This window comes from Cavia porcellus, unplaced genomic scaffold (genome assembly GCF_034190915.1).
Source record: "Cavia porcellus strain 051 isolate PalLab524CR breed Dunkin Hartley unplaced genomic scaffold, mCavPor4.1 scaffold_4, whole genome shotgun sequence".
NCBI classification, from domain to species: domain Eukaryota; kingdom Metazoa; phylum Chordata; class Mammalia; order Rodentia; family Caviidae; genus Cavia; species Cavia porcellus.
The window spans coordinates 120409720-120653512 of record NW_026947487.1 but is presented as its reverse complement, the minus strand read 5'-3'; the positions used below and the strand labels follow the sequence as shown (position 1 = coordinate 120653512).

The following is a 243793-nucleotide window of genomic DNA, read 5'->3' as shown; positions in this document are numbered from 1 at the left end:
CTCTTATCTGAAGTTACTGGTTCTGGGAGGGAAGAACAAAACTTGGCTGCAACGAGGAACCTGAGGAACCTTAAATTCCACTTATAGTACAACTAACACTTCCACAGCGAATTGTGCCGGGCCCTGTTTCACACCAGGTTCACCTCATCTCGGTGACCCTGCAAAATAGGTGAAGCTCATTCGACAACTAAAGCGCCCAGAATCAAAGGTGGGGTGGAGGCGGCTTGACCGAAGAATGGCCTCTTAATCCCACAAAAGCCGCAGGAGGAAAGATCATCTTTAAGATCACAACCACTCTGAAATTTGCCATCCATGATTTCTTAATTTGAACTTTGTAAATATCTTGCTTATCGAGTTTCTCAGAGTCCAGGAAAATACAGAATTTAAAAACGTCTCAAAAATATTGATTTTGGCCACCTACCTTTTCTGGGTTAGTTCTCCTGGACAAGTACACCGATGCATTTAACTAGAACCCGACTCACTGGAGGCTGGATTGCTTTTTAGGGTAAACTAAATCCCTGCTACACGAAATAAAATGCAACTTTCCCATGTTTTGCAAACTCGTGAAGTACAAGACGCTGCACTTCTCCAGCGGCCTCCTTCTCGCCTTGCCGCTTTACGTTTCACAAGCAACGAGCATCCCTCGCGGGCACAAGGCTTTCGGAGGCCAAGGGCTTCTCAATACCGGGTAGGCGAGACGCCTCTTGGTGATGCCTGCTCTGGCCTACAAGGACATTCGGCGGCGGGGAGGGCCCCAAGGCCACCGGACTCGGGAGTGACAGGTCAGGTACAGGTGCTCATCTCCTAGGAGCCGCCCACGAGCTTTTCACTGGAGCCAGGCGTGTGACTGCCGCGGCTTCCCGAGGCCCCAGCGGATCTGAGCGCCTAGCCTTCCAGCTCCTTCTCCACCAGCTGCGCTTCCAGACCGTGCCTCCCGCTTCCGGCACGAGATATGGCCAATCGTCGCGGCCAACAACACAAGACCCACCCACCGCGCGACTCAGCAACCAATCTGGTTGTCCACTACCCCTTCCCAACCGCGCGTCCTTCTCCTCCCGCCTCGGGCCTATCGCGGAAGCAGTCAGCGCCGTATGCCTTTCATCTTAACAGCGCACTTCCGCCCCGCCGCCGTGACGTACACAGCCTGCCGCCCGGCGGGGAGGGCCAATGACGGGGACGGACACGGCGGGCCAATGGGCGGGAGCGTCTCATGCGGCCCGCGCCCGCCGCAGCCGCCGCTGGGTCCTGGAGCCAGAGGCCGCCCGCGACGGAGCGCGATGGACCGAGGGCCCCAGCCGGGGAGGCGCCGCCGAGCCCGCGGCCCGACGCCCCCGCAGTAGCGCCCGCGCGAGCGCCGCGGCCCCGCGCCAGCCTGGGCGCGCCGTGGGCGGGCTCGCTCCCCGCCGGCCGCTCTCGCCGCAGCCCGAGCCGGGCCTGCCGCCGCCTTCCCGCCGGGCCGCGCGGCCCGGGAAACGCGGCCGCGGGCTGCATGGGAAGCGCCCGCTCGCCGCCGAGCCGCCGCCGAGCTGGTGAGAGGGCGAGGTTGCGGGCAGGGGGGCGGGCGGGGCGGGCGGTGACGGCGGCGGCGGTTCGCGGCCTGCAGGCCTCTCGCGGGCGGACTGTGCGCCGTGCCGGGCGGGCCTGGGCCGTGCGGGCGAGGGGGGTTGGGGCTGGGGCCGGGACCGGAGATGGAGAGGCGGCGGGGAATGCCTGGGGCCCCGGGCCGGCGCCGACGCGAGGGCCCGCGGTGCGAGGCAGTGGGCAGCGGGGGGCTTGGAGTCGCACCTAGGGCCGGGGGGCTCCGGGCGGGGCGGGCGCCGACCTCTGACCTGCGGGAGGGGCGCCGCCGCCCTGCCGGCCGTCGTTGTTGTTCCCGGCGTCCCTATTATTATCGTGTTTTGAAATGGGAGCAGGCGGCCCCGGGCTTCGAGCCCAGCCGGAGGGGGCGGGCGCGGGCCGGGCAGTGGGGCGCGGGGGCCGGGCGCGCGGGGGCAGGAATGCGGGGCGCAGGGGGGCCGGGGGCGGGCCTGGGCCGAGTGGGAGGAAGGCGGCGGTGGCGCGGCGGCGGCTGCTGCTGCTGCTGCTGCTGCTGCTGCTGCTGGTGCTGCAACAGCAGCCCTTGGCCTCCAGGAACAATGTGAGACGTTGCTTGAAATGTTAATTTCCGCTCCTCGTTTCATCATCCCCTGGCGGGGCGGCAGCAGTGTGTTTCTGCAGGGTTGGCCCTGCCACATGCATTCAGTCCCCCTCAAGGAAGATCGTGCAGTCAGTCGGTCCTGTGTAGGTGGTGTTTTGGAAGGAGATGGTCTTTCTTGAGGCCTGCTCTTCTTGGTGACCTGGTGCCCGGTTGGGGCTTTTTGCTCATGTTGTGTTTTTGAAAGCTAATTTTGGATACCACCTTCCAGGGGTTTGGAAGAAGCTTGGAAGATTAAGTGGTTTGAGGAGAGTCCTGTGCTTTGAAAAGCTGTTTTTTTCCAACATGTAGCATGCTGTGTTTCGTGGTTTCTGCAGGTTGTGAGTTTTTACATCCACTTTGAAAAACAGGGTGGTTTTACAGATCGTCTTGGTAAAGAAACCAGATTTCGGTCTTGTTTGTTGAGAGTTTTTTTGCGGTTATTTGAGCAGTATTCTTAACACTCCTTTTTAGCTGAATAAAAGTAAACAATTGTTGATTGCAAAACTTAGAATCTTTTGGTTCTCTTTGCGGGGATGAGGAGACTTACTCGTCAAAACATGTAATATGATATTACTTGTGGAAAAAGTGCCGTGGAAACAGTTACTATTTTTGGTTGTGCAGACCCAGTCAATGGCATAACTTGGACAGTCCCGCATCCAGGACCCTAAGCCGGTCACTGGATGCTTCGGGAACCTTGTTTGTCTTCCTGAGGATTGGCTGTCCAAAAGAACTGGAGTTCTGTTTGTGCTATTGAGAAAGATTGTACAATACAAGTACACTGATACTGCCTTGCAGATGTATTTAAAACCAAAGGAAAAATACCTCGCTTAACGTTGATGTGACTCTTGAGTTGATCCTCATATAGCGGTTTTCTCCCCCACCCTCCATTCAGCTGTTGTTCTTTCTGTAGTTTCACGCTGGAAAGCAGGGTCTCTTCTGATAGGCTGGCCATTCCGAATGGAATGGGATGGGAGGGAACAAAGGCCAAGTTGCTATGACATTTTTCCTCTTTGTGCGTGCCTCTTGAGTTCCTTGAAAACCTCCCTGAAAGATACTGCTAAATTTGAAAGATACTGCTAAGTTTGACGAGAAACTTTCAGAAGCTTTCTTTTTTCTTTTATTTTTATTATCATTTTTACTATGGCAAGATATGCATAACAGAATTACCAGAAGTTCTGTAGAGATGTCACCCCGCCTTGAATTCCTGGTTTGCAGCACTCTAGACTGGCCCTGTTAATCACACCGCACCAGCCAGCCTTTCATCTCACCAGACCAGATGGGCTGCTGTGACTGGTGGCGGTCATGTTAGCTATAATTAAAGTATTGATACTGTGACAAGAACTCTGCAAATATAGTTAAAGGAACAGTGCTGTTTGTATACGAGGATATTTTTCAGGAAGCCGTGTACTTTGGATACTCACATGGATTTGAAATACTACAGTAATGTTTTCATTAATTACCAAAAGTTATTTAGTTTGTTGGCAATGAGCCCATCATCAATTAAATAACATAATTAGAGAGCATCAGTAAATGCTGGTTCAGAGAATAATCTACATTTGTTGCCAAAATAAGTGTTTTGATCTGTTCATTACCCTGTTTAAAAGTCCCTTCACCTCACAAATGGTAAGTTTAATGGATGAGCTTCTCTTAATAGCAAGATGTTTGCTAGTTAATAGGTGAAAATGATGATGCATTGCTCGTCTGATCGCATGCTGTGTCAGTTTATTACTGCTGTTTAGTTAGTGCTCTGTGGGGATTGAGTGTGGCTCCTTTGATAAACTTTATACAAAAATCGAGGGAGTTCAAATAAGTAGAAGTTATTGTCTTGAGATGTTTTCAGTATGTGTTCTCTTTAATTTGTATTTCAAATGGAATTTCTCTGCAATTCAACCTTCTCAGTTTTGTCTTCAAGCTCTCTGAAAGAGTGTGTCAGTTCTCTGTTCCAGGAACTCAGGCAGTTGGATAATTGGCATAGGAAACCTTTTTAGGCTTAGGAAACAATCCACTTTAATGACTACTTCATTAATTCCTATAGATGTTTCTACTTTTAAGGGACTTTTTGTTTGTTCGATGAGTCTTAGTCATGTATCTCTTAGGAGTCAGACTGGGCTATGTACTTAAATGTTTTGTTCTGCTTTTCAACTCTCATTTTTCCCTACCATATTTAAAATTTTCTTCGTGGTTTATCTTTGGACCAAGTAGTGTTTTATGTGTGTGGTAGAAGTACAAATATCAACTTTATTATACCATCTCAAGTGAGTATCTAGGCCTAACCTCCATTTCCTGGAGGCCCCCCCACCATGGTCACTCTCCCTTTTCACACAGCTGTGACACAGGGTACCTTGGCTTTTTGTTTCTTGGATTGGGCAGAGCCTTGCTATATACTTACCCTTGTCTGGTCCTGCTAAGTCTCCATTGTAGCCTTCCATGCAGCTCCTCCCATCTCACCTCCAAGAGAACAGAATTCTGTCCACCTTTGGGCCTTACTTAGTTAAGTACTTCTCCCTCTCCCTCTGTTCCTTCTCATCTCTCTCTCTCTCTCTCTCTGTGTGTGTGTGTGTGTGTGTGTGTCTCCTTTTCACCTTTCCCCTCACTTTGATTTTTTTGAGACAGGGTCTTGTAGTTCAGGCTGGCCTTGAACTCACAATTTAGCCCTGTGGTCTTGAACTCATAGCAGTCCTCCTGACTCAGTGTCTGGAGCTTTGAGTTACAGGCGTGTGCCACCACACCAGACTCTCTTAACTGCTTTCAAGGGAAGTGCTCCTGCAGCCACAAAGAATGGCGAACTAAAGTTTATGAGTGTATAATGATTGATTTAATGTGTTGTCCCGGTCTTGTCCCCCAAAACAAAGTACCCAAAAGAAGCTTACTTAGAAATATTTGAGTAATTTTGAAAGGGGAAACTTAGGCTCATGTATTTACATTTATTTGACTGGCTAGGGATTCTTCCATTGCATTTCAGCTCTTTTTCCCATTTGTTTTCATTACAATTTTGTCTTCATAGTTACAGGTGGGGCATAGATTACATTGGGGGGGGTACTGGGGGGGTACCTTGGGGGGGGTATCTTGCGCTTGCCAGGCAGGTGCTCAGGTCACTGAGCTAAATCCCTGGCCATAGATTAGATTTTTAGATTGGGGCAGAACATAAAATAATGGAAGGTTATCCTGTGGAAAGGAAAGGCACTCTGTGAAAGCAGTGTTTATAGTGCTCCTGCTTTCAGACCAGAGAAGTCTTGAAGCAGTTTCTACTCTCACTTCCACACCATCCTTGGGGGCCAGGGCTGAGAGCTCAGTGAAGGTCAAGGTTGGGCTATGGCAGCGTAGTGCTGCTGTGCACAGCTTTCGTCTGTGCTGAGCACCTGCCGGAAGGTAACTTAAGTAGTGGCCTAGTGTGTTAGTGAAGTCTTTTGAAAGTTTTAGTTTTTTTTTTTTTTTTTTTAAAGAGACTTTATTTGAAAGGTATTTTCCTATATGGCTTTCTTAAGCAATGTCTCAACACTAAAATTATTTTTTCTTTTTCTGTGTGATGCTAGATTGAACTCATAAGCAGGGTGTGGTGTTGCACTCCTGTAATCCCAGCACTTGGAAGGCTTAGACAGGAGATTGTTGCAAGTTCAAGACCAGTGTGGGATACAAAGTGAGCCCAACGCCAGAGAGAGACCCTGTCTCAAAAAGACAAAAACAAAAGCAAAACCTCATGGCCTTTGCAATGAAATTTAGGGCCTTCCTCTTTAATTTTGAGAAGTTGTTCATGTTAGGCTCAAATTTGTGATACTTCTGCCTCAGCTTCCCCAAGTGGTAGGATTATAGGCATGTGCTGCCACTCCTGGGTAAGATTTTTCAAGAGTTGAAAAATCCTGTGGTCTGCCAAGGGCTTTCTAACGCCTACACCCCTTCCCTTACGGCCAAGGCAAGTACTGCCTGGGAAAAATGCTGTCTTAGGAGCAGCGTTCTCATTGGCTGACTAAAGCTAGGACCTAAGAGTTCAGGTCTGCCCTGGCATCTGTGTGGTAAATTTTTTATTATCTTGAGAATACTTTTTCCAGTCATACAGCAAACAGTTTGCACCTGTTTATTGCTTGAAACTACCGACCTTGTCTCAACACAAAAAAACTACTTTTTGTCTTTTTGAGACCCGGTTTCACTATGTGGTTCAGACTGGCCTTAAACAATCCTCTTGTCTTATGGGCATGTACCACCATGCCCAGCTTACCAAAACAAAATATTTTGGATCACTTAGATAAAAAATTTTTTTTCTGTCAAGATTAAGTGAAATTCATAATTTTTTTTTTTTATTACCTGCTGCCAGCCATGGTGGTGCAAGCCTGTAATCCCAGCACTCAAGGGGCTGACACAGGATTGAGGCCAGCCTGAGCTACTTAGTGAGTTCAAGGCCAGCCTGAACTATCTAATGAGACCTTGTCAACCAAACCAAATCAAATCAAACCAGCAACAAAAACACATAAAAACAAATGGCTGGGCTGGAGATGTAGCTCAGCAACACAGTGCCACGTGGCAAGTGCATAGTTATGAGTTTGATTCCTGGTGTCCTCCTTCCAAAAAGAAGTGAAATTGAAATTTGACTTACAAGTGCGTACCTGTAATCTCAGCACTCAGGAGGTTGAGCCAGGAGGATCACTTTGAGTTGAAGGCCATTCCTGGCAACACAATGAGGCCAGAGTCTCAAAACAAAACAGTACAAATTCAACCCAACCCAGATGCTTAATAATTTTGTCAGAGATTATTTTTCATCTAAAATGTAGAAAGTAGACCTGTTTTCTTAGTGTATTAGTGGCAAGTATCCTACCTGTCCTCCCAAGGGTAGTTTTCGGAATGTTCTGCAAACGTTCAGGTAGAATGGAGTATTGACTCTCCAGGTGTTGGGAAGGCACAGGGTGCTTGGTTTTTGGGTATAGATTCAGGGCCTTGTTGACGCTGGGTAAGCACTGTGCAGTGAGCTCCATCACAGCCTTGTGAGGTTTTGGGCAGCTGTGATTGTTTTATTTCCACTGGATTTGGATGGAGCAGAATAAACAAAGACAACTTTAGTTCTGGAGGATAATGGTCATTATGGTTGTTTAAACTTAGCCTAAAACAGTGAGAAGCAGTGGGGTAACCCTTGGTATTAAGAAACTGAGTCTCGGTTCTTTTTCTTTTTGTCATTGGGATTGAACACAGGGCCTTGCATGTGTTAGGCAAGTGCTCTACACTGAGCCACATTCCAGGCCTTTATTTACTGCTGCTTTTCGGTGCTAGGGATCAAACCCAGGGCCTGGTGCATGTAAGCACAAGCTATCACATTGAGCCACATCCCCAGACTCTTTTGCTGTGTTTCTAAATGTGGTTTTACATCCTGTAAAGCAGGAAGTAAAAATAAAAGGCCAAAATCCCCAACAGTAATACCTGAAAGACGTAACCTTTAAAAAAAAGTAGTATGTTTAGTTAATTAAAGGATGTGTATAATGTGAGTAAACATTCCTTGAGTGATAAAAAAGAAGAAAATGCAGCTCTTTTTCTGTACTGGGCATTAAACCAAGGGTGACACACATGTTAGCAACCACTGAGTTAGTCCTCTAGCACTTGTTTTTGGGGTTGTGGCACTGAGGATTGAATCCAGGGCCTTTGCATTGCACTGCGTCGCAGACCCCTCCCCCTTTATTGTTTTGGGGCAGGGACTTAATAAATCACAAAAATTGGCCAGGCTGGGCTTAAACTTGCCATCCTTTGGCCTCGGCCCCCTGGAGTGGTGGGGTTAAGGCATACTCTACTATACCCAGCTCCCCAGCCCTTTCTGTTTTGAGACATGGTCTCATTAAGTTGCTCTCACTGGCCTTGGACTTGTGACTGTCATGTTTCAGTCTTCCAGTAGCAAAAAATTCAGATTTTAGGAATCTTAAAAATGTGTTGATAATTTGTATCTGTTACATTAGTATTGTGCAACCCCAAGGTTGATTCTGATTTTAAGGAGGATTTAGATTTTGAATTTTTCTTTGTTAGAGTTGTATGCTTTTTACTAACTTATTTAAATTATATACATAAGGCCATGGATATAACTCCGCAACATAATGTCTGCCTGGAAAGTGTGAGGTCCTAAGTTCCATTCCGGTAAACTCCACCTCCCGCCCAATTTTTCTTTTTCTTTTTTTTCTTTTTTTGTGATTTTGAGAATGGTCCATCTGAAATTAGCAGTTCTTTAGAGCCTATTAAATATACTAACATTCATTGAATGTTTTTTCCCCTGCTGTGTGAGAAGTGTCTTTGAATTGTACTGTTCATCTTTTCATAGGAAATTTAGAAAAATGTGTTTTCCTTGGTTAACTTTATTTATGTATTTTATTTATTTATTGAGACAAGGTCTTGCTCTATAGTTTAGGCCAACCTGGAACTTAAGGTGATCCTCCTGCCTCAGCCCCTGACTGCTGGGATTAATGTGTACCACTGTGTACCACACAAAAGTGTATACCACTGCTTCTGATAACTTTTGAGTTACTAAGTGTGTTGGCTCAAGGAGGGTGGCAGGCAGGTGGATCATGTGTGGGAAGAGACAGCAGGCTAAAGGGTGGGAGAAAGCAGTCCCTCCACTCTGGAGCAGTGCTGGCTGGTGTCTTCTCAGGGCGTGTTTGTTAGTTTTCTGCTGCTCTGACGGATTCCCACATGCACAGTTCAGGAGCAGCAAGGGTTTATGATCTCACAGCTCTGTAGGTTAGAAGCCGATGCCATCTCCTGGGGCTAAGGCAAGGTGTTGGCAGGGCTGTTACTTTGTGAAAGCTGTTTTGGTGCTGGCCCACATTGCTTGGCTGGCTGCCTTTCTCCATCTTCAACAGCTGTGGTTGTCCCAGACTCATGTCTTGCTTCCTTTCTGATTTTAAGGGCTGTGACTCCATTGGGCTCACCTGGGTAACTTGGGCTGCTCCTGTCTATAATTAGTAGCCTTAGTCCCCTTTTCATGTAACCCTGATTGCTTGCTGGCTCTGGTTAGGATGTGGGTCGTTGGCCATTCTGCTGTCCCCGCACTGGGACCCTGCATGACAGCAGGTCCTTCTCACCTGACTCTTGTACTTTCTGGTCCACTTGACTGGTCAGGTGTGGCGTTGTTGTGGTTACTGAGTGAGCTAGATATACAGGTCCTGGACAGGGTTTGGCTTTCAGTCAGCTTACTTTGGGATCATTTCAATAGTACAGAAAAATTGTGAAAGTGTTTCTCATTCTGGTTCCTCTAACGTTAACTGTCATAATGGTAACTTTGGTGTATTATTGCTAACCAACCCCCACGCTTTATTCAGGTCTTACCCAGTTTGCCATTGACAGGACCCAGGGACCCTTCCTCACTGAACCATGCCCCAGCCCTTTCTTCATTGTGAGCCAAGCTCTCCTACATTACTATCTCTTCCTCTCCTCCCATTAAACAGTTCTCATTTTCCTTGGTTACTCAGGACCCTGAGCATTTGAAGAACACCAGTGCAGTCTCTGTTTTATGTCCTTGTGACCAGGAGTGTGCTGGGCATGGCTGTGATTCTCGTGTCACTCACTGCCCCCTGGCTCACCTGATTGCACCTCCAAGTGTGGGCTGTGGGCGTGGGAGCAGTTTGGTGTCTTCTCACCCTGAGTGAGTTCCGTTTTATGGTGAGGCTTCCCAGCCTGGACCTGAGGCACTCTCCCTAGGGCACTGTCTGCGTCCACAGATGTTTGTTAGCTGTTTGGTGTGTGTGAGGGAGTTCCAGCCCTGCTTGGAGACAGGGCAGATCTGTGTTCTCTGGACTGCAGTGTGCCCTTACTGTGCAGGTCTGTGGAAAGAGGGAAGCATCGGAGGCACAAGAGCCAGTTGGGCGGGACTGGATCCGTGGGTGTGGGAAGTGCTGTGTAAGCTCTGTGATGGGATGGGGTGCTGGCAAAGGCCGGGCATCTGTAGGTCTGCGTGGCCACGGAACCCGTGTGTGCGGCCTGAGTGGGCGAAACTGGAGCCTGGCTGGAGTTGACTGAAGAGCCTGGGGTGTCAGTGCAGGGTGGGGGTGGGGACAGTTCCACATGTGGTGGATTTAGGGTGGCAGGCTGGCCAGGTGGCCGTGCAAGTGAGCAGGAGAATGTGCAGGGCTGTTGGGAAAGTGCTTGGCCCCTGCCGGGCAGGAAAGTCACACGAGACTGCTGTCTCCTCTTCTGTGTATTTCATCCCTACCATCTGCTTTTCCCTGAGCATTAGTGCTAAAGGTTTCTCAGTAGAGGAGCCATTATTGCAGAATGCCATTTCCTAGAAAAATATGAAATGGCCAGTTAGACAGATGAGGAAGATTGAAATGTGTTGTAGGTGTAACAGTTGAATTCATGTGAACATCTCAGAAAAGACCCCACCCAAAGAGTACGGTGCACCTGACAGAACCCAGAAGGAAGCACTCTGGGAGGCTGAGACAGGAAGACTGCTAGTTTGCACTTGATAACTTAGACCCTGTATCAAAGGATACAGAGACCCTGTATAAAGGAGCTGGGAATGTACTCAGTGGGGAGCCCTGCATTGGCTCCCAGGACCACAAAACAGAGTCAGGGAGGGGACCATCTCAGGGAGGTATGTCCTTCATTATGAGAGTAGTTTTGTGGGTAGAAGGGGTCCTGCTCAGAGGGCCTAGAATCGTGATATGGCCTGTGTGACAGACAAGATGTGACTGTTTAATGGTTTTTTTTGTTTTTTTTTGGTACTGGGAATTGACCTAATGACATCACACTTGCCAGGCAAGTACTTGTGCTGCTAGGCTAAATCCCTGGCCCTTAATGGCATTTGTTAATGGAGTCAACAAGACTGATAAGGCTGGGCATGGTAGCGTACCCCTATATTCTTAGCACTTGAGAGGCTGCAGCCTGGGCTACACAGTGAGTTTAAGGCCAGCCAGCCTGACCTGCATAGGAAGATCCTGTCTCCCCCCAGCCCCCCCAGGCAAACTGATTCTGACTGGTTGGCGGGGTGAACAGATTAGGAGACCAGTGTTACAAAAGGATAGGCAGAGGAGGCAGAGCAGAGGGACAGCCGGGCAGGACCCAGCTGCTGTGTATTCAGTACTGTGTGTGCCCATATGCGCTGCTCTGTGCCCTGGGGACAGCCGCTTGGAGAAGTGGACCTCTCTGACTCCTGGGACTTGCTGTCTGGTAGGAGAGGAAGCAGGTGCAGGAGGGTCTCAAGTGGAAGCCTAGTGCCTCGGAGATCGTGGTCAGAAGGCTTCTATGCTCTGTGCAGCTTAGTCCAGCACAGTCTGGATTTGCCCTCAAGGAGTTTTTATGAAGCTAGTATGGAGTATAGTTCAGATAGTGCTTTTGTGTCCAAAAAGGGAGGGAGTTAGAGATTTAGAGGCTTGCAGAAGCCAGGATCAGTATAGACAGGAGGACAGAGATATTCAGTCCTCAGATACATGTTTAGGTTGATGTTGAATTTGCCCTTGTTTTGAATTTCCTGTATACTTCTGTGCACATATCAGATATCAGTATAACTGGGTGCAGTGGTGTGTGCCTGTCCCAGCTACTGGGAAGGTGAGTGAGGAAGAGATCCCCAGTTCCAGGCCAGCCTGGGCAATCTATGAGGATTCTGCCTCAAACATAAAAATTAGGGATGTAGCTTACTGTCAGGGTCTGATTTCAACTCCAGTATTGGGGGGAAGATACTTAGTGAATGTTTGGTTGTAACAGGTTAGCAGTCTTACAATTTATGGTTTGGAAACAGACCCATAGTCCGAGAATACAGAAAATAATTTTTTTGTGTGTGTCTTAACTATGTAAGCCAGTTCAGGCTGGCTTCAAACTCAGGGCAGTTGTCCTGCCTCACCCTCCTGAGTGATTTATAGGCAGATGTGATTGTGCCAGGCCAAATACTTAATACGACAAACCCCCACAAGCCTGTTAACTAGTGTAAGAGTCTGTGAGTTGCTTCCAGTGGTAGGATACAGCACTCGTTCCTGAGTGAGGTCCGGGATCTGCTTGGTGGCCATGAAACTGCTGCTGCAGAGGCACTGGCCCCCTCCTGAGGAGCCTCAATGGGGCCTGTCCTGCTGGGCCCTGCTTGGGCCTGCCTCTCACTGGGCTTCACTGCTGTCTCCTTGTGAGGGTGCATTCCCTGACCCTGGCGGATGCCTGAATAGACATGGTGCTGTTTTCATTGATAACAGCATTCACCTTTGCATTAGAGGGATGTACCTGCTGGCCCCTTCTTGCATATTTCAGTTGCAGTCTCACTGTTCTTGACCTTGTGCTGGACCAAGGATGACATCCTCCTGGGGGTGTGGAAAGGGCTCACAACACGGGTTGTGGGTTTCTCGAATTTTCTGTGTGATATTTCAGCGTAAGGCTGGTGTGGTGAAAGGACACTGCCATGAGTGGTCTAGGCAGCCTGCGCTGCAGTGGGGTCCTGGGGCCAGGTGCAGGTGGTGGGTGTTGGCCTGCTGTGCTGCTTCTCAGTCTGTAGTTTACAGTGTTCCTCCCGTGCCCCTCCCTTTGGTGTCAGCCTCTGTCTCTGGTGTACACATTTTACTTCAGGGTTTATCTTTTCTTTTTTTGAGGTTGGTCTCGAACTCACTTTGTAGCCCAGGCTGGCCTTGAACTCCCATGGATCCTCTTGCTTCAGTCTCCTGATTGCTGAGATAACAGGCCTACACCACCATACCGGATTCAGAGTTTATCTTGACAGAATCTGCTTTACAGTGGCCCTGCCACAGTGCTCACCACTTCTGTCCCCTTTGTTCGTTAAGCTGAACTGGATTTAGAAGCCACAGGGTAGTACTTTCACAAAGGTCATGATGACCTTGTTCAGGAGGGCATCCCTACAGTGGAAGTGGGGATGAAGGTCCCAGCGGCTGGCTGTCCTTTGGGCCTCTCTGTGCTTGATCCAAGGTTGGCTTGTTTCTCTGCTGTGCAGGGGTGCCCTTTTATTTTCTTTCTTTCTTTCTTTCTTTCTTTCTTTCTTTTTTTTTGTCTTTTTCATTTTTATCGGTACCAGGGATCAAACTCACGACCGCCTGCTTGCAAGGCAGGTGCTTACGCCGCTGAGCTAAATCCCCAGCCCCGCCTTTTTATTTTCTGGTACCTGGAATCAAACTCAGGACCTTACACTTGCCAGGTAAGTACTTGTGCTGCTGAGCTACATCCCCAGACTGTAGGGATGGCTTTCAGTTAGGCTGAATGAAAGCAGTTTAAGATCAGTGGGCTAGCCAGGGCTGTTTGGTTTGGAAAGGTTCACAGCTGAGGTTGAAGCAGTCCTTCCTGCGCTGTGAAAGTGAAGGGAAGCTGACTGTTGAGACCTAGGACTTGGTGGAGCATCACACAGATGCAGAGGGTGCTCGATGCCTGGAACTGTGCTCCACGACTTTTCACCTTGCTTTGAAAATGGCAAGACCAGAAGTAGAGTGTGGGCTTGAGGGGGAGGGAGGGAGGGACTGGTAGCAAATTGAATGATGGGTAATGCGCTTTACCCTGTGTGTAGCCTGGCATGTGGGTGTAGTGCCAGTCCACACCTTAACAGAGCAGATGTGTCCAGAGGTGCTCTGCTGAGTGGTAGGCAAGCTTGAGCCACAGGGTACGCTGGCGACTGTGCTGCAAATGGTGGGCATTGGTGGCTCACTTCCCTAATCTGTGGTGGTGCTCATGCCAGTGCAGCTGTCATCTAATGAGATGCAGATTGCACACATGGGAATAGGTTCTGTGGTGCTCTTCTGAATTAAACAGTTTCACAATTTGACTTGGAAGTCTAGCGTGTAATTCAGAGTAGATTGTCTTGAATAGTTGCTACTGATGGTAACTTTTGTGAGTAGACTTTTTGTTTCTGGTACTGGGTATTAAACCCAGTACTTTGTGTGTTACCCATGCATTCTGTCACTGAGCTACACTCCAGCCCTGTGAGTGAGTTCTCCTGGGATTGCTCACACATTATCCGTGGTCTCTCCCCTGCTGGCCTGTTCTGTGCTCATATGCACCAGTGTGTCATTGGAAGGTACGGGTAGGCAGAGCACTGTGGTGAGATATAGTTGGCTTAGGCTTCATTTTTTTTGTTGTTGTTTATTTTTGTTTTTTGAGACAATATCTTACTTTGTAGCCCAGACTGGCCTTGCACTCTTGGCAGTCTTACCTGCCTCAGCTTCCTGAGTGCTAGGATTACAGGTATGCTCCGTGCTTGATCTATAGGTTTCATTCTGATAGGAACCTGTTTCTCAGCTATTAGGATCTGATTAAGGAGTGGAAGCAGTCTAGAGTATAAAACTCAAGTTCATTCCAGTCCTTGGTGAGTTGGAATTAATGTTGAATTAATTGTTGCTAGGTACCAGGGATTGGAACATAGGGCCTTTGCGTTGAACTACATCTCAGCCCTAAGTTTTTTTTTTTTTTTTTTTTTTTGTTCTGGGAATGGAACTCACAACCTTGTGCTTGCCAGGCAGGTGCTTATGCCACTGAGCTAAATTCCCAGCCCCAGCCCTAAGTATTGTGCTAAGTCACCGCATTAGATTGCTCAGTCCTGCCTCAGCCTTTTTCCCAGAGTGCTGCAATTACAGATAGGTACCACTACCACCACTCACTTTTTTTGATGGTGGCTGCTTTCCCTTGCTATATTGGCCAGGCTAACCTCTAACTTGTGATCCTGTTGTTCACCCTCCTGAGTACCTGGTATTACAGGCATGTACTGCTCTGTTGGACCACTGTTGTATTCATAGTATGAGGTTTCTCCTGGAGCCTTCTTTGATAAGCGTGTTCATCACCAAGGCAGCCCTGAGGGTCCTGCTTGTCCATACCAATGGCTAAGTGCTATATCTACCTCTGCAGCCAGAGGCTTAAGTTCACCTCTGTTTCCTCAGTTCTTGTAACTGGAAGGTCAGTCTCTCTGCACCCTCCTTTACTTGAAAAGATAGTGTAAAAGGTAAAAGTGTCCATGGAGTCTACTAACTGAATTTATTCGGAAGCAAACATCAAGTGCTGATTAATCTAGGGAAGTAGTTTTTTCAGACTGCTTTCAATAACCTTCAGTTTTATTAAAAGTCATTCCTAAGTAGTGAGATATTTTTATGTCAAGCCACATTGGTTCTGTGTGGGAGGCAAACCTTTCTGTAATTAATGCTCTTCTGGTGGATCTGCTTTCTTGAGGCCAGGTGTCTGCCACTTAAGACTCAAGGATGTGATTCTCAAGGGACTGGGCTGATGGGCCTGTATCCTGGATGCAGGAGACCTGATCACTTTGTTACCAAGGTGTGTGGTCACTTAGTGGCCAACAGATGATGGCCCCAAGTGCCCAAGGTGGGAGTCTCCACTTGGACTCATCACTCATCTTTGAAAGTCTTTGGAGTAAGCAAGTTTCATTCTGTTGAAATGAGATTCTTTGATGCTAGAGTTAGGAGAAGGAAGGTTTCTCATCATGTGTTAGGAATTGTCTGTGTAGTCCTGGGAGCTGTCAATAGAAGTGGTGGCAATTGGTGCAAATCCTGCTTGCTGCAGACTCTGCAGGTGAATTGTTGGAACCTCAGGAAGAGGTAGAAAAGCAGTGGTGGAGCAGGAAGAGCTTCCTCTGGCTGTGGCTGTCTGGGATGCATTGTCTGCTGTCCACTTCTTACTAACACGTCCTAGTTGCTTGTTGGGTGCAGTGGGTCTGTGAGACCTAGAGACCTGCATGCTTGCTGGGACTGGGCTGCCTCCAGTGGACTGGGGGAGAGTAGCCCTGAGTGGTGTGGAGGGCATTTTACAGGAACGCAGGCTTGAGGGAGTTTGGGAGATCAGCTCCAGCATGTGGGCTTTCCTTGTCTTGCAGTGTTTGTTCTTGTCATTGTTGCAGTCAGCCCGTGTCAGGGGGACAGTTCCTTTGTGCTTTCCTGTCTCCCAGTCCCTAGCTCAGCAGTGGGACCTCAGGCCATGGGCAGTGCTTTTCTAGCCATAGGGTCAGCCGGGGGCCTGTATGTAATTCTGGTCCCAGAGTCCAGCCCAGGTGAGTCAGCTCTGGGCTGGGCCCTGGCCTTTGTATCATAATAGAGCTGTTGGTTAGGAACTGTCCTTGGAGAGAGGAAGCACAAAATCAGTTTTTTAAGCCCTCCACACACGGAGCCATGTTTTTCACTTTTTTTTTTTTATATAATCCAGTTTTTTTCCCAAGCCATAGCAATTGAAATGGAGAGGATATGTACCAAGAAACAAACATTAGGCCTAATTATTTTGTTTTGTGTGTGGTTTTTTTTTTGTTGTTGTTGTTGTTACTGGGGTAATTATTTTGTTTTTGTGATACCGGGGATTGAACACAGGTTCTTTGCACTGAATTGTATCCCTAGTCCTTTTATATTTGAATTTTGTCAATATTAGTCCTTTGGTTTTTTATTTTTTTAGAGATGGTCTTGCTATGGTAGCTCAGGCTGGCCTTGAATGTGTGGTGATCCTTCAGCCTGTGCCTCCTGAGTACTAGCATTACAGATATGGGCCACCATGCTGGGCATTTAAAATTCATTGGTCATTTAATACATCCAAAACTATTTCACTGTTATTTTTTTCCCCACTAAGCATGGTCATGTTCATTGTAGTGCTTTGAAGAATTGTGAAAACTGGGAAGCGTTCACAGATGCGCTTTGTGTGGCCTCAGTGTTTCTTCAAGGCCCTCGGGTCCCAGCGTGTGGAGGAGGGAAGGTGGCAGCCCTCATGGTCATTCCAGCCACCCCCTGACCACGAGGGTCTGTGCCTGCTCTTGCCTGCACGCTTTCACAGTGAGTCTGGAGTTAGGAAGGCTCAGGAGGACTAGGCCAGCTACGGAGCAATCACCGTGGGTACCAGGAAGCTGAGCCGTTGCACCTGGAAAGCATTGTGTGGCCTGACTTTTTTTCTGCCTGTTCATTTTTAGATAGAGCCTCGGTGGGTACTTTTTGGTGTAGATTTGGGAGTTGCAACCTTGATCTGTATATCCATAATTTTTAAAAATCTTATTTTTTCCTTTCCTTTGCTGTCTTGTCCTGTCCTTTCTTCATAGTGGGAGATTGATTTTTAATTAATCCAACCGTGTGTTTTACTTCTGTCTTGGACCTGCTCTGGTACTTCATAGAAGTAGGTCTGTCTTGTGCACCTGCTGCTTTCCTTTGCCTTGAGAGACCCATGTTGTGTATGTTCTTGTGTATGCTGCTGTTCATTCCTGCTGCAAGCAGAGTTGCACACAACATAATGAGCACTGGCTTGCAGAATCTGTACAGGAGGGAGCCTTATTTTATTTTTTATTATTTATTTTTAAATTTTATTTATTTATTTTTATCAGTACTGAGGATTGAATTTATGACCGGGTGCTTGCAAGGCAGGCGCTTATGCCCCTGAGCTAAATCCCCAGCCCTTTTTTTTTTTTTGAGTGATAATTGGAAATTGAACCTGAAGCCTTAAACTGAGCTACATCTCTGACTTCTGGCCATTTAAAAAACAAAACAAAACAAAACAAAAACTTGAGACAGGCTTTTGTCTCAAAGTTTCCCAGGCTGATCCGATCTGAAACTTGGGGTCCTCTTGCTGTCTCAGCCTCCCAAGGAGTTGGGATTATAAGCATGTGCCACTGAACTCAGCTTGGAGGTCATTTTCTTTTTTACTTTTTTGGTAGTATTTGAGATTAAACCCAGGACCTTCTCACTGAGCTACATCTCCAGCCTTTTTCCACTTTTAAAAAATTAGTTATACAGATTAATGGGTTTTATTTTGGCAGATTTGTACATGTGCATAATACACTTTGATCACGCCCCCATCACCCCTTTAGAGCCAAGTTACACTTTCTTCTTTTTCTTTTATTTGGGTTTTTGGAAACAAGGTCTTCTTAGGTAGTCCAGGCTGGTTGTTTGAACTTTCTGGGATCCTCCTGTCTCCTGAGTGTGCCATCATGCCTAGCAGTTTTACATTTTTTGGAGAGGGAAGAGATTTAGTGTGTTAAATACGTTTTATTAGGCTGGGTGTGGTAAATTTCAAGCTGGATTTCAAGTGTAATCCCAGTACTTGGGAGGCTGAGAGAGGAGGATTACCACAAATTCAAGGCAGCCTGAACTCTATGTAGTCAGAATGTCTCAAAAAAGAAAAAACAAACAAACAAACAAACAAACAAAAAAACCCCCAAAAAACCCGTTTTCTTTATATTCAGCCTTGTTACCTGCTTTTATCCTCCTCTCTTCAGTTTTGTTTCCCTTCTGCTTCTCATTTTATTTATTTATTTATTTATTTGGTACTGGAAATTAAACTCATGACCTTGTACTTGCCAGGCAGATGCTGTGCCATTGAGCTGCATCCTGGCCTTTCTTACCATTTTAGATCCCATGTATTGGGTCTGACTGACTTCAGCATATTCTCCCAATCTACTCCTTTTCTTGCAAATGACAGAATTTTTTTGTTCTTTTGTGTCTGAGTAGTATTCCATCATGTACATGTACCTTGTTTTCTTTGTACATCCATCGATGGGCACCTTGGTTGGTTCCACATTTGACTATCAGGAATTGTAATGCAGGTAAGCAGGTGTCCCTAGAGTGTGTTGACTGTAATTGCTTTGGGTATGTATCAGCGTGGTATAGATAGATAAACTCAAATGGTAACTGTATATCTATTTAGATTTGAGGAGCCTCCATACTGATTTCCATAGTGGATGCACTAGTTTATATTCCTACCAGTAGTATAGAAGGGTCCCTCTAAATCATCACTAGCACTTTTTAAAAAATTTTTTATCATAGTGATTCCAGGTGAGGTAGGATAGGGCTGGGATTTAGATTTTGATTTGTATTTTGTGTATTTTTTATTTTAAGACAGGATCTTGCCAAGTTCCTGATATTGTCTAGGCTGGCCTACAACTTGGCAGTTCTACTGCCCAGAGTGTGGGGGTTGCAGGTATATACTACCATTCCTTGCATCCTAAGATTTTTATTTTTATTTTTTTAGGCTAGTCAAATGAAGCAAGTGGTGGGAGTGGAGAAGGAACAAAGAAATCTGTAACTGGTTGTGATCAATTAGTTGTAACCACCACTGCACTCGAACCAGCCTTTATTTTTATTTTTTATTTTTTGGTACCAGGGATTGAACTCATGACCTTGTGCTTGCCAGGCAGGCGTTTATGCTGCTAAGCTAAATCCCAGCCCTATCCTAAGATTTTTAGTAATCAAGTTCCTTACATATTCTCTATAATAAAAGTAGACCTAATAATAAATAACAGTAATAATAAAACTAGAGCCAGATAGGGCCATACATTCCTCAGTACTCTGGGAAATTGAGGCAGGAGGATCACAAGTTTGAGTTCAGCCTGGGCCATTGGTAATGTGGCAAGACCCTGTCTCAAAAATAAGAAAATAGGTTGAGGAGGGTGCTTAGTTTGAAGAACCCTGTATTTAATCATCAGTATTGCCCAAACACAATACAAAAACCCTCAGCATTTGACAGGTAGGAATGAGCTAGAATTTTCAGGTCAAGAAAGAGAAAATAAGAGCTTTTGAGATTACTTGGTGATAACAGATTGTGATATTGTTGTGATGACTAAAACTTTCCAATCTGTTATAGTCACACAATTAAATTTTGCTCTTATGTTTATGCTTGCTTTTCCATTGAGAATGGTGATTTCCTTTGCTTTAGTCTTCAGCTTTCAGTATTGTGCTTGCGTTCCGCTCCAGATGTGGAGGGGCGTGTGTGGCGCATGGTTGTCAGCCGCAGAGTGCACTGTTCTGTGCCTTCTTCCACTGTTCTTGGGAGTTGCCTGTTCATACAGAGCTGCCCCATGTTAGGGAGTGTGTGCCACAGCTCTGTCTGCATGTGTGTTGCTGATGGACATTTACTTGTGTTTAGGGTTTTACTGTGACAGAATAACGTCCAATGCAGACTCACACATGTACATTATCTGTCAGCTGAGTTTCTAAAATTACTGGATTAAGGGCTGTGTGTGTTTAAAATACTGATAGTAAAAACTGCTTCTCATCTCTTCTGTGTGTCTCAAATTTACCTGGGGCTGAAAGCTGTAATTGATCTTTGACCAAGCCACCAACCTTTTTGGAGGTGAGAGGCTTCACAGGTTCAGGAGTTGTTGGGTAGGGATTTGCACTTCACAGAAGTTTTCCCTTGTGGAAACACTTGACAGAATTCCTGATTGAGGAGTTAATGTTATTAGCATTTGTCATGAATATTTGCCATGGTGCAGAGTGGCATCTAGCTGAAGGTCATTTGGGGTCTGCAAGAAGGGAAAAAGCAGCTCCTGGACCAGACACTTCTCTAAGGTTAACGAAGTTTTTGGAAGTCCACATGGGTTTAGGGGAGAGCAGTAGGAGGCCAGGGAGAAGGTGGCAAATTGAGTTGTGTAAGGAGGTTTGATGGCCTGCTCTATCCTGCTCAGTGCTTGGCGTTAGACAGTTATGGTGGCAGTGGGGTGAACATGATGTGGGGCCTGTTTCTGGGGGAGTCAGCTGAAGTTGGGTCAGATGTGAGACCAGGGGAAAGGGCTTTCTGCAGAGGCAAGTCCCTGTGACTTTGAGTCTGAGCGTCTGTAACTGCTGGGCTGGGGAGCCCCACCTGGCTGAGTCAGGAGCACGTTACAACCTCCCTGCCTGTCTCAGCTGGTTGGTGGCTGGGGTGGGGTGTGTGTGTGGGGGTGGAGTTGGACTTGTCTGTCCCATCCAGACAGCTCTTGTGGTGGGGCCAGGTTTTGGTTAGTATTTCTTCATGTAGACATGTGAGTTATACTGGTACAAAGCAGTCACTACAAATATCTTTATTTATTTATTTATTTTTGGTCTTTTTCGTTTTTATCGGTACCAAGGATCGAACTCACGACTGCCTGCTTGCAAGGCAGGTGCTTATGCCACTGAGCTAAATCCCCAGCCCCTACTACAAATATCTTAAGAGCAAGTATCAGATACTGTGGAAATACTGACATTCATCCAGCTATCAGTTCACATCAGCCAGGGAATTAGGAGCATCATGATTGTGGTGGGTTATGGAGACATGTAAGAACTAGTTTTGGGGGTGTTGAAGGCAGTCTCAGGATTTTTTATTTTTGAGACAGGTGTTCCCTCAGTAGTCCAGGTTGCCCTTGAATTAATTCCCTGTGCAGCCGCCTCATGCTGCACCTCCTGCCTCTCAGCTCCTGAGGCTGGGGTTCCAGGCTAGGGCCACCATTCCTCTGGTCTTTTCAGTGATTCCGTTTTTGAGAATGAGGTGGTATGTTTGAATTGTACTTTTGTTGTTGTTGTTAGTTTTTGGTACTGGGAGTTGAATGTAGGGTCTCAGGCATACTAGGCAAGTGTTGCACCACTAAGTACCACCCTTGCTGCTGCTGCTTCATCCTTTTTTTTTTAAAGAATTTTTATTTTAGTGCTAGGGATTTTAGCTCAGTGGCATAAGCACCTGCCTGGCAAGTGCAAGGTCACGAGTTGATCCCCGGTACACACACAAAATTTTTTTTTAGAATTTTTATTTTGAGAAACAATCTTTCTAAATTGTCCTGACTGACTTTAAACTTGTAATTCTGCCTCAGACTCCAAGTAGCTGGAATTACAGGCATGTCCTACGACTCCTGGCTTTACTAGGATTTTATTTTATTGATTGATTGGTTGCAGTGCTGGGGTTTGAATCCAAGGTCTTCACACTGAGCTATCTATATTCCTACTCTTATTAAAATTTTGAATTAGATTTTTAATTTGGCATTTTGATGTGAGAGAACATTGATAAATTCTTTTCATTCTCCTGATTTGCACATTTTCTCCCATTTTATTGTTTTACTCAATTATTTATTTCCTTATTCCTCTTTAAATTTCTGAGAGCAGTTTTTGCTTGATATCAATACTAAAGCAGAGGACAGAGTTTTGATTGATTGTACTTGCTTTGTTTGCTTTTGACTTTTTCTTATGATATATTGTCACTGTTTCCTAACTTGAAATGGGTTCCCCAAATATTTTCCTTTTTTATTTTTTCCTTCTTTTTTGGTTTTTTGAGGCAAGGTCTCACTGTTTGGTTCAGGTGATTTTTCTGCCTCAGCCTCCCAAATGATGGGATTGCAAGTGTGTGCTACCATACCTGGCTTCCAAAATTTAATGTTATCTTATTTTTCTTTTCTTTTTTTCTTTCTTTCTTCTTTTTTTAAATTTTTTTTTCAATTTTTGAGACAGGGTCTCACTATGCAGTTAAAACTGGCCTTGAGCCCACTTTGCATAGCCCATTCTGGTCTCCAATTTGCAACAACCCTTCTGCCTCAGCTGCCCGAATGCTGGGATTACAGAGATGTGCCACTACACCCACTTCAACATATTTTTTTGGTGATAATGTTTAATGTTCATAAAGTAGATTTCCAGACTTTTTGGTGTGAATGTTATAAAATTGATCTCGAGTTCAAGGAAGAATTACTGTTTTGCATGAATTAATAATCAGCATTAATATTACGGATGTTGTCTATCTAGTTTTTTGTCAGAATCCTTTCCCTGACTGCAAATTTCTTTCTTTTTTTTTTTTTTTGAGACAGGAACTCACTATGTAGTTCAAACTGGTCTTAAGTTCACAGTGTAAGCCAGGCTGGTCTCAGTGATCCTTTTGCCTCAGTGCTGGGGCAATCCTGAGTGCTGGGATTACAGATTTGTGACACCAAATCCAGCTTTAAAATATTTCACTTTGGGGCTAGGGATTTAGCTCAGTGGCATAAGCGCCTGCCTTGCAAGCAGGCCTTGCAAGCAGGCAGTTCCATCCCCGGTAGCGATAAAAATGACAAAAAAAAAAAAAAATTTCACTGTAATGGAGAATAATTTTTGATGTAGAACTGGTTGTTTGTATTTCTTTCCTGGTTGCTTTGGAAACGGGGGTGGGCAGGGTGCTAGGGTACTGGTTTTTAGGGTAGAGCTGAGTCAGCAGGGGCCTGCTGGGGGAGGGGCACTGTTTGTCCTTTGTCTCATCCCAATTTGGTCACAAGGGCTTTAGGACCTGGGAAATTAGACAGTGGGACTTGGCTTTTTCCCACTTCAGTGCTGTGGGCTTTTCTTCTCTGGTTGAGTCTTCATGACTTTTCTTTTCCCCTGGGAATTAGTCTGTCTCTAGCCTACCTAGAAGCTGAGCTCTCCAGTCTTCTTTTGCCTCCTCAAGAGAGCAGTCAGGAGGGCCTGTCAAAAAATTACTGCTTAAAAAGTGTCCAAATTTGACCTGCACCATGAGAGTCCCCACCAGCATCCCTGTAATTTAAGTCCTTATCCCTTGGCACCAGCAGGGTAGCTGGTGAGGGTGGGCACAGCCCTGTTGCATGCTGAGGGAGGAGAGGGCCACTCCTAGGCTAGTGGAACCCTTCACCTTCATACTAGTATCAGCATGAATTCCTGTGTGATGCGCTTCAGGGCTTTCAGCAGCCTAGGTCAGGGCTCTGCCACTCTGCTGAAGTCTTTTTTTAGTTTTGAACAGGATTTCTCTAAGTTGCCCAGACTGTCCAAGTCTCCTGAGGAGCAAAGATTACAGACATGTGCCATTATACCTGATTAATATATATTAGAGTTAAATGTAGATTTTTTTTTTTTTTTTTGAATTCTGTACCAGTGAATTTTGGGCCATTTGCATTGTTTTGAGGCTCAGGTTGGTATATTTAACTTGTAAAATAGCTTTCTGTTACACTGATTAAAAAAAGAAACTTGAAGTATAGCAATTAGAAGCTGTGGAGGTAAGTTATAAATAAGTTGGTCTTAGTTTGGATGGCATGGGACAGTAGAACCAGATCGAAAGGACACATCAGTGCCAAGAATTCAATGCCCCATCTGGTCATGGGTCTCGTGGAAGATGGGTACAGAGGAGCGTGCCAGGCTTATTCTTGGGTTGGGATGTGTGCTCTGTGTGTTTCTGGCCACCAGCAGTATGTTTATGATCTCATGGCCATGTGGGTCAGGGGTCTTGCCTGGTCTTGCTGATGTTCTGCTTATTGCCCCAGGATGCAGACTAGAGGCTCACACAGGTGTTGGGCCGCTCCTGTGTGCTCCCAGGCTGCCAGCAGAGTTTCTCTCCTAGGTGGAACTGAAGCCACCTTTTCTTGCTGATGGCCCTCCTGAAGGCCTTTCTACTTCCTGCAAGTAGACACTGGCAACATGGTGGCCTGTTCTCTGGTCTGCAGTGGGAGAGCCTTGTGTTCATTTCTGAGAAGTCTTGTGTATACAATGTTGCCCTGGGAGCGCCATTGCATAGCTCTCTATCTGATGCAGGCTAATAGCTGAAAGCTGTTGCAGTATCCTTGTCCCATCCTGTGAGTCCTGCCCCCCCTACACTAGAGGGAGGCAGTGGCAGGAGGTGAACACTCTGACAGTGGGATGGGTGAGACTGGCCACTGTGTTCCAGCCCTCGTGGTTCTGCTGCTGCGGGGTGTTCTTTATTTATTTTTACTTTATTAAGGTTTCTTTGAGACAAGGTTTCACTGGGTAGTTTATGAACTGGCTGTGTAGCTCAGGCTGGCCTTGAACTCTGGTGATCCTCCTGCCTCAGCCTCCTGAGTGCTGGGATTACACACAGGTGCCCCCATGCCCAGCAACACAGGGTACTGTTTAGAGCTGTCTTCCCTGGATGATGATGATGATGATGATGATGATGATGATTTGTTTTTTTTTTTGGTAGAGGAATGGAAGTCAGGACTTTGTGTTTAACAGGTAGGCACTTATACCACTAAGCTGTATCCTGCCCCTTCTCTGGATTTTGCTATGGCTGGCCTGGTGAGTGCAGTTCCTCCTTCATTTGCATATGCTGCCTTGCCTGTTTGTATGAGTAGAGAAGAACAAGGCTGATGGCTGCTAACTGGGTGGAGAGACCCCCTGGACTAGTTCTGTGGCCTGGGAGACATTGCCCATGCCTCATGCTCTCTGCTGTTCTGCTTACTGTGATGAAGTAGGCCTGAGTTCCTCTCTTCCATTTTCGAGGTAGCAGATTGGTGGTTTCTAGAAGCAGGTACAGGCTTTGTCTGTTTGCTGTTTTCCTTTTGGTCTTCTGCCCCTCTGGCCTGGATTCTGTTGACCTAATGGGTGTTGTCTAAGGACTTTGGACAGAGGCCACTTCTACCCAGTCTCTGCCCTCTGTCCTCGTAACTGGTCTTTGTTACATGTGAATAACAATCAAAGTGATTTTTCCTAAATGAAGATCTGATTTGCTGGTTCTGTTTCTCAGAAGAGACTGTGGTCTTCCAGGTCTTTCCTTTTACCTGGAATTTACCTCTGCTTGGTTTTTCCCTGGCCACTGCCTGTTCCCCTCTGGGCTCTGGCCCCCTTTTTTTTCTCTTTTTCTTGTCTTTTTGAGACAGGGTCTCTCTGTGCCATTCAGGCTGGCCTTGAGCTCACTTTGTAGTCCAGACTGGTCTCGAACTCTCAACAATTCTCTTGCCTCAGCCTTCCAAGTGCTGGGATTACAGGCATGTATGACTACACGCAGTTCTCTGGCCTTTCTCGAGGAGTTGCTTAGCTCTGTTTTTGTCCGAGTCCTTGTTTCCTCAGGCAAGGTTCTCATCTTTGGTTTTGGAGCACCTTGTGCCTCTTGGGCAGTTAGCTGTTCTGTGTTATAACCTTCTTCATGCTCTTTTCTTTTTCTGTTATTTTATGGGAAAAAGTAACAAAATTTCATAACAATAGTTAATACATTGAGTATTGTTATATTTAGTTACTAGAGTACAAGATAATGGGCATAAAAAATTCTCCAAATGACTTAGCACAAACCTTTCTTTTCAGTGAAGTAGGAGAAATAAGTAGTAAAATCATCTTGTATATTTTTAAAAATCCTTTCTCATTTTCGTGGAAACCAGAGCATACATGGAGCCTTGGTTTGGAGCACAAAGATATGAACTCAGTGCCTTGCTTGCCTCCTGCTGTTTTCCTAGCTGTGCTGTATTTTGGGGGGTGTGTGTGTGTCTGTTGGGCAGTATCTGCAGCAGCTTTACCTTTAGAAGAGGATGTGCATAGTCCTACATAGCCAGATCCCAGCTACTTATGAAACTGAGGGAAGTTCAAGGACAGCAGGGCGGTTTAGTGAGACCGTGGCTTGCAATAAAAAATGAAAGGGCTGAGTATGTGCTTCATTAGCAGTGTACTTGCTAGCAGCATGCACAGAGCCTTGAGTTCAGTCTCCACTGCAACAAAGCAGAACACCATATAGTACAACAAATCACAGAAAAGTGAAAAGGCTGCTCTTGGATTGAGAACTCCAGTCCCAAAATACAGCGCAGAGTTATGTTTCTGTCCCCAGTACTGCTGTGTGCCCTGCTCACCTAGGGGCACTTTTAATAGCATCCACTTGAGTGGTGGGCAAGAGGAGATCTTAGACGGGTGCTGCCAGCTCTCCTGTCAGAGCTGACTCTGCAGTGTGAGTAACGCTTTGTGCCTGGTAAGTGGGAAGTACTGCTAATTGTACTGCATTCCCTGTTCAGGTACCCTCTGGCACAGAATGACTGTTGCTAATGACAAGTTGAGAGGAGTGTGGTGGTGCTTGGTAGGCTGCAGTGAGGGCTGAATAGTGGCACCTAGGTGTGTGGAATACGTGGTTAGTGTTTTCTTTTTTCTGTTTTTTGGGGATTGAAGGCACCTACCTAATACACCTACCTGATACCTGAATCAGATCACGCCTGTGTGTTGCATGCCTTTGTGACCTAGAGCTTTTTCTCAGTGCAGTCTCCAAGAAAGTCACTTCCTGTTAGGTTCCTCAAGAACATGTTAAGTTCTTGCTGTGTCGGGAAACACAATTCATCTAATTCAGATTGGAATTCCTTAGTTGTATGGGATCAGTCTGATGTAGGGGTTTAAGTTTGTAGGCTTTGACATTTTGCATTTAGTTTCTCAAGGCTGTGCTTGGAAATTGCTAGAATTTCCACATATTATCATGTGCTTATGCAAGAGAATATAGGAAGCAGGAAGCAGGCAATGGTTCCTGCTTTCAGGAGATTTCCTAGAGGCAGATACTTTCTTTGGTTCATTTACCACCCTCCTCCCCACCCCCATCCTCCTAGGGATTTATTCCCAGTTCTCGGGAGACAAGTGTCCTCAAGGTTGTGATTGCAACTAAGAGTCAAACCCTGTCTACAAATGCTGCCTATTCAAAAAGGGCTGAAAGGCCAGTGCTGTGACCGATGTGGGCAGGCTGGATGCCCCTGCCCCCATCAGGGGAAACAGGTTTACTGAAGGTCAAGGTAAAGGGCACCATAGTCTGAGGAGAAGCCAGGACCTGGCTGAGGCGCCAGTGCTTGTGTCCAGACTAAACATTGAGGGGAATCGGGTAACCTGACAGACCCAATATTCTGTTTCCCATCCTTGTGGTGGTCCCAAGCTATGTCACAGCCGTGTCAGATGTGACCTCTGGGTCTGGCAGCAGGCTTCCCAGGGACATGTGCATGTGACAAGAGTATATGATCAGTTATAGATCTGTCTTGCCTCTTGTTTTTAATTTAAACTGTGCATTTCATACTGGTCTTGAACTCACTTTGTAGCCCAGACTGGCCTTGAATTTGCAGTGATCCTTTTGCCTCAGCCTCCCAAGTGCTGGGATTACATGCATGTGCCACTAGTCCTGGCTTGTCTGTAAGACTTTTATATTAAAAGCTTGCTGGCCTCTGTTCTGTATCATTTGGTGTTGGGAGAAGTCTGGTGCCAATCCAATTCATGATCCTTTATAGATAACCTGTTCAGGATTTTATGGCAGTGTGTAAGATTTTCTGTCTGGGGGAGCCTGGAATTTCATGTTTTTTTTGTTAGTGTTCAAATCTTTACTTTTTTATGTTGCATGGTATTTATTTATTTATTCATTTTTTTATTTTTTGAGACAGGGTCTTGCTGTGTAGTTCAGGCTGGCCTTGAACTCACTATATAATCCAGGGTGGCTTCCAATTTTGGTGATTATCCTGCTTTAGCCTCCCAAGTGCCAGGATTATGGCAAGCACCACCACACCTGGCTATATTTGTCTCCTTTTTTGTTTCTGTTGTATAAATTTGCTGTAAAGGGCCAGAGAATAGATATTTTAGGGTTTGTGGGCCATATACACTTTGTTGGAACAACTCAGCTTTGCCATTAGCAGGAAGCACATGGCTGTGTCTGGCCACCTGCCAAGAAAACTTTATTGAAATGAGAATTTCATGTAGTTTTTCCTTGTTGCAAAATAATTCTCTGTTTTCTTTGCTTTATATTTGAGACAGGGTCTCGCTTTGTAATTTAGGCTGGTCTTAAACTGTATGTAGCCCAGGCCAGCCTTAGACTTTGACAATCCTTCTGTCTCAGCCTCCCAAGTTCAGGGATTATAGGTGTGCACCACCAGGCCTGGCAAAATAATTTTTTTCAACCAGAAACAAATGTGCCCATGTGGGTGTGGTGGTATGTGCCTATAATCCCAGCACTTGAGATACTGAGGCAGGAAGACAAGTTCAAAGTCATCCTGGGTTAGATAGTGAGACCTTGTCTCATAAACAGCAAATGTTTGATCCTTGAGGCTCAGATTGCTGACCTTAATCATATTAGGTAAGTTTGGACTGGCTTGAATTTATTGGTGTTTTGTCCTTGAAGGTTTCTGGGGTAGCTCTGTGGCTTTCCTTTTTTTTTTTTTTTTTTCCTTTTTATTGGTACCAGGGATTGAACTCAATGACTGCCTGCTTGCAAGGCAGGCGCTTACGCCGCTGAGCTAAATCCCCAGCCCCTCTGGCTTTCCTTATTGACTGATTTCCCTTCTTTGCTATCCCTCCCCTCCAGTTCAGCCTGGGTTTTTTGAGACTTGTGTATTTGATCTCTTTCATGGTCTTCTTGTTTGGGGGCTTGACTGATCAGCTGCTGGCTTACGGTTCTACTAAATTTTAGGTGAAATGGATAGATTCTACTACTGTGATGTGATGATAATACTATTACTGTAAGCAGAATTGTGTCTGAACAAGACAGTTGTTCACATTAGTGGTTTTCTGGTTTTGTTTTGTTTTTTTTTTTTTTTTTGGTGCTGGGAATTGAACTCAGGGCCTTGTGCTTGCCAGGTGGGTGCTGTGCCACTGAGCTACATCTGTGGCCCTACTTTAGGTTTTTGATATGCACAGAAGGAATTTATTTTTTCCATTAAGTAGGAAGACCATGGGAACATGTATGGTAGTATAAAGTGTTGCTTCTGAATTAAGTGCAAATGAACACATCCCTAGAAAGGTATACTGAGCTGAAATATTTACTGCTCTGTTGGGGATTGAAACCAGGGCTGGGCACATGGTAGGCAGCGCCCCTGTACCACTAAGCTATACCTGCAACCCAAGATGAAGTTTATACTTTGGTTTGTTTGTTTGATGTTTATTTATTCATTTTTCTATTCCTTTTTTGAGACAAAGTCTCACTATGAAACCCAGGCTGACCTTGAATTTGTGATGATCCTGCTGCCACAGCCTTCCCAGTGCTGGAATTACAGGCATGTGCCACCACACCTGGCTAAGAATATTAGTCTTAAAAATTTTTGTTTTTGCAGTACAGGGGAAATTGACTTTTTTTTTTTTTTTTTTTTAATCGGTACCAGGGATCGAACTCAGACTGCCTGCTTGCAAAGCAGGCGCTTATGCTGCTGAGCTAAATCCCCAGCCCTTGTACAGGGGAAATTGAACCTGGGGCCCCACACTGCAGCTTTTTTTTTTTAATCATCATTTTATTTATTTATTTATATGTACAGGGAATTGAACCCAGTTTCTTGGGTGTGCTAGGCCAAGGGTTCTCATGCTGATCCAAATTCCTCAGCATTTTTTTTTTTTTTTTTTTTTTAATGTTTTGAGGCAGGATCTTTTAAGTCATCTGTTTTTGTCTCTGAGACAGGGTCTCACTTTGCTGCTCAAGCTGACTCAAACTTGTGCTTCCTTGACTCATCTCTTTAGGTGGCTGGGATTCTAGTTATGTGCAGTTGTTGTGCTTGGCTTTTACCCTCATCAATTTAGATGGGAAGAAAAAGTTTAGAAATTTAGGTAACCTGTATGATAAGATACAGTTAATGGTTCCTGAGGGCTTTTAAAAAGTTCACCATTTTAGCCTATTTTTTGAGTGTGTGAGGGGTACTGCAATTGAACCCAGGGCCTGAGCTCTGGTGTAGGTATCCCTACTGCTCTTTCTATTTATTTTGTTTTATAGGTACTGGGAATCGAGCAGGTACTATGCCACAGCTGTTATCCCCCAGTCCTGCCCTATCTATCTATCTGTCTATTTATTTTTGGTACTGGGAATTGAACTCAGGACTTTGTACTTGCCAGGGAAGCCCTGTGCCACTGAGCTATAACCTCGGTTCTGCCCTTTTTCTGATTTTGAGACAAGTGCTAGCTAAAGTGCTAGGATACTCACTTTGGCCTTGAGTTTGTAATCCTCTGCCTCAGCCTGTTGGAGTGCTGGCCTTCCAGGTATGTGTCTGCACACCCAACTGTCAGCCTGCATTTTAAATTTCTGAGGAGGTCATGGGAGGAGCCCGGTGTGGCTGTGAAAGTATTTCTGATACTTTTTGTTACTGATCAAATTGTTTTATTTTTCTTTTTGGTATCAGGAATTGAACTCTGGACCTTATGCTTGCCAGGTAGGCCCTTGTGCCACTGAGCAATATCCCTGACCCTTTTGTTACTGATCAGGAAGATCAGTGACGCCTGGGTGGATAAAGGTCAAGTTTTATTTATTTATTTATTTATTTATTTTTTTGGTTTGTCTTTGAGACAGGGTTTAACCATACAGTTCAGGCTGGCCTTACTTGAGCTCACTTTGTATCCACTGCTGGTTTGGAGTTTGCAGCTGTCCTCCTGTCTTTCCATTCCAGTGCTGGGATTACAGGAGTCGGCCACCATGCTGGGTTCAGGTTTTTAATTTAGGTTTTCAATTAACAAAACCCAGGCCTGATGTGGTGGTACACATGTAATCCCAGCATTCTGGAAAACAAAGCTGGGTGATCACAAATTTGAGCTCAGGTTGGGCAAATGAATAATTCATTGAGCCTTGTCTGAGAAAAATAAAATAGGACTGGAGATGTAGCTTAGTGCAGAGGCCCTGTATTCATGTCCAGTTACCCCATCCGTACCCACATGCTCACACAAACCCAAATATGCTTTTTTTCCCCCCACCCCCCAAATATGCTTTTTAAAAAATTTTTTTTCCTGGGTATCAGAGAATTGAACTCAAAATTGCACACTTGCCTAGAAGGTGCTATGCCTTTGAGCTATATTCCCAGTCTGGCAAAGTATGTTTTAATTAAAAAATTTTTTTTGGCTAAAAAAGGGAGTATGGCAAAAGTGAAACAAAAATTGGTTTTGTGTTTTGGACTATGTAATTCAAGCTGGCCTTGACCTTGCAGTGGTCCTCCTACTTCAGCCTCCTGAGTGCTGGGATTACAGGTTGGCAACATCCTGGCAAGAAATTAGACCTCCTAGGGTAAAGTGACTCTTCCACGTCAGCCTCCTGAGGGGCAGAGACCACCAGTGTTTACTGCTGTGCCCAGCTTGAAAGAGAAAGAAGTTTTAAAAAATAAGCTTTTCTTCCGAGTGTGTCAGCTGAAAAGGCTGGAGGCATTTCATGTAGTTCCTGTGTAACGCTTGGGTTCTCCTGTGACAGTCTCCGGGGAGCGTGGCTTGGGACCCGAGGTGGTATCTCTGTAAACCTATGGCCCTTCACAGTTGGAAGCAGTCTTCTGTTTCCTGTGCCTCTGGAGTTCACCACAGTCAGAGGTCCCCATCTCTGTGTGTGGCCTGGATGGCAGCCAGGGTGGGATCACACGCCAAGGCAAACACCCTACAAATTACAGATTTAAAAGACTTTACCTAGACTTGGAAGAGATAGGTGACAGTCCTGTGGTGCAGTTACAGTTTGGTGACCTTTGAAGGGCCCAGGAGCAATGCTGCTGACTTTCCTGTCTTCAGTGTTTGTTCTTCCTTCTTTGGGGGGTCCAGATCCAGCCTATGCCGGTCCCTCCTATCTGAGGACTTCCTCAGGGTTTCTTGCAGCAGCAACTGACTCCTAGTAACAAATCTTTTCAGTTTTTATTGGCCCCCGAATGCACTTACTAGCACAAGCCTGTGTGTTTGAAAGGTGCTTCGCTGGATTAGGAACCTGGGCTGTGTACTTCCCTGACCCCCATCCCGTGGGCCCATCGGCTCCCGGCTTCCCTCTTCGGAGGAGCAGTGTGTTGTCCTTGAGTTGCTCCTCTGCGTGCACTGTGATGTTTTCCTCTGGATGGCGTGAAGGTATTAGGTGATGTGATGACGACGTACTGGTGCGGGGCCTTTTCTTATTTCTTGTGCTTGGGGTTTGTTGAGCTTTTTGGATCTGTGGCCTTAGAGTTTTCATTGAATTTTGAAAGTTTTTGCTGTTAGTCAAAGAATTTTTCTGGCCTCCCTTCTCATTTGGTGACTCCACTCATATGCCCATGTATTTCTGAAAATAAGACGTAGCCAGAAAATAACCAGCCTTGAAAGGCCCACAATGCCAGGGCCGGTTGCCAAGCCTTACTTGCCATTCCATAGTCACCCCAGTAAGAGAACAGTGAGGTTTACTCTTCTGCTGGACCTAGGCCACCACCAAGGTGATGAGCATGGTTGTTGTCCAGCAAACTGTCATGTAGGGCCTGCACTTTGTTAACCTCTTCTGGACGATTTCTCTTGGCTGTCTCCAAGCTTACCAGTTTCCTCTCACGTGAAGTCTAGTGTGCAGATGTTCTCATTTCATTGTTTTCATCTCATTTTCTGTAGTCTTCATTTTAAAAGTTTGATTTGAGTCCTTTGTATTCAACATGGCCAATCTGCAGCTTTGAGAATTTACAGAATGTTTTCACTTCCTTGTCTATTGTTTCATTTGTGTCAGTTGTGGTTGGTTTTGTTGGTTTTATTTTCCTTATTGAGCAACTGTTGCTCACTTGGAAAAATGTGGCCTATGTTGTTCCTGCCTTTTTGCATGTCTGCTAGTATTTGATTGCATTGTCAGATGTAGTTTTACCTTGTCTATTGTTAAATATTTTTATGTTACTATAAATATTCTTGGACTTCCTTGTCATATGTAGGTAGCCACAGTACTTTGAGACAGTTTAGTTCTTTCAGGTCTTTGTTTTCAGCTCTTGTTAGGTGAAACCAGAGTGGCATTTAATCTAAGACTGAATTTTCCCATGACTGAGTTTCTCACTTTGCTGGTGGGAACAGGGACCTCTCCTTGTTTGAGGACTGGATGGGTCTCGCGCCCCCACCTTGGATGCTTTCCTGAAATGCATGTGCTGATCCAGACACTGCTTAGTGCTTGAGTCGGAGTCCCTGTCAGATCCCTGGTGTCTTCTCTCTCTGCCCATGCAGTTCTCTGCATGGGGCTGCTCCTCTCCCTGCCCTTCTTTCCTCCTTCCCCTCTATATTGGGTGCTCTCTCCACACAGTTTCTCTCTCTGGAAGGTCATTGTGTCCTGGCTAATGGCCAGAGACTAGAGAACCCCCGTCAGTTGTGTTGTCCACATTTTAGCGCTTATGACAGTGAAGAAACTGTCCCTCAATGTTGGTCAAAGTTGAGCTCAGATATTCCAGTTTTTTACGTGAAAGCTCAGATTTTGCAGTTAAGAACAAATAATAATTATTATTTTTTTTCTTTTTGGTGTGCAGAGGTGTGCTATCTCCTCTCTCAGGCATTTAGTTAACCCCAGGGCTTTTGAACAGAGCTACACACCTCAGACCATTTAAAATTTTAAGACTGGGTCTTGTTACACTGCCTCTACTGAGCTCAAACTTGGGATCCTTTTGCCTTAGCTTCCTAGGATTACAGGAATACACCATCATGCCTTACTTAATACTGACATTCTTAAAAGTTTCAGTGGTGGTTTTTAATTTCATTTGTGTGGTAATGAAAAAGGTGTTGTCTAGTTATAGTTTGGAGCCACTGCCTGGATTTCTGCTGAAAGCACCAGCACTTTCACCTCTGCAAATGGGAATTTAACGTAGACAAAAAATGTCTTGGTGTAGCATGAAAATGGTTTGGTTTCACAGATCCAAGAATGAGAGGCAGTTTAGGTTAGATAAGGAGAGCCAGTTAGTTGTTAATTGTCTCAGTCAGTGAAAACCACTGGAGGCTGGTGCTGCTTGGTGGTGTTGGATGGATGTGAGGTATTTTTAGGATGCAGGCTGAGTATTCACTGTAGGGCTGTTTCTTCCATCAGGTTTCACTATCTTAGGTGAAAGTAACTTGGGTTGTATTTAAAGAAATGATGTTGAATTAAACATCTTCATACTTCAACCTTGCAGAAGGTTAACAGGCCATGTCTGAACCTGTCGGAGTGATGTTAGACTCCCAGTGAAACTGCAGAAGATGAGAAAGTGCTGCATAACATGTAAACAATACACAGTTTACTTCCTGCAAAACAAAGCCAGCATCATCTAGATTACCTGAAACAGGTGCTAAAGTAAAACAAGAATGAGACTGAGATGTTTTTTTTAAAGACAGGATCTTGGTGTGTAGTTTAGGTTGTCCTGAAACTCAGTATGTAGCCCAAGTTGTCCTTGAAGTCATGGTGATCCTCTTACCTCAGCCTTCCAGGTGCTGGGATTATAGGTACACACTACCACACGTGGATCCATGAAGTGATGTTTTTGAAAACTGACATAAAATCATATAGAAAACTCACCTCTATAGTGACGTTAGATAGTTCGGGGATTTTGAGGACATTTACATTTACAACCACCACACTCATCTAGCTCAAGACCATTTTTGTTGTCCTGAAGGACATGTTCACACACATGTCCTGCTTCTTCTAGAGTTGCTTGTAACTACTAGTTTTCCCTTCTGCCTCTGGATTTGCCTATAATGGACATATCATATAAGCAAAATCATGTAATATGTAGCCTTTTGCATCTGGCTTTTACTTAGGGTGATGATGTTCGGAGTTCATGTGGTAAATATCAGCATTCACTCCTGTTTGTGGCTGAATTGCATTGCATTGCATGGAATTTGGTTTACCCATTCATCTCTGGGTTTCTCACATATGGGTTTCTCCACTTTTGTATGTGGAGAATGTAGCCGCTGTGGACAGTGTGCACATTTTCCTTTGAATACTTATGGGTTTGTATACCTAGAAGTGCAACTTCTAAGTCATATGACAGTTCTGTGTGGCTGTTTGAGGAATCTCCAGAAGATTGTACCTTTCACATTCCTGCCAGACTGTCCAACAGGCTGGTTGCAGTTTGTGTGTAGCTTGTAAGCTGGAAGCTGCTGCCCTCAAAGGTGGGGGATGGCACTAGTCATCATCACAGTGCTGCTGCCCACCCAGACAGTGCTGACCTCAGGTGTTCCCTGTTGCCTATAAGTTTTTTTATTAGGTTTGAAGATGTTGATTTTAAACGATTTTTTTTTGCCAGTTTGCTTACTGCATTTTCAGAGGGACAGAGTTGTGGAGTTCACTACCTGCTGTCCTGGGACTGAGGCTTCAGGTGGTGGGGGTCTTAAGGTTCGTGCCCTTCTCTAGGAGCTGTTGCTGGAACTCAGGTGGCCACTGCCTCGGCTTACTGAGCACAGTCTTCAGCAGGGACCTGGTTTAAGTAGCTCGTGTTTAGGGTTTGTGAAGGAAAAAGTCCAGCAGATAATTTAAAAGGACTGCTTGTTAGAGAATTAGTGTCTTACCTGGATGAAGCATGACTTTTAAGAACTTGGATTTTCCTTTCTCCTGCCAGGGGTAACATTTGTGCTTTCAAGTACCACTGTAGGTTGGAACCTTGACCTAGGTGTGGCTACTTCAGCCTGCAGCAGTCACAGCCTCTGGCCTTGTGTTCTTTGCTCCCCAGCCTTCTGCCTGAGACTCCCTCTTCTGAGGTCAGTGCTGGGGACCTTCCAGTCAGTGTGGGGCTTGGAGGGCAGCAGCTTCAGCTCTCTTACAGCTGCTGCCCCCACCGTGGACCCAGCCAGGGAGGTGAGGTCTTTGCTGTATGGAGGCTGGATGCCAGCCACTCGGGAGACCAAGGCTTGCAAGTTTGAGTCCAGCCTAGGTAATTTAGCTAGATCCTGTTATAAAATGCAAAAAAGAGATTGGGAATGTAGCTTAATAGGGAAGGCCTGGGTTTAGTCTCCAGTACCACAAAAACAAAACTGATGTTCAAAATCTTGGTAACTGCTAAAGTGTTTTGGTTGTTGTGGAGATAAGTGGATTGAATCACAGAGAGGCTGGGTTACTAGCCACGGTCACACAAATGCAATGCCAGTGCTAGGGCCGCTGGCCAGAGGCTCGTTTTGTTGCCTCTGGTCCTTGTTGCCACGTGCCTGCAGTCTGTGGATGGGTGAACACTGGGGGATCAGCTTTGCCTGTGGCCCAGGCTGTGGCTGCTGCCTAAGGGTGCCCATACTGTGTGTCTGGGCTGTATTCTTCTGCTCTTGTTTTTTTTTTTTTTTTTTTTTTTTTTTTTTTTTTTAATTTATTACCGGAGATCGAACTCATGACTGTGCCCTTGCAAGGCAGGCGCTTATGTCACTATGCTAAATCCTCAGCCCTCCGCTCTTGCTCTTGATAGGATGTACTGTGCTCGTGTGTCTGTTGCTTACTTGCTTGCTTGTTTGATTTCTTTATATTTCCTTTGTCTTGGAATGCATAGGTAGATTAGAGTAGATGTAGAAACAGTTAATCCTTCAAGAAAGAAGAGAACATCTGCCTGAGTGTGGCAGTGACTTCCTGGAGTCCAGGGAGCAGGGTGATGAGAGGGTGCTCGCCCACATTTTACTCAGAAGTTATTTTGGAATTGCAGGCTGTCATCCTGTCCTTTTTAAACTGATAAGAACAGATACTACACTTGATCTTAGCCAAAAGGCCGAGAAGCGATCATCCTGTCCTTTTTAGATGGTGAGTGTTTCTTCAGAGACTCTAATGTAATAAACTTAGGAATGAACTGTAGATAAGTTCATGGCAGGAGCGTCTATAAGAATATTTCCTTTTCTCAATCATTGGTCTGTAATATAGCCTCTGGAATGCTGTGTACTTTCTTCTGGAAATAGAGGCCATGTGTCCTTGAGTCTGAGACTGAATGTGATTGTATATGTATTACAGATTGAGGTCTTTGTTTCTTTACTTAACTATAACTGGCAAAACTCGCTAGTTTGAAGTCTTCCCTTTGTTCCTCAAGGCCCACCAATGTTTACCTGCCTAATATTAGCCCCTCAGTGGGTTGGGACCCTAAAGCCATTTTGGATATCAGGGTGCTGGGTCATTTTGGCTACTTCCTGCTGAGAGGGTTAGTTCTTTGAGAGGACAGAGTTAGGGTCTCTAATCGTGTTGATTTTAAGGCCCGAAGGGATTGGTGAGGCATCTGATACAGATGGTCGGGTTGGAAGGGTTTAGGAGCATCTTAGGATAGCTTACTGCACAAGAAAAGAATCTGTTGGCTCTTCATGTCAGCTGTGTTGTTTTGTTGCTCCCAGAGACTTCTCTGGTGACCTGGTAAGTGACACTGTATGAGGTGGCCACACTGTATGAGATGGTGAGTTCCTGTTGGACTGGAACTTGGAATAGGTCCTCTGTAAAGGGAGAGAATTCTTTGCTGTGCTAATAAGCTACTAATTCCTTTAGACATTTTGGGGAAATAGGTGTCTTCCAAGGGATTCCTACTTTTGTGTTAGAAGTTATTAGATATAATATACACTATTTTTTTTGTCGTTTTCTTTTTTATCGATACCGAGGATCAAACTCACGAGCGCCTGCTTGCAAGGCAAGTGCTTATGCCGCTGAGCTAAATCCCCAGCCCCGTATAACATACACTATTACCTTGATCAGTAATTCACTGTTTCCTGGGCTCAGTGGCACAGTGACTTCCTGACAAGTGTGAGATCCTGAGTTCGATTCTTGATATTAAAAAAAAAAAAAAATTGGCCAGGCATGGTGACACATGCCCATAGCCCTAGCACTCACACATAGGGGGATTCAAGGCCAGTTTGCCTTGTATCATGAAACCCCACCTCAAGGCAGGTGGATGAAGAGAGAAAACAGTGAAGAGAGAGAAACTGGCTTTGAGTCAGCTTCTTGCTGAGTTACCAAGGCTGACTTCCACCTTGGATCTCTCTAGTGTGCTGTTGCGTGTCACCACCACACCTAGAGTAGAGTCAGCTTCTTTCTTTTTAGGCTTCATACTGAACTATATCTCGAGACCGTTGTATTTGTTACTGTTTTTTGTTTTGAAACAGGATCCTGTTAACATTACCCATATGTTAAACTCCAGTCTCAGTCTACCTGAGAGTCAACTTCTTTTTTTTTGTCTTTTTCCTTTTTTATTGGTCTTGCTAGGATGAAAAGACTGTCTCTTTACTAAGGGAGCAAAGATCTATTTTCCCAAAGAACACACAAGGAATGAGCACTTACCCATAAAACACACAGTCCAATGGCAAAGTCAAGAACTTTCTTCAAAATATGAATCCTAGGGCCAGAGATATAGCTCAATGGCATAAGTGCCTACCCGGCAAGTGTATGGTACTGAGTTCAACTCGTAGTACAAACAAATAAATGAAAGAGAGGGAGGGAGGGCGGGAGATATGAATCCTAAGTACAAGCCTAACCCACACTCAGGCCAGGGCTCACAGAGCACAGTGATCAGTTGGCATTTATCCAGCAGGTTTCCATCACACGTGCACGTTCAAGTCAGTGGGGTCTGTGACAGGAGCCATCAGAAGGGCTGGAAGGAGTTGGAAGGTGTGTGTGCTCCTGAGTTTACGCTCTGCCTGGGGTTCGTTCTGCGCAGACAAGTGGTGATAGGTCAGAATCGGGTGGCCTGGAGGACTGCTGCTGCTGAGGCAAGAAGTAGGAGAGCTGGGAATGTCAGCCGTTGGTGCCCTGCAGGGGTGGCATATGCCCGAGTGGCTTTGAGGTAGGTGGGCCTGGGCAGGGGTTGGCTTGCCTGAGCAGGGCCCTCATCTCATCTTAGGATGGTGCCATTGTGCAGAATGGTGCTTGTTTTCCACAGAGCATTGCTCTGTTACAAACCAGAACCTGTATTTTCATTTATATAGGAAAGTTACTCTGCTTAAAGGTGATGCTCCATAAAGTGGTACAGGTAATGAATACTGGATTAGGGCAGACATTCAGGAATATGGCGTGCAGATGAGTGAGTTTTGCAAACACCAAGGATTTGAATTTCTGGGTGGTCAGAGCTACAGTAATAAACTGGGTTGTACTAGTTTTTTTAAAATTATTTATTTGTTTTTAAACTTTTAAGAGAGTAGTGTCACAGGGAATATGTGGAAGTTTTTGTTTGTCTTGGGTGGAGGTGTGTGTTCCTGAAGGTGTGAGCACTTGTGGCCTGAGTGACTGAAGGCATTTTCTACCTTTCCAGCTCTGGGTGCTTTCTTTAATTAGCTACTATTTACTGAATGCCTCTTTGTTCCAGGCTCTTCTCTAGGTTACTGGGGCATAGGAGACATATGAAGTCAATGAGATACTCAAACCCAGTGTGTAGGGAACTTTTTACCTCCTATGATGAACCAGGTACTGTTGTGTTTTTGCATCAATTCCAAGATGTATAATTTTTTTAAACTCTGAAATTGGGATGTTACGGATATGCAGCATTCACTGGTTGTTCAGACTGTCAGCAGTTGAGTTATATATATGATTGGTACTGAAAGCATAAATGAATTGAAGTTAGAATGTCTTGAGAAGGACTCCATTAAGACTAGCTTTGAGGGCTGGGGATTTAGCTCAATGGCATAAGCACCTGCCTTGCAAGCAGGTGGTCATGAGTTCAATCCCCAGTAGCGATTAAAAAACAAACAAACAAACAAAAAGGCTGTTTGAGGTAGATTCTTGTGTGCAGGGAGGTGACCATGTGGACATTGTATCCACTTAGCAGTGAGGTTCTTTCCCCTTCTCTAGTTCCTTGTGAAACCTAGAGAAGCATGATCCTCACTGACCAGCGAGGCTCTGAGGAGTGCTTGCCTCTACATAACAGCGGAGAGGAGCAGAGATGTAGGAGAGCAAGTCACAAGTGACTGGGACTGTGCACTGCGGCATTGGATTGGCAGCTTTTTTTAGTGCTATATAGGGCTTAATTAACAGAGTCTTAAGATCGATGCAATGTGGTATGTGAGAAGGGAAATGTCACCAAAGCATACACAAAGTATAGCTCCGCAGAGACACTATCACCTTGGCTGAAGGGCAGTCTGCATGTTCTGAGGGTAAGGACTCCCGGCTGGGTTCTGTGGGATGTGGTGGGTTGACCAAAGGCCCAGAATGGTTGAGGGTCCTGTGTCTACAGGGGTACAAGGGTAGAAGGGGTGGGTGCTGTGAGAGGCGACCAGCTACTCAGAGAGAGGGCCCTGCGCAGATCAGGGGATTGGTCAAGGGCTTTTTACTCCCTGTGTGAAGCAGAGTTAGAAACAGAGTATTGTTTAAAAAAAAAGCAACAAACTGTTCCTTAAGGAAGTGGCTGTGAATGTGGATCCACTTTAAAAACAAAACAAAACTTCATGCTGTCCTTCCCGTTCACTTTTTCAAGAACATGTGCTAGACTAGTACTTTTAATGAAATCTTGTTTTTGAAAAACTAATTTTCTGATGTTAGTGAAGATGCTATTGGGATGATGGCAGAGATGCAAGTGTGAGATGAGGGTCGTGCATCTGTAGTGGTCGTTGGCTTTTGCTTCTTGTGTATGGCACAGCCAGTGGTATAGAGGAGGTTTGGATCATCCTCAGCGTCTGTTGCAAACCAGGTCCCTGGCATGTTCAGGAGCTAGAGTTGAGGCCGACAGTGATGCTTGTGAAGGGTAGGATGTTGCTTGCAGGAGCAATGTCTTAGCTTCAAGGAGGTGACTTCTCAGTTTGCCTGGAACCCAGAAGGGCTGGGTTTGTTTGATTAGTGGTATGGCTAGAACAGGACTGGTACTTTGTGTATTTGTCAGGTAAAGTTGCTGTCCTCCTTCTCCTCCTCCTCCTCCTCCTCCTCCTCTTCCTCCTCCTCCTCCTCACTGTATTGATTAATGCCATCCAACTAAGGTCTTAGGGAAGGGACAGGTTACGTTGTGCATGCACTGCAGCACCTCGAATGCCCGGACTTGTGTGGCACTTGGATGTGTGCAGGACCAGTGTTCCGAGCTTCCTGCAGGTGTTGCATGATTCCGAGTGGGTCATTTGGTAGTACCTGCTTGTGTGGTACTGTTTTCTATAGGTTTCCTTCTTTAGAAGATAAGCGTCCTAAAATCAAGTCCCCTATGTATGACTCTTCCCACTGTGTAGGGTTATTACAGAAATTCATTGCTTCATAGCCAATTTATATAGCTATTAGAGGTTCCAGAATAGCCTTTCGTGCAGGCCTGTCCTGAAGTGGTTCAGGGTAGTCGCATTTTCCTTCTGGTTGAAGAATGGGGAGCGGAGAAAGTGTGACGATAATTTGTGGGCCTTATGGTTTTGTTGGGTTTCAGAGATAGTCCAGGGAGGGGCTGTGGTCCAGGTCTCAGGGCTGGGCACTGCTGCTGCTGCTGACAGCTAACTAACTCCTTCCCAGTAGCCACTGGTGAATTTTGATGCCCAGGTTGTCAGCAATACTTTCCTGTACAAGAGATTTGGAGTGAGCGGCCACTAGTAGGGTTTGTTTAAAGTTCTCATTTAAGCAGAAATTTGACCAGAACTTAGTCTGGGCACACATGCCTGTTTTAGAACTAACATTTTTTACTTGTTGCTTTTTAAAGTGGTGGGTCTCAATACAGAATGTTTATTCTGCTTCTAAAAATTTAAAAATTGCTGGTTGGGATTTACCCATTTTAGTCTTGTTGCTATTTTATACAGAAGTTCAGGGATTATATAGGTACCTTCTTTGGCAAAACAGCTGACTTCTTAACCAACTTTTGTCCCATTTTTGTGGTGAGTTTGAGTGTTCGAAAGTCATGTTCTGATCATCAGCTTGGACTGTCCTATTCACTCAGACAGGATGCCTTGTCTTTCTCTGTACATTTCTCCTACAGATGTGTGCATGTTGTTTCTGTCTTCTGCATCCAGCCTCTGTCCTTGGAGTGGCTGGCTCCAGAGCTGTTGGGCTCCTCCCCACTCTTGCCTGTGCAGGCCTGCATCTTCATGTCCCTATGCTGCAGCTCTTTGGTGTTTTGTTCATCTGACTCATCCCATTTATGTATTTTGCATGCAGAAAAAGGTGTCCCTTATTCGTCAGAGAAATCTCCTTACTTGCAGAACCTGACTGGAGGAGTGTGAGAGGTCTAGGAGTCTTGTAGTTGAGGGAAGGGTGGCAGGCAGGCAGACAGGTGTGTGTCTGGTGCCCTTCTACACATGGTGTTGATGCTTGTGGTGCAGGGTGGTGCTGCAGAGAAGGTGTTTGTTGTGGGAGAATTGAGAAGTCTGCTTCTTTGTGTTCTTGCTGACTCAAGGGCAGGCAGGCACCTGTCATGTGGGCTGTGAACAGTTTGAGTGTGAAAGACTTCTGGCTAGAGGAGACCTGCACATACACGTTTGTAATGAAGGAGGCAGTGGCAGGACTGTCCTGTGTGCCGTCATCCCACACACAGCTGGTTGGAGCACACTGGTTGGAGCAGTGTGGCAAGGATTCTGTTGCCAGTGTTTTTCTCCAGGGGCTCACACTTTGAGTTATGCTTTGCCAGGACTTGAGGAGAAGCATCTTCAGCTTGCTGTGCCCTTCCTGTGTCTTCTGTCTTGATTTTTATTTGGCTCTGTTCGCACCACATCTCATTGTATGTCCTGAGGAGATTTCAGGCCTCTGCGACCCTTCTTACATTGGCAAAATAAAGGTAGGGGTGTGTGTGTGTGTTGCACTGTGTAGTGCAGGCTACACAATGAGTGTTCTTTTTGTCTCAGCCTCCTGAGTGCTGGGATTACAGGCGTGTGTCACAATGCCCAGTGGCTGCTGTAGTAAAGTTTATTATTATTACTATTTTTTTTTAAAAAGAAAAATCTGTTCCTGGGATCTTAATTGCATCTGATCTTGATTTTGCTTCCAGTGCATGACTTTTTAACTTAGTCTGGCTTTGGTATTGCTTAAATTTGAGTAGATTGTTAGTGAACACACTGTCAGGTAGAGGTTTAGGAAAGTTTTTTTTTTTTTCCTGAAAACAGTTTAGGAAAGCCTTTTTGGTGAGTGGCTGTAACTGGCTGGTTTCTGGTAACTTGAGGTTTCTAGTAGACATATGCTTGATTTTTAAATGGTACACTTCTGAAATAATGCTTTTTGAAGTTTTTTTTTTTTTTAAAGTAACCATTACTGGTCGGTGGACTATATCCTGACATTGGATTTACAAGATGTTTTTAGCTATATATTTTTTTAAGGCAGGGTCTCATAGTTCAGGCCTGAATTTACTAGGTAGTTTAGCCTGGTGTGGAACTCACAATTTCTGCCTCAGCCGCCTCCCAAGTGCCAATGTTACACCCATGTGCCACCGCCATAAAATCTTTGTAAAGTTTGTGTAATAGAATTTGTCTTTATGGATATCTTTTACTTTTTTGTGTGATAATCTTAATTAATTTGTTAATTTATTTTTGTAGTTACAGGGAATTCAACTCAGGACCTTGCACTTGCCAGGCAGACACAAGGTCCCTATCCCTGGCCCCTATCCTTGCTTCTTTAGAGTGAACATTTATTTACATACTTTTGGGTTTCATTTCCAGAGAATTAATGACGTGTGCACAACACAGGAAACTCTTACTTTTAAAGACCTTCCAAGCAGGTCTACTTTTTTTCTTTGACAGGATCTCACTGGTACGCCGGCCTTAACATATTCTGTATACAGCCTACGTGGGCTAAATTGTGGTAATCCTCCTGAGTGCTGGGATTACAGCTGTGCGCTGTCATGCCTGCTTACACTGTCTTTCCTTTTGGTTTCCAGCTCATCCCAGTAGACCTGCCAGGGCACTATCTGGATTTACTTCTGCTTTAACAAGACTGGAGGAAGGTGTGTTCTCTGCTGGGTGAAGCTTCTGCAGGCTTGCCAGGACCTTGCCCTCATGGGTGTGGGAGCCGGACTTGTGCTTGGATGTGTCTGGTGTTCTCCTTCTAACTATGCCAGTGTAATTTAGCGCTTGTCCCATGGGAACATCTCCACTTATCAGAGTGGTTTGTTATTTAGTAACAGTACATGCTAAATTCTTTGAGTAGATGCCTGCCCATGTGAGTCATCCCATAATTTGCTGACTATCAGAGAGTCGAAAGCCGCAGGGAGATGGCCCCAGGAGGCGTCTGTGTATTAGACCTCACTCCAAAAGTGCCACACTTTTCCTGGAAGTGTGCTTCTTCATCAGCATGCTTCCTGGTCGATGCTCATAGGGCTTGTGGAAGGTTGTGGCTCATTCCACAGGCAGTCAAAACCAGAACACCAGCTGGTGTGCAGTGCTCTGGAGATGTGTGATGGGGTGGAGACGACGTGGGGCTGTGGTCAGCCTGGATTCTGTAGAATCTGAAGTATTAGATCACATACGTGTGGTTCACGACTCATTGTTATCTGTATTAAAAATTGTGTCTTTCAGAAAATCTGTTTACTAAGAATAGTGGGATCTACTAGAACCTTTATTGCTGAGTAGGAAATATATAATAGAATTTTTATCATGATTGTATTTAAATCCTTTATATCCTTTATGCATTGAGGCAATATTCTGACATTTACCTTTGACAGAAATGAAAAAAAATGCAATTAGTTTGATAACTCGATAGTGAATCTTTATTTTAAAAGGAGTATGCTAGATTCTCTAAGACAGTATCTTCCAGAGGGAGTCATGAGCCAACTTCTTACTTTAAAAATTTCAAAAAAAAAAAAAAAAAAAATTCCTCCAATCCAAGGGCACAAAGATACCTTTCCATACCTTCAGAAAGTTTGTACTTTGCCGTTTACATTTAATTAAGCCTTTAGTCTGAATTGATAGTCCTGTGAGCTAAGGAGCCCACTCCCTGCATCCGTCCCAGCCACATCTCCTCAGAGGCTGTTGTGTGCTCCCTGGTCCCCACTGGCCTTGGAGCGTGTGCTGTCCCATTAGTCAACTGTCTGTCCTTGAATGCTGTTGTCTGTGTTTGCTAAATGGCCTGATTGTTGCCAGTATGCAGTTGACTTATGTGTCATCATTTATGCTTTGTAGCCAGGAACTTTCCTTTCAACAGATGAGAAAACTAAGAATGCTAGAGGCATCGGAATGGGTTCCTTAACCAACACAGGCAGGACTAGAACCCTAACCATGGTGGTCAGGCTCCACTATCCATCCCTTCAGTGGCTGTGCCTTTACTGCCTCATGTTGACCGGTAATGGTGCTTTACAGGTGTAGTGAATTCAAAGCCAGCCTGGATTACATAATGAGACCCTATCTCAAAAAACAAAAAAAAAATGATGAAAAGATATGTCCCAGTTACTTCTCCCCCTTGCTTTCTTCATTTCTTTCCTTACTTGAGATTGAATCTTGGTATGTTGCCCAAGCTCACTCCAGCTCCTGGACTCGAGATCCTCTCCTCATCTGCTGCGTGTGGGAACTGTGGGTGCACACACTACTATACCTGCTGTCTTGTTTTTTAGTTATGGGGTCTTAGTTTATTTCAGTTCTGAAAATGACAGCATACAAGTTGATGTTATTTGGGAAATGCTTTATTTGACATTTCCTTTCTTGCATGTCACCTTCAGCAGACTGGTGACAAATTGCTGGACTTTTATCAGCTCTATCTTTGATTTAAATGAAATCAATCTCATAATTGATAAGTATAGAAAACTCAGTTTTATTTACTTAGCTTAAGAAAGTACATGATTCTATTTGGGAGCAAAACATGAGTTTTGTTGATTTTTTTTTTTTTTTTTTAAATTTTTATTTTAAAGAGGAATTGGATTAATTGACTGGAGACAGGGTCTCCTTAAGTGATCCAGGCCAGCTTTTAACTATGTAGCCCAGACTAGCCTAAAATTGGTGATGATCCTTTTGCCTCAGCCATCTGAGTGTTGGAATTCCAGGTGTGCGTCACCTCGCTCAGTTAGAATCATACAGTTTCTCAATTAACAGTTACCTAGTTATTTATTTGTTCACTGTTATCTCAGATGATTATAATGATTTTATTAAAACCAAAGTGTAAATGTGTTCCCCCCCCCCTTTTTTTCTTTTGAGACAGGATCTCACTGTGTAACTCAGTCTGGCCTTGAACTTGTGGAGATCCTCCTGCTTCAGCTTCCCAAGTCCAGGAATCACCGGTGAATGCCACCATGCTCAGCTTTTTTTTTTTTTTTTTTGGCATGAGAGTGGTGGTGGTACCACCAGGGATCAAACTTGTGACCTCGCGCTTGCCAGGAAGGTGCTTATACAACTGAGCTAAATTCCCGGCCCTCAGCTTTTTTTGTTTTTTTTTTAAACAGTTCTGCACATGTTGTTAAGGCTCAGTGTCTTTTTTTGTACAGTACACCTTGTGTAGTACTGTGCATATATTCAGTACTATAATATTTGCTTAGTATACTGTACACTACAGTGCTGTAGTTCTGTGTTTTGTTGTATGTAGTACTGCATGTATGCATTATGCAAAATGCAAATAAAAGCAAAATCATCCAGTTGGAGTTTCCTTTGACCATTTCTTTGCTCTAAACACTGTATTGTACTTGCCATATATGATTCCACATTTAACTATCCATTCATTCAAGGACCTGGTTGCTGGAATGGTATTTGGTCATTAAAGGAGAGGCATCTCTATAGGACTTGGATGAACAGAGAAATCATACTGCTGGAGCCTGCAGTTTTGAAAGCACGTGTGTGAATGAGGAGCTGGCGACCGAACATTAGTAAGGAGATGTGGCTTCTGGCAGGGTTACTATCTTGAAGGTGTGTCACACCAAGAAGGAACCTTGGACTTGCCCAATGCTCCACTCCTCCAGCACCCCCACCCTACCATGTGCAGGGCACTTCAAGGCCTTGGGGTGCTCTTGTTCAGTTGTGCACCAAGAACATTTAGAGCATAGCTTTGGTTGACACCTGCTGCCTGGGATCTTAGCTCCACTGGGCTCAGCGTATGTTGCACGTCAGACTTTGGATGACTAGAGTCAGAAGGTCTTGAGTAGAGTCTGGGTCTTCCTGTTTGTCTGTGCCTGCTGCTGCCATCCTCCCCCTGGGGAAGACTTGCTCTTGTCCTACAGAGTAGGTTCCAGGCCCAGGAGACCATGGCATGGAGCGTGTGGGAAAGGGCTGTTGGACAAGTTACCTCGTACTGGTCCACTGTAGCCCTCTGACGCGTATCTGCATGAACGTTTGCTGCTGCAAGGGGAAGCAAGAGACCTGCAGCTTTGCCATTCCTGGCTTCAGTGACTTTTGTAGAATCTTCTGTCTCAAGCTAGATTGCTCCAATTTATTTTGGAAGGAAGGAGAGGGAAAGATTTTTAAATACAGAGAAAAATTGCTTTATGATGATTATTACATAGCTGTAAATTGGAGGTTTGGGCAGGGGAGTGGACTAGGTCAGTAATTACTAGGTTTGCTTGGGGAGTATTCAGAAATGAAAACAAAGCAACAGCTTTACATCCCTCACCAAAGGTACAGTGCACAGCATCTTTAGGTGGTGAGATTATGGAAATAAATCATGGTGAGTAGAATTTTGAAATAGCAGAGGCATATTTTTCCTCGAAGCCCTTGGGCAGGAAACAAGGGCTCGTCTGTTATCTGAGGATACTGCACTGAGCTCATTTCCCCACTGTGACTGCTGAGGGCTGGAAACTTATATTTAGAGGCCAGGGTCATCTTTGTATCTCTCCCCTGTACTATCATTAAAGGCAATAATCAAATGTCTCTCATTTATAATAGATGTAGCAGTTTTCCAGGTATGGCCTGCCTCCCCCATCTCTCTGTTTTTCTGTCTGTTTGGTAGTTAGGCTCATCTTGAACTTACTTTGTATCCAGGATTGCCTCAGACTCAGGGCTGTCCTCCTACCTCTCTCTGCCTCCTGATGCTGGGATACCTCCCTCTTGGGCAGGGTGGTGGTGGTGTTTTCTTAAGCAGATTTTGGACATGAGGCCCCTTTTTCTTTCTGTACAAGGGCTGTGGAACAGAACATGGGCAGGCCAGCTGTTTCTTGCTGTTGTTCACATGCTGCTTCCCCTTTAGGAGTGCTTTTTAACTGGGGAGCAATAGTTCCTTTTTATCATGTACTCATGTAGTTTAAAAGCTTTGTTGTAGACAGCAGAGGAAGAAAGGAGCTTGTAACTTGGGCTATGTGGTCAGTGGGGGTCTATGCTGCCAGGAAATGGTGAGCTTGGGGAGGATGGAAAGAGGACACACGAATGTCATGTGCTAGTTCAAGTGAGATAGAGTCGTAACACTTCTGGGGTCATTGCACCAGCCAGAAGCTGTGGCCACTCCCCTGGGGGGGGGTCTAGTGAGAATCTCAGGGTTGGATGGTCTTCTTTATTTAGTTTTCATTTAAGGTGAATTTTTACCTGTTTCAAAGAATGTAAACTGAATCAAAAGGGTAGAAAGTTATGTTTATTATAGCAGTGCTTATATAAAGTGGCCTTCCATCCATATTTATTACTACTTAAGTTAATTATACACACTTGTGTTCCTTGGGGCCTAGGTTATGCCTTTAATGTGCTTTCTGTTTGTGTGTATCATCTGATCAAGTTACAGTGGCACTTTCTGAGCCATACTCAGAAGTGGTGTCCACTGCCAGGAACTGGTCAGTAGAAGAAAAGCACTGCCATCATAACAATGTCAGTGTGGTAAGGGTGCTTGGGCAAGTTTTCCTAGGCCTAGTGGTGACGTGCAGTGTAATAAAAAAAATGTGGTGAGTGCTGCTGCCAAGTGTCATCCAGTGGGAAGGTGACACTTGGAACTTTAGTAGCAGTTAGAGACAAGTTTCAGTTTGTTTAGTACAGCCAGTTTGTTGTGAGCTACAGTTGAGAGAAAGGTATTGTAAACAACATCACAATGCAGTTTTGTGAAGTTTTGTCGGTTTCATTGGCGTTGGGAGATCGTGCTGCTTCAAATTCCAGCTTTTTGAGAAATGTCATCAGTCATAAAATATGAAACTTGGCCTGTGGGTATGATCCTGAGCCATGGTTCAGTGTTTTCAATGAAATAACCCAGTTCTCTTGGGGTGACAGCAGCCAGGTTCCAACATTGAAGTGTTGTTGATGGTGTTTTGTGACCTTGATGGAATCGTGTGAGCTTAGTTTGTACCCACGATGCTTTGGCGAACTCTTAGTATCATTAGGGCTGATTGGAACATTTGAGAGATAATGCATGTAGAAATGGGCAAATGGGTTCATCCTCCTTCACAGCTACTTTGTATCTCTTAGCACTTATAGCGAGGCAATTTCTGTCACATAAAAACTTCATGGTATGTCCTTCTCCACCTTGTTCACTAGATTGGTATGTGGAGTCTACTATTTCCCCAGCATTCAAAATGGTATAAATATAAGTATGTATGTATTATTCTTTGCTTTTTTTCAGACAGTGTCTCCCGATGTAATCCAGGCAGGCCTTGCTGGCAGTACAGCCAAGGCCAGTGAACTTCTCAGCAGCATGGGGAGCAATGGTGTATATGGTTGAAAGTGGAGATAAATTGTTATGATAATGTAGGTGAAGAAATACTGAAAGAATATTGAATTAGAAATTAGAGAAATAGTAACAGGAAGGAGAGATGGTAGCCTTTAGAGGTGAAATTGACAGGACTTGTAAATTGACTGTGTGTGCCTGCATGTGTGTGCATGCGCATGTGTTTGAATTACTAGGGATTAAACCCAGAGCCTTTGCATTGAACTACACCCTTAGCACTTTTTAAAATTTTTTGAGACAGGATCTCTCTGAGTTACTGACTTACCCAGGCTGGGCTTGAATATGTGACCCTCCTGCACAGTCTCCCAGAGTGCTGGAATAACAATGTGTACTACCTCGCCTGGCCTTTAGCTGGTTTTTGATGGTGAGGGAGAAGCAGCAGCTGATTTCTAGCTTTGAGGATGCCTAAAAGCAAGGTAGGAATTCAGAAAGAGCATGCTGAAGGCTCTTGATGTGTGCTGTATCCTTGAGAAGGGTTCATGGAGACTCTGGTCAGCAGTTTCTCTAGGTGGATATGTGTCGATGTCCGCTCCCGGCCGGCAGGAAGGACACATGACAAAGTCTGGTAGTGGACAACCTTTTCTTTTTATTTTCCTTCTCCGTACAGCCTGCCCTGGGTTCTCCCAGCTGAAGCCTCCTCTGGTCCGCTCCCCGCGGCTCCTTTTGTGCTTCAGTCTGCCCCAAAGCCTCTACCGGTCCGCTCTCCGCGGCTCCTTTTGGGCTTTTACTTCTGGGCTTCTACCTGGCTTCTTCTTCCGCCCAGGGGTGGCACCGGTATATATACGGGTACAGTGTCCAATCATGTTAAAGTAAGCAAGGCAAGCTGATTGGCTAACATCATCAGTTGCCAGGCAGACTATATTGTTGAGCGGGTTGTTTACGCGGTAAGCAGGAAACTAACATATTCGATGGGAGGGGTAACCTACCTCAGGCTTTGCTCTTTACCACAGGCCGCACGTCCGCCGCGCAAGGCGAGCTATCACAGACGCGGCTCCCAACATCTCCCCCTATTTTATTTTTTATGAATGTGCGCATCGTAGCCCTTCCTGGACTGGGTGCAGAGGCTTATGCCCTATGTGTAGGTCCACCGTAGGTCCTTGGCTTAGACCCTGGTTGGCCATGCCATGGTCTGCCAAGGCCCTGAGGCCCTCGTCCTTTTTCTAGGGCCAGGCACAAACTGGACGGAACCTGGATGCACACAAGCTTGCACTCATTTCCTCTCCGTAAAGAAATCCCCTCGGAGAGAAATTTAGACCTGGGCAGCATCTAACAGTCCAGCGGCTTACGTGCAGGATGGGGTAGGGCCTGGCTTAGGTCGAGTCGTGCTGGGGAGGCACGCTCTTACCCGTCATTGACTCACCTACCCTGCTGTGTATTGTCACCTTATGGAGGAGAATGAGGGATGCCCGCCATATCTAGACTCGGTCGTGGGCCAATTGAGCAAGCCATGCATATGCCTGAGGATCTTCTTGTCCATTTCGGGCTACCGCTATTTCTATTCATCTTATTGGTTGGTCTGTGATGGATCTCCAGTAGGGCAGGTCTGATCTTCAGTCGAGGGCTTTGTTGCCCGTGTCAGTCTCTCCGGTATCCACAGTGGTTCTCGTCCCGGTTCCTGTGGGAAAACACAAACCGCGCCTCGGTTCCAGCTGACCACTGGATCCGGGCCCATCCATTGTCCTGTCAGGACATCTTTCCACTTCACCCACCCTTTATGGTTGGGGGAAGGGTTGCAGTGCTCCACAGCTGGGGAGCGATTATCATTATTTAAATTTAAAAAATTGTGTGTGAATAGTACCATGGATAATCGTGCCTTTGGGGCCAGGCCTTGGCCTACTCCCCCTTTTTGTTTTTGTAAAATTTCTTTGAGGCTTCTATGAGCCCTCTCAATGATTCCTTGACCTTGGGGATTGTATGGGATACCATGTTTTAATTGAACCTCCATCATTTTGCAGAACTCATTGAAGGCTTTGCCTATATAGGCTGGTCCATTATCAGTTTTTAATATTTTTGGTTTGCCCCATGCGGCCCAAGCTGCCAGGCAATGATTGATCACATTAGACACTTTTTCACCTGTTTCTGCTGTTGCGAATATGACGTGAGAACAGGTGTCTGTGGAAACATGAACATATTTAAGAGTCCCAAACTCCTGTATATGTGTGATGTTCATCTGCCAAACATCACCAGGGATCAAACCTCGAGGGTTTACTCCCATCGGTATGGCAGGTTTGTATGTGGCACAGGAGTCACATAGTCGCACGATATCTCGTGCATCTGCTCTAGAAACATGGAAATGGTTTGCTAGTGTCCTGGCATTAACATGAAATTTATCATGGAAGGCACGGGCTCGCTCGATTGGTGTTAGTAAGGTAAAAATCCATAACGGGCGAGTGGCAGTGTCAGCAGCCGCATTCCCCTGTGCCATGGGCCCCGGCAGGGATGTATGTGCTCTTATGTGGGTGGTGAAGACCTTATGGTGTCTGTTCTGAAGCAATGTCTGGATAGACAGGAACAGTCCAGCCACTGTGGAAGTGGATCTAATTAAACTGGCAGTCTCAAGCACTTGCATAGCATTGACCACATACCTAGAATCGGAGACAATGTTAATGGCTTCTGAGAACCGTTCAAGAATCATTTTAACGATCTGCAGTTCTACCACCTGAGGCTGATCTGGTTTAAAATGTTGGACAGCTCTATCATGCGCTTCAAGGGCCAATGAAGCGACTGCCTCCGGGTAATGCTCTATGACTTTTGCAGGTGAGACCTTAGGGTGTATCCACAGTAGTGGTCCTTTCTGCCAAATCACCGCTGTAGGCTGTAGACTAGTCTGTAGCAAACAGACATCAAAGGGTCGCCCTGGTTCAATTCTGTGTAAGGTAGCCCCACCTAAGGCTTTTTCCACTCTCTGTAAGGCAGCTCTTGCCTCAGGAGTGAGCCTCCTGTGGGAGGCTATATCTGGGTCTCCCTTCAGAAGGTCGAACAGGGGTTTGAGATCTGAATTTGGTATATGTAAATATGGCCTAATCCAATTAATGTCTCCCAATAGCTTTTGCATGTCATTTAGAGTCCTAACGCCATCCGTCCTAATGGTGATCTTCTGTATAAGTCTGGAGGCGACACTGAGGTCCACACCTGCTGACCCAGGGGTGGCCCTTGTTGAAGGCTGCCACCCTGAGCTGTCCTGTCTCTGGGGCGGGGGCCCGCCTGTGAAGGGGGCCCCCTCTGGCCGTTTTTTGGCTCTCTAGCATCTTGTCCACAAATACGGTTGCCCTGAGCATCAAAGACCGACCTACACTCCTCAGCTTTGTGTGATCCCTTTTTGCATCGCCCACAAACATATGGTTCTTCATTCCTAGGGCGAGGCCTAGCATCTGCATTGTTTGGGCAATGACGTTTAATGTGTCCTGGCTCCCCGCAGGCAAAACACCCTTTAGCCTTACATTCCCCTTCTAACCCGCGAGGTCCCCTCTGCTGTACAGCCGCGGCCAGGAGAGCAGCCACTCCCGAGTTGGAGAGCGGCCCCCCTATCTCTCTGCATATCCTAATCCAGGCGTTGAGGTCCTTGTTCTTATGAGGAGCTATCGCTGCCTTGCACTCCTTTGTACATTGCTCAAAAATCAGCTGTCTTACCAGCGGTTGAGCCACTCCCGGATCAGGAAATATCTTATCGGCAGCATCTTGCATTCGGGCCACAAAGTCAACAAATGGCTCTGTGGTACCCTGAATTATTTTTGAAAGACACAAGGAGGCAGTTCCGGCACCACTTACCTGTTTCCAGGCGCGGAGCCCTATGGCATTGATTTGTTCATAGACAGCGCCGGGGAACTGGGTCTGGTCATCAGCGTGCCGACCTTCTCCCATAAGCATCTCCTTGTTCCACCCCCGGTTTCCCCGATTGGCGTTTCTCTCAGCCTGCTCTGCAGAGAACTCTGCGTACCAGGCTCGCCAATCCAGGTAACTGCCCGAGTGCAGACACGCCTTTGCCAGCTGAATCCAGTCCGCGGGGGTGAGGGGCCCAGAAGACAGATTCTCCAGCATGGCAATGGTGTAAGGCGCAGTCGGCCCAAAGGTTGTAACTGCATTTTTAAGTTCTCTAATCTGCTTTATCTCAAAAGGCTCCCATACATTGCGTCCCTGGCCCATAGCTACTTGTACAGGAAATATCCCGTAGGGGCCACTATCTATCCCAGGTGGATGTACCTCATGAGACAAGCGTCCCCCCTGCCAAAGCCGCCTGTAAAAATACCGACCCGCCGGCGGCGGAGCATAAGACGGCGGCCGTGATTGGGCGGAAAATGGGGGCCCGTGCATCACTTCCTGTTCTGGCGAAAGGGGAGAGAGCTCCCAGGCGGCCGCCTCGTGGCGAGGAATCGCCTCCGGAAACGGCCCCCAAGGTGGGGCGGAAGGCTTCGCCTCCCTCTCGCGCCGGGGAGCGCTCAGGAGCTCTCTACTCCTCCGCAGACCAGGTTGAGCAGAGCGCAATTCGCGGGGCAACGCTGGAAAAGAACCCTGCAACTCCTTATTGAGCGATTTAGGCTCCTGACAGCTGGTCTCTTTGGCCTCCTTGCCATTCAACTTTCCCTCGTCCTCGGAGTCAGACGACTCCGAGGCTAGAGCCCCGTCCTCCTCCTTAGCATCCTTGTTCCCCTTGACGGACCCCTCTCGGGAGCTCCCTGACTGGGCCTGCTCAGATACCCTGCGTACTTTTGTAAGCTCTTGAGAGCTTTCTCCACAACCACCCTCGCTCTTAGTGTTGCTACCTAACATGTTTCCCATCTTTTAATATGTTACTCACCGCGTGAGGCCCAAGGAATCCGCCACTTACGCGTGAGCCTGAGGGGAGTCTAAAAGCCCTGTAGGTGCGCGCCACCCAGAGCCCAGGCTTATCCCCAACTCACCTGTCTCGCAGCTCTGTACTGGAGCGTTGTCCACTTCCACGTCTCGGGGGTGATCAGTCCCCGGGCGGGCCTCCAAATGTCGATGTCCGCTCCCGGCCGGCAGGAAGGACACACGACAAAGTCTGGTAGTGGACAACCTTTTCTTTTTATTTTCCTTCTCCGTACAGCCTGCCCTGGGTTCTCCCAGCTGAAGCCTCCTCTGGTCCGCTCCCCGCGGCTCCTTTTGTGCTTCAGTCTGCCCCAAAGCCTCTACCGGTCCGCTCTCCGCGGCTCCTTTTGGGCTTTTACTTCTGGGCTTCTACCTGGCTTCTTCTTCCGCCCAGGGGTGGCACCGGTATATATACGGGTACAGTGTCCAATCATGTTAAAGTAAGCAAGGCAAGCTGATTGGCTAACATCATCAGTTGCCAGGCAGACTATATTGTTGAGCGGGTTGTTTACGCGGTAAGCAGGAAACTAACATATTCGATGGGAGGGGTAACCTACCTCAGGCTTTGCTCTTTACCACAGGCCGCACGTCCGCCGCGCAAGGCGAGCTATCACAGACGCGGCTCCCAACAGATAAGGACAACATATGGTGAGTTTAGGAGAAAGCTGAAGTGACAGTTGGGATTAAACAGCATATTTATTAAAGCTACATAGGCCTGTGGCTCGCTAAGGAGGGAATGAAGTTGGTGGAAGAAAATCTACAAGTGAGATGAAGCAGAAAAATACAGTTAGCAAGCAGGAGCCTGGAACACAGATGGTTTACAGGATCAGTCCTGCTTTTGCTTGTGGTTCTCAGCATTGTGTCAGTGTTGTACAGGTCTAGAAAAGTATTGCCTTTTAGACTTCAGATGCTCTCTCCTAAAGCCCAGGGTGCAGTGGGTGCGGTGAGGGAGTGGTGTGTGTGGCTTGCATAGATGTGAACTCTGGAGTGTGAGCTGGATCCTAATCTGTAGGTAAATTACTCAGCTGCTTAGAGTTTGGTTTCTTATGAGAAATACAGATGGGATACCCTTGCTGCTTTCTGCTGCTGCTTTTTTGTGTGTGTGTGCTGGGGATCGAACTTACGACCTCGCACTTGCCAGGCAGGCGCTTACACCACTGAGCTAAAATCCCTGGCCCGGATACCCTTGCTTCTGATGGTATTGTTGTGGTTGGGAGACCCTCTAGTGGAGGGTCCAGTACCTGCTGTGCATTGTGTGGTTGGTGGTGGCTGGAGAGGCCTCCACATGTTAGCTCTTTAAAGCCCATGTTGGTGCCAGGACGTTCCAGACTTCGGGTGTGTCACTGAAGAAGATGATAAATGTGGATTATCATTTTGCACTTTAGCACACCCACCGAGGCCAGCTAGATTTATTGCATTCTTCTTTGCTACTTAAGAGTTGTGTAAATACTTCTTAATGAGGAAGCAGGTTTTGCATGGCCAGTCCTGGGGACTGGAAGGTTTTCTATGTACAGGGAAGTTAGGAATGGGATGTGAACTCCATGTGCAGGAGGCTCACTAGCTTCCCTGCCCTCAGCTTGTATACCCACTTCCAAGGCTGCAGGCCTCCCTTCACGATGTGACAGGAAGTAGAAGAGTGCCGGCAGAGCCAGTTAGCAAGATTGCTAGAGAGGGTTTGTGGAAGATTACACCTAAGGACAAGCAAGCTTCCTTTGTTGGTCTCAAGGAAACAGTTTGCTTCATTTGGTGATGTTCTTTGGTTGCAGTGGTCGGGCACCACGGTGCATTAGTGAGACTGGAGAAGTGGTGATTGAAGGTAGGGGACACATCTAACAGGGCTGGGAGAGCCTGCCAATGGGACTCTTGTTTAGATGCATCTACCCAACAGGTGTTTATTAAACATTGTTCTCAGCCGAGGAAAAACCCACCCAGTATTGACTGACTTGAGTGACTAGAAATTCACTTTTGCTGCATATCAGATATAGAATCCTGCCTTCCTCCATTTGCCTTTGTCCTATCTCAGATATTACAAATTTATTGAGTTATTGCTGTGAGCTTGCAGTCTAAATGAAAAGAGCAGTTCACATTTAGGAACAAGAATGTATAGAATATTATGTCAAATATGGAAGAATCAGACTTTTAGATCTAAAATTGTTAGAATACTGTTTTGGGCCAGAGACATGGCTGAGTGCCTGCCCAGCAAGTACAAAGTCCTTTCCCAGTACCAAAAAAGGTCAATTCCCAGTACCCCCCCCAAAAAAAAAAAACCTGCACACACAAAACAAACAAACAAAAACTTTTTTCTTAATAATTAAGAACAACAATTTTAGAAAATTTAATAGTATCATACAAGTACTAACTAGACGTACCAGATTCTATTTTTTTTTTTTTTTGTCTTTTTCCTTTTTATCGGTACCGGGGATCGAGCTCATGACTGCCTGCTTGCAAGGCAGGCGCTTATGCCACTGAGCTAAATCCGCAGCCCCCCAGATTCTATTTTTATACTCTCATGATTTAAGAAACTTGGGCTGGGGATTCAGCTCAGTGGCATAAGTGCCTGCCTAGCAAGCTCGAGGTTGTGAGTTCAATCCCCAGGACACCCCCCCCCCAAAAAAAAAAATTTAAGAAATTTACAGTTCTCTAAATTGTGCAATATAAAATCTTCAAAGGAAAGTGTTTACTATTCTACATGGATTTTAGGGTTTTGTGTCATTTTGTGTTGTGTTTTGAGACAGTCTCACTTTGTGTGTGGGCTGCCCTTGAACTCACTGTGTGGCCCAGGCTGACCTTGAACTCCTTTTGCCTCAGGTATCCCCCCCCCCCCCCAGCCTGTTGAGTGCTGGAATTACAGGCAAGCTCCACTACACCCAGCTTGCCTCAGCCTCTTGAGTACTGGTTACTTGTCAAGTTTTGAAAAAGCTACTGTAGCAGGTTACCGTGGGAAGTGGTGCTGTTACAACCCTGTTAAATTTCCCAGTTCCCTCTATTCAATTTCTTTTGACAGTGTTTTGTTCAACTCTTAACACTTACTTTGTTGGTGTGTGTGTGTGTGTTTGCATCTAATTAAACTTCAGTTTGTACATTTGTGTGAATTTATGACTGCAGGAAACACTTATCTTAGAATGAGAAGAATAAGATAGGCACATTTCAGTATTTTATGTATGTATGCATGCATGTGTGTATGAATGACGGACTGGCCTTAAACTCTTGGTGATGCTATGCTGCTGCCTCAGGCTCACAAGTACTCAGATAACAGGTGTTTGTCACCACACCCCGCCTAAAATACGTATTTTCAGCTACAGAAAAAATCAATGCTTTCTTCAGCTTAATTATGTGTGGTTCAGTTTATTGCTAAATGTTTTATTCTTTTAGATGCTGTTAAGAATTGTTTTCTTAATTTACATTTCACATTGTTCATTGTAGTTATGACACTGACTGGATTTTACACACTGATCTTGTATATGTAACTTGAACTCATTTATGAGCTGTAATAGTTTTTATTTATTTATTGTGATACCGGGGATCGAACTCACAACCTTGCACTTGCCAGGCAGGTGCTTATACCGCTGAGCTAAATCCCCAGCCTGTTTGTTTGTTTTAGATTTGCATTCCTTTCTGTGCTTTAGATGTACATTCCTTTCTGTGAGTTTTTAGCTAGGCACTTCAGTGCAAGCTTTTAGTTTTATCTCATTGATGGTAGTTTTTGGTTTCCTTTGGGTTTTCTCTGCTAGCTTGGGGCATTGCTCTTTTGAACTCTTGCTACATGATGAACTCATTTTGAGGAGGATCCAGGGAGGAAATGTGGAGTTCTTGCAAGGAATTCTGTGAATGAGGCTTGTAGCATGAGAAGAATATTTTCATTGAGCTGTGTCTGATTCTGTGCCTACTTCTTAACAAAAGACAGACTGGTACCCAGTGTCCTGCAGTCTATTTCACTTGGATTGTTCATTTTGTAGAGATAAAACAGATGGGCGTTGAGAATTTGAGAATAAATAAGCGTTGTTTTGGAGGAGCTTCATCCTGGGGAGACAAAATGGCCGCAAAGCTGAATGCTAATTTCTTGGATATTTCCAGTGCCTATTACCCTGATCCTAAAATGGTGAGATTGATTGTGAACTCCAAAGACATAGTACATGTTTTCTTTGGAGTTTTGTGAATATTGTCTTAGTCTGTTTTCTGTTACCATACCAGAATACCTGAGATTCTGTAATTTACAAAGTAAACATAGTCACCATATTTTGGCTCATAGTTTTGGAAGTCCAAGAACACAGTATCAGTACCAGTGTGGCTTCTGGTGAGGGCTCAGGCTGCTCCTGGATGGTGAAGAGGAAGTTCATGTTAGTGCGTGGACTGGGCTTTTGTAAAGTGATGATGACTGCTTATGAGGGCTCCAGTACCTCCAGCAGTCCCCATACTCCCCCAGCAATGACAACAGCTGAGTTCATAGCAGGAAGCCAGTGTGACAGGCGTCTCCTGGAGACTGAACAGCACACTCCTTCCCCTTCAGAGCCAGGAAGCAATCCTCAGAGCAAGGATCAGAGCTCCCCCAAAGCAAACCCCAGACATTTTCAGCGACAAGGTCCCAGGCTCCTCTAATAACAGCCACGTTCATATTAGGGAGCCAGCATGGCAAGCTTCTCCACGAGAACCAACGGCAAAACCACCACCATTTAGGAGAGCCCACAGTGCTGCTCCTCCTCTCCAGGTCTATCCTTTCTGTTCTGGCAACAGTCCTCAGATGGGCCATCCACTGTCAGCACCACCCTAATTCAGTTCAGCTGGCATTTAAGTTGACCACTAGTTTTTAACCCACAAAGAGCATCCTTACTCTCCTGTCTTGTTTTCTACCTATAGCCATTTCTAGTTACTAAGTTGTCTTTATTCATGTAAGCTTGTCTTTCTCATTCTAAAACAAAGGAAACAGTAACAGGTAATAAGTATCTCATTCCTCTCCCCACTAAAAACCAAAGAAACATAAATATAACCATATGCAAGAAAGACAAGGGGGGCAAGCTCAGGCAGAGGACCTCCAGAGCACAGGTAGCTGCCCACCCTGAGGTACCTGAAGTGCGATGGTCTGTAGCCAGCCTTCTTGGGGCCTTCAATCTGTGAACCTCACAAGAAAGTGAGACAGGCTAGAGCTGTGGTCTTCAAGCGGCACCTCATGTGCATTCTAGAGGTTAATTCAAGGTATACCATGAGTGTGCACACCTTTTGTTTTTTGGTCTTTTTGAGACAGGGTCTCACTATGCAGTTTGGGCTGGCCTTGAGCTCACTTTGTAGCCCAGGCTGGTCTTGAACTCACAAGGATCCTTCTCCTGCAGCCTCCTGTGTACTGGCATTACAGGCACACACACCTTGCCCGGTACTGCATGTGTACACTTGACACCCGTCATTTCTAGAGATGGCGATGGCCTGTGGGATCTGCAGCCAGCTGGATTTGAGTACTAGCTCCAACCATTTCGTGTGTGACTGACTGAGTGTCAAACTGCTAAGGCCTTTTTCTGATCTGTCAAGATGGGGATAATCCTGAAACATTGTGGGGTTACTGTGAGGATTAATTAAATGAGTTAATACTAGACAAAACCAGCTGGAATTGGTGGTGTGTGCCTGTAATCCCAGCACTTGTGATGCTGAAGCAAGAAGATCTCAGTGACGTTGAGGCCAGCCTGTGACGATGCATAGTCAGTTCAAGTCCAGCCTGAATCACTTGTTGGAACTCTGTCTTTAAGAAAAAAAGGGTTGGGGGCTGGGGATTTAGCTCAGCAGCATAAGCACCTGCCTTGCAAGCAGGCGGTCATGAGCTCGATCCCTGGTACCGATAAAAATGAAAAAGACAAAAAAAAAAAAAAAAAAAAAAAAAGAAAGAAAAAATCTGGCAAAAATCATAGAATCATCTCTCTTGCCTTCTTTTTTTTGGTAAGAGACAATTCAAGGGAGTTTGTATACATAGTCCATTCACTTTCTCCTCCTGGTTGTATTTTGCAAAACTATACTGTATGATAACTCAGATACTGGTGATGCTGAAATTTGTTAGCTTTGTTCAGATTGTCTCAGGTTTCCTTACACTCAGATCTGTGAGGAAGAGGATTTGCTTCTGTGGCATTTGTCACCACAGTGGGTGGGGAGATCTGCTGCCTTCTAGCACACTTATTTCCCTCTGACCATCTTTTCTTGGGAACCACTAATGTGTTCTGCATTCTAAAATTTTGCTATTGTAGGAGTCATAAGTGTGGAATTGTAGAAATGTAACTGTTTGGGATTGACTTGAGTCCCTGTATCGGCTGCCTGTATCTCTACCTCCATCTTTGCTGGTGCTGAGCAGTGTTCCATGGTGTGGTTACACCATTTAGTTTAAGCCTTACCCCTCGAGGGACACCTGGGGTGACCCACCTGCCTTAAACATACTAGAGAAGGTGATTGGATCCCTTTCGACCTATAGGAATGGCAGTCTTGAGTGGTCCAGCTTGTTGGGTCAGACACTGAGTGCGTGGCTGCTCTGAGTGGTGGTGTTTGTCCTGGGGTACGGGCATCATTTTGTGTTGCTGGGTGGACTCTGATACACATTTCCTAAGCCCTGTATGGACATGTACAATAGGAAATAGTGACGTAGATCTTTCGTACATGAGAAAGAAACCAAGAGATGAAGAGAGGGATGGAGGAGGAGAGGGGAAAGTAAAAAGTAAGATGGGTCTATTACGTGTTCCAGCTGGCCACCACGAATGCCATCATTATACTGTACTTAGAAAACTTTTTAGAAAATGAAAAAATAATGTTTTCCAGGAGAATCATAGTGCCACACTGGCCTTCTAAAGTCCTATAGTTTTCTGTTGCTGCTCTGGTTTGTTGGGAAGAGACAAGGAGAAACTCAGTGCTGAGGCTGTTTAGGTTTGATTGCCACCCGGAACCCAGGGTTTCATGGTTGTGCCAGCTTGCTCGGCCAGTGAATATATAGTGCTCCTCTGTACCAGCCTTCCATAGTCAGTCTTGGGCTTTAATAAGATCCTTGATCAGCCCAATTCATATTAAAATTGTGGTTCTACAAAAGGTTGTCATAGAAAAGTAGCTTTCTGGCTGACAGTGTGTTTGCACACCTGGAACTGAGGCCTGTCTTTGCTAATTTGGGTTCCTGTGCATTTGGGAGACTGGAAAGGTAGTGTGGAGGAGGAAGAGTTAGCACCTTGAGCAATGTCCAGTACTTTAAAATCTGCGGAGAAATGTGTTGATCTGAAAGAAATGTGTATGGGCCAATGGAAGAGATTCTGGTTTCTTTAGTAAGTTAAATCATGTGAACAAAAAGAATTCATCATTTCTTTCTATCTGTCGGTCTCTGTCTCTGTTTCTTTCTTGACAGTTTCACTGTGCAGTTCAGGTTGGCCTTAACTGACTCACTTTGTAGTGCAGGCTGGTCTCAAGCTCATAGCAGTCCTTGTGCCTCAGCCTCAAGAGTGGTGGGATTACAGGTCTGTAACCACACACCTGCTAGAATTGACCATTTTAACAGCCAGGGTGTGGTAGCACACACCTGTAATCCCAGCACTCCAGAAGCGGAGACAAGAGAATTGCCACAAATTTGAGGCCTGTCTAGGCTACATAGAAAGAGACCTTGTCTTTTAAAAATAAAACAAAAGAGACTTGCTGATCTTACATTGATCACCTTTAATTAGTAAAAATGGTCAAGAGTCAGATAGTGGTAAATGTACTTTGATGAACAATAACTTAAAACTTGGGGTTCTAGTAGGAGAGAAAAAGGAAACTCCTTGTGTGAAAACATTATTATTCCTGGCGTTTTACCCTTTCTACCTCAATAATAATTGAGTTTACCTAGGCTCTGCATAAATTTTGTGCAGATGGTTGGTATTGTACTGCTCCACTTTCTGTAAGGGACCGAAGCACCCCAGATTTTGGTATCTGCAGAGATCTGGAACCAGTCTTCCTGTGGATATGGAGGAACAGTTCTGAGTCTGTTCCTTTGAGTCCTGTTTTTTGGTCCATGGTTGTGGTGTTTGAGCAGTGTCATGTGTTCATATATTGTTTGGAGTGCAGAGGAGTAAGAGGCTTGCCTGCAGGCTCCCCCCTGGCCCCTAGATCTGCTCTGTGAGCAGCCAGGCTCAGCTGAGCTCCTCCTGGCATTTGTGCATGCTTGCTGTGCACTCTACCCTCTGTCTGCATTTTCACCCCACTTCTGAGAGTTGCAGCCATGCATCGTCTCCAAGATCATCTTTTTTCTTCAAAGTTTTGTTGGGAAGAAAACAAACTCGTGGTGGGATGCTGGTAACATGAAGTATATTTATATTGGATCTGCATGACGGTCTTGTGTCTTGGGAATGGATCCCTAGACAATGTGGAAGGGATGGCCTCCATGGGGCATGGGATAGGCAGGAACCTCAAGTGTAGCCTGAGTGGATGGGGCAAGTGCTCAGGTGGGAGGTGGTATGGAAGGTGGGGGAGATATGGGAGGCCATGAGGTGTAGAGGGTGCAACACATGGAACCTTGACAAAGTTTTCTGTGATCCCATTTGAGTCATGGATGGAAAGTGGGAGGCCCCATCTCTAGAGGACAGGCAAGCGCAAGTCATCTGACTGCTGAGGCATGTCTTCTCACCGGCCTGTGGGCCTGGTGTTCCAGGGTAGAGAGTTGAGAACAGATACATGCAACTAGCTCAAGTGCATCTTTGCAGCTTTGTGTAGTCCCACTGTGGCTGGCTGTGGAGAGAGCTGCAGCTGAGATCGGCTCTGATGGTCTGGCTTTACTCTTGTTTCAGAACACACGGCCCTGCTGGACTTGACACAGTGCTCAGCCCTGCTGACTTCCGCCATGGAATCGGTGAGTGCTGTGTTACATTCTCTCCCCAGGCGGTGGTATGACCTAGGCTCCTGACCTGAGCAGCAGGACAGTTCAGCACCTCCAGGTTGAGTTCTTGGGCTTTGTGGAGTTTCAGTCAGTGTTTGACTTTGGCCTGGCTTTCACTTAGGATTGCTCGGAGGGGCAGTAGTACAAGCTCCCTGGGGATTCGTAAGTACTAACAGGTTTCACTGTGGCAAGGAATTCAACTGAAAAATGAAATGGATCTTTAGCTTCACCTGGAAAAGAAACTTCTTTTCAGGTTTCCCCACCCCAGATTGTCTGGAGACAGTAGTTACTGTTTTTGGTGCTCTGTGCATGTTGTAGTAACTTTCCTTGAGGAGCAGCTTCGGGAAGGAAGCAGCAGGGCGTCTGGGGGCCCTGGTTTGGCTATCCTGCACTGCCTGGAGGGCCCACTGGGGCAGGGTTGTTGCTACTCAGACTGTTCCTAGAAGCTGGAGGCCAGGGGCGTGGTCTAGGGAAGGAAGGGGATCTTTGATGGCTTGCCCCATTCCAGACCTCCCCCCATGCACCTGGTAAGTTGTGTGAGAGGGAGGGCATCTGTTTCCATAGAGGCTCCAGTGGCTTGAGTCTCACCGAGGATGAAGTCCTCCCTTGGGGTATGCATTGCTTTAGTGTTTCATACCTTGCACATATGATAATCAGTGTTTTAAAGGAAACTCCAAATGTGTATGACTTTTTTTGTAGAGGGGGTCGAACTTAAGACCGCATACATACAAGGCAGGCACTTACGCCACTGAGCTAAATCCCTGGCCGCGTATGACCTATTTTGTATTCAGTTACTGTTGAGCCAGGCCACTTTGAAACTGGCTTGACTGGTCTCTTTCTTAGGACTAGAGTGTTTGCTTGGCCACAGGGGCAAAGGCATCTCTAGTGGCAGGCCTGCCGTTGTCCTTAGGGTGGGGAGCAGTTTGGGGGAAGCAGTTCAGAGGAAGCTGCCAGTGGGAAGTGTTGGTGGTAAGGTGAGGTTTGCTAAGCTTGAGGGTAAGTCTGGCTTGGTTCAGAGGCAACTGTCATGGGTCAAGGTACACTGGAGGAAGAAGAGACTGTGGCAGGGCAGCCAGCCTTCCTTACTTCTGTGGAAAGAGGGCCCTACCGAGTAATAAGGATGAGGAAAAGCAGAATGTTGCTTGTCTTTGTGTGAAAATTAGATTATTAATAAGCGTTTTGGGGAGCATTTTGGTGATAAAACTCAGGACCTTGGGCTTGGCAGATGGGCATTTATGCTGCTGAGCTGTATTCTCGGCCCACTTTTTTTTTTTTTTTTTTGGGTACTAAGAATTGAACTTATGGGGGCTGGGGATTTAGCAAAGTGGCATAAGCGCCTGCCTTGCAAGCAGGCAGTCGTGAGTTTGATCCCCGGTACCAATAAAAAGGAAAAAGACACACACACACACACACACAAAAAGAATAGAACTTTTAAAGCATTTAACGATTCAAAACACATTTTCTAAATTAGAAGCCAGGCGTGGTAGAGCGCACCTAGAGGAATACAGCTCTCGGGAGGCTGAGGCAGAAGGAGTGCCACGAGTTTGACGCAAGCCTGGGATATACAGTGAGTTCACAGTCAGCCTGCACTATACAATGAGACCCTGTCTCAAAAATACAATGAAACAAACTAGAACTAGAAGAAATCAAATCAGCACTCAGTCCTCAGAATCTGAGATTGGCCTCCTTGGTTTGTACCCTAGCTGGAGACTGAACTGGAGCTCATGGGAACTTGGAATGCATTCGGATGCAAGGAGAGTGGTCTTTCAAATACATCATGATGACAGTCTGAGGTGCTTTTTTCCATTTGTTTCTATGAACTGTAAATGTTTAGTATTGATTATGACTTTTTTGTCTATGCTATTCCCACTTAGAAAAGAAAGTCTCTTCCTGCATAGCAGGGAGGCCTCCTGGCCAAAAGTGGGAAAGTGTGTCACAGTGTGTCAGGACCTATGAGCAGCAGAAGCACGCTCCTGAGGGCTGCCCTCCATGCTCTTTCCTTAAAGTGCAGAATGTTAAAAACACACTTCTGCAGGTTCTCCAGTAACCCTTCATTCTTTTAACATGGCTTGTTCTTTTTTTATTGTTTTTATCCTGGTGACTTACAGTAGAGTTTGAGTGGTCTGGTGAGGTGCTAGGCCACAGTTCCTTACTGGGCACACTGCCGTGCACGTGCGCTGTGCCACCTGTGTTGCTGAGGTGCCCTGTGTGGTGGATGCTGGGTTTGTCCTGCCTGAGGCGTTGCCAGGGACAGGACAGCCTGCCCTCAGCTCTTCTTGCCTCTGTTTGCTCCTGGGTGCTGGTTTCTTTTACTGGAAGTGCAACTGTAAATATATCCTTAAAATAATTAGGTCTAGTGGATTTTTATAAAACCTTTATATATCTCTGGCTTAAGCTGTCCACAGGTGCATTTCTCTGTTAACATCTTTCCTCATGAGTCATGAGGAAAGTGACAAGGTCTCCAGGAAAGTGACAAGGTCACGGTGGCCCCTGGTGGTGGCACACAGTGCTGGCTCACCATGAGTATCTCCATAGTCACTGGTGCAGCAAATTCTGCCTACAAACGGAGCGGCCATCCAGGGCTGACCTGTGCTGTGTGGGAATACTAAATCACTTTTGTAACGAAAATGGGGGCGAGTATCTCTAAAACCCTTTTTCCCGTTTTCTGAAACAGAATCTTGCTGTGAAGTCCAGGCTAACCTTGCACTCAGATTCTTCCTGGCTCTGCTTCCCAGATGCTGGGATTGGAGGCCTGTATCACCACACCTGGCATCATGTTGTTGTTTAAAAGTGGTATGTCGTCATAATAAAGGCAGTGTTATTTATATGACAGGAAGTTAGGATGGATTCCCTCTTTCTCTCTTTGTTTTGGCAGTATTGGGGATTGAACTCCAGAGCCTTTGAGCAATATTCACAGCCCTTTTAATTTTTTTCTTTTTTTAATGTTTTGAGACAGGATCCCTCTGAGTTGTCCAAGCTTCTTCAAACTTAAGATCCTCTTGCCTCAGCTTCTGCTTCCCAGAGTGTTAAGATTACAGATGTGCACTAAAATGCCTAACTTCATATTTTACATTGTACATGAACATTTGAAAAACTGAGGGCTAGAGGCAGGGTATAGATTAGTGGTGGATCGTTTGTCTAGTAAGCAGGAGACACTGAGTTTGATTCTCAGCAGAACATTGCCAAAAATAAAAAGTGATCACTTCTGACTTGAAATGTTGAACTTATGGGGCATGTGAGAAAGTGAGAAATGTTGAACTTATGGGGCATGTGAGAAAGTGATGTGTGGAGGATCCTTAAATGTGATCCCTGACTCTCCTAGACTACTGGTCATGGCTATGGCTTCTGGTGTTGCTTCTCCCTTGGATAGTGGAAGACTTAGTATGATGCTGGGTTGGGTTTGCAGACTTATGAGGAATTGGAGGTCCTAATGTTAATTCTCCTCCCTTTCTTTCCTTTTTTTCTTTTTTCTTTTTTTTTTTTTTTTGTACCGGGGATCCAACCTATGACCTTGCCCTTGCCAGGCAGGCACTTAAACCACTGAGCAAAATCTCTGACCCCTCTCTTCCTTTTCTAACATAAAAAATTTTTTTGTTAGAATTTATAAATGAATAACAAAACACAATTTGGCTTATTATTAAAGAAATATGCATAACTAATTATGCCAGTATAAATTATGGGGTAGTTCTTTAGTATAATCACGTCTTGTAATTTTAGGGTTCTGAGGAATTTTCTATGATTAGGCTCCCTGAAACTACAAATAACTTAGAGAATATTACATGTCATTGGGGTTAGAGTTGTTAGCGTGAAAAGTGTTTAGCTCTCTTAAGAGCTTCCCACCCCTTGCTGTTTCTTTGTTTTTTGGTGTAGGATTTGGCGTGGGGTGCACTGGAAGTTCAGCCCAGGGGTGCTGCACCACTGAACTGCATCCCCAAGCCTGTTGTGTTGCTGTTTGTATTTTGATGCAGGATGTGCCGAGTTGCCCTGAACGACCCAACTTCTCTCCTAGGTCACAAAGGTGTCACAGTTTGCTTCCAGGTACCTCTGTCTTTTCCCAGAGTTCTACAGGGCTTTCCCTGTGCTTCTGGGAGGCACCCACGTCCTAAGGGAGCCGGTTCTGGAGATTGGCTACACCCTGTGCTGTGCTACTGCTCTTCAGCTCAAAGAGCAACCCTGGGCTCTTCTCTGTCTGAGTGCGTCCTGCCCGGTCTAGGCAGGAGCTGGCAAGCTCTGGCCTCCAGCTGTACTGTCCTCATTGGTGCTTTGCCCCTTAGATCCAAGCATTGGTATGCCTGGAGCTGTCCTGGCTGTGTCCTGCTGGTGTGTGCTAGACACAAGATGCTATCCTGTGGGTGAGTCCTTACCTTGCCAGGGTCATGGTGGCACGTTTGCCCCAAGTATCTTGGAGAGCAATGGAGTGAAGCCTGTGTCTTCCTTGCATGGGTGAGGGGAATGTTTGTGTTGTGGTTGGAATCGCTGGCATAACATGTGTGTGTTCTGCAGATCGCCACACCTGTGTTCATCTTAGAACAAAATGTGTGGAAGTGCTGCAGATGTGGTTTCATACTAGTGAAGTGGAAGATAAAAGGCATGACCAGAGTTAGGACCGTGATGGTACTCTGAACTCTGTGACATGTCTGCCCTGCCTTGGAGCCTGTGGTGGGTGAAGAGTGAAGACTGGAAGCCCCAACTGTGGGCCTCGGTGGGAGAAGGGTGCTGTAGGTAATCTTGAGAGCATTGCATCCTGGTAGCATCTTTTCTGGTACATGACTGGTGAAGCGGCTGATAAAGGACCTCTGTTAGCACTGCCTGCTTCCCTTTCTTCTCCGTGCCTAAGCATCTGTTAGGAGCCAGGGAATATTCCTTGAGCACAGGTCTGGGGAAGAAGGGTTCCTACTTTGACTCACAGGAGACTGTGGGAGCATTAAGAAGATAGGCTTGTGTGCTTCTCCCTCCCTTTGTGTGCTCAGCCTTACCTTGTGAACTTAGTGACTGGGATGTGGGGGTGGGAGGCGGGGGTGTGGTGACTTATAGAAGCCATTGTATGCTTATTTGTGGAGATCAATTTTAGATACGTGTGCTTGCAGTGGTCTGCAGGTATGATTGTTGCTAAGTTTGTTCACATGCCCACCTAGAGAAAAGAATGTATCACTTAGAAGCTAGCAGTGCAATTGGCATGGTGGTTCCATATTGGTAGTGCTTTGGAGATAAAAGTGACCCTGGCTTCCTGGTGTTTTGGTCCAGAGCTAATGGCTTTGAATACCTGTGAGAGCTGCTTTTCTTCAGATTTTGGTAAAACACAGCATGCTATAGTACAGAGGTGCTGCTGCTCAGTTTATCCAGAGTGCTGCTGGCCCGTGTCCCGGCTGGAGTCAGGTCCAGGAAGGGCAGATCTGAGGCAGCACCCCTGGGAGTGTTGGCAGCGCCTGCAAGGGCAGCTTTCCATTCCTTCATCCAACCTGCTATACTGAGAGTGTAGTACCCTCTTTTCTGAAGGATACTAGAGCAACAGAGTAACCCTTGATGGCTGTTAGTCCTCACATGCAGGGAAACTTGCACGGGGGATGCACAGTGGGGTTTCTGGGCCCTTGGGGCTGAGCATCCAGGGTTTCTGGATTTCAAGTGCTTTCAGCAAAGGCACTATATTATTTTTCTTGTCTTTTGCTTCTGGAAAGCTGGCTTTTTTCCCATTGCTGTGTCTGCTGCGATCACACAGCTACTCTCTGAGGCATTTGCTTGGGATTTAGTGCTTTGTGGAGGAGGAGAAATTCCAAACCAGGGCCTCAGTCACCCTTACTGAGTTAGTGCTGTTCCTGTACTCCTGAACCACTTGGTGTGGCACTTGTGACAGTGTCCCTGGTTCACGTGGCCCGTTGGTAGGCACTGATGTTCAAGGAGACTCCTTTTCTGTAGCATGGTTCCTGGGCTGGGTGGTGCTGGCACTTACTAGTGCCTGGCCAGCAGCCTGTCTAGTGTTTGCTCTGCGATTCTTCATAGTTTGCAGTTTTAGTCAGAAGTGTGGTGTGGCTTGGGTTTGCCACATTTCTTTGCCTTGTATCATCTTTTTGCTCTTCAACTGCCCAAGGAAGCAGCAGGGTTCCTAATAAACACTTACTGAGTCTATCAGTTTTGGGGATAAGCTACTGTTGCTTTCTAATTCTATTAGACATGTGTTCAGTCACTTTGTAGATTTCCTGGAATTTTCTATCAGAACTCAGCCTCTCTCTGTAGCTGCCTTACCTGTATGAAGAACCTTGCTGTCCTCAAGTAGTGGGGTTCTCCAGGAAGTATGGCCAGCAGCTGTGTGTGTAGGGACCTGTGGGTCATGAAGGCCTCTTTGCATTCTAGTGGCCTGCCTTAGACCAGCAGCGGGTACACCCTGTCTGCCTGCCCGCCCACCCACCCATCTCTTGCCCCTCTCTACCCCCTCCTGACAGTAGATTTGAACCTAGGGGCCCTGTACTACTACTGAGCTACATTATGGGTTCCTTTTATTTATTTATTTATTTTTTATTTTGAGGCATGGTCTTGCTAAATTGTTCAGGCTGGAATCTAATTTGCAGTTTTCCTGCCTCAACCTCCCTAGGTGCTGGGATGACTGGTGCATAGCACACCATCCCTGGCTCCACTCTGTTTTAAAATCCCTTTGCAAATGATCTGAGTTGGCATGCACCAGATGTTTTTATCAGTATTCTTAAAGTGGAAGAGGTGTGGGGTCTCATCAAAAGACACCTCTTTGAATCATTTTGCCTAGGAAGTTCAGGTATGTTACATGTTGTGTGGTGTGTGGATTCAACATGGAAATGCTTTTCCAGGTCTTGTAGCCTCAGTGCAGGCTTGTTTTGGTAGTGTCCAGACACCCTGGGTTATGGTATGAGGGATAAGTGCTCCTCACCTTTAATTGTGTACAATGGCCAGATCAGACTGGGCACCAGAAGTATAATGAAAGTGAGACTATTTTTCCATCTTATAAGAGCGTGTCCCAGACCAACAGGGCTAGGCAAGCACAGTGAGCATGCAGGTCCTTACCTTCAGTTTCTCACTGGCTAAGTTCATCTTTTTTTCTTTCTTTGGTAATGGGGATCGAACTCATGATCTTGTGCTTGCCAGGTAGGTGCTTACACCACAGAGGTAAACTTCTGAACCCGCTCACTGGCTAAGTTCTCTGAGGGGTACAATCTTCCAGATGCTGTGTAGATTTCATTAAGATATATCTTTGGCTCCCTCCCTCTACAAACATTTTGTGGATTTGAAGGTGAACGAATAAGCCACAGGTGGGTGTCAGTACTTTTCCAATCAGAATTGGCATAGTGAAGCCACCCTTTCTCTTTGTTTAAGGACCTTTTAGATACATGACCTCAGTCACATCTCCAAGAAGGTAGGAAATTTTGTCTTTGTGTAACTTTCCACTCAGAGTTAAAGACTAATTTTTTTTTTCGTTTTTGTACCAGGAATTGAACTCAGGGCCTTGTACTTGGCAGGCAGGTACTTATGCTACTGAGCTATAGCTCTGGCTTCTTAAAAGACTAATCTTGAAAATGGGCCACTTTTAAGTTTCTGTTTCTTACAGGCAGTACCCAGGTATCATCCTGTGGAGGTGCTTGGGCCTGGCTAAGGACAGGACTCAGTTAAGAGGAAAATTTTGCTACATGTGGAGAGCTGGGGATGGCCGAGTACCTGTTTGTTTCTTTTTTGAGACAGGGTCATGTTGCCCAGGCTAGCCTTGGATTAATGACTCGGCTGCATGCCTGGTGGTCATGTACTTGGCGGATGCACGCTTTCTTTTCTTTTAAGTTGGATGTGTCATCTCTCCAGGGCACCTCATACACATTGGGCCCCCTCCTCCATCCATCCACCTCATTGCTCCGTGTACCACAGCTATCCAGACTTGTTCCAGTCTGCTGGTTGGTGCTTAATACTTTCAGAAATTGCTAAATCTGCTGGTTCCAAGTTACTGTAAAGAACAAACAAATCAGAAACAGCCTGTTGGTTATTTGGAGGTTGTGGGTATTCAGGCTGGGGCAAACACAGGATTAGTGATTAGCTGGGACCAGAACTAGTACCGGAGTGAGCTTTGTCTGTTCACGCTACAGTGTTGGGAGACTCAGCCCAGACATGTAGCAGTCAGTCTCAGGTATCTTCCTGTGGATTGGTGAAGTTAAAGAGTTCTGGTTAAATACAAGTTAATGTCTCCAAGGTAACCTTCATTCTTCTGTACATAGAGCTGGTTAAAATGAAATTTAAGTGTTTTGTTGAAAGGTCAGATCTTTTATGCAGTGAATTGAGATCTTTAAGAACTGTGTTGATTTTCTGTCTTGCAGGAAAATTGAGCCTTTCCTATCAGTAAAACTGTTCATCATGTACCTTAAACAAAAACTGAATGTATTTGTTTGCTGGGCTGCCTCCTGACAGTGCTGCATACCAGGGCCCTAGCCAATGCAGATGTATTCCCCTCAGTCTGCCCTCAAAGACCTAGATGCCTGGGAACTCCTACATCGTCAACCTGGCCTCTCGCAGTGACTGGGGCCTGTGGGAATCTCTGGTGCTCCTTGGTCTTAGTTGCGGCACTGGATCCCCGCTGTGTCTTCACAAAGCCGCATCCCCTGTGTCTCTGTCCATGTTTTCCCTCTGTGTAAGAGTAGCAGCCACGCGGGTTCTGGTCCATCCTGGGACCTCAACCCAACCATGTTTGCAAAGACCAATTTGGGAATTATCACAGGCTGACTTCCACATGTCCTTTTTTAGGGACGCAGTTGAACTTGTAATATTAGTAAAGAAAGTTAAGTAGAAAAGAAAGTAAAAATCTTATATAATGTATCATTTGAAATAAAACATAAAGTAAAAATTTTGAATGTGTTGTGTACTTTTTACAAAATAAATAGTACGTTGTATATAAAGTTTTATATTTTGTTTTAAGATTTATCATTAGTTTTCCATGATCCAACTGTGATCTTTTATGGCTAAGACAAAGTCTTGCTATGTTGCCCAGGCTGGCCTGGATTCAAGTACTTTTCCTGTTTGGTTTCCCAGGTAGCTTGGAATGGCATGTACCACAGCCCAAATGCGAAAGTAATTAATTAATTGATTGTTGCAGGAGATCAAGCCTGGGGAAAGGTGCTCTTACCACTGAGCTGCACCCCAAGTTTAAATAAGGCTTTTCTGTTTTGGTGGTTCTGGGGAGTGAACCCAGGGCCTCATGCTTTGCTAGGGAAGTGTTTCATCCTTGAGCAACATTTAACACTCCCCCTGCCCCATTATTTAGAGATACTGTCCCAATACTGTGTCCAATGATCCTCCTGCCTCAAGATGCCACCTTTCCCAACTCCCAGGTATGATTTTTAGTGGCTGTATAGTCTGTAGAGAATTTTATGACTACTAAGACTTGAGTTACAGTTCTGGATAGGGCTCTTGTCCACATGTAGTTGAGTGTCTTCCATCTTGGTGGGGGTCACTGTTTCTGTTAGTCCTATGGGAAGTGGGTGTATTAACCTGTTTGTACTGGAGGAGGTCAGGCTGTGAAAAGGAGTGTGTGGAGATTGCAGGGGTGTTCAGAGATGGAAAAGTGGTGCTGTGTGGGGACTACATTCCAGATGGTGAGCCGGGGCTGTGGAGTTTCCACCTCAGGGCTGCAGGCTTGCCTTTTGTTATGTAAATCAAAGGCAGGGGGACCTAGGGCTTCCCCTAGGGAGATCTAGTCTCTGACTCAGGATTGTGAGCTTTGCAAGTTGAAGCTGTTTTGTTATACCTTGTGTCTGGTGGTAGGAGAGTCACTTTTCTTAAAGATAGGCGAACTGGGGATGTATCTGTGCGGCAGAGTGCGCATCTAGCATATATCAAGACCTGAGTTTGTCCCTCGTCATAAAGTTAAAAAAAAAAAAGGCTAATTTTTACAGCAGTTTGAGGTCCACGAGCAAACTGACGTGAAGTCCAGGATGTTCATATGTGGCCCAACCCACACATGCGCAGTGTCCCGCACCTCGGCAGTACACAGCAGTGTGGTCCATCTGTCACACAGAGCCCACGTTTCCATCAGGTTTTTCTCTGGGTGTTGTGCATGCACTCAGTGGGTTTACCCTGAAAATCCCTGGTGGTCCACCTGTCCACCCCTACCCTCACCTCAGTGCCTGGGCCAGTGCAGATCATTTTACTCTCGTCCCGAGTTTGTCTTCAGCAGATGGTCACAAAGTCAAGTCACACAGCATGCAGCCTCTTCACAATGGTGTTCTTGAAAGTTCCTCTGTATATTTTTATGAAAAGACACAATTTGTTGCCCTTTAGGGCCTCTGTGTTCTGCTTCAGACACACCATTAGCCTATTGCAGTATCTCTTGGATCAATATTAATTTTCTCTCTGGTCTTCTTTGAAGAACTAAATAGTAAGCATAGCCAACCATGAAACTCGCTCTGTTTTTCTGGTTTTTTTGAGACAGGGTTTCACTTTGTAGTTCAGGCTAGGCTTGAACTCACTGTATAGCCCGTTTCCTCTCCTGCAGTGACTCACCTTTCTCAGCCCCCTGAGTGCTGTAATCATAGCACTCAGATATGCCTTGTCATGCCTGGCTTGGAGCTCTCTTTTGATCCTTGTGTGAACTGTCTTGAAGAAGGAGTTTCCCTGCAGACATTTGCTGTCATTATGCTGCTAGCTGAGGTACTAGTCTCTGGCCAAGGATGCTGTTTGGGAATCACTTGAACCACCTCATTTAGAGCCACTTGTCTTGGTGGCGTGCAGCCCGCTGATTGGTGTATAGGACTGTGCCGCCCAGCATTATTCTTTCTGTCTTCCCTACCTCCCTTCCTTCTTTCTTTCCTCCCTCCTTTCTTTCATTCTGTTATAGGGACCAAACTCCCGATCTCCCGCTTGCTGGGCAGATGCTTGTGCTGCTGAGCTATATCCCTGGCCCTCGTCAGCATTCTTACCTCGTGTCACTAAAATTCTCTATTTGAGACTAGATAGTAACTCTTATCCTGGGTTTAGAAAACCAATGATGTATTGACATTTACTTATTAATACATAGAGTGCTTCATGATGCCGTGTGGGGGGACACCACATGCTGCTTAAAAGCAAGTGATTGCACTTAGGAATTCTGGTTGTAATCGTAGCTCAGTTCTTTGATATTGGGTGTGCAGAGCCTGGACCCAGAAAGAAGACTCACGTCTACTTGGCTGATAGCCCAGAAGCCTTGGAGCAGACCTCTTCTCCTTGGACTGCTGTTCCTCTCCAACTGTGGCTCCTTGCTGCAGTCAGGAGAAGATGGTGCTGGTCTGTTCCGAGGAAGGAAGAAGGAAATTTGAAATGTGTTTTTTTATTGCCTTAAAGACCAGTTTGCAGTGTGCTTCCCTTGAGCCTACAGCCCCATGCCCTCCCTGTTCCTGTTCCTGTTCCTGTGCCAGGGCCAATGGGTACTGCTTCAGGCTGCAGAACCTGCCCCCGTGGGCCTTCTGGTTCATCCTCTCTGGGCTGCTGAGAACAGAACAGCCTGGCAGTCAGAAAGCCACAGGTGCTTTGGGAGAAAAACTCTTCTTTTCTCGTCCAGCCCACAGCATTCATGGTGGAATCCAGGGATATAAAAGGTCTCTGTTGTGAGCAAGGTCTTTGACGTTGGAGCCTGAGCTCCAGGCCACTGGTTCTCAGGACCTCTTTATGTGCTATACATGGAGTAGCCTAGAGACCCTTTGGGGACATAGGTGTATGTATCTTTTGGTGTTGGCCGAATTACACTTGAAAAATTTGGAAAATATTTATATAATGATTCTGTTTACAGATAGGGTAAGAAACTCATTGTGTGTTAGTAAAAATACTTCTTGGTAAAAATACTGTTTTTCAAAACAAAAATTTGTTTGTTAGTAAAAATACTTCTTGGTAAAAATACTGTTTTTCAAAACAAAAATTTAGAGATTAGAGGATCATTGTTTTAACATTTTACAAATGCCGTGAATGTGTAGCTAAATAGATGACAGCTGTATTCCCACATTTGCTTCTGTGGCCTGTTGTATTGAGACAATGTCTTGTTGGAGATAGAAGAGTATGTTAGTAGCTTTTGGGCATAGTTTGGAGATGTTCTTTGATACAGCACCAAAACCTGGCAAGTGTTTGTGCCATGCTTGGGTTTCAGGGCCTCACTGGGTGGTCTTTGACCACATATGTTAATCTTGTGTGAGTCACTGAGGATGGTGTTTGTGGAGATTCAGTCTGTCTGAGAAACTGCAGCTGAGTAAGTTAAGGGAAGCTAAATGCTAACTAATAACTTTGAAAAGTCTTTGTACCTTCAGGAAAACCTGCTTGTGTTCATTACCTCTCCTCAGTAAGTAGGCTTAGGACTCTGTGCAGTTTCTGAGGGCCCTGATTTGGTGGAACCTGGCTTTTGAGTCCATGCTGGGGCCTTCCTGGAAGTGTAACTGTTAGTCTCCTGTTCCACAGGCTGCACGTGAGTTTACTGCATGGGCACCCAGGCTAATCTCTTTTCTCTGATCTGGTGGTTTGTTGGTGTCCCCATAGGCCACGATGGATTTCTTATGTAACTAACAGCCTGTGTGCTGGACTCTGCTCCCAGGATGTGGGGCTGGAAGTGGCCAGTCCATTTCGCTGCTACATCCAGTTCACTTTCACTTGCATAAATAATTCTTCCTGTCAGAAACTTCCTCAAAGTATGTCTAATTTTCAAATGTATGTCTAATTTTCTAGATGGGAATGTCTGGTTATTTCAGAGGGGTTACCTCCTTAGCTTGTTCTAATCATTCCCTGTAGTTCACCTTGGTCATTTCTTCAGTGATTTGTCTTTTTCCAAATTTTGCAGCTCTTAACATGATGTGGATTGTAGTGACTTAAAATATAATATGCATTTTTGCAGTTAGTGTGTTCTCTACACCCAGTGCTAAGTACTATAGTCTTACAAATATTTCTCTCTGAACTGGCTGTGTGGAGGCCTTGACCTTGAAAGTTCTGGCAGTGCTGGATGGAGCCTGTTAACTCTAACTTGAAATGAGGGTTCCAGAACCCTCTTTAGGCTATTTATTATGGAAAGATTGTGTGCAGCCTTATCAGCTTCTTACTCTAATATAGGAACTTCAGGTTTAATGAGATGACATGGAGAAACACCTCAACTGTGCGAGAGGTGGCTGTCTTGGTTATTTTTTTCTGTTAGTGAGACAAAATACCTGATGCCCCAAATCAAGTGAGAAAAGGTTTATTTAACTCACAGTTTGTGTAGATTTCAGTCCATAATCAGCTGGCTCCAAAACAGGGTGGAATGGCATAGAGGCAACACTTCAGAGCAGCAGAAGACAGCAAAATCAACAAGAGCAAGGAGGGAAGGAGATGAGCATGAGCCTCTTCCTCCCTTACATGGTACACAGGCCACCTCCTGCCACCAGGACTAGCCAGGACTAGCTCAGCTCTCACAAAAGCCCTGCCCTTCTCTTGCATAGTATGAAGAAGGTGTTTACAGAGTAAGGACTCTAGCTCCCTGCTGAGTTGTTAAACTTCTAAACTTCTCAAGCTGACATAGTGCATCAGCCATAAAAGTGGCTTTAGGTTAAGAGAAATGTTGATTCTTGAGTGATGTCACAACTTTGGGAGAGACCTGGCCACCTGTTTTTCAATGACAAGTTGCCCCAGAGTTGGATTGCAATCTTAGGATGGGCCTGTCTCCTACAGAGTAACAGGATACAGAGCCCCTGCTACCCTCTGATTCACCTTAGGGGATTATATGGTGCCCAAAAGGGCCTCTGGACGAGTACCAAGTGGATAGATTCTGACCAGGGTCGAGACATTGGCAGTAATGTTCCTGTGCACCCTTTTTGTAACTTAGGGTGGTTCAGGAACACAGTCTGATGTTTGACAAGTGCTGGTTTTCTTTTCTTATTTGTATGTAGCTCTGTACCTCTCAGGGATAGATCAGGCTGTGTTATGAAAACTGTAATTTGGGGGAGCACCCATCTTTTGATCCTCATGCAAATGAAAATGGCAGTTCTGTCTGAAGAATTTCATTGTGTAAGCCTTTAGCCTCTGTTGTGTGTAAGGTGTCCGCATAGCTCTGTGAAGTTTTCAGAAAGAGGGTACTAGCTAGGCTTTGTCACTCCAGTAACACTGAGAAGCTAACAGAGTGCACAGAGAGTGTCTCAGCCCAGATGTGTGCTTACGCCAGAGGCTATGGTGTGTCCCTGACAGGTGGATGGGGCTGCGTCCAGCTCAAGGGAAGTGCAGATGCACAGAGCCTGCCAAGGAAGGCTCCCATGTGATGAGGGATGTGATGGGGAATGAGGGAGGCAGTGTTTCTTGGCGTTGCCTGAGATTACACCTGTTGGTAGCATTTGGGTGAGCTTTGAATAATAGGTAAAATGTGAAGAAATAACCCTGGAGTTTAGAAAGGGAATTTTAGGTGAAGGGAAACGAAAGGCTGCCTGGCTGAAGGTTCAGATATGGGTGAGTCATGGGAGGGGGTTAGACACAAGATCTTTCCCAAGGATATTTTCTTCCCTAGATGAAGGAACAGTTAAAATATGTCTCCACTTATTTATATATTTATGTACTTATTTCTTCTATAGTTAGAGACAGCAGCCCTGGGCTTGTTCTAGAACTGTGGTGGCTGAGAAGCACAGTCTCTGGGTCTGTCGGCCTAGGAGAGGGCAGCTCAGCCTGCAGTCCACATCCAGAATGGCCTGGCTGCTGCATCAGTAGATGACTTGTACAGCTAGAACCTGAGGCATGAGCCCAGCAGGCTTGGTTCTCACCCATAGGCTGCCCAGAGTAAATGATTCTAAACTGTCGTGTGGTACTCTGTGTCACCTGGAAAAATACCTGGATGGCAGTCTTTGCTGAAATTTAAAAACAAAACAAAACAAAAACAAAAACAGAAGACCCTGGTAGTAACCCAGATATGGCCAGTCAGTATCCTTACTGATTTTGTTTCTGTGTCCTGTCGGTTACTGAGGACAGGGCATTGTGGTTCTGTGCATGCGTGTGCAGCTCTGTTGGAAACTCAGCTGCTGGATTAAATTCTTGAATCAGTTAGGCCTGTTGATGGGGAGGCCTGCCTACTACTGAGAGATGACTGTCATCCCAGCAGTCTCTTTCTCAGGATGTCTTGTTTGGTGTAAAATAGCTGCTCTTTCTGACAAATGCAAGCATCCTACGTCCTCTTCCAGTTTTTTACATTTGAACTATGTGAGTCTTTATAGTTTTTTCTCTTTGGGGAGGGCAGTGGCAGTTGTACTTATCAGACAGGCACTGTTCTGGCCACTCCACTGCCAGAGGCACCCTACACACCCAGGCTTATGTCTGTATTTAGAGTTAGTTCTGTAGTTGATAACAACTAAGATACAAAAATAACTTTATTTATATTTATTTATATTGTTTGATTGACTTTGCAGGCCTAAAGTGGGTAGTCTCAGCAATTATTTAGAGAATAACAATATGCAATATAGCAATTTTGGGGGTGTTTTCTTCTGTCTTGTCTTTGAAATCCAATATTGTTCTATTTTGTTCTGTTCTATTTTATTGTCTTTATTGTTTTATTCAGTGTTCTGTTTTGATTGGTTTTGTTCTGTTCTGTTTTGTTTGATTTTATTACGTTTGATGGTATGGGCAGCAATTTTGAAGAAAAGGCATTATAGCCATTGTTGATTTCCTATTGTTCTGTTTTGAAGTTTTGTATCATTTTCACTGTTTTAATTGGCTTTATTCTACCTTATTTTGTTTGGTTTTATGCTCTTTAAAATAACATTAAAAAAGAAAGTTAGTTCCTTATTGGCAGTCTGGAATTGGGTATTGAATGTTAAATATATTTAACTTGGGCCTGGGGGTGTAGCTCAGTGTGGTAGATAGGCCCCCTCCCCCGAGTATGGGCAAGGCCCTGAGTTCCATCTGCAGCACCACAAACATATCAAACCCGCCTGAAGTCTTTCCCTTAGAATGGGTTATGTGCTTCTGTGCAAGGGTGCGTATACATGCGTTATGTTTTGTTTATTGAGGTACCCCACATGGCATAACTTTCCATTAAAGTACAGACTCTCATTTGATGACAGACCCGCTTGGTGCCTGTTCAGACTTAGGACTGAGGCATGCTGTTTGGACTTACCACATGCTGCTGGACTTACGACTTGTGCTGTTTTACAGTTTAGCCTCAATGTCTTTTTTTGTACAGTGCACCTTGTTTATACAGTACTGTAATATTTTCTGATTATACTGCACTGCGTAATACTGTATGTAGTTCTGTGTTCTGTTATAGTACATTACTGCATGGAAGAGTTACGCAAATAAAACCAAAGGCATCAAATTTGAGTTTTTAAATCACTTATTTGTTTTGCATGTTGTACTGTATGTGTTACATACAATTCCTCATTTAGGAACCAGTCAAGCCAGGGATTCATTTTAACAACCCTTGGTCCCTGGGATGAGTCTGGGTCCTTAAATGAGGAGCCAGGTGTGGTGCTGCATGATCGTAATCCCAGCACTCAGAATATCGAGGCAGGAGGATCATTGCAAGTTTGAGGGCTTGGAATACATGATGAGAACTTGTCTCATCAAACTAAAATAATAATAAAAAACCAAAAATATATAATAATAACCAAAACGTCAGATATGAAGAAGCTTTTATTTGCAGAATTGAGAAAGTGTTCCCATTGAAATTATTTTTTGTTTTGATCTTTTTGAGCCAGGGTCTCCTATACAGTCAGGCTGGCCTTGAGCTCACTTTGTATCCCAGGATGGTCTTGAACTCACAGGGATCCTCATTCCTCTGTCTCCTGAGTACTGGGATTACAGGCATGGGCCACCATGCCTGGCTTTGCATTTGCTTTTGGGAGATCTTCTCCTCCTTCCCCCTCTCCCTCCCTCCTCCTCTCACCCTCCTCTTCCTCTCCGTCTCCTCCCCTCCCCTCCCCTCCCCTCCCCTCCCCTCTCCACTCTCTCTTCTCCCTTCTCTTCTTTAGGGTTTCACAGACATTCCTCCCCTGGCTTTGTGCTTGCATTGCTTCCCGGGGGACTTGTCATCACTGTTGTTCTTATTTCTCTGGGTTCTTTTTATCCCAGCAGTGTACTATAGTGTAGATCCATGTTTGTGGTACTTGGGGTGCATTGAGTGTTTGGGATTGCTGAGTTTTTGCTTTCCCTGGCTCTTTACCTTCTTGGGACTCCAGTTATCTGCATGTTAGGTGGTTTGAAGATCCCTTCAGCTCCCTGTTCCCCCTTGTTTTCTGTCACAGTCATGCTCCCCAGGTGCAGCAAGAACTCACAGTCTTTGCTCCAGAAAGTCTATTCAGCTATGAGCTGCAGTCAGCATGCATCCTTCCTCACAGTGCAGTTGGGACTGGTTTCAGTCTTCTCTCTTGTCTTTAAGTCTCCTGTCCGAGTGTTCAGTAGGGAGCAAATTTGGACCCCTGAAAGCCAGCATCTGCAAGTTTTGATGTTTTTGTCAGTTCTGGGTTGGTTTGAGTTGCTGGGTGTTTTTCATTAAGGGTCGTATTTTATTTATATACCTGGGAATTTTAAATATAGTTATTATTTTTGAAAAATTATAGATCTAGAGAAAAATTATAAAATAGTAGATAATCAGTGGTCCCTGTCTCTCCCAGTGTGCCCTAATTACTGACAGTGCATGTTAGTATGGTCTCTTGGTGACAGCTGAGAAACCAGCATGAATGGCTCTCCCTTCACGAAGCTGCAGTCTTCATTCTGAGTGCTTCAGTTCTCACCTGATACCCCTTTTCCGTCCCAGGATGGTGTTAGACCCTCTAGTGCATGTAATCACCAAGTCCTCACTGCCTCCCACCTAGGCAGTTAGCAAGGAACACCTGCTGGGTATTCTAGGATATCCCTCCATTTTCCTGGTTAGGCTGGAGTTTGGTTGGGTAGAGGTGGTGTTGGGGTCCATGCTGTTGGTGGGAGGTGCGGGGTTACCAGCTTTGGTCACGTGGGTGAGGCCTGTGTGCTGGGCTCCTGCATGAAGCCACTGTTCTGTTTTCTCACTCAGTCACTTTCAGCCCAGTGCAAGGGGAGGACCTGTGAGGCAGGTCCTGTAGGTACCTGACCAAGGGATGACCAAGATGAAACACACAGAGACAGAGTAGATTAAAATGTGGGGGCCAGGGGCTCTTTTGATAAAGAGCCCTAGGTTACTGGTGCACCTTGGCTTTGTTTACTCAGACATGGGCACAAATAATCAGTAAAAAAAGGATTCATCTGTCTCTCACCATTTATGGTACTTGTCTGGGTAAACAAGGATTGTGCCTGTTTGTTTGTTGATTGATTTATTCATGTTTGCTGCAGCATGTCAACACACACACACACACACACACACACACAAACACACACGCTGCCTTTCACAGAAGAGGCCAGTTAGACTCTAATCTTCCTATCTGGTCTCCCACAAGGTCTGATATTAAATTATGCTGACGTGGGCTCACAATTGTGTTTTAGAACTTTCATTGTAATCTGGTGCCATAAAATAGATTTGATTTGGTTTTATTGATTTAGCTTAAATTGTTCCAGTTCCTATACCTGATAATAATCAATCCATTGCCAAACGTTGTCAACTTTCCTTTATTGTAGGCTAGGTAGTTTTGTATTCCTATAGTATTTCTTGAGCTTTGTTCTGGGTGGAATCTGGACAATTCCTTGGGTTTGGTTTGCTCCTTTCAGCTCTCGCTTTTAAGATTTGTGGAATATGCTGGAGCCCAGTTTGGTCAAATGGTCGGGGCTCTCACACCATCCTGTGGGTCGGCATCTAACTGGAACAGTGAGCAGGACAGATATGTGGGTGATGTCCTGGAGGGGCCTTCCACGGGCTCCAGGGCCCTCATGTAACGCTGTTCACCTCTGTCTTCTCTAAGGTACATACCACCTACGACAAACACAGACTTCTCTGAATTTGTAATAATTTTGTAACTTTCCTGTAGGCTCTTCATATGTGAGCCACAAACAGTGGCAGAAACTGTTGTCATTCTGCTTTGTGTAGTTTTGTTGCGTTTTTATAGTCAAGGTCTCACTTTGTAACTCAGGATGGCCTCTAATTGATGATCGTCTTGCCTCAGTCTCCCAGAATTACAGATGTGTGCGACTACACCTGGTTTTATGCAGATTTTGAAAGTACACATTTATTTCATAACATTAAAAATAGTTTGGTTAACAGGAGAAGGGAGAGCACCTTTGAGGCCGCACATCTCTAGACTAGAGCGCACATCTCTAGACTAGAGCAGATGGCTGGCTGTATGGGAATAAGGTTAGTGGAAGCCATAGTCTGGTGTCCATGCTGCTTTTTTGGAATTAGGAAATTGTACTGTGGTCTAGTGTATGTTAGCATTAGAATAAGGTCATTCAGGGACTATGAACTCCTTTTGCAGCTTTTTGGTAAACTTAAAATATTTCAAAGTCAAAAGATTGGTTGATTGATTCAGGTCTTACTGTGTAGTTCAGGCCAGTCTTAATCTCACTGTGTAACCCAGGCTGACCCTGACCCTGACCCTAACCCTAACCCTGACCCTGACCCTGACCCTGGTGATCCTTCTGCTTTAGCCTTTCAAGTGCTGGGATTACAGGTGTGTACCACCACACCTGGCTAAAAAATATTTTGAAAGAACCTGACATATATGGGTGTAGTCTTCTAGGAATTTTAAACGTAAAGCCTGAAGTTGGGCTTCATGCATATGTACATGTACCTAGACCTGCCTTCTTGTGTGAGCTGAGCCCTTCTGGGCCACCTTGAAGGCTGCTTTATTGCTCATGTGGTGCTATGCTTCAGAGCTCCCTCTGTGTCTTTATTGCTGAGCAATGCTGAGCAGTGCTGTCTGTCTGACCCTGTCCATGGCTTTTGGTAGGGTGATATCTCTCCTTTGTCTGAGGGCAGACAGCCCTTTTCTGTCCAGGACAGAATGTCTGAGACAGCCCTGGTTTAGCCCTGGTAGCCTTAGTGCTCATGCAGCAGCTGTGTGTGTGCTCTCACTACAGCCTTCTGCTTGCTCCGTCATGAATTCCTTCTTCCCTTTTGCCCCATGTTGATAGTGCAGGGAGCTTATCAGGTGTTGTGCTGTTTCATGCCTCAGCAGTTAAAGTCCATTTGCACATAGCTGTGGTAGGTGTGGAACTGAGTTTTCAGCTCCCCACCCCACCTTGAGACAGGTCTCACTGTGCAGTTCAGCTCACATTGAACTAACTCACTTTGTAGCCCAGGCTAGTCTCGAACTTGCAAGGATCCACCTGCCTCAGCCTCTTGAGTGCTGGAATTAGAGGCATGCATCATTGTACCCGGCTCAGCTCCCATTTCACGAAGATGCTGCTTGAAAGAGCCCATGATGTGGGTATGATCTGATCCGAATAGTTGCAGCTGTTGTTTTCTGTAAAAAAAAGGTAGTTCCTTGTATAGGTGTCTTTCTCTACCTACCACAAGGTAAAGGGACAAGTTAACTAATCAAGGTTTGTGACTTTGCCACTGCTTATGATGCTCAGCAGCAGTGCTGAGACAGGCGTAAACCTACGAACAGTAAGGATCGGGCTGGAGGGGTTTTTGATAAAGAATGGGGGATGGATGGTACCTACAAAGCTTTGAAAAATAGGAAAACACAGCATTGTGGCTGCCTAGAACAGCACTAGACTCTGGGTTAAGAGTCAGTGGTGCCCTCAGAAGAATGCCTACTGTTACGGTTGATACATTGTGTCAATTTGAGAAGTTTAGAAGTTTAAGTAAGAGAGCAGGGAGGCAGGATCCTTACTTTGTAAACATCCTCATCCCTTGCAAGAGGAGAGCAAAGAGATTTTGTGAGTTCTACATCTGTACTGGGGACCCAGGTGGGAATTAGGAGAGTTGGGGGTGAGGTGGACGGTCTGCTCTTCTGCTCTGGCTGCTGCCTTGAGGTGTTCGCCCAGTGCCTTGCCACCCTGCTTGGGAGCCAACTGATTATGGACTCTGACCTCCATAAATGGTGAAATAAAGCTTTTCTTCCTTCATTTTGGATGTTGGGTATTTTGTCCCAGCAACAAGAGAAAAGTAACCAGGAAAGCCACCTTCCTAGCACAGTTCTGCCCTCTGTGCCATTCCCCTTCCCAATGGGCTTTTTCTTATCTTGGAATTGTTTAAGGTTTGTTGTGGAGGACGACTCTAGCAGGAGCTTCCAGAAAGCTCTGCAGGTTTGCGGGAGCCGCCAAGAAGTGGTGCCTTTCACCTATTTTGTGGCCAATGTGGAAGATTAGTTTTTTGTCCTTGTTTCAAACAGTTTGTAGATTCAGGCATTATGGTTGTAAACCACTGGAAGCCTGCTCTTTACCATGAAGAATTGATATTTCTCAGAACCTTCTCTGGAAGCTTGTTTCTGAAAAACTTAATTAAAATCTTAGAATCTGATTTAAAATACTCACTTTAGGGAGGCACACAAGAATCTGGGTTTCTCAAAGAGCACAGTGGTCTATTTAGAAAAGATAGGAGAGACTAAAACGTCCCAATTTATTTGTGGCTTACTGGCTGGCAGAATTGGAAATAGCTTTGGGTGTCTTTAGCCTTGCTTTCTCGTCCTCAGCGCATCTGCTTCCTGGGAGGCCCTTGAAGGGACTAGGCTCGCGTGGACTCAGCAGCGGGGAAGACAGCCTGACCCGTTGGCCATTTGTCCATCCGTGCCTTTCCCTCTGGAAAGTGGCATTTTTATGAATCCTAGTTGACACAAATACACACACACACACACACACACACACACACACACACACACAGCTACAACATCTTTTCTCAGCTGGGCAACAAATGTCTAAACCCTGAGGATGTGTAGGGCTAAAGCAAGACTGGGAGGTGAAGAAAATGGTTCCTGCAGCTAACTTGTCATCTGACCCAGTGTCCTATTGCCGTTTTAAAAAGGCCCATTTTAAGTTTCTTCATGTTGTTTTCATCGCTTTGAATCCCTCTTGATAGGAAAAAAAATCAGGCTTTGATTTTTTTGTGTGTGTATGTGTACCTGGGATTGAACTCAGGGCTTCATGCTTGCCAGGCAGGCGCTTATACCGCTAAGCTAAACCCCTGGCCGACTTTGGTAATTTGTGCTGATCTCCATCAGTCACCCTCTTGGTTAGAGTCAGTAGTGTCAGAATATCTTTTATGACGAGGTTCTTTGTTGCTAACATCTGGCATTACAGAAGTCGAACTGCTAGACTTTGTGTTTGATGGCTCTTCTACTGTTTTGGTGGGTGAAGTCCTTAAAATTTGGAGAAGAGTATATTACTTTCTCTTTATTTGCTTTGTTAAGCATTTTTTGTAAAAGTAATTACTATTCTTTATCATTATCTACATGCTCCATATTGCAAATAATACCAGTTTCTGGATTGTATAGATTTCACTTTTCTACTTTTTCTGAGATTTCTTCTGTTCATGGTGTAAAGAATGTTTTTGCCCAGGAGTGCAACATCTTGTTCTTTTTTAGCTTCATGTTCTGTGTATGGAAGAACTCTGCTTTGATGTCACTACGCATAGGTAGGGGCTGAGGGAGATCAAAGTACATCAACTCGTCCATCTTCCCCTCTGTGGGCCCTGATTGTTTTCCTCTTCAGCTGGCAGACCACAGACTAAGGACTGTAAATTCTGCTATTGAACACTGGCAGTTTCAGACCTCATCTTGTGAAACAGTTAGTAGCACTGGTCTGTAATCCAGATGACTCTTCAACAGGCAGATATAATAATAGAGTATCTGATCTGGGAATCATCATTCCCATTTTGTCTCTGGTCCTTACTTCAAGGGGAAGGCAATTCTTGAGTCTTGGTCTCTTTGTGCTACCATAGTAACTGACCTGAGGTTACCTAGTGTAGAAGCAAGTCGGAGATAAAGGTGCCCATGAGTGTGGACAGAGCCTGATTGAGGCATTCTTTGAGAAGAACGTGGTGTCTTCGCTAGGCAGAAGCAGGAACAGAAAGGGTCTGTGCTAGTTCCCTGTGGGCTGGCCTAGACCCTGACCCAGTAGGGCAGGGCCCTGGTGATTTAGTCACATCTTGATACCATTGTGATACAGCTTGTGTTTCAGCATGTTAATCTTAGGACATTTAGATGGTAGCACTGTTAATGTGAGTTTTAGCAGCTTGGAAAGTTTTCTCTCCAATTGCTGTATAAAGCCTGTTCTTGGTATGTTCTCTCATGTGTTTTCTGTGCCTGACATGAGCTCCCCACTGACCTCCTGATTCTAACAGCCTTTGGGCCATATGTTATGCTTGCTTTTTCTGAAGAATTAAATATAGGTTGCTGTGAATATGCAGCAGTACCATTGGCCACTTACTAAGACAAAAGGAAGGAGAAGTTCATGGCCTGAGTATCTTTTCTCTTTCCTCGTACAACTCCTTGATTGAGCTCACCAGCCCTGGTATTTTATTCATTCATGGACACCCTTGTGAACTGAGATGTGGCTCAGCATGTGTTAATGCCCTGAATTTCGCCCGTGGCATCTCCCCACTGGCCCCTCTCCCCCCAAGGATCCCTCTTAGTGTGGAGCTTTAGAGGCTCTGGAGGCATTTTGTCTCTGTCATTTTTATTTATGTTTATTAGTATGTATTAGCCATACATAATGATCACATTTCATCATAGGGAATTTGTACTAGTACATATTATGTCTTAATTCTTTTTTTTCCCCTTCATTCCCCTCCCTCCCGTGTCTCATGTTAGTAGTATATGCAGGTTGATGTTGTGTTCTGGATTTCAGTTCTGTTTTGATACCTAGGTGACTGTTGGATTTAAATCATAGTCTTCTTGGCTCGGAATGACCTTGGAGCAAGTGGCTACCTGCACAGAGGGAGAAAGTTCCCTCCTAGACAAGTCTGGCTTCTTCCTGAGGTGTGCCTGGACTTGTGATTCCATGTGCTGCCTGCCTTGTTTCTAGGCTCAATGGGTGGCACCAGTGGGGCTGTCTGGGTGTGGTTGGGAACTTGCTCTGCAGGAGCCTCGTGCAGGAGTGCTCATGCCCTTCCCTCTGTGTACTCTCCCCTGAGATGTGAGTCTGAGTTTGGCAAAGTCTTAGTGTTCACTTTCCTAAGGGGCGCAAGAGTGAGGGCTGCTTTAGATTCTTCCTAGTTGCTGTTTCTGGAGAGCTGACCTCAGGAGCTAAGGTAGATTTGCGTGAAAGGCTCCGAGTGGAGGGTGCTGTGGGTGCATGGGAAAGGAGAGTAGAAGGCCATAATAGTCTAGCCTGTTACACACCCATTGTCAGTGTAGTTGGGTTTAGGCTCCTGCCTTTTGCCCTTTCTGGCTTCCTACCTGCTGACCATCCTGAGAGGCTCAGCCCTCCTGTTTTTGGTTCCTAGCGCCGACTTTGCTGTCTGCCTTAGACACACATTAAGCAGCAGGTGTTCTCTGCAGCTTCGATTCACATAGAAACCAGCCTGCCCAAAGGGTGGGCACAGCGTCTCTTGGTCCACTCCACTGTATTAAGGCTCATCTTCTGCTGTTTGAAAGGACTCTATGGGCCATTTCTCTAGTTCAATCCCTCAGGAAGCCAGGTGCAGGGGCTTCTTTGTCCCCAGAGCAGGTAGAAGTCACAGCTAGAGGGAGCATCTGGATTTTCTAGGAATGTTACATCTCACCAGATCTCTTTATCTTGTAACTTTTATCCCCAAATTAGTCGCTTTCCTTTTGTGGTGCTCCTGCGTCTGCCTCAGGTAACTTGACCTCACTCACATCTGCTTTTAAATTGCAAGGAGCATCTATTGTCTTTAGATATGAGCCTATAATTTAGGGGCCAAAGGGGCCAGAGGCTTTGGTGTTTTCTTTGGCATCACCAAAGAGGGATAATGGGGAGCAGTCCAAGGCAGCCCACTGCTCCCTCTTGGCGGGGAGGCGGCCTACCAGCGAGCCCTAATGCTGCAGTGTCTTAACTTTTAGCTAAGTTAATCATGTTAGTGGTATCCCATACTCTCATCTGCATGGTCTCCTCAGGAAAGGTGTCTGCTATCTGGCAGCCTGGACAGATTGTTTAATTCCTGCTTGTCTGCTGGCAAACTGAGAAGTGAGGGGAAAGTAGGTTAGGATTATGGGTCATTGCAGTTTTCTAAATTGGCATGGAACTGTGCACACCCGATTTGGGTATCACGGGTTTCTGTGTTGCAATAAGGGAAAGTGTGCTCGTGTGTAACGCTTTGTAATCTGAGATGGGGAAGTGGGGAATGTTGACTGGAAAAGCAAGTTACGAAACTAGGTGCAGTATGACCTCATTTTTTGGCTAAAAATATGCTGCAGTGTTTCACTGGAGATTTCTGGAGAGTAGGGCATTTGTTTTCATTTTAGTGTATCAGTATTAATTCCTCCATCCTTCCCTCTCTTCTTTGTGGAGGGTTGGAAATCGAATCCAGGACCCTTGTACATGCTGAGTACATGCTCTGCCACCAAGCTGCATTCCAGCTGTTGGCTTCATTTTTTACAATAAAAGTACTGTCCTTTTGTTTTCACATTGAATGATTATCTATGAAAGGAAGGGTCCACCTCTGTTCTTCCCTTTCTGTAAACCTCTCCAGCGCAGAGTCTGGACTTTGGGCCAGGAGAGCTTGACTCCTCCCTCGGTCATTTTCAGCGGAAGTATGCTGGTTTTCCAAATGACTTAGAGTGAGGTGAAAGTTGACTTCCTGCCTCACCCCCTAGAGTCTTGGAGTGCCTGCAACTAGGACGTCCGTTTCTTGATGAGAATCCTGAAGGCTCATTCTGCAGAATGGCTTGCCTCCCAGGTGTGGTGGTGGCTCTTGGCATTTAAGATCCACCAAGATGCAAGTCTTGCATCTGCAGCCAGAGCCATATTGGCTGTGGTTGGGGCCCTCTTGTCCCCACGAGAGCTGTAAAACCTGAGTGCTGCAAGGTTGTCCTCAACAGGGAACCCGGCAAGGCAGAGCATTGGTCTGGCTTCTGGAGCAGTGTTCTTGTGGCCAACTACTTTTTAGAGAGGTAGTGTCCTCCTCTTCTGGAAGAGCCCTAGTTTGGCCAGGAACACATGTCCAACTGGAGACGGATGTCATGGCAGTGTTGCCATCTACCTTGGTGTGCAGTGGCCCACAGTATGGAGGCCCTGGCTTGCCCAGCCCTCTAGGCTGTTGTGGTGCAGCAGGCTTTTGTGGACGGCTCGCCCAGAGCCTTTCCGAGGCTTTCTATGTGCGCGAGGGCATCAGCGGTGGGGTACTGTGTGTGGAATGTTGCCAGCCTCCCAGAGGCACAGGTCAACAGAGCACATGATGATATGTACTCACTGTTCTCTTCCCTTGGGTGTGGGCCTCCTGCCTCTCCACTGCTGCATGGAATCTGCTGAGGAGTAGACCTTCCATGTTTGTTTCTGTTACCTTTGGAAAGCATGACATCCCGCGTGGAAGTCCCTTAGGAAAATCATACAGACTGTGCTAAATGAGAACTCATCATAATTTGGCCTTTTGAGAACATACATTAGAGTCACTGCACCAAAGACCTCTTGTCCTGTGTACAGTACTCTAGGCAGATGAGTGTTGGTGCTTTGGGAGTTTTTGGTGGGCCCTGGTGGGCTCTCTGTTGTCTGTCCCCACATCCTGTTTTGGGTCAGTACCATGTTGTGTGCTCAGTGCCTTGGGTACTAGGACCTGTTAGAACCACCTGAGGAGCAGTTATCCTTGTTGTGTCTGTTTGACTTTCCTTGACACTGGGGTCTAGCCTTGAGGGTAGACATAGCCCTCATCACTTTGTGCCAGAACTGCAATCTTCCTCTGTGAGCACTAGTGCTGGTTCATTGCTAGTCTGTTGCTCCTCTGTGTGTGTCTCCTTGCAGGAAAACAGGCTTTGTGTTCTGTAGGCCTGCAAGTTACATTCCTCTCCTGGGAGTTATCTTCATTAAAGACTTGCTTGGTCGGGGCTGGGGATTTAGCTCAGCGGCATAAGTGCCTGCTTTGCAAGCAGGCAGTCTGAGTTCAATCCCTGGTACCGATAAAAACGAAAAAGAAAGGAAAAAAAAAAAAAAAAAAAAGACTTGCTTGGTGTTAGAGCAAACTGGGCTCCTCACAGGCAGGGTCCTTCTGCTATGTGGTGCAGAACTTGTGTTGTCATGCTCAGGAGGAGTCTGCTTCAGACTCATGGGCTCTTGTACTGAGTAAGGGAGAGGAGTTAGCATTGGCATTGCTATTGTTTGCACCTTGGTGTCAGAAGTCATAGCTTTCTACTGTGAGATTCTTGGTACAGCCAGGAAATTTAACACACACCTATATATACTGGGACATAGATTGCAACTTGAATGGTTTGGAGGTGCAGAAGGCAGTGCTTACAAATACAGGAAGAAGGTAAGTGCTTTTGAGAAGTGAGAATTGGGGAACTGAAATGACAATTTTCTGCAACAGGTTATTTCTCTTAGTTTTTTTCTATATTTTTCAAAATTTTTGGATTAATCACCTATCTTGGGAAATTGAAAACATTCTGCTTGCTAAAAATTACAGAGCACTGAAGATGAAGCAGCCCACCCCCAAGCTGGCATGCTTGCTGCGCTCCATGTACAGCAGCAAGTTGTTCAACCATGAGTGGGAGTAGGCCGTGCAAGCCGTGTGGCCTCACATGCTGCCCCACAAGTTGCATTGGCTCTGTGCATGGCAGGCGAGATGATGCATGCTTAGCTTGTCACCTGGAAGTGGCTCGGTCCAGCCCTCTTGTGAGCTGGTGCTCAGATGCCCTGATCAGCTGTGAGTATGCAGGAGCCTGGCCCTGTCAGCTTTCAAGTCACTTATGGCAATGCTAAGGACACTAAGCTGTTTTGAGAAAGCAGTTTTCATTCTATGTGGAAACTGAGAGGAGGTCTTTGTTAGAAACCTTAGATTTTAAAGACAGCAAAAATGTGTAAATGTGCCTTGTCTTCTTGGATGTGTACCCTGCTGGCCCAGGGTTCTTCAGTATCTTGTTGTTTGTGTCCTGACGTGGCTGGGGCAGGTGTGGCCAACCTTATGTTCTGTAGCCAGTTGCAAAGCCGTCTGGGGGCAGCCCTGCTGCACATGCTTAGGGTGAGGTCTTAGGAGCCTACATATGTGAGCGCTTGAGGTTTTTGGTCCCATTACCTACTCTGGCAGACAGCAGGCACCACAGACCTTGGTGTTCTTAGTGTGGCATGGGCCTTAGCAGTGATCTGTTCCAAAAGCATCTTCAGCCCTTGAAAGACATCTATACAACCCCAAACTTGCACAAAAGACATGAAACCAAACTGTAAGATTCACTCCTGGAACTCTCAAAATGGCTACATCTCCTGTCCTCTAGTTACCCTTGCCTTCTGCTCTTTACAGAAAAGATGCCCAGCCTGCCCATGGTGGACATTGGGGAAGGAGGGGAGTTGCACCCTTTCTGCTGTTGTGGCTCTGGGGTATGGGTGTGTTCCATTGTGGAGACAAATAGGGAGGTCCCTAGAGAAGATGCAGCCAACTGTCACAGAGCATTCCTCACCCCACTGTTCCTTAGCTGATTGCTTTACATATTACTAAGTTATGACATAGGCTTGCTAATGTATGAAGTCTTCATGTACCTTAGTAACTCCAACCAGAAAGCCATCCACTTCCCATCCCATTACTGACTCTCAGCCTGCTTTATTGGTAGCTCTGTGACACAGACATTCAGATTAATATCATTTAAGCTCAGTGCTTTGTTGTTTTCTGTGGGAGTTGTTGTGGTCAGGCTTTGATGTTAAGATTTGAAACCAGCAAAGAGAGCTGGGAATGAATAGCGACCTGGGAATGAATAGCGACCTGATTTAACCAGTGTGTGCACATTCATGTGTGGGAAATCATTACATACATGTGTATGTTAATTGGTAGTTAGTAAACTCATATATTTTAATTCTTGCCCTTTCTCCTTATAAACCTGGACAAAGATGTCCAAAGACTTTCATGAAACCCTCATTCATAGGACACAGTGACCCAGGTGGCACTCATTTCTCCAGAGGGTACAACATGGATGGCACACAATTGATGGGAGGAGGTGATGTGCTAAGGCAGCGGCTGTCCTGGGCACCACATCCTGTTGAGAGTGGCTGTTACAGAGCAGGGTATGGCAAGTTTTGTTCTGCTTCATGGTGTGGCAGAAAGGCAGAACATAGATCACAGAAAATGCCCAAGATCAGTGTGTTAGCTGGATTTACAGTCTGTTGGACCTAGTCAGATGCGTAAGTGAACAGAGAAGTGTGATTGTGTTCCAGTAAAACTTCATACAGTTTCGATCCCTATGGTAGGAATACATTTTAGGTGGCCGGAATTACCAGAATCACTAAGCAGAAAATTCACCTGATTTCTGTTAAAATACTGTAAGAAATTTAAAGCCTGATCTTAATATTTTTAAAAAAGAATTGCCTGGCGTAAATGTAAAATTTTTGTCTTCTTTTTTCTTTTTCTTTTTCTTTTTTTTTTTTTTGTCTTTTTCCTTTTTATTGGTACCGGGGATCGAACTCACTACCGCCTGCTTGCAAGGCAGGCGCTTATGCCGCTGAGCTAAATCCCCAGTGCGCCCCTCCCCCTTTTTAACTTTTTTTTTTTTTTTTTTTAATTTTTGTCTTCTTGTTGCCACCCCTTTCCTTGCCATTTACTTATACTTGCATGCTTTCTCAACTACGGTTTGGGAGAAATATGAATGCGTACAAACCATCCATCCACCTGATTGTTATTCCCAAAGGGCAGAAGAGGAAGCGTTGACAAATGAGAGAAGTGGCCGCCTTGGTAGATTCTGGCTGGCAGCCCTCAGCCTTTCTTTTGGGGATAACTGCTGTGTCATGCAGACTATTAAAAAAATAGGGTCTTATTCCTCAGAGTTCACACATCAGTTCAGGGAATAAAAGGGGACTTTTCAGGTTGCTTCTGTTCTTATAAGGCTGCAGAGACTGTTGATTTGATGCCCAGTATCTTGAAAGGTGACAAAACAGTTCTTTATGGTAACAATAATGGAGAAAGAGTCAGGATGACTTGAAATGTGCAGTGCAGGGACTGAGAACTGCATGAAGGTGCATGTGGATCTCAGGTGTTGGGAGGAAAATGCAATAGGAAAGAAGACAGGGGTCTGGGAAGGGCAAACGATGCTTTCCACAAGCTGAGACCTAAGGTGTGGTCTGAGGTACAGGAAGGGGTCGCTGGTGAACTTGCCAGGCAGAGAATGGAGCTACAGAAGTCCTGCAGGGCGGAGCCCCTCAGCCCCTAGTGAATGGAACAAGGAGGGTGAAGGCAGGCAGTGGGGTAAGGTTTTGGGGATGACCCAGACAGTGTTGGCATGGGGTCCTGTCAGGAAATAAGGCTATGTTTGGGTCCAGGTGGAGACCAAAAGCTGTGGGCACTATGCCACATGTTGCCTGGGGAGCCTTTCGAAGAAGAGCCTTGAATGAAGAATGATGCTTTCCTGCTCAAGACCAGCCCCAGGAACTCATGCAGAGGGAAAAGCTGACTGGTGCAGGTCACAGCCCACTCCATTCTTACCCCTCAGCCTGACTGGTACACACCATTCGCTGAGACCTGGGCCCACTTCTGTGTCTCAGAGCATAGAGACAGATGTGATTCATAGCAGCTTAAATCGTAAGTGGCTGCAAAGGCACTTGTGCCAGTCTTGTAACCATGTTACCCACCCCACCTCAGAGAGCTCCATCCACAGCCACGTGCAGTGACCCCCGAAGCCACATTGAACAGTTTCATTACAAGGAAATCATTTCAAGTCATCCTGACTCTTTCTCCATTACCACACTTCTTTAATCACACTTCAGGACACTGGGCATCCTATGAACTCCTTCTGTGGAGTGCCATTATGAGAATAGAAGTTAGGAAAGCCCTCCAAAGTTTAACTCTTCCACACGCCAGAAGTTAAGCAGCTTTCCCAAGGTTCTACAGCAAGTTAATGGCTGAACTTAACCAAAACAAAACCCAGGCATTTCTAAAATAAGTGGTAAAGCTGCAGGGTAGATACAGTGTTCACCACAGTACTATAGGAGCCCTCAAGGGGTCTAACCCTCAAGGCTGCATGCTGCTGTCCTCTCTGAAAGTGCAGGAAGATCAACTCCAAAGCAGGTGAGAGAAGCCACACAACAAGCCATGTATCTGACAGCTCTCCAGCCATGTCGTCCAGAGCCCAGGAGAAGCGTGAGCCACAGCAGAAACCAGCTCTACAGAGTGGGTGGCTGTGGCTGTAACCACAGCTATTGACCCACAGAAACCAGCTGTGGCAGATAGAAGGCACCAGCAAGGAACTAAGACTGGCACCTGGAGTTCACATTCCCAGAGTTACTTCACTGTTTTGCAAAATCAAAACCCTGGGTAGCTTTGGTAGCTTATAAACCACAGGCCACGGGAACCCAGTCCTGTCTGAGCACACTCACCCCTACCACTCTCCTGCGTATCTAGGACAGCTCCACCACCCAGAGCTGCCTCAGAACTGTCTCAGGTGTGCAAGTACTGCTGCTGTCTGAAGAATGCCAGCTAACTGCATGGGGACAAGGAGCTATTTCAAAATGTTCCTCAGTGGGCCCAAGACCTGATGACTTTACATTAACCCAGAAAGTTTAAGTATTTGTTTAGATTTCCTCTTTCGAGTATTTCCAAACATCCTTGAAATTTGAGAGAATACTGTCCTGTTTACCCCATTTCAATGGTTACTAGCATTTTTCTGGCTTGGTTTTTAAAAACTTCCTGTTTGTATTTTTTTTTTTTTTTTTAAGGAGTTGTTTTCTTTCTCATGAAATGTTCAAAGTTTGTGTTTGTTAAAGTAATTCTCAGCTACCCGGTCGTTTTACTTGCGGATGTCTCAGAGGTGTCTGCAGGTAGACACACCACCACACCACACCACACCAGCGTTTCACTTGCGCTTGCATGCTGAGGGCCTTGGTATTGCTGGGCTGAGTTGCTCATTGTCCTGCACTGCAGAAGGGTCCTGTGTTCACTTTCCCTGCCTTTCATGGTGGGTAATAGTTTGTACAATGAACAGTTTGACAGCCAGGTAGTGGCATTGAGACAGTGGTGTGATCTTATTTAGAAGGCCCCATTTCCTTGTGCCCAGGGTGTGTGTGTGTGTGTGTGTGTGTGTGTCCAGTTTTGTGCATCTGTATCACACATGTCATTCCTGAGTTTGGCACAGCAGCCCACACACCGATACAGCTCCAACATCACAAGGATCCCACTTCTGTGGTTATGAACTTCTGTTCTCCCTTGTGCTGGGACTTGAGCTCAGGGCCTTGTATGTGCCAGGCAAGTGCTCCACCGCCAAGGTCTCTAACAGCCACACCTCCATTTGCTGAGTGTCCTGTCCTTAGAGTCCGTCCTAGCTCCATGTGTGATTGAGTTGTGTCCTGTTGTGTGGGTACACTGCTTTCGGCTTGTTCATCAGTGATGTCTGACTCTTCTCTTTTTGGCTACTGCAAATGGAGCCACTGTGAACGTTTGCACTCACGGATTTGTGTTGATGGTTTGTTTCTCTAGGGCACACACCTAGGTTGTGGTTTGCTATGCCACTGCAGGTTTTGACTCAGGCCTCTTGTGGATGGGGGACCAGTGGTCTTTTTGAGTGAACCTCTTGAGGTTTTGGCACTCAGGGATCTGGTTTAGAAGGGCAATGTCTGTTTAGAGGTGAGTGTCAGGACAGAGGTGGACAGTGACAGGCTGGATGTCCTTGGGACATTCTTCCAGTCCCTTACTACATATCTGCCTGCTCACACTGAACAGGTAGGAGAGTCTTTTGTAGCTACACTTCCATTTGTGTGTGTGTGTGTGTGTGTGTGTGTGTGTGTGTGTGTGGTGGAGGGGATGTTTTTGAGGCAGGGCCTTTGCTAGGATTACAGGCTTGTGCTACCACACCCACTCCCTCCACCTTCTTGTTCTGAGGCCTTTGAATTGATTGCTGTTTTTTTCTTTAAATTCAGAATAAGAGAAAGTGCTACACAAAAATGCTTTGAAAATGTTAAAAACATGTTTAGTTTGGACAGAGTATATTGGAACCTGGTTTGATTTAGGGTTTACTGTTAAAATCACTGAACAGTATAAGGATTGTGAATAAAACTAAAGACCATATACATGTGGCCTCCTAGATACATGCACTAGTTTGTTGCAAGTATGGTTTCTTATAGAGCAGATACTAAATTTGGAACTTCTGTTTGATCCTGAAGACAAAGAGCAGTAGCAAACCAGCAACATGAAGAGAAGTAACAAGAACACAGCAGTCCTTTTTCTTTTACGCTTAATAACACTGAAGGAGAGAATTTAAAAGAAATTTATTTGAAATTACTGTTTTAATGTCATTCTCTGAGGCATAATTGGTTTTCATGTAAAACAGGAAATGACAAGTACTTTGTGAGGTATCTAGGATGCACTGCTGCTGACCCTCCCTGGCCACCTGCCTGGCATGCATTTTTGGTGTGCTAAGTCCACAGTGCTCAAAGTGGGCACACAAGTTTTGGGGTGGTAATCACATGCCCTTGACCCTGCAGGTAATGGGTAGCCTGTGTGGGGTTCGCGTAGCAGTGTATGCTGGAGCCACAGCCATTGAAGTTGACTCTTTGACCCTTTCTGGGCAGGAGGTTTTATGCTGTGGAGGATTTCTGAAGGCCTCCAAGCAAAAAGTAGACTTGCTGAGCAGTCTGGGGAATGGGGACGAAGGGGTCAGGACTAGGCTATGGTGTAGCTTAGAGTGACCTGAGTGGGTGCAACAGCTGGCCATTGGGGAGCTTTGCTTGTCAAGTTGGTGACGCTCACCCTGAGTAGTCTCTGGTTTTCTCCAGAGAAGCTTTGGGGAAACTTGTTGGCTGTAAGCATGGTCACCTTACTTTGCAGAGTGGTTCCATCAGCAGGAGTCTGAAACTGTTGCCTTGGGGGTATTACCCTACCATTTCAAGAGTGTGGAGCTGACACATGCCATGGAGCCTTGTGTGCAGTTGCAGTGTAACACAAGGCATGTGGGAACACACAGATTTATGTGGATTTAATTGCCTGGTACACAGAAGAGCCTGCTCCCACTCATCCCAGGGCCACAGGGGAAGAGTGAGACAGGGGCCTCTTAGCCTTTGTCATGAAGGAATGGCATCCCAGCAGAGGATTGCAGCCAGGCATACTGCTGGTCTGCGTGGTTGGACTGAGGTCCTGGCCCAGTGCACTGCAGCCTGTGGACCCAGCCAGCCTATGGCCTCTATCTGCACACCCAGGTTGCTCAGGATAGTTTCACGTTCTTTTGGGGGTGGGACAAATTGAGAATTGAACTCATGACCTCACACTTGCTGGGCAAGTGCTTGGGCTGCTGAGCTAAATCCCCAGCCCTGGTTCCATACCCCCTACCCACCCCTCCCGGTCTTTTTGAGACAGTCTCGTTATGCAATTCAGGCTGCACTTGAGCTCACTTTGTAACCCAGGCTGGTCTCAAACTTGCACCAATCTTCCTGCCTCAGTCTTCCGAGTACTGGGATTACAGGTGTGTGTCACCACACCCAGCTTGGTGCCATATTCTTGGTTTTTTTTTTTTTTTTTTGTCTTTTTCCTTTTTATTGGTACCAGGGATTAAACTCACGACTGCCTGCTTGTACGGCAGGCGCTTATGCCGCTGAGCTAAATCCCCAGCCCCGGTGCCATATTCTTAAAGGGCTGTTGCACAGCAGTAAAGATGAGGGGCAGTGACGGTATGTGGCTTGGAGGGCCCAGTGCTTGTTATCTTGCCTTCCCCAGTGCTGTTTGCTGGTTCTTGCCATGGGCACCCCTAACATTGTGGCCTGTACCCTATGGGCTGCTGCACTCTAGTGAGAGCAGACCCTTGCACCATGTGGCAAGCCCAAGGTGAGAGCAGAGAAGGCTGCTGCCTTCTTGAATAAATTCCTGATATTTTTAGGCAGTTGGGCCCAGTGGGCATGGAACATGATTTCTGTGAGCACCTTGAGTCTGGGTCCTGCATGCATGTGAGCATGCCTGCTTCTTGGTCATATAAGCAAGTGCACACTAAGAACAACAGGGGATTTTTAAATCACACTGAGACAGTCCTGGAGCCGCTTCACTGTGGTCAGGCGTGTGCAGCCCAGTGGCTCTGCCGAGAGATCTCATACATGGGTCTTGTCTGGGGCTCTCCCAGGTACTTTGCAGCATGCCCGGGATATCTCAGCAGTTTCTGCTCTTCTGCCCCCAGGGATAGATAGCTGTGTATTTTTGTGCTCTGCATTTCCCCTTAGTTCTTACACAAATCTGTTGAATCATGATGGAAATACTAAACCAAAATAAAGTATATGTATATGTATGATGTTTTAGGTTCTGAAGTTTTAGAATACTTAAGATTCCTGGGGTTCCCAAGTACATGTTTTATGAAATAGAATCTGTGGCTTCTGGAATTCTGTTTACATGTCTTTTTATCCAGAAGCCAATTGTGGGCCTTAGGTCTTTCCCTGACTTCAGGTCTTTAAGTCACTTCAAGAATTCACCTCTCTAGGCCCAGGTGTGTGGCTCAGTCGTGGAGTACTTACTTCCCTGGCGTGTTTAGAGCCCTAGCTTGGTGGAAAATTTCCCTCTCTCTGGAGCCAGTATATTCTGTCATTGGCGGAGGGCTAAGGTAGGAAGAAGATTCTTGCAACTTTTGAGGCTGTTTTAGTAAATCTTTTTGATTTTAAATCTATTCTTCCAGACTTGTTTCCTGTAAAACAGACTTTTATAGCTCCTCCAAAAAGTTTGTATCTAAGAAATGTTTTTCATGCTAAAATTCAAGGACTATCATTGTGTTGTTTTGACTTACAGCGCTCCAAGTCTGTTAACTTGGCTGGGCATCCACCTACCAGGCTGGTGCAGTGGGGCAGTGTAGAGCAGAGGGCAGAGCCAGCAGCTTTGATCTCCCTGGGGGTCGGGGTCATGTGGTGTGCCCAAAGTGTTTACAGTCTTGTAGCACACACAGTGTCACTTGAGGTTGATGGTCACAGTACTGTTTTGCTTTGTATTGTTTGTGGTCCTGCGAATTGAACCCAGGATCTTCAAAGTAAGCTGTACCCACAGTTCATTTTGTGCTTTTATCTTTATTGATACATTTTTGTAGTGCATAATGATCACATTCTTTGGGGGGAGTTGGTACTTCTACATAACACATCTTAATACTTCCCTCTCTTGATCCCCTTACCATTTGAGAAAGACCTATATAGCTCCTTATCTTTTATTTACAGTAGTAGTTCTTTGTATCATGCAGTATTTAAGCTTGTGTGTCTTATTTCACTTAATATTATGGTTGCAAGGTGCATCCATTTAGCTGGACATTATGGCACATACCTGTAATCGCAGTCTTTGGCAGGCTGAAGCAGGAGTATTGCTGCAAGTTCTAAGCCAGTCTGGGCTACATAGTGAGTTCAAGACCAGCCTAGACTATAGAGTGAGACCCTGTCTCAAAAAAAAAAAAAAAAAAAAAAAAAAGGGCAAGAAGAAAAGGCCAAAGGAGGGAGAAAAGTGCATCCATTTTTCTACAGATGATTCAAATTTACCCTTTTTGGCAGAGTGTGCTCCAGTAGGTATAAATATCACATTTTTAAAAATCAATTCATTTGTTGATGGACATAGAGGCCATTTTCAAGATTCAGCTATTGTGAGTTGTAGTGCTGTAAACGTGAGTGTGCATAGATCACTATAATATGATGTCTTTGACACTTCAGCAGATTACCTAGAAGAGGACGAATAGCTGGATAAAATGGAATGTCTAATTTGGGTCTCACTAAGTTGGCCAGGCTGGGCTCAAATGTGGAAACCTCCTGACTCAGCCTTTCAGAGTGCTGGGATTCCTGGCAGGTGCCACCACACTGGCTTTTCAGTGTCATTTTAAGGGCAAAGCATGAAAAGGCTGTACTGTGTTCTGAGTTAAATGTGTTCTCTAAACAATGTTTTACACAAATTGTGTATTTGAAGTAGTTCTTATCTTGAAGGATATGTGTGTCTTGTCTACTGCTGTGTAACAAAATCACCCCAAACTTAATGTTTTAGGACTGTAGTGATTTCTCATTATCTTATTACATCACCTGAGTGGTTTTTCAGTTGGTTTTGTTCTGGGTCATTTTTGAGGCTGGTCTAAGCCAATAAACAGCTTGAGCAAGAATCTGAGGTGGTAGAGCTTCCTGCTTGGAAGTCTAGGTGTCCCACAAGGGCACAGGCGTGGGCTTGGAGCCTGTGAGTGAGCAAGGGCCTCCCAGGCCCCGGGGATGGCAATGGAGGCACCCCGCCCCACTAGAGAATTTGTGGAAGGGGGTTGGAGGGCTGTCTCCAGGCCCCCTTGCGTAGTCAGTGGTAGTGAGCGGGGCTCTGCACAGAGACTCGATAGGGATTTAATGGCATGCACAGAACAAAGAGTCTGGACACAGATGTGTCAACCTTCTAAGTTTTTCCTTTAAGAATTTTGAAACTTTACTACCCTTAAGTTTTAACTTTTGGTTGGTTACAAATAGCAAATTGCTGTGCATTGCTAAGTTATGGAATGAATGTAGAGACTTGTGCTTTAGTGATGGCATGAAAGAACAACATTGAAATTTAAATGTACTTGTTCAGATTCTGTCATCTGAAAAATTGCATGTTTTCAGTAAACATTGATAGTTTTGTCTTTCCGCTGGATTTGAATTGCATTTATCGAGTATTTATTGTTTTATTCAGACTTCAGTTGTCTATTTGATGGCACAGTTTTACTTCTAAGGTTTAGTTCTCTTAAAACACGGGCATTTCCCCAGCCACCACTTTTGGGTTTGCTTTCAGGGTGCCAGGTCTGGTTGGCTGTGTGAGCTATGGGTGGGTGCGTGGGGGGCGGTGAGGCTGAGTTGAGTGGGCTGAGGTTAGCCTTGGCAGGCCAGCGGCAGGCTTCCTTCCTGTACCTTGCAGTGCTGCCCTCCCCACCCTTCCCTGCCCCACGGTCCTGAAAAGCGGGTGTGGGGTTTGAGAGTGGTGTTTGTACTTGTCTCATGGTTGCTGCAGTAGAGAAAGAACAAAGGAGTTGGCACTTGTGAAAAGCTCATTTGTTAACCTACAGGTAAACTAGGCAAAGAACTGTTGAAACTTGTATCTTTGAATATTTGAACAAAACATTTGCTTCACTTTATGAAACAAATCTGAAGGGCATTTGAGGACCTACCTCATATATTCTTCCTACAGATGAATGAGTGTCCTGCTGGCTTCCTGGAAACATTCCCTGATACCTTTCTCTTTCCTGGGAGGGCTGAGCTCCTTTTCATCTGCAGGGCTTGCATTTTGTTATTTCTTTTTTGTTTTGTTTTTGAGACAGGGTCTTGCTATTCAGTTCAGCTGGCCTTGAACCTACTAGGGAGCCTAGGCTGGCCTTGAATTCTCCATGATCTTCCTACCCCAGTCTCCCAGGTGCTGGGAGGCATGTGCCACCATGTCCAACAGAGCTTGCATTTTGAAAGTCTCTAGAGTAAAATTTGAAAAATAAATAGGATTACTTTCTAAAATTTAGGTAGTTTTACTTTCTTTGTCTCTTGAATCCTCAGTCATTGTCCTCATACTCTGTGATTCCTGAGTTTGGAAATGGTATTTCTGGGCAGTGATCTCCTAGTCATGGGCTCCCCAGAGCTGGCTGCTCCTGTTCCCCACATAGAGGTCATCCTGTGGTGCCTCTTGTTTCAGATTGTATCACACTGAAGGTAGTAACACTTGCTTGTGTTCCTGAGTTGTAATTGTGGAACGTAAACAAGACAAATCTGCATGAACCATCAGTTGCAGAGCTGAGTTACGATAAAAATGACCACCCGTCCCAAACTGCCATGGGAGCTTTGCTAACCCTCTGAGGATTGTAGCTGGCAAATCCTGCTGAGACCCAGGGACCCCATGGCCTGTCTGTGCTGCCTCAGGGAAGGAAGAAGAAGGGTTTGTCAGGTTTCTTGTTTGTTTCTTTGTTTGTTTGTCGGGTTTCTTGGGGAGAGTGCAGAGATAACAGAGCTCTCTGTGCATGGGAATTGCAATAATTGAGAATTGCATTTTAGAGCTATAGGAAGGTGTGGGTGCTTAACAAGGGTGCCAAAGCCCTGTCTATGCTTGGGAAAGGTGTGGAGCAACACAGTCAGAAGACTGGAGTGGTCTGGTCTTAGAGGTCAGGAGGCCTGCATAGGAATACTTTATTGTGCAGCAGGACTAGGGTTCATTTCTGGATGGGTTGGATCCTGTCCAGAGCAGATGCAAGGAGCCTGCGGCTTTAACACCCCCCACCTCCCCACCTCCCCCACCCCTGTAGAGCTGCTTGAGTCCTGGCCAGACACACAGGGCTCAGCAGAAAGACGCCTTTTCGATTGCAGAGAGCTCCCAAAAGTCCCCTACAGAGTCAGGCCTGTGCCTAGGAGGCAGAGGAGTACTGGGAGGAGTTTATGGTGGATCTTACCTTGCTGGTTTTCTCTGGAGCCCTGCCGTGCAGGCACACAGAAAGCCGCTCACTGTTGGCTGAAGTGTCGGTTCTATGCCTTCCAGCGCAGCCTGGCAGTGTCTGTCCTACTGCTGTTCCTCCTGGCCTTAAGGTTATGTGCCTGGTGCTGAGTGGGAGCCAAGCTCTTGAAAGTAGCTTCTGTGGTCCTTAGTTAATTTTCCAGACAGTCAGGCCTGTGCCTAGGAGGCAGAGGAGTACTGGGAGGAGTTTATGGTGGATCTTACCTTGCTGGTTTTCTCTGGAGCCCTGCCGTGCAGGCACACAGAAAGCCGCTCACTGTTGGCTGAAGTGTCGGTTCTATGCCTTCCAGCGCAGCCTGGCAGTGTCTGTCCTACTGCTGTTCCTCCTGGCCTTAAGGTTATGTGCCTGGTGCTGAGTGGGAGCCAAGCTCTTGAAAGTAGCTTCTGTGGTCCTTAGTTAATTTTCCAGACATTTTAAGGCTTATGGTGTGTTATTCTTAAGAATTTCATCATGTGTACTTGAATAACCATTCATTGACTGATTAAAATATACAGTGCTCATTTGGGTATCTGAACTGTTCCTAGAATTTTGCAGCAAAAGTGAAGTAAACCATATCTTTTTGTTTTTGTATCACTTCGAATGTAGTATAGATCAAAAGGCAAATGTGTCACACTGCTGCCTGTGAGACTTGAATGCAATGCTTGGAGGTAGTGAAACCATTTAGTGCCTTTCTGATGGATGGAGCCAAATGAGAAGCTGTTCTCTCCGTAGTGGCAATTCTGCCTGACAGCCATAGCTTGGAAGCAGGCACCAGCTGGACTGCTGAGTCCACAGCACACAGTGGCTGGAACTGTGGGGTTGGGTGGCCATAACTGCACTTCGGTGCAGGTGACCGTACTGCCCCTCCTCACAGGCTGGGTGCTTATTTGGTTGGGTGCCTTTGTTTGGCTGGACTGGATGGAGGGGCTGCTAATGGTACTTCTGTCTCTATACGGGTGGTGAGTGAGAGCTGGAGCAGTCTGCACACATGCTGTTATGGTGGCGGCATATATGTCATCTGTGGTGTGTGCAGGACAGAGTACTTTCCTGGCCTCAGCTAAGAGGCTGTGTCCAGTAGGTGTGTGCATCCTTGCTGGTGTAAAATCTGAAGCATAGACATCTGTGCTCAATAAGTGTTACAGCTGCTGACTTAGGCTTAGGGGATATTTGCTCTGAGTGAAAGGTTTTATATCATTGATAACTCTGTTTCCTTCATTGTAAGCTGATTGACAATCAGTTATATATTGCTTTACCAAACAAATGAAGTGATGACTGGCTTAGCATGTATTGTCCTGGGTGACATTGTGGCTCTGAAGAAGGGTCTTGTTTGCTTCTGAAGACTGCCAACATAAACAGTGTCTCATGGGGTTTCTTGAGCTTGTCTTGGACACCTGGGCACAAGTGATTCTCCTGCCTTTAGCCTCCTGGGTAGCAGAGATTACAGATATGCTGTGTCTCTCCTGGTGCAACATGTGTTTTTATTGAATTAGCTGGTCTCTTTTTTTACTAGTAGAAGTTAAAAGCAAACAATGTTCTAGAGTCTTAGGGGTAAAAAAATAAACTGAAGCTTTAAGTGAGACACGAGTTAAATGGCACACAGAAGTAGTGTCAGTAAACCCACAAAGTCTGGCAGTTCTGGACCGTGTGCCCATCTGCCACAGTGCTGGGGAAGGGACTGGTGGCTTTGAATCCTCATCAAAGTGTGCTGCAGGCCACACTGTGGACTGTTGAAATCTGGGATTTTAAAAGTGAACTTTGGCATCAAACTGTTGAGTACTCTGTTGCCTACCGCTTCATGTAACACCAGGGCACCTTCTGAGAGCCTCTCTGCCTTTCCAGGCTGGCTGGCCACAGCCTGCCTCCAGGGCAGCCTCCATCCTGGCTCTGCAGAGATCCCTGGTGGCCAGAGAAAAGCCGTTACAGTCCCAGGGGCTGGCTGGTGCCTGTCGTTGTCTTCTGTGCACCTGCTCTTCAGAGGTCTGGGGCCTGCTATGCTCTGCCCTCTGCTGAGTACCAGTTGTGCCTTTCCCCGTCTTTCCTCCACCCAGGCTAGCATGGCCTGAGCCTGGAGAGGACTCAGGCAGGCTGGCTCACACTGGTTGCACTTTGAAGCTGTGCACCTTTACAGTTGTGGAACCTTCTCAGCAAGTGACGTGAAAAAGTGCAGCTGTGATGTAGCTAGCAGAAGGGCAGGGGCCATGCTTGTCCTCTGTTAATACATTGCTTAGCACAAGATCTTTTTCCTTTTAATGGCTGAGCCCAGTCCATTGTCAGACAGTTTGCTTGCCAATTTGCCCATCAGTGGGCACTGGGATCAGCTGTGCATGTGGAAATATAATCTGGATTCTTTCAAGAACTTGGGAATCTGGAAGTGGACTTGCTAAAACACATGGCACTGTTTTTAAATTATTGAGGAACTGCTGCACTGCTTTCTGTAGGAGTGGCACCATATTTAGTTCCCACCTGTAGTGCACAGGGCCAATCCTTCTGTGCCCTCAGCCACTTCTTGGTTCCCTAGGAGGTGTCTGCAGCTGGCTAGGACACAGTTAACATAGTCATAGCCCTGTCTTTCTTGACAAGTTGGCTCTATAGCAGCAGCTCTCACAGCTCTCAGGTGAACACTTGCTGTAAGGAGTTTACCACCCATCCTGTCTCCTGGAGTATACTCTTTTGAGTGTAGGACTCCCACCCCCACTCCCACGCTGGCAGTGCCCCCACAGCTCTGTCTTCTCACCTTTCTGCTCTGCACCCTCACCCTCAGCTCTGCCCTGTCATCACTTTGTGGTAAGTTGTGAGAATAGTGGAACCTGGGAGGTTGAACCGTTAGTACTCGAACCTGTCCTGCAGATAGCAGCTGTTACCATCTTAGGACCATTGGGGTCTCCTGTGCTTAGGGAAACCGCAGCCACCTGGGAGGTGACACTCATGCCTCTGTTGTTGTCACTTACATGTACTGCCTTCTGGTGACCCCAAACTGCGCACCACACTTCCCTTCTTTTCAGAGCCTGTGTTTGAATGAAAGTGTCAGGTTGGAAACACTCTTCCATGTGACCTCTCAGGCTGCTGGCCTCCACTTCTGTGAAGTTTAGTGCATAGCTGGGCTGGAAGAGCCTGCAGCCTAGAGAACTCAGGACTCCCTTGTAGAAGATGTCCTCTGGACCTGTTTTGTTGTTTCTCTCCTAGACTTACTGAGAACAAGTAATACATGTTTTTATAAATGCCTCCACTGTTGGTGCTCTGTTTAAACGAAGGTGCAGACTTGTACTGCCACGAGAAGGCCTCCCAGGTTCTGCCCAGCCCCTCTGTAGCTGCAGCGAGTGCCCTCTCGGGTCGCTGAAGGCTCCTCGTAGTCTCCTGTGCTTCTGGCGCGTCTGCCCTGTGGGTCCTCCTTGCTGACGCAGGCCCACCCTTCTCCTTTCCAGCTGGTATTCACCTCCTATACTCACTCAGGCTGGGATGGAGATGCGATTACAGGCAGTGCTTTTGGTCATTTACGGTCCCCCTTGTGATCTTGGGCACATTAATTAACATTTCTGAGCCCGGGTGTCTAGCTGTATTTCAGTTCTCCTTGTCTTGTAGGGCTGTTTAACGGATCCACAGTGTATGTATGTATGTATGTATTACAGTGTATGTGGGCACCCACTCTTTTGGGAGTGGCCCTTCCTGTGTATGTATGTGCACATGCCCCTGGCGAACGTGAAGTTCAGAGATGCAGCTTCATCCCTTTTTGTTTCGCATTTTGGTGGAACAGAACCTTTAACATTTGTGCTGCTGTAACAGTGTACTGGTTTCTGAGTTGACTTTGATAGCAGGTGGAGTTGGAGGAGATAAGTCTCAGATGCAGGACGAAGGCCACAGATGGTGACTCTGAATTTTCTGAGTCCTCACCCATCTGGATGGTCTTTCAGGCAAAAGGTCTGGCTGGTGAAAGTTTCTACTGAAAGTGGAAGTACTGGCTCTTCCATTTTGGTGCCTGCTGACACCTGTCCTTTGCTCAGCATCACAGTGCAGTCAGCCTTAGCTGAGAGCTTGGGAATCAGCGAGCCAGGTGCACCACTATCCCTTGCTGTCCCCCCATGTCCTTTGCCAGGATGGAAGTCACTGGGCAGCTCCGTACACATCTGTGTCCATTTGCCTGGGAGGGGTTGGCAATGTTGAGACTTTCTGTGATGTCTTAAATTAAAACAAGTGTGTCATCTCTGTGTTTCATTTTTGCAGCTAGTGTGTCTTCAGCACACCATTCTGTGAACACTGTGGACTCTGGGAGTCCTATGCTGCCTTTGTATTGGAGGCACACTCCACTGATGGCACCACACAGCCAGTGGATAGCCCTGGCTCCTGGAGTTTCCCATCCTAGAGAACTGTCTTGTCCTCTGACCTTTGAGGGCAAGAGCCATGCACATCATGCCTGGGATATGTGGGTTGTGTAGGACAGCTGACTGTAGACAGTGTTGCTAAGTTAGCTTCCACAGCTGAATTTTGGAGACTAATTTCATGTTGATCAAACTAGCTTTTAGATTTCCTTTCATAAAATTCAGAGTAGAAAGAAAGGAGGGAAGGGGCTGGGGATTTAGCTCAGCGACATAAGCACATGCCTTGCAAGTAGGTGGTCGTGAGTTCGATTCCCGGTACTGATAAAAAAAGAAAGAGACCAAAAAAAAAAAAAAAAAAGAAAGGAGGGAGACTTCAGATTTTGGGTTGAGAGTCTCTGCAGAGATAGGTAAGAACTGCCTGTTGACATCAGTGTTAAGATGCAAAACAGGAAGACAATAAAGTTAATATGATATTCAGTGTTTAATGTTTTCCTTACTCTTTTCTCAAATGTGTTTGTTTTAAAATGACTTTGCTAGGATGCGGGGAGGTAGCTCAGTGGCACAGCATCTGCCTGGCAGGTGTGAGGTTGTGAGTTCAATCTCTGGTATCAAAAAAATACGGTGCTGTGCCGTGCCGTAGTAATGGTCCCCACCACTAAATATCAGAAACAATGAGGGAAAGTGGAAGGAGAGAACAAGTCATTAGGAAGCAGAGGCGACCTGCAGTAGGCAGTGGGAAAAAGTGCTCTGTAGGCCTCCCTGTGAGAGAGAGGCCTGAGGAATGAGGGCACTGTGCCTTGTGGGTAGTACCAGGCCTTTGGTGCAGCACATACGATCCAGGCTTGAGCAACCTGCTCGCTCAACTGAGAACACAGCCTGCCTGCCTGGGATTCCTTGGGCAGGCTGGATAGCTGATGGATAGTTGATGGAGGGCCAAGTCCAGAAAGCTTTGGTACTGAGGAACAGAGCGGTCAAAGGATGTGCATGCATGTGTATGGGTGGGTCTGGACTTAGCTAAGAAGCGGTAGCCCCAACTGTGGGCCTCGCTGTGAGAAAGGAATGAGGGCCAGTCTGCTCACTGCCCTGAATTAGCAGGCAGTGCTGCGAACAGTGCCAGTGGGCTGGTGAGTGTTCCCTGTACTTGTTCTTTGCCTGCAGTCTTCCAGGAGCTGTGCAGAAACATGCTGCCATCATTTAGTGAGAGGAAGGGCATGGCTGGTCTGGACGTCTGGCTTCTCTGACCCTGACCATCTGCACAGGGTCCAGGCTTTGGGCACTGCTGAGCAGGGAAGGCTGTGATGTGGCCCAGGCCTAGACAAGTCCTGTCAAATGTCCAGCAGGCCTAAACCAGGGAAACTTTCTGTATGCTCTTTCAAGACAGTCACAACCTTATTGAGGTATAGAGGAAATACCTTAGCATTCCCCGCTGCACAGTGGACAGTCCTATCCTTCCTAGGACTGTGCAACGTACTGCTATCAGTTTTAAATGTGTTTAGTAGAAAGAAACCTGTACCTTTTGTCGCTACTCCCATTGAGAGGCTCTCTACAGATTTGTACTGAGCACAGTGTCAATGAGCTTGTGGGTATGGGGCATTTATCAGGAATGCCAAGGGGGCATGTGCACATCAGCCGAACCCAAAAAGAACCGTCATGTTTTGTGCACATCAGCCGAACCCAAAAAGAACCATCATGTTTGTGACTCACCAGCATGGCAAAGAGGTTGTACCCATTGTTTTATTCAGAAAGTTTGATAGAGTATGCACACTCGAGAGACTAGAATCATTCCTTTAATGTGGTGCCTGAGGGTGGGCAGTAAAGCCTGAGACAACACCCAGAGGGGCACTCCGAGATTTGCCAATCATCGAAACAATCTGCCTGTTCTGTGGAATCTAGTCTGACTTGCCATCATTAGGCTTGATTTCAGGGATGAGGATGGGGACGGGATGATGACCAGCATCCACCAGAGCAACCTTTACCACAAAACCCCCACACCCACTTTGCCCACGAACAACCACCATTTCTTAAGACGGCCAGAGTCCCTTAAGGGCCTCGTGGAGGTGGTGGGATGGGTGCTAAAGACCTCACCAGCTTCAGTGATGCAGTGGGCTGAGTGTTACCCAGACACAGTTCAGAAAGCATCCATTATCCCTTTGCAGTCAGCATGTCCTATGTCCACAGGAACCTGGAAGCAAGTGTGCTTTGGGTCACTAGCTCTGTTTTTAGAATTCAGTAGGAATGAAATCTTACAATGTGTCACTTTATGTGTCTGGTTTGTTTGATTCAGTACCATCCTTCTGAGATTCTTCAGCAACATGGTGTAGTCCGTGTCAGTCTTGTTGCCTTTTATTGCTGAGCAGCATTCCACCAGATAACTGTATTGTGTTTATCCAGTGAACAGACGACAGACCTGTCTTCACCACTTTACTTCTCAGTGGGACACAATATCTGACACCCACAACCTAAAGGAGGAGAGGGTTTTTTGGTATACGTTTTTAGAAGTTCAGTCCTCATATGGTCGGGGCACAGTGGAAGGACCTGGGCAGAGGAAGCTGCCCATATCATGACAGACAAGAAGCAGAGACTTGGGCGAGGAGAAGGGAAACAAGATGTGCTCCTCCTGGTCACACCCAGTAATCGCCTCTTCCTCTCAGACTCCACCTCTTACCAGCAAAGCAGCTACAGGGGTCCCAGAATCCAGTCATCTTATACACCACTGAGGCTTTGGGGGCCATGTGAGATGTAAACTATAACAAGACTTCTGCTTCATTTCCAGTTTTTAGCAATCATGAGTAAAACTTCTGTGAATACAGTAGTTGTATACAAAACATTGTATGGCCCTGTAATTTCCTTTCTCTGTGATAAATTCATTGGATTAGAATTCCAAATCCAAATGCAGATTTCACTTCTGAAGAATCTGCTGAATGATTCTGTTCTCACCAGGAGTGGAGGACACTTGTAGCTGCATGTGCTCTGCAGCCTCATCAGTGGACAGGACCATGTCTTTGTAGTGTCCACCCTTCTGGTGGACATCTAGAGGTACTCATTTCCCTGCAGACCAACCATGCTGGTTGTCTGCCATGTGCCTTGCTGGGGAATGGGAAAGGGTCACCATGTATCTTCTTTGATGATGCATGTGTCTTACCTTAGCATTTATCATTTGTGCAGTTTTTAAAATTGGGTTGACTTTCTTGAGTTTTGGGACTTCTTTATGTATTCTAGATAAAAGTCTGTGCCCAACATACCTTTGGATGTTTCTTCTTAACAGCCTCTTTTGAAGAACAGAAGTTTTTATTTTGATGAAGTACAGCATAACTGTTTTCTTGGAAACTCTGACCTTTTTGTGTTTTCTTTAATAAATACTTGTTTAACCCAATATCACCAAGATTTTTTTCATTTTCTGCTAGAAGTTAGTTTAGTTTAGTCAGTATTATTTAGGACTTACATAATCAAGGTGATTTTCTTTTGTAACAACAATAAGAGTTAATTAGAACCTTGGGAAATAAAAGCTGGGCATGGTGGCGCAGTCCTGTAAGCCCAGCACGTAGGAGGCTGAGGCAGGTGGATCATTGCCAGTTCGAGACCAGCCTGGGCTACAAAGTGAGCCTGAGACCTGAACCGCATAGCAAGATCCTGTCTCAAAAAGACCTCTCCCCCGCCCCCTCCAAACTTGTGAAATAAATTCAGGTAATGTTATTTAGTTTCATTCTGAGATTGTTTCTGCATATGGTATGAGGTAAGGTTAGAGGGTTTTTGAAATTTGTTTTCTGCATGAGGGCATCTAATTATTCCATTTGTTGAAAAGATATTTCTCCATTCGGTTGCTTTTTGTTATTTAAACAATTATCAGTTGATTCTAGTTGTCTATTTCTGGGCTCTTTGTTCCATTGAACACTGTCTGGGTTACTATAGTTTTTTATAGTCTGGAAATTAGATAATATATACCTGTTTACCTTCTTTTTCTGTGTTGCTTGGGTTGTACTGTATTCTTTTCATTTCCATATGCATTTCAAAATCAGCTTGTCCGTTCCTATGAAAACATCAGTTAGGCTTTTGGTGGAGATCATGTTGAATCTGGATATTGGTTTAAAGAGAAATGACAGCTCAACCACCTGAGTTTTTATTTATTCAGAGAAGCTTCACACATGTTATATTTCTTGGTACAATTTGGTTTGTTAATATATCGTAAATTGGGTTTAAAAAAAACTTTATGAATGAAGAATTTTACTTCTTTCCTTCTTATATACCTTCCGTTTCTTTTTCTTATCATATTGCACTATCTAGACATTGTGGAATGATGAAGTGCTGACAGTGAATGTTTTGCCTTCACAGTGCGGGCTAAGGATCTTCAGCCCTCCACAGTGAAGTGTGCTACCTGTTTTTTAAAGAATATCCTCTTTATTATGTTGATGCAACTTCTTTTTCCTATTTCATTGCAAGTTTTCAAGGTGAATAGAGGTAGAATTTTTTTCCTGTGCCCTTTTCAATCAAAGGATTGATTGATAATTGATTAATTGAGACAGGCTCTTTGGCTATATATTACAGGCTGGCCTCAAACTCACAGTGATCCATCCACCTCCTTCAGCCTCCTGGCATGCACCACTGTACCTGGCTCAAAAAGTAATTTTTTGCAAAAGCAATTGGGAGGGGGAAAAAAAAAAATCAGTGAAACTGGAAGTTGGCTTAGTAAAAACTCCATAAAAGTGATAGATCTTAAGTCAAACTGATCGGGAATGAAAGAAGAGGTAAATCATCCATATCAGGCATGAAAGAGGGGAGATCATCATGGTCATATAGTAACTAAAGGATAATAAATTTCATCAGCAACTTTGTGCCTGTTTGACAACTGAGATGGAATGGACAAATTCCCCAATAGACACAGAGTTTCTTAACTTGAGGAAGAAACTAAAACTTGAGCAACCCTGTATGGTTTTTTTATTTGGGGGGGGGGGGAATTGAATTTTTAGTTAAAACCCTTTCCGTACAGAAAGAAGCCTTCAGTTCGGAGGACACAACACCTCAGTGTCCCCCAAGCGTTAATAAGTGGGTGAAGCCACTGTGCAGAAGCCTGTCCATGGCAGAGTCAGCTTCTCCTGCGGGGGATGCCATGGGAGCTCAGGGACAGGCATGTGGCTGTGAGTGTGGAGATGTGTGGGTCTGGCAGATGGAGGGAGCAGTATGAGAGGAGCGGGAAGAGCAGGTGAAGTTTATCTCTGAAACTCAGACTTGACTCAACAACTGAAAATGCAATAATGTACTGTAGTGGTACAAAATTAAACATTGTCAGGTCAATAAAAAGACCAAGAAATAAAAATAGTATTTGCCAAAATTCCATACATATTCCTGAGAAAAATACTCATGACAAACTACTGGCAGAACAGAACTTTCTTAGCACTGCAAATGACACTTTAAGGGATGCCTACAACTAGGGTAAAGAGAAAAGGGAAGGGAATATAGAAAGGAATTACAGTGTGTAATGTGTATGTATCGACTCCCCACAACTGTAAACATGTACTGATAAATTTAAAAAACAAATACAGCAAACTGTAAAAGAAGAACTGCCTATAAGTGACTGATGATGTACCCGGTGGTGCAGGATTATGTTCTTATTTTCCTCATATTAATTATACAGTGGTACCTTTGTGTTCACCTCTTTTTATCCCTTAAAATAACCTTTACTTCTAAGATACAGAGTATCTTAGAAGATTCTTTAAAACCACAAAGAGAATTTAGGAACAAAGCATATTTTCCTTTCCTAGAGAGCAGATCTTCTCTGTGTATGCACATAAGTACAAAAATGTGTGTGCGTGCATACCCGCGCGCACACCACAGTTAGTTCTTTGTGGTAGTGTGACCAGACTGCAGTGTGCTGTCACTCAGATGATAAGCCGGCTGTTGCTGTGATTGTGTTTTGTAGATGCAGTGATGGCCATAGTCAGCTAGTTTGAGTGAGCTAAGTCACCCTGGGATGTGGGGTCCCAAATCCACCCTCAGAAAAGCATGGTCTGCCCCTCCCCACCGATTCCCCACAGTTATACAAGCTGATTCTTTGCAAGAAGTCTCTTACTGTGTATACCACCTGTTTCATCTCTGTGAAGCCCATCTAATAATGTATAATACAGGTTTACTATCTTTTAAAAAAATCCTGCCTGTGTCTCCTTCATTGAGCGTTGCTTCTGCATTTCCCTCCATACACTTGGCTGCCGAGGCCTGGACGGGGCAGAGCCCCTGGCGCTCAGGACATGCAGCTGGGCCTTGGCTGCCTCCCTAGCTGTCCTTTGGCCCCAGTGGAGAGTGAATGGTGTGTCCTTCTCCCATGCTGTCTTGCTGCTCTCGTGTTGTGTCTGTGAGCCGGTTGTCTGTCTGTTTGAGCCTTTTAAAGACTCAACTCTGGCTGTGCTTACCCTGTTATGTGTTTGCCTTTTTTTGTTTATGTTCTTACCTTTGGTGTGTTTTCCTTTTCTTGGGGTATACTGTGTAATTTCCTTTTAAACCCCTCATTGGGGTGCCTTATAGAAATAGACATCTTTCCCAGTTTCTTATTTTAAATATTTTAAAATCTGCTGATTTCCTCTCTAGTTGGGGTGTTAGGGGGGTACATTTCAAACCCCAGATTTAGAGTCCGGTTTGCTGGTCAGCGTCCCCCTCTCTGGGCTGCGGCTCGAGATGCTGAGCCTTTCCAGTGTCTGAGAGTGACTCTGCAGGTCTTTGTGTGGGGTCAGGTTTGCATAATGCTCTGCTCTTCAGCACGAAAATGGGTGCCATGTGCCTGCTGGCCAGTGGGCTGTGGATTGTGCTTGATGGCTGCTGAGTCTCGTTGCCTGTGGGAAGCTGAGGCTGGGGTCATCTCACGAGTCTGTCCAGCAGTGAGGTACAGTGACACCTGCACCGTGACTGGGACTCTGTTTTCTGTGTTTGCTCATTTCTTGGAGGCTTTCATCGTGTGCATCAAATGCTCAGAGCAGTCTCAGGCCTCACAAGAGGAGCTTGTGCTCTGTTACACTGGCTCATGAGGGCTCTTGAAATGTGTCTGGCCTCAGATCATACCCAGAATCGAGACAGCAGCCCCACCTCGCGTCTGCTTAGTATTTCCCTGCAGCAGGTTTTTGTTTCTCTTTATCTTTAGATGCCTCTAGAATTCAAGAGTTTTAGGTTCACACACACACACACACTGAACTAGCTGGTTACCTCTCCATTCTAATCTGATAAACTTTGTCTTTTAACTGGATTTCTCCCTTTACATTTTTTTGTCTTAGTCTTTTGTTTATGCGACTGTAACAGGATACTGGTACTCCATACCAGGTACTTAGAAGAACAGAAGCTGTCTTTCACAGTGCTGAAGGCTGGCAGCCCAAGCCAAGGACAGGTGCTCTGTGTCCCGCTGGGCTCTCAGGGGTGGGAGAAAGGAGGCCCAAAGGCTCCAGGCCCCACCCCACCCAGTGGAGACTCCAGCTGTGCAGGGCCCTCTCTGGGCCCTCTTGTCTTGACCTGCAAGTGCCCCTCCCCCTCCACTCCGCGGGGATCAAGGTTTCGCATTCCAATTTCCTGGGACCCACTGGCTATAGCACTTTCATCCCCTACAAACATTTGTATTTGTTAACGTGTAAACATCTGTATGATAGACTTAAATATCATGTTCCATCATGCTGTTTGTTGTGACTTGCCTTTGTTCTCTCTCTTTGTTCCTCCCTATCTACAGGACGAACACACATTTCTTTTCAAGGTCATTTTGAAAGTTACTGTGTTGTGTTTTGTTGTTTTGTCTTGCCGTAATGGCTCTCCAGTTTTCACACCTGTTGGGGCCCTGAAGCGATTTCTAAACATGGAGTTGTGGAGTTTGGACTAACCTTGAGTATTCAGCTGATCCTTTCCTTTGAGCACTGTCTGTCCTTGCTGCAGTTATGTTGTTTTTCACTGATATTTTCCATGAAGAGCCATATGATGGAAAAAAAAAATGAGCACATGTAGATTGATACTGTCTCAAAGATGAAGATAGAAACTTTCAAGATTGCTTGGCATTTGCTGTCCTTCTCTTTCACTGGCACAGGGCTGCTCTGGTACCTCCACAGCCCTCCAGGTACTCTGTGTTCCAGGTAGTGAGCAGGCACTGCCAGGCAGCTCCTGATACCACACGAGTGGCCCTCAGACTCTGCCCCTGGAAGGTGGCCTCAAAACGCTGCCTTCAGACAAGTAGAGCTTACTCATTCATGTCTCATCCTGGCGGAGGGAATGTTTTCATCCTCCAGGGGATAGAGCCTGTTCAGACAGACAGACCAGACAGACAGACAGACAGCTCCAGGGACTATGCTGATAACCTTACCTCTGGTGGCCCTAGAGAGGTGGGGGTCTCTGATCGGGGGTCCTGCCTGGAGGTGAGGGGGTACCTTTGGGTTACCAGTTCCAGGTTCCTCATTTGTAATGAGGAAATAATACCATCTGTGCAGCTGAGGGTAGTTAGAAGCTCTGAATAAAATAACATATGAAAGTTAAAGCACCGTGCAAATGTAATTTGAAATGGATCGTTAAATCCCAGTCATTGACCTACAGGGAAGCCGGGGAAGCCGTCACTCATGATGGTTGCCAGTGTGGCCGAGCACTTCCTGTGTGTGGCTTGCTTTCCTGAAGCACTGGTGTCCTCCGAAGGTCTAGGGCATGGTGATTTTTCCCAATTTACAGATGAAGAGACTGAGACAGATCTATCGCTTGCTCACAATTTCAGCCTGCGAATGATGGTATCTCGACACTTCAGGGTCATGTTGTGGCTGTGCAGACTCTTGTACCTGGAATAATACCATCATCTGTGAGTTCCTGTGTACTGTTAGCTTAACCATATTCACTTGAAGAAAGGGAAGGAACTTGCCGGCAAAGCGTAGACAGACAGACAGGATGGCATGTGGGTGGATGGGGGCCTTTTACTATATGTGGGTTCCTTCTCAGTCTCTGAGGTGCTTCCTAGAGCCTCACGCACTACAGCCCCTCACCGTAGACTTGGGGAGGGTGTTCGTGGTCTCATGCTGTGTATTGTGTGTGGGTGCACGTGTGCATGCGCGTGTCTCCCTCCAGACCCAGCACTCCTCTGTGAGGCAGAACTTTGAAGCTGCCTGTTTCTCTTGGAATCGACCTCTCACCTTCCCTCCAGTGGACCTTAATCTCTCTGTCTCACTGTCATACACTCCTAGCACTGAAAGCACACATTCTGTTTCAGAAATAAATTATTCATAAAAACATGAGTCTGAGCTGATTTTTACTTTGAAAGAATTTGCTAGAAATGGAATTTAAATAGCTAGATCTTTAAAGCAATTGAAGTGTTGGAGCTTACCATAAAGAGTTGATTTTCTAGCTTTTTGGAAACATAAATACTGTTTAAACAGAACACACTTAAATTTGTGAATAAACATGAGTATAATTTTTGTTTTACATCTTGAATTCTAGAACACATAAGCGATGATCTTTTGGGGTTAGCCTTTTCCTTCACCTCTTTCCCTCAATCTTTTTCGAATTAGGAACAAATCACTATAGAAGAGCATTTTGAGTAAACAAGTTTGATTATTGTGTAAAAACTTTTATCATGTTTTAACATGAAATTATGTTGCACTAATCTATTAGTACCTAATGATGATTATAATGACAAAATATCTATAGGACCCATAAATACATTTTGCAACATGAAATAACAAGTTTGTTTTTTCATAAGAATGTCAGCTCATACTTAAAATTTTGTTTTTCTGGTTTTCTGTGTGATGCTTCAAAAGTGTGGTAGAAAAGACATAAGAAAAAGGCTTATTTGTAACCACATCATCTACTGGAAGAAGAGAGGAGATGATAGGTTGTTTTTGTTTTTGTTTTTGTTTTTGTTTTAAATAATGTGGATGGAACTCATGACTTTGTGCTTGCCAGGCAGGTGCTCACACCACCGAGCTAAGTCCCTGGCCCTGATAGGTCAGTCTTGGGAGATGAGGTAAATGCTAGGAGTTGCATTGGTACAGTCTCCCTGTGTCAGCTATGCCCACGCCCTCTTTGTTTGTGTTGGCTATCGCTTTGCCCACAGGTTGGGCGCAGATGGACATGATTGGCTTATCCTTGACTAAATGCCTTCTTTCCAAGACCTCACTATCTCCAGGGAAGCCCAGATTTTCTTTTGTTCTCCAGCTCCTACCCCAGGAAAAAGTGTATTCTTCAAAGACAGAAGCAAGTGCTGAACTACAGACCTTTAGTTGCTGCCCTTAGTTTTCAGTTGGAATCTTTGCCTGAGCAAACAACTGCCACACCTATTTTTGCTGGTTTGTAGAGACTTACCTGTTGCCATCTGCCATGAATATTGTGCTGAAAGCCCCGGAGGCCCAGAGAAAAAGGACCTGATGTGGAGAAGTAGATGCAGAGCAGACCCGGGGTCACTGCAGGCCTAGACATCCCTGTAGTGGGCCATCTGTGCCACTCTGCCTTGTCTTGACCATTTCTTGTCTGTACATAAGTTTGCACAAAAATCATTAATCCAAAGCCTGTATTTTGCTTTCTGTGGTTACATAATTATGCCGATGCTTTGGTATATGATGGGATTCATAGTGTGTTTGCTTATGTGCCACCACTCTGCAAGGAACAGTGCAATCTAGGGATTGGGTAAGCAGGAGAGAGGAGGGAGTGGGTGGTCCTTACTTTACTCTGTAATTTTTTTTATGCTATTATTCTCTATTTACAGCTTTCAGAAATCAGTTGGTGTCACTGCACATATGTTTAGAACCGTTGCTACGGTGATGAGCCTGATGCCCCACAGTTCTTCTGGAAGGCGGGAAGCTGTCTGGCGGTGTCCCTTCTTCACAGGAGGGCACCGCGCCTCTGACCTGTGGGAGTCTGCAGACTGCCTGCTCCCACTTCAGTTGTCTGCTCTCTTGGTTTGACTGCCTGATTACTTTAGCTGATAATTTAAAAAGAAAATTTCTGTGATGGGTTTAGTGCAGTGAGAAATAAAACCACGTACAGTGGTATTGTTTTCTAGACTTGTCACGGTTGCAGCAGAGCCACCATATTCAGGTGGTCTCACCTGTCTCATTTGTCTCAGGAAATGAAGCAGCTGACTTCAGGTTTCCTCAGTGACTGTGTTGAGGACACCCCCCCACACACATACACACACCTGTTTTTATAACATTGCTTATGAGCAGCAGCTTCATCAAATGACTTTGATGTTTTTTTCTTGGTATATGTGAAAGAACTCTGAGGTCATGTGTTACTTCTGTGTGTTGGTAAATTTTTAAACGGTTTGAAAGTTGGGTTTGAAAAATGAAGGTTTTTAAATTGATTTGTGTCTCTTTTTTTGTAGCAAGGATTGAACCCAGGACCTTCACACTAAACTGTATCCCCAGTCGTTTGTTTGTTTGTTTGTTTGTTTTGTTTGTGACTGGGTCTTACCAAATTTTGGGGGATGGGCTCTACCTTGGTCTCCCAAGGCACTGAGATACAGGCATGTGCTACATAGTTATTCTTTCAGGGTTTCATCTGCTGTCATCTAATACTTTTCTCTACATGTTCAGAAAGACAAAGTGACTTAAGAAACTTTGTTTGAGTGTGGACTCACCATGAATTTGCAGATTATGGATCTCCTACTGGGAAGTCACATGTGACTTTATATATCCTATGTGACTTCCAGGATTTTGGAACTCTAAGGCCCATTGTGCCTTGGAAAACTTCATACTATACTGAGTGTATTGATTTTGTAGTGAAAGTTTTTACTATCTTTGTATAACCTACTCTTGTTCCATAGAAGAGCATGTTACATGTGAAGTACCCTTTACCTCACTCAGTCAGAACCTCTGTGTGATTGTGTAGCTCAGCACATTAGTCCTGATCTGAAGCGGAAGAGGCACATTTGTGGATGACTGTACAGTGTGAAACTTCATCAGATTTTGGAAAGCATTTAGAGTTTATTTCAGTTGAATTTTAAACTTTATGTAAAGAAGTATATAGACAGATGTTCATTGTAGCATTGTTCGTAGTAGCAACAAGTTTGGGGAAAATATCGATTAAAGTGGATGAATGCTTTTCAGCAGTGAATACCATATCAGATTTGTTTGTTTATTTGTTTTGGTTCCAGCGATCATACTCATGACCCTGCGCTTACCATGCAAGCGTTTAAGCCACTGAGCTATATCCCTGCCCACCATATTCAAATTTTGATAAAGTAGGACTGCATGTATCAGTATAACTCCTCCTGGGTCAGCCTTTCAGGATAAATCTTCAAAACATGAGAACCAACAAAATGCACAACCTGTAGAAAGGTCACGTGTAAGGTGGCATTTATGGGACTAAGGGAACAGTGAGCATTAAGATTAGAGTAACAGTGTTTTTGGAGAGGAGAAACAAGACTGGAAGGAACCCGTCAGGGGCTGCTGCTCTCGTGTCATATCTTGTGTTGACACCCACAGTCCCAGGGGCAGTTGGACACAGGTGGGTGCTGAATGAATGTGTCACCCTGTTCCTCACACCCACTGTGTGCTTTACTGTGCTACTTTTATCAAATGATAAACACACAAGATTTTTTGACGTGAAAGCCAGGAATCAAGATCTTATCTTTATTTTATTCATTCACTTGTTCTTTCTATTTTTGGATTTGAGACAGGATCTGTAGTGCATAATAGCCTTAAACTCAACAGGATGCTCCTGCCTCAGCTTCCCAAGTATAGGGATAACAGGCCGCCACACCTAGCAAGACCCTGTTTCTTTGTGGAGCTGATGGATTGGGTAATACAAAGGCTCTGGGCTCAGTGCCTACTACTGGAAAAAAACAGAAAACAAAACCATAACATAGGACCCTCCAAATTTCTGACGTTTCAGAAAGAGCACCTTTCCCTTACCACCCCAGCAATGCCAGGAGTCTCCAGGGCTTCATGTCACACTCCTTTGGCTGCATCAAGGAGGGATTCATGCCTCTAGGTCCTCTTACTACTCAGTGTGCATCTCGTGCCTAGATAGAATTTATCTGTTACAAAATCGTGGACTGAAACGGACCTTCTGATAAGCAGCCTTGGATGCAGTGTCTGTGGCTGTGAGTTCCAGCCTGGCTCTGCACATATCCTGCTTGCTGGCCTTGGGCATGTTGTCTGCCCTACGGGAATCTCTTTAATTTTTCCCCTGGGAAATGCATGTCTGCCAGATTATATAGGTAAAATGATTGGTATATGTAAAATTTTGCACAAGTAAGGTATTACTAATGTACCCTGAGATTCTATCTAATACTTATTTTCATTAATCTAACCCTAAGGAGACTGTGTCTGTAGTGGGAAATTGGAAAATGAAATTAAGCACAGCTTGCTTAAAAACCTTATTCCTGCATCCAGCTCAACAGCGGTGGTGGTTTCAGAACCCTGTGTCATGTGCAAGTCATGTTTCTAGGTTCTGCTTGCTTCCATATTAATGTGTAAGCTGCTTTTTCCTCATGAATCGCCACCTCTCAGTTTAAGTATATTTCAGAGTTACTTCCACAAGCCTTTGTTTGCCTTGTTCACTGAGATGTGTTTTATCTGCAGTTAAGCACACGCTTTAGAATATGCAGAGGCCAAGGTGAGGATGTTACAGAGGTACTGGCAGCTGCTTAGCAAGGTATACAGTGCTTTTAATGCCAGCTCACCAGCCATGTGTGTGACCATGTCACTTTGTAGTGCTGTGACTTGGGGATGCTGGTCAGCTGTCTTGGTCCCTCCTAACTATCCTTCTTTAAGCATCTTTAAATGTCTTTAAGAGGTGTGATTTAAAAATACAGTGAATACACATCTAACAGAAAAGCAACCATGTAAAATCATGACATTGTGTTCTCATCCACTTTACACACTCGATCTGGCCCTGTTTTGACTTCTGGCTCTTTCCTACCATCAGCATTTTGAATTGATTCAGGACATCAAGGCAGCCACAGTAGTGCAACTAAAAACATCTAGGAAAAAGGACTTCCAGAACTGCTTCACAACATGGCAGGAACAATGGGGAAGGGGGTTAAGGAGAATTAATGGCACTATGTGCTTACTGTAATAAAATTTTTAAAAAATTTAAACATTCACCATATCTTTCAATTAAGCTTTCTATGTACCACAAATTTGGTGGCTTAAAAAACCAGAGCATCTCCTCCCTATGGTAGAGGCAAAGCCTGAAAGGGAGGTGCTGGCAACTGCATGCCTACCAGAGCTCCAGCAGAGCCTTTCCAAGTGGCCCGGATCTGCGGTCCAATGGCCTGTTCTTCTCTCCCCAGTCTCCTTCACCTTTCTTTTGTAAGAACGCTTACCACTGGACTTAGAGTCTGCCCAGATAATCCAGAGTGGCTTACCTTGAGATCTTTAATTTAGTTATATTTGCACAGATCTTTCCAAATAAGGTCACATTTGCTGTTCAGACTATAGACCTTTTCCAGTCTGCCTTTCCCCAGCGTTCTGATCTCTCCAGTGTAGCGTTGCCTGTTCTAGGTCTTCCCATAAACAGTCCTGTGCTGTTCACAGAACATGTGGCATCATCGGCTTGCCAAGTCTGAGTTCTGCAGGCACCATTTCACTGGTGTGGTGTTTTCCTCTTCCTCACTTTCGAGTCTCTTCTGCGGTCTGACCATTGTGTGGGGAGCATGTGGAGCCTATAGCAGTTAGGAGTAAGCTGCTTTGCTCTTTTCTATGGGAAACTTGGGTATTGGGTAAATGGCATTTCAATATCCAGATGATCCCCAACATATGGTTGTTCAACTGTACAGTGGTGTGAAGTGATACACATTCAGTAGGTGCCATAGTTTGGATTCTCAGTTTTGATCTTTTTCTGTACTAGTGACATGCTGGGTAGTGACAGCAAGTTGCAGTTCCTGGCCAGTCTGCTATCACAGTGGACAGTGCCTCATACTGCTATGCTCCTCTGGTCAGTATTTAAACATGTTAAATGCATTTTCCAGTTAAGATTTTTTAAACCTACATCAGGTTTATTGAAATGTAACCTCATTATAAATTGAGAAACATCTGTATTTTTTCAGTAAATTATCTTTTTGACAGGACTAGGGATTGAACTTGGCTTTCACACTGAGCTACATTCCTAGCCCTTGTTGTATTTTTTATTTTGAGACAGTCTTGCAAAGCCATTAAATTGCCCAGGCAAGACTGAATCTTTGGTTCTCTTGCCTTTCAGCCTCCTAGAGTACAGAGTTTATAGCTGTGTACTGCCACACTTGACTTCAATGCTCCTTCATAAGAAAAACATAACTTTTAATTTCTCTGTATGCTTTGCTGTCTTCTCGCAGACTTTAATTTGTTTTTCAAAGCTGAGCAGGCCTGAATTCTGGACATCGTTCCACCCCCTAGGGTTTCTGTGGGCATCCCCTGGGAAGGTCACTGATGGTTGGCCCTTTCCATTGGGCCCCTGTGTAGGCCCCAGTGTTTTGTTGCTGCATGCCTTGGTTCTCACAGTGTTTGAGAGTTCGGAGGATTCGGTTTTCAGGTGCACCTTCTGGTGGCACAGCTCTATGCCCCAGTCTCTCTTTTAGCACTTTTCACTTCTCGTTATCTCATGAAAATAACAAATTTAGGTTTTTATAATGCAGGGGTATAGACAGTATGCTTTTACTCCCTGAGTTGAGGGTGCTAGATACTCCAGAAAGGCTTGAGGAGGTGGAGTGCTGCCCTTGGCATCTCCTCTTTGCAAGAGATGGGCACAACCAGAAGAGGGAGACCAGGCTTTTTAGGGGACTTGATGTACACACACACACACCTCTTCCCACCTACCTGCCCATCGCTGTCTGCGGTTTCTGTATTTGTTCAGCCTGTCAGCCTCTGTATCCTGACCCTTAAGATGAAATTTGTGCTGTACTCAGTTCTTGAAAGGTACCAGGTATACCTGGCAGTGTTGCCAGCCTTGCCTCCCTCTGTGCTCCCTCTGGGCTGTGCTCTCGCAGTGGCAAGCTCATTCTATGTTCTAACCATAGAGACCGTGGGCAGAAGCCCTAGCACATCTTTAGGAAGATGTTCTGCTTAGTCACCATCTCTGGTTTGTGAGGTTTTTAAGGACTGTTGCAATGTTTGGAGCAGTTTCTGGTTCTCTTTGGGCAAGCATTGTGAGCCAGCAAATGCATCCTCTCCTGGTCTCAGGTCAGGTGAGACACAAGGACCTTCAGCCAGCTTGATGGGATGCTGAGGGGAAGGACATGCTCATGGTCAATTTCTGGACATTTGGCTGATACAGATTAACTGTGTTGCTCTGAGCATCTGCTTGGTAAACATTAAATAAGAGAAAGCCTGGCTGATTCTCCAAATGTGAGGAGAGCAAAAAGATAACTACTGCTTTGCCTCTAGTATGCTCTGCTTTAAAAGAACAGTATGTGTGCCAGTGCAGAACTGCTTCTGTAAAGGGACCTTTTCCAAACCTACATTTTGGTCTTGCGGGGAATTGACCTGTGTTACTCACCCAGTAAGCAGGTGGCTGTCCTGGCCATGCAGGGGAGAGGATGGCAGAAGTCTGTGACCTGAAGGACGCCTTGATGTGGTGCTATGCAGGGCTACCATGCCGCTCTTACTGTACAACCGCTTGAGGCAGTGTACATGCAGCCAGCCAAGCTTGGCATCCCATGATGGCCATAGTGGTGGCACTTGTGGCTTTCAAGTAGCAGAGTGTCATTGGGCTGATGTATTGTAGTCACCATGGCAGTGTCACTGAGGGGGAAAGACTTACAGGAGATGGATAGAGTCATGGTGTCCTTGGCAGGACCATCAAGTGCAGCAGGCGAACAGGTCAGGGTGTGCTGTTGTTGGTCACTAGAGAACAAGGCAGAGATCACTGGGTTCAGCCAACTGTGGCCCCACTGTGCGACTCTGGCTGAGGTGATTCTGTGTTGCTGCTATGCTGCTATGTATATATGCATTGCCTGTCATGTTGGCATTGGCTTCAGTGTGTCCACGCATTGTACGGTGGAGTTAAAAATAAAGAAACTCGGACAGCCTTCTGAGCTAGCTCCAGGGCTGTGTGCTGCCGTCACGTGGTGATGAGCCGGGGTCAGGAGCAATCTTCTCCTTTCTGACGTCTCACAGTGAGTGTTCTGCGTGGTACCTTCCTCCACATATCTGCTTGTTTTACCACTTGAAATTGCAGTCCTTTTCTAATAAAAGTTCCTTAGATGTGTCTTGGGGGTCATTAGTTACGCCCAAAGTGACAGCTAGAATGGGCTGGGCACTTGGACCTCCTGTCAGGGAGGGCCATCAGTAGGTGGTGCCCAGCAGGTGGCCTCCCCTCTCCCTCTGTGAGGCATTTGTTGAGCCTCCTGTCTTATCTCTGGTTCCCACCAGTGTTGAGGAGGCAGCAGAAGTAATCCTAACGGAGGAGCCTGGGAGAACCCAGGCAGTACTGGCATCTGAATCATGAGCCTGGGCTGTAGTCAGGAAGGTGTGCATGTGCACGTGTCTGGGAGTGCATTCAGTGAGCGTCTCAGTGCTGACCTCAGCCAGGCACCATTCATTCAGGTGCTGGCAGCGTGGCTCTGAGTTCCCCAGACGTGCTTGCATTGTGGCCAGAGGCCTGGGTGGTGTTAGCTACATGGTGGGAACCACATCAGCCAGTGAACAGGTGAAGCTTGTTCAAACTGCCTGGCAGGAATGTGTCCAGGTCATTTCCTGTCATGTTGTCCTTCACTCCTGTACTAGAACCTAGAAAAGCTCCATCTGAGAGTGTCATGGGGTAACTTTAAGCCTGTTGTATGGTCCTGTTTGCAGTTGGATGCATCAGCAAAGGCTGATGTCCAGTCAGCTGACTGTCCATGTGTCTGTGGGGAAACACAGAAGTGTTCTCTGGACCAAACAATAAACCACACATAGGAGCGACTCCAGGCCCTCCCACTACCACCAGTCCAGTGCTGCTCTGTAGGCCTCTGGGCTCCGAGTGGCATGGTCCTTAGTCTTCCCTGAGGCTTGGACTTGTAGCTTTAGTCTGAGGTCTGTGCAGCCAGAGAGCTTCACCAGCACAGTATGCTGTTTTGTCCCACAGTGCGAAGCCACACACTTGGACTTATGGTTGGCTGTGTAGCCTGTGTATGATTGTGAGGGGTCAGTGTGGTGTAGCTGTGCTACCACCATGTGTAGATGAAACTTGGCTATCTGAAGCTCAAAGGTGGCGGAGGCCACACAGTGCTGCAGTGGTCTCCAGTTGCTCCTGCCTCACTGTGAGCCATGGGACTTGTTGATGCCCTGCTGTAAGTTTGGTCCTGGGCTAGGAGGAACTGGAAAACTTGTAGCCCAATAGTAGTCTCCTGCAACCTACTCTGCTGCTGGGAATGATGACAGGGACAGCATATAGTGCCCTGGTGGAAAGGGACAGGGGAGAGCCAAACTCACTGCCATATCGCAGCTGTTGGCTTCTCAGACTGCAAGCCAGGTATCAGGTTGTGTCTCGGTCAGTTATTAGAAATGTAGTCCAAAAGACTGATTTTATTCTTGGTGTTCTTTGAGGTGTAACATCCATGCAGGAAATGGCATGTGCCTTAGTTGTGCACCAAGATACAGACACCGCCCCCACCCCTTCTCCCTGCCCCCATCCACCTGATCTTTGGGGTCCTGGGACCCTCAGAGGCCCACAGCAAACACGGCTTTGTTTGTGTCTTGCTTTTTGAGCCCAGCATGCCATGGTGAACATCTGCATGCAGTGTACTCTGGGATGCCACCACAGCTTGTCTCACCTCTTGTCAGGTTACTGCCAGGCCTTTCGCACTTTAAGGCTCTTTCAGTGTAATCTTTAAGGTGCAGCCTCCCACAGTGAACATGGGCCAGTCCTGTGCAGAACTCTTCTCATTCCTGACCTGTGCCCTGGCTAGTTCATCCACAGACCCGTTGGTGTGCAGAGCTGCCCACTGCATTTATGGATGGCAGCTAGCCTGGGCTACAAAGCAAGACCCTGTCTCAAAAAACCAGGATGCTTGGTCTAGTCTAGGATGTGTATCAGGTGTGAGAGACACAGCTCATGACTCTGTGCCAGGGGCATCCTGGGCTACAAATGCAAGCTAAGGAGGGCAATGCTGTCTGTCACCTGTCTTTGTCAGTTGCACAGGAGAATGTGGAGAAACAAGTTTTGATTGGAGGGGGCACTTTTTGGGAAGGTAATACTAAGGACCTGGCATGAATTTCCTATGACTAAAGCAAAATGGGTTTATATTAACATCCACTTCTGTACAACTGTGCCAGTGGGATCATAACTGAGATTTACCATTGCTGACATCTGGGAATGTGGGTCCTGCTTAAACCCTAGAAATACAGATGCTAAAGTGCGGGTTTGCTTTTTGCTGTTCTGACTGGTTTCTGCCATTTGCATAAAGGGCGTAAGCAACCATCAGCAGTTGGAATTTTTTATTTCTGTCTTAAACATAGCTTTTTCTTAGGGCTTCTCATATTGTCATTTTTTTTTTTTTTTTTTTTTTTTTTTAAGGTTTAAAGACAGGTTTTACTCACTATGCAGTTCAAGCTGACCTTGTAGTGATCCTCCAGCCTCAGCCTCCTGAGGTGCTGGTACAACAGACATGTATCACCATACATGCTGGTTTTCGCTTTTGAAACTATCCTGTAAACTATTCAGGAGACAGTAAATTACACTGAGTAGAGCCAGTAGTAACTACTCTCCCAGTAGACTCTGCCCCCTTGATGTTACTTTTGAAGCATTTCTCAGATAAAGACAACTTAAAAGACTAGTTTAGAAATTATCTGCCTTTTGCACTGAAGACCAAGGAAGGTTCAGAGGATGTGACCACTTAGGCTCCACTAAGGGAAACCACTTGCTTTGGTGTGAGGACCCGCATCAGTCAAGATGGACACACTGGGAGGAGTTTGGACCTGTGCTAGAACCCGACCCTTGCCAGGCACATGAGTGGCCATCTGAGAAGCATGGTTCTCAGTCTGGCAGGTGGCCTTAGTGGGGTTCTGAGAGCCCTGTGGCATTGCCCACAGAACTGTGTATGGTCATGGAATGCTTGTGGAGTCACTTGTTATACAGTGGTCAGTAGTGAGTGCTCTTCCTGTGTCCTGCCACTGAACAGATAAAGGGCTAGCTAAGTTTATTCTCTCTTCAGTTTTAGGTATTGGTTTCTTATATTTAATGTTTTAAATTGTGTAAAACATGACTCCAGTATCAAAACTGTAAGACAAAGTTTTTGTCTTTTGAGACAGTCTCACTAGGCATGCAGTTCAGGCCTTGAGCTTACTAGACAGGGTCTTGCTATGTGTCCTGAACTCATGGCAGTCTTCCTGTGTCAGCCTCAAAACCCTGAGATTACGGACATGTGACACCAGGCCTGGCTGGAAATTAAAATTTTTTATTGCCAGTTATTTTTAACAGCTTTTAACAGTTATAATTGACATATAATTTGCCCATTTAAAATGCATGGTTCTTTGGGCTTTAGAAAATGTGTATAGTTGAAAGACGGCTAGTACCATAATCAGAATACAGAGATTTACCAGCATACCTAGGTCTCCTCATCTCTGTATTCTCCTTTACAGAAAAACAAGAAAAAAGCTTTACTTTGAAATACAGATTTTCAGGAAGTTACAAAACTAGCAGTGACCCTTGCAGCTCCCCCAGTGCCTTCCTGGGGACAGCTGTGATGCAGACACTCCAGGGGGTGCTGAGAAGTGCTGCAGACCCATGTGCTCAGCTATGCCCAGGGCACAGACCCTGCCACCCACATGTACCACAACCAGTGTGGTACAGAAAGGTCCCCATGCTGTTCTCAACTGCCCTGTCCACCATGCACCGATGCCTTGACACTCTCGATAGGTTCTCCAGTTGTGGAGATGTCATGCAGGATGTGACTACTGGAGGCTGACTGTGTTGTCCAGTGTACGTGTCAGTAGTGACAGATGCACTGTGCAGAGAGACTGCAGCACTGCTCCAGGGCGCTGTCTGGACCTCTGTTAAAGGGCTTTTCCACCATGACCATTCATATTGAGGTCTTTGTGCAGACAGAAGGTTAATGTTCTAGGATACATGCCCCGGAGGATAGTCACAGTTGATGTTTGCACTGTTTTCAGAGAACTTTTGTGTTCACTTTTATGTGCTGATTCACGTTCAGGGTTCACACCACCTGAATTTGAGAGACCAGTTTTTTCTGTATCCTCAGCACTATTCTGTTGGTTGTAGCTGTTTTAGTAGGTGCATACCATTCCGAACTCATAATGGTGTTTTGTTTTCTTTTGTTAAGAGAGGCTTTCACTTGCAGTCCAGGCTGGCTGGCAGGCATCCTGTCTCAGCCTCCTGAGTGTTGGGATTACAGATCTCACCCCCACCCAGTCATTTGGTTTGGCAGTCACTGGGGGCTGATACCCTTCAGCATCTCCTCATATCCGTGCTTACTGTCTGTATCTTTGTTTAGTAAAATGTCTCTATGTGTTTTATCTATTTTCTAGTTGGATTGTTTTTCACTGTGGAGTGTTGTGTCTTGGTCTGTGTACATGTTCTTTGTCTAATTTGTAATTTGCAAATGCCTTGCCTGTAGTTTGTCTTTTCACCCTTTAACCTAGGTCTCTCACAGAGAAAGTTATTAATTTTGTTGACATTTTATGTTTTTTCTTTGAAGGATTTTGCTTTTGTTGTCATGTGTAAAAACTCTGTCTAGCCCTACTCCCTAAAGATTTTCCCTAAGATTTTATAAGCTCTTCTAGTTTTGGTGGATTTGAATCTGTTTCATTTTTAGTTGGTGCAGGTCTAAGTGGCATTGTGTCTGTTATTTCTGTTTGCATATGTTCAGTACCAGCACACTTGTGGAAACACAATGGGTTTCTGTGTGCTGATCTTGCGTGTATTCTACAGACTTGCCAAATCCTTATTTCTAAGAGTTTTATATTCCTGTGGTTTTATAGGTAGATGTGTTATCTTGAGATAGTTTTGTTTTATTTCTAACTTTCTGATCTGTATGCTTTTGATTTTCTTTTTGTTCATTCGTGTGCTAGCCAGAATGTTCCATGGCAGTGGTTACAGGGACACCTTGCCATCTCGCTGCCCTTGGGGAGAAAGCAATTGGCATTCGTCCTGGCAGCCTTGGCTCTGGCTCTGTGACTGCTCCTCATTGCATCAGAGATGTTTCCCACTGGTCTTGCTTTGCTGAGGGAATTTATCAAGAGTGTTGGAGTCAGTCAGGTGGGTTTTCTGTCCTAATTGTTAAGGTTTTGTGATTTTTCCTCTTTAGCTGGAGGATTACTTTGGTTGACTTTCTGGTGTTAAGCCAGCTTTCATTTTTCTGTCATTTGTTGACTTTAGTGCTCCTTCATATTCCCGAGACGACTGCCCACCAAATACATAGGCTTTTTCTCTGCTGGTTCCTTCCTTCCCGTTCGTCCGATTGGAGCTGCACAGCTCAGTGTCAGTGTCATTCATAGCTGCAGTGAGTTGGTCTGCGCACACCTTTTCTTGTCCTCTCCTCTATGCTTTGGGTCAGGTTTACCTTGAGCTGGGTGCCTGGTGCGAGGTGACAGGCTGTCCTTTTCTGTTCCTGCGGCAGTGTCTGAGCAGCCTACACCTGCTTCACTGCCCTCTCTGCCTGCATCCTGCCTTCCCTGGGCAGTTCCGTGGGTTTGTTTCTACACCGCCGAGCTCCTGAGGATGTCTGCTGACTCACTGTCCTCGTCCTGCTTTCAGTGCTTCCCCACAGTGCCTATTTTTAGTCACTCACTCATACCTTGAACACAAATGCCTGCATTCCTGTCCTCTTCATCACATCTAGTCTGTGTTTTAATTCCTTTGTTGTGTAAGACATATACTTTTCCTGCACTGCTTTCAGCTCCTTTTCTCTCTTTTTAGAACTGGATGCTTGCTTCTGCCTTAGCCAGGGTTTAAAGTTTCCTGTTCTCTCCTGCAGTTACAGTGGATGACTGTCTGCTACTTGCAAAGGTTTGGTTCACTCCAAATGTCAGCAGCCTCGAGCTCCCCATGTCCCGTCCATGTGGCTGCAGTTCTCAGCAGGGCAGACAGGACGACACCAGAAGAGGTCAGGGCCTGTGGCAGGGTCACTACAGTGCCTTCTGACTTTTGAAGCATGTCTCATGTTTTGAACATTACTTGTTCAGCTTTTTAAACAGTAATTGTTGTAAAACTTAACACCCAGAAGTTCAAAGCAAACACTTGTATCCCTTTACTCTGAAGCCCCATTTAACCTCACAGTCCCAGAGCCCATCGCACCTCCAAACTTCCATTGCTCAGATGCATTTTGGCACCTAATATGCATGTCTCAGCATTGCTGTCGTGTGTCTTCAGCAGTTTATGTAAACACATGTATTTGGCGCATACCTGTAAGCCCAGCATTTGGGAAACTGAGGCAGGAGGATTGCTATCAGTTTGAGGCCAACCTGGGCTAGAGAGTAAGTTCAAGGATTGGCTGAACTAAATGGCAAGACCCTGTGTCAGAAAAAGAAAGGGGGGAAAAACAGATAGATGATTAGATAGATGTAGTATGTCTTTTTCCTCAATACTATATGTGTGTCATTAGATATCCAGCCTTCTGGCTTGCCTGGGTGTCTTGGTTACTTTTCTCTCATTGCTGAGACAAAATTAGGGAAGAACAGGGTTATTTAGCTCAAAGTTTTTAGAAGTTTCAGTCCATAATCAGCTGGCTCCAAAGCAGGGTGACATGGCTCTGGGGCAACAGTTCAAGGCAGCAGCCAGAGCAAAAAGATGCTAAAATGTCATAAAGTGCAGAAAATGAAGGACATGCTCAGTATCCTTCATGCGCATGCCGAGTTTCTTAGGAGACAGACTGGAACCTCAGGCCCAGGCGAAGGGGCTAGTGGCATGATGCTCTGAGCTGTCACATGCCTGTGTGCAGATCCAGACATTTTATCTGGAAGGAGTGTAGTGTTAGCCCCCTGTGCTCAGCACTTTATAAAAAGCAGGGGATTCTCCTCCAGCTTTCTCCTTGGGGCGTGAGGTGCAAGGCTGGGTCCAACTAGTGAGTGGATGGTGGAGGCTGTTGCCTGTGTGAGGAGATCTGCCAGTCCTAAGCGTGGGCCCTGGGTGTCATGACCTTGGCTGTGGGAAAGAAGAGACGGCCTCAGGCTGTCTCCTGACGGCAACGAGCAGGGGCAGAATCACTGGACTTGGCCATGGCCTGCACTAGAAGGGCCCAGGCTGTGAGGCACTGGCCCCTACACCTGCCGCCCAGAGTAGGCCAGTACTCCTGTACCTTGCAAAGGCCCTTCCCTCTTACCCTTGTCGCACCTGCCACTGCTCCCGCGTGCTGTTCCTGAGTGTTTCCTGGGGCCTAGTTCCCTCATGCGGAGCGGACTGCTGCTGGCCGTGTGCTGAGCAGCTGTGCCTGCTGTGGTCAGTCTGTCGAGGTCCATGGGAGGCTGGCTAGGTGTTGAGCTGTGTCTAACTGAGCTCCATGGTGTCTGACTCTATCTCTTCTGTCTTAAAGCAGACGGTTGACGATGAGGCGATGGTGGTGTAAATGAAGATCAGGTGAGGGAGCAGAACGATGCCCAAGAGTGGGTGTTCTAAAACACCACAGCAAGAAGACTTTCCTCTCAGCAACGACATGGTGGAGAAACAAACCGGAAAAAAGGTAACTGTGGGCTCCTCTCTGCCTCTTGTCTCTGTAAACCAAACAGGCTGGTGGTGTTGGGTGCTGACTCGGGTACATGCGGAAGCCTCTCTTACAGGAGGGAGTGGGTGTTCAAGCAGCTGTGTGTGCCAAGGCCACTTTTCCACCAGTGCATTGCGGCACAGAACTTGCTCTCTGAGGTGATCTTGTGCAGCGGTCTGTTTCTGTCCCTGGGCCTCAAGATTTCTGTCACGGTGCTTTCGATTATCCTGATTATAAACTGCTGAGAATTTTACATTTAAATTTTGTTTATTCTGAATGTGAATAGGAAAACAATGGAAATCTAAACTGTAAGTTTTCTGTGTACTTTTTTATTTATTTTTTTAAGTACTAGGGATTTGTACTGAGCTACATACCTAGTTGGATTGACGGATTGATTTTGAAAAAGGCGTAAGTTGTTCTAGGTGGGACTCACTTATAATCCTCCTGCCTCGGTCTCCCAGAGTGCTAGGATCACAGGTGTGCACCAGTAAGCCCAGCTTATATCATGTGGTTTCCTGTTCTGCAGTGCCAGGGAATGTGGAGGGAGGGGGCTGCTGCACGACACGGTTATGTGGTGCATACTTCTGTCAGGAGTGGAAGGAGGGTGACATTTCTGCGGTGTATTCTTTCTGTCCTGCAGTGCTAGTGGGTGAGGAGGTGATACAGTTCTGGGGTGCACACTTCCCGTTCCGCAGTGCTTAGGGGTTAGGGAATGACTGCTCTGGAGTGCATCCTGTTGTGCAGGTCTAGTCAGGGAGTGCACGTTTCCTCTCCTGCAGTGCAGGGTGTACTCTGAACATGAATTTAGAGTCTGACGAAATGGACTCAGGTTCAGGCTCTGCCATGTTTTATTTTGTGTTCATCACCAAGCCCTGGCTGCATTGAATTTTAGGTTTCTGCTCTCTGTGCCAGAGCAGAGGACCCACAAGCCCACGGAAAGCAGGTCACTGTTACTCGTTCTGACAGTGCTGCTTCCTGGTTGCCTGTGTGCTCAGCCAGGTGGATCATGTTCCCTGCCTTGCTGCAGTTCCTGGTTGGCAGCTAGTTTGAACTGCTTCCTTTCTGCCTGTGCGCCTGCTCTCCTCTTCTCTGCTGCAGCTCAGTCTCTGTGGTAATAGTTGGGTCTTAGAGTGCAGTGAGGTTAGCAGGAATTGTACATCTGAAAATGAATGAACAGAGTCCTGTATTCACTTTGTTTTGGTAAACGTGAAGCAGTGTACGAACACAGTCATGCTTAATGCTACCTAGACAGAAAAGGTAGAGGAGCCTTGGGACCCTCAGGTGTCTGGGCAGTGTGCCCACTGTCTTCCCGTCTTGCTTGTCTGGAGTGCCTCATGCCCTGCCCGGGAGTGGTGAGCACCACAGCGTGGCGCCAGCAGATGGACTAGAACAGGCTTATGCTGTTGGGCGGGCAGGGTGGGGTGCTGCACGTGCTTGCAGGTCCTGTGGACTCCCAGATGGCTTGGCTCGAGGGGTATGTCTAAGATCATAAGAGAACCGGAAAGCACATACCTGCACTGGGCCAGGAGGGATGTGGGCCATGGCAAAGGAGGTAGAATTGCTCTCACTGGCAGTTCCACAGCTGGGGACCGTTTCACACCAAGGACATCAAGCCAATCTCAGAGCTGTGATTTTAGGTCTGCCTGTGTAATTTAAGGGCAGTGGTGTAGAGAGTGGGCCAGTCCCTGCTGAGAGGTGAGCTGGTTTGGGACCAGAGTTTCTTGTGTCCACATGGTTAACACAGGGAGCCCTGAAACCCCGAAACATCCTCCCATAAGGCATCGGCGAGCAAGGCATCTGCTGGCTTGTCGGGGTGGCACAGCAGCTCTCAGCAAGGAGGCATCTGTGTCACACTGGAGTTTGTTCTCTTTGGTTTTTGTCTTCTGTGGTCTTAGTTGCTAAATGAGTTGTGTACCATCACTGAGCTACATTCCCAGCACACATGCCCCCTTCAAATTTTGCCTTAAGTTGCTCAGGCTGGCCTTAAACTTGTGATCCTGCCTCTGCCTCCTGAGTTGCCTGGATTACAGGTGTGCACCACATTTGGTGCCATGTTGGCTTGGATTATAGGTCTGACAGACGTGACTGGATGGTGGAGAGAATGATTGGTCTGGGCAGCGCGCAGGAGGCCATGTTGAAGATGTCTGACGCTCAAGAGAGCCAGGTATAGGAGGGGTGGTAATGCTTTGGGCAGGGGCCACACAATAAAGGCCGAGCTGCAGTGGTGCAGAGGGGCAGGGCAGAAGCTGCCGAACTGCAGGCTGTGTCCCCCTTGTAGGGCTCATCTTGAACAGCTGCCAAGGGCCCTGGCTGGCTTAGGCTGGCTTGAGGTGCCAGCACTGGACCAGTTCTGTTTCTGCAATGCCTGCTTTGTCTGCACTTGGGCCTTTGAAAGATGTGTGGAGCAGACTTGGAGTTTTCTTCAGTAAACTAGCTATGTTCTTCTTCTGTTGTTGGTTTCTGACTATTGAGATAAAGCCAGAGGTCTCCCCCTGGAGACAGACAGATGTCATCTGAAGATGCCCTTCTTGTCCCCAGGTGTGCTTGGTGCTAGTGGAGCTCTCCTGAGGTGCATGGTAGAGGCCTAAGAAGACACAATGCTGGCAGCAGTGTGCTTGGGCTCACTCCTCGGGATGTCAGTGCTGTGATGGGGCCTGGACTGGCTTTGGCTCATTCTCACAACAGACTCTTTCTCAGATGCAGTTGGGTGTTATTAAAGTCAAGGAAGCATTTGTAGGTGACAGAGATAGAACACATGGTCCTGGAGCAGCATGGACAGATGTGCAGAAGGATGTGCTCCGTACTAAGGAGATTTCTGGAGTATCTGAACTGGGAGGAGACTCCTCGAAGCCAGTACATCCCTATACTGTGGCAGATTTTCTGGTCCAGAGAAGCCAGAGCGCTGCTCAGAGAGAAGTCCCTGATGCACAGTGCAGAGCCCCCTGTGCAAGAGGCCATTATCCTTGTTCACTATGAGATTCAGAGGAGACCTGGAGTTTTCCAAATATGTTCTAGGGACTAGGGTTAGCTCAAGGGTAGAGCACTTACCTAGCATGTGTGGAGGGTGAGGTACAGACCCAGGGTACATCCAAGGAATGGATGAGGAAGCTGTGCTGACAAGCCCAGCAACCCCCCTCCCCCCCAGCACCACAGAGATCAGAGTATTGAGATCAGCCTTGGGGGAAGTCACCTTCCACAGCCCAGTGAGCAGAGCTCTGAGGGTAGACACTGCTTTGCAATTTGTCGAGCCCCTTGGCAGCAGTGAGTACTGTAGCTTGAGCGCTGGCCATGCAACATGGACTGCACAGGATGTGACACCCTGTAGTCCCTGCTGCCACTTTGTGGAAGTGCTGAGGAGTCCCGGGCTGCTCTGCAGCAGTCATAGAATCATGCTGGGCTCTCCAGGGCAAAACCCATCTGTAGAAGTGGCTGCCCCAGGGTCACCGTGTGGCAGGTTACCTCAGCCATGCCATTTCATCCTGGGAGTCAGTCTGCATGCACCTCTTGGTGAGATTTCCTAGCACAGCCCCCACCCAACCCAGGAGGAGTAGGTGGCCCCAGACAGGGCTGAGTGTGGAGCCTGTTCTCTGATCCAGGCTCCAGCTCCCCTCAGCTCAAAGCTAGCTTTAGTGGTGGCCATGACAGAGGCTAGACCTTGGGTTCCCAGGTAGGGAGATTGGCATCTGCCTGACCTTGTTATAGGGACCTAGTGGGAAAGAGTACCACATTTTCAGGCCTTGGCTTGCTTCCCTCCCCACACCAATCCTGGTGGAGAAGGCCCAGATGCCAGGTGGGCACTGAGAATTCCATAGGCTTCAGCTCCTGTGCAGTTGTTGGCACGGCTTCCCCAGCCACTCCTTGCTCTGGTGTGTGCCCCACCCCGCAGTCCTTTGCTAGCTGCGGTCCACTCCTATGCAGGGGGCCCTCTTGGCAGGGGCCCCACTGACTGGTGTCCCTTCCTCTCTGAAGAGTGTGGGGAGCTGTAGGGTTGTAGAGCGGAGGTCCTGTCTCCTTACCTCTTCCTGACTTCAAGTTGTAGGAAGGCAAACCCTCTACTTTAGGAAGAAAACAGGCTCGGAACGCCTTGGATTCTGGTTCTCCTCTGGTAGCCCAACTCCTCACACAACACAGAGCTCTGGCTGTCTGCTGTTCCTGGCTTCTGTGGAAATTCAGTCAATTCATTTTTCCTTTCAGAATTTTAAAAGTGATTTATTTGGTATGGGATGAGAGATTGAACCTACAGACAAATGCTCTGCCACTGAGCCACTTCCCCAACTCTGGTTTTGAGACATGATATTGATGAGTTGACTAGGCTGGCCTCAGCTTCCTAAGAAGCTGGCATTATAGGCAAATACAAAATCACAAAGTTCTTCTCTATATTTTTCTCTGTGTATCATTTTAATTCTTAGATGCAGGTCTTTGATCCATTTCTGGTTTTGTGAATGGTATAAAGTAGTTCACAGATACTTGCTTGTTCCATCAGGGTTACACCAAACCCAAAACCAAAGATACTACAGGAAAACAACAGGCCACTAGTGCTCATGAACATAAACATAGGGTTTTAAGAAGAATTTTAGCAAATGAAATTCCTCAGTATGTAAAAAAAAGATGTGTTCCTTAGCTAAGTAGGGTTTATACAAGAATTTAAGGTTTATTTAACATCCAAAATCAATTGCTTTGCTTCATTGTGTTAACAAACGCAGACGATTGTACTAGTTGATACTGTGTCTCCACACCAGTCACCTGTGGATTACAGAACATTGAGGCAAGTGCAGAAGAAGGGGTTGGCTCCCTGGGCTCCCTGGGCCTGACGTGCAGTGCTCATGGCAGAGGGCTCAGGGAAGGACACTCGTGACCACTGCTGCTGTCAGCACCCTGCCACTGGCTCTGGCTAGCATATCGGCAAATAAAAGAGGCAGAAGGCATACAGGTTGGGGACAGAAGGAGTTAAGACTGTTCATAGATGTGTAAGGGGAGAAGCCTAAAAGCCCTGCACAAGAATTAATTTAGCAAGAAGTCTCGGTGTAGTACCAGTGTACATGATCATGTTTCTAAACACAGTGTGTGAACAGTTGGGGGCTGGAACATAATGCACATTCACATCAGAACTATGGATTCTCTTAGAATACAGCCGATAAGAGACCCGTGCGGCAAGACCTGTGCTCTGAGAGTTACCAGAACAACTGAGAGAAATTAGCCCGAGTAAGTGGGGGATCTCATGATGTTCCTTGGTCACAAAACTGTTTTGGCATGTGCCTTCCCAAGCTGAGGGATAGGTTTAGTAAAATGCATTCAGGGTCCCAGCAGGCTGTTTGGTAGAAATTTATGTGGAAGCGAAGAGAAGACCATTTTGAAACTTCAGAGCACTACTGGAGGACGTACATGCCGTCTGCTCCCAGAATTGGCTGTGGTAAGGATGGGCCTCCGGGCAAGCGGAATGTCCACACCCATGCCCACACACACCTCCCCATGTGGGCAGCCGACTGCTGGACTGAGGGCTGGTAGATGGTGAACTTCCTGTCAGCCTGGATTTTTTTGCTGTAGATGATTCTTTTTACTCAGAGGTGAGAATTAACCACAGTTATGTAGTTTCCAGGGTGAAAGTCCTGCGGGTCGTGATCACTTTTCAAATAGTCACAACTTACTTGTTCTTCTCTGGGCTTCTAGTGGGCAAGTCACAGAGTGGGGGTGATTAGAAACTTGGCCATTGTTGGGGTGTCTTGGTGTGTGGCAGGCGGTGCTTGGTGAAGACAGAACTGAAGGCAGTATGAGCATTTGGAAAGAACTTGCCCTGCAGTGTGCCCAGTTGCTCCTATGTTGCTGGTGAGGAGTTGCAGATAGGTCAGACACATTGCTGCCACCCCTGCTGGTTTTATGTCCCTGACTAGCTGGTTACCTAGACCCGGAGCACGGTAAGCCTTTTCACTGAAACACGACTGCACAGTTGTGCTGTGAAGCACACTGAAAGGCAGGTGCCCGGGATTCCCACATCCTGAAGGTTTACTGTAGTGTCCCTAACCAGGACCTTCTCATGTCAGAAGTGTCTTCTGACACCATAGCAAAATTTGAGGTTTCTTCTCCCCAATCACCCAAGGTACTGGAGATTAAACCCAGGATGCTCTGAGTACATCCCCAGACCTCTCTGTCTATCTGTTTGTGCTTTGGTATATATTTATAGATAGATCTCCCTAGGTAATCTAGCCTGGTTTAGACTTGAGGTCCTATAATCTCAGCCTCCCAGCTACTAGGCTTGGGTTATAGTGTGTACTCTTGTGCCGAGCTGCTGTAAATGAGTTTTGGGTGTGGAAGGTGGCATTTTCAGAGACATTATGATAGCTATTGTTGTTGTCCTGTTGTCTGGTTGTGAAGTGTTGTGTTGCTTGCATCGTTCTATTCTGATTTGCTTTGTTCTGTTTTGTTTTATTCTCTTTGAAATAAAAAATCAAGGAAAAAAAAGAAAGATGGCCTTTTTCTCTTACTAATTTTCTCTTCAGACCTATGCTCATTTGGAAATACTGCTTTTCTTTCTCTTTCCTATGTAGATGTAAGTGCAGGCAGTCTTCCTCTCAGACCCTGTCCTGGGGAGAACACCACACTGCTGCTTCCTTACCCTGGAACTCGGCTTCCAGGTTCTCAGAGTGTTCTTGGGTAGGGGTGGCATCTCCTCTTTCTCCTGGCTAAGGAGGAAACTGCAGACTTGTCCCTGAGCAGGGCTGGACCCTGCCCACAGGCTGTTCAGTAGCTCTTGAGATGATTGTATCATGTGTTTTTCCTGCGGTTTTTAAAGTATAACTCACATCCATTTCTTTTTTTTTTTTTTGGTCTTTTTTCCTTTTTATCGGTACTGGGGATCAAACTCATGACCGCCTCCTCGCAAGGCAGGCACTTATGCTGCTAAGCTAAATCCCCAGCCCCTCCCATCCATTTCTTAAAGTCTTGCTTTTTTGTGTGCGTGTGTGTTATCGGGGATCAAACTCACGACCTTGTGCTAGCCAAGCAGGTACATATGCGCTGAGCTAATCTCCCCTGGCCCTTCTTGCGTTCTTGAACCCTTCAGTGTTTCTGTGATTTGCATGATCTTCCTGTGTACTTGGAGTCCATTTTCTTGGACCTGTTCAGGTATTCCCTGTTTCTGTTTGTAAAGACTGTTGGTTCATAATTACCATCCAGGGAATGCCCTTCATTGAGTGCTGGGATTAGTGCCATGGCAGCCTCAAGATGAGTTGGGAATGTTTCCTCTTTCTCTGTCCCCAAGAAGAATTTGCATGAGAATTGCAATGTTTCTTCTTAAAATGTAGGTGAAATCCGCGCACTGGGCCAGGTGTCCTCCTGATAAGAAGGCAACATGTGCAGGTTCCTGTCTGATGTTCTGCTCTTTCTAGCAGCCCCTTCCTTCACAGTAGGGTTCACAGGGAGGGCTTGCTGGGAGACGGCTTTGGGCCTTGCCTTTGCGGGAGGAGAGCTGCATGTCCACGTGACCCTGTCCCCTGGCACACTGCCCTGGCACAGAGCTTGCGGCATGTTGAGCAGTGCCCTCCAAAGTCACTTGAGGAATGTGTCTTCCAAGCTGCCACAGTTAGTCACCCGGAGGTTGCCCAGTCGTGCTGGAGGGAATACCAGGGTCTCAGAGGTGCATGACTGGTGATGGGGCTGCTGAGGCTGTGCTCAGGTGTCTCTAGGGGCTGTTCCCACTGGAAGCTGCCGAGGGTGACTGCACAGTTCTTGCCAGGGACTCATTGAGGAAATTTCAGAAAGCAAGCTGGGGGTTGGTGTTTCTAGCCACCATGCCTTTCCATGTGAGATAGATAGCCGGTGTGTGCTAATGTCTCCCTGGGGCGTGCACCTGGCTGTGGCAGTGTTGGACTTGGCATCCACTGTAGAGGCTGTCTGGTGTGTGATCTAGGGTGTTCCGAGACTAACCCTACTCCATGGCCCACACAGGTCAGCTATGGCTGGGTCTCTCTACAGTCTGGGTGCTGTAGCTACGAGACCCCTGCTTAGCTTGGCAGGGCAAGTTTTCCTTCTTCTGAGGGAGCTGTCCTCACCCTTGCTCTAGCAGCTCCTCCCCTCTCTCCCTCAACGGTCCACTTTCTACATCTTGGGACCTCTGAGCTTCATGTAGATACCCCCAAGGAGTACAGTGTGACGGTGGATTCCTCCCAAAGCTCTTGCTTTGCCTCATTGCTCCCAGGAAGGCAGCCTTTCCCAAGAGCCCCTTGGGTGAAGCATGCAGTGTAGCACTGTGGGTAGGACGAGACATTCTTGGAGGGGCCGTGAAGTACCCTGGTGAGAGGGTTGTTTTTCCTGGCACAGGAAAAGAAATTGCAGCTGGTTTGGGATTTAATCTGGGAAGAGTGTCTGAAAGCAGCGCTTTCTTTTTTAGGATAAAGATAAAGTTTCTCTAACCAAAACCCCAAAACTGGACCGCAATGACGGAGGGAAGGAGGTGAGAGAGCGCACCACCAAGCGGAAGCTGCCCTTCACCGTGGGGGCCAATGGAGAGCAGAAGGACTCAGACACAGGTACCAGCCCAAGGCTACCCTTAGCTGTGGCCTGGTTCCCACTTGCGGTGGAGCCTGACCAGAGCATCCCTGGGTACGCACAGTGGGGCAGAGACTGGCTTCTGGATACTGCCTCCTCTTCTACATTGGGCCAGCTTGAAGTCCGTGGGTAGCCTTGCCCTCAATGCCCTATACTACAGTATTCCTAAGGGTCACACAGAGCAAAGGTGTGCATGACAGGAATTCTGCAAGTGAGGGGCATCCAGTGTGGTGGCCCTGAGGGTGCAGCACAAAAGTACACAGGTATGTTGGAAGTGATCCTTCCTGAACTGTCAGGTGGGGAGCCCTGGCATGCATCCATTTTTACCAGTGGAGTCCCAAGGCTGCCCCATTGCTGATCTCCAAGTGCTTTGCCGCCCCAACAAGGGGTAGGGTACAGAGCCACCCCTGTGATATGAGGCCTGGAGCTTTGTCCCTGCACCCTCAGACTCCAGGCATGGGATGGTAGGGCAGGGACTGAAGACACTGGGATGGGGTGAGCGTTTGAGGGGAAATAGGGCAGAGTCACCAAGGTCCTTCTCCTACCTCTCCTTCTACCTCTCCTGGCCTGCATGTGCTCACAGGAGCAGACCAAAGACTGGATCACCTGGAGGCCAGCAGGAAGGCCTGGTCTCCCAGCTGGTAGGCGAGGGAGGCTGTGAAGGGTGGTGCTCGCAACTCTTGTCACTCAGCAGTGTGCTGGCGGGCGGCAGCATGGGTGTCCCTCTTGGCATTATGGGGGAGGAGTGGTTAGGGTAGAGAGAAAGCCGCCATCTGCCCCCCATCTCTGCCCAAAGCAAGGGGCCAGGTGGCTTCCTGCACAGAAACAAGCTAAGAGCTGGCCCGAAGGTCTTGTTCCTGTTTTCAGTGTGTAGCAGGGTGGGGCATTCTCAGCTGGCTGTTAGCTTTGATAGTGGTCGTAGGAAGACAGGAAGGGGCCTCCTTTGCAAGTTGTGCTGCAGGAACGCATGGCACAGACGCTGCTGCCCGTCCTTCATGGCAGAAGTGCAGCTTGTGGAAGGCAGTGCTTGTTCTGTGCCCCTGCATGGTCCAGGCCTGTGAGTTGAGGGATTCACTGTCCCTGTAGTGCTTTTTTGTCAGTGGGGTGGGCGAAGGACCTCCTAAGAGGCTCTGGAAGGCTCAGGCTCCATTTGTCCTTGGTGAGCATCTGTGAGGCTTAGCCTTGTGGTATCCAAGACCACTGTGTTCACGCCACCACACTCCTTCTCTGGCAGGCAGACCCACTGTCACATCGGAAAAGAGGAACAAACTTTTTTTTTTAAAAAAAGATTAATGTGAGAGAGGAACCTGTCAATATCAGATTTTTTTTTAAATTTTGAAAGAGAAAAAGGTTTCAAAACAATAGGAGAGCAACGATGGTTAATACATTGCACATTGTTGTCTTTAAATTAGTTACTCAGAGTTACAAGATACAGACATTTAGTCATCCAAACAATATTAGCACAAACCTTTCTTTTCAACAAACTAAGAGACATTAGCAGTCTCTGTACTGTGTGTTTGTGTGTGTGTGTGTGTACATCTTGTTTTTCCCTGCTCTTTTCTCCTTAAAGGGACAAACATTTGAAAACAGTTTGTTTTTGTTTTTGTTTTTTTTTAACACAAGACTCTAAGTGTTTTTGCTCCAAAGTATACTGTCCTTTGGGGAGCTGATTTTTTTTTTGGGGGGGGGGGGTCTTTTTTCTTTTTACTGGTACCAGGGATCGAACTCACGACTGCCTGCTTGCAAGGCAGGCACTTACGCTGCTGAGCTAAATCCCCAGCCCCGGGGAGCTGATTTTGATTCAATACTTTGTTGTATGTCTGCTTTGCTAATGTAATGAACCTAGACCTTAGGGTACAGTACTCCCTGTCCTGCGTTGGGTTGGTTAATTAATTGATTGGGGGTGCTTTGAGCACATTAGGCCAGAGCTGTACTTCCAGTTTTCTTGAGGAAAGCTGAATTTTTAACCAGGATCATCTCATAGTGCCTCCTTGTCTTCCACCACCACACCTTCCTCCCCAATTTACCTGGTCCCTGTCTCCTTCCTTGCCATACTTGGAGTACCGGCCCCTGAGCTGGGCACTGGTTCCACTCTAACCAGAGAGTGGAGCTCACTCAGAAACCAGATGGAATCCGGAAGAGGCATGAATGTAGCCTGCAGGGTGCTCTGGGCTGGTGTGAGATTTATACAATAAAGTTGTTTTTGTTTTTAGGACAGGGTCTCACAGTAGTTCAGGCTGGCCTTCAACTCATAGTGATTTTCCTGCCTCAGCTTAGATTTTTTAATTTATAAAGAAAAGAGGTTTATTTTGGCACACAGTTCTGGGAACTGGGAAGTGCTGGCATCTGCAGGATTCTTCTGCTGGTGTAAGAAGGACTGTCGGGCTCTTCCTGGTCCCCTGGGTTGAGGGAGACTGGCTTCCCAGCTCCAGGCAAAACCTGCCTCTAGATTCAAGTGCAGCCCCCAGGGTACTGTCAGCTAGTCCCTTCCCATCATGTTCCTCTAGTGCCCCCTGCTGAGAAGTCACTACCCAGTGCCTCCTGCCCAGTAGCCCAGGAGTGCAGGGGTCACTGGGAACCAGCCTCACAACTGGGGTGCTAAGCAATGAACAGTGAGTATCTGTGCCTGACTGGATGAGCTTTTCAAAGGCCACCAAGCTGCTGCAGGAGTGGCATCCTGTTTCCCAGGCCCTGCTGTGCTCAGTCTGACTCACAGAGGTGTGGCCTCCCACTGCTTAGTCAGGGCTGGGGGCAGCCTGCCAAGAGCCGCATAGCAGCATAGCACTGTCTGTCACAGGAGCCAGGCCCCCAAGGTTGCATGTCCACGTGGTGCCTGCAGAGGGCAGGCCTGTGGTTGTCTGGGTCACCCATGAGTTCTGGACAGGACTGCTGCTGTGCTGTTTGAAAAAGGGCTGTGCGGGGCTGGGGATTTAGCTCAGGGGCATGAGCACCTGCCTTGTAAGCAGGCAGTCGTGAGTTCAATCCACGGTACTGATTTAAAAAAAAAAAGAAAGAAAGAAAAAGGGCTGTGGGCAGGGGGGAAGAGCAGGCGGTACGTGCCCCTCCACCTGCTGCTCACAGTGCCCTGGCCATGGGGCAGCAGGGTAGCCAGTCCAGGTCAGCATGTGGGACCAGCTTCTCCTCATTCTCCGGGCTTCCTTGTCCCTTGTCCCTTGTCCCTTGCTGACAGCTCTGGACTGATAAAATCATATGAAATCTTAGCCATGCATTGTGGCACACACCTGTAAATCCCAGCACCGGGGAGGCTTAAGCAGAAGGATGGCTGTGAGTTTGAGACCAGCCTGGACTACATAGTGAGACCCTGCCTCAAAAAAACAAATAAATAAATTGCTAAGTATGAGTTGTTGAACCATTTCTTTACCTCACTGGGGTTCACAGAAACCTCCTGCTCGGAACCCCAGGGCTCCTTTCAAGAGCCACCCTGAGGGACCCACCCAGAGTGGGCGGCTGCTTCTTTTGTTCTCAATACCGAGGTATTTTTTTGGAACAAAGGAGAAGTAGATTTTCTTCCATCGCCTTCTCACCTCTGCTCGCCCTGTGGTTTCCTCAGCATTTCAGTGCTGTACCGTCAGTGCGTCAGTGCGTAGCCACTTGGCTAGGTGAGAAAGGGCCTATGTCAGGAGACTCAGTCCTTGCCTCGCTTGGGACTGGAGGTACCTTGGTGGTGCAGAGGCTCCCCCCTCCCCTTGCTCACCCGATGGGTGTTGCTGTGAGCAGCTCAGAAGGGGCCGCAAGCCTGCCAGCCTGGGAGGGGCAAACATCCTCACCCCTACCCAGTGTAGCCTTGGCAGGGTCCTCATGGGAGCCCTGCAGACACATGCGGATTGTCCCTCTATAGTGTACCATCTTGCAGGGCCAGGACTGGTTCTGCTCAGGGCTGCCCATCTCCTCCTAAGCATGGCGGGAGGAACATGTGTCCTGTTGGCCCAGAAACCTTGGCCGATGGCTTCTCCTCACACTTCATGGCTGGGCCGAGCCACTAAGGGAGACTGGCAGTGAGAGCACATGCTGAGGGGGCCATCCCTTCCTGGGAGTCTTGCAGAGGAGTGGCCAGCCACAGGTGGTGGTGGGGGGGTTGTGAGTGGCGGGTTCTGGGATTGGCCCAAGTATCTCCTGTTGCTCATGAGACTGAACCTCCAAATGAGATATTATACGTAACTGACCTCTGAGGCTGATCTGCAGTCCTGCTGTTCCTCAGACACTTTTTCTTTCTAGGTAAAGGAGAGCATGGACTAGCAAAGGAAGGATTTCTGCTTAAAACCACATATTCCCCCGCATTCCAGAGGACCCAGTCTTGTCGTGGGCTGAACACATTGGCAGGCAGGCTGTGCAGGCAGCCGGGGGACAGGTAGCATGGTCACAGCAGTGCTTGCGCTGGGCCAGGTGACAGGGTAGCCAGCACAGGGCGGTAGCAGCACACGTGTTCCTGCTCTGTGCTGAGGATGGGGCACAATCTTGCCCTCTCAGCTCAGACTCAGCAAGTCAGGTCCCAGGGCAGCATCGGGGCTCAGAGTTCCAGGTGCGTGTGTATCTGGACTGTGGTTTGTTTCTTCAGCCCTCTTAGCCTGCCTTGGTGTGCAGGGAGAGGTAGTAGCAGTGCTCGGGACATTGAACCCTGTGCCAGCATTGCTCCTGCCTCCTGAGGATGCCACCTCACAGGAGACTGGGGCTGCTTGCAGAGTAGGAGTCACTGTCCTCAGTGTGGAGAAGGCCAGGCTGCATATGTGTGACCATCACTGTACTGCTGTTGAAGCTGAGGCGACCACAGCACACAGGCACAAGCTCCTGGCTTTCTTTAAATGCTTGGTGATGATAATGGAAGAAAAAAGAAATAGAAATAAACACAAATCAGGAAGTTGGGAGGACAGTTAGTGACCTCCACTGTCATGGGCATGGATCGGTGCTGCAATCTAGACTGAGGACATGCTCTGTTGGCCCCTGGCTGGCTGTGCTGGAAATGGAGTCTGGACCTAGGTAAGGCAGTGCCCCTTCTCAATAGCCTCTCCCTAAGTGAGTCCTGGCACTCGGAAGACCCCACTTCACAGCGCCGAACACCAGGGCTCACCTAGTGTGTGGCGGAGGAGGTGTACTTCTGAGGCCAAGTGAAATAAAAGGGAGTCATTCGCCACTTGGCAGGAGAGCAGGGAAATTGTTCCCTGACACAGGCAGGGAGCTTCCTGTTATTTCAAAATCCACCTTGAAAATGCTTCTCCCCAGAGCAGAATCTTGGGTGTACTGGTACTTCCGAATTCTTTGACAGCCGCACAGAGCAGTTAGAGATGTTCCTGTGTAGGCAGTGCAGTGGACTCTGTCTCCTAAAAGCTCTAGAAAAGCCTAAAATTAGAGATGCTAAATGCAGAGCAGTGCTTTGAAATGAGCTGAGGTGTAACATACTTACACAGAAGTCATTGCCCCCACCTCAGGCCCTCTGTCTCTCTTAGCAGGTGCTAGAGAGATGAAAGGCTTCTGTCCCCTGCTTCCTTTGCTGTCAGGGCTGTGTTTAGGCTTTGCAACTTTGAGCTCCCCACTGCCCCTGAGCAGAGAGATAGCCTCCTTGGGTGCAGAGCATAACCAGATGCAGGCACCTGCACAGAATTAGAGACACAGAGCATCCCGAGAGGTTCTATAGGGCTAGCTCAGAAACACCACCTGGAACTGTGAGGTGCCACGTGAAAATGGGAAGAACGCAATAGGAGCAATCTAAAAATGGGAGCAAGAAGTCAGCTGTCAGAAAAGTTACGTAGATTTAGAGTAGCAGATGAAACATCTGAAAATGGAAATAGTAATATCAAATTTAAAACTCAGTGGCCAGACTCTGTAGCTTATTAGAGACAACATAAAAAGGAATTAGTGAATTAGAAGTCACGACTGAAGAAATTACCTAGATAGCAGCACAGGACAAACTGAGGGAGGCAGTGGTGAGAACAGTAGTGGAAAGTACGAGGGTTCCCGGTCAGAGGGAGGCCAGGAAGCACGAGCGGGGCCCAGCGCTGCTGACGTGAGGTCCGGACATCACAGAGAGGTACCCACTGCACTCCAGAGTCCGGCCTAGGTTGCCCAGAGTACCTGCATCCCCACAAGGCCTTCTCTCCAGTGGGTGCCTTGACAGGAAGTGGGCTCCTCAGGATAGGCCAGGGCTGACATCCAGCAGTGCTAGGGAAGGACAAGGGCAGCAGCAAAGCGCGCGTGTGTGTGTGTGTGTGTGTGTAGAAAGGTGCTCCAGAAGCTGGGTGTGATCCTGCAGTCCCAATATTCTGAGAGGCTCAGGTAGGAGACTTGCAAGTTGGAGACCAGCTGGGGCAGCTTGGCAAGAGTGTCTCAGGATTTTAGAAAATTTTTTAGAGGACTGGGGCTGTGTCTCAATGGGTTTGTACCTTGCTTCATGAATGTAATTCCTTCCATAATTCTGGTCATAGGTATGATCTGTGGGTGCTCCCAGGACTCCCACATGGTACACACTGGGTCACTTCCTTGACTCACTCTCTCTTTGCAGATACCACTTGGAATTTATACACACTCTACTTTGCTTTCCTTTAGATAATATAAAAAGTGAGCAAGCTGCCAGCAAAACTACTGATTATCCCCAGCTGTGGCCAGCAGTTCCAACAGGCCAGGGGGACCGGCTTGGCAGCGTCAGAGGTGGCCCTTATCGGAAGCAGGTGCTGTAGGTGCAGGTGCTGGAAAACACTGTCCTTGCAGCCAACAACAGGGTCAGGTTTCAGGCTGGGTTTTGGTTGGAACAGTAAACATCCAGTTGAAGGGCCAGGTATGAGAAGTATGCAGGAGCTGGGTACAAGCTCCTCCCCAGGAGGCTGGGATAGGAATGGGTGCCAGTCACCAGGCACCCCTTTGGTCAAGCAGAAGCAGTGAGCTTAACCCATCTTGACAAGACTGCATGAGAAGACTGGCTGACGCAGGGATGGATGCCCAGACGTTGTGACCCTGACTGCCTGCCACTCTCAGCTGACCTCCAGGGAAAAGGTGGGCTTAGCTGACCATCCTAGATGACCTTCTGAAGAGTGTATTCCCCCTGGGTGCTCTGCCTGACACATTTTGATTTCTTAAAAATAACACCTGCTACTTGGGAGGCTGTGTCCGAAAGATTGCTTAAGCTCAGGAGTTTGAACAGAGCGCAAGATGCTATTTCAGTAATAATCTGTGCTGTGGGGTCTCTGGACAACTAGATAGACCGTCCATGCCCAGCACAGACACAGGGCTGACCCCTGGAGCAATGAGATATAGTATCACATCTCCACAGCAGGGACTCTGCCACTTCATGTGCAGTCTCGGACAGCTCTGGTGGTTCTCAGCAGGTCTTCTGTCTCCTACACATCATCTTCCACTACTCACGTGACAGGGCAGGTGTCTTGCCATGGGCTTCCAGGCCCCACGCTAGGGTACCCTACATCGTGAGACTATGGGCAGGTTCGGGGGCAGCAGGTCTAGTGTCCCCCGGCCTGACTTCTATTGTCAGGAGGATGTGGTTGGCAGATGTGGGGCAGGTGTGCTCAGCCCCCTTGGCATGGCACAGCACAGCCTGGCCAGGACCAGCACTCACATTCTTCGTGGGGTTCTCTTCCTCTCAGATCTGTGTGGCTTGTGTAAAAACAAGTTGGCAGGATTCAGGGAGTTGTGTTGCATATTGGAAAAAAACAAGATGTCATTCGGTGGTTTGTTCCCCACGGGCTTGTTTCCAGAAACCCAAGACAGCATTCTCAGAACCTCATAAACTGAGGCAGCTAACATTCTTCACAAAGAGCCACAGGTCATCTGATGGGAACTGCCTGGACAATGGTGGACAGAGGGTGTCTGTCCTAAGGCCTGGCAGCCGCCTCCTGAGAGATGGAGACAGGACCCTCACAGGCCACTCCCCTGCCTCCCTAGTCCCAGGTGCTGCCAAGCGCATGTCCCACTCTACACAGGGCTTCCGGGACAAGTGAGGTGGAAAGGAAGCAGCTGCCATGCAGGACTTCCTTGGCAACGCCTGCCCTCAGTGTGTGCCTATTGCCTGGGCAGGAGGAATGTAAGCTTGCGCAAGGGAAACAGCACAGTCAGTCCTTCTGACAGAAGGTAGGCAGGGCGTCTGGCTGGGACTTGCTGGCCAGGAGGCAGCAAGCTGTGGCCTATATCTGTGAATGCCCTGCATTGGTGCCTTTCGATGTCCCAGGCTCAGTCTGTGTGGTGGCACTGCAAGGCTGGTGCACTCCTCGAAGATCAGGATATACAGCTAAGGTTCCTAGAAGGGAGAAGAAAGGCACAGAGCTGACAATTCGGCCTTCGTTTACATCTGTATTTTTACACCGTGTCTGCACAATTTTGAGGAGGGGCTGGGAAGGCACGCTCAAGTGCCCACATGTGTGCTCACAGGGCATGTAGGCAAGGGCATGTAGCTCAGCTGCCTCCATGGACCCAGCACCCTGTGTGCAGCACAGGTGACACACAGGAAGGTTGCACCAGGAGCATGGTTAGAGACCAACTGGCCGCCTCACGGATTTGCGTCTCCCAGGGCAGCCTGCCTGCTGCCTCCCACCGCCCGCCCTTGCATGGCCCACCCCATGCTCTGTAAGCTGTGGGATTGATGCAGGGCTCTGTGATGCTGTTGATGGCTCTGAGCTCTGAGGACTTGGCATGAATGTGTCCCCTCCTCTCTCCCTCACCTGCCACACAGAGAAGCAGGGTCCCGAGCGGAAGAGGATCAAGAAGGAGCCCGTGGCCCGCAAATCAGGGCTGTTGTTTGGCATGGGGTTGTCTGGGATCCGGGCAGGCTACCCACTCTCCGAGCGCCAGCAGGTGGCTCTTCTTATGCAGATGACAGCTGAGGAGTCTGCCAACAGTCCAGGTATGCTGGGCCAGGTGGTCCCTGGGGTTGAGGGGCTGGTCCCCCTGATCCCCTGCATCTATCTGGGGAGAGCTAACAGGTTCTCTGCTTCCACCAAGCACCCCTGCCTCCAGTAATGCCCTGCCTGTCCCTTCCTTGACCTACAGTAGACACAACACCAAAGCACCCCTCCCAGTCTACAGTATGTCAGAAGGGGACGCCTAACTCTGCCTCAAAAACCAAAGATAAAGTGAACAAAAGAAATGAGCGAGGGGAGACCCGCCTGCACCGGGCCGCTATTCGAGGTGATGCCCGGCGCATCAAGGAGCTCATCAACGAGGGTGCGGATGTCAATGTCAAGGACTTTGCAGGTAAGCACCAGCCAGTCAAGCTGATCGTGCCTGAGCGTCCATGCAGGGACACAAGCACGGCGCTGCAGCTGCAAGGCGCCAGGCTGAGTCTACCCTCTGTTCCCCAGGGCCCAGGGCCCGTGTCACTGTACCTAAGGAGTCAACAGCTGCCTCTGAGGGAGGAGGGCATGTCTGGGGATGTATTTCAAAATAATCACCTTCTTTTTTTGCTGTTCTTAAGAGAAGTAAGAGATTAAAAGTATTTATACTGCTGTGTTACGAGTATCAACCACAGTCCCAGTCCCTTGACAAGCAAGATCTTTCTCCTGTGTGCTTAGGAAGAAGCGCTTGTCCAGCAGAGGGCGCTGCTGTGCTGTGAACCCAGCTGTGTCTTCATCCTGCAACTGCTTAGAAAGACAGGGTCCCTCTGGGAGGCACAGCCAGATGATGTGTCACCTTTTAAATTAAGACAGATGTGGGCTGTCCCCAGACTAGAGTCAGTATGGGCCAGGGCCTTGGCTTGAAGGACTCTGGGTAGAGTCTGTGCTACCTTTGATTTGACACGCACCACTACACCAAGGTGTACCCTGTGCCCTCCAGAGCTGTTCCTCACAGTGAGTGAAGATGGAGGTGCAGGATTACGGCCCGAGTTGTTAGTTATATGATTTTAAAGTTTTCTCAGCCAGGCATCATCACACCTACTGCAGTCTCCTTGCTCTGGAGGGCTGAGGCAGGAGGATCACAGTTCCAGCCCAGCCTGGGCAGTTTAATGATCTAGCAAAATCCTGTTTCCAAAAATTAGTTCTTTTTTCTGTTTGTCATAAGACCTAGGCTGTAGCTCAGAGCATAGGAAGGCTCTAGTTCATTCTCCAGTCTCCTCACACACCCTCGCCTCCCGTGAGACCTCAAATGAACCAGTGCCAAAGCACTGATGCTTCTTGTGGGCAGGCTGAGGCCTGCCGCGCATTGCATTGTGGGACCTCACTGCCTGCCCCTGTTCTCCAGCTTCCTGGGCCTGAACCCAGGTGTGTCTAGCAGCTGTGCAGATAGCAAGGGGATTCTCAGCCAGAGCACAATGGTGCACACTTACAGTCCCACTTAGGCTGATGCAGGGGGATTACATGTTTAAGACAAGGATGGGAAAGTTAGGCTTTACCTCTTAAATTGAAAAATAAAAGGGGTTGGGGGTGCAGCTCAGTGGTAGGGCACTTGCCTGGCATGTGTGAGGTCCCAGGGTTTCTGCCTTGTGTGAATTGGCTGGTGAGCTGGGTGAGGCACAGTTGCAGGCTTGGGCTTCCTACGCTTGGAGGGTTGTTGGTGCAGGTTATTGATCTGCAGGGAGCAACCCAGGATTGGGCTAGGTACACATGCTACCACAGCAGGCCTCGCCCCAGTCCTTGTCCTGGAGCTCGTCGGCAGGAGTGAGGCTCTCAAGGATTAAGTAACGTATGTCCTAAGTGTCTATTTCCAGGCTGGACGGCGCTGCATGAGGCGTGTAACCGGGGCTACTACGATGTCGCAAAGCAGCTGCTGGCTGCAGGTGCGGAGGTGAACACCAAGGGCCTGGATGATGACACACCCTTGCATGATGCCGCCAACAATGGCCACTACAAGGTTGGCACACTCCCACGCCTGCTCTGTGCTCTGACTTCAGAACCATCCCACAGTGTTGCATTTCTCTGTCCTATAGCCCTCCCCCGAATATCTGGGGCGTGTTGGCCTTACTTGCCTCAAAGGCCCCTCCGTCCTCCTCTGCTCCCAACTTTGCATCTTGGGCTGTGTCAGGACGGCCTTCACAGTTCCAAAGGCAGCAGCACTGTAGCACATCCCAAGGTTACTCTTTGGCCATGTGGGTCTGGCTGAACTTAGCGGGTGAACAGTTGCACACAAGAGGAAGGACAGCCACACACACACTGCCGTCTCCCTGTCAAATTACTGTCTGACCCAGAGGGAAGGAGGCACAAGCAGCACATGGCATGGTGCCCTCAAGCTCAGCCCCCGGGGAAGGGCTACCTCCAGATCGGAAACAGAAACACAGGCTATACCATCCGCCTCTTGCCGCTGGAGAGCGGGACACAAACCACAGGGTCCCTTTGAGAGGCCACAAAGATCAAGCAGTCTGCACATGGTGAGGACGCGTCCTTTGTTGCTCGGAGTGCCCCACAGCAGCTCCTCCTGCCATGTTGTGAAGGTGCCCAGGATCTGACAGCACAGCGCGGAGCAGGCTTGCTGTGTGCGGGGCTCGAGTGGGAGGGTTTCCGAGACAACTAGACAGATGACTGGAACATGAGTGCATATTTGGTAGTGTTATCTGGTGTTTAGGGAAGGTCACAAACATAATGGTTATGTTTAGATTCCTCTTTTTTTAGGGCCTTGAGGCCCGAGAATGCTCGGCCTACTTGGCAGGCCTTAGGAAAAGGCCATAGGCCCGGCAGGCTGGTGGCAGCCTCACAGTTTGTTCAGCAAGTTGCTATCCTAGGTCATGGATTCTAAATGACTGAACGGAGCTATTGAAACATCACCTGTAATGTTTGGGGCTCCTGTAGTCTAAAATCAAGCAAGAAAGAGCTCATTTTATTTTCTAATGTAAATGGAAATAAATAAACCAGTTTGCAGAAACTTGGTCTTTGTTTCCTCTATTCTGTGCTCTGCTGTTCCCCAGTGAAAATTCCCTCTAAACTCCCAGATTCTGGGCAGCCACTCACAGGATCCACATGGTACAGGGCCTCATGAGAAGACTACTGGGCTATAGGAGATGAAGCAGTCAAGCAGAGTGTGCTGGCAGTGGACCCAGCCAGCCACGCCCCTTGCCCTGGCTGCTGGGCTCCCCTCCCCGTACCTGCACCTCTGGGCTGCTTGGGAGTCCACATTGGGGCCCCTGTACTGGGCTGCTGTTTGTGCAGGGCAGCAGAGCAGTTTCGTCCTTCGGCTCCCTGACTCAGTCCTCAATGTCTCGTAGGTGGTGAAGCTGTTGTTACGGTATGGGGGGAATCCTCAGCAGAGCAATCGGAAAGGCGAGACCCCACTGAAAGTGGCCAGTTCCCCCACGATGGTGAATCTGCTGTTAGGCAAAGGCACCTACACATCCAGTGAGGAGAGCTCCACTGGTAAGCAGTGAGGGTGGGTGTTTGCTTCACAGCTGCAGTGTAGCCGTGTTGCCACACAGGGTCTCTGTCCTCCTTGGAGGCTTGGCCCTTTCAGGGACCTGAGCCCTGTCTTTGCTAGACCTCTCTGGACTCCTCCTGACCAAGGTTGGCCTCAGACAGGACCAGGTCAAGAGGGGCACTTCTGCAGAAGCAAAGGCTGCCAGCCTGTCTGCTTAGGGACCCACAGCTACAGAGCTCCCTGCCCTTTTGGGGGAGCAGTCTGCACCTGCTGACTTCTCCTTTCCTGTTCCAACAGAGAGCTCTGAGGAGGAGGACGCCCCATCATTTGCACCGTCTAGCTCAGTTGATGGCAATAACACGGACTCTGAGTTTGAGAAAGGCCTGAAGCTCAAGGCCAAGAATCCAGAGCCACAGAAGACTGTGACCCCTGTCAAGGACGAGTATGAGTTTGACGAGGACGATGAGCAGGACAGGGTCCCCCCAGTGGATGACAAGCACTTGCTAAAGAAGGATTACAGGAAAGAGACTAAGTCCAACAGTTTCATTTCAATACCCAAAATGGAAGTTAAGAGTTACTCTAAGAACAACACGATTGCACCAAAGAAAGCGTCCCATCGCATCCTGTCAGACACTTCTGATGAGGAGGACACAAGCCTCACTGTTGGCGCCTCGGAGAAGCTGAGGCTGTCTGCACACTCCATACTGCCCAGCAGCAAGGTGCGGGAGCCATCCAACTCCAGGCAGCAGAAGGAGAAAAACAAAGTGAAGAAGAAGCGAAAGAAAGAAGCAAAAAGCAAAGAAGTTCGGTTCGGAAAGAGAAATGACAAGTTCTGTTCCTCCGAGTCGGAGAGCGAGTCCTCCGAGAGCGAGGAGGAGGATGGGGACTCTGTGGGGAGCACAGGCTGCCTCAAGGGGTCCCCGCTGGTGCTGAAGGACCCCTCCTTGTTCAGTTCACTGTCTGCCTCCTCCACCTCCTCCCACGGCAGTGCTGTGGCCCCAAAGCACAGCGCCAACCATAGCGACCAGCACAACAAGCACTGGCGCACGGACAACTGGAAAGCCATCTCTTCTCCAGCCTGGTCCGAGGTCAGCTCTCTGTCAGACTCCTCACGGACAGGACTGACGAGTGAGTCTGACTGCCCCTCTGAGGGTTCCAGTGTGGAGTCCCTGAAGCCCACTAGGAGGAAGCAGGGGCTCCGCAAGAGGGCCAGTCTGCCAAGCGTGCCACCAGAGAAGCGGGGTATCTGCCACCCCAGCACGGATGGCGCCGTGCCCAAGCTGGACAAAGAGGGCAAAGTCGTCAAAAAACACAAAACAAAACACAAACACAAAAATAAGGAGAAGGGGCAGTGTTCAGTGAGCCAGGAGCTTAAACTTAAAAGCTTTACGTATGAATATGAGGACTCCAAGCAGAAGCCAGATAAGGCTATCCTTTTAGACAACGACATTGCTCCAGAAAAGCTGAAGGTGCTGAAGCACGACCGAGACCATTTTAAGAAAGAAGAGAAACTCGGCAAGCTGAAATCTGAAGACAAGGAGTGGCTCTTCAAAGAGGAGATTCTTAAGGTCTCGAAAGATGAGAAGTCACTAAAGAGGGCCAAAGACATCGGGAGGTCCTTCCGGGAAGAGAAAGACCGGTCCAGTAAAGCAGAGAGGGAGAAGACCATGAAGGAAAAGTCCCCCAAAGAGGAAAAGCTGAGGCTGTACAAAGAGGAGCGGAAAAAAAAGTCCAAAGACCGGCCCTCCAAGTTAGAGAAGAAGAACGAGGTGAAAGAGGACAGAACTTGCAAGGAGAAGGAGAAGCTGAAAAAGGAAAGGGGTTACCGGGATGATGCTTCCTTCGATGAGTACTGCGGCAAGACTCAGTTTCTGGAGAACGAGGACTCCAAATTCAGCCTTTCCGATGATCAGCCAGAGAGGTGGTTTTCTGACCTGTCTGATTCCTCCTTTGATTTCAAAGGGGAAGACAGCTGGGACTCCCCAGTGACAGACTACAGGGACATCAAGAGTGACTCTGTGGCTAAACTCATCTTAGAGACAGTGAAAGAGGACAGTAAGGAGAAGAAGCGTGACATCAGAGCCCGGGAGAAGCGGGATTTCAGAGACTCTTTCTTCCGAAAGAAAGACAGAGACTATCTGGACAAGAACTCTGAGAAAAGGAGAGACCAGACGGAGAAGCATAAAGGCATCCCCAGCTACCTCTCTGAGAAGGACAAGAGGAGGAGGGAGTCCGCCGAGGCTGGGCGGGACCGGAGGGACGGCTTGGACGGCTCCCGGGAGCGCAGGGACGCCCGCCTGCGGCCCGAGGAGGCGCATCGAGAGGACTTGAAGGACTGCAGCTGCGAGAGCGCTTTCAGGGACAAGCCAGACTGTGAGCTGGCCAAGGGCCTGGAGCCCTGGGAACGGCACCACGCTGCACGGGAGAAGGAGAGAAAGGAAAAGATGCGGGCAGAAAAGTACAAAGACAAGGCGCTGGACAGGGACAAGGGTGAGAAATCAGTCCTTGAGAAATGCCAGAAAGACAAAGAATTTGATAAATGTTTCAAGGAAAAGAAAGATGGCAAGGAAAAGCATAAAGAGGCCCACAGCAAAGACAGGAAAGCATCCCTTGACCCAGCGAGAGACAAGAAGGAGAAGATGTTCCCAGGCCTTCTCTCAGAGGACTTCTCTGAAAAAAAAGATGAAAAGAAAGGGAAAGAGAAGAGCTGGTACATTGCCGACATATTCACCGATGAAAGTGAAGATGAGAAAGATGACTATGTGGCCAGTGGGTTCAAGGTTGGGGAGGCCGGGGACACGCAGAGGGGGGACAGCCCCCAGGACAAGGAGGACGGGCGAGAGCCGCACCTCTCGGATAGACACCGGAAGTCCTCCTCTGACCGGCAGCACCCGGAGAAGCCCAGAGAGAAAGAGCCCAAAGAGAAGAAGAAAGACAGGGCTGCTGTTGAAGGTGGGCGGGACAAGAAGGATAAGATCTTTGAGAAGCACCGAGAGAAGAAGGACAAAGAGTGTGCAGAGAGATACAAGGACCGGAAAGACAGGGTGTCCGTCGACTCCACCCAGGAAAAGAAGAACAAACAGAAGCTCCCTGAGAAGGTGGAGAAGAAGCACTCCACTGAGGACAAGGCCAAGAGCAAGCACAAGGAGAAGCCGGAGAAAGAGCATGCCAAGGAGAGGAAGGGCTCGCGGGGCCCCGAGGCGGAGAAGAGCCTGCTGGAGAAGCTGGAGGAGGAGGCGCTGCACGAGTACCGGGAGGACTCCAACGACAAAGCCAGCGAGGTCTCGTCAGACAGCTTCACAGACCGGGGCCCGGAGCCGGGCCTGAGCGCCCTGCTGGAGGTGTCCTTCTCAGAGCCACCTGACGACAAGGCCAGAGAGACCTGCCTCACTGAGAAGCTGAGGGACAAGGAGCGGCACAGGCACTCCTCATCGTCCTCCAAGAAGAGCCACGACCGCGAGCGAGCCAAGAAGGAGAAGGCCGAGAAGAAAGAGAAAGGTGAGGACTACAAGGATGGCGGCACCAGGAAGGACTCCAGCCAGTATGAGAAGGACTTCCTGGAGGCGGAGGCCTATACCACCTCCTACACGGTGAAAGCTGACATTGACGACGAGCTGGAGAAGACCATCGAAATATTTTCCACCGAAAAGAAAGAGAGGAATGATTCTGAGAGAGAGCCTTCCAAGAAAATAGAGAAAGAACTAAAGCCTTACGGCTCCAGTGCCATTAGCATCCTGAAGGAGAAAAAGAAGAGAGAGAAACACAGAGAGAGGTGGCGAGACGAGAAGGAGAAGCACCGAGAGAAGCACGCGGACGGCTTCCTCAAGCACCACAAGGACGAGCCAAAGCCTGCCGCCAAGGACAAGGACAGTGCCCCCAACTCCTTCAAGGAGAAGGCCAGGGAGGAAGGCCTGAAGCTCGGCGAGGCCAAGCCGAAGGAGAAGTTGAGGGAGAACGCCGAGCGAGAGAAGGCCGACTTGGTGAAGATCAGCAATGGCAACGACAAGCCACCGCTGGCCAGAGATCCGGGGAAGAAGGACACCCGGCCCCGGGAGAAGCTCCTGGGAGACGGTGACCTGATGATGACAAGCTTCGAGAGGATGCTGTCCCAGAAGGACCTGGAGATCGAGGAGCGCCACAAGCGGCACAAAGAGCGCATGAAGCAGATGGAGAAGATGCGGCACAGGTCTGGGGACCCCAAGCTCAAGGACAAGGCAAAGCCCCCTGAGGATGGGCGGAAGAAGAGCCTGGAAGCCCCTCCTAAGAAACCCCCGGGGCCAGAGCCTCCCTCGAAGGAGAAGAAGCTCAAAGACCCTGCTCCCACACCACCTGCCACTGAGAACAAGCCAGGGCTGGGGGCAGAGTGCAAAGACTGGCTGGCAGGGCCGTCCCTTAAGGAGGTCTTGCCCGCCTCGCCCCGGCCTGAGCAGAGCCGGCCCACCGGGGTGCCCACTCCCACCTCAGTGGTATCGTGCCCCAGCTATGAGGAGGTCATGCACACACCCAGGACACCGTCCTGCAGCGCTGACGACTACCCCGACCTCGTGTTCGACTGCACCGACTCCCAGCACTCAATGCCCGTCTCCGCTACGTCCACCAGCACCTGCTCACCGCCGTTTTTTGACAGGTTCTCCGTGGCTTCTGGTGGGGTTTCTGAAAACCCAAGCCAGACACCCACGAGGCCTGTCTCCACCAATCTGTACCGCTCCATCTCTGTGGACATCAGGAGGACCCCTGAGGAGGAGTTCAGCGTTGGGGACAAGCTGTTCAGGCAGCAGAGTGTGCCTGCAGCCTCCAGCTTCGACTCCCCTGTGCAGCACCTGCTGGAAGACAAAACCCCACTACCGCCAGTCCCCGTGGATAAGTTTGCTTGCCTGTCCCCAGGGTATTACTCCCCAGACTACGGCATCCCCTCGCCCAAGGTGGACGGTCTGCACTGCCCCCCTGCCTCCACAGTCGGAACCACGCCCTCCCCTGAGGTGGTCTTCTCTGGTTTACCAGCCAAAGCCTCTCCACCCAGGGGGGAGCTGTTAGCCCCGGCTGTAGAGGGGGCCCTTCCCCCAGACCTGGGCCTCCCTCTGGATGCCACAGAGGACCAGCAGGCCACAGCTGCCATCATCCCCCCAGAGCCCAGCTACCTGGAGCCCTTGGACGAGGGCCCCTTCAGCACTGTCATCACCGAGGAGCCTGTGGAGTGGGCACACTCCACTGCCGAGCAGGCCCTTTCTTCCTCCCTCGTCACCGGTGCCTCTGAAAACCCTGTCAGCTGGCCCGTGGGTGCTGACTTCTTGCTGAAGTCCCCTCAGAGGTTCCCAGAGTCCCCAAAACGTTACTGCTCTGCTGAATCCCTCCACACCGCCACCCCAGGGCCCTTTAGCACTGCAGAGCCCCCGTACCCTGTCTCTCCCGTCTCCTACCCTCTGCCCACAGCCGAGCCAGGCCTGGAGGAAGTCAAAGAGGATGGGGTGGGAGCCATCCCTGTGGCCACTGAAGAGGCTGCACCTTACACCACCCCTTCCAGGCTCGAGTCCTTCTTCGGCAGCTGCAAGCCACTTCCAGACGCGCCCCTTGACCAGGCGCCCGAGCCCACCTGTGTCTCCACGGGGGCCCAGGTGGAGGCTCTTGGGGCCCTGGAGAGCAGCTTCCTGGACAATGGGCACAGCCTAGCTGCCCTTGGCCAGGTGGAGCCCGTGCCCTGGCATGACGCCTTCACCAGTGCCGAGGACGATCTGGACCTCGGCCCCTTCTCACTGCCGGAACTCCCTCTCCAGCCCAAGGACGCCCCTGATGTTGAAACGGAGCCTGCGGAAGGGAGCCCTGCTCCTACAGGGGGGACCCTCCCTGTGCCCTCTGGGGTCGGCAGCGAAGGGGACGGCCCTGGAGCTGTGGCTGAGGAGCAGCCAGTGCCCCCTCCTGAACAGACCACCCCCCGACTCTCCACTGAGCTCAAACCCTCAGAGGAGTCAAAGCTGGACGTGGTTCTGGAAGCCACTGTGGAAGCAGAAGCAGTGGCAGACGAGCAGGTCCCTGAGAACCCGGACTCCAGTGCAGCACCTGTGTCTAGCGCCCCAGAACAGTGTCCCCTGGAGGGCGGGGATGAGGTTGAGGTCGAGGCCGAAGGCCCCTCAGCTGCTCCCCATTGTACCCCTAATGACCCTACCCAAGATGCCCCTCCACAGGCCCACGATGGTTCAGAGGCCACCTCTGCTGCCACCCCAGCTGAGAGCCCTCCAGGCAGTGTGCAGCCAGAAGCTGCAGAGCCAGAACCCAGGCCTGCAGCCGAAGCCCCCAAGGCCCCCCGGGTGGAGGAAGTCCCTCAGCGCATGACCAGGAACCGGGCCCAGATGCTGGCCAGTCAGAGCAAGCAGGGCACGCTGCCTGCGGAGAAGGAGCCCACGCCCACACCCACGCCACCCTCCCGTGCCAAGGCCCGTGCCCCTGAGGAAGAGGATGCCCAGGCCCAGCACCCACGCAAGCGCCGCTTCCAGCGCTCCAGCCAGCAGCTGCAGCAGCAACTGCACACATCCACACAGCAGACTCGGGAGGTCATCCAGCAGACACTGGCCGCCATTGTGGATGCCATCAAGCTGGATGACATTGAGCCCTATCACAGTGATAGATCCAACCCATACTTTGAGTACCTTCAGATCAGAAAGAAGATCGAAGAGAAGCGCAAGATCCTCTGCTACATCACCCCGCAGGCGCCCCAGTGCTACGCTGAGTACGTCACCTACACGGGGTCCTACCTCCTAGATGGCAAGCCGCTCAGCAAGCTCCACATACCTGTGGTGAGTGCCATCCTCTGACGGCTGGGCACCCAGGTGCCAAGTGCAGAGCCCCAGGGCCCTGACACACTTTGCAGTCATTTGTCAGGGTCAGCACTGCATGGTCACTGGGCAGCAAAGCCACTAGTGCCACACACCCAGCCATTTGGGGCTGCTCTTCAGGCCACCGCCTTCCCCAAGGGCACCTGCACTGCACCCCCTCTTTTGCCAAATTGCCTTCACAGGGAAAGGCCACAGCAGGCTTCAGCCCCACCTCCAGCTCTCCCTGGGTCAGCATGGTCTCCAGCATTCCTGAATTGTCTGGCTGAGTGGGTTGTGTGCCCACTTCTGACTCCCTCCTGGGGCTTTTAGGGTGGCAGCCACTACCACTCCACCCAGCCCTGCCCTGGCCCCAGCCAAGGGCTAAGTAGCACAAAGCCTCCCAAGCATTCTGTGGGTCTCTGTTCCCTCCTGGCCAGCAGTACCCTATCCTGTGGCGGCTTCCTCCTCATGCCTGGCAGAGAGGGAGCTCTCCTTCCTGCTACACTCATGTTTACCCAGCCCTAGAGGAAACAAGGCTGCTTGGCAGGCTCTTGGTCCTGTTGCCAGCAGCTGCTTGGCAGAATAGGCTGTTTCCCCTGGCAGCCCAGCCCCTCTGCCAGCTGGCTCCTTGGGCCCAGGGTGAGGGTAGAGAGGACAGTGCTGCAGCATCCGCTCTGCCCCATCCCTCCTGTGGCATTCTGGGCTCGCATCTCTGCAGCACGCTGTCCACAGGAGGCTGGGCTTTTCCCACAGGTGCACCATGCTTGAGCCCAGCAGGTGGTCCATATACTTGATCACAGGACCTGGGCTCAGTTCAGGGCAATCAGAGCCCTAAGACTTCGATTCTGTGAGACCTGTGCTTCCTTTTATCTCAAGTTTTATTGTCAGCCAGGCGTGGTGGCTCACACCTGTAATCCCAGCACTCAGGAGGCTGAGGCAGGAGTGTGGTTTCGAGTTCAAGACCAGCCTGGGCTACAAAGTGAGCTCAAGGCCAGCCTGAACTGCATAGCAAAACCCTGTCTCGAAAAGACAAAAAACAAATAAAATAAAATAAAGTTGCATTGTCAAAACAAAAAGAACAATCACTGAGCCCCTGCCACGGAGCAGCCCTTGCCAGTGTGGTCATGTCACCCTCACATGAAGTGAGCAGGACCAGCCTCATGCATCAGGCGTCCTGGGCAGGCCAGCAGGCAGAGGAGGGCAGCAGGCCCTGTGCTTGCTTGCTCCAGCAGGGCATCTGTGCCCTACTACTCATCAAGAGCCTCCCTGCCCAGAGGCCACAGCCCCTCAGAACTCAGCTGTCCCAGGGCCTGGGCTCAGCAGAGCAGAGTGTGTGCTGGACAGGGTGCCTGTGGGTGGCAGGGCGGGTCTGAGTGAGAGTCCTCCAAGGCAGGGTCTGTGGTGGTTCTCCCTGTTCAGGAGCACAGCAGGGCCTCCCAGGGCGCGGGCTGAGAGCTTGTAGTGTGCATGAGAGTCCCACACTCGCATTGGGACCCGAACACTGATTGGGAGCATGGGCAGGTGTGGATAGGGAGCTCCCTCCCCTCCAATTCTTGCCTGTTAAGGCAGCATCCACGGTGGAGCTTCTGTACTTGTCACTTCTGCACACCGACTCATCAGAACTCTGCCATCAGCAGTTGTCACCCCTCCAGCTTCACCGACTTTCAGAGTACAGGCCATCCAAGCTCTGCCTGCCAGGTGTCTGGTCCCAATTGTGAGCTGCCCTGCCATCGCCATGTGGGTTCTTCAGGGCAGATCTCCTCTCTCCACCTCTCCAATCTGCGGTGTCCTGCTCACCCGAGTGTGGGCATGGGTGGGCTTTGCCCCCTGCCTGCCTCAGACTGCAGGGCTGTCCTGCCCAGACACTGGCACTCCTACTGTGTCTCAGCCTCCTCCCCTTCCTGCACTCTGACAGGCACTCTGTTCTCTGCTGTTCCCTTCACACTGTCACCTTGGGGCTTGGGGACAAGTGTGTCCCAAGGAGGCTTCCGGGTTGAGTGCACCCATGGCCCTGCTGACCCCTCTCATGGCCCACAGATCGCACCCCCGCCTTCCCTGGCGGAACCCCTGAAGGAGCTCTTCAAGCAACAGGAAGCTGTTCGAGGAAAGCTGCGTCTACAGCACAGTATCGAGCGGGTAAGATGAGGCCCGGGCACAGGGGCCTGGTACTGGTTGCCAACATTCACACCATGCCTCTGCTCCCAGGAGAAGCTCATCGTGTCCTGTGAACAGGAGATCCTAAGGGTCCACTGCCGCGCAGCCCGGACTATCGCCAACCAGGCAGTGCCCTTCAGCGCCTGCACGATGCTGCTGGACTCTGAGGTCTACAACATGCCCCTGGAAAGCCAGGTGGGTGGCCATTCCTAAAGACACTCCCAGGAGTCTGCGGCTTTGTATAGCAGACAGCACAGCAGGAAACAGCCATCCACACACACTGTTCAGCCAGCTCAACACCATCTTGCATGGCACCCCGCAACCCTGGAGGGTCGCCTCTCTGCCTGTAGCCACAGAACGGGCAGGAAGAGTGGCATGAAGGGGTGAGCCACATGCACACTTCTAGCAGCAGAGTCACCCTTCCTTCCCACTTGGGGCAGGTGCCACTCTGTTTTCTAATTAAACTTCCTGAGGAGCAGTGGGCCTGGCACACTAATGGCCCTGGGCAGCAGGTGGTGGCTGCAGGGCCCAGATGGGCTGAGGCTTCTCCCCTGTGGAAACTAGGGCAGGTCTGCAGCAGGCTGAAGCCAAGGATGCCCAGCCTCAGGAGCTCTTGGCACATCCATGTCTGAGGCGCTCATGGTGTGGCTCTGGTTTTCCTCTGTCCTCTGAGTCTTGGGGTTGTGGGTTTGCTTTACAGATCTCCGCCCTGGGGGTGTGGACACTTTTCCATCTTGCATTGTGCACTTAACAGCAGGTTTTCAGTAACACATAGTGTTCATCATTGTGTGCATCAGGTGTTAAGATTTGCTGTCGGGAAGTTTTGCTTTTTACATCCAAAAGAAAGAAAACCATGAGTTGTTAGTAATTACAGGGGTTGCTGTTGAAGGTCATAGAGTCAGGCCATAGTTGCTTCTGTGAGCACCCCAGGGTTTGTCTGGGCATCTGCACCCTGAGGTCAAGGCTCACAGTTCACATACTGGCAGGGCTAAGTCAAGGCCTCCACCCCCCACCCCGCAACAGACCAACTCTGCGATTCAGAGCCCGCAGCCAGTGCGCAGCACCCAGCTCGTTGTCCTCCAGGGGCTTCCACGAAGCCCTGCCCCCAGTTCCGACCCAGGCTGGTTCAGTGAAGACAAGATTGGGCAAGGAAGTTTGTGTCCTAGGCTGTAAAGATGGACAGGGAAGCCGGATCTTCAGTCTGTCACACCCTCTTTGCAAAGAACATCAGTTATTTCATTGTATGGAAAGGGTAGGAGTTGGAAGATGCCATCCTGAGGCAGCAGACAGCAAAATGTGTCTCCCAGGGCCCTTGCTCAGCCGTCCTGGGGTAGGCAGAGGTGCAGCAGCCCCTTCCCCTCAGCCTGGGGCTGCCCACCATGGCTCCTGGCTCCTGGGAGGACAGTGCAGGGCGATCACCCCTTCCTGGCCCGTGCATCCTGAGTCCCCTATGGCTCTTTCCACAGGGGGATGAGAACAAGTCAGTGCGGGACCGATTCAATGCTCGCCAGTTCATCTCCTGGCTGCAGGACGTGGACGACAAGTACGACCGCATGAAGGTGAGAGCTGTGTGCTTCCGGGGACCAGGCCCCACCTAGTCCCTGTCGCCTCCGTGCAGTGCCTTCCCTGGTGTGCAGCTCCTGTCGCCAGTTGAACAGGACTGGGCCCTCCTCAGAGGTCACAGCACACCGCGCTATTCTTCAGGGACGTGCCGCCAGGGCGGCTGGGGAGGAGGGGAGGACGGCACGAAAGCAGCCGCTCCGCTGCAGCTGCAGCTGCCGGGGCCGTGTACTCGGATGCCTGCGAGATCCGAGACGCTGAAAGCCCTGACTGGCCGGGTACAAGGACAGAGTCTGCCTCTCTCCCCGTCCACGCCGCCCCGCGCCTGCTGGTCTCCTCCCTCGGAGAGGGGAGTGGCCCAGAGTCCAGCTCCCTGCCACCTTCCACAGCGCCAGCCTTTACAGTGCAGCTGGATTGGAAGGTGCAGGAGTGAGGAGCGGGGCGCATGGCCTAAGGGCAAGACCCAGGGAAGACCCACGGGCTCGGTTAACGAGCATGTTGGGACAGAGAGATTATCATTCAAAAGGCCATGTGCAGTAGGTGACAAATAAGAAAAAGGGCAGGCCCAAAATAGGTACATAAAGAGCCATTCCAGGACTAGAACACGAGGAGGCCAGTTCTGATTTTGCATTTTTATTTTTTATTAGCCCATGTTAGCATACCTAATGATTATATCCCACATGGGATGCTGCTGATGCATGCACATAACACATCTTAATTCTTTTACTTATCTCCTTCCCCTCCCCTTCTTTCTCCCTCCTTCCATCTTTTGATCTCCTCTTTTGAAAAATACCCAATCTCTGTTTGTTATTATCTGCCTTTTATTTTGCTCTTTATTTATACTTTGGGATTCATGCAAAAGAAACCATGCAATATTTAAACCTATGTATCTGATTTATTTCACTTACATTATGGTCTTAAGGTGCGTCCATTTTCCTATAAATGACTCAAATCCATCTGTCTTTATGACCAAGTAGTGCACCATTGTGTGAAAATACACTTTCTTTATCTGTTCATCTGTTGATGGACATACAGTACCATCTGCTTCCAACATTTAGTTATAAGAAATTTTTTGCTGCAAACATGGTTATGCACATATCACTGTAATGCGACATCTTAACTCTGAAGAAGATATATACAAGGGAAATAGCAGGAGTGAATGGAATTTTAAGTTTTTGAGGCATCTACATACTGATTTCCAGAGTGGTTGTACTAATTTACATTTCCACTGGCAGTGTAGAAGAGTTCTGTTTTCCCTGCAGCCCAACCAGCATTTACTGTTGGATCCCTGGATGATGGCCACTCTTTCTGGAGTAAGATGGCATCTGTTGTCTTCATTTGCATTTCTATAGTGGCTGGTGGTGCTGAACACCAGTCATGTATCTCTTGGCCATTTGTCGTCTTCTGAGAAATGTCTGTTCATTTTGGTCACCACTTTTTGAATGAGTCTTTTATGGGGGAGATCTAATGTTTGAGCTCTTGTTGAGTATCTTTATTCTAGATATTAGTCCAGAGGAACAGCTGGCTAATTTCCTTTCCTTTTTTTTTTTTTTTTTTTTAAGCCATTCTGTAGATTGTGTCTTCAGTAGGTTGTCCCATTTGTTCATTCCTGGCATTATTTCTTATGCCACTGGGATTCCATTTAGAAAGTCTTCCTACACCTGCAAATGACTCAAGAGTTTTACCTATTTTTATATCTTCCCACAGATAAAAGTATTTCTGCTTTCATATTGAGACTTTAATCTGCTTTGACTTTGTTTAGCACGTGGTAAAATAACATGCATGAGTCCAGATTTAATCTTCAGCGTGTGGGAAGCCACTTTGCCCAGTGTTGCTTCTTACAAAGGCTGCTTTTCCTCCGGTGTGTGTTTGAGGAGGACTCCGTGTCCTCTGTCCTGTTTTTGTGTCAATACTGTGCTGTTTTTATCACAGTAGCTTTATGATACAACTTGGGGTCCAGGATTGTGATGCCTTCTGCTTTGCTCTTGTTGCCCATGATTGCTTTTTGGTACTTTGGGTCTCTTGTGGTTTATATGAATTTTAGGATTGCTTTCTCTACTTCTCTGTGGAATGCATTTGGTACTGTGGGATTAAATTAAACTTGTCTTACCAATTTTGAGAGTCGCTATTTTGACTATATTGGTTGTGCCTGGCCAAGAACAAGAGATGTCTTCTGTTTTCTGAGATCTTCTTTGATTAATTTCAGAGTAAAGTGGGTCCTACATTTAAGAGCATTTGCGTTGCAAACTTTCACAAGTGTACGCATAAGACTCATTCTCGGCTTACACGTGAATCCAGTTTATGAAGTTCTCCCAGAATGGAACTTGTTTATAAGTAAGGGACTTACTGTACTGTGATTTTTGTTAGATGTCTTTCACTTACTTGGTTAATTCCTAAGTATTTAATTTTTCTTGATACTATTGGGTTTTGTTTTGCTTTTGGATTTTTTGAGACAGGGTCTCACTTGCAGTGCCGGCTGGCCTCAAACTCTCCTCAGTCTCCCAAGTGCTGGAATCACAGACATGCACTGCCAAGCCTCCCTCTCGATGCTATTGTGAATAGTGTTGTTTTCCTAGTTTCTCTCTTGATGAGTTCATTATTGGAGTATGGTAATGCTACTGATTTTTTACATTATGAATTTAGTTATTCTAAAAGTCTTTGGGAGGAATCTTTTGGGTCTTCTGTGTAGGAGTCAGTTGTTCGTTCTTGTATGTATCCCTTTTATTCCTTTCTCTGGCCCAATTGCTCTGGCTGATGTTTCGAGCAGCAGTAGTGTGGTATGGACAACCTTGTCTCCTTCCTGGTTTTTAAGAGAAAGCTTTCGGTTTTCCCCTGTTTAACATAATACTGGCAGGAGGTTTGTCATCACTTTCGTCAGAATTTTCTTTAGGGCTTTATCATGAATGGATGCTAGACTTTGTGAAAGGCTTTTTCTGCATCTGTTGCAGAGATCTCATGGTCCTTGGCCTTGCTTCTGTTTGTGTGGTGAATTGCATGTGATGATTTGCATATGTCAGGCCATAGTGCCCTGAGGATGAGGCCTCCTTGGTCATAGTGTGTAATCTTTTGATGACCTATTGTATTCTGTTTGCCAGTATCTTGTTCAGGGTTTTCAGTGTCTGTGTTCATTAAAAAGATTGGAAAATGGCCACGTGCTCATAAAAAGATGTCTAGCATGATAATTAACTTTAGAACCGGAAACCCTTATGAAGCCCCATTTGAAAGGCTAGTGCTGGCCAGGATGCCCATGGTCAGCCTGCATTGTGGGAGAAGTGTCAACTAGTAGATCCTTGCTCAGCAAGCTAGTTTTACCTCCCAAAGCAGCAATTTCATTCACTGAAAACCAACAGATGTGCACACAGATATTCACTGGGGAACCCAGCACCTGTAACCAGGCTGTGCCTTGATGCTCAGCACGCTGCCTCCTGGCCACCTATAAACCTCTTCACTGGTGCCCAGAGTATTCCCCCACTCAGGCTGTGTGCATGCCTAGATGGTGGTGCTTCTGGGGATACAAAGGGAGTGACAGCACAGGCCACCATAGGATAGCAGCAGCGAGAGCACAGTGCTGTCAAGTCGCTGCCAGATGCCAGGGCGGCACTGCAGAACTGTGAGGGGCCAGGCCTCCTGCTTGGCCTTGTGACAGTGGGCCATGGGTTCCAGAGGGCTCAGCCGATCCAGAGTGGGTGAGTGGAGCAGTTGGAGGCAGGGTGGGTGGGTCCTAGGTCGTGCTCACCCCTGCATGTCTCGCAGACATGTCTCCTGATGCGGCAGCAGCACGAGGCAGCGGCCCTCAACGCCGTTCAGAGGATGGAGTGGCAGCTGAAGGCACAGGAGCTGGACCCAGCCGGGCACAAAACCCTGTGCGTGAATGAGGTGCCTTCCTTCTATGTGCCCATGGTTGACGTCAATGATGATTTTGTGCTGCTACCAGCGTGACACCCACAGGAGGGCCGTAGGACAGGCGAGGGCTGCTCAGTCGCCAGTGCTGCCCGTGAGTCCCAGCAGTGAAGGAGAGGAGGACCGCACCGCCAGATGGGAGGAGCGAGAGACTGCACCTGGCCCAAGCCTACCCTTCCAGACTGGCCAGAGGCTCGGGAGACGGAGCCGTCCCTTTCCCATCTGTGGGCGCCCCAGGCTCGGCTACAGAGCCCTGCCCCCGGCAGGAGGAAGAGGAGACCACAGTGCAGGGGATGGCAGCTCCGTCTTGGAGAACAGCACCCAGGAGGAGCCGCAGGACAGAGCGCTTCGGATCCCTCGTGCGTTCCGATCGTCTGTGGGACGTGAACCAAGATGTTGCCCTTGGCAGCGACCTCCAGGTCCAAAGCAGGTCATCGCCATCTTGGCCCCATCCTTGGGGCAGACGGGGACACTGGGACCCTGGCTTGGTGAGGGCCCGGCCGCCACCTGCCTGGTCGCAGAGGGATGCAGCCAGGACTCTCCAGCAGTGTTTTTAATGGAGTCAAATCCACGTGGTTTGTATATTTTTTTCCTTTAATCTTGGGCATTTTGTTTCTCTTTCTGAGAACATAACTTGAAACACTACAGAGCCAATAATCCTATACAGAGTGTATCTGCGGACGCTGTACAGTTTTATATACCTTCACAATGTACTTTGCTGCCTTCTAGATAATTTATTTTGCAACACATTACTGCACAGTTGTAAATAACTTATGTACTGTAACATCACTTTCAGTTCTGTGTAAAGAAATAAATTAATTAAAATGCTCTTTGTATAGAGACACGCAGTTCCATGGGCCGCACCTCCCTCTCAGGAGGGTCTGATGTGTCTGCAGCTTTGTTTCCTTCCAACTTGGTAGCTTTTAATTTTTGAACAAATTACTTTTCTTTCCAGCCATAAACCGTGACCGCCTCCTGTCAGGCTGGGTTAGCGTGGCCTTGGCCCCAGGACAGTGAGGCCCAGGCCCTTGCACAGTCAGCCGTGAGCCCTGCGGCCAGGCCAGCAGGGGCAGGGATAGGGCTGCCTGCTGCCTCCAGGAGTAGCCTGATCTCCCTGTTGCTCCTGCCTGCTCTTTTGGAAGAGGAGAAAGCAGGCCCCAGGCTCTACCCCGCCAGCCTCTGCCCCTTGCTTGGCCCAGCCTGCCCTGCTGAGGGTCAGTCCAGCTCAGCCCAAGTCATTTCCAAGTCCTGAGTTGTGATTTTTTCCTGAACCACAGAAGTTTATGCCAAATGCTCCTCATGAGCCTGTTTCCCTTTTAAAATTGAGTTTTCCAGCATGAGAGGGTCCTGGGGTCGGTGATTTCGGGGGGGGGAGTCACAGACCCCAACCCATGCATGTGTATGTGTGTGTGTACGCATTTGTGTGTGTGTCCATGTGTTTGCATGCATGGCTCCGTGTTGTCTGCTGCACTAGACAGGTGACAGCCACTGGCTCTGAACATGCAAGTACTCAGCACCTCACCCCAGGACTAGAGACCTGCAGAGGCTCAGCACCTCACCAGTGACCCAGCCACCATGAGGCGCCAAGGGGGGGCGGTGCGGGACAGGGTGCAAGATGGGACCTGCCCCTCGGAGAAGCTGCCTGGGACCGCCTCCAGGGGGCTCAGCCAAGAGGGAAGGGACAAGGGTCCCCAGCTGCAGTGAGGACCGGAAGAGAAAGGGGCTTTCTGAGAGGCTGGGTGCTGAGGCAGAGACACAGAGGGCCTTCAGGGTCCAGTTCCAGTGGTGTCTCTCCATCCAGGGCTTCTGCCCAGGTAGTATCCAGCCTGGGTGGGGCCAGCCTGAGTGGTATCCCGCTGTGACCTCTTAGGGAGAGCAGACCTGCGTCCTCCCCTGTGGGACCAGCAGCTGCAAGCATAGGGACAGCTAGGGAGGCCAGGACAGCCAAGTGACACACAAACCAGGGAGCAGGCTCAGGTGCTAGCCTCAGGGTAGGGCGACTGCCTTCCCGCAAGCTGGGCCAGCTCCACTGGTCAGTGTGTAGAACCACTGCCGGCTGCACCGCTGTGCCCCAGATCCAGGCCTCTGATAGCCACCAGGAAGTAAATGTGTCAGGCTCCTTTTTGCTACAGTTTGGTTGTCAATGCCTTGTTTGTATTGTTTCATATAACTTTCCATTTCTTCAGAAGGCATGATACACCTCAATGCAGTTACCAAATCAGTTATGACAGCCAACACCACGCACATTTAAGCCCCAGAGCGAGAGAAACTATGTAAGTGACAAATTCAGAGTAGCCTTAGTTGAGACACTGTGATTCTGGCACAGGAGCAAATGTGGGGAGCATCAGTTCGTAGAAAGCGGAGGACTTCAGCTGAAATTACCCTGTCCTCCCAGGCCAGGTGAAGGGCTGCCAGGGCCAACAGCCAGGGGCTGCATCTCACGCTCACTGTGCCGTCCACCCTGCCTAATAGCTGCCATCAGGCCCCATGGCTATTTGGGAAAGGGCTTTCCCAGGGCACTGGCCAGGGGCAGACAGCAGCAACTGATGGACGTGCTGGTCGAGACGAATCAAGACACTGGGCAGGAAGGTTGGGACAAGACCCCTCAAAGGACCACAGCACCCTCCTGGGGGCAGTGGAGGCAGCAGATGTTCTGGGCTTGTACCTTGGGCCCAGGAAGAAGCCCTGATGTCAGTGGAGCCCTGGTGTAGTGGTCCCTATGCCGGAAGCAGATACAGCCACAGGGCTGGGGCGCTAAGTGAGCTGTCCAGCCTGAACCCAGCACCAGGCTAGCTGCTGCCTGCCAGAGGAGAGGCAAACTCTGCCCATTAGCCAGGAGAGTCCTGCTGGTAGCAGGAAACCCAGCACCACTGGCCCCCACTGTGGTACTCATATAGTTCTGAAGTCAGCAAGCAAAGAGTTGGAAACCTGCAAGCCAGGAAGGACCCCATTGGTGCCATGCTGGGGCAGTCAGATATGCAACTCACCAGATGTAACTCAAAACTGGCTGTGCCACACCTGTCTAAGGAATGTGACAAGCTGGGGCAGCTAAGGCAGGAGGACCCAGCCCGGGCAAATTAGCAGGAGCCTGTCTCAAAATGATAGACAAATAGGCCAGGTATGGTGGCACATGCCTATAATCCCAGCACTTGGGAGGCTGAGGCAGGAGGGTCTGTGAATTGAAGGCCAACTTGAGCCACATAGTTCAAAGTCAGTCTGAACTATGGTACGGCAAGGCTTCGGCTCCAAAGAACACAGCAATGAATGAAGGTTCAAGGGTTGTAGTTCACATGTAGAATGGGAGAGGCCAGGGTCCAATCCCCAGCACCAGAAAAATATTTTTTAAATGACAGCACCATGCTTCATCTGTTCAGCTGTACCCAAGAGAGGGGCAGCCTGTGCTCAGCCAAATGCCAGATGGCAGGTGGCATCACTCCGTGAGCAGACCGTCTGTCACGCCCCAAAGGATCCTGCCAAAGAGTAGGGGAAGTGACCTAGCAGGAAGATGAGGACAGGCACCCGGCAGGTACCACACATCATATCAGACTGTGGCCACAGAGAGTCTCGGGGGACTGTGGAGAAGGCCACGTGCTATGGGAAGACCGTAAACACCCACCCCCTGGCCGCTCTTGACTTGGGATCTGCAGCCTAAATTGGTGCACACACATACAGGGGCCAGAGCCCTGGTCTGCCTGAAGACAGGTGAAGATGGCAGGGGTTGGCACTGCCTTCCATCCTCTGCAGGCTCCTTGGTGTGGTGGCACAGGGCCGAGGTAGTGGACCTGCTGACCGGGCAACACACAGCCTGATCCCACCAACGTTGGCAGAAAGATCGGGAGGGGTCATGGCCTGTTTCATGTTTCTAAGTAAAGGGGGTTTTGTCTGCCAGCAAAGAAAGAGTGGGGTGGGGGCCGGGGATTTAGCTCAAAGGCATAAGCGCCTGCCTTGCAAGCAGGCAGTCGTGAGTTCGATCCCTGGTACCGATAAAAAGAAAAAGACAAAAAAAAAAAAAAAAAGAGTGGGGCATTCTCGGGTAGCACAGGGTCAGCAGCAGGAGCTAACACTGGTGTTACTGGGATCTGCAAAGAAGACTACCTGGAGAGGAGGCAGCCCCGGAGGGCACCACTGCATCCCAGCCAGTAAAGGTGTCTCTCACAGGTCTGATGGGTGCGGGCCCGGCTCCGAATGAAGCCAGCAGGCAGTTGTGAGAACTGCCAGGCTCTGTGTAGCCAGGCAGCACCCAGTCCTCAGGTGACACGAGAGCATGTTGCACCTGGCACAGGAGATTGCAGAGCACTCGCTCCCCCATGAGGTCAGCCTGAGCTACTGGGGACCTCAGGGCCTCGTTACGGAATGGAGGCACCTGCTGGAGCCACCCCAGCTGTCCTGTCCCAGCTGTGGGCTCAGAGGGCAGAAGCGCATGTGAGACACCAGGCCCTGGGCTGAGACTGAGAACGGACCCAGGGGCCCAGGACGTCTCTCCTCCTCACCTCTCACCAAAGCATGTTGGCAGCAGCCAGGAGAGGAAGGGCAGTGGGAAGACAGCAGACTCAGCAATGGCAGGAAGCTGGCGCCAATCCTGAGAGGCCAGCGGGTCTGATGCAGGTCACAGGTGAGCAGAAACCGCCTTTGGCAAAATCCAACATCCTTTCATGATGTGAATCCCTAGGAAGCCAGGCCTGCAATTTCGGCACTCACGAGGTTGAGGCAGGAGGATCACTAGGAGTCCAAGGCCAGCCTGGGCTACACAGTGAATTCAAGACCAGCCTGAATTACAAGCAAGACTTTGGCTAAAAAAAATTTTTAAAATAACAAAAGAAATTTTAAAAACCCCAGAGGACTTTACCTCAATCCAGTAATACCTACTGATGGCAAACCTCTTCCAAAAAATGTTATGGGGAAAAGCTCAAAGCTTTGCTTCCAAAATCAGGAACAAGACAAGGACATGTCCTGTTCAACACAGTACTCCAGGGCCCGAGTATTCCTCAGCAGCACAGTGCTTGCCTGGCAAGCACAAGCTCACAAGTTCAGTTCCCGGTACCAAGAAAAAAACAAAACAAAACAGTACTCCAGACATTAGCCAGAGCAATCAGACAAGAAAAGGAAATAAAAAGGGAGCATATTGGAAAGGAAAAGTCAAATTATTATTGCAAGATGACATGATCCTCTCCATAGAGGATTCAAAACAATTCAAGGCTAGAATTAAAAGTCAAATTCAGTAATGCAGCAGGATACAAATTGACACCCAAAATCAACAGCATTTCTGTATACTAACAATGAAGTCTCTATGAAAAAATTAGGAAAGTAGTGTTCAAATTGTGGCATGAAGAAAATTAAATACGTAGGAATTACGCTAACCAAGAAGGTGAAAGCCCTCGACGCTGAAAATGACAGTGCCCTAACCTGAAAAAGGAGACTGAAGAGGACATCAGCAAATGGACGGATGCCTGCTGTTCTGGACAAGCCATCAAAACAGCCATATAGGAAAATCTTGGCTTCGAGCATAATTCATTGTGGAAACATGCTTGTAATCCAAAGTATCTGTGTATCAAAGCAGATTTCCTCATAATAATAAAGGAGACTAGGTGACTGGTTCCACAACCCAAAAATTATTCATATAAAAAAGATTATAATAGTGTAGTATAATACAAAATAATACAGAAAATCCAAATTATAAAGAAGAATAAATTAACCTGCACTCACCTCTGAAAACCTTTGTGGCTGGTGTGAGGGAGAAGGGTTATTGTGTGGGTGCCTTTCATCATCACTGTGAATCACTGCTGTCTGTTGGCTCAGTGGAGTCCTTTTCTTTTCATGCATCTTTAACGAGGAACTTACCCAATATCATTTTGGGGGGGTCTTTTTCCTTTTTATGGGTACTGGGGATCGAACTCATGACTGTCTGCTTACAAGGCAGGCGCTTATGCCACTGAGCTAAATCCCCAAGCCCTACTTTTTTTTTTTTTTTTTTTTTTTTTTTTTTACCCAGTATCATTTGCTTTTGCCTCCTCTTGAGGATTTTGCAGAAGTCTGACATTGCATTTTCATTATAAACAGATTTGTGGAAGACACGCTACAGCCTTGTTTGGGTAGAGCTTTTCTACAAAATTTTGCACTGTTTCCTACATTTGTCACATCTCCTTAATCTCATTTGATTCCCCCACCTTTTTCTCTCCCTCCTCCATAATCTCTTGTGTCAGGAGATGGTCACCCACAATCCCAGAGCAAAAAGAGGGAGGAGGAGGGGGAAGGAGGAAAATGGAGAGGGAAGAAAGAGGAGGGAAGCGTTGGCTCGTTGTGATCCTGTGACATGAGTGTTGGGTACACTCCTGTGACGTTGCTCATCTATCAAGTTAAAACTTCTGAAAAATGTCCGCTCATCTTGCAGAACACTCAAAAACAAGTTGCAATCCAAGGTTTACTGTACTTACAAAACTGATACATAGATTTAAAACAATCTCAATCAAAATACCAACAGCATTCCTCACAGAACTAGAGAAAGCAGTCTTGAAGTTCATATGGAACCAGAAGAGACCCAGGATAGCAAAGCAGTCATGGGTGGCAAGAACAAAGCAGAACAGAAAAGAAAACAAAGCAGAAGGCGTTGCAGTCCCAGAGTTCAAGTTATATGACAAAGCACAAGACAGCATGTAACACACTCAGCCACCAGATTACAGGCGTGTGCCACTACAGCCTGTTGGAAGACACCCCCTGGCGAACGGTGCTGGGCAAACTGGCCATCCAGGTGCATTCAACTGAATCTAGGTCCTTATACCAGAGTATCACCATCCATGCACTAAACTGAAATCAAAATGGATCAAAGATCTAAACCTAAACGTTAAAAAAAACAGAAACACTTAATCTGCTGGAAGATAAACCAGGTAAAACTCTTAAAGACATAGGCAGAGGCAAGGACCATGTGAACAGAACCATAACTGCAAAAAGGAAAAAAAAAAAATAGCACCAAGAATCAACCAATAGCTGTAATCTCAGGACTCAGGAGACTGAGGCAGGAGGATCGTTGTGAGTTGAAGGCTAGCCTGGGATACACAGTAAGACCCTGTCCCCGCTCCACACAAAAAAAGCACCAATAAATGGGATGAGATAAAATTGAAAAGCTTTTACCTTGGAGAGGAAACAAAATAGCAAACAGAAAGTTGAGCCAGATGTTCCTCCAACAGAGGCCAACATTCAGAATACATAAAGAACTCAAAAGAAAAGCTGGGGAAATAGGAAAGGAAAAGCAGAAGAAGTCTACACAAAATAGTTACACTGCTAGTTTCTCTTAGTTCACTGAAGAGGTTTATTTTAGTACTATTTGGACAATAAAATGCCTGTATCTTATACTGAGTAATTTAAAGATAAAATATACAATGTATTAACCATTGTTACTCTATCGTTGTGAAATTTTTCTTTAAAATAAAATTTTAAGGGGCTGGGGATTTAGCTCAGCGGCATAAGCGCCTTCCTTGCAAGTGTGCAGTCATGAGTTCGATCCCCGGTACCGATAAAAAAAAAAAAAAAAAAAACGAAAAAGACAAAAATAAAATAAAATTTTAAAACATAACTAAAAAAATTGGATCTCCTCCAAATAACAGATCTAATCAAAAAAATAGTGACTGAAATGAACACATTCATCTCAGAAGAAGTACAAATGGCTAATAAATGAATGAAAAGATGTTCAGCATCTATGAGCATTAGAGAAATGCAAATTAAAACAACACTCAGATTCCATCTTGCTCCAGAAATCAAACAACAAAAACTGCTGGAGAGGCTTCAGGGAAACAGGAAGCCTTCTGCACTGTAGTGGAATGACAACCACTGTGGAAATCAGTGTGCAGATTCCTCAAAGAAACTGAACATAGAAACTCCATGTGCCCCAGGTATTTCCCCCTCTAAGCGTCTTCCTGAAAACGTTAAAGGCATCATGTTGCAGTGATCCATGCATACCCACATTTGTAGCAGTGCAACTTGTAAAGTTGGAAGTGGCCTCCATACCCTACAGGTGAATGAATAAAGCAAACGTGGTATTTACACACAGTGGAGCACTGTGCCTTAAAGAAGGATAAAGTTTCTTTTTAAATTGGTACCAAGGATTGAATGCACAACCTCACGCTCACTAGGCAGGCGCTTATGCCGCTGAGCCAAATCCCCAGCCCAGGAGGGGTAAACTTGAATCATTTGTAGGCAGATGGGTCACCTTGACCCCGTAAGCTTAAGTGAAGCAGATCAGACACGCAAACTTAAATACTGCATGGTTTCTCTTACAAGAGAAACCCCAAGTATAGAGAGCGTAAAAAATAGGTAACAAGAAACATGGAGATAGATCTTGTTTGAAAGGGAAAGGGACCGTTCACGGCTAGAGAGGCCTAACTCAGGGGGCTGAGGCAGAAGATTGTCTTGAGTTCAAGACCAGGCTGGACTACATAGTGAGTTCAAGGCCAGCCTGAGCTACTTAGTTAGAGCCTGTCTCAAAAACCAAAAAGAAAAAAATTAAAAGAAGGGGACAAAAAGATGGAGGCAGGGAAGGAAGGGGGTAAACAAGCAGTTACATACATGGACCAGTTCCCATGAGGAGCGTAATCGCTACGCACTGCAACCATCACTAATAAAAGTTTTTAAAAACCAATGTAACATAAAACAGTAATTCTGGACATGAGGAACCAAAAAGCTATAAGGTGTAGAAAATAGCAATCATGGGACAGAAGCACCTCGGTGTCTCTAATCCCTTCCAGAGGCTTCGCCAGTCCAGTCAGAGTCAGGGACTGGCAAAGCAGACAAACACAACACAGCCGTACGCTGCGTATAAGAGACAGACACTGATGGGCTGGCACGACAGCGTGGAGTCATTTACACTGCTGCAAGCCTAAAAATACCACACGGTGTCTTCACGGGAGACGGTCAGAGACACCAAGCAGAGTGTTACAATGGCGCAAGCTTCAGGGCGGCAAGATTAAAATTGCAAGCACCTGTGTATACCCAAGCATAGCCCATCAAATGACCTAAGTACACGTGGACAGAGCTGAGATGGATGAGTGTTGCACACCTGCAGTCCCAGCAGTGGGAGGCGGCGGCAGGCAGGGCTCCAAGTCTGAGTCTCACCTGGTGTCTCAGTTACTTTCTCACTGCTGGGACAAAATACCTGATGCCCAAAAGTCAGGAGGAAAGGGTTATTTTAGTTCACAGTCTGTAGGGGTTTCAGTCGCTGGTGGCAGCATGGCAGAGTGGAAACAGTTCACAGCGGGGCAGCCAGGAGGACAGAGAGCCTGGCTTCTCCTTACTCCATCCCGGTTGCAAGCCTATCGGTCGGTGCCACCCTTACCTAGGGTGGTGGTTCCCTCTTCAGTAACTGTCAGGCTCACAACTGCGCTAAGCCAGTCAGCGTCACACACCCAGTACCATTCATTCCCGAAAGCTTGCCTATGAGTAACTGAGGCTTTGGGGGACACCTAAATACAAGCTGTAACATTTTGTCCCTGCCCCCCCCACGAGGGATTCCTGTGCATCCCTTTATGGAACATGTATTTAGTCTATCTTTTGTTGTTTGTTTTCTTGAGACAGGGTCTCACTATGTAGTGCAGGCTGGCCTTCACCTGCGGCAGTCCTCCTGCCTCAGTCTCATGTGCTCGGGTTACAGGTGTGGGCCACTATGCCCGACTGGTTCATCTTTACCACTTGCCAAAGTCCTGCAGTTTCGGCATTGCTATAAAGTTCAAGTCAAAGTCTCTCCAAGTTCCCCAAGGGCCGTTTATGTACTCGTACCCGCCCCTTCGTGAACTAGCTCACCTCCGACACCCTGCACTCAGGCGCCCCACGCCACTTGGGCCCTCTTGTATGGGCACTTGTGCTTTTGGCTTCACGCATGTGAATGATCACTAACTCAGCAACTCCTAACAACTGCTCACAAACAGATTGGACAAACAGACAACCGATACATGGACAGACTGACCAACATCTTACAAAATTAGAGTGCACTCAAACATTATACTGAGTTACAATAACTTCTTGCAAATTTAGAATCTATAACTATAAATTAACCAGTCGGATTTGTTACAGGCCAATTAGCAGAGATCCTGTGTAAAAGGATCCAAGTTGGCTAGGCTTGATTCAGGGAGAGGTGAAACTGTGGAACTGGGTTGTGCAGACTCATCCCGCGCAGGGCAAACACAGCAGGAATCCACGCAGGGCCTGTGGGGTAACACGGAGGCATCCCCTCCTCCCCAGGTCAGCAGGGGTGCTGACCCTGCCCACTGGGTCTGGGAGCGTTTTGTACAATACAAAAGGCTTTGCAGAGATTCTTCCTGGGGAAAATGTATTTGAATTGGGGAAGAAGAAAGCCTTGTTGGAAAGACAAGCAACTTAAGTGAAAAGCACCGTGGACAGAAAAAACCTGTGCAGGGCGTTTTCCCTTTTAATTGTTTAAAGAGAAGAGTTTATAGAGTATCCAGTTACATGACGAAGTTTGCCATGTGGAACAAAAGGAAGCAAAAACCTGTGAGGTATAAGCTGGACCACTGTCAGCTTGAAGAAAGGAAGATAAAGGGCTGGGGATTTAGCTCAGCGGCATAAGCACCTTCGTTGCAAATGCACGGTTGTGAGTTTGATCCCCCGTAGAAAAAAAAAGAGGGCAGAGAATATGCAGTGCTTGATCAGCAGTGACACGACCTTGTTGTAAAAAGCCGGGCAGGGGTTGATGACTACAGACATGTAAAAGAAAAAGAGGGGCACGATGAGCGCAAAGAGGGGCCTGTAAATATAAAAAAAGAGACATTAAGTGTGCACCTATTGCTGTGGGAGAGAGAACAGCAGAAGGTTAAGTGTAGGACGACAGTATGTGCAGAGCCAGAGTCAGCAGGTCGAGGGCTTGGGATGAAAAAGCTTGCAAAGCAGGGTAACAGCAGACAGCTCACGACGTTGAGCAGAGGTTTTCAGTAGAGAACACAGCAGTTTCCCCAAGTATTATCAACAAAGTCTGTTACACTCCCCGACGGGGGACCTGGCAGTGAAGACTGTCAGGGCGCCCTTTAAAGGGGTACGAACCAAGCAAGTTTGAAAAGTAGGGAAAAGAGACAAAGGAGCATCATGGGTGTATGGAAAGCAATGGAACCAACTTAGCCAGCCAGCGAGACTTGCAGAGAAATAGCAGAAAGGAGAAGTCGGCCTTGGTGAGTGATAATCTCCATCAAATCAGTTCTGAGGAGCGTAAGTGCTCAAGCACATCCTCCAGAATAAGAGAGGAAATAGCCCTGACAACGGGAAGTAAGGTATTGCCAGGCGAGTGGGTTAAAACAGAAACATCGGCTCAGGGTCCAGCAAACCCGAATAGGAGATGTCGTCAGCAAAGGAGGCTTGGGATTCATCTCCCCAGGGAGCAGCAGCAGCCACCACGCGGAGTCCAATCCTTGATCTCCAGGAGCGACATCACACGCTTTGGAGGAGACATGAGGCAAGACAGTTAGTTGAGCTACAGATTCAGAAACATTTCACTGAATGGGTAAGAGAAACCCCAATTGAAGCAACAGTATCCCAGTCTAATCAGCATCAGTGACACCAGGAATCACAAGGAGGCCTCTTTCTGATGCACATGAGCAGGAAGAACTAGGCCAGCTGTCCCAGGAGGTGAGCGACGGTGAGAAGTAGGAGGAAACCTATAAACGGTACCAGGCATCTCCAAGGTAGTAGCAGGTTTCATGTAAATGTCTTTTAAAACATTTTTGCAGTTTGCCTTTTTGTTTGCTAATTGCTTTAACGAGGTAGAGGCTGCTGCTCTATTATCTGCCTGGCATTCAATAGCTTCACTTAGCCTGTAAAGGCAAGGAAAGATTCAGTGGCCCCTGAATGAAGTACCACTAAAGGAACCTTAAGCATCTGCTGCCTCAGGGACTCTTTTCCAAGCTTTTAAAGCAGTTTGAGCCATTTGAGGATAAGCCTGGGGGAGGCAGCGAACTTGGTGAGTACCTGACAAAGCTCCTTCAGCCCTGGCACAGTGGCTCCTACAGGATGCTGTGATCTGAGTTCTCTACAGCTTGTGGTCCCCAGTATCGTGATATTCTTGGAGCCACACCTGAAACTGGGCTGGAGTGACAATGGTACCCGCTAAGGCTTTCCACTAGAAAGGGGTCATTTCACAGCTAAGTCCCATGAGACCCATATGCTCAATAATGCCAATTACTAAAGTACTTTTAAGTCCGTGTTCCTTGACAGCCTTTTTAACCCTTTAAATACAGAGCATTGCAAAACTTTCATAGTTGGGGCTTTTGTCCTTGTTGACACAAAACAGGACAAGCAGTTAATTCCCCATGTTAGCTTCCTGGGCCAGCTTTTGCATTGGAGTTAGGACTGGTGGGGAGTTGCCCAGAGGTTTACAGGGTTTGTGTCTTGCCACAGCAGCGGCGGTGGGGGCAAGGGCAGCAGAAGCAGCATCCCCAGGAAGAGCGGGAAGCTGAGCACGTGGTGGTCCATCTGCCCACATGCCAAATGTCATCCCAGCAGAGAAACGAGGTGTGCAGGACAGAGACAGGAGCTCCAGGCTCCTCATGCTGCAGGTTGCCTCTCTCTTCCCAGTCCTCCACAGCGAGCAGACCCCCGCAGGATACCAAGGATACCGATCATGAGCTTCCAGCAAGAGCTGCACCACACTGTCCTCGGAGGTGACAGGGCCCGCCTTCCTGAGAAGGAAAAGCAGTTCCACTTTGTGGTTCTGCTGCATTTCAGACAGAGAACTCCCCATGACTTACCTGGTGAAGGGACTTTCCGAAGAAAATGAGGTAAGGTGAAGCAGACGTGCACGGGGGCCGTGTTCCCCCGCAGGAACACTGCAACGATAAGTCGCCCTCCACAGCAGACATCTCCAATGTTGAGTTCAGGTGCCAAGCTGTGCCTAGATCCCCAACCCCCCAAATGGGTGCATGGTGAAGGCCCAAAGGAATGAGACAAGTGGCATGATCTTTAGGGCTCCAGGAGGACCGTATCCTCTGCAGAGCTTGTAACTCTGCTAGCCAGCCAGCCGACTGACCCTGGGCAGCCCATATTTAATCAGGACAAGCCAGGAAAATGGAGGAAACCTGAGCAGGATCTTAGGTGGGGTTCATGGACCCCATTACACTGTGCTGAGTGCACGGACCAGCACACAACTTTGAAAAATTAAAGGTTAGGAATATGACTCAACATGAAGGCCCTGGGTTCAATCCTCAGTGCCTCCAAAGAAAGGAAGGAAGGAAGAAAGCTAGTTAGAGGAAAAAAACAGTTCTACAATAACACATTTAAATATACTACTAAGCATCATACTCAACCCAACAGCAAAGTGTGATGCTTTCCAAAGGTGCATGGGACTCATCCCAGCATGGCCTGCGTGTTAAGCTATGAATTATCTCAATAAATTTAAAAATAAACATAGATTGAGACTGGAGGATTACAAGTTTAACCCCAACCTGTGTAACTTAGCAAGAACCTGTCTAAACTTAAAAAATTAGAAAAGCACAAGAGACGTGGCTCCATAAATAAATACAAAAAAGTTTTCTAATCATAGTGGGATAAAGCTATAAGCCAATGACTGACAGAAAACTGAAAAATAAAAAATTGTATAAGCCCATTGTGGTGGCCCATACCTGCAACCCCACGACTCTGGAGGCTGAGGCAGGAGGATCGCAAGTTTGAGCCAGCCTGGGCCATTAGTGACTTAGCCCCTGTCTCAAAGTTAAAACATGTTTTCAAGAGTCTGGGATGATGCCTGGTGGCAGAATGCGAGTCTAACCCTCAGGACTGAAAAAGTGAGAACAGAAAAGTAGAAGTGGCCACATTGCTGCTGTCCTACAGAAATCAAAACATTCTAAGAGTACTACAAAAATTAGGCACTGCCGGGCGTGGTGGCACACGCCTGTAGTCCCAGCTGCTCGGGAGGCTGAGGTGGGAGGATCGCTTGAGTCCAGGAGTTCTGGGCTGCAGTGCGCTATGCCGATCGGGTGTCCGCACTAAGTTCGGCATCAATATGGTGACCTCCCGGGAGCAGGGGACCACCAGGTTGCCTAAGGAGGGGTGAACCGGCCCAGGTCGGAAACGGAGCAGGTCAAAACTCCCCTGCTGATCAGTAGTGGGATCGCGCCTGTGAATAGCCACTGCACTCCAGCCGGGGCAATATAGTGAGACCCTGTAGAAATAAAACAAAAAAAATTAAATTTAATTTAAAAAAATTATGCACCAATAAATTATAAACCCAGGTGAAATGTCAGATTGCTAGATACAAGACATAGCAAGACTAAATCTTGTGGAGACCTGGAATTAAACCTTTCTCTTTTTTGTACCAGGAGTTGAACTCCGGGTCTTGTGCTTGCCAGGCAGGCGCTGCTCTGCTGAGCTACATCCCAGCCCCTGGACCTGAATTAAAAGACTGGATCAGTAACCAAAAATCTCAGTTCAAAAACCACTGGACGTGATAGCCCTGCTGGTGAATTCTGTTGGACAACTGGGAAAATCAGGCATGGTGGCATCCCCAGTAATCCCAGCACTCCAGGGGGCTGAGGCAGGAGGATCAAAAGTTCAAGCCCATCCTGGGCAACTTAGTGATTTAGCCAGACCCTATTTTAAAGATAAAAATGTGGTACAGTCTGTACCAGTGTGAAGGTCCTCAGTCTAAGCCCCTGTTGTCACTGGAAAAGAAAAACCAATACCAATTTTCTGATGCTTTTCTAAAATAATTTAAAAGCTGGAATACTTCCTCACTTATTCTATGAGGCTAAAATTGCCCTGAGTCCAAAAGTAAACAAGGACACTAAATAAACCTCCAGACCAGCATCTCTTACGGCCATCATCACAAAAATCCTCAACAAAATACTAACCAACAGGGCCGCCCTCCCACTCTCTCTGACAGACAGAAACTTTCTTTCTCTCAATAACTATATTCTGCTCTTAAACTCCATTGTTTCTAAAATTCACTCATCACTTTTGGAGAACACAAACTTGTATGAGACATCCAGTCAGTTGGGAGTTTCTTTACCCTATATCACCAGCACTCGGGAGGCTGAGGCAGGAAGATTGCAAGTTCAAACCCAGCCTGGACAATTTAGCAGCTTAAGAGACCCTATCTCAAAACAAAGCAACCCCAAAAAGGTGGGGATGGGGCTCAGAGAGAAGACCCTGATCCAACCTCGGTTCAGTTCCCAGTACCACTACATAAATCAATAAACAATCAAACATTGTTTAAACAGGCAAACACCACATAATTAATTGATGGGGAAAAAGCATTTGACAAAATTCAGTATCAACAACTATTTCTAAGATGAGAATATGTAATCTATTAACTAGTGATTTCTTACTGTTTATTTTTTAAATTTTGTATTACTTGTACCCTTTTTCTGTTTTTTTTCCTTTTTCTCCTTAAATTAAAAAAAAAATCAGTATCCATTCATGATAAAGGCAGCCAACAAACTTGAACAGAAAAAAACTATTTCAGCACAACAAACACCATACCTACACCCAGACGGGAAGGTACTCGGCCGAGCCCGGACGCAGACCCCGGACAGCGCTTCTCAGAGTTGGGCCCAGGCAAGAGTGCTGCTGGTGCTGCCTCCTGCAGTTTGGGGTGGGGGCTCCCGCCAGGGCCACCAGAGGGAAAGGAAGGAAAGACAGCTGAGCGGGAAGAGAAGTGAAATTATCTTTCTTTGGAAAATGTGATTTTATACATAGAAAACTGGGTAGATTTTGCACAACTAATAAGAATTCATCAAAACAGCAGGATATAAAGTCAAGAAGTAAAATCAGGGCCAGGGACGCAGCTCAGCGGCATAGCGCCTGCCTGGCAAGCACAGGATCAGGGTCAGTCCTGGGTTCAGGGAGAAAAAAAAAGCAAAGTCAAATGCATTTCTATAACAGTGAGCAGGCTGAAAAAGCAGTTGTGACAATAATTTCATTCACAACAGCAGCTGAAAGATTAAGATACTTAGGAACTAGCCGGGTGTGGTGGTGCCCTAAGAACACGTGGAATCCCAAGGGACCCCTGCAGCCACAGCTGTGAAAATAACCTCGCTGGGGACCTCACACTTGCTGTTCTGTGTGACTCCCAGGCCGTGGCAAGCAAGGCATGTCCTGATCTGGAAAAGACAAACACGAACCGGCAGAATAAACTGGAGGGCGTAGAAGTGAACGAGAAGCGAGGGACTGAGACAAAGGCCCGATGTGGCGGCAGGGACGGGGGTCGCCATGGGACCTGGGGAAAGCTGGGGTCCACCTGTGAGGGAGCGACTGTGGCATCAGGGCTCGGCAAGCAGCGAACCAGCCAGGCTGCTGGACCTAGCGGCTGGGGCTCCCAGAGCCAAAGGCACCAACCTGCGCTCTGGAGGCCAGGAGAGGCCCCTGGTGTCATCTGTGAGTGCCAGGCCTGGAAGAGCAGCAGGAACAGGTACGGGGGCCGGGAGACGGACATTGCTGCCCATTCATGGGGTGAGCGGAGCTGCACCTACCAGGACAGGACAGCGCCCGTGCGGCTGGAGAGCCCCCTGCGGACCTGAAGCCAGAGGGACTCAGAGAGGCTCCCACAGACCTGAGGGACGGAGTGTGACGGAGGGCTCAGTGCCCGGCTTCCAGCACCTGCCACGGACCCACTGCTTCCTAAGAGAGCATGGGCTGCCTGCAAGTGGGGGACTCCCTGCTCTCCAGTGTCAGCCCCTGCTCGAATCCAAAACACGGGGCCCTAGTGGGCACCGGAGCAGCAGCCTGAGGTTCAGCAACCCAAAGCCAAAGCGGGTAGAGAAGACCAGGTGGGCAGCTTTCCTGCCCAGGGACACCCGGGCACAGCCAGGCACCACAGGCACCACAGTAGTGATGCACGGCTGGGAGGGCAGGAGCCAGGGAAGCTGCCTGCCTGCTCTGGTGCCAGTGCTGTGCACAGACACGGTACCATCCAGGCATCAGAGAAGGCCCAGTGCCTGCGGCCTGCAGCCCACTCAAGACCACCGTGCTGGGAGGAGTCCAGACAGCTCTTGCAGAAAAAGCCAGTGCTGCCCATGCTGCCCATGCCTCTGCCCTGTGACCTGTGAGCCTGGGGACCTTCCACATTCCCTCAGCTGTGGAGTGGCTCACATGAGCTGGGCTGCAAGCTGGCCACTGCTAGAGGCCCACACCTGTCCTGCTGCTGCCACCTGAAATGCCCACTGCAGACAGCACCACGCTGACCTATGAGCAGCTGAGCACCGCAGGCCTGGAAGAGCTGCAGGTGACACGCAGTGAGTGCACAGCACACCTGAAGGAGGACAGGAGACACTCAGTCCCCTGGGAGCATGGGCCTGGCACTGCCGTAAAGTTCTGGGGAGTCTGGTGGGCAGGAAGACACAAATGACACCTGGGAAGGTCATCCAGAAGCTGTCACAGCCACCTGTGCCAACGGACATGACTGCAGCACCCTTGGGACTTGGGGTCCAGACACATTGCCATGCCCCACGTTGTTCACACAGCTGGATAAAGGGGGGGGGGACCACGTGGGCCGGGACAAAGTGGCTCAGGAGGCCAAGGCTCAGCTGTGTGCCCCAGCACACTATGCCCATTTGTTCCAGAGGTTACCTGGAACCCAAGGGCTACCGCTGGGGGCACTGCAGAGACCACCTGGAGGGAAGCTCCCTGGCTCTGCCCTGCTGCAGGGGGACCCATCGCCAATCCACTATCTGTGCCACAGAAAACAGTGCATTCAGCAAAGAGCTGGCTGGAGGTCTCTGCCACCTATTGAGGGTACATAAGTGGCACAGGCACCCACACCAACGTGTGTCCTGCTGCCCCTGCAACAGATGCCACGCACATACACCCTGAGCCGGTGTCCTTCCAAACCACTGAGCCAGTGATGAACACACCTTGGAGGGGATGCACATCCCCGGAGGTGCTGGCATGCCTGGGGCACTCGTCAGGCACAGGCAGGAGTGGATGGCAGTGCCAACGCAGGCACAGATGGGCACAGTGGGAGGTGAAGCCTCAGGCAGTGGGGGCACCAGGGATTCCTGCCATGTGGGCAGCAGGGACTAAGGGCACGGGCCTGTGCTCGGTGGGCACGATGTGGAAGGGGAGTTGTTGGGAAACAACATGGGCCAGAGGTACCCGAGTCTGCTCGGTCCCCGGATAAGCTGGAGGCCAGTGTACTCACAGGCCCGCCAGCAGCTTGTGTCCCGCACCCAAGGGAGCTGTCCGCCCACTGAGCACATGAAGGCTGGGAACAGAGGGCGGCAGGGGCCAGTGCACAGCAACGGCTGTGTCTGGGTCACCTTCCTGCTGCTGGGACATGCCCCCAAAACCCACACCAAGGAGGTTTACCATGCCCCTGGTTCAGGGCTTGGAGTCCACGCACAGTCACCAGTCTCAAGAGTAACAGCCTAGCGGAAGAAAGCACACTGCCAGGTTGCCCAGGGATGACTGCTTCCTGCCAGAGCCCTCTGGACAGCCATCAGCTGTAAATGCACCAGGATGAATCCACTGATGAACATGGCGCAGCACACCAAGATCCAGCCTCCCTCCAAAGCCCCACTTTGGGGCTGCAATTCCGGGGACACTCCAGATCTGAACCACTACAGGCCACAAGCACCCTGTGTTCTGTCCACATGCTGTCCAGGCTCGCGCGGCCTGGTGGCTTCGTGCACCACGGGCAGGTGTGTGCCAACGGCCCCTCAGGACTGGCAGGTGACAGCTGGGCCGTGCCCATGAGGGCTGCAACCTACGCTTACCTGTGAGTCACCCTGGAAACAGATCACGGGAAGCCAGCCTTGGAGGACCAATCAGCTCAGCGTGAGGCCTGGGTGCCTCGGAGAACTGTCTGACAGCCCTTCCTTGCAGCCCCAGCAGGGCTGGTTTGAGTTAAAACCACAGTTACAAGGCTAGAGTGAAGGCACCTGCAGAGTGGGAGCCCCAAGCTGGAGAATGAGAACCCCATTGCAGGGTGGGTACCCTCTCTGAGACCCTTCCACCCAGGCCTCAGCCTCTGCAGCGTGGCAGAGCCAGACAGTGAGTCCCTGCTGTGGAAGACCACCCCAGAGCTGCAGGGCACAGACAGACCCAGCAGATGCAGGGCTGGGTGCCTCCTTCCCATGGCTGGCATCTGTAATGCAGGAGGGCAACTCGACGGTGGCGGGGGAAGTGTCACCAATGGTCTCGCCTGCGATGGCCTTGTGTGTGCCAGGCCGGATGTGCCCACTGGGGCAGTGCTGGCACAGCTGCTCTCAGTAAACCAGCTGCTCTCCCTGGGCCCCAAATTTGAGAATGAAAGCCAGGACACAGTCCCAGCAGGAAGCCCCAGTTAGCTTATGGGACCCAAGGTGCCATCGGATCAACTGCCCACACAGGTGCCTTCCCCTGCAGTTGTGCCCAGCCCATAGGGCAGTGACTGTGACAGCCCACTGGTGTGTGACCTCCCCCACCCTGGAACATCTACCCCTGCCCCCCACAACAGAGTGCCTTCACGAGCCCCCTGGAGCCCAGAGGACACAGTCCTGATCAGATGCACACCCTGGCAGGCCCATTCCCGCAAAGTCAGAACAAAAGCAGAAAGTGGCAGGCAAGCCCTGCCCCAGCGGGTCCTGAGGTGCAGCACTGCACTTGGACACTTGCACGCGTGTGCCGGCGGGTCCTGAGAGGAATAGGCGACAGGGGCGCCCCTCCAGCAGCACATGCATGTGCCACACAGCTGTGAGCACACCACGCTGGAGAGGGACGAGGCAGGCCGGGGCGCAAGGTGTCCACCACCCACACAGGGTGTCCAGCTCCCCTGGCACAGGGCTCACACGTGTCACACTTGCCGTACACTGGACTGGCAGACACACACGGGGCTGGCTTCTGCCTGGCCGCATGAATGACTCTTGCCTGATAGTCCCAGAGATCTACCAGCGTCAAGGGCCCACCTGGGAGTTCAGAGGGACAGCCCGTGATCACGTCCACGCGCCGGGCAGGCACAACAGATGCCTTCGCTGAAGTTCAAGCTCTCACTGCCGGCTTTACAGCAGTGATTGCGCAGCACACAAGGCTCCGCCAGGAAAGAGCGCAGGCGCCAGAGAACAGCACGGCGAGACAGCCTTGGGGCGGAGCTGCACCCACGCCCATACCACCCTGTGCCCACTTATCTCAGAGCGCCTGGCTGACTGGCAGGGCCAGCGAGGCGCCTTTGCACATCACAGGACTCCTTTCATGGGGCTGGTGTCATCCAGGGGTAACAGTCTGGGCTCAGGGACCCCCCGAGCAAGGCAAAAAGAGGGGCCGCAAGAAGGGACAGCGGATGATGGGGCCGGGTGCAGGGTGAAAACTCTCCGCCGAACCCAGCCAAAGAGCCTGGTCCTGCAGTGCCCGCCCTCCCCACACACTGCCTGGCACCAGGCGGTGTGCCCAGCTGCAGCACGGCAGCAGCGCTCAGCACTTTGTCCGGAGTTGGGGGGCTTCCGGGAAAGGGCAACTGGAAATGGAGCGCGCATGGTTCCCGGGGACCTCCTCACTTCCAGGAGCCTGGCCTGGGAGTGGGCAGCCTGATGGCACTGCAGCTCCTGATCACTCACTACTGTGTGAGAGGCCGTGATCGCCTCAGCCACGCACCAAGCTGGACTTGTACGAGACGTTCCACTTCTTCTGTCTGAGAAATTTATGCAACACCCCCTCCACAGCATCCTTTGAAAAGACATGAATAAGTGATACAAAGGAATAGTACTTAGCCCTAAAAAGGAAATAAGTGTTACATGGGCTTGAAAACAGGTGGGGCTTGAGGACACTGCGCCAGGATGGGCCCGTCAAAAAGGTAGGCGCCAGGGGCTGGGGATTTAGCTCAGTGGCGTACGCGCCCGCCTGGCAAACGCAAGGTCGTGAGTTTAGATCCCCGGTACCTCCCCCCCCCCCAAAAAAAACCAACTCTAAAGGAATGCACAAGGGACGGACGGGACGGAGGGGCCGGCTCCCCAAGTGGGTCCCCGCAGCGCAGGTGAATCGGCAGCTGCCGAGGCCGCAAAACCTTCCAGTCACGGCCTGTGTGAACGCGGAGGAAGCCGGGCCTGGCGCCTGCCCCGCGCTCCTCCTGCACCACCTGGGAGCCCGGGGAGCCGAGCCCCGCAGAGCTGCACCCGAGCACCCGCCGGCCCAAAATCCAAGTCCCGCCCCCACCTGGCAAAGCTCACCCCCAATCCAAGGTCCCGCCCCCGCTGGCAAAGCCCCGCCTCTAACTTCAAATCCCGCCCCCATTCGTCAAGGCAACCACCCGCGCCGGCCCGCCCCCTGCCGCGGTCGCCGGGCGATGGAGTGCGAGGCGCGGGTGCTGCGCGCGGCGGGCGGCTTCGGCCGGGCCAGGCGCCTGCTGGCCGTCGCGTCGTGGCTGCCGTGCGTGGCGCTCGGGCTGGCGCTGAGCTCCGACTCGCTGCTTACGGCGCGGCCCGCGCACCACTGCCGGCCGGACCCCACGCTGCTGCCCCCTGCGCTGCGCGCCCTGAGCGGGCCCGCGCTCCTCGAGGCCAGCGTCCCGCGCCAGGGCCCCACGGGAGTGCCCAGCCCCTGCCTGCTGCTGCGCTACCCCGCGGCCCCCACGCTCTCCGCGGTCCCCGCGCCCGACGGCACGCGGCCATGCACGCGCGGATGGCTCTACGCACTGCCCGTCGCCGGCCTTTGGCGCAGCCCGGTCACCCAGGTGGGAGCGAGGTCACCGGGCGCGGGGCGATGGTCCCTACTGGGCCAGACGGTGCCCCTCTTCCGGGAGGTTCCGGGGCGGTGGGTTCGGGCTGGAGGCGAGGGTGCCGCCTGACCTTCGCTCCAGCGCCCGCCCGCGCTGGCCAAGAGCGGGTCACCTGCTGTCGCCTCCAACCCTGGAACCGGCCCGGCGCCTCCCGAGTGCCCCACTGCGCCGGTCCCGCGGCTTTCACAATGGGGTTTGCAATGGACACTTAAGGTGCTCCGACGTGGGTGGGAAAGGAGAGGCCCGGTGAAGGGCCGCTGCGGAGCAGGAAGTCCTCTGGCGCAGCTCTCTAGGCAGTGGGAGGGGCGGTGACCTAGAGGGACCCGGCCCTGTGAGGTCCTGTCATGAGCAGAACCCTTGGCCAGGTGGGTGGGGGGCGGCACGTAGGCAGGAGGGACAAGGTCAGTTGGGGCGTGGATGCGGTGAGGCAGGACCTGCAGGGCAGGAGGGGCCTCACCGGAAGTAGGACTACACAGGATGCCTGGGAGACCCCAAGTCGGTATGACCCAGGAGCTCAGCGGGGAGTGCCCAAGCCTGTGAAACCCACCAGGCTCAGGTGCCCACCACTGTTCACTCCAGCAAGAGTTCTGAGGCCCCTGCATCTCCGGGTCTGTGGGGCAAGGAGATGAGGGCTGGTTTCAGGAGACCTGGTCTCAGGTGGCAGGTGTCCCCGCAGTGGAACCTCGTGTGTGGGGACGGCTGGAAAGTCCCATTGCAGCGCACAGGCCACCTCCTGGGCTGGCTGCTGGGGTCTGTGCTCCTGGGTGCAGGCTGTGACCGGTGAGCTGCCCTTCCTGTCCTCCCAGCCTCCTTCCTCCAGGCACCATTTGTGGCCCCCAGTTATCTGTGTCCCTGCTATCCACCAGGTTTGGGCGCCGAGCTGTTTTTGTGGCCTCTTTGGTCCTGGCCTCTGTTCTAGGGGCTGGCGAGGCCCTAGCTGCTGGTTTCCCTGTCCTGCTGGCCCTGAGGCTGCTCCAAGGAGGTGCCTTGGCAGGGGCTTTCCTGGCCCTCTACGTGGCACGTAAGTCACACAGGGTCCACCATTGACCAGTCACAATGGTGGTGGTGAACATCTGGCCACTATGAGCTCTTGGATCAGGCCGTCCCTTCTGCCCCAGGCTTGGAGCTGTGTGACCCCGAGCACCGCCTGGCCTTCTCCTTGGGCGCCAGCTTATGCTGTGTGCTGGGTGTGCTGCTGCTACCCGGGCTGGCTGTACTGGCACAGGACTGGCATCTTCTGCAGGGGCTGAGTGCCCTGGTGACTGGGCTCCTACTGCTCTTTTGGGGGTAAGTATTATGGGAGCCGGGCTGGGGGAAAGTGTGCACCTCTATTCTTAGCTGGCCTGTGGCCCAGGAAAGGATCACAGTCATGCCATTGTGCCCTACCCCCCTGGGTCAGGGAGGGTGCTGGCCTCTGCTGATCCCTGGGGAGGAGGTGGACGCAGCCACAGCACCCTCACCAATGCCACAGATTCCCAGCTCTGCTCCCTGAGTCTCCCTGCTGGCTGCTGGCCACACGGCAGGTGGCCCGGGCCAGGAGGATCCTGTGGCACTTTGCAGAAGCCAGTGGTGTGGACCCTGAGCACAGTTCCTTGGAGGACAGCTCCCTGGCTACAGGTGAGACACATGCTTGTGGCAGGAAGGTGGGCCTGGAGAGGTGCTGTCATGCATGCCCCTGTCTCCCTGCCACAGAGCTGGCCGAGCTGGCCACAGGCAGCATCCAGCCTCAGTACCACTCGGGCCTGGGCCTCCTGCATACTCGCCTCGCCTGGAGAAACGTGCTCATCCTGGGCATCAGCTCGTGAGGAGGGCCGGGCAGGGGCTAGGGTCTGCCACATGGGGTGGGGACATTTGTCCCCGATTCCCACAGCCACAGCCGCACCCACAGCAAGGCCTCTCTTCCAGGCTGGTTGGCGGGGGCATTCAAGCCAGCTTTCTGCGCAGCCTGGCCCCGCTTGAGACGGCCTTCTACCTGCCCTATTTCCTGGAGGCCGGCCTGGAAGCTGCTGCCATCACCTGCCTGCTGCTGACTGCCAATCGCTGGGGTCGCCGCCTTGTCCTGCTGCTGGGGACCCTGGTCACAGGCCTGGTGTCCTTGCTGCTGCTTGCTGGGGCTCAGTGTGAGTTTGGGGCTCTGTAGGCCACACGGGGTGGGAGTCACTGTTTGGGTTGAGGGTCTAGAATCAGGCCTCTGCCCGTGCTGTGAGGCTAGTGAGATGAGGGCGCTGGACAGGTCTGCTGTTTTCTGTTCTCTCAGGTACATTTGGGGAGACCAGGGCCGAGAATTAAGGGACCAAGGATTTTCCAGGACAGGCTGAACACAAAGAGCCCACCTGGGTCCATATTAAAACAGCTGCTCCAGCCATAGGGGACAGTGCAGACTAGGGCACTGTGGGTAAGAAACAGTGTCTAGAAACAGTCAGAATTTTAAAAAGCTGGGCATGCTTGGCCCACCCTTCCATTCCTGGAACTCTGGGAGGCTGAGGCAGAACAGCAAAGTTGAGCTCACACTGGGCACTTTGGTGAGACCTTGTCTCAAAATAAAAAAGGGGCTGTAGCTCTCTGTGAAGGCCCTGGGCTAATCCCCAGTGCCACCAGAAATACGAAACTTTGGGACTGTTCTCAAAATTATAAAAGTAAGACAACAGGAAATGAGCTTCCAGCCTGGAGTTTGCTGTCACTGCACTATGCCCAGGCAGGAAGAAACTTGGCTGGCATGGGCTGCAAGGCAGGGAGGGATAAGCCCCTGAGACACCTGTGCCAACGCAGCAGGAGGCTGACCTAGCCCCCTGTGCTTTATGCCAGACCTGCCAGGCTGGGCCTTGCTGCCCCTCTCTATGCTGGGCCTCCTGGCCTCCCAGACCATGTCGGTGCTCAGCAGCCTCTTCGCGGCCGAGGTCTGCCCGACGGTGATCAGGTGAGCGTGCATGCCCAGCACTTCGGGAGAGGGGTGGACAGTGGCCGTGTCCTGACATCACCTACCTGCACCCCTGTGACCTGTCTTGTTGGATGAGGGGGTACACATCCTGGGTGGTAGAACACAGGGAAGTGACTTTCTGGGTTCCTAATAGCAGAACCCACTCCTCCAGGGTTTCCTGGGGCCCTTTTCTGGCCCAGGTCCCACCAGCTGCACTCCCTTTTCTGCAGGGGCACCGGGCTGGGCCTTGTGCTGGGTGCCGGGTTCCTGGGCCGGGCAGCTGCGCCCCTCACGGAGATGGTAGACCAGCAGGGCTTCTTCCTGCAGCACACGGTGCTCACCTCCCTGGCTATCCTGGCCCTGCTCTGCATCCTGCTGCTGCCCGAGACCTGCGGTCGGGCACTGCCTGTGTCACTGGAGGACGCTGATCATCTGCACCGAGCCCCTCTCCTGCGTGCCCATCAGCCCCCGGACTACCTGCCTCTTCTGCTGCCCTCCCACTGAGGGCAACTGCACATCCCCACTACTGGGCAGCCCGAGTCCAGCTGGGGCTCACTGAGCCCTGAAATGTCTGGCCTGGGGTCACCACCGGAGGCAGCCCCCCATCCATGGTCATTGTGGGCTAGGCAGTGTGGGGGCAGCACCAGGTCCCCAGCTAGGGCCTTCCCCCTGGCCATTTCTCCTGGGCCACCCTGGCAGGGTGTGTAAGATAAAGGCAGCCCTAGAATCTGGTCTCCTCCCTGGGGCTTTTTTGGCATTGCCTGACAGGCCCTGTGCTATGCCCCCCACGCTGGACCTGGAGCAGGCCTCCAGCTCCTGACAGGTGCTTGCCTAGCCAAACCTTACGCCCTGCCTGGTCAGTGTGACATTCACAGCACATCAAGTGAACAGCTCGTTTTTGTTTTTGTTTTTGTTTTTAAATCAGATTCACACTTGGGGCCCCTGGTGTCATGCAGAAGCGCATCCACCAGGGGGCAGCAAAGGCGGGCGCCTCCTGCACAGCCGGCTCTCGCTTGTCCCACACAGCTGCCCCGACTGGCTGCCACCTACGCCTGGCTTTTCCGTCCTGGCAGCCAGGACGCTGCCAGGTAGCTGCGTCCAGATAGCACCTCTCACGGCCCGCCCAGCCCCAGCCTCACGGGTGTCCGTACATGTCCGCCAGCCTGGCGAAGCGTGGACCCCAGTCCTGAAGGTAGTCGTAGTCCTGGTCCTCGTCTCCCAGGCTGGACACGGGCGAGCTCAGTGTCCCTGCCACGGAGCCATCCCCCTCGTAGTCATAGATGAGAGCCGTGTCGTAGGGCGGCACGCTGGGGTCGCTGTCCGCAGCCTGCAGGCCCTGTAGGCCCCAGCCATGATCAGCGCCCACTGGCCCAAGGCCCGCCTGGGCAGCACTAGGGGACGCTGTCCTCTAGGCAGCCGGCGACCCTGGGCACAGCCTGGGTGTGGTTGGGGCAGGAGCCAGAACTTGGCTTCTGGACGGGACCTACGCCTACCCGGGGCCTGTGGCTGCGGGGTACAGGCGGTGGCAGGGTGCGGACCGACCCTGCGGGATGTGCCCACGATCCAGACTCTGGACGTCTGGCCGAGGGCCGCTCCCGCTCCCACAACCTACACCGCACTCCACGCTCGACACACACAGGGTTAGTGGGGCTCCACGCGACAGGCCCTGCACATCCGGGGCGTCCCACGGGGGTCCCCACCTCCTACCCCGCCTGACCGACCCAGGGGACCCGGAGCCCCGACGTGCGCACGCGCGCCTCGGCAGGCTCAGGAGCACCTACGTCGCGGATGAAGCTGGCGATGTCTGCGGGGCTGGCGGGTAGCGCGCGAGGCGCCTGGGGGCGCCCGCGGCTCAGGGGGGCCTCGCGGCGCAGGAGCGGCCGGCCGGGGGGGAAGCTCAGCACCGCCAGCTCCGAGGGGTGGCGCAGCTGGTTTAAATCGTAGGCGTCCTGCGGGCAAAGGGCACACGGGCGGCCCAGGGGTCCGTGGGGCTCCCTGTCCCAGCCGGCTTGGGGATCCCCGCCTGGGCCCCGCCGCTCCCCTCTTCCCGCCCTCCCTCACCTGGTCCTCCTCCCCGCCGCCCTGCTCGTTGTAGCAGAGGATGTTGTCCCGAAGGTCGTCGTCCTGCAGACCTCGCAACAGACTCTTGTCCCGCGACGGCTGCCGGAACCGCGCTCTGAGCAGCACGAGTAGAACCAGCACTGGGGGGGGGCACAGGTGAGGGGGGCGGTGGGGCGGGGCTCCACGGGCGCGGTGGGTGGGGGTCTCTGTGGGGCGGAGCCCAGGGCGGAGACTTCGAGCGGGGGAGGTGCCGCGCGACGGGAGGCTGGGGTGGCCCGGCCTCGTTTGGGGCGCGGCCTCCGCGGGGAGGGGCCGAGGGGCGGGGCGGGGCTCCCGTGGGCGGGGACACTCACGCAGCAGCGCCGCCGCGCTCCCCAGCACCAGCGCTAGCGCGCCCAGACCGACGCCGGCGCCCCCCGCCCTGAGCGCCGCGGTCCCAGGCAGGCAGGCCCCGCTGGCTCCGCAGCGACACACGGTGACGTTCAGCAGCTGCTCGCGTTCCTGCGGCGGCTGCCCCGAGTCCTGGAGCAGCAGGCGGAGGCGGTGCAGACCCTCGGAAAGCGTGTGCCGCGGACGCAGACGTGCGTGGGTCCCTGCAGGGTGGTCGTGGTCAGCGGGGCCAGGCCTCAGTTTCCCCTCCCGCCCACCCCAGGCCCGGGTTGCACGCACCGTTGACGTAGCTGAGGCTCCAGTTGAGGTCCAGTGCAGGCTCTGCAGGGCTCAAGTGGAAGCGGAAGGGCGCCCCGTGGGGTGGCAGATCCTGGTCGGTGGCGCCCAGCAGCAGCCCCGGGCCGCGGTCTGGCTCGCTGCACAGGCTGAGGGCCGGCGGCGGCGCCAGAGCGGGCGCGTGGTCGTTCACCTCCAGGATCTCCACAGACAGCGTGCCGGTGGCCGTGCGCGGCGGCGAGCCTGCGGGCCCAGCAGTGGGTGGGTTCACTCCCACACCGTCCACCCCCGACCACCCCCGGGACACCGGCCGCTCACCATCGTCCAGGGCCAGGACGATGGCCCTGTACCAGCCGTCCTTTAGGAAGGGGGAAGTGGGGCTCAACACTCTCTGCGTCTGGATCTGGCCAGTGGCTCCGTCCACCTGCAGCCAGTCCTCAGGGTCATAGTCCTTGGAGTAGCTGTTGAGGGGATGGGGGTCCTGAGCCCACTGGGACCCCCGGAGGGGCAGCATGGACACACACAACAGCACACAGTGAGACACCACACATTCCTTGCACACGTCATGCACACATGACATGCTGCAGGGCTGTGCCCCTCAGGAGCCTTTGAGGGGCATCCCCTGGATCTGAGCTGGTCTTTGCCCTCCCACAGGAGAACACTGAGGCTCAGAAAAGGAGTCGAGTGGCTCAGGGTCCTAGCCCCTGGGCAGTGCCAGATGTGGACAGGGGTGCTATGGAGACAGACACACCAGCCAGGGATGACAGGGCAGCCATGTTTATGTACACTTAGGGACATAGGGTAACATGGGGCTAAGACCTGAAAATGGTCAGAGCCTCTGCACTTATGACTGCAGCCAGGGTACCAGCCATACAGGGCCTACCTGACCCTCTGCAGCTGTTCCACATCTGGATCTTGTGCAGAGAAGGTGGCCACAAAGGTCCCTGGGGGGGCCCCCTCGGCCAGGCTGGTTCTCAGAGGGTTCTCAGGGAACACAGGCGCCTCATTGATGTCCTGCACCCAGACGCTAAGCCTGGCCTGGCCCTGCTGGGAGCGGGATGGGGCTGCCTGCAGTGGGGCCTCATTCTGCACAGACACCCTGAGCTCATAGTGTGCACAGCTCTCGTAGTCCAGGGGCTGAGGAAGCAAAGCAACCGCTGCTCAGGGCTCAGCAAGGTGCAACCTTGCACCTCCCAGACCTGCAAGGTTTGTCCTGAGCACTGCCTCCCTTTCCCTTCCCCCCTGACAAAACAAACACTGTGGGACCAAGCTGTCAAAGAACAATGCAGAGATAACAAGATGAGCCTTGTTATGGGGTGTGGAGAGCTTGCGGTTCTCCTTAGGTGCAAGCTGTGGTCCCAGTTGGCTGGGCCAGTGTCCCTCTAGGTGCTGCTGTGTGGGCACATGGCACAGGTGGCAGCAGCACTGGGCCGGGTGTCGCTTGAGAACCCTCCCATGAGCAGGTTCTGAGCCTGCCTGGACAGCAGAGCCTGTTTCTTGCAATAAACCTCCTGTGCATTGACATACAGGAGTGTGTACACTTGTGTGTGCATGCAGGCCTTTACTCTGGTATGTGGTGATCTCACACACGGATCATACCTGTGAGGCCACCAGGTGGCTTACCTTCACCACTGACAGCACACCCTCGTTGGTCCTGGGGTCCGTTCGGATGTCAAAGTGTCCATTGGGGTCACCCTCCAGGATGGTGAAGTTGGCCACCCAGTTGGGGGAACCAGGCAGGTCCTGGTCCTCCACCTCCATCCGTCCCACGTCCACCCCACTGACAGCCTCTGTGGCCTCCATAGAGAACTGGGAGAGCCAGACCTGTCACCCCAGGGTGGGGCAGGGAGGGAGGCTCCACAGGGCACCCAGCCGCCTGCCCTCCCTCTCCCATGCTGTTGGCTCTGCTATGAGTGAGGCCCAGAGGTGCCATGGCCACCCCTCCTAGGGCATGGGGCTGGCACACAGGCACCTGTCCCAGGACTGCTTCCCCCACCCTTCATACCCCCCTCCTCCGTAGCGCCCCACACCCCTGCCCTCTGCCAGAGCCCAGGTGGGTGCAGAGGCAGCACCTTGTCCTTGGTGAACTCGGGGGCGTTGTCATTGATGTCATCCACGGAGATGATGGCTGAGGCTGTGGCAGTGAGGCCTTCTCCGGACATGTCTGCCACCTGCAGCGTCAGGTTGTACATGGTGACCACCTGGGGACACATTGACACGGGATCAGAAGATGTGATGCAGCTGTGCTGGTGGCACACACCTGTCATCCCTGCACTCTGGGGGGCTGAGAGAGGAGGGTCCTAAGTTTGAGCCCAGCCTGGGCAACTTAGCAAGACCCTGTTTCAAAATAGAAAATAAATCAGCTCAGATCCAGTTGAGTATGAGGCTCTGGGTTCCAGTCCCAGTACCATGTTAAAGGAGAAGGAGGAGAAGATGCCCAGATGGGGCAAAGGTCTGGGCTCGAGTTCACAGCAGGACGAGTCATCCTAAGATCATGGTCCCCTGCACCATCATCAGCCTCTGCCCGGCCTGTAAGGGGCGAGAGATCAGCTGTGGTGCTGCACGTGGGCGCTGAGGGACCTCACTGAGCAGTGGCAGCTCGGAGGAGTCACAGGACAAGGCCAGGACAAGCCCAGTGAGGACAGACGAGAGAGGGGAGGGAAGCCTCTGCTGCTGACGTCCTGGGCCCCATGTACCTTACCCAGCAGGCCTGGCCCGTCGGTGCCAGGCCGCGGAGGCTTCTTTGGGGGGTCTTGGGGATGGACTTGGGGCCTCTGCCAGAGCCATGATTTTTATTCTGAGACAGGGACTCACAAAGTTGCTGAGTGCCCAGGCAGGGCTCGAGCTGACCATCGGCCCCAGGCCAGTGCTGCCTCACCTCTCGGTCCAGCCCCACGTGCACGGTGCGAATCTCCCCTGTGCGCGCGTGGATGCTGAAGAGCTCGGGGCTGCCCTGCTCCAGGATGGAGTAGTGGAGTGCTGCGTTGTCTGTGTCGGGGTCGTCAGCATCAGTGGCCTCGGCCCTGGTCACATAGGTGCCTGGGGAGGATGGAAGCATAGACAGAGCGGGCATGGCCCCGGCTTGGACCTGGTGTGTCAGATGTGGCCACCTGCAGCCCAGCGGCTGGGGCCCCAGCAACCCTTACACAGGCCAGAGCACAGGGTGGGGGAGCTGAGCAGGCCTCATGTAGCACCCCAGAAAGTGCCACCTGGCCCTATGGCAAACAGCGAGGATGGCGCCAGGCAGAAGGACAGCCCTCCCACTGAAGAACAAGCTGCAGGCAAGTCAGGCCCGCCTTGAACTCATTGTGAAGCCCAGGGCGGCCTCCAACTCACATAAGTCCTCCTGCCTCAGCCTTTAGAGTGTGCCACAATGCCCAGCAGACAGGGATTTCTAGAGAGCCAGTAGGACTTAAAAATGGAGCCCAGGCTACTGGTGTGGAGGCACAAGCCTATAACCTCAGCACTCAGGAGGGTGAGGCAGGAGGACCACTGTGAATTTGAGTCCAGCCTAGACCACACAGTGAGTTCAAGGCCAGTCTACACTGCATAGTAACACCATGTCTCAAAAAGACAAAAAAAAAAAAAAAAATTAAAGAAAGAAAGAAAAGAAAAAAAGAAAAAGGAGCCAGTCAGGAGAGGACAAAAACATTACCACTGGGGGCCAGGGATTTAGCTCAGCAGCATAAGCACCTGCCTTGCAAGCATGGGGTCATGAGTTCGATCCTCGCTACCAAAGAAACACAAACACTACCACTTGCTGGTCATGGTGATACACACCGTAATCCCAGCACTCAGGAGGCTAAGACAGGAGGCCAGCCTGGACTACATTATGAGACCCTGTCTCAGAAAACAAGACAAAACAAAACAAAACAAACCCACCACCCATGAAACACATGACCGGGAGTCCCTTTGTGACCTAAACTGTTATTCTGGGAATTGAGACTGAGTGAAGCCTGAGCAGACGATTGGTCTTGTGTGAACATCAATGTCCTCATCTTGACGGCTGCACCATGGCTGAGAGTCCAGCCAAGGTGAGCGGGAGGCAGAGGAAAAGGCCAGCAGGAGTGGACAGATACAGCCTACAACATGCCTGGGAATTCTCTGCAGCTTTTCTGTAAGTCTGACATTATGTCGAAATAAAAAAGCTCAAAGTAAAAATGACATTGTTGCTTCGAACCACAACCATAGCCCTGGCAGGGAATGAAGCAGAATAAATCTCGGCAGAGCAGCTGGGGCTCGCAAGCGAGCGGCCAAGGCAGGACAAGGGTGGGATAGCCCTGGCCCCGGGACCCAGTGGGAGAGGGCTGGATTTCCCGGGCATCCTTGCTGTGGGGGCTCCTCTGCGATGGAGACAGCGTCTCACCTAGACCTTGGGGATGGCACCAAGTTATTCACTAAATGGTTAATTTTTCCTTTTTTTTTTTTTAATGGTCCTGGGATTGAACCCAGGGCCTTGGCACTGAGCTATGGCCCCTGCGCCTTTTTATCTTTTGTTTTGAGACAAGGTCTTGCTAAGTCTCTAAGTTGCCCAGGCTGGGCTCAAATTTCTGATGGTCCTGCCTCAGCCTCAGCCTCCCAGGGTGCTGAGATGATTCGAACTGCTTAACTTCATGTCAAACGAACGAAACCCCAAGTAGAAGAGGAAGAGAGGCCACAGCTCGGCCACCCAGCGTCTGGAGGTGCTGAAATCCACGCTGAGCCGTGGCGCCTGCCGTGGGGCTCTGCCCTCTCTAGACTTTGGAGGAGATGCCGGGCAGAGCTGGGGCACAGGGACGGGGGTGGGGTGGACAGCGCTGGGCCTGAGGTCCACCCTCCATGGCAGGCTCACCTGGGGCCGCTCCCTCCAGCACTCGGCCGGAGAAAACTTCCTGCACAAAGGCCGGCCGGTTGTCATTCTGGTCCACAACCACAATCTCCAGGTCCGTGGGCTCCTCTAGGATGGATCCTCCCAGGTCCAGGGCAAAGACCTTGAGCTGAGCCAGCAGAGAACAGGGCTGGCTGGGCTTAGGCCACACATGGGGCAGCACAGGCCTAGCACCGGCCTGGAGCCCCGTCTCTGCCTGCTCTGTGAGGTTGTGGGTCTAGGCTTCTCCTGGAAGTGCTTTAATTCCCAGGGGCATGTGGAATTTTAAGCTGCTTATCCTGGGCAGAATGGCACTGTGTCACTTCTGTGTAAGTAAAGAACACACTCAGGATCCTGAGTAAGGAAACCAGAGCTGGTCCCTAGAACCCGGAGGAAGACTCAGAGCAGATAAGGAGGGAACTTCAGTTCCCAAAGAGGCAGAGTTAGGAAGTCACAAGCAGGGGTCAGTACAACACTGAATCCTGAGGTGCAGCAGGGTGGCAGTGCCAGCTTCAGGCCCTCAGTGGGCTCACCTGGCCCCAGCTGCCCCAGCTGCCCCCACTGACCCCACCCTGAGAAAATGGCAGCTCGAGATCAGAGTTGGCCATGCTTTGGGACCCTTCCACACCTCCAGTCAGAACCAGGACTGGAGAGACTCAGCTGAGGGTCAAGACCCAGGTCTGCATAGGCCTCGGGGTCCCCTCTAAACAGGCACAAAAGCCTGCCCACGTCCTGCACTGTAGGTCCTGGGTCCCAGTCTACCCCTACAAGGGCCAGAAGGCAGTGGCTTGCTCACAGACTGGCCTCAAAGGGATGAGGTGGGCTGGGCTGGGCTGGGGTGGGCTGGGGTGAGTGCCCACCCTGTAGGAGGCCGTCTTCTCCCGGTCCAGCTCCGCATTGAGGAACACCCGTCCTGAGAACTTCTCCACAGAGAAGAGGCCGAGGGGCTCCTCATCCACACCGGGGCCCTGGATGCTGTAGATGACTCCACCCGGCTGCCGCTTGTCCGACCTGATCTGTGGGCAGCAGGAGCTGAGGACAAGTGGGGGAGCTCCCCCATCTGCACAGCACCTGCCAGGACACCCCCAAGCCCCACCAGCCACCCAAGAGCCTCCTTCCCTGCCTGGCTCACCTGCACCAACATGTAGGGCAGCCCCTTGTAGTTCTCCGACACGCTGATGGGCGGGATGACCCAGGCTCTCCGCACGCGGCCTCGTGCCCGCGGATGGCGCCAGGGATGCAGGGTGCCGGACGCCCCAGGGCCCCCCCAGGACAGGTCAAGGGTCTGCAACATGGGCGCCAGCGTCAGGTAGCAGGCCAGCAGGTGAGGGCGCTGCTGCCTCAGGCAGGCTCAGGCCACACTCAGCTTTGAGGCCTCAACATCACCCAGGAGCACTGAATCGGGGCTGCACGCCCAGGACCACCCTCTCCGGAGTGCTTGTTGACTCGCTGGTGGGAAGGGCAAGAGAGGATCCCTGTTATCTCATATCCCCAGGGGCTGATGCCCCTCTTACCCCCGGGATGTGGGACTGGGGTCCAGACCCTGGCGCTGCCCCTGCCAGTGAAGAATAGGGACAGCTGAGTGGTGAGGACGGGCAGAGGTGGCCTGGACTGCCTTGGTCTTCATGTGGTTTGCCAGCTCTTGGCGGGCATGGATGACCGTGAAATGTCTGCTGCATCAGAGGAGGCCCAGGCTGCCAGGGCGGTGCTCATCCAGCAGCTGTCCTGTTTAAAACTGCCCTTGCCGCAGGGACCCACTGTCGCAGCACCACCCTGCAGAGTGAGGGCCCATGCTGCCCGGTGGGCAGTTTATCACGGTCACTGGTTCACATGGGGCACCTCAGGGAGCACAGGGAAGGCTGGTCAGGGGTGGTCAGCCCGAGAGGGCATGGGGCAGCTCCCGCTCACCTGCACAGGCTTCCTCCCAGGGCTGGAAAGTGCGACCCTTGGCACACCTCTCTCTCCTTTCTGGTCACAGGCCCCGGGACCCTGGCGGCCCTTCTCTGGCTACCTGGTCCCTGGCTTCTGCTACAGCTTTCTCTCTTCCACTAGGACTGAAATCTGGGGAGGGGCACGTTGTGGGGTGGGGACAGTGGCCTTGGAGAGCTGAGGGCATTCTGGGGGGTGCCTGGCCCAGGCTGAGGAGTGGGCCTGTGGGCACCTGGGCCTTCCCGGCCCTAGGGCCGGGCTTCGTTCCCATCCTGCAGCCTGTCAGCTCCATCGGCAGCGCGCACACTGCAAGAGCATCCAGGTCAGGGTAGCCTCCCTGGGTGCCGCCCTCAGCACGCTGACCCCAAGCCCCCACCCACAGACCCTCCTCCACACTGCCCCACGGGACCCAGGGTACAGATGGAGGGGAGGGGGCCAGGCCCTTGGCCTGGGGCTGCACACTGCTGGCTGACAGATGGCCACACTGCTGCCACACCGGCCAGGCACAAGCTGCTTCCAGGTAAGGGCAGGCTCCTGCCGCGTGCCAACCTGCCCACTCTGCAGGGGTCCTGGTCACAGCCTCGGGGGGGCACAGGACTAGGCTGGGCCTCCCTGGCAAGCTCCATGTGGGCCTGGGAAAATGCCCTCTCTCTCAGGGCTCTAAGCGGGGTTCAGAAAGGCTGAGCTGTCCACTCAGAGGCCCCCGGGCAGACACAACACCCAGACAGTGACCCATTGCCCTGGCCACAGCCCTTCACCCCTTCACATCCAGCGGGGCCAAACTCGAGCCAGGGCCCCACACACCAGGGCCTCGGCCCCACATCCTGGCCCCTGGATGCCCACAGGCACAGTGCCCCTCAGGTAGCAGAGGCTGTGGGGCTGGTGGCTGTGGTGGGTGCCATGAGGTGGACAGGGCCAGCTCCTGGCACTCAGCATCTGTGCAGCTTATGCTCTTTTCCTGCCCCACCCCCTTCCCAAGGGCAGGGCTCGGACCATCTTGGGGGTGAGAACATCAGGGTTCAGACAAAGCCTCAGCCCCGGAGCGCTCTAAGCAGGGAGAAAGGCATCTTGCTTTTGGACTCCTGCCCACACACTCTGTGCCCCCATGCCAAGCCAGGCCGGTCTTCCTGGAGGAGGGCCCCAGGGATACCCAAGCTCACCCTGACCCACCCTTAAGGTCAGAACCCTCAGAGCCATCTGGATACCCTAAGAACACACAGGGTCACCTGCCCTGCATCTGCCCGGGAGCTGAGAGGCAGAGTGTGGCCTCGCTAACACTGAGGAGGGCAGACCATCAGGCCTGGCTGAGGCGTTTCCCAGGGATGTGGACTGCAGATGCCCCCCCCCTCCACTGGGGATGGAGCTGGTGGCCTCTCCGGGCCCCTAAAAACCCCAGTCAGCATGGTGGCGGTGGAGCCAGTCCTAACAGGTGGCCAGGCCTAGCTGAATGTTGACTGGTGCTGAGGCCTCCACCTTGGTGGACAGAGGAGGGGATCCTGGCACAGTGGGGCTACCGTACCAGTGCTGCAGTTCAGGGGAGTGGTTCTGGGGCTGAAAGAATCTTGAAAGAAAGGACTCCTGAATTCTGGCAGGACTGTGGGCAGGGTCCTCTTGGGTTGGGGACAGGAAGCCCCCCCAGATTCCCCACAGGCTGGAATCCAGGGCCCCTGTTCCTGGATGGCCAGCACGCCAGGAATGGACCAGCTGTCGGGCAGACCCAGGGGGCCCTGCCTTCTCCAGCTGCCCAGGGCCTCTAAGGAGGGGAATGGGGGGATGCAGCTGTTCCCTCCTACATGCACGGCTGTCCCCAGACCCCCAAGGCAGCAGGAAGGGCCTCTCAGATCTATCTGTGTGCCCACCTCACCTCTCCCCACAACAGTGGGGTCCCAGGCATAGGGCCAGCAACCCAGGACACAGTGGGTGTAGGGAGGCGCTGATGGCCAGCTCTGGACACACGGTCCACATTCTGCCCTTGAGCATTGTAACCCTGACAGAAGGTGTGGGGCCGGTGCACCCCTCAGAGTCTGCAGCTCCCAGCCAGGGCCGGCTGCCATCCCAGGCTCTCAGAGGTATGGAAGGAATGACCAGGCTGGACCAGGTCTGAAGACAGAGCTGGTATGGGAGAGGGCAGGAGTTGCACAAATCTGCTGTGTGGGTGTGGAGAGTTCATGTGACCCATGGTGACAGTGACCCTCGTGTATCCAGCTGACCAGTGAAGGAAACAGAGCAAAAGGGGGAAAAAGAGGAGCTCTCCAGCCCCCACCCTGGTGACAGAACGGGGCCTGCCGACCAGCAGCCACCCTGAACCCCAAGCATAAGGCAGAGGAGCCCCAGAAATGCTGGAGTAAGTACTCTGTCGTAGGGGCTGGTAACATGCTGCCCCCACACCATGGAGTGCAAACAGCCTCATGCCAGGGATCTCGGGGTGGGGCCAGGTGTGCAGGCCTAGGGCTGGCATCAGGCAGAGGCTGCAGGGGACAGGTCTGGGGCAGGTCTGGGGCAGCCAGACTGGGCTGCTGTGCCCATGAAGGATGAGGGCCCGAAGGCAGGAGCCTGGTGCCAACCAGACAGCTGCTGGAGGGTCTGGCTGGCCAGGGCTGGCTCAGCTGCCAGGGGCTGAAACCTGAGCAGGCAGTGGGGCTGCAGGCCGTGGGAACGCCAAGGCCTCAGGAACCCCTGGTACGTGCGGGGAAGGGGGGGGACCAGCCCGGTTCCCTGCCTCCCGCTACGTGCACCCCTAGAACTGGGAGTGATCGAGCAGGTGAGGGCACGCCCCCCGGCAGTCGGAGCTACAGATGGACCACCCAAAGGCCCATGGGCCTGGGCTCTTGTGTCCACGTAGGGAGACCAAGCTGGACAGTTGCGTGCTGGGGCCCAGACAGTGGCTGGTGGCGCTGCACATGACAAAAGGCACCATGGCCATCGGGCCGCACCTCGTGCAAACTCGTGGACCTGTGTGTGCTGGGGCCAGAACTCTAGTTCCTGGCCGACAAATCCCACAGCCCCCTCTGCTGCTCAGATGCTGGGCAGGGGCAGGGACGTTACCCACGGGTGGCGAGGGCAGGTGCCAGCTCGGGGTCCCGAATCCGCTCACGCCCGCTGGTTCTCCTGCTGCCCTGCCCGTTTCCTTCCCTGACCAGCGCCCCCACTCGGCAGGGGGGACGGCGCTCTGCCCTGCTCCCCAGTTCCCGCCTGGCACCACGGGTTGGCTCCTTGGCCCAGCGGGGGCCCAACAGGCTGGTGACACTGCTGCGCGACCTGGAACAGCACCGAGAGGGCACTGCACGCCTGCGCCTCACCGTTCCGACGGCCGCGGCCGGTCCTGGGACAGCGCCCCCGGCCGGGACTCTAGGGCGCGATCCTTACCTGCGCCAGCAGCCCGAGGGCGAGCAGCAGCGCGGCGTCCATGCGGGCCAGCGGCGCGAGTGCGAGTGTCCGGCTTGGTGTCTCGGGCACCTCCGCTCGGGCTGGAGGCGCAGACGGCAGAGTGACAGCGCAAGTGTGCTGGGCCAGGACAGCACGTGTGCGGCGGGGCGGGGCGGGGCGGGGCCAGGGCAGCACGTGTGCGGCGGGGCGGGGCCGCCGGCTGAGTGACAGCAGACGGGGCGGGGCGGGGCGGGGCGGGGCGCTGAGCTCCCGCTGTTCAGAGAGCAGTGGGAAAAAGGCGGAGGGAGGAGGGCCGAGTTGGGGCGCAGCGGGCTCCTCGAAATCACCTCGCACTGGCTGGTCCCTCGCCTTGCAGGCTGTTCCTGGGCGGTGCCCATGGGCTGTGGTTAGGGAAAGAGTTGAGGGGGACCCTTGAGTAGATTCGGAAACAACACGGTGAGTGCGGGGGTGCCGGGCACTCATTCCAGCAGAGGCGTGGCTCAGAGCCAGGGGGCTAATGTGGGGTCTCACCCGGGGCTGGAGCGCACCTCACCTGTAGCTTGGGCCCTGCCAGCTGTCCTGGGCTGGCTCCCCACCTGGCGGGCACTTGCCAGGCTGTCCCTCCCTTGCGGCAGTCACAGGACTCAGGTGCTGTGCTCAGCTGGCCTAGCAGCCCCTCCTCCCTTCCAGGCCCCATGGCCCAAAGGGTCCCCTGTGTCCCCCGGAAGGCGTGCCCTGGAGGTCCCAGCGCTGCTGGTGGAGGAAGGTTTGGGAGAAACAGTGCTTCTGACAGCAGGCTTCCGGGTTCCGGGCTTCTCCGTGCTTCTTCCGTGTCAGCCCAGGGGACAGGGTGGAGCCCCTCAGACCTCGCCATCCCGGGACCTGTGGGCAGAGGGACGGGTGCGGAGCCAAGGTCAGTGCTCAGGAGACCCTGTGTGTACTTGGGGTCCTGGGCGGGGCTTCCCCCTCCTCCCCAACCCCTCCCCCCCCAGCTTCTGCCAGGCCGGCAGCCTTCGTGCCCACCGCCTGAGCCCGGGCGTGCTGTTCACCTGCTCGGCTCCAGCTCCACTGCCTCCCATCCAGCGCGCCCCTCGGCAGCTTTGCCCCTGCAGGCTTCTGCCCCTGCCCGCTTCCTCCAGGCCTGCTGCTGCGGTCTTTCTCCCGCTGGTGCTACACCACTCCTGCTCACCCTCCATGCCCTGCTCCAGGGCTCCTCCGGGAGCCCTCCCTCCCTCTGGCCTCCTGTTGGACCTGGCAATGGTTTGGTCGCAGATCACATTTGCTGTCCCCTGGCTGGGGAGCTTGGGGTCCCTAATACTGGCCCCAAAAGGCCCCACCTCAAGAGTTGCAACAGCTGCTGGCCCCACCAGGACCCCATCCTCTGTCCTGTGAGCCATGGTATCTCTCTGTGGTCAGCCTGTGTGCTCTGGCCAGCCCAGAGGGTGCGCAGCTGTAGGTGTGGCAGAAGATCCTGCCCTGGCACCTGGTCACGTACATGGGGGTGTTCCGCTGGGGGCCCACTGATTCTGAGGCTGGGGAAGAGACTAGGGTCTGCCCTTTGCCAGTCTCAGGTCTCCCCATATACTAGTGTAGTGGAAGTGTGGCGGTGCCCTGCAGCAGGAGGGCTTGTGGACCAGCCTCCCCCCAGGCTTGGCTCCTTTGCTGTCCACCCAGTGCAGCAGTAGGCCAGGCCTGTCCTAGGGCCCCAGGTCAGGGAGGTGCTGGGCAGCTGAGCAAGGTCCCATCCAATGGCCGTGTGCAGTGGTGGAATGGTCACCTGCGCAGGAGTCTTCATCCCCGGGGGTGTAGGGCCTGCAAGCCTCCTTGCACACAGCATCCCCAGCTCCTGCCCCTTCCCTTTCTCAGCTCCACAGCCTCTGACATTCTGGAACGTACCCCTACCCATTCCTCTAGTTCCCTGAGTAAGGGGCATGGTGCACCTGAGCTATATGGGACTGGGTGCGTGGTGAGTGCCTAGGTCCTTCCACTGCCCAGGTCGCAGTGGCCCTGATCAGATCGCCAGGCTGACCTTGCCTCCTGGTGCTGTGTGGGACGCCTGGGCAGCCCCACTTCCTGTGCTTCTCAGTTCACTGCCAGGTTTACATGTGGCACAGCGGGGTGCTTTCTGGCTCATGTAAGGGGTACACCATGCTTGGTGCTCACAGGTCCAGGCCCTCCAGTGCAGAGACACAGGTGTGCAGCCGGGCACTCCGGACAGGGGCTTAGGGGGGAGGGCAGGAGGGCCTAGGGCTGGGCTGGAGGTCAGCCAGGAAGGCTGATCGCCCTCAACCCCTGGCCTATCCACTGAAGGGCTAGGAATCCTGCAGAGGGGCTTCCCATCCCCTAAATACACACCTCCTCAAGGCAGAGACAGGATGGGGCTGGTGGGGTGAGATGGGGTGGGGTGGGGGGTATGGAGGCTGGCCCTGGTGTCCAGGTCACTGCCTGCCCTCTAGTGGCCATGGGGCACAGTGCAGGAGGTCCCAGAGGGGTGCCTATGAGGTGGGGATGCTGTGTTTGTTCAGAATCTGGGACACCCCCACAGACACAAAAGAATCATCATCTGCTGAGTCTGTTTTCAAAATCTGGGCATTTAAAATTACATCCAGAAAGATGGCACAAACAGCAGATGAGAGGGCTGTTTACGGGTGTGCCGGCCGTTCCAAGGCCTCCGCAGTCCTGAGGAGCTGGACTGGAGCTGGCTATCAGCTCCGGCTCTACAGGCAGTGGGCAGAGGGGGCCTGGGTCACAGCTGCTTCCCAGGGCTGTTGCTGAGCCCGGAGCCTCTGACTGCTGGGACTGGGGATCCTCCTGCCCCAACCCTGACCCTGGTCTTGCCTGTCCTCCCCATGGGGCTGGAGGACCTGGCTGGCAGTAGCCCAGCTCTTGCCCTCGGCCCACCTGATTTCGTGTGCCCTCACTGGGTACAGCACAGCAAGGATCCCAATGACAACCGGCCCCACCAGGCTCTGTGCCACCACCACTGGCAGCAGCAGAGGGCACTGTGGCTCCAGGGACGCCAGTTAGGCCGGCTGGAGAGGCAGCCAGCCTGATCTCTTGCCTGACCGCTGGGCAGGGGCAGGAAGTCTTTCTGGCAGTTGCCCCTGGCTTGGACCAGTCGGCCATGTGAACATGCCACTTCTGATGGGAAGGCCTTCGGGCAGGTGTTCCACAGGTGTGGAGGTGACAGGTCTCACCCATCCCGACAGTGCCCCTGCAGCTGTGGTGGCCAGAGTTCCTGTGGCCAATCTGACAGTGCTTTGGGGCATGGCAGCTGGTGGTAGGGCTGGTCAGGGAAGCAGAGTCACCCAGGAGGACAGACGAGTCCCTTTGCAGTCATGGGTGGGGAGAGAGGTTGTGCCTGCCGGGGGCCAGGGGACGTCCAGCTGCCGCCCTTGTTCTCCTCCAGACAGAATAGGCTCAGGCCAGCAGAGGCTCAGGAAGGCACTCAAGCCCCAAGGGATACAGGAGTTGGCAGACGGCATGGTCGCCAATCCCGGGGCAAGGCCACAGGTGTGCAGAGAGCAGGACCAGCAGTGCCAGGAGCTCGCACTGGTGAGGGAGCCCACCGACCTCAGCTGCTGTCCTGGCTGCTGGGAGGCAAAGCCCAGCTTCCCAAACACACCTGCCTGCTTAGCTCGGGGTGTGTGGCCACCGTCACAGGCAAGGCAGCCCCTCAGCACGCTGCTCAGCTTCCCCTGGGTGCCTGTCACAGTACCAAGGGCTTGCCTGACCCACAACCTGACCCCTGGCCTCCTACCACTCCTCGCTCCTCCCCATGCCTGTCCAAGAGGCCACCCTGGACATCCTGTGCTATGGACACTCACCCCACCTCTGCTTCTGCACTCTGCACCTCTCCTGAGCCACACTGAGGGCCTCCCAGCCTTGGACCTCTGGCCTCCCTCCGGTGCTGCCCTCCTCGGGACTGGCTCTGCCCCTGCATAGTGCCTGTGGGCCCTGCTGCCTGCCTGACCTGCCCAGGTCTCCTGGGCTGTGGTCTCACATCAGTGTCTGGGTGGGCAGAGGGGATGCCCCTGCCAGCTCCAGGATGCATGCGCCCTGAGGCAGGGCAGTGGCTGTGGGTAGGACCACTGGGCCCGGGAGTGAGCCTGGGCTGCTGGGTAAGGCCTGGGAGGGGCCTGAGGCTCTGCAGCTGGTGACAGCAGCAAGGGCCAGCTTCTCCAGCACCCGTCACGCTGCCATGGGTCAGGGTGGAGCTGGATGGGCAGAGTGGAGGCCTCTGCTGAGGCCAGACAGTCCAGGTGGTGGGAGGGGCTGTGGCCTGGCCACCCCAAGGAGCATGGGCACTGTCCTGGGGCTCGAGCCCCATGCCACCCACACAGAGTGTCAGCACAGAGATGGGTGGTATAAGATGGGGGCCTGCAACTCGGTGTAATGGTACAAACTGTCATCCCAACACTCCAGGAGGCTGAGGCAGGAAGGATTAGGAGTTCAAGCCCAGCTGGGTGACTTCGTGACACCCTGTCTCAAGATAAAGGGCCGGGGGCGTCTCCCAGTGTGAAGAGGCCCCAGTACTGAAAGAGAAAGGAGGGAAGGGGCCAGCGACGGTCAGCAGACGGGTCCTCTCCGCTGGGTCCCGTGACTGTAGTATCAAGGGCAAAACGACTCTCAGAAGCGCTGGAAGAAAAAGACCAGTAAGCTTTGCAGCCACAAAGGCCAAAGGCGACTCGCTGACAAGCAGAGGCCAGGGAGCAAGGCTCGCATCCCACTCATGACAGGGTGTGGCTCAGGGCAGGGCCAGCTGGGGGTGGACCCGGCTGTCTCCTGCGCCCAGCAAGCGACCAGTTGGGGTGCCGTGTGCAAAACTGACAGTGCTGCGCCCAGAGGACCACAGACTTGAAAGTGAAGCGTGGCAACTTTTGTGAGACAGACGCAGATGCCTGTGAGAGACACTGAGGCGATGGGGAGGGCACAGGGTCAGCCTGGTGGCCGTGGGACCTGCGCAGGGATGACCAGGCGCTGTGCTGGAGAACCACGCAGACCACCTCACCGCTGGCTGCACGAGGGGCGCGTTTATTTTTCCTCCAGCCTGGAGGCCCTGCACGTGCTAGGCCAGGGCTCTGCCGCTGTCACTCGGATCTCTCTCTTTCTGGACATTTTAGGGAGGCTCACAGAAGAACCAAAATGTAATTGATAATATTCAAACAAGCCAAGTGAGAGGCAGAGAGGCTTCCTGACCCAGCACCTGAGGAAGGCGAGGTGGGCCCTAGCACGGAGGCGAAGCCAGGCTGTGGAGCGAGTGTGACCGTTGGTGACCACGCAGCCCCTGCACAGAGAGACCTGGCTGCACACAGAACGTGAAGCCGCAGGAGGCTCCGCAGACGCCAGAAGCCGGCCTGGGGCGGAGCGGAAGTCTGGGAAGGAGGCCCTGGCGGTCTCGCGGCGACCGGGGAAGTGGGGACACGCGTCTCCGTGGGGGCCTGGGCGCGGCCGGGCACCTGCTTGGCCCTGCCCGCTGGGCAGCCATCGGAGCCATGTGAGCGCAGGGCGGTGCTGTAGGGGCTGCGCTCAGGACAAAACGGCACCTCCAGGGCGGAGCGCGAACCCGCTGGGCGAGGCCGGGCTGCGGCCCCCTCGGGGCTGCGTCTGTGACCCGGAGGACAGCAGAGCGGGCAGGCGCCGGAGGCGTCGAGAGTTCACGGGCAGCAGGGCGGGCAGCACCGCACCGACTTGCTCTGCAGATGCGCCAAGGACCACCCTCGCGTGCGGGGGTCTCCGCGCTGGTGAGATGAGCGTGGCCAGGACCTCTGGAGGTGGAGCCGTCCTCGACATCACCCCCTTCTTCCCCCCACATAAAGCCCCATTATCCACCCTGAGAACTTTTACAGGAAACGGGTCCTGCCTGGGTGTGGTGGTGCACAGCCCTGAGCCCAGCACTGAGGGAGACGGCCGGAGTGGCCAACCTGAATCCGGTCTGGCAATTTAGTGAGATTTGGCCTAAAGAAAGTAAAAAAAAAAAGGTAACTGGGCGTGGTGGTGTGTGCCTGTAGTCAGTCCTGGGAGGCTGAGGCAGGAGGCCATCACTAGTTTGGGGCCAGCCTGGACTATAGCAAGGCCCTGTCTCAAAAAGAAAAAATAATAAAAGAAGAAAAAGAAGAAGGGGAGAGGGTGCTGCTCCGTGCGCAGGCCCGGGGGTGATCCCAGCACTCGTGCTCACCAGGCAGGTCCCAGGGACCAAAGAGCTGCGCGTTTGCAGCTCTGCTTTCTCTGTTCACCACAAACCAAAACTCGAAGCAACAGAACAGCTCTGGTTTTCAGAGCCTTTGGGGTTTGGAGCTGGGCACAGGGCACCGAGGTTTGGCATCAGCCCAGGTGAGGTCAAGTCAGCCCTTCCCCCCACACCATGCCCATCCCCCAGGATCACCCAGCACAGGCCTGTTGTTCGTGGCAGAAGGCTTGGGGCTCGTGAACAGCTGGACGCGGAAGGACAGACAGCAGGCTGGGAGACGGCCGAGAGCTGCCGTCAGGGACACTCGCATGCCTGTGCACACCTGTGCTGCCGAGCGGGTGAGCTGTGCCATGCACACGGCACACACACTCGTGCCTGCCTCCGGCTGACAGCCGGCACGGACACCCTACCCCAGGGAGATTCCGGCCACTCGGGCAGAGGGGCCTGCAGCCTGTGGATGCTCACTTCTGCTGCACACACACAGCCAACGAGCTCAGACTCGGGTGCCCCATGACCCTGGGGATGGTGGGGGGCCCACAGAGGGAGACTGAGATGCCCAGGTATGTGGCCTGGGTCAGGGTCAGAGGTGGAAGCCGAGGGCCAAGGGGAGCTGGACCAGGCTCAGGAAGGGCAGCATCAGACACAGGGTGGCCAGATGGGCAGCTGTGCCCAGATGTGACCCCAAGCCACCACCAGTGCCAGGAGGGTGGCTTGGCCAGGGCACCTGTGCCACCCCCTGGTCCCACTCCCTGGGACTGAGCGCCAGGAAGGAATCTGCTGCTTGGCCTGCAGTTGCTGGGAGCCAGCAGGGAACTTTCTGGAATGTGCTTCCTGCACTTCTCGGGTGCTCAACTGCAGCAGCTGGCCCTCTCCACAGGAGAGGGGCCGTGTGCTCAGCCCAAGGGTGCATCCTCCTGCGGCACCTGATCTGAAGAAAGGTCACACCTGGAGACCACAGGCAGGCAGGCTGGGAGGACCAGGCCAGGTGGGGTGCAGGTGTGCCCAGCCTGCAATTCCCTTCTCCCTGTGAGCGGAGCAGGAAGTGCTCTTGGTCGTGGGCAGAGATGTCGCGGAGAAAGTGGTGGTGGGGACGGCACAAGCAGCCACCAGAGTCTGGCAGAACCCAGGGTGGCCCCGCACAAGTCCCTGGACCTCTCTGGTCAGGGACTGCAGTGTGGGCGTCAGGGCCACCACGGTCACAGTCCTGCTCAGCTCAGGATCCCGATGCCAGGCATGGCCTTGATGGGATGACAAGTCCAGATGTGGTGGGCCGCTGCCCTCCCTGGCCCAGAGGACACCTGTGGTCCTGCCTCTAGTGCTGTCCTTCATGGGGTCAGCCTGGTCAGCAGCCTCCTGTCGCCTTCCCCAGGGAAGGCCTGGGCCTGGAGTCACCAGGACTGCCCTGTGCTAAGTGAGCTGATCCTCTTCCTCTAAGGCAGGCCCGGGTCCCAGGGTGAGGGTGTAGGTGTCTGAGGCCACTGCCCTGCTGCCCTGTGGGGGTCGCTGCACAGAACACTGCTGCTGCCAGGAGTCGTGGCCGCTGTGGCTTCCACAGCTGCTGGCCCTGTCCCACAGGCTGCTTCTCCTACAGCGCACCAAAGAGGGGGCTGCTGCTCTGACTCAGTTTCTCTTTGGGCATCTGCCCTGCCACTGCCCCTCCCAGGCTGTGGTGGGATGTGGGTCACTGCTCAGGGGCTCCAGTAGTGGAAGAAGCCCCAGCAGGTATGGGGCAGGGCCCATTGGGTGGAGCGCCAGGGGTGGAAACTCCACATGCCCACACCACAGGGCCCTGCACCACTGCAGTGCTGGGAGACAGTGAGGGGCCTCCCCAGCCTCTGCTGAGGGGCACGGAGCGGGCCATGACCATGTGATGCTGGTCTGCAGGGGCCCTGTCCACGTCCCATATCTCCTAGCAGGGTCAGAAGCAAGCACTGGCCTGGCTCTGACCAACGGGGAGCTCGGTGCAACATGGGGAAGCTCAGGTGGCCTGGAGGAGGGCGGCACAGAGGGAGGCCCCTGCAGCCCTGGGGAGCTCTGCCTCATGGGTTTCCGACAGCACCACAGGGTGGGAGAGCGGCAGGGCAGCTCCAGGGCTGCACAGGGTCCTCGGAAGCCACAGCGCTTCGGGCCTCGCCTTGGGGTGTGTGTGTGGCCCGGCTGCTGATGCCCATGGTCCCCCAGCAGGGGCCTGTGGCTCCCTGAATGCCGGGATCTGAGTGGTTTCCTTCCCAGAAGCCACAGAGTGAATGGGCCCACATGGCAGGACTGGGTGCTGAGCCAGGATGCGATGGCCTCAGGTGGGCAGGGGCCAGAGCAAGGGGCAGGAGCACGGGTCGCAGTGACCGCTGTGTGAGGGGAGCAGTGCGGGAGCGTGTGGCGCCTCCCGCTGTGACTCAAATGGGGCTTGACAGAGACCAAGAGGTAAGTCAGATGGTCATGGAAACCTTTTTAGGGATCAAACTAAAGAGGTCAAAGTGTGAAACCAGCACACCCAACCTGGCAGTGTGGTGGTCAAAGGGTTCCCAGCAGAAGGCACCTACGCAGCTGCCCATGGCCCGGGCTGTCCTGTGGGCCCCCAGTGGGGAGCACCTGGGAAAGAGTGGACTCCTGGGCCAGCTGCGGGGACAGCACAAGGTCACAGTGGCTGGAGACCACTGTGTCTGAGACTCCAGTGGGACCTACCAATCACCCTGAGAGGATGTGACGGTGTGGCTCAGCTCATAGGTGGCTGACACCTCCCACAGCCTGCCGGGCTCTGCGTGGGTCCCTTGTGTGGGCTGCGGGGGGCAGAGCTGGAGATGAGCAGGCTGGAGCGAGTATGTGAGGAGAGGTGACAGGAAGCCCAGCAAGTTCTGCATCTGGGGACAGCCCGGAGGACGCCGAGCTTCCCAGGGTGCACGTGGTAGGCACAGGGGCAGGACTGGTGGGCTGTCCCCCCACAGGGCACCCAGCCACACAGCTTGGAGGTGCCCATGCATCAAGGACCTGCTCTGGGGCATGCCTGGCAGCCTCGGCCACTGGAGGTGGCTGGCCTCCTGGACACGGGACAGCTGGAGCTGCTGTGAGTGTGGTGGCAGCCTGGGCCTGGGGAGGCATCTCACAGGGATTTTGCTCCGCATCGTCCTGACTCTGGTCGGCCTGATCCGGGTCCTATCCAGAGGGCGCTGGGCCCTGGTCCATGGTAGGTGCTGGTCCCTGGCCGGACTCAGGGAAGAACTGCCTGACCAGGTCCTTCTTGTTGATCTTGCCCATCTGGTTCCGTGGGATCTCCTCCACCAGCAGGAGCTCTGAGGGCACTGCGTAGGGAGCCAGGAAGTGCCTGCAGAGAGGGCAGAGAGGGCGCTGCCTGCACAGCTGGGCACAGAGCCCGATGGGGCCTGGCCTGGCCAGGGGATGGGCTGTGGGTGGCCATCCATGCAAAGGTGTGATCTGGAGCTCCCCTCAGACCGGCTCCAGATCCCATGTGTCCAGTGTCTGAGCTCCACCCTTGGGGTCTCCACACCCACACCAAGCACCATGCTGGCCAGTACAGTCCTGCCAGTGCCAGTGGCCTGAGGAGGACAGGCCCATAGCATCCTCTGTCCTAAGACACCAGGGCAGCCATCGCGTGCACACCTGCCCTCCCATCTTTCTTTATAACAGAGCAATTGTTTAACCAAAGCAGCAGCCACCCACTGACTCCTGCCTTTGTGACTACTGCGCTCCTACTGGGATTCTGCAGATCCAGGGAATCTGTAATTGCCCAGCCGTGCTGCCCTGATGAGCCAGGGACTCCTGCTGTGTGGATCCACAGGCTGGGACCAAAAATATCTCGGCTGAGAAGGAGGAGACGGAGGAGGAGGAGATGGTGGAGATGGGGGAGATAGAGAACGAGGGACTGGAGGAAAAGGAGATGGAGGAAGAGATGGAGGAGGAGGTGGATGATGAAGAGGAGGAGGAAGAAATGGAGGCAGGCAGCTGGGGTGCCACAGGTTACAGGAGAGCACAGGGGAAGGGCTGTGACCACAGCGAGAGCCCCGTCCTGGGCTCATGCAGGCTGCTGAGAGGGTCAGGGCACCCGTGGCCAGGTCTTCCTGCACAGGACGTGGTGTGGCTCAGGAGACCTTGGGCACCTTGCTCAGTGAACCCTAGGGAATGGAGGTGCCTGGGGCCGAGTGGGCCCAACGGGCCTGGGGTGGGGCAGCACTCAGGGCACCAAGGGCAGGGACAAGGCCCTGGGAGAGGGCAAGTCCACAGGGTGCAGGGGCCTTGGGACCCCGCAGGAGGGAAAGGCAGAGTCACAGTCCGGGACTGCTCAGGATTGGGGAGCTCATTCTGAGGGCTGAGGCCTAGCACTGCTTCCTTTGGAACTTACCCTAAAACCGAGCTGGGTAGTTTCTGCTTATGCTCCAGGGGCACAGGCGTCTTGCCTTCGCCGATACTGCCTCGCACGCATCTGTCCCCAGCCTGGCTGCTGGGCCTTCCCAGCCTCCCCCCGCCCCCAGGCCTGACTGTCCCCAGCCTACCTGGCCCAGTGCTTGAGTTCGCTGTGGGACAGTGAGCGTCCTGCCTTCAGGGCCACCACGGCTGTGACCCGCTGGCCCCATGTCATGTCAGGAATGCCAATCACGGCTACATCTGAGAATAGCAGAGCAGGCTGGGTGCTTGGGCCAAGTGCCCTCTGTCGGCCACCCGCTTGCACCCTTGGGCACACGGCCTGCTGAGCCTACCAGCCACGTGGGCGCCCCCTGCTCCCCCTGCTGGTGGCAGGACTGGCCGCCAGGTCGGGGCTGTCCCCAGAGCAACGGACCGCACACTTACCTGCGATGCTGGGGTGGGCCAGCAGGTGCCGCTCGACCTCCAGCGCGCTGACTTTGTACCCTCCGGTCTTGATGATGTCCACAGACGTGCGGCCTCGGATCCAGTAACTGCCGTCTTTGAACACGGCGGTGTCCCCTAGAAAGCCAGTGTGGTAGCAGCCGGAACAGCCGGGTCAGCAGCAGACCCGCCGTGGGTCTCGGCCATAGCGCAGCTGGCCACCTCTCCACTGTGGGCTCCAGGCACGGGACCATCCCAGCTGGCCTTGACAGCAGCACTGAGGCCTCCCTGTCTGCCCATGCTTCCTCACCTTACAGGCCACTGCTGGCATAAATCATAAACATTCCCTGGTCCATCCCCAGCCTGACATGGGATGGCGCCATCCCTGTCTGTTGCACCTTGAGACCCGCAGCTGGCGTGCATGCTGGTCCAGGTGACCGGGCAGGTTGAGCTTGGGCGGCCACAATAGATGAAAGCTGGTGAGTGGCCAGTTGGGCTGCTGGGATGCGTGCGGCCTGCTCTGCATTCTGGGGTTTCTTGTTACAGCCGGTGGCAGCCCAGTCTCAGGCCCCTATCAGAGGCACCAAGCCACCCCTATGGCCTTTCCTGCTCCTGCCCTGCATTTGGGCCTCTGGTTGAGTCTTACAGGACCCCACTGCCCATCCCTCTTTGTGGGTTCTCAGTGAGTGAGCCCTGGATAGCAGCAGCCTCCAGATATGCAAAGCCCCACTCCCTCAGCGCCTGGTCCAGGAGTCGCCCGGTGTGCCCGTGGGCCACGAGCACAGCGCTGGGGAGTGTTGGCCATGGACTCCGAGGATTCGCCTGCTCTTTGGAGATTTCTCCCCACACTCCCAGGCCCTCACTTCTGAGCACCAGGACCTTGGAGTTCAAGGACCTCAGGCCAGATGCACCCAGGGGCTGCCACCGCCGAAGGGTGTGAGTCTAGGGAAGGGCGAGAGAGCCGGGGAGCAGAGTGTGTGGCCCTGGGCACCTTCCACACAGGCAGCTGGGCAGTGCCCTCTGTATAGCCATGCTCGTGGCTGATGGGGGCTGTGAATCCTCGGGACCACTTTCTACTCAAGGTGGGGAGCTGCTGTGAGCAGCTGGGACGCAGACACACGCAGGCACCCAGTATCTACCTGCTTAGCATCCCTGTCGGCAGTGTCCCTGGGAGGAACGAGTGAAGGATCAAGTTCAAAGCCCAGCATGGAGATGCATGCCCATTATCCTGGCACTCTCGGAGGCTGAGGCAGGAGGATTTCAAGTTTGAGCCCAGTCTGGGCAATTTCATGACTTTGAAGAACAAACCTCAAAGTTAGGGGGAAAAACCAAAAAAGGGGGCCAGCGATGAAGTTCAGTGTGAAGACCACAGGTTCCACATCTAGTACTGAAACACAAATGAACAAACAACCCCCCAAAAAACCATCAAGCCCCAAAGTGTTCAAGAGCCCAGGATGGAAGCACTGAGCCAGGGCTGCAGGGGTGGGGTCGCAGGTGCAGTGAGCTCTCAGGGCCCTGCACGTGCCCTCCCATGAGCGGCCCACGATCTCCCACTCAGTACAGTGCCACCTGGCCCTTGGCCAGCGGCTTCCTGCTCAGGCCCACCTTATGGGCTCTGGCGCAGGGGATGCCAGGATCCCACGGGAGGGAATGGGTGGCGGCTCATCCTCCTACAGTCTGGCCCTGCCACTGAGGGCCACACTGAAGCTGAGATTTGGTGAGGCCTCTGCAGAGGTCAGGGTGGAGCAAGGTGCTGTCCAGCATGGGGCCCAGAAGCAGCCACCACCTGGAAGTGCACATGCAGCAAGCCAAGTGGCTCTCTCTTCATGGCTACGTGTTCATCAAGCTGTGTGACCCAGCCCACAGGGCCCCGGTGGCCCAGCCCACCTGACGGGTCCCTGGCACGTGTGTGCTCAGGGAATTTTGTTCTGGGACCTGCAGGTGACGGATGGAATCATATCACGTGGATTTGTGCCCGGCTTTCAGATGTAGGATTACCTCATGTCTGCCCTAAACCATAAGTGAAAACGAGTCTATTACTCAGATGCCAGTTCTTGGTCATCTGTGGGCCTCCCCCAAGGCTGCTCTGAGACTGTGTGTTGCCCAGGGGCTCAGGACTGATTTCTGGTGGGGGGCCTCTGGCTGTGGGTTGGAAGCTCTGGCCCAGGAAGTGTGGGGACCCAGGACCACCAGCTGAGGGCTGCCAGCCAGGCACCCGGCCTCCTGTCCTCCTGGTCCTCGGTTTCCAGGGAGGGGCTAACACAGGGCTTGGCCCAGGCCACCACCCATAGGCTGCAGGAACAGCTGTGCCTATGTTGAGGGGAACCAGCTGGCACTGAGTACCTGAAGGGGGGCTCTGTACATGGCACAGGGCTGCCGGCTAAGGGAGACACCAGGAAGAGTGGCCGTGGTAGCTCTGTGGAAATGCCGAGGAACCAACCCTGGCTCTCCCAAGACAATATCAGCGGGCAGTGTCACAGGGAGGCAGGGAGATGGTGGAAAGCTTCAGACAGGGATGACAGGAGTGCAGGAGCTGGAGGCCAAGAGGTTCCCTGCCCAGCTGGGGATCCAACCATGCGCAGTGGACAGTGGAGGGGTCTCCGGGAGGTGGGAGCGAGGCTTCTCAGGTGCCCCGCAGCCAGGCAGCGTCACCACCAGCAGGATGGGGGGACGACACGGCAAGGGTACTGCTGGTCCCGGTCTCCAGCACAGATGTTGCCTGGGCTGGTCAGGGACAGGGTCCCAGAGGGCAGCAGGGCTGCCCCCACCGCAGTACCATGGCAGAGGCCAGATGTGGAAGCCGTGAACAACCCTGGGGCCAGGGCGGGGCCATAGGTTTGGACCCTTGGTGGTGAACGCACAGGATTCTCCAGGTTCCTGCTAAGGTGGCATGCGCTTGAGCTACTGGGGCCTTGATTCCACAAAGATCTGTGACATTGGCAAAATGAACTCAAAAGCACTCATCTACCGCCTGAGCCCAGTGGCTTTAGGGCTACCCATCAAGCAAGGGACAAATCGCGTGCTGCTCTGGGCAGCAGTGCCCAGCTCTGCACTGGGCAGTGCCACTCAGTGAGGCGCGTGTAGGAGGCCAGGGTCAGGGCCAAGCCCCACGCTGGCCATCACGTGTGTGTCTGCAGTGTGGGTGGCCCCCGAGAACCGAGCAAAGACCGTTGGTGCAGGAAGGAAACCCCAAGACTTGGGCATGACACTTGACCCAGAAATCAGCAGCCTCCCACGCTGAGCACAGCTGCTGAGGGGCACAGGGTGAATGCCTGGCCAGGACGCCCAGAGCCCACACAGCGCCGCACACTCACCTGGGCCCTGGCATGCTCATGTGACAATTCAGCAGAGCACATAATGCCTCAGGACAGACAGATATGGGGCTGGTGCTGGGCGGGTGCCCCCAGGTCCCCGCAGAGACCCACATGGGTGGGCAGCACCCCGTCTTGGGGAGGCCTGTGCACTACATGTCCACTGCGGGCAGGAGAGAGGAGATAGGGTCCATGCCCTGGACCAGGTGCTCCGAATCTGCCACGAGTGCCAGCTGTGACCCCAACCATGAGCCACGCAGACCTAAAGTGCCCCCAGGCTCTCGGGAGGGCCAGGCCCAGTTGGTGCTGCCCCGGAAGGGCTGGCACACAGCAGCAGACACCGGGCAGAGGTGGTCCCCCTTGTGGTGAGCACACAGCACTGTCCCTTGGCAGCTCTTTCTGGGAGTGAGGCCCTCATCCCTCCTGGAAGGACCTGGTCCTTTCCCTCTGCAACCTTCCTGCCACGAGCTCTGCCATCCTCCTGGGTGGGGACAGTTCCCTAAAGATGCACACTGCTGGCCGCCCACCTGCTGGTGTCTTTGGTACTGGTGCACATTGGCCGTAGAGTACTGGCGTTAGTTCCTAAGGCCCCACCTGGCTTGCCACATGGGTGCTGATGAATGACCCTCCCCTGAGCCCTGGCTGCCCATGCTGCTCCCTGAAGGGCCACTGCGTGCCCACGGCACCTGCCAGGTGGAGGTGCAAACTGAGTCCCCGGGACCTGGCTCCAGGGTCACCTGCCAGCCTGCTGAGGTCCTAAGCAGCAACAGTGAACCTTCTATAGACCAAATGCCAACTGCAGCCCAAACCCACTTATTTATCCAAAGTGCCATCACTGCAGTTAACTCTGAACACTGAGGGTTACAAAGAGCAACTCTACATTGATGTCTTTTGTCTTAAAAGAAAAATACATCCTGCCTGGCAAGCGTGAGGTTGTGAGTTTGATCCCTGGTACCACAAAAACAACAAAAAACAAAAAACAAAAAAAGCAGATATTTGCTCCATGAGGAAATTGTTAAGTAAAACGCAATAACAGATGCACCATTGGCTCACTACCACTGTCCTCGGGTCACCTGCCTGCCTGCACCTGGGCTCCCGGGTCATCTGCCTGCCAGGGCCCCAGGTCCTGGAGGCACCCACTCATGTGGTCCTGGGTGCCAGGCTCAGCTGCCCACCTGCAGGGATGGCTGACCAGAGGGGAGACTCACTAGAGGGGTCCTTGTGAAGACCAGGGCAGCGTGAACGGACCACAGCTGCGGTGGCCACCTCTGCCTCTTCTGTCCCCAGAGGCCAGCTGGGGAGGAGCAGGGTAGGGCCAGCCTGCTGAGTGCCTCCTGCAAGCTCCCGGCAGGGGTGTGGCGGGGAGAGGGTTAAGTTTAATTTACCCTGATTTCCCTTAATCTCATGCTGGCCCTGTAGGAGCAGCAGCTGCGAGCTGATTGCGGTCTCATTATGCAGCCTGTGTCGCTAATGGCCTGTGACAGGGCTGGCGCTCCCAGGCCCCAGCCCAGCCAATCACACACACTCCCTCCTGTTCCCAACACATTACAATGGAATTAAACTGAATTTCAAGACCTTTCCTCCCGGGGATGTCTCCTTACGATAATTAATGCGAGTGCCTGTGCCTGTACCCACAGCAGCCCCCGCCCACCTCAGCCGCCCAGCCCACGGCTCAGCTCTGAAGGGTTGGCGGCTTTTTATCCAGATGTGAAACAAAGAACGGGGTCAGGAGCGGGCAGCTCCGGCGGGCGCTGTCCAGGGACCTGCTCAGAGGAGGGCTGCCCTACACGGGTGCCTGGTGGCCGGGTTCCCTCTCACCTGGCCGCTTACCCACCAGGTGTCTGACCACCTCCTGTCACAGAGCGGGCACTGGCCCTGGCCTGGCTCTAGGGACACTGGTTCCATGAGTTGCCTGCCATGCCAGCACCCCAGGCCTCTCTGCCACCTCTGCCTCTCGGTGGACGTGCTTGTGCTTGTCCTTCTGCCCACAGCTGCTGGGGGACGAGGTGGGTGAGGGGGCTCAGGTCACGGAGGGTGCGAGGTGCTGTGCTGCCAGTACGGGAAGGGGGCACTCTGACAGCTCCTCAGCAGCAAAGGCGTGGTGTCCACCTTGAACTGCCCTCTCTACTGGTGACCAGCCTCCCTGAGGGGCTAGGTAGGTGACTCTGCTCCTACAGCCCACACAGTGAAGGGCACCGAGACTCCAGGCCACTGTTACCTGCATGTCCCTCCCCAAGACCTTCCAGGAAACCACCTATGAGCCCTCCGTCAGCTGCTGCTCCCACCAGCCACGCCTGTCATTGTGGGCCAGGGTAACACGAGAAAAGAGGATCTATTCTTCAGAAAATGCCACCTTCAGAATTATAAAACAAAGCCGGATGTGGTAATGCACACCTGTCAGACCAGCACTCTGGGAGGCTGAGGCAGGAGGATCTTCGGTTCAAGCCCAGCTTGGGCAACTTAGTAACTTAGAGAGACCCTGTGTCAAAACAAAAAAAGGGCTGGGAACAGAGCTCAGAACAAAGCATGTACACACAAATATTTTAGAAATATGGATAGGCAAAAAGAAAAACAGATGCCACTGAGAACCCCACCATCCCGACGCGTGCTAGCATTGTCCTTCCAGGATAAAAACGCACGTGTGTATGGCATAGTTCTGTACCAGAGCGTTTCCTCCTGACCCTTGTAGAGCCTGGCAGGGAACAGGGTCTTGGAGCCAGGGCAGGCTCTGCAGAAGGTCTCCCCAGAGGACCCTACTGTGGTGACCACCACAGTTGTGCACCCACCGTGACTGACCAGTGGGAAGTAGGTGGGGGTGATGTAAATGGCCACACTGAAACCAACCACGTGAAATCCAGGGAGGTTGGGAGGGGTACAGCAAGAGCAGGGGTGGTGGGAGGTGGGGGGGTCTCTGTGCAGGGTGTGGAGTTGCACCGGGAATGCGGTCCTGACCCCGAGGCAGTGAGACCCCCAGAGAGGGGATGTGGTGGTGGCATCTCTGGTGTGGACACACACAGGGCTGCGGGATGGGGCAGCTGCGCCTCTGGGGGCCCAGGTACTTCCTAGGATCCCCAACCTGCCCCTGCCTTCGGCGACAGCTTCCGGACATCAGCTCAGGGCTGCAGCTCGCCCTGCAGGCTCTGCCGCCCTCCACCCTCCTGGACATGGGTCCTACCTGTCCTGAACCAGCCATCTGGGGTGAAGGCACACTTCGTTTCTTCTGGTTTATCCCAGTACTCCCGAAACACGGAGGGTCCCCTGACCAGCAGCTCCCCTTCCTTCTCCTCGAGCCCTGGGGTCACCTGTAGGGGGCAGCAGGGACATGCAGGTCAGAACTGGGCACCTGGCTCTCTGGTCCCTGCTGCCCTGGCCACACAGGCTACTTCTGGCCACCCTGTGGCCCAGATGCTTCCTGACATCAGACATGGTGGCCAAGTTTGAATAAGTGGCCCAGTGTGCCCTGATGGCCCTTTAGGGCTGCAGACACCTCTGCCCTGTGACAGGGGTGCTCAGTCCTTCTCAGACATGCTCTGGGTCCTGCAGGGCAGCTGGGGTACTCTGGGGTGGCAGCACCCAGAGGGTCTTGTGAGGCCGAAGATGCTCAGAGGGACCACTAAGGAGGGAGGGCCCGTGATGAGAGTGAGGTGTCGCCAGCCTTCCCTGCCTCAGGAAGCTCAGCAACACCTCAGGCCATCTGGGTTTATATGAAGCCGGGTTGGGACCTCAGGTGGGCCCAGGAGCAGACACTCACGAGTGTGGCGGGTTTCCTGCAGGTCCCCTGGCAGGTGGGTCCCCTGAGCACAGGTGATAAAGTGGGGGAAGGGCGGGGGGAAGCAGGCTGGCATCACCTGTGACAAGCTGTCACACTATGGCCCCTGGCTGCTCTGCCCAGGCTGGCTACGAAGAGACACATTCGGCAAGCATCTACACCATCCTTTTAAAAAATCAGTGACCTCTGCAATAGGCTGCAAATTGTGTAATTTGGCTGCTCCGATATTTGCTGCTGGGAAAGGAAGCTCAAGTGGCCTTGGGCTGATGCAGTGGTCCTGACACAGGGCGGCCTCAGTTACCGTTTCCCCGCCTCCTGCCATCTGCTAACTCAGGGGAGGCCTGGGTTTGTTTTTCCAGACTAATGTGCATACTTTATTTAAGCCTGGCTGTCCGGCATCAGTTCTGCTCCTATGGCAGCACACCTGTGGGATGGCAGCGTGGAGCCTGGTGAGGGTACCCATGAGGAAGCCACCGCAGAGGGATGGGGTGCAGGGAGTGAGCCAAGGAAAATGCAGCCATTGCTGGAGGTGGACGAGACCGGATCTCCAATACACAGGCCACCTGCGGGACAGTGGGCCCAGAGGCCACATGCTCACTTCGGGCTTTGGGAGGACGGAGAGCTGTGTGCAGAAAGATGTTGGACAAAATCTGACCGGAAACCCACAGCCTGGTGAAACCTGCAGGTTTAAAAAGCTCAGAGACCCCAGACAAGACCAGAAGCACAGGCCCAAGCACGTGGTGATCCGGCCATGAAAACCGAAGACAGAGGGAAGCAGACAGCAATCAGGACACACGACCCATTTCTTAGAGGGGGACATGAGGCAAATGACTGGGGATCTCTCTTCAGAGAGGGAGAAGCAACGTGGGCAGTGACTCTGGTGAGCATGGTGCCTCGCCTTGTCCCTCCATGCTCCAAGCTCTTTGTGAGGCCTGGGAGCCACAGATTGTGTCTAACGGCATTCGCACATGCGGAGGTCACAATGTAAACACTGAAGTGGCCCCAACGGCAGCTGAGCAACCTGGGAGGGTTAACACGTTCGTCCCAGGCAGACTGAAAAGCAATGTGGGTATTGCATTCCCCGGAGCAACTACTGAAGGGATGACACAGAGACACACAAAAACTCAGCTGCCAGGACACAGCACCAAAGTGCAACCCCCAAGGAAGGCAGCGAAGGCCCAGAGAACACTAGCGAACAAATAATAAAACAGAGGACTTAAGTCAGAGCACGCCAGAACCACGTTTCGTGTACATGTCTGAAACCACCATCCAAGGAGAGCGGCCAGCCTGGATCAGGGACGTGTGTCAGCCCAGCATGTGCTGCCGGTAGGAAACTCGCCTCAAACCCCACCATGCGGGTGGGGCGGCACAGCACACAGCAGCAACGTGTATGCGCCAAGCGAGACTCACTACGTGAAGCAAAATCAGACAGGCTGGCTGATGATGCGCACCCTTCAGCTGGTGTAGGGTGGTAATGAGAAAGCCACCGAGGGCACGGAGGGCCTGCGAGGCCACCTCCTCCTCCTGACACACCTGACACACCTGACACCTCCTGACACACCTCCTGACACAGCCACCCCCTGGTACTCGCTCCAGCACACCAGAGCACACGCCAAGCGAGCCATGTCTGGGCCAAGTACTACTGCTCAGCAGATGCAAAGCAAATAAAGTCACACCACACACACTTTCCCGAGTGTAGTGGAACAGAAATGAATCTTAGAGACCAGAATAATCACAAACATTTGAAAAATATACGACATGCTGAAATCTATGAGTAGTCAAAAAAGAAGTCTTAATGGAACTTTAAAAATACTTTAGACAGGGCTGGTGATACAGCTCTGTAACACAGGCACCTGCCTGGCAAGCACAAGGTCCCGAGTTCGATTCCTGGAACCCACCCTAAAACATTCTGAACTGAAGGAAAATGAAAATATAACACTTCAAATGTGGGGGATGTAGCCGAAGCAGTAGTCAGAAGGCAATTTATAGTCTTACATGCACTTACAAGTAAAGAAGAACCTCAAATCAGTAGTCAAACGTCAACCTTACGAAACTGGAAAAAGAAAAATAACTCAAAAGCAGAGGCAGAAAGAAGCCAAAGTGAGAAGAAACAATCAGGTAAGAACAGACATCAATCAAAGTAAAAGGAGAAGGAAAACAACGGGGGAAAATGAATGACCCAAAAGCCAGACCTCTGAGAAGAGGTCCGAGCATCAGCCCTGCCCCGGCCAGACAGGAGGAGACACGGTGGCGGAGGGTTAGGAGCGTGGGAACCGCGGGCCTCGAGGGAAAGGGCCGGCGGGCAGCCCAGAGAGCCTCTCAGGGCCAGCTCCCGAGACGCCGTGGACGGCAGGAAGGCCCAAAGCCACTGGGGAGGCCAGAGCCCTGTTAGGATCTTTCAGAACAGACACCGATGGGCCCAGCGGGCTTACGGGTGACTCCTGCCACAGCGAGGGAAGAATGGCGCTGGATCTGCACAGCCTTGGCCTGAAACAGGAGAGGCTGCGGTGGGGCTGGCACCGCAGATGCCCACGCATCTGAGGCAGCCTGAGATCCAAATTGTGAAAACCTTTGGTTTCCTGGAAAAAAGACAGCACCCAGAGCTCCAGCAACAGAAACCTGGTCACCAGGAGCCAGGTGTGGGAGGCAGGCTTGTCCGGCCCATGACTGTCCGCCCTGACGTGTGTGGGCTGGAGGGGACGTCCGGGCTGCCCCAGCCCTCCCCACCCAGCCTGGGTGGCAGCCGAGCGCATACAGTGACAGCTGGGGATGAATGGGGAGCAGGAGGACAGCAGGGGAGACGGGGTGCTGGGCTGGGGAGTGAGGCAGAGCAGAGCCGTCCGCCGCCGAGCAACAGCCTATGCGTGGAGAAACGAGGCAGCCGGAAACACAGAAGCAGGTCTGCTGTCGCCACAGCCACATCTGCGGCGTCCACGGCAAGGAGAAGGCTCTGCGAGAGGCCTGGCTTATAGCATGCGCTGGACGCAGCCACAGGCCTTTACCTGCTGAGGACCTTGTTGCCCTGGCTGTGCTGGGCCCTCCTGTCAGCGAGTGACTTGAGAAATGAATAAAGAAATAAATCAGCGACAAGGCCTGATGTGCTCCCGGTAGGCCTCGCCTCTCGTGGGCCAATTGCGCTGACACGGGCGGCACAGAGTTCAAAACCGTGCTCGTGAGCACCACAGGGCCAGGGGAGCCTGCCATCGGGGAGGAGCCAGGGCAGCCTTGCATGATGGTTGGGAGACACCCTGGCTGCCAGCCCCATGCTGGGCTCAGAGGCATGCCCGGGTGAGGGCATCTGGGCATCTGTGTGCCCCCCTGCAGGCGGCTGTGCCCTGCCTCATGTCACAGCCCCATGGCCTCCCCCACTGTGTGTGTGTGGGGGGGCTCCTTTCTATTCCAAGTGCGTCTGGGGACAAGCTCGCTGCACGCAGGGACGATTACAGAGCTATGGCAGGGGCGTTTTCAGGTGGAGCCCGCAGCTTGCCACTGCAGGTGCCAGGCAGTTAAACTTCCTTTTAAATTAAGACAGAGTTGCTCTGAACCTTCCCTTCCTGACATTTCTGCCACTTCCTGTGGAGCAGGTGCTCGGGTGTCTGTTTGGGGGACCAGGAGGAGGGCGGGGCTGTGGAGGAATGCTGCAGGGATGAGGGGGCAGGTTCTCTTCTCTCCTGACCTGGTACCCATGGGCCACTTAGTGACCAGTGTCCTGGAGGTGAGGCCAGGCCCTGGAGGGGCTGAGGCAGGCACCCCAAGGTTCAAGAGCGGCTGGGGTCACGTGGAAGGCTCAGGAAGCCTGCACCTCAGGACAGGGCTCAGGGGCCAGCAGAGCCGGAGGCTCGGGAGACCCAGGGGCCTGGCAGAGGCCTTCCTGGGTGGGCAGATGCTTGCTTCCTGGTGTTCCCGAGACCTGCGCAAGCTCCTGCCACCTGCCTGCTCACAGTGCCCTGCTCTATGCTTCTCACGGCAGGCCTGAGGTGGGGGTGGCCGTGCACAACTCCGTGGCTCCAGGCCCCTCTGCCTCTGGACTCCTCACCCGTGGTCCTTGGCACCAACTCCAATTTTACAGAAGGTGACTGCCCTTCAAGGGTCCCCAGTGACCGTAGGTCCTTAGCTTTTAAAGTCTTCAGTGAAACAAGGCAGCATCCCTCCTCGTGGTCACCCTTGCTACCTCCAGAGTGAGGCAGGATGCCCAGAGGGCTCCAGCGATAAGGCCATCCTTGACACCCAAAAAGGTGTGGAGCCATGGGGAGAAACGGCTGCGTCAGCATCCACAGGTCCCCCACCCCACACCTGCGGGCGCTGTCCTGGCCTCTCCTCTGCAGGACCCACTCATCCCCATCCCCACGGCCCCTGCTCCAGGGTGAGACCCAAGACCCTGCAAGCCCTCTGCTGCCAGGCAGCACCTCTGCCGTCTGGGGTACCTTTGTCCCCTGTGCATCCCCCTCCGCGTGCACGGTGTAGGGGCAGCCATTCCTCTGTGGGCTCTCGGAGACGATGCGAACCTCCACTTTGGGCAGTGGGGTCCCCACGGAACCTGCAGCAGGGAGGAGGACCAAAAGCAGTGGTTAGGACCTGAGAGGACCCCACCCCGGGACTCTGTCAGGAGGGAGACGCAGGGACCTGGAGCGGGCGAGCGCCATCCAGGAAGTGTGTGTGGGCCCAGCCTGGGTGTCCAGTGCCCTGCCACTCCAGCACGGCTGACCTGGGAGCTCCCAGGGCTCACATCCACCGTGGCAGGCATGAGGGGAGGGGTGGATGTTGGCCAGGAACAGGAGGAAGCGGGACCCACTGGTGCTCGCCGCAAGGAGCAGGGTTGGAAGCCAGGATTCCAGGGTGAGCATTGACCGGGCACTGGGGACCCGTGGGAATCACTCTGTGTGCCTGCACAGGAGGCAGAGCCCAGCAGCAGGGGCGTCCAGGGCCCCAGAGTTCCACGGCCCAGATGCTCTGCTCAGTCCGAGAAGGTACTAGTGCAGTGCCATTCTGCATGGGCCCCGCAGGTCAGCAGAGGGCGATCCAGAGTGACCCTGGTTCATGTCAAGGCCAGCAGCACAGGGATGGGCAGGGCACCCGCACACAGGCGCCTGGCTGCCATACTCTGCAGCTCCAGGGCCTTTATTTTCATCACCAGAATCGATGGGGACCCATCAGGGACAACATCTCCAGGAGGGCAAATCAAGGCACTCATCCACCACCAGCGCAGGGCCCATGAGGCCGGTCCTCCCAGCCCTCCAGCCAGCAGTCCTATGCAGAGGGTAAGAGTCATGGGCCAGGGCCACTGACCCTCCCATCCTCTTGGCCTCCTGGTCCTGCAGCCCCTTCTTCTCAGGCACCGCATGTGTCCTTGAGGGAACAGGAGGTGGCTGGTGCCTTCTGCCCCGCTCCAGCCACAGGAGGTGCTCACGGTCAGCCTGTGGTCGCTCCTCTGTGAGAGTGCAAATCTATGGGGGCCTCCAGGAGGAGCAGAGCAGACCAAGGCAGACAGCACTGTGATGAGGGGCTGGCTCTGCCTCATCTCCAGCTGCCCCAGGTCCCTGCCACTGGAGTGCAGTGCACAAGGCAGCCTTCGGGGCCCCAGGGCACCACGCCCCATTTCCCAGGGACTCAGTGGGTCTCCTATCTGCCATGAGCTCTGCAGGGCACGTTCTCCCTCTCTGCTTCCTTTCCAAATCCCACCTGGGCCATGCAGGGCACCATCCGGCTCCCAAGCCCCCCTGAAAAGACCCATGCTACACCCAGCAGGGCCGGAGCTGCACTCAGCAGGGGTGACTGTGGGGCCTGGGGTCTCCTGAGCCTGATACAGGAGACCCATGCACGCCTGACTGTCCCGAGGTACGGCCAGTGAGGGCAGTGGCACGGATGCTGCCCTGGGAAGGTGGGAGAGGACACCGGTGCCAACTGCTACCCACTGCTGCATGGTCAGGGCGGTGGCACTGTCAGTCTCCTGACACCCACCACTCTGAGGGACGGTGCTGGCTCTTCCAAGATAACTTGAATTGGCCTCTGGCCTCTGTCCCAGCATCTGGCAGGAGAGGGACACAGGTATCGGTCCAGAGCCCTGGCCAGTGAGGGTTTCCATGTGCACCTGGTCATGGCGCCAGTGAGAGTGAGATCATCCAAGGTCACTCCTCGCCCTGTGTGGCACCAGAGGCAGAAGGCAGGCAGGGAGCAGAGGCTTGGGCACAGGGGCGACCCTTCCCCCTACACCAGGAAGGCCACTCGGTCAGCAGAGGCCAGGAGTTGGGATGTCGCTTGCCCCTGGGCTCCTGCCATCCCCCACCAGCCCATAACCTCATCCTGGCCCCACACTCCCCCAGCTCCTCGACAGAGAAAGGTAAAGGAACTTTTGAGGACAAGCAGCGACCTCCTGGCTGAGCACAAAGGCATGAGCATGGCAGACGAGAGCCTGCAGTGACGCTGGACGTCAGTCACCAATCACCAGGGAGGTGTGAGTCACACAGATACCACCACTCCAGCACATGGCTGGAGGTGGCCACCGTCTCCAGTCTCGGAATGCAGGGCCAGCACATCTGTCCCTGCAGGTGGGACACAGAGCGCACACAGCCCCTCCACAACAGGGCAGGCTCAAACACCTGGCAGCACCCCAGCAGGTGTGTGCCCAAGCGAATAACCCTGTGTGCGCATGGAAAGCCTGCACACGTGGGCACAGCGCCACCACCCGTGAGTGACAGTCTGATGTAGAAAGCAGTCAGATGCCCTCTGGGTTAGGGTCAGGCTCAGGGCGGAGGCACCCGGCCACCTCGGACACTAGGACAGGGGATGAGCCCCAGTGACACCTCCTGGAGAGGCCGGTGTGACAACACCCAGCAGGGACACTGTGCCATGCGGGTGGGGGCATGGCCCCTGAAGGCTAGGGCCAGGCTGCGGGCTCCGTGGAATGTCTGCCCCGAGAGGGAGCCCTCCCATCTCTCCTGACCTGTATGAGGAGGGGGCAGATGGCAGGGCCCGAGATGGTACATAGGGGGTTTGAGGACAGTGGGGAAGAGGCCGGCATGGCCATGCTTACCTGGCAGGCGAGGCCCGGCCAGGGGGCTGGACAGGGCCATGCCGACCTCGGTCATGCCATAGCGCTCCAGCAGCGTGTGGCTAGTGGCTCTCTTCCACCTCTCCAGCAGGGGCACAGGCAGGGCGGCTGAGCCAGACACCATGAGCCTGGGGACAGAGACAGGGTCAGCCTCTGGCCCAGGCCCTGCAATGCTCAGACCTCATGCTTCTGGCCCAGGATGAAAAATGGTCCAAGGCAGCTCTGCTTTGGGGAGGAGCTGGTGTATTTCAGAATGTGGACGGGTTAGGATGAAACAGTCGTTGGGGTCTTTGGTGGTGTCTTGGCAAATACCTAGCATGCGTTCCTGAACAGCAGTAGCAGGGTGACAGAGGCAATGGGGACCCAGGATAAAAGGTCCCAAGGAGGTGCTGGTGACAGCTGGGCTGGCAGGAGAAGGATGAGATGACCCACAGCACCTCCAGCACCTCTTGGGCAGGGGGCTGTGTTTCCCTGGGGAACCACGTAAGGTGCCCCCACTCTGAGGGGGGCAGGCCTGTGGCTCAGACAGCACCCAACTGATCGTGTCACCTATGGATGCCTGGCCTGGGACCCGGGCATGGTGGGGGGAGGAGGGAGGAGGGGGCAGATGGCAGGGCCGAGATGGTGGGAGGAGCCCACGGCTGCCCCCAGGAGTGAGGCCTCCGGCCCACAAACATTCTCACGGGCAGCAGCCAGCAAAGCAATGCCTCGGTGTCCCAGGTTGGTGTAGCCAGCAGATCCTACAGGGACAGAGGTGCCGCCTGCAGCTTCCCAAGACCTTGCCTGGCCAGGGGCAGGTGGGAGTCACACCTGGAATTCTATCCTGGCTTTTAGGTCCCGGGGACGGAATCCAGGGCCTCGCACATGCTAGGCAAGTGCTCTACCACTGAGCTCTGTTCCCAGTCCCTTTCCAGTGTTATTTTGACGCAGAGTCTTAAGCTGCCTGGGCTGGCCCTGAGCTTTCAATCCTCCTGACCAGAAGGGAGTGCAGGTGCTGGCACTGTGCCCATGCCACCCCCTGACAGCCCTGACCACTCACGTGTGCCACGGCGCCTCCCCTCTACATGCTCATGGTGCCTGTGGGCCATCTGCCACACAACCAAAAAGGCCATCCCCTGCCCACGGGGCATGGAGCGACCTCATGCTGGGAGTGACTCAGCTCCAATGAGAGGAAGGCGGCTGCTGGGCCTCGGCTGGTGCCCCAGGCAGGGAGGCTTGGGTGGCCATAGCCGAGGGAGAGAGTGAGACCTGGGCAAGGGGGTCACCCCGCCCTCACCTTCGTCATCTGCATGACACAACACGGAGCAGGGACAGAGACTCAGGGATAGAGGAGCAGATGCAGGTGGGGAGAAGGAGGGGCTCGCGGGCATAGGGACCAGGGCCAGCACCCTCAGACAGCACTGCGGCCTTGTCAGGAGCGAGCCACACTTGCTTGCCACTGCGAGGCCTCTGGCGTGGTGGCATGGGCTCGTCTGTGGTACCTGATCTTTTCTTCACAAATTGCACGCACGAAGTCCCGGACGTGAGGCTGGGTGAAGTGCTGGTCATAGTAATCCAGCAGTTTGGAGTATATGGTGGGTACCGCCATAAACACGTTAACTCGGGGAGTCTCCAGGCTCAGGAACTTTTCCCAGACCTAGGAAGAGGGAAGGGAGCTGGGTGAGGAGCTGAGGTGGCAGACACGGGGGGTGCCCAGTGCATGCTCTGGACGGCCCTCCCCACAGGCCCTCCCCATAGTCACAGGCCATGGTCACGGAGGCCAGCCCGCACGGGGACACTGGTGTTTGGCTGGGGAGACAGACAACACGATGAGCTGAGCCAGGCCCGGGGCTCCACGTCTCTGCCAGAGCAAGGGTGGCCCATGCCGTCCTCCACCTCCACAGGAAAGGCCTGGAGATGCAACTCAGGGAGACAGGCAGCAGTCCTGGGGCTGCTGCAAGCTGAGCCTGAGTGGCTCAGACAAAGCTGGGCTCCTGCTCATCAATGCACCCACAGGAGCACTAACCTCCCACACCTGCATGTCATGCAAAGACCCTTGAATTACACTCGGGTAGCTTGCATCTTGTTACCCAGGACACTGAAGACTGGAGGGCCCAGCCTGAGCCCTCTCGCCTGCCTGCCCCGTGGTGACTCCACTGCCCTGCTGCCCCGGGGAAGGCTGGCAGCTCTGGGATGCAACTGTGTTCCCCACGCCTAACCCCAAGCATGCGAGGAGACAGAGGCATGATCCACAATCAGGGGATGCAGCCCCGACAGAGCCCCGGCCACTGCAGGAGCCAGGAAGACCAGACAAGGCTCCTGGGACAGGGTAGGGTGAGGGAGCCCAGTGCCGCGGTGAGCAGCAGAGGGGAGGAGGGCGGCCTGGGAGGAGCTGTAGGAGCCCAGGAAAAGCCATCCTGAAACCAGGAGGTCTACTGCCTAAGCTGGGACAGCCCTGAGCTGGGACAGGCTGGCCAGACAGTGACAGATGCAGGCAAAGGCAGGAACTCCCACGGCGTGGATCTGCACGACACCAGGAAACTGCCTAACGGCTGTCACAGTAGCCACCAGGGACAGATACACACGACTGAAACACCAGGGAAGCCAAGAGGAGGACCTTCCCGGCCTGAGGGACCAGGCCATGGAGACAGGTTAGCCAGCCTTCAGGCTGCTGCACACAACAGCAAACCATCTCAGAGAGGGCTGGAGACTCACGTGTCGGTGATAAAGCCACAACACTTCTAGGCAAAGACTAAGAAAACCCTCAAGACCTTTGCTTTTGGAAAGAATCTGGGATGTGACACCAAAAACATAAAATGAGATTAAAAGTTGGTAAAATAGATGTTATCAAAACTAAGTACACGTGCTTCAAAGACATCATTAAGAAAATGCGATCCCAGCACTCAGGAGGCTGAGGCAGGAGGATCATTACAAGTTCTAGACCAACACGGGGCTACAAAGTGAGCCCAAGGCCAGTCCGAACTGCATAATGAGACTCTGTCTCAAAAAAAAGATAAAAGAAATGAAAAAAAGAAAACGCAAAAACCAGGCATGGTAGCTCACACCTGCAGTGATCCCAGCACTCTAGAGGCTGAGGCAGGAGGATCACAGGTCAAGCCCAGCCCCGGCATCTTAACAAGACCTTGTCTTGAGGATGCAGCTTGGTGTGAAGGGCCTGGGAGTCTCAGTACCACAGAACAGAACAAAAAAAAAGGAAAGGGAAAGACAAGCAGTGTGAAATGCTCCACACAGAAACAACAACCACATGAGGCCACGGAGGCCGGGCCACTGCCTCACTCTCCCACAGTCTCACGGCAGAGGAGCAAACTACCCCACTGCGAAGAGGAGGGCTGGATTCTACCCCTGAGCTGGGGCCAAAGCAGCTCACTGCAGGACGCCTGCTGTGCTTGCTGTGCCTGCTGTGCCTGCTGTGTCCTGAGGTGGAGGAGGAGGAGGGAGCAGGGCGGGCCCTGAGGGAGGGCGCTCCAGCCCTCCCAGTCGCTGTTCTGCCCACCACGTGGCCTTGGTCTTCACCCCTGTGCCGTCCTGTCCTCCAGGCCCAGAGCCCTTGTCCACCTGCACCCCAGGTCCTCTGCAGCCTCCACCCACGTCAGCCTCCTTTGTGCGCATGAGGAACGGACCCTGGCCCTGGCCTTGGGGCTCAGTGGCATCTGGCAGGATAGAGTAGCCGGTGAGGACCTCCAGGTGCTGCCTTCCTGTGGGTCCTCTAGGGGCTTCTTTCCTGGGGAATTGGCCTGCAGCCCCACCCAAGTGTCTGGCCCTGCTCTGGAGCCCTTGATGGGGAGGACCTGCTGTGGTCTTGTGGGAGGTAGCCCCGAGTCTGCTATGGGCAGGATGGGGCCAGAGCCAGCAGGTGCTCCCTCAGGCCCACCCCTCCCAGTGCCTGCCCTGAGCCCGAGAGCTGTTGGGTGGGGCTCCCCGCCGGGCTGGTGACACTGTGGGGCCCCTGGTGACCATAGCCCTCTGCCGCCCTTGACTCCTCATGGCTTTTCTGGAAGTCATGTGGTCAGAGCACAAACCCACTCTGGGCTCTGGGGCCAGGGTGGAGCCACCTGCCCAGTGTGGACGGGAGTCTAGGTCCATGGCAGGTTCCGCAGAGCAGTGTGGGCACTGTGCAGGGGCCACCCCACCGCCACCCCAACACGACCAGATGTAAGGGGTCCCCAGGACTCACTTACTTTTCCTGTTCTGGGGTTGAACCCAGGGACCTTGTGCTGACTCCATCCCACACCCTCTCCGTTTATTTCGAGACAGGAACCCACCAGGTTGTCCAGCTGGGCCTGCATTTGTGATCCTACACCTCAGCCTGTCAGGCACAGGATTCCAGGTCTGTGCCATGAGGCCTGGCCAGATTCACTTGTAAGCCTTGTGCATTCGTAAGGTGAGGCAGAGTCATCAGGGGAGCTGCAGCCCCAAAAGGCATCTGCTGCCCTGTGCCCTGCCAGAGGAGCACCCTCGTCAGGCCAGCTCGGCTCGACCTCTCCCTGCCCACTTGGCCTTCAAGCCGACACAGACAGGCGGCTGAGGAGTGGCCAGGCTGAAGGTAGAGCCCTACAGCTCTTCGATGTCATGGTCGTCCCCACGACAGAAAGGCTGCAGGTCCCAAGGTGTCACTCGCCCTGTCACATCTGGACACGGCACATCCTTCCTGTGCAGAGTGGGCCCCAGGCTGGCTGCCCCCAGTGTCACCCAGCCTGGCCCTGCACCCAGGGGCCCTGGGGCAGGCAGCTTCCAAAATGCTGAAGGGGCAAGTGACGAGACTAAGGTGTCCCCCCAGTTGGACTGTCCACCCCAGAGGGATAGAGAACAGGCTGGCTGCTGACAAGGACCACAATGTTCACATCCTCTTCCTCTAGTGGGGAAAACGATGCTGTGGGTGGGTGGAGATGGGGGTCTCCCCAAACCCCTGGCAGTCCCCTGCAGGAGAGTAGGGTGGGGCTGACCCTGGAGCAGAAGCTGAATCACCACGGAAGCAGTGTGAGAAAGGTGTTTGGGGCCCCTTGTGGGCAGCTCCAGGGTTGAGCTTGGCCAGGCGAGACCCTTGGGGCCGCGCCCATCCCACTGCTACGTGGGATCCAGTAGACTTCTCTGGACTCCAGACCCTGGGAGATGGGTGCCAGACCCGCGTCAGCCCCGTCCTGCTCACCTGCTGTGCACTGAACTCAGGCAGCATCATGCAGGTGGCTCCTACCCAGAGCGGGCACAGCAGCTTGTTGACCACGCCGTGCATGTGGTGCAGTGGGAGGACGTGCAGAATCACGTCGTCTCTCGTCCACGCCCATGCGTGTACCAGCCCGGTCACCTGCAGGGACAGGACACAGCATGAGGACAATGCAGGGTTCAGAGGGGCCTGAGAGGCACTGGAGGAGGACAGCAGGGCAGGGAAGGGGTCGCTGCACTGGGGAAACTTGGTGGCTGAGCAGCTCTGTGCTGAACACCCCAGACCCCAGTGCAGAGCACACTGTTCTGGGGCACCACTGGGCAGCCCGTCTCCATACACCATGCTCCACTGTCCTGTCCCCACCACCCTCCCCTACCACATATTCAGCCCGGACCCTGCAGAAATGAAAGGAAAGGAAAGGAAAGGCACTGGCCATGTGGGGAGGCCCCACTGCCTCGGATGGAGGGGCTGAGCCTGGGGAGCGGCCAGGCCGCACTCACCATGGCTGTAAGGTTGCGGTGGGTGCTCAGCACACCCTTGGGCCGCCCTGTGGTCCCGCTGGTGTAGATGATCATGGCGCCCCGGTCTTGCCACTTGCGCTCCTGCACTGGCGCCACCGCTGCTGGCTCCCCCGCGGCCCCTTGGTAGACGGTGGGAGGGAGGGACAGGAGCGGCACCCCCAGCCTCTCGGCCACTGGGCCCACCAGCTGCACGTGCTCTGGCCCCGCCAGCACCACAGAGCTGCGGGAGTCCTCGATGAAGTACTCCAGCTGTGCCGGGGGGTGCTTAGGGAAGAGGGGGACCGCGATGCCGCCGCTCATCCACGAGGCCCACTGGGCGACCACATAGGAGACATCGTTGGAGCACAGGAAGGAGACCCTCTCGTCCTGCAGGTCTCCATCCACACAGCCGCGGAGGCGGAGGATCTCCTGAGACAGGTGCAGACTTCGGAGGTACAGGTCCCGGTAGGTATGGCAGCCGTGCTGGTCAATGAGGGCGACCCTGTCCCCGAAGCCCGGGGCCTGGGTGAACACAGGGGCGGCTGCCCCTGAGCGGGCAGTGGTGGCCGTGTGCAGGAGGCCGTGTCCTCGGTGCCTCCTAGGTGCTGGACGGCAGGAGGCCATGGTGCAGGCCAGGCGCCGGAAGGCCACCGTCCCTCGGGGCAGCATGGCACCGACAAGCATCCTGCTGGAGTCCCTGTGCGGCTGTGAAGGGGCACAGTATGTTAGTGCTGCCACCACCCTGAGAGCAGGAGCTCTCTGCAGATCCCCAGCCCGCAGGCCCCGCTCGGAGTGAGCTCCGCACCGCAGGGATTCACATGTCCAAAGTCTCAGCTCCACGTTTAAACTCTTTGGTTTACAATTTTCGAAAACATCCAAGCCCCTGGCACAGTGGAAGTCACTCAGCTAAACCAACGGGAAGCAAAGAAACCTCAGCACCTTTGAGAGTGAGTTCTCAGAGTAGGGTTAAAAACCCAGGCTGGGACTTCAGTCAGAGGTGTGGCGACACGGGAGCTCACAGGCCACGCCTAGAGCCACCACAACCACTGCCACCAAATGCAGATGGTGCCAGCTTTTAACTAATCCTGTTTGCAGTGCAGGAACAGAAGCCAGGGCTCCACATGGGCCAGGCAAGGGCTCTGCATGCGGCAGCTGCTGCATCGCGGGGAGTGCTCGTCCCACTGCCCCACACAAGGCCCGACCACTGCCGAAAGCAGCTGGTAGCAAGCACTCATGGGAGGGCTGGAGCTGCTATCCCTACTCCCCCTCAAATGGGGATCCCTGTCTGTTCCCTCTGAGCAGCCACCAGGCTGGACACCCACTCTGCACGGAGAGCAGCTGACCATGCGGGGCGGGACACATGATCCTAGACTCTCCACCATGGGCTGAACACAGTGGGAAGACTGACCTGGCCCGTGGGGGCACCAGGCCCAGCCAGGACTGGGACCCAGATGCCACTGAGTGCCCAGGACTGCGTGCTGTGGCCCCAGGCTGCATGTGGGCGGAGCCGTGCATTTTGTCCATCCTTGCAATCCCTGGGTGACTGTGGTGGCTGCTGCCTTTGGGTGCCTGAGCTGGGCCTGGGGGGTCCACGTCCCATGTCCTGCACTCCTGGCCATCTCCCTGTACTGGCTCTTGGTGAGTGGCTGGGGACCTGGGCGCGTCCCTGCCTTCCATGTGCGCTGAGCAGCTCGCTCCCGACTGGGAACACATATCCTAGGAACCCACTACCTAGGAAAACACACTCCCCAGAGAAGTGGGGGACCGGCACACTCTGCGTTCCAGCTCTCAGGCTGCGTCCCCGGGGAGGCTGGTCTCTCCTGCCCCAGGAACTCGCTCAGGAGTGGGAGCCTCTTGCCAGGGCTAGAGGAGCCCATGCTGGCTTCTGCCCTGCTCAGTGGCCCTTGAGTACCCCAGCCACAGACAGCCTGGAAAAAGGAACTGCTCGACCCCGGCAGGGTTCCCGAGCTCCTCTGTGCTGCAGCCGCACATACCTGGCCTCAGCTCTGCCTGGACGGAAGTGCAAAGCCTGGAGGAAGCGTGAGGTCCTCCAGGCCGGGTGATCTCAGGACGCAGTGTCCCCAGCTGCTTTAGGGGGCAAGAGATTCCCAAGCCAGACCCCCAGGGCGAGCTGCCCTCCGGCCACCTTCAGCACGGAAGGACCACATCTGTTCCACGCAGACAGAACGTGTGGAGGACGGCTGAGCGTCCATAGGGGCCAGCCTGGGGTGGCTGCCCTTCCCTGCCTGCTTCTCCTGCCTGCGCTTCCCTCTGCCTCTCTCAAGGTGGACAGGCCCCACCAAAGCGACTCCCTCAGAATGACAGCTGCTTCAAACGGAGCCTCTAAGGAGCAGGACCGACCTAGTGATCAGCCCCACACCTGGCCCGCAGCCCTGCAGACCTGGATCTTCCTGTCAGTGGCCTGGATGGGCCAGGGGGATAGACACTGCTCCTGGCTCATGAAGTTGTTTTTAAAATTGCACTTGTCAGGAGCAGAGGTCCTGTTGCATTCACGAGCAGGACATTCAAATTACAAAACCCAGAGGGAAAAACACAGGCTTGATCCACACACCCATTCCAGGGAGTGAAGGGAGGTTACAAATGCCACCAGGAAGCTCCCTGTGCTGGGAAGAGGAGGGACAGGGACAGGGACAGGGACAGGGACAGGGCGGGGTGGGGGGAGCACTTGCACAGCTCCCGGTGCAGGCTGGACTCGGTGCAGGCCGGACTCGGCCTCTTTTCACTGAGGCCTTTGGTTGCATGCCTGGTCCTGAGCACTCTCCTCCCCTTCTGCAAACTCCTAGCCCTTTGTGTAGCCTGCAGCCCTGCTCCCGTGGCCCCAGTGCCCAGGCTGGTGCTGAGCTGCTGACAGACCAAGACACAAGTTCGATCTGCATCAGCAGCACAGTAGCCCCAGCACCCTGACCTGACGTTCGACCTCCCCCCCCCCGCCCCCGCACTCACCTTCCTTGCCTGTAGGGTCACACGGGGGTCACAGCGGAGATCCCCGATGCCGGGCAGGCCTGGCAGGAACTGTGTCCGGCAGCCAACACCGTCCCCCAAAGCAACGAGTCCGTCACTTCATTGTGTCCCCCAGGCGTGGTGCCCTGGCAGCAAGTTCCAGGCACAAGTGTTCCGGCCTATCCAGTTTCACAACCTGGTGTCACCTCAGGTCCCGTGTGCAGCTGTCACCGGGCCCTGCTGTCCTCCACAGGGCCCAGGGCAGCTTGTGGAGTGTCCAACTAAAGCGGCAGTCCGGGGCCATGAGGGCCTGTGCCTGTCACGTGCCTAGCATCCCGCTCACCCTGCAGCCTGGACACGTGGGTGCCTGCCCCGAGGCCGGGTGCTGTGCCCGCCAGCACCAACAGGAAGGAAAGCCACTGCCGTTGCTCCTGCCAGGGCAGGCCCTAGATGGAGAGAGCTTTGCACCGTGGGTGTGCACGCTGGCCTGCCGGGACCCTGTGTGTGCAGAGGTGCTGCCCTGGGAGGCCTCCCCTGTCCCAGAGCTTCGTCACGCCCACCCTCTCCCTGGTCCCCTTTCTGCACTGCCGGGCAGGAGATACCACGTTTGGAATCACAATCAACATCAACCTTTGTTTCTGGTGTTGCAGTGGGGACTCAGCCCCCTCACAGGCCAGAGACTGCACTGCCACCCCCACACCCATGGCCGCAGAGTCCCACTGGGCTGTCAGGGCATGACCCCTCCTGGGCTCTAGGGCAGAGCCCAGGAAGGGAACAGGACAGGGGTCAGAGAGCGTGGCCGTGCTGGGGTCCCGGTACAAAGCCCATGGTCTGTCTTTGAGGAGCTGGCAGAGCTTCAGGGTTTCACTTGAAAAGGGAACAAAGGCAGGAGTCGGGGTCCACACAGCAGCCCTGTGTCTGGCGCTTGCTCCTTGAGGCTCTGGGGAGCCAACAGCACCAGGGGCAGCTGGAGAGAGAAGATGGCTTGGGGCAGTCTCGGCCCCTGTCCTGGGGAGCTGCTCTGTGGTCTGCGTGGCTCTGCTCTTCCTGGGTCTGAGGCGACCACAGTTTTAGGACGATGATGATAGGAAATGTCCAGGTGACCCCTCAGGGGTCTTGTAAAGGCTGGTGCTGGCTGGCCCTGCAAACCCAGCATGACAGTGACAGCCCTTGGTCCTGCTACAGCCATCCCCACCCCACCTCCAGCCTGGCAAGAGGACCCAGCCTGGCTGAGCTGCTCCAGACGCCTGGAGCCCATGGGAGGTGATGGTGCTGCCGGGAGCCATGAAGCTTCGGGGGACCAGAACCCCACTGTTGCCAGGAGAGGCCTGTTGCTTCCCCTTGCTGAGCTGCACCCCCACCAAGGACAGAGCTCCCTGTGGGCCCTGCATCCTGCAGCTGCTCTGTGCAGGGTGTTCTAGCAGGGGAGAAAGCACCAAGCCCTGGCTGAATGCTGGCCAGAAAGAAAGCAGAGTCACAGGTGCCAATGCTGGCAGGAACATGGTGCAACGTCATGAGAGGCTCGTCTGCACCTGGGCATGGCTGTGCAGTGCTGGGCAGACGCTGCTCCTGGACTGGCGTTTGGATCCTGGTAGGATCAGATACTAGGGAGGATGACAGGCACCAAGGAGGCCCCCACTGGGTCACCTTCCTCCTGCAGAGCCTTGTCTTAGCTTGACCACATCTGTGCAGACTGTTTCTAAGGGACATTGCATTGGGGCTTTCAGGGATATGAATTTGTGGGGACGCTCACCCCAGCCCTGTGGAGCCCGACATGGGAAGACTCAGCCCCAGATGCTTGGATTCGGGTAAGGAAGGGGCTGGGCCAGCTGCTCTGCCTCGGACCCTCCAGAGCCCTGCAGAGGACATCGTCCCACTTCTGCAGCTCTCCTGGACACCAGCTCACCAAGCCATCTCCCCAGGGCATCCTTCCTTATTAACACACTAATTTAAATTACTAGAGAAAAAACACAAAAGTCATTTTACCTCCAAATAAAAAAGGAACCTGTTCACCTTGGGAGAGGTGTCTATGCTGTTTCTACAACCACAGGTGGCTTTGGTAACAATTTGTTGTAACTCACCACGGGGTCTCAGGACCTTGCCCAGGCCTGTAAACATCCATTGTCCTCTTCCTCCTTCTCCTCCTCCTCTCTCACCTGGTCTCACCTGCTTCCTCAGCCAGCTCTCCCTGCCTCTTGTCCTGAAAGGGAGAGCAGAGAGGCTCAGGGCATCAGGCTCCCCCGCCGGCTCTGAGCAGGGCTTGGTGGGGTCCCGGGGCACACCTGTCAGCCACTGTCACACATGGGTGTCAGGGCTCTACCCTGGCCGGCCAGGCACCACACACGCTGGGTACGGGCCCAGGGTCCAGGCTGGGTAGCAGGTGGGACCGTCCCTGTGGCCAGGCCTGCTTTGCCCTGCACTGCCCCATCTACCTCCTGCCCTCCCTCCCTGTGATTGCTCCTCCATGCAGCAACTTTATGAAATGCTCTCTGGAGCCCACTTGCTGTGCATGGGGCATCTGGGTCTTGTCCACATCGCAGCTGAGCCGTCTCTATCCCTGGCCCAGGGCACCTTGGGCAGGCTTGGTGCCAGGCTGCACACCATGGACACAGAGCTCTGGTTCCCTCTCTGGGACCTGCTGGGCCCTTGTGTGCCTCGGCCCCTTCCTGTCCTGGGGCCCCCTCCACTGCAGAGCGGAGCTGAGGAGTTCCTGAACTCAAGAGAGCACAGAGGACCCCAGCCGCCCAGCACCCTCCCAGCCACTGACTGCGAGACTGGAGTGCAGGACGATGTGGCCTGGGGGCTCTCAGGAGGCAAGGACATGTAGAGAGGAGGACAGACCACGGGGGACGCTCACTGGCTGATGGCATGCGGGCCGAGGTCCAGAGCCCCCAAGAGGGGCCGGCATCGCCCTCGTTCTACAGTGGAGCTGATGTTTGGCCGAGCACCCCGAGGGGTGGAGGGTGGAGGTAGGCAGGGACCTGGCCTGCTGTCTGTCTCTCCTGTCTCCCACCAGGCCCCTGGAGGAGAGGAGTTGGCCGGATGGGTGGGTCTCACGGTGATGCTGCCACCAGCTTGCGGCTTAGCTGTCAGGGTGAGTAGGTTGGCCTCTCTGCTCTCCTCTCGGCTGCACCCTGGCCAGTGGAAGTGACAGGAGCTCCAGGGAAGCCCAGCTGCCTGCCACAGCTGCGGGAACGGCCAGGGTGCAGCTGCGAGCTGCAGGTGCTCCAGAAGGTGGTGCTGGACTCTGCTGTGGGGAGGGACCTGGCTGCTGGGTGAGTGACTGTGTTTGCAGCCACTGTGTTGTCCAGAGAGAGAAACTGAGGCAGGGTGAGTGGCATCATTGGATCCTGGCTTTGGACCCCAAAGCTAGAAATCTTCGTGCTCTGCAGCAGCAGGAGCAGAAGCTGCCTCACCTGGGACACCAGGACAGGTGGTAACTGGTCCACGCGCTGAAAGGGCTCCTCTCCTGCCAGCCGGTGTGAGGGAGCTGTCTGCTGCCTGGGGCCAGCTGGGAGGCAGCGTAGGGCCCGGGGGAGAGAACCGAGCTGGCAGGACAGTCTCTGCTGCCGTCGGAGCTCAGGTGTCAGGACAGGCCCAGCCCTCCCCTGCACCTTCAGGGCTAGCCTAACGCCACTCCTGCACCAGAAAGACTGGGCTGCTGCAGGAAAGGGCTGTGGACAGGAGGCTTCCGAGCAACAGAGTGCATTTCTGTTTAAAGGCAGACGTCCGAGGGTAAGGTGCTGGGGTGTCTGGGCTCTAGTGGGGGTGGGGGCTTCTCAAATGGGGAGTCGGAGGACCTGGGAGCTCTCTGGATCCCCTGGGCAAGGTCTCCAGGCTCTGAGGTCATCACCTATGGAAGGCCCCCCTGCTGACCCCAGGGCAAGGTTGAGGAGGAGTGCAGCACATGTGTTGAAGGAAATAGCACCCACTGAGCTAGTCCTGGATACCCCATCCTCCTAGGGGAGCCTCACCTACCCCTCTGGACTCTGCCCAGAGCCCGGTTCACAACTGGTCTTCCAGAGCAGACACGTGGCCCCCTAGGTGCAGGGGGTTGTCGCAGCTGCAGGTCTGCAGCTCTGAGTCCTCTGAGTCCCTGCAGTCCAGTCTCGAGAAAGTCTCTCTTTGTAGTTTACTCCCCTCATCTGCACCATGGAGCATCATTGGCTTGTTAGAATTAAACATAAACCAATAGATCGTAAGTCATTCTTCCTCATTCCCTAAAATGCCAAAAAATAAAAATTTTAAAAATGCAGTAAAATGTATAAACTACTAAGAACAATGCTTGGAATGGAATAAATGCTGTGTTAGAGATCATCAGCATAACCGTGTCATCACATTGTCACCATCATCACCACCATCGTCACCACCACCACCAGCATCACCCTGGGTGACTTTGGAGATCCACCCACCGGCTGTACTGCCCTGTCCTGTGAGTAGAGGTCACTATCCTCCTTTCCAGATGCCCGTGACACCAAGATTGGCAAACATGTGCCCAGGACCCAAACATGCACACTTCTCTGTGTCATCCCATTGGGTCTTCTCAAAGACCTCGGCAGGTTCGGGTTAGGGTGAAGCATTCCTCTTCCTAACTTACAGATGGGAAACTGAGGGTCAGGAAAGCAGGAATCCTGGTGAGGTCCCAGGCTTGGCGGATGGAGATTGAAAGCACCCCAGATATGACTCAGGCCTGAACCCTGCATCTCTTTTCTGACCTTGTTACGGACCCTGTCCTGGGTGACTCAGTCCCGGTGCACACAGGGCTTTGTCAGGAGAGATGCTTACGGAGCCTCGGGCCTCCCCGGTGCTGCTGGCGGGCTGACCCCTGTGCACATGGAGCAGGGCCTGGGCCGCCAACAGATGCCTCTCAGTCTTTGGTGGTGCCCAGTACTCTGTGCTGGAGTAGCCGGTGATGCCCAGGCAGAGGGATCCCGGCAGTTCTGGGAGGGACAGAGGAGGTGGGATTGCAGGGCCCCTGAAGCTCCGTGTCCAGCTGAGGCCGGGCTTCTCTGGGCAACACGCTGTGCACAGGAGTTGCGTCTGTGGGCAGCACTGGCTCCCGGCCTGAGCCGGATGCCTGCCACATGTCTGCTGGCCCTGCCAGCCAGATGGAGCCCTGCCAGGGATGGAGCCCTGCCAGCAGCATGGACACTGGGGACAGGGACACGTGTGCATGCGGATGTGACACACTCCAGGTGGCTGCTCTACGTGCAGCTGGGGCCAGGAACCCACAGCAGCTCCGCTGGCACAGCCCATCAGCCTCGGGCCGTGCCTGCCTCGGCCTGGTCCCCTGCAGCCTCAGACACATGGAGATTCCCCCAGAGGACTGGAAAGAAACCGCAGAGTGAGCCTCCGAGCCGCACCCTGCTCGATCTCACTTGGCCTGTCACCTCCACATCATGGACAGGGACACTGGCGCTGAGAGGCCAGCGCTTGCTCAGCATGCACGGTGCTGCAGGCCCAACCCCGGCTCCTGTCTGTCAGGAACTGGAGCATCTGCCTGTGCTACTGGGCAAATATTTGCTGGTGCTGATGGTGGGGCTGGAGAGGCACGGCCCCTGGCAGGGAGCAGGTGTTTTATGTGGCCAGCAGGGAACGGTGTTTAGCTTGACTCTGAGCGTGGGGCGTGGTCTCCTCTCACCCCCAGTCACCTCCGGGTCCACACCTGCCTGTTCGAGGTCATCGCTCCTGACCTGCAGCAGAGCTGCCTCTTCCCCTCCCCCAAAACGCTTCCTGTTGGCTTGTGTGTGGCCAGCGTGGGGCAGAGGCCAGGATGCTGTCTCAGTCACACCTGCAGGTGCGGAAGCTGCTGGGGCTTCCTGGGCAGGCAAGAGCAGACGTGGGAGGACAATTCCCAGGGCCACAGGCACACACCCCTCTACTCAGGAGCTGGGTCCCACATGCATCCCATCATGCACTGGAACACAGGTTGGTAACACCCATGGTACATATTCTAA

General features: G+C 51.0%; 4 protein-coding genes, 1 long non-coding RNA gene and 1 pseudogene across 30 annotated transcripts; 3 read left to right on the top strand and 3 right to left on the bottom strand.

Moving 5' to 3' along the window:
* The first annotated feature begins 1387 nt into the window (after window positions 1-1387).
* On the top strand, window positions 1388-167476 carry Ankrd11 (ankyrin repeat domain containing 11). Of its 8 annotated transcripts, XM_063247818.1 has the most exons (14): window positions 1388-1529; window positions 63145-63206; window positions 64937-65026; window positions 131228-131371; window positions 139776-139914; window positions 148623-148793; window positions 148940-149143; window positions 150594-150736; window positions 152082-152229; window positions 152525-159015; window positions 161071-161169; window positions 161239-161382; window positions 162654-162746; window positions 166501-167476. In XM_063247818.1, the coding sequence occupies exons 4-14, from the start codon at window positions 131285-131287 to the stop codon at window positions 166684-166686; spliced, it is 7905 nt and encodes a 2634-aa protein (XP_063103888.1). In that variant the 5' UTR covers window positions 1388-1529; window positions 63145-63206; window positions 64937-65026; window positions 131228-131284; the 3' UTR covers window positions 166687-167476. The 8 variants fall into 8 exon arrangements, with proteins under 8 accessions (XP_063103888.1, XP_063103891.1, XP_063103886.1 ...); XM_063247821.1 differs by lacking the exon at window positions 64937-65026 and having other exon boundaries at window positions 148943-149143; XM_063247816.1 differs by lacking the exon at window positions 64937-65026.
* Window positions 36756-36878, bottom strand: LOC111755944 (U2 spliceosomal RNA; annotated as a pseudogene).
* Window positions 167477-187863: 20387 nt separating the features above from the next.
* On the top strand, window positions 187864-192121 carry Slc22a31 (solute carrier family 22 member 31). Of its 6 annotated transcripts, none has more exons than XM_063247845.1 (9): window positions 187864-188269; window positions 188991-189094; window positions 189181-189335; window positions 189433-189601; window positions 189786-189931; window positions 190007-190115; window positions 190220-190434; window positions 191120-191231; window positions 191559-192121. In XM_063247845.1, the coding sequence occupies exons 1-9, from the start codon at window positions 187883-187885 to the stop codon at window positions 191788-191790; spliced, it is 1629 nt and encodes a 542-aa protein (XP_063103915.1). In that variant the 5' UTR covers window positions 187864-187882; the 3' UTR covers window positions 191791-192121. The 6 variants fall into 6 exon arrangements, with proteins under 6 accessions (XP_063103915.1, XP_063103911.1, XP_063103912.1 ...); XM_063247841.1 differs by having other exon boundaries at window positions 191462-192121; XM_063247842.1 differs by having other exon boundaries at window positions 189786-190115; window positions 191120-191211.
* A 4-nt stretch (window positions 192122-192125) lies between these two features.
* Window positions 192126-204973, bottom strand: Cdh15 (cadherin 15). Of its 5 annotated transcripts, XM_063247824.1 has the most exons (16): window positions 204653-204973; window positions 204100-204500; window positions 203779-203991; window positions 199937-200089; window positions 199665-199836; window positions 198790-198934; window positions 196837-196997; window positions 196031-196159; window positions 195582-195767; window positions 194842-195095; window positions 194277-194419; window positions 193962-194201; window positions 193646-193885; window positions 193293-193432; window positions 193013-193180; window positions 192126-192567 (listed from the first exon to the last, which is right to left on the bottom strand). In XM_063247824.1, exons 1-16 carry the CDS (start codon window positions 204971-204973, stop codon window positions 192367-192369), a joined length of 3267 nt encoding a protein of 1088 aa, XP_063103894.1. In that variant the 3' UTR covers window positions 192126-192366. The 5 variants fall into 5 exon arrangements, with proteins under 5 accessions (XP_063103894.1, XP_063103895.1, XP_063103896.1 ...); XM_063247825.1 differs by lacking the exon at window positions 203779-203991; XM_063247826.1 differs by lacking the exon at window positions 203779-203991 and having other exon boundaries at window positions 199665-199820; window positions 204100-204718.
* On the top strand, window positions 204412-209245 carry LOC134475834 (uncharacterized). Its single transcript, XR_010047110.1, has 3 exons — window positions 204412-204555; window positions 204790-205012; window positions 208525-209245. It is a non-coding gene; the product is annotated as an uncharacterized LOC134475834 (long non-coding RNA).
* Window positions 209246-212715: 3470 nt separating this feature from the next.
* Acsf3 (acyl-CoA synthetase family member 3) lies at window positions 212716-237993 on the bottom strand. Of its 10 annotated transcripts, none has more exons than XM_063247829.1 (12): window positions 237840-237992; window positions 234876-235580; window positions 234361-234516; window positions 230696-230850; window positions 229197-229342; window positions 226591-226703; window positions 225169-225221; window positions 222591-222729; window positions 221573-221699; window positions 215090-215224; window positions 214795-214906; window positions 212716-213608 (listed from the first exon to the last, which is right to left on the bottom strand). In XM_063247829.1, exons 2-12 carry the CDS (start codon window positions 235557-235559, stop codon window positions 213440-213442), a joined length of 1989 nt encoding a protein of 662 aa, XP_063103899.1. In that variant the 5' UTR covers window positions 235560-235580; window positions 237840-237992; the 3' UTR covers window positions 212716-213439. The 10 variants fall into 10 exon arrangements, 9 of the variants coding, with proteins under 9 accessions (XP_063103899.1, XP_003461246.2, XP_063103900.1 ...); XM_063247830.1 differs by lacking the exon at window positions 212716-213608 and adding an exon at window positions 216226-216379 and having other exon boundaries at window positions 214790-214906; window positions 237840-237993; XM_063247831.1 differs by lacking the exon at window positions 212716-213608 and adding an exon at window positions 216226-216253 and having other exon boundaries at window positions 214790-214906; window positions 237840-237993.
* Between the last annotated feature and the right edge of the window lie 5800 nt (window positions 237994-243793).

Bases quoted from the DNA above. Each gene is read 5' to 3' on its own strand.
- Slc22a31 (XM_063247839.1), top strand. From the start codon at position 187,883: ATGGAGTGCGAGGCGCGGGTGCTGCGCGCGGCGGGCGGCTTCGGCCGG. The intron at 188,270-188,990 runs GTGGGAGCGAGG...GTGTCCCCGCAG, and splicing joins GGCGCAGCCCGGTCACCCAG to TGGAACCTCGTGTGTGGGGA. The intron at 189,602-189,785 runs GTAAGTATTATG...CCAATGCCACAG, and splicing joins CTCCTACTGCTCTTTTGGGG to ATTCCCAGCTCTGCTCCCTG.
- Cdh15 (XM_063247824.1), bottom strand. From the start codon at position 204,973: ATGGCGAGGTCTGAGGGGCTCCACCCTGTCCCCTGGGCTGACACGGAA. The intron at 204,501-204,652 runs GTGAGGTGCGCT...CCCTAACCACAG, and splicing joins TGGCAGGGCCCAAGCTACAG to CCCATGGGCACCGCCCAGGA. The intron at 194,202-194,276 runs GTGAGCGGCCGG...CTGGGCCCGCAG, and splicing joins CGTCCTGGCCCTGGACGATG to GCTCGCCGCCGCGCACGGCC.
- Acsf3 (XM_063247829.1), bottom strand. From the start codon at position 235,559: ATGCTTGTCGGTGCCATGCTGCCCCGAGGGACGGTGGCCTTCCGGCGC. The intron at 230,851-234,360 runs GTGAGCAGGACG...CCCTCTTCCTAG, and splicing joins CTGAGTTCAGTGCACAGCAG to GTCTGGGAAAAGTTCCTGAG. The intron at 225,222-226,590 runs GTACCCCAGACG...TCATTTCTCAAG, and splicing joins GGGATGCACAGGGGACAAAG to TCACTCGCTGACAGGAGGGC.
- Ankrd11 (XM_063247816.1), top strand. From the start codon at position 131,285: ATGCCCAAGAGTGGGTGTTCTAAAACACCACAGCAAGAAGACTTTCCT. The intron at 148,794-148,939 runs GTATGCTGGGCC...CTTGACCTACAG, and splicing joins GGAGTCTGCCAACAGTCCAG to TAGACACAACACCAAAGCAC. The intron at 161,383-162,653 runs GTGGGTGGCCAT...CTCTTTCCACAG, and splicing joins ACATGCCCCTGGAAAGCCAG to GGGGATGAGAACAAGTCAGT.